Genomic DNA, 288,358 nt, shown 5'->3' with positions numbered 1-288,358 from the left:
AAGGTCACTAATGAATATATCATGTGTTTTAAATCCTACAAGTCTGGTTATAAAATAAAGATGAATTCTTTGCACTATTGCACTTTTTTTTACTCACCCTGTATATTGCTTGTAGAAAATAAACACCCTGTTTATGGACTCAACATCTTAGTGTGTTAAGTTGAGCACTAGACATTTAGTTGAGGAAGAGTGTGTTTAATCTTTTATAATGAAATTTGTATGCAACTTTGTTATGCAATTTGCTGACAACATATGCATCTTGAGAACTTTGCGCTACTGTGTGACTAGACTACTCCGTAGTCCACTTGCCCATTGGCATGATTGTGCATACTCTGGATATTGTATTATATTGTGTTATAGCTTGTTATGGAGCCCCGTTCCCGATTTCATTATAATCGGATGGCGACACCATGACCTCGTTAACCTAACATTTTAACTATTTATGAGTCGGCGCTTTGACGACTAAGCCAGCTTGGCAAAGACTGCCCCGCCCTTGTTGGGTCAGTTGATTGCGAGCTGGCTGGTTGACAACACGTCTTTAATTAGTGAGTACATTTCATACATAATCAATTTGATTTGTAGTAACTTGAAATAAGAATTAAATATATTGCAAAGAAATTAATTTATTGGTTTCAGCTAGTTATTTTGTGTTTGATCTCGGTTTCCTCTTTTGGCGTTTAACGTCATAATATAAGCATAAAACTCTGATTTAATTAATTTGTGCATAATTGATAGATTTTCACAACTGATCATCTTTTCAGTCACCGTACTCCCTCTGTATGTTAGCTTCCCAAGTGGACTACTGACTTTGGATTGCGGTTAACATTTTTAACATGGGACTCTATGGAGAGTTGGAAAATTGGTCATGATGTAATGCATCTTTAAATGAATCTGGCTTGTGATTGGTCGCCCAGATCTCGTTATTGTTTAAATCCTCCCGACACGTACCATTACCATTAACTATACATGGTGCACATCTATCTTTGGAATGCGGCGCTTTTGTGCTGGCGCGAAAGTTGGTGGATGAACGTACGCATCTAGCGCGTATTGTACCACCATGCTTAGTCTTGTGGTTAGATTTGATTGATAAACAAGTATGATAGACAATGTGTTTTAGAGAACGAAGTCCCTGGGTAAAGTTCTGCTTAAAAGTGAAAGTCCATAGTCGATTTTTTAACTCGTAATAAACTGACAGATTCTAAAATTAGAATTGTTCAGTATTGAAGTGCCATTATAGTTATGCCATTATGATATGTCGCATTTAATAATATAAGCCTACGTATACTTTACTTTTACTGTCACAAATATAATTATATAAACTTTTTCATAACCATTTTATACTAGTATTTTGATGTAATAAATATCAGTATAATTTCGAGTTCAACTGAATGCGTTCATCATGATTAATAACGTATTTTTATTTATCAAAAATCGACTATGGCAGATGGTAGGGACACGTGTGCATTTCATTCAACATTTAATAAAGATGTTATGTGTACTTTTATGGAGTTATCAAAAATGATAATTCAATTAAATGGAATGACATTTTAAATGAAACCTACCCTTCTAAGTAAATCAAAAGGATTTTTATTATCATTATTACATTTTACAGATATTAATTTCGCGCAATATTGTAGGCACCTGTGTGCATTTTATGCATTTTTGCAGAGTTTGTATTCGTGTTTGCATATCAATACCATCAATACCATAATGCCATTAATGATCCCAGTGTGTACTTTCATGGAGCTGTAGGTAATTAAAAATAATGAAAAGTCAATTAAATGAATTAACTAAATTCATTAGTGAACCCGACATGTATCAATTGTCAACTTTAAGTGCATATCATTAAATTGATCAACTTAATTTCGAGGACTGTTAAATGTCAAAAATATAATTTTTTTAAATAATTTGTCATAAAATTTGTATTATATCGCAAATTTCAAAAAATTTTGATATCAATTAAGGCTATTCCTCGTATTCAGAATGCAATTTTGTATGTGTGAGTGATGTGCTCTCATACTATGAATGGCCAAGTGGTTAAAAAAAACCCAAACGTGTAAGGTTACACGTGTAAGATTGCATCTTATACGCGTAAGATTGTATATTACGTAAGATTGTATCTTATACGTGTAAGATTGCATCTTATACGTGTAAGGTTGCATCTTATACGTGTAAGAATGAAGCGGGATTCTTAAATTGACGAATCACAGAGTAAGAAATCACAAACAACCAATCATCTCACGCGTTCGATCAATTCGATCAATAATATGTATTATGTAAAGATGTTTTGAGATTTGTAACACCCACGACTTCTTATACGCGTAATAAAAGATTTTGATTTTAATGATGGACGATACGCGATATTATTGGCGGAGAGCTCGCCACATCGTAAACGAGGCATTTTCTTAATTTCTATGTGTGCTACTCGTAGTTTAAGCTTAAATAAATTTTAGTACAAAATACTATGTCCGCATGAAAATGCATTCAGCCTCTATGCAAGTGTAAGGCATGACTGATAAAAGTGACGTACAGATGTATGTATAAAAAGTGTTGACAATACAAATTACAATGGCATGCAATATAATTTGAGACTTAATTTCATATATTCTGGCGCGCATTCACATGTCAACATTTATGACATTACGTGTCAGTCTGAAACGTCGTATGTACCAGTCAAATTGGAATACCGTCCATCCCTAACAGTCAAGATTAATAGGTAAATTTTCACGGGAAAATTTTCTGGACACGTGACACCCATGGGCGCAGACATATTAGCATTATGGAATGTGACCCCGAGCACAACGGGTGGTCTACCAATGTATTTGAATAGGAAGAAGTCTTCCTTGGATGCAAAATAAGTTACTTGTCGCAAGTTAATAATGTTATGACAAGAGTTTCCGTAGATAAATATTTTTTCTGTAGGTAAATATTTTTGAAATTACGTTTTGATGATATTGTGAAGAAATTAAGATTGCATAATATTTAATAATTTTGCTATGCACGAATTTCTATCAAAACTGCGGCCAAAATTACTATTCCAATTCAAAATAACTAAGACTTGAATAACGAGGTCACTGCCGGGGGCCAGGGATCAGGCTCGAGGTTACACTCACATTGATACGCATTGGTCACGTGTCCAGAAGATTTTCCCGTGAAAATTTACCTATTAATCTTGACTGCCTAATAGGCAATTCTTACGCGTATAAGAAATGCTATGGCGATATTTCATTGGTCGAATATGAATACGAGTAAGATGATAGGTTGTTTGGGGTTTAAATATGGAACTTTATATGATTCGTCAATTTAAGCATTCCGCTAGATTCTAAGACGTATAAGATGCGATCTTACATGTATAAGATGTAATCTTACACGTGTAAGATGCCATCTTACACGTGTAAGGTTACACGTATAATCTTACACGTTTTTGGTCCACTTGGCAATTCATAGCTCTCAGCCCTTAATGTCAAAAATGAGTCAGTAAAATGCGTGATTTTAACGCGTGATTTGTAAAAGTTTACCGAACTCGAGGGGAGACAACCCTTCTGCCAGCAACCCCTTCCCTTCAAGCTTGTCTCCGTTAGCTAATCTTCTAGATTATACGTTTGCTAACGTGCAGTGACTTTTTTCTTCTAAAATAGCCCCTGAGGAGTAGATAGCTACTTCATCAATACCTATATCAGCGGTATATAGATACTCCATCAATACCTATATCAGCAGTAGATAGCTACTTCATCAATACCTATATCAGCAGTAGATAGATACTTCATCAATGTTAAAAATGTTACTGGGTTTCTAGGACATTTTACATGTGTGACTTTAACATTACACCTGGCCACGGTGAAGTGCATACTCAATCACAAACATGTGTACTTTGTTTTTCACTATACATAATACTTAAATTTAGTATAATAATGTCCATTTTAATGACAAAAGGCAAATGCCATTTTATTGTTCATTTACTTTCTGAAAACAAATCGCTTCCATTTTACACATTTTTGCTGTTCCCGTGTCCGTACATTTTTAACCTTAATGATAGTGTAGGTTTTCCACTGGCCTTTTTTCCTGACGAAGAAACTGTCGTTAATTAATAATTGTGTCAATTCGTGTTTCGTGTTACTTTGGCCTATTTAATGAATATAATCCTGGTAAATAGACCAATAAGCTCAGCTTGACAGATTGATGACACGCGACGCAACTATAGCAAAAATTGCTATCATTTGTTGGCACTTTAAAATGGCTGCGATGGATGTCAGTGGTAATTTTACGATACCATTTTCAGATACGGGAAATAAATCTCGGATGCCGCAAGATTACCAACCGTTTGAAGACCATTGGATTCGGACGCTCTTATGCACAGTGTGGCTGATCATATTCATTCTGTCAGTCATCTTAAACATTCTAGCATTAATTGTATTTTATAGAACGCGTCACTCGCATGCGTCGACTAAGTTGTTTCTGGGGTCACTCATCGTCTCTGATCTGGGATTGGGTTTCGCTTACGCCGCACCAACTGCTTTGCAATTAGCTTATGTGAACTTTACATTTGAAGACATATTCTGCATAATTCAAGCTTACGCAGGCATTTGTCTGACTTATGGCACCCTTTTCTCTTTGCTTGGGGTAAACTGCGACAGATTTATAGCTATTGTCTACCCTCTGCATTATCCTACATTGATGCCGTTCAAGAGGGCACGGTTTATGGTCGTTATAATTTGGTTTTGCACAATGTCGTATACGATTGTGCTTGCTTGCTTATCCCAATGGCAAGCGTTCTACGTAACTCACTTTTTTCAATGTTTCCCGGATGCCGGCTTATCGCAAGAAAACCTTGTTTCTTCTGTCTTCTTTTGGTCTACGACAATTGTGATTGTAATAGCTGTATTTGCTATCATGCTCGTGATGTACTACACGATATTTTTCATTGCCAAGGGACATAGGCAACAAGTAAATCGATACGGTGGCCAAGCACATAGTGACACTAAGACAGCAAAAACAGTGGTTATTATTCTGAGTATCTACGTTATTGCTTGGTTGCCTAGTATAATATTACAATTATACACCTTTGTGTATACAAAGAAATTGCTTACTATTGCGCGAGGTCTTCCCATTCCTGACATAGTCAGTCACGTTATACGCATGTTAACGATATCAACTACCTGGTTAGACACCATTGTTTACGCAACTCGAAATGAACAGTTTAGAAATGAAGTCAAAGTTATGATGAAATCATTGAAATGTAAACGACAACAAAGGTACTGAAGATATTCTGTGCAAAAAAGTAGCAACATACAAATAGGAGATGTGAACTTAAGAAAGTGCATAGGTGCGTGACTTCAATCACGACATGACACAGGAACTTAAGATACTTTGATCATGTAACTAAACCGCCAGTATCAGCTTACGAATCACTGAGGCCATGGAGTAGTAAAACTACATGCATGTGTCATTAATTTTGTTTAAACAGAGTGACAGTTAAAAACGGGGACATTTGGATTTCAAAATTAAGCATCAACTGTTTCTTTCAGGTACCAAGGCATGAATTGCTTCAAGCAAAATGCAATGACCATGTTCAAGATTGAGATAGAAAGAATTTGGTTAGTACTCTTCCAAGTACCTTGTTCTACGAACTTTTTGACCGCCCCTCGTACTTTATCAATATCAGTATCAGCAGTAGATAACTATTTCATCAATTCCAATATCAGCAGTATACAGCTACTTAACTAATACCAAATTCAGCAGTAGGTACCTACTTCATCGATACCAATATCAACAGTAGACACTTCATCAATACTTATCAGCAGTAGATAACTAATGTATCAATACCAATGTCAGCAGTAGCTAGCTGTTTCAATACCAGTATCAGCAGTAGACAACTACTTCATCACTACTTATACCAGCCGTATGCAGCTGCTAAGTGCTAAATAATACCAAGTTCTGCAGTAGATAGCTACTTCATCAATACCAATATCAGCAGTAGACAGCAACTTCATTGATACTAATATCAGCAGTAGATAGCTACTTCATCAATACCATTATCAGCAGTAGACAGCTACTTCATTGATACTAATATCAGCAGTAGATAGCTACTTCATCAATAGCAATATCAGCAGTAGGGCCTAAACAGCTACTTCATCAATACCAATATCAGTAGTAGATAGATACTTCATCAATACCAATATCAGTAGTAGATATATACTTTATCAATACCAATATCAGAAGTAGATAGCTACATTATCTATACAATATCAGCAGTAGGTAGCTACTTCATCAATACCAACATCAGCAGTAGATACTTCATCAATACCAATATCATCAGTAGATGGCTACTTCAACAATACTAATATCAGCAGTAAATAGCTACTTCATCAATACAATATCAGCAGTAGGTAGCTACTTCATCAATACCAATATCAGCAGTAGATACTTCATCAATACCAATATCAGCAGTAGATAGCTACTTCATCAATTCCAATATCAGCAGTAGGTACTACTTCATAAATACCAATATCAGCAGTAGATACTTCATCAATACCAATATCAGCAGTAGATAGCTACTTCATCAATTCCAATATCAGCAGTAGGTAGCTACTTCATCAATACCAATATCAGCAGTAGATACTTCATCAATGCCAATATCAGCAGTATATAGCTACTTCATCAATACCAATATCAGCAGTAGATAGCTACTTCATCAATACAATATCAGCAGTAGGTGGCTACTTCATCAATACCAAAATCAGCAGTAGATACTTCATCAACATATCAGCAGTAGGTAGCTATTTCATCAATACTAATATCAGCAGTAGATATTTCATCAATATCAGCAGTACATAGCTAATAGCTACTTCATCAATACCAATATCAGCAGTAGGTAGCTACTTCATCAATACCAATATCAGTAGCAGATAAATACCTCATCAATACCAATATCAGCAGTAGATAGCTACGTCAATACAATATCAGCAATAGGTAGCTATTTCATCAATTCCAATATCAGCAGTAGGTAGCTACTTCATCAATACCAATATCAGCAGTAGATACTTCATCATACCAATACCAGCACTATATAGCTACTTCATCAATACCAAAATCAGCAGTAGCAGTAGATAGCTACTTCATCAATCAGCAATAGAAAACTCCTTCATCAATACCAATATCAGAAGTAAATAGACACTTCTTTAATATCAATATTAGCAGTAGATAGGTGCTTCTTCAACACCAATATCAAGAGTATAGACGTAGACAGCCAGTCAATACCAATATCGTTGGAGGATGGCTACTTCATCAATATCAATATTAGCTGTAACCAGCTTCAGGCTCACAAGATATTAGTGCCCCTAAAACGTTTTGGTATAATCCAAGAACTACTTGATCAATTCTCCGATTTTTAAACACTGATAAGTTTTTTGTTTTTGTTTGTTTGTTTGTTGTTTAATTGCTATAGTTGATCATTTTCACTATGAAATACGGGCGGGTGGGTGGCAGGCAACATTTAATAAGACAAGGAAATCAATCAAAACCTATTTCCTAAATATCCGGTTTGTTATTTACCAGGCTAATAAAATAATGCTATGTCTCAAAGCCCATGGCAGTTTTAAAAACGAATGCGGAATGCGTTGTTTTTTTAAGATTTTTATTTTTTTTTTTTTTTAAAGATTTATTCAAAATTTAATTTTGAGTTAAAATGTAATTTTCGAGGCTTCAAAAGTACACAGCATAAAATTGTGGTTGATTTACACAATGGAAGTACAAATATCAATACCTAAACGATGCAAATATCTAATCAAGTAAATATTCAAAATATCATGATTTTACAGAAAAAAACTATAAAAAAATGGGGAAATAAAAATGTTTTTGCTGTTCCACCTGACATGGACGCGCTAAGAAAAACGAACGCGTGCGGTGGCTTTGAGAAACAGCTTTTTTTAGGCGGCTTTGAGACATAGCTTTTTTTAGCCTCATCATAACAACCAATCATGTTCTAGTTGTTCTTAAAGAATTTGCAACAAATCATGCATCAGTAATCATGATTTATATATGTAAATTGTGACTGTGAGAGCACATAAGCTTTCACTCATAAAATCGTTTCGGCTCATTTTGGATTTGTGTACTTTTGACCTCGCGCATGAACAGAAGTTTGAATGAATTGAGCAATCGTTTAAAACATTCCAAACTACAAACATAATTTTAATTAGAGGTCATATCCATATTACGTGAAGGGGACATATTCCTCCACTTTACCCTTCCTTAATCTGTAGTCTTTTTTCTTTTCTTTTTTTGGAAATAACACATATTATAGGTATTTTCTTAAATTCGGCTTTTTGAACGCCTTTTTCATGATGCGAAGAAAAAGATATCATGCAGATTGATAGAAACAAGTGAACAGGGAGAAGAGGAGGTGATTTTATGCGAAAAACTGGAAGAATGAAATTGTATGTTAAATCAGCCCTTTTTTACCCTGTTTACCCTCCAACTAGGACCGATGTCTCAATTACAACTGCCCGCTTTGAATGACCAATACGTGTTGGATACCATCCCACATCAAACATTATTTGTTGAGCATACTTTTAGAGTTTTGAGGTAACCTGCTGCCTAGGGACTTGGAACTTATTTTATAACTAAAACAAAAGCAATTCATTGCTATAATAGACGAATTTGTACAGTACTCCTATTAGGTGAAGAGAGAATGACCAAAAAGTGCTCTAAAAAAGGGGAACTGGCAACTACCGTCCTACCAGCTAATTTTGGTATTTTTGTAAAGTATGGGTCCTTACCATCTCCCAGATATAAAATTGCCCAAAATATCTGTGGGGAACATGCTGGAATGACGTCATCAAAATGGCCGCCCAAAATTACAAACTCTAGCACACTATACTGGAAATGGCTTTATTTCATCAGTTTTTGAAACATTTTGAGTTACTTAAAGTTCCAATATGTTATATATTCAATTTGTAAACATACCTTACTTATCTAGAGTTAATCTAGACACATTGGAACATCAGATATGATAGAGGGCGCTTTCAACATGGCCGCCAATTAGCCAATTATGAAGTTTACATGATTTAAACAGATAAAACATGGCAAAACTTACCCCCTTTTACTTAATATAATATTTATATACTCTGCAGATGTTTGGTATATGGTATAATGCTCTATTTATCCCATATAAACTATTTCAATTTGCACATTATATTATTTATTAACCAATATCTGATTGCGGGATTATTAAAATGTTTAGCTTAACTATTATTAGGATGATAACAGCAAAGTACATACTTTTAAAAAAAACAGTAATACGCACTATTTACAATTAAAGTTGCAAACTAATAAAATACAATAAGGTTGCCAGACAGACACACCCCACTCCACACCCCCACCCCACACACCCACTCACTCCCATCCCCTATACACATTCACGTATAATCGCCTCCAAACGGAACGGATACATTTCTTTAAAAGGGCATATCTTCAAAAGTTATGAGCCGATTGAAATAATTGTTTCGCTTTATTAAAGCTAACAGGTAAAGGCTGCATTATATACCAACATATACTTGATCAACTTTTCTGAAATAGGAGAAAAAGAGGGCGCAATGAGGCCTCTTTGTTTTTGGGATACCCTGTACATGCATTTTGGGACACCCTGTACAAGGACGGTCTCACATTGCAGAGTGGTCCGCGGTTTGAATGTGAAGTGCGAGTGTGTGTCCCCGTTAACACAACCACTACACACAACCGCGTGCAGCTTTTTACAGATGCGTTGTAAAATCTTTCTAGCTGAGAAAACTGGATGAAATTGCTGAGACTGACCAGATGGAAAATAATGAACATGAGGAGGACATGAAAAAATAAAGATCAAATACTTTATAAAGCAGTTTGCATACTTTGTCTAGGCAGGCAGTTCTGCAGTGGCTTTTTTGATAAGAAAGCATTTGAATCAACAGATCAAGAATGTAAGTCGTCAGATGATGTGAGACGTGGTGTGTTACCTGCAGTCCACGCTCTCACTAGCTACGACACAGTGTCGTCATTTTTAGGCGTAGGCAAGACGAAACTGATGCAGACAGAAACAACAAGAGATTCAGACCCTGCGCATCAACAGGCATTGAACGGGGAAGCTCATAATTTGCTAATTGGCGGCCATATTGAAGGCACCCTCTATCATTTCTAATGTTCCAATGTGTCTAGATCAACTGTAGATAAGTATAAAATTTTACGAATTGGATATATAACATATTTGTCATTTAAGTAACTCAAAATGTTTGACAAACTAATGAAATAAAGTCATTTCCAGTATGGTGTGCTAAAATTTGAAATTTTGGGCGGCCATTTTGATGAGGTCATTTATTTTAAAACAACATCCGTGGCCAGTAAAATATTTTGTTTGAGGTAAATAGAGCATTATACTACCTGACAAACATCTGCAGTATATATTTATTAATGTTATTATAATTTAAAAGATCGTTTTGTCATGTTTTGTTCTAAATAAATCATGTAAAATTAGTAATTGGCTAATTGGCAGCCATATTGAAAGCGCCCTCTATCATTTCTAATGTTCCAATGTGTCTAGATCAATTCTAGGTAAGTAAATAATGTTTACGAAGTGGATATATAACATATCTGACCTTAAACAACTTGAAATGTTTGATAAACTAATGGAATAAGGTAATTTCCAGTATGGTGCGCTAAAATTTGGGCGGCCATTTTGATGACGTCATTTCATCATGTTCCCCCACAGATATTTTGGGCAATTTTATATCTGGGAGATGGTAAGGACCCATACTTTCCAAAAATACCCAAATTAGCTGGTAGGACAGTAGTTGCCACTTCACCCCTAAAATGAGTCTCAATCTGCTGGCCTATATGCTATAGAAATTTCACAATGTCTGAAAAGGTTGCTCTGAGTGATAGACTCTTGACTTTGCAATGTGCATCATTCTCAACCTAGGATAGATATAAACTTATCATTGGCAAACCATGAAATGATACCAACTAATGGGGACAGGTAAATGGCGAGTTAAGAATGGGCGAGTTAGATGAAAGCGAGTTAGAATGGCGAGTTACCCCCTGCAGAGATTAAAGAATGACCCCTGCTGAGAATACAACAAGTCCCGCCAGCGAGTTAAGGTTTTTACGGCAAGTCCCTCCGGCGAGTTAAGATTTTTACGACAAGTCCTGCCGACGAGTTACGACAAGTCCTATCGGTGAGTTAAGATTTACAGCAAGTCCCGCCGGCGAGTTACGACAAGTCCCATAAGCGAGTTAAGATTTTTACAGCAAGTCCCATTGGCGACTTACGATTTATAATATTCCAATAAGCCGTAACTCGCTTGCGAGACTTTATGGTTAGACTTGACGGCATTGCTGTAACTCGCTTACAGGACTTGATGGTGTTGTCATAACTCGCCAGGGACTTGTTGGTGTTGTCGTAACTTCGCCGATGGGACTTGATGGCTTTGTCGTAACTCGCCTTTAGCTTACTTCGGGGGGGGGGGAATTGACCAAATCCCTAATCTCTGTGGGGGGTAACTGGCCTTTTAACTCGCTTTTATTTAACTCGCCTTTTTTTAACTCGCCTAGTTACAGCTCCCCCAACTAATCAACAATTTACATAATACACAAAAGTGACAGTTTTCGATCAAAGCAAATAATTTATTCCAGCACAATCAAAAGATTATATAGAAGTTCAAAATCAGAGTACAGGAGGAATGCACCTTCAATCATTTTTGCTCCATAATTTTAAGACAATACTATAAGAGCAGCTTTTAATGATTGTGAATATAATATATACATTTTAAAAAAGCAATTTCTGTATTTCAGAAAACAATGTAATATCATTTTACCTCTATCCATATCTCTGCACTGAAAATTGCTTGTCGCTCATGTATGGAAAAGAGTAACACTTGGCTTGCTTGATTGCACTCAGCGTATAACATGCACCGTGCATGATGCACATAGTGTATAAAGTACGCATATTATTATTTGATTTCAGACTTTTGCGATAAATGCCAGGGGTACACTCTTTGCCCTCCATGCGAGACAAACCAAGATGGTGGATTTACCACAGCATTAAATGCAATTTTGAGTTGGGACTCTTTGGGTACATTCTCTTTGAATTTGACAAATCAAAAATATGTCATAATAAATGTGAGGTTTGTCATCATCAAGAAATATTTTCCAATGCTGAAAACTTATTTGTAATGCCGAAAGAACAATTTATAGTGATTAGCATTTCAAATTAATTTCCAGCCTAACAAAATATTTTTTGTGACTGATACCTGCAATGACAAATGAATGAATGACAAATGACAATCCGTATCAATCAAATTGTCATAACATGATCAGATTCAGGTAAATAACAGAGAAGTGCAGGATTTTGTGTGTGCAGTGTTTGTTAAAACATCAACGCTTCCTGATTTTAGGACATGTTCTCAGATGAGCAATTAGTCATGATTGGTTGGTCATGACAGGTCGAACTAAATCCAATACACAGGTTTTGGGTTCTCTACCGGAAGTCAATTTGTACCGAAATTTCTTCCCACAATACAATAGGGATATTGCATAACAATAGATACCTTTGGAAGGTTAATCTATTACATTTGATATGCAAGATGTATGTCGCATTGTGGGAAGGAATGTCGGCACAAATTGACTTCCCGTAGAGAAACCCTAAATTTGTGTGTTAATAATGCATTCCAAAGTGGGCTCAGTCATGTCCCATCAGGCCCACTTCTGTCATGACCAGGATTTTTTTCCAAGTGGGCTGGGGTGAAATCTGGGGTGAAGATCTGAAAATTTGTCATTTTTTGCTCACAATACTTATATTAAAGCCCAAGTTAGGGAGGGGAATTGTCTCCCCTACCCTTGCCGCCCTTGGTGCCATTACAGGTCACGATCTAATCAAGAGTGAACACATTTTGTACACAAAGAGTGGCTCAGCTCCACTTCACCTGGAAGTATTATGTATTTGAGTTATCACAATAAAAAGGGACTATTCCATTCCATACACCTCCAATAGGAGACATGAATTTCAAGTGGGGTTACCTGAATGGTTGACTCCATTTGAAATTCATTTCTTCTAAAGGTGTATGGATGATCTCAACCGGAATAGCCTAATGCTTTTGTACACATTTCCATTTCAAAATCAATATGTGTCTGCCTTCAGAACATATATAAAATTGGATAGCTTTTAATTTAAGAAATTTGAGAGGAAAGTTACCATTTGATTTTTGTAATGGGTCATTCAGTCCGTGATCAAATTTATCGCATTTCATTTAGAATGGTCGCTTTACAGTTGGCCTACTTATCCTACTTAATGCAAGTGAAAACACACTGAGTTATTCAATGTATTAGACAACTCAACTGAACATTCATACACTCAGCCAGTCAGAAAAGCTGTTAGTGTTGAGTGCCTAAATATAGTACAACTGCACTTGCATGCAGTTTTGCATACTATCTGCTGTGCATTTGCATCTTGCAGAATTGGTTCATATTTCTTGAAGGTGGGTGCATTCATATTGGTCAAATTTTCCAACACTTTTAGTATATTGTTTGTTACAAAATTAGCAGAAATAGGTTAATAAATGTAGATCCCATGTTGCTCAAGAGATTGGACACAATAATGCACTTGTGCTGAATGACGATGTGCCCATGCACTCCCTCATGTGGGACTCATGCATTGAAAGCATCAATATCTCAGCACATGTGCATTTCTCTCTCAACTACTGATCAATGTGATTTAACCTATAATTACTTCTTTGACTTATTGGCTCAAAACATTCCATTTGCATATATTACAAGCCACTGCAACCTAATAGTAAAAAGTTAACCAACCAATGTCCATTCCCTCCTTTTTGGCAAGATAATGAATTATTTCAGTCAGCATAATGTCGGTCATGCTAGCTCGCTTTACCACATTAGCTGTTTTGGCTCACACCCTCTGACATGTACCCTCTGGCATGAAGGGGATGCATACTGTTGCAATCAATGGTTGAATTTACTGGACCTGTTAAAACAAGGACCTATATAAACCAATGGGGATTTTGAGAGGGTGTCCCCTTTGACACAGGTGTGAATTTGAATTTGAACACACATTGTTGCTTACATTATTAGTAATACCCAGTAAACAAGGTGTCTACTGCCATTGACTCCTCAAAATATACCAACCAATTCCCATTGCCATAACAACGGGCTATTGCTTTCTTGATCTTAATAGTTAGAAAATCATCTTTGCCTTTTGCATCTGCATTTAATTCATCTTGAACAAGCTGCACCAAGTCAATTCCAGTTTGTACTGCTTTAAAACCAACGCCTACTCCCACACTCAGATGTGCTCGACTACCAGGACCACAAGTTGGTGAAAATTTGGTTGGATGCCATCCTGGACACTGAACTTGACCTTTTGGGTCAAAGGTCATCTGTTCCATTTGCTTTTGAAGCTCATCATTTGACTTACTAGATGGTGGAGTAGGGATATTGCCATCATCATCATTGTTCCATAGTAACAATTCTTTCTCATTGAGTTTTAATCGAAACCAAAAGATCTTGGAGTTATAAGAAGTCCAATGATTTCTAGCTTGTATGCCCTACCTAGACTATGTTGTACAGCAGGTTTAGTTGCATATTGCTTGGATCCATCTATCTCACCATGGTCACTGTAGAAAGCAGTACAGTGCAGAGAATCTGGGCCAGTATCAAAGGTCTTGGCAGAGAAGTACTGCTTCAGATCAACTGAACCTGTAAACGACAAATAGCATAGTAATGAATTATATTTAGAGTTCAAGCTACAATATATTGATTGCCCCTCTGTACGACAAACCAATGTCAGTTTCCAATATATTGGGTCATATCAGTCTAATCATTTCCTTTGACGTGATATTTTCATCGAGAGCAAAATTTACAAAGCTTTCCCCCTCCTATTTATTTTTCAGAATTATAATCATGAGACACTATAGTTCCTGGTCACACTCATACATGTAAAAGGGTAGTCTTTGGTTAGGGTTATATTGTCAGTCATGATTCCTTCGGATAATGATATTTTTCATCAATACCACACCAACTTGAGCTCAAAGTTTATATACTGTGGTTCCCCTCAATTTCGGTAGTGACATAGGTGTGTATTTTGAAGTGTCCAGTATCGAGCCGCGCATGTAAAGTTAATCACACAGAACATACATGCAGGCAAACAAGTGTAGTTTGTTCACATGCTTGCGGTGCAACCACTAAAAAGCATTGACGTCACTACCAAATTTGATGTGAACCACAGTATAGTGAAAATATGAGAACCTGCACTCCTTCAACACATATCCAATCTTAATACCTTTTTTTGTATACAAATAACTTACCATCTTTCTTTTGTGGAGCTCCAGGAACAGCATACTGTACAAATTCATCAACAAATTGTGGCTCTTGCAAGCACTCCTCATACATCCCCTGTGCCATTTGTCGAAGAGATAGTGAATCGGTGTTGTTAACGAACCAGCCATAGAAAAACGGGTAGACATAGTCTTTCTTTTTCAGCTTCTCTTGAATGACATCTTTTGGCACACCCTATTGAAAAAAATAATTAACAAGTATAATAGTAAATTACGCAGTATGTAGCATACATGGGTAAATTCAAAAATAATCGCACCGTTTGGTTACTGATGCCTGCTGTGCAAATGAAAAAGACCAGCAAAGAAATTCATCTTTCAAAAAGTGTGTTATGATTGACTCTTTAACCGCAGCAATTTGTAGTGTTATTATAGCTATCATGTAAAAATAATATGTCCAATTTTCTTCCCCATATGGTCAGGAGTGTTACATGTTAGTGTGACAAGAAAAGAGGTACTTGTATTTTAATCATGCACTGTAAAAAAAATATACAAGTTAAAAAGTTTTGCATGGGCTTTCATGGCATTTTGTGAAGTGTCTACTATTATTTTAAAGAACCAAATTCTTTCATATATGTCGCTTAATAGTCTACTTATGAAGACTACATGGTGCGAAAAATATAATGTGTTCCAAAAACCACTTGTCACCAGATTGTGTAGCATTGTAAGGTTATGATGGTTCAGTCTGTTTTTAGTAAAAACAACATTTGGGCCAAACTTGGAAAAAATAAAACTTGTATGATATCAAAACCGTTTTCTTTTTAGAGCGGGTTGAAAAGAGAAATCCTGTCTCGTCAGGAGTGTTACATCAGAATTCAACTTGATTTTTTTCATAAATGTACACCAAGGTAGCAATATTCACACATTACTTTTTATTTTTAGGAACTCAAAAATCAGGCATTGGTCACTACAAATGTACATAAAGCAATTCAGAGAGGGTAGTACTGTTGGTTGAATTGGCATAGAATGACCTACATGTAGGGTATATTTTTAAACGGTCAGAGATGTCGATCAGTTACTGATTTGCAGTCACTATTGTAAATAGTCAGGAAAGGCTGAAAATTAGGTGTAGGGCTATGCCGTACTATTATGTCCATTATTTTGTACAGGATGATCAGGGTAACAATTTCTGAATATAGGGATGACCAATGAACCATCAACTTCATTAGAACACTCCCATAGACATGCAGGGAGCTCAACTGTGCACTGCTTGCAGAGACATTTCTAAATTGAGCTCATTCTTTTATTTTTCATAATTTTTCTGTAAAAATTGGAGATGTTAATGCCAATTATAATTTGTAACTATCTTGCTAATTACAGCAACATAACTTATTTCATTTCCCTGTAAGTGCGAGTCAAAATTGGTCCATCGCCACAGTGCGCTTTTATTGCCAGTGGCTGAGTTCAGCACTGCTCAAGAATGGCACAAAATATTCATGTCAATAATTTCAGGTGAAAAACGTGGCCTACTGAGCTGTAATTTGGCAGAGTTGCCAGCAATACCTCTATCATACCCTCTGTAAAAAGGTTAAAAAATTGAACAAGTAGATCTCGAGTAACAAATTAAATCACCAGCTTCCCTTTGGAATTTCCATACTCCTTTCGAATCATGCTAAGAAGACACCTTTCTGAACATAAATGTGAAGTTTCGTGCCCATTCGATGTATCTTTCACCTGATTTCAACCCTAAACATTTTCTTATATTTATACCATCTGCACTGACTTGCTGCTATACACGCACAGGAGCTGTACTTTTAAAATACGCGCCTAATCAATAATAAGTCTTTCACTCCATTGTTAAAGTACTGTGCTCGCTGTAGCATATGGAGTGACCAGTTCCTAGAGTGTGATGGTTTTGTAGCAGATGACAGTATTCATTCAAGCCTATCAAGGTCAGTTATTAGCCACTTGCTGAATGGCTGGGCATTATCAGCTATCAAAGAGATACCTTATGCTGCTGCCAATCACAATAGAGGTTAAACATTTTGTTAAAACCCCAGAAGTGATATCAGGACAAAGCTGTGCATGTTGGTACTTGATTGTTTGGATCCCTATGTTGAAAATCCCTTGTAGTACAGAAGTATTTTTCTTATGTGTAGTGTATATTGTTGTGGAAAAAAAGTTCACCTGGACTTTTGATTTTGTGCCACTTCGGCCATTATGGATGATTTTTGGTAAATGTTTTCTAAAAGCATGATTTCAGTACCTCGGTTTGAAGAAATACTTAATGCTATTGACTAGTAAAGTGCCATTTCATTAGAATCCCCTTTGATACTTTCACAATATGCTTGTTTCATGTTTGCATATATATTAAAATAAAGAAATATAAAAAGGTAAATATATGCTTATACCAATTTTGCTCACATTGGTATTTTTAGACTTTGTCAATTTATTTCGTTCCAATGACCGGTCAGATTGGGAAACTTTGAAAAGTCATAATTCAAAAAGTTTTTGACCAATTTTGACCATTTAACCACCAAAATACTTCTGTTGATGAGTTCTTTCCAGAAAACAATCTTTTGTAGCAATAGCGGCAACATGAAATTATGATGGTCATCCCTACTGAATATATAGACGGGCATATCACCATATCTGTATGATAAACTGAAGCAATTCTCTCACCTGTGTACTTCTAGCTGCCAGCTCTACCGGGTTCCACTTCCAACGAGTTTGTGGTTCCACCACTATCTCTGTATAGTTGTACTCATTGGCCAAATTCAAATAAGGCTGCATCTCCCATAGTCGTATATTGGAGTTGTCCACCACAATAACATTGACGCCATCTTTGGCAGCATGTTCTGCTGTATCTTGACAGCATTTGTGCGACTTGGTCAGAATATCTTTCGGGAATGGATATTTGATGTCTGATGGGCGGAAGTTGTCAGCGCAGCATATTGCATGATCACTGTATACTTTGCTGATTTCACGGGCAAGATGACTCTTTCCACTACCAGGGAGACCTTGTATGATTATCATGACCTTTGACTTGTGAATAAATGTTACTGTTTCAGGATCTTGAAGGAAAGGGAATTCAGAAGCACAGGTTTGTTCCGTAGAACTCTGTGAAATATCTGCCATGATTTGTTTGTTTATGCACTACATAGGCTGCAAGATAGTTGAGAAGAGTACTGGTCAAGTTTGTCACAGCTGATGGCATGTATGTGTTTAGTCTAAAACACAACACTCACTTTCACCTACAACAAAATATGAAAAAAATGATGAATAGTTTGATTAGACCTTTCTTTGTTGCGAAGAAAATTAAAATAAAACTTAAAAACAAAATCTAAATGAATACACTAAAGCTTCAATTACTAGCTGCATAGGGACATGGCCAGGGCTTGCTCACACGCAAGTACTTTTTGGTACTGAATGACTGTACATTTATCCTAAAGGCAATGCCATGTAGAGTATTTGCCCCCAAATATCACATTACTACATGTATAAGGCCTTTATGTATGTACCACATGCCTAGTAAGATATGTAAACCTGTATCATACTAAGCAATAACGAGGGTGTTCTTTTATGACGTAAGATATAATCATCGAAAAAGCAACAGCAGATATCGATCAGAAGTCTGACTCTCTTATGCCCTATTGTTACATTGCAACCAGTTGGCTTCAATTAGGTTCAGAATCCAAGAATCCATTATAGCCATGAAGTTTAATAAAAAGCAGAGATACTCCTATTTTCATTTGCATGAATCTAAAAAGATTCTTGCACTTTGTTTGAGCCTACATGTACACTTGGCAGTTTCTAACAGTGAGGCAAAATGTTCTTGGCCACATTGCTAGCCAGAACTGAACAATGGTGGCATTTTTACAATTGCCAAGTAGTGAGTACTGGCATTTGATCATTAGCGATTTTTTCAATTCTTGCACATGTGCTTCCATTGCTTAGTAAGATAGTCAATTTTATGGATATGTTTGTGAGGAGAATGAGACTAAGAGAATAATAATGCTTGCTTTAAAAATCAACAGGATTTTCAGCAAGTTCCACATTGACCCTCTTGGAATTGGCTGATAAGCTAATGATGTGGTCCCAATATGCCAAAATGAAATGAATGAATATTTGGGGGTCATTTTATCACATAAATTAATGAAAGGAAGACCACAATTATATCAATTATGTTTGACCCATATGTCCTCTTCACATTTACGGGATAAAAGGGAAAAAAATATGTATCGTTTTCCGCAGAGGGTATTAAAAAAGCGTTTTATCACATTTAGTAATAGTAATTTCAGTTGGTACTTTCAAGGTGCTTTAACCCTATTAAAGAAGTGCTTGTTAAAGTTGTTGTTTGTGGCAGGCTAGAGCCCAGAGGGAGTACTTGAGAGTTACGAAGAAAGAAAAAAAACTTAGCGCTTCATTTAGATGAAAAATGCCCTCAAAGTTTAGATTTTCCATTTTTTACCCTATATTAAGGGGAATTTGGGCCTGTGGTTTCATGGTTTTACATACGAGTAAAGTAGGCAGTCTATTTTGAAAATCTATAGTGCTCTGTTTGTATATTGTTGACTTAAATTGATTTTTAGGCCGCTGAAATCGATGAAAAACATGCAATTTCCCCATATCACAGAGAATAGAGGTTTATTAAGGGTTTTCCATTGCCTGTAACTTTATCAAAGTGAGGGACTTCATTTTGGCATATTGAGAATGCATCATGAGCATATATATATCAACTAATTCCAAGAGGGTCAGTGTGGAGGCCTCTGTTGAAATGACATGGATTCATGATATTAAATCAGTGGCATAACTTGGGTTGGTAGCGCCCGGGGCAAGAAACAAAATTGGCACCCCCACCCCTCCCCCTGTGGCGTAGCTATGTGTTGAAACAACTGCGTGTGGAGTGCGCGAAATTGCCATTGCAGAACATTTGAGGGAAAAATGGGAGAATGGATGTAGGTCAGTGCTTGGCCGAACCCATTATTTAAACGTTTTTACTGCCCAGGACACATTATTTGCGTGTAAAGGATAATGCTGCATCCTTTATTTCTATTCTATTACCACAAAATAGCACTTGCGATTTTAAGAGAAAAATCACATCTTTTGGCCAAATATTTCAAGTTGTTTACCACAAGGTGGAGCGCCTACGAGTAACCAAAGCGTAAGTTATAGCGAGTATTGCGAACGTGTAACCAAACATAATGCATTGCATAGAATGCATAACGACGCTAATAATATACTGCATCACGCTTTGCTGTGCGCTGTGATTCATTCATTCATTCATATTTTATTTTCATCAATCATCAACATCAATATACAAGTGATACTAATAGCTCAACAAAGTAATAAAATTAAATGTAAACAAGAGTCATTGGTATATAAATAAATCTCAATACATTTAGGCAGTAACAATTAAATCAATATAATTAAATTAGAATAACATTACTATGTATGATTGACCAAAATACACTTTAAATGCATAATGATATTTCACAGAAATACCACACTGCAATAGTTCGAGAAGAACATAAAGTTTGTTGCCCTGGCCACTTTATTGCTAACTCATAACCTCATTAATATACGCGAAGCCTGTGATCCAATCAAAAGAAATTGATTGCCTGACCGCGCACTAATTGCGCGGTCATTAATAACTCACAATGACTCTGGCGCTACAATGACTTACGCGTGTTCGTAAGCGTTATGGCAACGCACACGCCTACAGCCCTACACGATGCCGTCACCGTCGTCACGCTTCTGTGATTGGTAGCTCTTGTTGTCGGTGCAATGGTAAATTCGCCTGTTCGATTTTTTAGAGTAGGTAATAACAATAATTACAACTGGTTTTATTTAACAGCATTTTATGACATAAAATAACATAAAGTGACATTTTGATTTGTTCAAAATATCATACAACTGTAATGAATGACAAATTGACAATAATAACTTTGCACATCTATTTTGAGTTCATTGTGTGAAATTGTCGGGTTTTGTTTTGGGCCTACCGCTCCCTCGGAAAAATACCTCGGTCCAAAACAAAATCCTCCGATTTCACACAATGACCTCAAAATAGATGGTGCACAGTTATGTGACGCGTTTCAACAAATCACAGTCATGTCATGGGGGGCAATATAGAATTGAGAATAAAGGACCATGCGACAGGATATAACCTATGGATATAATTTTGTTCTCTCTCCTTTTCTAACATCGATATCTTAACATGACATGTCATCATCACATTCACATCAGCACCTCATTAGCTGATCAATCTGCGTAGCATGGCTGTGACGCAGTCATGATTTTACACGATTGGTCGGCCACTGTCCAGTACGATAGATCTTTGCAAAATACTAATAATATCAAATATGAGTACGTCGTAGTATATACTACTATATAAACCAGGCCCGTGCACGGGGGGTGCGGGGGTGCGACCGACCTCCCCAAATTTGCAAAAAATATGCAAAGTCCCAAAATTTAAGAATTTGCAAGCGTGCGAGCCAAAAAATCAGGTTTTTGGTCAAAAAGGTCCAAATTTGGGGGAAAAGTCCACTTTTCACAAAATCGCCCCCCCCTTGGCAAAAGTCCACTTTTTTCAAAATCAGCACCCCCAAAATAAATCCTGCGTGCACGGGCCTGATATAAACTAGTAGTAGTACTTAGCCTCTACTTTGTCTTTGTCTGCGTTATATGAAAAAGGACAGTCTTAAGTACCGTAAGTAAATGTGCAAAACTTTTGATGTTTTGATGTTTTGGGAGACTGGGAGGGATCAGAACAAAAAAATGATTTATGCCTGTCCCTAACAAAGTAGGGCCAAGCTACCTAGAAATGGTCAAATTTTGGCAAGAAATATCTCTGTGTAATCAGGCTGTGTAAGTCCCATATCACATCGTTATCGGCGATCGTGATTTTTTTTTCTGAAGTTTGGCTGGTACCCACTAGCGTCATGCACGTGACATGACACAGCTAAAATAATCGACCGGAAATCGGGGATCATTAAAACATCAACAAATTTCAAAACACAGAAAGAAGTAAACTCAATTGCGAGCGGTCCGAATTTTGAGCCATACAAGTTTACGAGGTGAACTAGCCCAGGCAATACACAATACATACTGGCCACGACCAGTTCGCCCCAATTGACTCACTGTGTAACGTTGCCGTAGTGTGCATGAGGCAATGCCAATCAACTACGATCAATCATAACAGTTCCTTCAAAATTAAAAGAATTACGGGCCCTGGAAGAAACCTGCCTCCAGTCCAAAATCAAAACCAAAGGGGTAAATACTACAACTTAAGGGAGTGTTCATAAATACTTTGGTGGGGGGCTGGAAAATATTTTTTTTCATGTCGAAAATTTTTGTAACCCCCCCTTTTCGTGAACCCAAAACTTTTTGACCCCCCTCTTAATGGACCTAAAACTTTTTGACCCCCCTCATATAGGTTCAAAACTATTTTGACCCCCCCCCCCCCATCATAATGTACCATTCTCCTAATTCAATTCTACTACCATTCAAATGGCATTAATGATAGGCCTACTAAATTTGTATTCAAGTGCAATGAAATTGTATGCATGTCATTGAGGTGGAATTGTGGAAATGCTTTTAGTAGCATGTGCTAAAATTTTTGCCATTTGGAAGCTAAACGAATGAAATTTGATGTAAAAGTGGATTACATACGCGCAAAGCGCGCAAAAATTTGTACTTTGGGGGCTAAAATGGCCAAATATGAGCTTAATTTGGTCAGAAACGCACATACAAGCATCAACATTGGGGGTGTGTTTGAATGTGGCATCCCCCGGGATCTACGCCTATGTTTGCTGGGACTTTTTGTTGCGGCGAAGCGCTCAAAAACAAGACTATTTTAGCCCAAAATACAGGGCGTAGCCAGTTTTCTTGGTCGGGGGGTGAATAAAATTTCGGGGACACAGACGATAAAATAAATTGCAGTTGCAAATACATATACCGGTTTTGTTTTTTAGAGAGACTGTAGGCCTACATGTATTTGAGCTTTAAAAAAGGCTTTATTGGGACAAAAGCAGCGTGCAAAAATTGTGTATTTCGCCGGGGTATTTCGCCCATGATGGGATGAAAATGCCTTTATTGTGACAATGTGGGCACACAGCGTGCAAACATTTTGTATTTTATACTATTTTGGCCCATGATCGGGTTGAATTTATATGGAAAAGGGTCGATCTTCTTGCTCCTTTTCTTTGCCCTCCAGATTGTCTCTTTCATTTTGCGCAAAATTGTGCAATTTTACCCTATTTGGGCCCAAAACATGATACTTTTCGATGTGCTAAAAAAAGTTGCACATGGCAATAATTGCTTTATTTTTTCTTCTTTCAGGATTTTTAGAGGATGTCCCCCATGGAAAAACATTAGAGGGGAGGACGTGTACCCCGGTTCTCAAGCCTCCTCCGCCTATAATTGTAATGCAACATGATTTAGTTGTATATATTAGTGATAATAAATGAATAATCTGTACTACATGAAACATTAATATTGTACAAATTGTCAACACTAAAGAAAGAGCAAAGATATTATAGCTTTTAGTGATTTAAAGAGCTGACCAGAAAGAACTGACACAAACCTCAAAATTTTAAAAGTCATAGACGACAATTTTTAACACTGGATCAAATGTACTTTTGTTCTGTTTCAATATGGGAACATTTCATGAAAAGTCAAAATTTTTACACCCCCCCACGTGTGCGAAAAACTTTTTAACCCCCTGTTCATACACCCAAAACTTTTTAACCCCCTATTCAGAACTCCTAAAATTTTTGACCCCCCTACATATTTTCCAGCCCCCCCCACCAGAGTATTTAAAGTTAAACAAATCCAAAATCTGTCTCATTTTGTGAAACATATCAAAAACGAATCATGACACATAAGACATATATGTATCAGAAACACTACTTCCTTCAACATGTTTAAGGAAAGTTATATGCGTTTCTTAGTAAATATACCACTTCTTTCCTAGACCTAGCTAGACATGTCCACATTGCTTATTATAGAGGGCGACATTCAATCCAAAAAGTTGCGACCACAGTAGCTCACAGTCAATGGCTTAACTGTGTAATCCCCATAGGGAAATACAAAAATTTGAAATTTGGACACCAGAAACTTGGAGACGTAGTCTAAAAAGTTCTGGTACTTTATCCTTGATACAGAAGTCAGCATGCAGTGAAAGTTAGATTTCATAAAATAAAATCGCCTTTGTGTAAAATGGATCATCGTGGTAAAAAATGATGCATTACATGCTTTTTTTGTACAGTAAGTCATTGTAAGGCATTGTCAATGATGCTCGCAGAAAAGTGCAGTTTTTTAAAAACAGACATTTGCCCATAACTTCGCTAATTTTTGACCTACAGACATGGTTGACCCCTCATTTTTAAGTTAAATAATCACCTTTTTAAACAAAATAATTTCCATGTGAAATATCCTACTTGAAAATTTTGTGAACATGCCTAACCTAGCATTTGTAAGTCATGTGTAAGCCATGAAGCTTACGTTACGATTTATTTTATCTCGAGCTATAATTTATATAAACCTCGCTCGGACTACTGCACTATTGTAATTTCGGGCAGAATATCTAGACTAGGGCTATGGAGGGAGAATAGATTTTTAAGCTTACTTACCATCCAACACAATGACATGCACAACAAAGCTAAAAATGTGAAAGGAATTTCCCTTCTAAAATGAAGTTAGCCAAGCCATAATACTAGAATATTTTGGTCACCTGATGAGATAATCGATGTATCGAAACTTGCAGTTTGGGCGCATTTGGGCGCATTACAGTGGCGTACCTACAGGCTACCGCTGTTTGTTTTATACCCCGGGTTTGTTATTTGATTGCTTGTTAGTTCAAGTTTTCCACTATCTGTTTTTTGGATGGGTCTCAAGATTCTTTTGATAACCTTTTTGCTACCTTGAATAAATTTGCAAATTGTTCTGGTTGTAAAATTAACCTTTCTAAATCTGAGGCTATTTGGGTTGGATCCAAAAAAGGGTCTTCAAATTTTCCTTTTAGCGAGCAGGGTCTTACTTGGAAGAGAAATCGGTTTAAAACCTTGGGTATAGAGTTTTCTCTTAATTCCCGATCAACAAGTACTTGTATGTTTGATCTTAAAGGAGTATTTCGTGATCCTAGCATCCTCTTTTTATGACATTTTTCAGTACATATCCACGAAAAAGCATATTCCCAAAATTTCAGTTGATTCCGATTTTGCGTTAGCGAGTTATGCATGATTATGTGTATTACACTGCTCCAGGCCCGTACGCAGGGGGGTGCGGGGTGCGACCGCACCTCCCCAAATTTGCAAAAAGTATACAAAAAGTCCCAAAATTTAAGAATTTGCGAGCGTAGCGAGAAAAAAAAATCAGGTTTTTTACGTTTTTTTTGTCAAAAAAGGTCCAAATTTGGGGGAAAAGTCCACTTTTCACAAAATCCCCCCCCCCCCCCCTTGGAAAAAAGTCCACTTTTTCAAAATCAGCACCCCCCTAAAAAAATCCTGCGTACGGGCCTGCACTGCTCCATAGACAATGCGTTGTAATTTCGTTCTGGTGCACCAGAACGAAATTCAAATTTCACGATATCTTTGCTAAACGAATTAATCTGCAAGAAATATTTTGTACATAAACATTATGTAGCCAGAGGTTTCCAGTGATATAAAAATCTCAACTTTTTTTTTTTTTTTTTGTGGATGAGGCTGTGGATCACGCAATGCCCTTTTAATTATAAAGTTAAGTTAAAGCAAATTCAAGGGATCTTGAACTGTTGGCGTGCAAGAAACCTTTCTATGATCGGGAAAATATGTGTCATAAAAACTCTTCTCTTACCTCAGCTTCTCTATTTATTTACGGTCTTATGTATTAGGATCCCTAAACACTATTTCAAAGAACTTGATAAGATGTTTTATAAATTTATTTGGAATGGTGGTAATGATAGGGTGAAAAGAGTTTATCTTTGTAATAATTTTGATTATTGTGGTCTTCGTATGATTGACCCATACAATTTCTGTTTGGCACAAAAAATGGCTTGGGTTAAATTACTACTTGATAATGATTTTAATAATTTTTGGAAAAAAATTGAGCTCACAAAAATGGATCAGCAGTATGGTGATTTATTATGGAAATCATATGCTCCTGAGAGTCTCCTTAATAAACTTGATTGTACTCAATTAGCTGACTCTCTCAGGACTTGGTATATTTATCGTGACAGGGCCTGTCAACAAACTTATAATAAGAATTTTTCTGACATTCTAGGAATATTAGGTCTAAAACCAAGAAGTATTTTTGTTATGATGAGTGGTGTGACATGGGTATTGTGTATATTAACGACTTTTTAGATCCTCACTTACCAGGTAGTAAATTGTTCGAAGAATTGGTTTTGGACTTTGGTATTTCAAATCAAGACAGGAGGAAATATAATTTTCTCATGAAATGTATTCCCAGTTCGTGGCTTCAGGGTTCAAATGCTGATAATGTTAACATCTTTGATGATATCATTTCTGGTCTTCTTCATGCTCAAAAGGTTCCAAGGTTTTCTTATTCTATTTTGACAGGCACTGTCTATAATGCCACAGAGTCGTATTGATTTTTGGGAAACTGTTGTTGGAAAAGATTCTGATGATAATGGCCCCCGTAATGGCCCTGAAGAAACGGACTGGGAAGAAATTCATTTACGTAACTTTAAATGTTCTTTCGATACAAGGCTCCGGTCATTTGATTTCAAAGTCTTCCATAAGGCAATTGCTTTTAATGACTTTTTATTCAAAATTAAGCGGAAAGATTCCCCACTTTGTGATTTTTGTGATAAATTTCCTGAATCAATCATTCACATCTTTTGTGAATGTGAGCATGTTAAACCTATTTGGGATATTACTTTGTTCAAATTATTCAAGATAAACACGATATTGATTTTTCCATTTCAAATTTTGATATGATCTTTGGGATTAGTAAAGATAATTTCATTACATACTTAATTTTATGTATAAAATACTATATTTATGTTTGCAAATTTCAAAAAAGAAGCTTCATTTTTTGAGTTGTAAGGCTTTTATTAAAAACAACAGAGAGACCGAGTATTTTATTGCCAAAAAAAGGGGAAAACTCTCTGCCCATTTAAAAAAAATGGAGGTTTTATTTTTAATTTTTCTTTTGGTACCGTATGTACATGTACTGTATGTTATTTGATTTTTAAAGACTGGTTTTCAGATAACATGATTCTTTAAGTAATACTCGTGTAGTTTGTTTAAATTTAAAATGTAGTAACACTTTGTTATTAATGCTGCGTTTGTAATTCTTTGTGATTTTTAATGATTTTTTGTGATACTTCTTAATTGTTCTTTTGTTCATAATTTATACAAAACAAAATAAAAGCATTGGCACCGATATGTATGTGCTCAATGGAAAAGAGAAAAAGTTTTCCACTATCTACCCACGATAGTATTTATTTATACAATTTACGATCTGCATCATTTTCACGGAACGCGCAAACGGCTTTGCAGGCTTAATAAAACAACACAAAAAATATTTCACAAATTTAGAAAACGGCTGTTAGGAAAGTTTGTGTTGATGTTTTTTGTTTGTTTGTTTATTTGTTTGCTTGTTAGTTAGTTTGTCCAGTATCTACTCAAGATAATATTTATTTATAAAATACAAAGAAATTGAAAAAGGTTCAAAATATTTTGTTAGGCCTATCTACTGATGATAGCATTTTAGCCCACTTATTATTAATCAACACTTATATGGCGCTGTAACAAAGAGCACAGCGCCCTACAAAATATACAGGCAAAAATGAAGCAAGAAATAAATACAACCAACATTAATACAAATGTGTTTTAAGCAAACGCTTGAAAGCAGGCACAGACACCGCCTCCCTCAACTGGATAGGCAACTCATTCCAGAGCCATGGAGAGGCAACAGCAAACGAATGATCACCAGCTCTCTTATTTAGCTTTATTTGATCGTGGAACCAAGAGCCCCGGGCCAAGAGCCTTGTTGTATCTGAAGAGGAGCGGAGTCTGGGCCTATTTTCGTGCGTTACCGTGTCGCTGAGCAAGGTAAGCAGGTCACATAAATATGGGCCTTACGGCCTGCATCATTTTCTCGGAACGCGCAAACAGCTATGGGAGAGTGGGGTAAGTTGAGCCACTTTTTCTTTCTGGGTGAAACATGAAAAAAAATTGGTTTTTGCCAAAAGTTCAACAAAAGTGTGAAAAATTAACTTTCTAATGCAGCTTTCTTACCCTATGTGCAAGTGATTCCATATTACACTTGAGAAGCCTCTGTTATGTCATATACAAATAAGTGGAACTGCAAAGTAAGATAAGTTTTAATTTTCTTTCTAGAGGGGTGGCTCAACTTACCCCTGGCTCAACTTACCCCACTCTCCCTCCGTATCTTAGCTTTAGGGACGCACCATTAGATACTATCGGGGGGGCTAGGGAGTTTGGGTCAGGCAGAATTTTTTTTTTTTTTCGCTGCCTTTGGAAGCAAATTTTTTTTTTCGCCTCCTTTGGCGGCGAAGTTGTCTTTTTTCAATTTTAATGTATACCTTTACACAGAGCTGGGTAGGGGAAATTGTTTTTTTTCTCAGTGAGGCAAAACTTTTTTTTTCAAAAAACTCCCTAGCCCCCCCCCGATAATATCTAATGGTGCGTCCCTTAATACCGGTATCTTGCGAGCCTAATAAAACAACTGAAAATAATTCACAGAATTTAGAAAACATCTGTTAGGAAAGTTCGTTTTTGATGTGTTTTTTTTGTTTTGTTTGTTTGTTTGTTTTTTCCGCTATCTACTCAAGATAGTATTTATTTATAAAATACAAAGAAAGTATCGTTAAGTACCGGTAAGACAGGTTGAAAATATTTTGTTATCTACTGATGATGATTCCATTTGGAACACAGTATGAACTAATAAAAAATAATAGATTTAGCATGAGACGAGTCAGAAATTTCATTTGGTATTTTTTTATACTAAGTGTTTTTTGTTTGTTTGCTTCTTTGACTAAGTGTTTTTTGTTTGTTTGCTTCTTTGTTTGTTATCTACTCAAGGTAGAAATTACGGTATGATTTGCAAATCATTATAGGCCCTTTGCGACATCACGCATCATCTGCTGTCAAAAACACGCGCTCAAAGCCTATTTTACGATCTGCATCATTTTCACGGAACGCGCAAACGGCTTTGCAGGCTTAATAAAACAACACAGAAAATATTTCACAAATTTAGAAAACGGCTGTTAGGAAAGTTTGTTTTTTGATGTTTTTTTTATTTTTTATTATTTGTTTGCTTGTTAGTTAGTTTGTCCAGTATCTACTCAAGATAATATTTATTTATAAAATACAAAGAAATTGAGAAAGGTTGAATATATTTTGTTAGGCCTATCTACTGATGATAGCAGTTGAATAGCCCAGTTACGGCCTGCATCATTTTTTCGGAACGCGCAAATAGCTATCTTCTGAAGATAGCATTTGCGGGCCTAATAAAACAACTGAAAATAATTCACAAATTTAGAAAACATCTGTTAGGAAAGTTTGTTTTTCATGTTTTTTATTTGTTTGTTTGTTTGCTTTTTGCGCTATCTACTCAAGAGAGTATTTATTTATAAAATACAAAGAAAGTAAGTAAGAAAAGTTGAAAACATTTTCTTATCTACTGATGATTCCATTTGGATCCGTATGAACTAATTAAAAAAATAATCGATTTAGTTTGTTTTGATGTTTTTTGTTTGTTTGTTTATTTGTTTGCTTGTTAGTTAGTTTGTCCAGTATCTACTCAAGATAATATTTATTTATAAAATACAAAGAAATTGAGAAAGGTTGAATTAGGCCTATCTACTGATGATAGCAATTGAATAGCCCCCTCGGGGCCTGCATCATTTTTTCGGAACGCGCAAATAGCTATCTTCTGAAGATAGCATTTGCGGGCCTAATAAAACAACTGAAAATAATTCACAAATTTAGAAAACATCTGTTAGGAAAGTTTGTTTTTCATGTTTTTTGTTTGTTTGTTTATTTGTTTGTTTGTTTGCTTTTTTCCGCTATATACTCAAGATAGTATTTATTTATAAAACACAAAGAAAGTAAGTAAGAAAGGTTGAAAATATTTTGTTATCTACTGATGATTCCATTTGGATCCGTATGAACTAATAAAAAAAATAATCGATTTAGCATGAGACGAGTCAGAAATTTTATTTGGTATATCTTTTTTATACTACGTGTTTTATGTTTGTTTGCTTCTTTGTTTGTTATCTACTCAAGGTAGAAATTACGGTGTGATTTGCAAATCATTATAGGCTAGGCCCTTTGCGACATCACGCATCATCTGCTGTCAAAAACACGCGCTCAAAGCCTATTTACGATCTGCATCATTTTCATGGATCGGAACGCGCAAACGGCTTTGCAGGCTTAATAAAACAACACAGAAAATATTTCACAAATTTAGAAAACGGCTGTTAGGAAAGTTTATTTTGATGTTTTTGTTTATTTGTTTATTTGTTTGCTTGTTCGTTAGTTTGTCCGGTATCTACTCAAGATAATATTTATTTATAAAATACAAAGAAATTGAGAAAGGTTGAATATATTTTGTTAGGCCTATCTACTGATGATAGCTTTTGAATAGCCCACTTACGGCCTGCATCATTTTTTCGGAACGCGCAAACAGCTATCTTCTGACGATAGCATTGCGGGCCTAATAAAACAACTGAAAATAATTCACAAATTTAAAAACATCTGTTAGGAAAGTTTGTTTTTGATTTTTTTTTTTTGTTTGTTTGTTTGTTTGCTTTTTCTGCTATCTACTCAAGATAGTATTTATTTATAAAATACAAAGAAAGTAAGTAAGAAAGGTTGAAAATATTTTCTTATCTATTGATGATTCCATTTGGATCCGTATGAACTAATAAAAAAATAATCGATTTAGCATGAGACGAGTCAGAAATTGTATTTGGTATATCTTTTTTATACTACGTGTTTTTTGTTGTTTGCTTCTTTGTTTGTTATCTACTCAAGGTAGAAATTACGGTGTGATTTGCAAATCATTATAGGCCCTTTGCGACATCGCGCATCATCTGCTGTCAAAAACACGCGCTCAAATCCTATTTACGATCTGCATCATTTTCACGAACGTGCAAACGGCTTTGCATGCAGGCTTAATAAAACAACACAGAAAATATTTCACAAATTTAGAAAACGGCTGTTAGGAAAGTTTATTTTGATGTTTTTTGTTTGTTTATTTACTTGCTAATTTTTCTGGTATCTACTTAAGATAATATTTATTTATACAAAACAAGAAATTGAGAAAGGTTGAATATATTTTGTTAGGCCTATCTACTGATGATAGCATTTGAATAGCCCACTTACGGCCTGCATAATTTTTTTTCGGAACGCGCAAACAGCTATCTTCTGACGATAGCATTGCGGGCCTAATAAAACAACTGAAAATAATTCACAAATTTAAAAACATCTGTTAGGAAAGTTTGTTTTGATGTTTTTGTTTGTTTGTTTGCTTGTTTGCGCTATCTACTCAAGATAGTATTTATTTATAAAATACAAAGAAAGTAAGTAAGAAAGGTTGAAAATATTTTCTTATCTACTGATGATTCCATTTGGATCCGTATGAACTAATAAAAAAAATAATCGATTTAGCATGAGACGAGTCAGAAATTTTATTTGGTATATCTTTTTTTATACTACGTGTTTTTTTGTTGTTTGCTTCTTTGTTTGTTATCTACTCAAGGTAGAAATTACGGTGTGATTTCCAAATCATTATAGGCCCTTTGCGACATCGCGCATCATCTGCTGTCAAAAACACGCGCTCAAATCCTATTTACGATCTGCATCATTTTCACGAACGCGCAAACGGCTTTGCAGGCTTAAGGGTGGTCTTAACCCTGGAATTATGGAAACTTTCGGGCTTCATAACTGCTAAATTATTAGTCTAAAGAATATAAAAGTATACATTTTTTTTCTTGAAATGACTTGCTGAATTCATCTGTGAGGTCCAATTTGGGCCAAAATGTTCATTTTTGGAGAAAATCCCAAAAAACGGTTTTTTTTGCCCAAATTTTTTCGTGCAACGTAACAAAAAAATTGTTTGGCCCAAAAAAAATTTTTATTAATTTTAAAAACTAGATAAAAATATCTAGGGACCGTTTTTTAATTTTTTAATTTTGACCAACTTTGAGAAATTTGCACCAAAAATGGTCAAAAATGCAAAATTTTCAAAAAATCATAAAAAAGCCTGATTTTCGCCCAAATTTCAAATATTTTTGGTGAAGATGGTCAAAATTCAAAAAAATGAAAAAACGGTCCCTAGATATTTTTATATATAACAACAAGGCAAAGTTGTTGCTGAGTGACAATAAGACCTATGTCAAGCTCAAATCCAATCCAACTAAGAAATACAAGACCAAGTTGGTTAAGATTCTGCAATCCATCAAGCAAAGTGGTGCGATCACTGAGGTTCAATACAGAAAACTCTATCCCACCAGTGAGGAGGTGCCTAAGTTCTATGGTCTTCCGAAAATTCATAAGCCCAACCACCCTCTTCGTCCGATTGTTGCTTGTAGTGGCTCCATTACGTACGCATCTGCTAAATTTATCGCGGACATAATATCTCCTCTAGTGGGTCAATCACAACATCATATCAAGAACAGTAAGGACCTAGTGACCAAACTTGAAGACTTTACTATTAGTGAGGATGAAGAATTTGTCAGTTATGATGTCACGGCTCTGTTCACATGTACACCCGTAAGTGAAACTATTGATATCATTGAGTCACGCCTTAAGAACGATCCTACTCTGGGTAACCGTACATGTTTGTCGGTTGATCAAATCATTGAACTGCTCCGGTTTCAGCTGACCACCACATACTTTCAGTACGGTGGTGAATTCTACAACCAGCTTGAAGGTGCGGCGATGGGTTCCCCGTATCCCTCTAACTGCCAATATCTTCATGGAGGACTTTGAAATCAAGGCCTTGTCTTCTTATCCCAACCCCCACGGTTCTGGGGTCGTTATGTTGACGACACTATGGTCATCATCAAGAAGAGTGCTATTGAGAGCTTCACTGATCACTTAAACACCTGCCATCCATCCATAAAGTTCACCATGGAACGCGAATCCAATGGACAACTTCCCATGCTTGACGTCATGGTCAAACGCGAAGAGAACGGCTCATTGTCTTTTCAGATTTATCGCAAGCCTACCCACACCAATCAATACCTGAACTTTGCCTCCCACCACCCTTTGCAGCACAAACTGGGTGTGGTACGTACCCTCGTTGATAGAGCTTCCTCTATTGTCACCAAGGAGGAGGACCTTGACCATGAACTCAATAGCATTCACAAATCTTTAGCGGTATGTGGGTACGATAAATGGACATTGGACACAGCTACCAACAAAACCAATGCCAAACGGCACGTTCGCAATAGTGACTCTGAACAACAAGTCAAAGGTTGGGTTACCATCCCATATCTGGCCGGTGTTTCGGAAAGTCTGAGGCGTGTATTAAGATCCCATGGCATTGTAACCCATATTAAGCCCCAGAACACTATACGTTCCCTTCTTGTAGCTCCCAAAGACAAGACCGACAAGCTGGACAAATCGGGGGCCGTCTATGGCCTCAAATGTTTAGACTGTTCTTCATCATATGTAGGGGAAAGTGCCAGACCATTAAGAACACGTATTAGCGAACATGAACGCCCCACTTCCCCAGTTGGTGAGCACATCACTAAGGATCACCATAGCATCGACTGGGATGGCGTACGCATTCTCGACCGTGAAGAAGACTGGTTCAGGAGAGGGGTCAGAGAGAGCGATCCAAATAAGGAGAACTGGCAGCGACCTCAACAGAGACCGGGGCGCCATGATCTTCCAGTTGTTTACAACAAGATTTTGTCACTTGACCAAAACCAATCAATATCTGGTAGTCAAGAGGCAAGTCAAGTGGAATAATCTCTTCAGTGGCTAAAGAAGACCTGTAGATGCAGGTCGCAAGCTACCACAGCTCTGCAAATAGTAAGTCTTGTGACTGTTGTTTTAAATCAACTACTGTACTATTTTTATCTAGTTTTTAAAAATTAATAAAAAAAAATTTTTGGCCAAACAATTTTTTTGTTACGTTGCACGAAAAATTTGGGCCAAAAAACCCGTTTTTTGGGATTTTCTCCAAAAATGAGCATTTTGGCCCAAATTGGACCTCACAGATGAATTCATCAAGTCATTTCCATTCTAAAAATGTATACTTTTATATTCTTTAGACTAAAAATTTAGCAGTTATGAGGCCCGAAAGTTTTCATAATTCCAGGGTTCAGACCAACCTTAATAAAACAACACAGAAAATATTTCACAAATTTAGAAAACGGCTGTTAGGAAAGTTTATTTTGATGTTTTTTGTTTGTTTATTTACTTGTTTGCTTGCTAATTTTTCTGGTATATACTTAAGATAATATTTATTTTTAAAAAACAAGAAATTGAGAAAGGTTGAATATATTTTGTTAGGCCTATCTACTGATGATAGCATTTTAATAGCCCACTTACGGCCTGCATCATTTTTTCTTTACTTTCAAACAGTTATCTTCTAAAGGTAGCATTGGGGCCTAAAGAACAACTGAAAATAATTCACAAATTTAGAAAACATCTTTCAGGAAAGTTTGTTTTTGATATTTTTTGTTTGTTTGTTTATTTGCTTTTTTCCGCTATCTACTCAAGATAGTATTTATTTATAACATACAAAGAAAGTAAGTAAGAAAGGTTGAAAATATTTTGTTATCTACTGATGATTCCATTTGGATCCGTATGAACTAATTAAAAAAATAATCGATTTAGCATGAGACGAGTCAGAAATGTTATCTGGTATATCTTTTTTATACTACGTGTTTTTGTTTGTTTGCTTCTTTGTTTGTTATCTGCTCAAGGTAGAAATTACGGTGTGATTTGCAAATCATTATAGGCCCTTTGCGACATCGCGCATCATCTGCTGTCAAAAACACGCGCTCAAATCCTATTTACGATCTGCATCATTTTCACGAACGTGCAAACGGCTTTGCATGCAGGCTTAATAAAACAACACAGAAAATATTTCACAAATTTAGAAAACGGCTGTTAGGAAAGTTTATTTTGATGTTTTTTGTTTGTTTATTTACTTGCTAATTTTTCTGGTATCTACTTAAGATAATATTTATTTATACAAAACAAGAAATTGAGAAAGGTTGAATATATTTTGTTAGGCCTATCTACTGATGATAGCATTTGAATAGCCCACTTACGGCCTGCATAATTTTTTCGGAACGCGCAAACAGCTATCTTCTGACGATAGCATTGCGGGCCTAATAAAACAACTGAAAAATGCTGAAAAATAATTCACAAATTTAAAAAACATCTGTTAGGAAAGTTTGTTTTTGATGTTTTTTGTTTGTTTGTTTGTTTGTTTGCTTTTTCCGCTATCTACTCAAGATAGTATTTATTTATAAAATACAAAGAAAGTAAGTAAGAAAGGTTGAAAATATTTTCTTATCTACTGATGATTCCATTTGGATCCGTATGAACTAATAAAAAAAAATCGATTTAGCATGAGACGAGTCAGAAATTGTATTTGGTATATCTTTTTTATACTACGTGTTTTTTGTTGTTTGCTTCTTTGTTTGTTATCTACTCAAGGTAGAAATTACGGTGTGATTTCCAAATCATTATAGGCCCTTTGCGACATCGCGCATCATCTGCTGTCAAAAACACGCGCTCAAATCCTATTTACGATCTGCATCATTTTCACGAACGTGCAAACGGCTTTGCAGGCTTAATAAAACAACACAGAAAATATTTCACAAATTTAGAAAACGGCTGTTAGGAAAGTTTATTTTGATGTTTTTTTCTTATCTACTGATGATTCCATTTGGATCCGTATGAACTATTAAATTTAAAAAATCGATTTAGCATGAGACGAGTCAGAAATTGTATTTGGTATATCTTTTTTATACTACGTGTTTTTTGTTGTTTGCTTCTTTGTTTGTTATCTACTCAAGGTAGAAATTACGGTGTGATTTGCAAATCATTATAGGCCCTTTGCGACATCGCGCATCATCTGCTGTCAAAAACACGCGCTCAAATCCTATTTACGATCTGCATCATTTTCACGAACGTGCAAACGGCTTTGCATGCAGGCTTAATAAAACAACACACAAAATATTTCACAAATTTAGAAAACGGCTGTTAGGAAAGTTTATTTTGATGTTTTTTGTTTGTTTATTTACTTGTTTGCTTGCTAATTTTTCTGGTATATACTTAAGATAATATTTATTTATAAAAAACAAGAAATTGAGAAAGGTTGAATATATTTTGTTAGGCCTATCTACTGATGATAGCATTTGAATAGCCCACTTACGGCCTACATCATTTTTTCGGAACGCGCAAACAGCTATCTTCTGACGATAGCATTGTGGGCCTAATAAAACAACTGAAAATAATTCACAAATTTAAAAAACATCTGTTAGGAAAGTTTGTTTTTGATGTTTTTTGTTTGTTTGTTTGCTTGTTTGCGCTATCTACTCAAGATAGTATTTATTTATAAAATACAAAGAAAGTAAGTAAGAAAGGTTGAAAATATTTTCTTATCTACTGATGATTCCATTTGGATCCGTATGAACTAATAAAAAAAATAATCGATTTAGCATGAGACGAGTCAGAAATTTTATTTGGTATATCTTTTTTATACTACGTGTTTTTTGTTGTTTGCTTCTTTGTTTGTTATCTACTCAAGGTAGAAATTACGGTGTGATTTCCAAATCATTATAGGCCCTTTGCGACATCGCGCATCATCTGCTGTCAAAAACACGCGCTCAAATCCTATTTACGATCTGCATCATTTTCACGAACGCGCAAACGGCTTTGCAGGCTTAAGGGTGGTCTTAAGGTTTTACCGTCGTTACTAAACCTATCGACGAAATTTTTTTAAATTGACATAATTTGTACATTAATATGTGTAGATAATAAATCAGGAAAAAAAACAAGGGGTGCCGGACCTCACTTTTGAGCTACAGCCGTTTTAAAAGAGGTGTACATTTCCAAAAATCTCTGTACACTTCAATGGCAAAATCAGCAATTTGCCCAAAATATGCCACTTTTTGCGTTGTATAAAAAAATTGTCGAGACAAATTTTTTTTAATTTTATATATGTTATGGAAAAGAAAATGCTCTGTAAAATCGCGCAAAAAAAATCGGGGGTACCGGACCTAGTTTTCGCGTAAATTGACCAAAATAAGTCAAAAATGCATTTTTTCTGCGACACCATGCGTAGTTAATTGCGTACGTGGATATTTTGGTGCGTGCCAACGCGCTGGTATGAAGCGCGATCTGATGCCAGATCAGCGTTCATTTACGCATATGGCCACAAAAAAGGAATTGTCTGTTTACGCAGGAAAGTTGTCACTGTAAAAAAAAAAGTTACCTAAGATACTTAGGCTAAGAAGTGTCCATAATTAGGAACAGTTATAATGATGTTGACTATTAAGGCTAAGAATATTTAAAAAAATTCTTAGCCTAATTCTAATTTGGTGTATTTTGGTCACAAACGGGTGTAAGAAAAACTGCCATTCTGCAAAGATATTGGACCAAAGAGTTATCAAGTTACACAAAGTGAGTTATTTTCAGCTTTATGTTCACCTGACTCGAATGACCAAAAAGATGATTTATTAGACATGTTAAAGCGAAGCGTTTGACACCATGGGCGGAAGTGTTTGACTATAATAGGCCTACAATTATTATAGGCATAGGCCTACTTAGCATGCTTAGTGCCGTTTACCGAGAGGAAAACTTTTTGGTCACAAAAACTATAGGCCTACGGAATTATCTCGAGGTAATTGTTGCAGTTCAATTAAAGCAAAGTTAAACGCTGGGTTGCCTATAGCTGTAGAAAAACGTTTGGCCAATTATGATATCATTTTTGTAAATGTAGGCCCTATGACACATTTCTTTTAAAAACTGAATGTTTTGATGGTGTTGTCTATATCGCATGCATTTTTGAATTCAGTGCACGTAGTTGGTCTTTACCCAATAACACAAAATGGTTTAAACATTTAAATGGTGGATTATAAACTTTTAAAACATTTTAAAAATAACAATCAAAAACATTGAACACTTGCTACAAAACATATTCTAAGTTGGAACAATGTTGCCAAAATAATATATGTCTACAATAACATTTTCACAACATGTTTTTAATTTTGTTGTAGTGTGTTTCATTATGAAACGTTCTACAAACGTATAACCTTTAGGCCTAATAGGCCTATAATACTATATATCGTAGTGCTTACACAACATTTAGGCCAAAATATTATTAAAACGAATTAAGCAATTTAACCAACACTCGTTTAGGCCTAATGTTAAAAATAAAAAAACACCCTGATTCTTTGTTTGTTTGGTAGGCCTATCACTTCATACCATCTATTGGACCCTACTGTCGAAGGCCTACTTTGGGGAGGGGGTCCAGGTCCGTTATTAATGGAAGCACGCTGACAAGATTTGGTTTGTACATGTTGTATTTAATATATTAGAAGCGACCACTTTTTTTTTGCATTCAGCAAACATTGTTTTCTTTATTTTTTGGCCCTAGTTATCGCCGGTGCGCAAAAATAGCATTGACACGCACAACACGTATCGTTCTCTGCGATGTCTGCAACGCAACGCCGAACACGACGCGGCGTACGCACGCCTTGAAAACAGGCGCAATAGTGAAGTCGAATCGGGTGACGACGGTAAAACCTTAACCCTGGAATTATGGAAACTTTCGGGCTTCATAACTGCTAAATTATTAGTCTAAAGAATATAAAAGTATACATTTTAGACTGGAAATGACTTGCTGAATTCATCTGTGAGGTCAATTTGGGCCAAAATGTTCATTTTGGAGAAAATCCCAAAAACAGGTTTTTGGCCCAAATTTTTCGTGCAACGTAACAAAAAAATTGTTTGGCCAAAAAATTTTTTTTATTAATTTTTAAAAACTAGATAAAAATATCTAGGGACCGTTTTTTTAATTTTTTTAATTTTGACCAACTTTGAGAAATTTGCACCAAAAATGGTCAAAAAATGCAAAATTTTCAAAAAAATCATAAAAAAGCCTGATTTTCGCCCAAATTTCAAATATTTTTGGTGAAGATGGTCAAAATTCCAAAAAATGAAAAAACGGTCCCTAGATATTTTTATCTAGTTTTAAAATTAATAAAAAAAAAAAATTTTGGCCAAAGAATTTTTTGTTACGTTGCACGAAAAATTTGGGCCAAAAACCCGTTTTTGGGATTTTCTCAAAATGAGCATTTTGGCCCAAATTGACCTCACAGATGAATTCATCAAGTCATTTCCATTCTAAAACTGCATACTTTTATATTCTTTAGACTAAAAATTTAGCAGTTATGAGGCCCGAAAGTTTTCATAATTCCAGGGTTCAGACCAACCTTAATAAAACAACACAGAAAATATTTCACAAATTTAGAAAACGGCTGTTAGGAAAGTTTATTTTGATGTTTTTTGTTTGTTTATTTACTTGTTTGCTTGCTAATTTTTCTGGTATATACTTAAGATAATATTTATTTATAAAAAACAAGAAATTGAGAAAGGTTGAATATATTTTGTTAGGCCTATCTACTGATGATAGCATTTTAATAGCCCACTTACGGCCTGCATCATTTTTTCGGAACGCACAAACAGTTATCTTCTAAAGGTAGCATTGGGGCCTTAAAGAACAACTGAAAATAATTCACAAATTTAGAAAACATCTTTCAGGAAAGTTTGTTTTTGATATTTTTTGTTTGTTTGTTTATTTGCTTTTTTTCCGCTATCTACTAAAGATAGTATTTATTTATAACATACAAAGAAAGTAAGTAAGAAAGGTTGAAAATATTTTGTTATCTACTGATGATTCCATTTGGATCCGTATGAACTAATTAAAAAAATAATCGATTTAGCATGAGACGAGTCAGAAATGTTATCTGGTATATCTTTTTTATACTACGTGTTTTTGTTTGTTTGCTTCTTTGTTTGTTATCTGCTCAAGGTAGAAATTACGGTGTGATTTGCAAATCATTATAGGCCCTTTGCGACATCACGCATCATCTGCTGTCAAAAACACGCGCTCAAAGCCTATTTACGATCTGCATCATTTTCACGGAACGCGCAAACGGCTTTGTGGGCTTAAAACAACGCAGAAAATATTTCAAAAATTTAGTAAACGGCTGTTAGGAAAGTTTGTGTTGATGTTTTTTGTTTGTTTGTTTATTTGTTTGCTTGTTGGTTAGTTTTTCCGGTATCTACTCAAGATAATATTTATTTATAAAATACAAAGAAATTGAGAAAGGTTGAATATATTTTGTTAGGCCTATCTACTGATGATAGCATTTTAATAGCCCACTTACGGCCTGCATTATTTTCTCGGAACGCGCAAACAGTTATCTTCTGAAAATAGCATTGCAGTCCTAATAAAACAACTGAAAATAATGCACAAATTTAGAAAACATCTGTTAGGAAAGTTTGTTTTTGATGTTTGTTTGTTTGTTTGTTTTTTCCGCTATATACTCAAGATAGTATTTATTTACAAAATACAAAGAAAGTAAGTAAGAAAGGTTGAAAATCTTTTGTTATCTACTGAAGATTCCATTTGGAACCTTATGAACTAATTTAAAAAAAAATAGATTTAGCATGGGACGAGTCAGAAATTTCATTTGGTATATTTTTTATACTACGTGTTTTTTGTTTGTTTGCTTCTTTGTTTGTTATCTACTCAAGGTAGAAATTACGGTGTGATTTGCAAATCATTATAGGGCCTTTCCGACATCACGCATCATCTGCTGTCAAAAACACGCGCTCAAAGCCTATTTACGATCTGCATCATTTTCACGGAACGCGCAAACGGCTTTGCAGGCTTAATAAAACAACACAGAAAATATTTCACAAATTTAGAAAACGGCTGTTAGGAAAGTTTGTTTTGATGTTTTTTGTTTGTTTGTTTATTTGTTTGCTTGTTAGTTAGTTTTTCCGGTATCTACTCAAGATAATATTTATTTATTTATAAAATACAAAGAAATTGAGAAAGGTTGAATATACTTTGTTAGGCCTAGCTACTGATGATAGCATTTTAATAGCCCACTTACGGCCTGCATCATTTTTTCGGAACGCGCAAACAGCTATCTTCTGAAGATAGCATTGCGGGCCTAATAAAACAACTGAAAATAATTCACAAATTTAGAAAACATCGTTTAGGAAAGTTTGTTTTTGATGTTTTTTGTTTGTTTGTTTGTTTGTTTTTTCCGCTATATACTCAAGATAGTATTTATTTATAAAATACAAAGAAAGTAAGTGAGAAAGGTTGAAAATCTTTTGTTATCTACTGATGATTCCATTTGGATCCGTATGAACTAATTAAAAAAATAATCGATTTAGCATGAGACGAGTCAGAAATTTTATTTGGTATATCTTTTTTATACTACGTGTTTTTTGTTGTTTGCTTCTTTGTTATCTACTCAAGGTAGAAATTACGGTGTGATTTGCAAATCATTATAGGCCCTTTGCGACATCACGCATCATCTGCTGTCAAAAGCACGCGCTCAAAGCCTATTCACGATCTGCATCATTTTCACGGAACTCGCAAACGGATTTGCGGGCTTAATAAAACAACACAGAAAATATTTCACAAATTTAGAAAACGGCTGTTAGGAAAGTTTGTTTTGATGTTTTTTGTTTGTTTGTTTATTTGTTTGCTTGTTAGTTAGTTTGTCCGGTATCTACTCAAGATAATATTTATTTATAAAATACAAAGAAATTGAGAAAAGTTGAATATATTTTGTTAGGCCTATCTACTGATGATAGCATTTTAATAGCCCACTTACGGCCTAGCCTGCATCATTTTTTCGGAACGCGCAAACAGCTATCTTCTGAAGATAGCATTGTGGGCCTAATAAAACAACTGAATATATTTCACAAATTTACAAAACATATGTTAGGGAAGTTTGTTTTTGATGTTGTTGTTGTTTTGGTTTTTTTTGTGGTTTTTTTCCCGCTATATACTCAAGATAGTATTTATTTATAGCATACAAAGAAAGTAAGTAAGAAAGGTTGAAAATATTTTGTTATCTACTGATTATTCCATTTGGAACCTTATGAACTAATTAAAAAATAATCGATTTAGCATGAGACGAGTCAGAAATTTCATTGAGTATAATTTGTTTTTTATACTGTGTTTTTTGTTTGTTTGCTTCTTTGTTTGTTATCTACTCAAGGTAGAAATTACGGTGTGATTTGCAAATCATTATAGGCCCTTTGCGACATCACGCATCATCTGCTGTCAAAAACACGCGCTCAAAGCCTATTTACGATCTGCATCATTTTCACGGAACTCGCAAACGGCTTTGCAGTCTTAATAAAACAACACAGTTAAAATATTTCACAAATTTAGAAAACGGCTGTTAGGAAAGTTTGTTTTGATGTTTTTGTTTATTTGTTTATTTGTTTGCTTGTTCGTTAGTTTGTCCGGTATCTACTCAAGATAATATTTATTTATAAAATACAAAGAAATTGAGAAAGGTTGAATATATTTTGTTAGGCCTATCTACTGATGATAGCATTTTAATAGCCCACTTACGGCCTGCGTCATTTTTTCGGAACGTACAAACAGCTATCTTCTGAAGATAGCATTGCGGGCCTAATAAAACAACTGAAATTAATGCACAAATTTAGAAAACATCTGTTAGGAAAGTTTGTTTTTGATGTTTTTTGTTTGTTTGTTTGTTTGTTTGCTTTTTCCGCTATCTACTCAAGATAGTATTTATTTATAAAATACAAAGAAAGTAAGTAAGAAAGGTTGAAAATATTTTCTTATCTACTGATGATTCCATTTGGATCCGTATGAACTAATAAAAAAAAAATCGATTTAGCATGAGACGAGTCAGAAATTGTATTTGGTATATCTTTTTTATACTACGTGTTTTTTGTTGTTTGCTTCTTTGTTTGATTACGGTGTGATTTGCAAATCATTATAGGCCCTTTGCGACATCGCGCATCATCTGCTGTCAAAAACACGCGCTCAAATCCTATTTACGATCTGCATCATTTTCACGAACGTGCAAACGGCTTTGCATGCAGGCTTAATAAAACAACACAAAAAATATTTCACAAATTTAGAAAACGGCTGTTAGGAAAGTTTATTTTGATGTTTTTTGTTTGTTTATTTACTTGTTTGCTTGCTAATTTTTCTGGTATCTACTTAAGATAATATTTATTTATAAAAAACAAGAAATTGAGAAAGGTTGAATATATTTTGTTAGGCCTATCTACTGATGATAGCATTTGAATAGCCCACTTACGGCCTGCATCATTTTTTCGGAACGCGCAAACAGCTATCTTCTGACGATAGCATTGCGGGCCTAATAAAACAACTGAAAATAATTCACAAATTTAAAAAACATCTGTTAGGAAAGTTTGTTTTTGATGTTTTTTGTTTGTTTGTTTGCTTGTTTGCTTTTTGCGCTATCTACTCAAGATAGTATTTATTTATAAAATACAAAGAAAGTAAGAAAGGTTGAAAATATTTTCTTATCTACTGATGATTCCATTTGGATCCGTATGAACTGATAAAAAAATAATCGATTTAGCATGAGACGAGTCAGAAATTGTATTTGGTATATCTTTTTTATACTACGTGTTTTACGTAGTTTGCTTCTTTGTTTGTTATCTACTCAAGGTAGAAATTACGGTGTGATTTCCAAATCATTATAGGCCCTTTGCGACATCGCGCATCATCTGCTGTCAAAAACACGCGCTCAAATCCTATTTACGATCTGCATCATTTTCACGAACGCGCAAACGGCTTTGCAGGCTTAATAAAACAACACAGAAAATATTTCACAAATTTAGAAAACGGCTGTTAGGAAAGTTTATTTTGATGTTTTTTGTTTGTTTATTTACTTGTTTGCTTGCTAATTTTTCTGGTATCTACTTAAGATAATATTTATTTATAAAAAACAAGAAATTGAGAAAGGTTGAATATATTTTGTTAGGCCTATCTACTGATGATAGCATTTTAATAGCCCACTTACGGCCTGCATCATTTTTTCGGAACGCACAAACAGTTATCTTCTAAAGGTAGCATTGGGGCCTTAAAGAACAACTGAAAATAATTCACAAATTTAGAAAACATCTTTCAGGAAAGTTTGTTTTTGATATTTTTTGTTTGTTTGTTTATTTGCTTTTTTCCGCTATCTACTCAAGATAGTATTTATTTATAAAATACAAAGAAAGTACTAAGTAAGAAAGGTTGAAAATATTTTGTTATCTACTGATGATTTCATTTGGATCCGTATGAACTAATTAAAAATATCATAGATTTAGCATGAGACGAGTCAGAAATTTCATTTGGTATATTTTTTCAGCAATAACAAGGACTACTCTCAAACTTCTCACAGCAAATAGGTGGTTTTTTTCATGGCTGGGAAAAATATCAATTTCTGAACTGCTAACTTATTTGGCGCGCGATCTGAGCTATTCCTTTTCTGATGGCTGTTTCTCTTGCAGGCACACTCCCTCTGGAATCCAAACCAGGTTCCTGCCCATTACACATCCCTTAAGCAAAACTGGTCGATTCTAAAATAAGAATTGTTCAGTATGAAGTGAGCCATTATAATTATGTTGCATTCAATAATACATGTATAAGCCAACTTATACTTGATTTTTACTGCCACTAATTATATAAACTTTTTATAGCCATTTACTAGTATTTTGATGTAATAAACATCAGCACAATTTCGAGTTCAACTGAATGCGCGTGGATATGCGTTCATCATGATTAATAACACATTTTTATTTATCAAAAATCGACTATGGCATAGTCTACCTTCAACGCTGCTCACAAGACGAGATATTGGCTAAAGTATATTAAACATGTCAGCCATTTTGAAATAAATTCAAGGTGGTCGCCATATCAGATGACTTGGAATATCACAACATGGGCATTCCCACCATTTTTACCCTTGCATGCTGCTCTCAAAAGTTGAGATCATATACGAGGGTCATTCAAAAAGTTCTACCTTCACCCTTCTACATATACTTAGTCCTTTCATTTTTTTCATGAATGTAACCTAGGGTTTGATCTAGTATTGTGAGAAAATGTTGTTTTAATATCATTCATTTTCCATTTGATCATAAATACAGCTCAGGACGGATCTTATTGGAGGAAGCTTGTGACGGACTGGTTCGCAGCCGACCGATGATGGTGCTAGTTCAATCCAGCAAAAATCGTATCCAATTAAGCAAAGAAAAGATAAGAGCATATAAGAAAGGTATTAGAAATAATTTAATGTTTTTCTTTAAAATGGCCAAAAGACATTTAAAAAGGGCTATTTTGGAAGCATTTTACACCTCCTATGGAAATGTCATTTGGTAATTGAACACCAAGGAAACTAATTCGAAAATGTAAAGTGACCAAAAGTGGCTGGGCGTCTTTATTTCAGCTTTAGACAGAACTTAATAGTTATTTCATACAGATGGCCACCAAGCAGATTCTCATGTTCTGAAAGACCACCAGACATAACAGTAAAAATTGGATACTGGTGTGATTTTTTAGGTTAAAATGCATTTTTATTACTGGTCATCGTGCTAATCTCGTAGGAGGGATACACACATATTATTTTGCTTATGAGGACACACATAAAAGTATGAAAAAGGTATCAATATACATTTGCCCTCACTTGTAGGTGAGATTTTAATGTATCATGCCGTGTTTGAAGAAGATATCATTTACAGGTATAAGAGCGGAGGTAGAACTTATTGAATGACCCTAGTACTGTCGTATAACAAAATATCGTGAAAATGGCTGCCATTTTGTAATCCATAATGGTCGCCAACGATGCGGCTCTCTGCAGACTAATTTCCAAAATTGGCAAAATGCATTTTTTATTCACTCTGGTACCTAGCGAATTAATTAAAATAGGTGACATTGTCTAATTCTACGGGTTTTCACTTTCTCCTCCTCTGCTTTCTCCCCAACTGGACGAAAAATATACTCTGGTGTTCCATCTTCTTTTCCACTGTCAATAGGATGGATGAATCGTTGGTCCCAATTCGGATCTCCCTCCTTCACTAAGATAGCCGGAGTAAAGTTAGATGACGGTTGAATAGAACTGGCATCGTATGCCAAACAGTATCCTGATAAAAGTAAACAATAAGCAAAAGTGAGGGCTTTCATAAATATAATATGAAATTCAACATTTTGTCTGCGTTTTGCTGCTGGCATAATGTAAATGAAACCCACGGGAAATAATCCCACCAAAATCACTTTATTAAAGTAATATCATAAGTTAGGAAAATAATGATGCCTCTGGAAGCTTAGATTCATGAGTATCTTGATACTCAAATTTAGTTGCAATTACCCCCAATTACCCCTGATAATTCCTGATTCGTTTGTACAGAGTCATTAATTCGTTAAGTTTTCTTATCAAAAATCATGAGCCCGGTGTTTTTTTTTAAAAGCTAAGCCATAGTTCTTTTCCAATAAACCTTAAATCATAATGTATTTCATCATCGTGTATAAAACATAAGTCACAATGATTTGACGTAGTTTACAAAAGCTTACAAAGCTTAATTTTAATTTGATTTTTGTGACAAAATTTGTACCCAGAATACGAACACATCAACGTACGAATTTTAGACCCTTGTGAACTCTCCCAAATATAGAAAATGAAACCTCATTGTAGGGACTTTAAAAAATCTTTACAAGATTCAGTCGGTAAAAAAAATAAAAATAAAGACGATCCTATCCGGATCCCTACCAAAGTGACTGACTACCGTGTTTGCCTTCGTCGTCTGCCCAGGCGGGGCAAGTACAATTTGAGCAGCCTTCTGATCAATGCTCCCGGTAAATGGCACAGTGCGCCAGTGCACCACTTACTTACCTGGCAAGTCGAGACTCTCCAGCACCCACTCATCTGTAAATGGTCTGTCCTCGGGAGAAATGCTTTAAAAATCGGGATTTACTGGTATCCATGTATTAATTCCAATCATGCTTTCCGCAAATCCTGTGGTACATAAATATAGAAGTGCAAAGCAGATTAGATTTCCTACATGTAGTTAACAAACATATGCTAACATTTGTTTACTATCCTTTGGATTTTTACAGGAGTGTTAGTGTACACCTCCATGGCTCAAATAGCCGCTCAAATAAGTCCAATCCTTTGCGCTCATTTTAGCGAAAGAACATTTGACCATACTACCTTGCAAGGGTTAGGGTGGTTGGTTAATTGGAGCGGTTTTCTGATTTTGCATTTCTTTATAAACATCCTCGTTCGTATAATTTTCTTGGTTGCATATCGATTTTGCCACCCAACCAGTGGGCTCCAATGTTCACAAAAAGGAGGGGGCACTGTAAAATTATGGCCTTTACTTTTCAGTGCACTACAAAGAAAAAGGCTCAGATCATCATGTTGAAATTTTGGTCATTTAGGGATTCACCCTTCTACTCTTATGAATTGATAATAATATCTTTTCACTGTGAGGGTTCCATGTATGAGACAGTCGTGGTTGAATTTATCTTTTTTCCATTGAAACCTGTGTTACAGAGAATTAGTGGTATTGAATACTCGCACCAGTCTCTCATGATACCAAGTCAACACTTACCAAGCCAGTCTCATCAAGAACTTACTCAACTAGTAAAACTTGTATCCACGTTTTTTTCCTGGACTGTAGATTCAAATTTGATCACATTAGACTATAGATATTTTCAGAAATTATTCTGACAGTTTTGAGTTATATTACGGCTTTTTTCAGCGATATGTTTGTAAAAAAAATCCTCAACCACCATGACCATTGCACCCTGCTCGATGACTCACCATTGAAAACATTACATCCTGAATAACATCTTTATTTTTTTGTAAAAATGACACTTTTGCATTGGGAATTTCCTCAGTAGCAAAATAGGAGAACATTAGTGTGCGTTTTTGTGAATGACGTAGTGCTTACCGTGTTATTCAGCTGAGCTAGGGAGGTGGTTTCAATACAGGTCTTCGCCGTTGGACTATATACCAAGTCGCCAGATTGCTGCTGAATAAATGGTATACCTGGAGGTTCAAGTGGCTCCTTGCTGTCATACGTATACAACAGGTATTTGTCTGAAATATAATATAATATAATATTATATTATATTATACCGTATTATATTATATTATATTATATTATATTATATTATATTATATTATATTATATTATATTATATTATATTTTATTATATTATATTATATTATACAGCAGGTATATTTTAATTAAATATGTTGTTTTAATATACCATAGAATTCCGTCTAGAAGCATATATGCTTCTAAACGAGGTTTTTTTTAACGAAAGATATGAAAGGCCAATACCCTTCTCAAAAACATTGCAATAGATTGGTCTTACAAATATACATGTTTGTACAGCCGCCTTTATCAGTAATAGTGTTGTTCAAACTCCAAATAACGTTTTTGTTGAGAGTGTCTGCCTCTTGTCTCTTGTGACAAAAAAAAACTCGTTTAGAGGCATATATATGCTTGTAGACGGAATTTTACGGTATGCTTCTAAACGAGGGGTTTTTTTAACGAAAGATATGAAAGGCCAATACCCTTCTCAAAAACATTGCAATAGATTGGTCTTACAAATATACATGTTTGTACAGCCGCCTTTATCAGTAATATAGTTCAAACTCCAAATAACGTTTTTGTTGAGAGTGTCTGCCATGCCTCTTGTCTCTTGTGTCAAAAAAAACCTCGTTTAGAGGCATATATATGCTTGTAGACGGAATTTTACGGTATGGATTTATGTATTCATATTTTGATGTACAGTACAGTTTTACGTACAGTCGGATGGAGATTGAGATGGTTGAAACACCCATTCTTCTCCTTTCAAAGACAAGAACCACTGGCCATACCTTTGGCCCAAGTCAACATACCATTGTAGCACCTGTGGATTGTTCCCATTCTCGCATTTGTACTGTTGATCACCTTCCTCAAGTTCCTGCATCATAACATACAATAAAAATGATAAGGCTGGCAATTGGCAAATAAAATAGTGTTTCAGTTTCCGCCTCGATTAGTTCAGCTAGTATTATTTATTTTTCCATCAAGTCATACAAAATGCAATAATAAGCATGGCGGGTGGTCAAAAGAGAGCACAGCTCAAGAATATTTGGCCACCCTTAATTTTTGGTTCAAGTAATTAGCATAATTCGAGTCGGTGTTGTTATTGACGTTTCTCGATGCGGAAAAAGCTACGGCATATTTTTGCCGCAGCAGAAAACGGCAGTGCGCCAAATTGCCGCTTCGTCTGTCACAGAGACAATGTCCGCAAGACGTAGGACTATGTTATAGTCGTAAGGCCGGAAATTGACCTTTTTCCCTCTATCCCACAATGCACTATTCCAGGGGGTATGACGTAGTTCATCAACCTCGTGGATCGTGTGCATCCGATGGTCTTTGCCTAGCCTGAATCCTTCCAGGCCCAGAATTGCGGCGTCTTTATATTACCCACAATCCTTCACGCTGCCTTATTCAGGGCCTGAATTACGTAATATGAAAAATTTTGGTGCACTTTTTTCGCCTGGAGCCAGAATTCTGGCTCCACGAGCATCGCAGTAGGAAACTTTTTCTCATAGTCTCCAACACCGCCAGTTTTGTTCCGCGCAAACCATTGCAGCTGAGGCCCGGGTTGAGGAGACTATGTCATGAATAAGTAATGAGTTTGCGTCATAGCTTGCATATTGTCGAAATCTGGACAATCATAACTGCAGCCAGCGGTGTATAGACAGCATTAATTGATTTTTTGCGGGATTTTTGGAAAAGCAACAGTTTAAGTTTTTAAGTTTAATATTTTTGTTTTCAATTTACTTTCATTGCCACAAATCATTATCATTCTTATTCTTTAATATTCTTCTTATTACCATTATTAGTAGACCTTTTTCCAAGGGGGGTTGTGAAAAGTGGACTTTCTTCCTAAAATTTGGACCCCGGATTTGGACCTTCTTATTTAGACCAAAAGTTAAAAACTTGAATTTTGGCTTGTTACGCTCACAAATTGTGATATTTGGGGACTTTCTTTTTTATACTTTTGCAAAATTAATTTTTACTTTTTGGTTAAAAAGAAAACCAATCACAAAATGCCGTTCTCTCGACTTTCACTTTAACTGATTCCCCAAAACCCAGAAAAAAATCACGCTGTAGTCCTACTACTTTCAACCAGGGTCCAGGGATGTTGTTTCATATCAGTCTCTAAATATTTCAACAAAACTGATTGCAGAATTTTGCCCTATGCCTTCATTAAGATTTCTCAAAAGCTACCGCAAAAATTTCGGGTTTCTATAAAGGGCCTTCAACGTTTTAATAAATAATTGCTACTTTGAACTTAAAAAAAAAAAAAAATATTTTGACATTTAAAAATGTTTTTCTTTTTGGCAGAGTTTTTCATGTAAACACGTCTTCATGACCTTATGTTCTTAGGGAGTGTTCATGACTTCTTTGGTGGGGGTGTAAAATGTGGGGATCAAAAATATTGGGTTCTAAAAGGGAATAAAACCAGTCCTTAATAGCGGAGGCGGGTAACAAAATTGAGGGTAAAAGTCCGGGGTAAGATGTACCAGAAGGCATGCACATTTTAATTCTTTTAATGAAAATTGTGTTTCATTTTATAAATTCTAACATTTACAAGTTTGTGTTTATTTACTGGAAAACGTATCACCGAATACATCAAATATTGATTAGTCCTGAAAACACACAGATACCGGCACATGTTATATTTCTTTTCATTTTATTTTTCTAACACATGACTGATACAAAAAGGATAACAACTTGATATGGTCAATAATGTTTAAACAAACATCAATTTATTTTAATTGAAAAATACACTAAGAAAAGTTGCATTAATAAAAAATCAATAAAAAATTGGAGGAAATAAAACTGCTTTTAACATGAAGTACCTGATATCCAGATTACTCAGTTTACTTATTTTTGAAAGTTGCCACGTCCCCAACTTTTGTCCAATCTGCAACCCTAATAAACTATGACCAAAGAGGCCTAGCCAATTCTGAACACCTTTTCATGAAATTGTACATCACTCATCACTGTCAGGGCCTAGATTTCAACGAGCATCACAGAATCGATTCTCGTAATGATTCTTGTAAGATTCTGGTGCAAGAATCAAAATCTCTCTTTGTATCATACAGTAAGTGCAGTGACTAGGATGGATTTTGATTCTTGCAAACCAAGGCGAAATCTAGGTTTCGACTGTGCTGATTTATACAGAGCCCTCAAGTGACATGGAAGAAAAAACGGGTCTGAGATAGCCTTGAGTAACTCGGGGTCCAAGATAGTAATTGAGGTCTGACTTAGTAACTCGGGGTCTAAGATAGTAACTTGGGGCCCAACTTAGTAACTTCGTGCTCAAGATAGTAACTCGTGCCCGAAATAGTAACTCGGGGTCCCCAAACTACTAGTCAGGGCCCCAATTTACTATCTCGGACCCGAGTTACTCTTGGACCCGAGTTACTATCTTGGACCCAAGTTACTAAGCCGGACCTCGATTTTTTTCTTTCTTTGTCACTTTGGGGGCTCCGTAGTCAGTGCAGTTGAAATTGCTGCTTTTGGAAGTAAGGCATTTTGTGATTGTGATCCACAGCATCATACCCCCCCCCCCCCCCCACTTTTCTCAAAAAAAAAGATTTTTATACCACTGGAAACCTCTGGCAACATTATGTTTATGTACAAAGAATTTCTTGCAGATTAATTTGTTCAGCAGAAATATCATGAAATTTGAATTATGTTCTGGTACACCAGAACAAAATTACAACAAATAATCATGCATACCTCGCAAATGCAAAATCGGAATCAACTGCAATTTTGGGAATAACCTTTTTGGGGGATATCTACCTAAAATGATATAAAAAGAGGATGCTAGGATCACTAATATTGAAAATTAACATTATCTAATTATTGTCCACTGTTTAATACATACAGGTACATGTATAACCTACACCACATCCCTCTCTTCTAGGTTATTTATTATTTATTTATTACTATAATTCATAGTCTGTAAAATGGGTACATACATGTACAAAAGTCCTACGTAGCTTAACCGGGTCAGGGACAGTTATTGGCAAGTTAAAAATGGGCGAGTAAGAGCGAGAGAAAATGGCAAGTCAGATAAGTTTAATATCCCCTGGTCCCTGCAGAGGTTAAAGATTGATCCCTGCTGAGAATACGGGAAGTCTCGCCATTGAGTTAAGATTTTTTGGCAGACGAGCTACGACAAGTCCCATCGATGAGTTAAAATTTACGGCAAGTCCCATCAGCAAGTTATGGCAAGTCTTATCAGCAAGTTAAGATTACAATTTGATTTAGGGTAAAATGGATTTTTTCTCATCATCATGAACCTCAACTATAGAAAAAATATTAAATTTGTGTACATCGTGGAACATTCAACTACGCTTGTTACTCCGCAACTAATCATGCTAACTACACGCGCATACAATGCTACTCTACGCGTCCATATTAGCGAGGCTATTAGCTTGATGGCTTTGCCGTAACTCGCTGGTGGGACTTTGATGGCTTTGTCGTAACTCATCTTTAGCTTACTTTGTGGGGGTAATTGAAAAAAACCACACCCTAATCTCTGGGGGTAACTTGCCTTTTCTTTAACTCGCCTTTTTTTTTAACTCGCCTTTTTTTAACTCGCCTTTTTTTAACTCGCCTAGTTACCACTGTGTCCAGTATTTGTTGACTTAATTGTAGTCCACATTATCATAATTATATATTAAGATGAGTTCCACTGTGTGGTAAAACATGTTCCAAATTAACAGTGATGGCTAGTGGCTACCAGCCAGCTAGTCCACTAAACCTAATTGATAGGTAGGCGAGGCCGTAACAGCCATATGTTGACAATGTCTTTTTCTGTCGATAGTTTTCCCCTCGAAGTTCAATTCGCTTGATTTTTAGTTGAAGGGCCGTTGAAGCTATGGAGCATTTACCTGTCTCTTGCTTAAGCTTGCTGCTGAAGGTGGTTCCTTCCAATAAGTTCATATTTCATCTGTAAAGAAAAATAACCAAAATATCAATTAAAATATTTAGATTTTAATATTGAACAACCTACAGATCCCCAAAAGTGACATAGAAAGAAAAAATATCTTTGGGCCTGAATTAGTAGCACGGGCCTGACCAGGGTTGTCACCAGGACCCAAATAGTACTGGTTAGCATAGCGAGCGAAGCTCTCGCGCCTCGCACTATCTTTTTAGTTGAACGCTAGGGATCGGGAATAGGCTTTGAGGTACCACCCCTAAAAAAATTTCTTCCTCTTTTATGATGAAATATCATCATCCACTTCCGGAAATATAAAAAAAAAAAAAAATTGAAAAAAAAAACTTTAAAAAAACCCCAATTTAGTGAGTGCCAGACGGCCCAGTCCAGCGTGGTGACAACCCTGGGCCTGACTATTAATAAGGGCCCATGCTACTAAGTCAGATACTATCTTGGGGCTTGAAGTTACTATCTTGGGGCCTGAGTTACTAAGCCAGGCCTTATGGCCTAATCCTTTCATCAACCAATATAGCAGTTACTCATGGACTGTCTTTTGGAACTTGAAGGAGAGCAATAAATAGCTCTTCATGAGCCTTCAAGGAGAGCCGTTTCACATGTCAAACATCACTCTCCTATATCAGATTTATAGTACTACACCCTGGTTAATTTAGTGCCTAATTTTGCATTTTTCTCAAAATTATAGCACATTTGATACAAGTAAGATATGTATATTATAGGGGCAAGGAGTACAACTACGGTACTGCACTGAAAATTCAGCAACTCGAGGCAAGTAGTTATTGATTTATTGATCAAATACTGGTTCTCCACAACTGTTGTTTGTGCTGAAATAAAATTTCCAGTGCAGTAGTTGTAGTCCTTGCCCCTATAATATACATATCTTACTTGTCACAAATGCACTATAATTTTTGAGAAAAATGCAAAAATATGCACAGAATTGGGCAGGGGTGTAGTACCCCCTTAAGGAGAGCAGTAGAGAGCAATGCTCTCACTCTCCTCAAAAGGCAGTCCCTGGTTAATCATAGTACATGTACATACCAGCTTTTTGTTGTACCAGTACTGTTGAGTTCATCACTATACATTCTGATTAAAAGCCACCACCTCCTGAAAACAGTTGCTGCAACGTAACTGTACAGTTCACATCAAGTTGACATCACTGGTATCACCTAGTTGGGAAAATTCAAGAAACAAAATATTAAAATGGAGAAACGTTTTACAAGAACAAGCATGTTTCACTGTGCCTCCAGGTTTCTGAAATTGGGCTGCTCCATGCTGCAAGCCCCAGAGTTGCATATATGGGAGGCCTAAGTACGGTAACAAGTCAAAATATATTTATGGAAATTGTTTTATAATTTATTTGCACACAAAAGTAAACTGCGGATTTACTGCGCACCTTTTAGATAAAAAATTTGATCATTGCATCTGTGTGTGACTTGTATGGCATGCGAGTTGTGTTGGAGATCAATGGTGGTGCATCCGTAGTGTACGTAGCACACGTATTGCAATTTGGCATTTTGCCCATTCATGCCTAAAGGCTAAACTATGATCAGCTCATCATGATGTGTGAGATGGGAGTCAGGACTAACTATAAAAAAAAGCCCAAAATTTTCCGCTTTACAAATGTCAAATTCCGCTTTTTTCCGCTTTGTAAATTTTGCGATAAAAAATTTTCACAAAAAAAGCCTTACGCCTTAACATTGGAGATTGTCAATTTCGCACAAATAGCATTTGATTTAAGCATTGCTTATGCATACCACCTGCATGGCAGTGCGTGCATGCCATTCTACATACACATATATCAATACCATGTTGTTTCTTGTTACAAGTCTTATTTGTTCCACCTTATAAAAACCGAACAAACTTAAGGTGCCCTCAAAGATCATGTTGTCCGCCTGGGTTGTCTGCATCCCAATTTAAATGCATGAATGTCACTCTCCTCAAAAGGCAGTCCCTGGTTACTCATTGTACATACCAGCTTTTTGTTGCACCAGTAGTACTGTTGAGTTCATCACTATACATTCTCATTAAAAGCCACCATCTCCTGAAAGCAGTTGCTGCAACTGTACAGTTCACATCAAGTTGACATCAGTATCACCTAGTTGGGGAAATTAAAGAAATAATATCTTAAAATGGAGAAAAGTTTTACAAGAGGGGCCTCTAGACTTCTCGCGTAAATTCACATAATCATGCGCCAGTCCTGCATTACACAACGCACAACTAGCGTAAAGCATTCATACACTCCCATCAAAGCAGCCAATCAGAAAAGTATGAAACATGCATTGATTATGTATATTGTGCATTCTGCGTAGTCTACGGCAGTGTTTCATGCGTGTTCGTGTCACATAGGATTGATTCATTTTTCGGGCGGGTTTATATTTGGTTCTAATTTCCAACATTTTGAGTGATAATTTGTTACATAAAAAAGTTAAAATTATGTGTTTTTTTCTTGTCGTGTATGACATGCGCTTATTTTGGGGGCTTTGAGGCGCCAGCCCCCAGGGTAAAATCAGGGGCAGCGAAATTGAAGGGGCTGCAAAAACAGGGATGGCAAAAACAAAAACAAAGGGGGTGGCAAAAAGAATTAATAAATAAAAAAGGCAGAAAAATTTGATAAAGCATACAAATTTTTGAAAAATGTTGCTATACATCAAAATGTGTTGCTTTTAGGGTGCTAGCACCTGAAATCTTTTTTTTTTTTTTTTTTTGCTCTTCACTTTTTCAAACAACCGGAAAAAAAAATGGGTCAACCTTTTCGGGCTGTTGAGGAAGGGCAGCAAAATTTAATTTTCTTCAGCCCCGGGGTTGGGGTGGCCACGGTAGGCCCTACGCCACTGTATGAAATAGATTAATAAACACATATTACTTAGGCCCTATTGCTCGAGAAATTAGGCAAAATAATGCACTTGCGCTGATGTCGATTCGTCTAATTTTGTCTTCCCCTTTGGGGCTCATGCATTAGACGCACCAGCATCAGCGCATATGCATTATTTTTCGAGCAGTAAGTAATACGCATTCATAATTACCTATAATTATTGAACCCCAGGCCTTGCCGTTGACTTTTTTTTGAGCGATCGCCGCCACCGCCGCCCAAAAATTTCTAGTGAGCGATTTTCCACTCGCCATGGACACTGAATATTACTAAGCTGCTAGAATCTCACAAAATCAGCCAGCTTAATTAAGTGTTAAAACGATTTAGAAAGGTACAAATATTTTTAGTGCCTTTAGCGTGCATTTGAACGTGAATTTTAAAACCGAAACTCTTATTTGAATATACCCCAATAAGTGTATTGTGAAAATTCAACCATTCGCGTACCATCATTCGCGTACCATCAACCACTCGGCTTTAAAATCTAGACAGCAATGCCTGGCGCTCAACTGCGTGCATGCCATATCAAATCAATTGTCATTGATACAGGTTGTTTATGACTGATGTTTTTTCGTGGCCTGATCCCGGGCCTGGCCTAGGCCTAGCCTACAATATAATTATAAGAGTGAATCAGTCATGAGTCACGACACTGCTCTTGTTTACGGTGTAAAAGATGGCCTTATAAACCATGCACACTACACGTGAAAATAATTGAAATAACTTCAGCTTTTATACTTACATTGTTTACCACTATGACCACCAGTCAAGTGCCACTGCACCGTCATAGTGCATAGTCAGTGCATCCATGTCACTGTGGTCTGAGTGGGGTCTGTGGCGACGATCTTTCCTTCTCAAAATCAAGTTAAATATTGCGATCTGACGGTGTGCAATGGACTCAATATGTTACAAAACCACAAAAGTTTCACCATGATGACTAAAAATCGTGCAAAGTTGATTATTTTGGTTTAAAAATGGGAAAATTTGGTAGCTGGTTTAAAAATGGGAAAATTGTAAAAACTACTAATGGCGGACGCAACAGAAATTTTTTTTTAAACATCAGCTACCAAATTTGCTGGCAAAGAGGTTTATTGCCTGCATCGGTACTCAGCTGTTTGTTTTCAAGCTCGCTTATGTGTAGCGAACAAAAGCTACCCAAATCAGCCAAATGTCGGGCTTTAATCAGGGCTCCGCTTTGTCTTTATATTCCCATGGTAGCATCATGAACGAAGAATGGGGCACAATAGTAGCTGAAAGCAATGACGTAATCAAAATCTACTAAATATTCATATTTTAGCATTTTTCACTGCACCAATATTGGATTGCTGAACGATTCAGTCCTCACCATCAGCACAACCCGATGACCGTGCGTAGATGTTGATAGGACTGGAGGATTCAGTCTAGTCTTTGCCAGGCCTTTGCAATTATTTTGTCTTAATATGGGCATACTGATTCCATATATGCGGATTATCGTAAAGGCCATCGATGTTACTAATTATGCAATTATTGAATACACGAGTGATGCAGTTACGGAGCGATGCAGAACATCTGTGTAAGAGATATTTGTTTACGTCTTATTTTCATCTCCGAAAAAAAAAAGTGAAACGGACGCCGACAAAATATCACTGCGTGTCCCGTCATTAGTTTTTCACCATTATGTCTATAAAATGCATACAAAGTTAGATTTCAATAGCAGGAACCCTTTTTTGGTGACGACACCATGTCCATAAGGCATAGAAATGTTGTTTTTGCCCCGAAAGGTATTAGTGATCGCGCGCCATTATCGTGATGATCGGGATTCCTTTTTGTGATGAAGGCACCAGCCGAAATGTCCGTATTCAGAATGTAATGAACATAACTCTGTACTCCCCGGGAGATGATGTATTTTACGACACTCATACCCCCTGGAATAGTGCATGATGGGAAAGAGGAAAAAGGTCTATACAGTCCGACAGTGTAGCGGGCGTTTTGCCGCTGCCTGACGTCCTGCTCTCCATTGTCCGTTGCGAGTTTGTCCACTCCGAGCTTTCGTTCACTTCACTCAAGTTATCAGCAGTTTTCAACGGAAAGCCGATACGTCGGACTAGCTATATTTTATCTTGTACAGTTGTAAGGCTGAAATATCACAGCGAACTGGCTGCGGACAACCAAAAATCGCTGCGGAGAACAGGAAACACGACGTTTAACAGAATGGGGAAACGTCCGCAAAAAGTCGGACTAATTTTGGCCTTTAAAGGCTACAATATAGTCGGACGTCTTGTGAGTGTTTTACGTTGCGACAGATGCAGCGGCTTATTTTCCGTAGCGTCTTCCGCATTTTTTATAACGTCTCCCGCACGGGCTCCCGCAGCGGAAGACGTCCACTAATCAAAACAAGCACCAAACAAAGCTAGTCATTCCAGTGAAAAGAACCGAAGGGCGCACCGGACAACCGGAAAACGATGCTGACAACCATAAACGTGATGTCTGACGCAACGTATAAACGCCAGCAAAAACGTCCAACTATATAGTGGTCTTAAAGGCTGAGATATAGTCATTATATTTATTCACATTATATAAATAAAACATGCCACATGCAAATTGCTAACCTTTTTGGCCTCAGACGAAACGGTGAGAACAGGGTGTTGCTGGTCACCACAAGTCGTTGTCGCAGCCATAGTATTTCAAAATGTTGATAATAAATGGCACCGTGAACAAAAGAAACTTATACATCAGTCAATTAATGTTTCCTTGAAAAGATTCTAATTTCAGTATCATTATGAACAGGAAACAGATTGGGGCTGCGTTGTTTCGGTCATCAATCGTATTATCACTGTGTGCATTTGACCTATTTTGGTTAGTTTGCGATATAACTAGCTGAACTTGCATTTGTAACCTTGGATAAGCATATAGTCCGTTATAGAAACAGACTGAACTACAGTGCAAAAAAGGTGGTTGGAATCATTGTTGGGCGACGGGCTTTATTTGTTCAAATAATGTTCAACAAATGTGGATCGAAGTCCAAGGTTTACATGATTGGTGAAAACACCAACGTGAAGTAAGCCCAGCCCACTGATCAAAATACACGGTGATCAATATTTTCATATAATTAGGTGTAAAATTGGGCGCACAACTAATTGAGGGCGTAATCACCTTGAAGATCGCCCAGGGAAGTGCATAGGGCCTGGTATCGCTCCACGTTTTATGTACCAGCGCAATTCGGTTCAATTAAAGGTCCTATACGGCCCGATGTGTTGAAATTCAAATAGGCCTATTGTGACCAGAATAAGATTAAGAAAAAATTTGGGGGGTCCCCCAATAACTGGAGTTAATCTTCATAGACTAAATCAAGGGATTGTCTTCAATAAAAAAGCCGAATATATAATGTTGAACAGCTCATAGCATGTAAACCTATATATAGGGTACGTAGGGGGCCTTTAAAATCCCTTTCCCCCGCTATTATACGGCCCGATGTGTTGAAATTCAAATATTGTGACCAGAATAAGATTAAGAAAAAATTTGGGGGTCCCCAATAACTGGAGATAATCTTCATAGTCTAAATCAAGAGATCGTCTTCAATATAAAAGCCGAATATATCGAATGTTGTACGGCTCATAGCACGTAAACCTATATGGGGTAGGGGGTCTTAAAAAGCCCTTTCCCCCGCTATTAGATAGCCCAATGAGCTGAAATTCAAATATTGTGGACAGAATAAGATTAAGAAAAAATTTTGGGGGTCCCCCCAATAACTGGAGATAATCTTCATAGTCTAAATCAAGGGATCGTCTTCAATATAAAAGCCGAATATATCGAATGTTGTACGGCTATAGCACGTAAACCTATATGGGGTAGGGTGTCTTTAAAAGCTCTTTCCCCCGCTATTAGATAGCCCACTGAGCTGAAATTCAAATATTGTGGACAGAATAAGATTAGGAAAAAATTTGGAGGGTCCCCCCAATAACTGGAGTTAATCTTCATAGACTAAATCAAGGGATTGTCTTCAATAAAAAAGCCGAATATATAATGTTGAACAGCTCATAGCATGTAAACCTATATTTAGGGTACGTAGGGGGCCTTTAAAATCCCTTTCCCCCGCTATTATACGGCCCGATGTGTTGAAATTCAAATATTGTGATCAGAATAAGATTAAGAAAAATTTGGGTGGTCCCCCCAATAACAGGAGTTAATCTTCATAGACTAAATCAAGGAATTGTCTTCAATAAAAAAGCCGAATATATAATGTTGTACGGCTCATAGCATGTAAAACTATATGAGGTAGGGGGTCTAAAAAAGCCCTTTTCCCCGCTATTAGATAGCCCAAATGAGCTGAAATTCAAATATTGTGGACAGAATAAGATTTTTAAAAAATTGGGGGGGGGGTCCCCCCAATAACTGGAGATAATCTTCATAGTCTAAATCAAGGGATCGTCCTCAATATAGGCTAAAAGCCGAATATATCGAATGTTGTACGGCTCATAGCACGTAAACCTATATGGGGTAGGGGGTCTTAAAAAGCCCTTTCCCCCGCTATTAGATAGCCCGATGTGTTGAAATTCAAATATTGTGACCAGAATAAGATTAAGAAAAATTTGGGGTCCCCCAATAACTGGAGATAATCTTCATAGTCTAAATCAAGGGATCGTCTTCAATATAAAAGCCGAATATATCGCATGTTGTACGGCTCATAGCACGTAAACCTATATGGGGTAGGGGGTCTTAAAAAGCCCTTTCCCCCGCTATTAGATAGCCCAATGAGCTGAAATTCAAATATTGTGGACAGAATAAGATTAAGAAAAAATTTGGGGGGACCCCCAATAACTGGAGATAATCTTCATAGTCTAAATCAAGGGATCGTCTTCAATATAAAAGCCGAATATATCGAATGTTGTACGGCTCATAGCACGTAAACCTATATGGGGTAGGGGGTCTTAAAAAGCCCTTTCTCCCGCTATTAGATAGCCCAATGAGCTGAAATTCAAATATTGTGGACAGAATAAGATTAAGAAAAATTTGGGGGCCCCCAATAACTGGAGATAATCTTCATAGTCTAAATCAAGGGATCGTCTTCAATATAAAAGCCGAATATATCGAATGTTGTACGGCTCATAGCACGTAAAACTATATGTGGTAGGGGGTCTTAAAAAGCTCTTTCCCCCGCTATTAGATAGCCCAATGAGCTGAAATTCAAATATTGTGGACAGAATAAGATTAAGAAAAAAATTAGGGGGTCCCCCCAATAACTGGAGTTAATCTTCATAGACTAAATCAAGGGATTGTCTTCAATAAAAAAAAGCCGAATATATAATGTTGTACGGCTCATAGCATGTAAACCTATATAGGGTAGGGGACCTTTAAAATCCCTTTCCCCGCTATTATACGGCCCGATGTGTTGAAAGTCAAATATTGTGACCAGAATAAGATTAAGAAAAAATTTGGGGGGTCCCCCCAATAACTGGAGTTAATCTTCATAGACTAAATCAAGGGATTGTCTTCAATAAAAAAAGCCGAATATATAATGTTGAACAGCTCATAGCATGTAAACCTATATAGGGTACGTAGGGGGCCTTTAAACTCCCTTTCCCCCGCTATTATACGGCCCGATGTGTTGAAATTCAAATATTGGGACCAGAATAAGATTAAGAAAAAATTTGGGGGGTCCCCCCAATAACTGGAGATAATCTTCATAGTCTAAATCAAGGGATCGTCTTCAATATAAAAGCCGAATATATCGAATGTTGTACGGCTCAGAGCACGTAAACCTATATGGGGTAGGGGGTCTTAAAAAGCCCTTTCCCCGCTATTAGATAGCCCAATGAGCTGAAATTCAAATATTGTGGACAAAATAAGATTAAGAAAAAATGTGGGGTCCCCCAATAACTGGAGATAATCTTCATAGTCTAAATCAAGGATCGTCTTCAATATAAAAGCCGAATATATCGAATGTTGTACGGCTATAGCACGTAAACCTATATGGGGTAGGGGGTCTTAAAAGCTCTTTCCCCGCTATTAGATAGCCCAATGAGCTGAAATTCAAATATTGTGGACAGAATAAGATTAAGAAAAAATTTGGGGGTCCCCCCACTAACTGGAGATAGACTTCATAGTCTAAATCAAGGGATCGTCTTCAATATAAAAGCCGAATATATCGAATGTTGTACGGCTATAGCACGTAAACCTATATGGGGTAGGGGGTCTTAAAAAGCCCTTTTCCCGCTATTAGATAGCCCAATGAGCTGAAATTGAAATATTGTGGACAGAATAAGATTAGAAAAAAATTTGGGGGGTCCCCCCCAATAACTGGAGTTAATCTTCATAGACTAAATCAAGGGATTGTCTTCAATAAAAAAAGCCGAATATATAATGTTGAACAGCTCATAGCATGTAAACATATATTTAGGGTACGTGTCTTCAATATAAAAGCCGAATATATCGAATGTTGTACGGCTCAGAGCACGTAAACCTATATGGGGTAGGGGGTCTTAAAAGCCCTTTCCCCGCTATTAGATAGCCCAATGAGCTGAAATTGAAATATTGTGGACAGAATAGGATTATGAAAAAATTGGGGGTCGCCCCAATAACTGGAGTTAATCTTCATAGACTAAATCAAGGGATTGTCTTCAATAAAAAAAACCGAATATATAATGTTGTACGGCTCATAGCATGTAAACCTATATAGGGTAGGGGCCTTTAAAATCTCTTTCCCCCGCTATTATGTGTTGAAATTCAAATATTGTGACCAGAATAAGATTTAAAAAAAATTTGGGGGGTCTCCCCAATAACTGGAGATAATCTTCATAGTCTAAATCAAGGGATCGTCTTCAATATAAAAGCCGAATATATCGAATGTTGTACGGCTCATAGCACGTAAACCTATATGGGGTAGGGGGTCTTAAAAAGCCCTTTCCCCCGCTTATTGAAGATGATCCTTTTATTTAACCACGAAGATCGTCTTCAGTTATTGGGTGACCCCCCAATATTTTCCTTTATCGTATTCTGTTCACAATATTTGAATTTAAGCTCATTTTGGGCTATCTAATAGTGGGGAAAAGGGCTTTCAACCCCCCATAGGTTTATATATATAAGGGCTTTTATTGCAGATGATCCCTTGATTTAGACCATGAAGATCATCTTCAGTTATAGCCCCCCCAATTTTTTTTCTTTACATTATTCTGTTCACAATAATTGAATTTGAGCTCATTGTGCTATATAATAGCGAGGAAAGGGCTTTTAAAAAGAGCCCCCCCCCCCTAAGTTTATGTGCTATGAACATACTGACATATAACAACACATCGGGCCGTATAATAGCAGGGAAAGGGCTTTTAAAGGCCCCTACCCTATATAGGTTTACGTGCTATGAGCCGTACAACATTCGATATATTCGGCTTTTATTGAAGATGATCCTTTATTTAACCACGAAGATCGTCTTCAGTTATTGGGTGACCCCCAATATTTTCCATTCTCTTATTCTGTTCACAATATTTGAATTTTAGCTCATTGGGCTATCTAATAGTGGGGGAAAAGGGCTTTCAACCCCCCATAGGTTTATATAAGGGCTTTTATTGCAGATGATCCCTTGATTTAGACCATGAAGATCATCTTCAGTTATAGCCCCCCCCCCCCACCCATTTTTTACATTACATTATTCTGTTCACAATAATTGAATTTGAGCTCATTGTGCTATCTAATAACGAGGAAAGGGATTTTAAAAAGAGCCCCCCCCCCCCAAGTTTATGTGCTATGAACATACTGACATATAACAACACATCGGGCCGTATAATAGCGGGGAAAGGGCTTTTAAAGGCCCCCTACCCTATATAGGTTTACATGCTATGAGCCGTACAACATTATATATTCGGCTTTTTTATTGAAGACAATCCCTTGATTTAGTCTATGAAGATTAACTCCAGTTATTGGGTGGACCCCCAATTTTTTTTCTTTATCTTATTCTGATCACAATATTTGAATTTCAGCTCATTGGGCTATATAATAGCGGGGAAATGGCTTTTAAAGACCCCCTACCCCATATAGGTTTACGTGCTATGAGCATAGGCCTACATAATTTGATAAAGGTTTTTTTTGATGATCCTTGATTTAGACCATGAAGATCATCTTCAATAAATAGTTCAAGCAGTGAACCTATTCATCTTAACATGCTTAAGGTGTGTAAGTAAAACCATGATTACGTCGATCTTCGTTTAAATGACAATATCTCCCAGATGCATCAACCTAGTATTATCTTCATTATCAGTAAGTTAACATATGCCCTTTCTATTTATAGTACAAAAATATATTAATTAGCCATTTTATAGTTTTGATATATTGTTTTAAAATGTCACATATCCCGGTACCAATCATTTTGATACACTATGTATGAGCCATACAACCTTCTATATATTCGGCTTTTATATTGAAGATGGTCCTTGATTTAGACCATGAAGATCATCTCCAGGTATTGGGGGGGGCAATTTTTTCGTTATCTTATTCTGATCAAAATATTTGAATTTCAGCTCATTGGGCTATATAATAACGGAGGAAGGGCTTTTAAAGACCACCTACCCCATATGGACCAACTGAAGAGTTTCTCTCTACTGCTGGAATCCTGCAGGGCGACACATTGGCCCCTTACCTTTTTGTGATAGTGGTAGACTATCTCCTCAGACAGTCGATAGACACTGACAAGTCCAAAGGGATTGACATCATGCCCAATAAGACGAGCAGAGAGAAGAACAAGTATCTAACCGATCTTGACTACGCAGATGACATAGCTTTAACAGCTACGTTATCACAAGATGCCCAAGATCTTCTGTCATCTTTAGAAGATGCTTCCGCCAAAGTTGGCCTCTTTCTCAATTCCAAGAAGACAGAATATATGTGTATTAATGGAGATAAGAACCCAACTCCAATCCTTTCTCGGGATGGCACACAACTCAAGGAGGTGTCGGACTTTAAATATCTTGGTTCATTTGTTGCCGACAGCAAGAAAGACTTTCTGACTCGCAAAGCTCAAGCATGGAAAGCTTGCAACAAGCTGCACACCATCTGGCAGTCCAACATATCAGGAAATACCAAGCTTGCCTTCTTTAGAGCCTGCATAGAGAGTATCCTCTTATATGGAAGTGAGACCTGGACAATGAAGAAAGATCTTCAGGACCGTCTTGATGGTACCTACACCCGGCTGTTGATGAGGGTTCGAAATATATCCTGGCGTGAACATAAAACCAAAGCAGAGATCTATGATGGTGTTCCACAGGTGTCCTCCATCGTTGCTCAACGGCGAGCCAGATTTGCAGGCCACTGCTACCGTGCAAAAGACCAAATAATTTCAGATGTCATCTGTATGAGGCTTCCACGAACATGTAGAGGAAGAAGACCATTCAACTACATTGACTGTGTGGCAAGGGACGTCAATCAAGAAATTAATGACCTCCCAAATCTGATGGCTGATAGAGATTCCTGGAAAAGAATTGTAAACTCTTTCTCGGATGCGTCCGCAAGATAGATAGATAGATAGATAGACCCCATAATAGGTTTACGTGCTATGAGCCGTACAACATTCGATATATTCGGCTTTTATTGAACATGTTGAAGATGATCCTTTTATTTAACCACAAAGATCGTCTTCAGTTATTAGGGGACCCCCCCCCCCAATATTTTGGCCTTTATTTTATTCTGTTCACAATATTTGAATTTCAGTTAATTCATTGGGCTATATCTAATAGTGTGGGAAAAGGGCTTTTAATCCCCCCACCATAGGTTTATATAGCGGGCCTAAGGGCATGCAGATGAAGTTGATTTAGACCATGAAGATCATCTTCAGTTATAGGGGACCCCCCAATTTTTCTTTATCTTATTCTCTCCACAATAATTGAATTTGAGCTCATTGGGCGAGGAAGGGGCTTTTAAAAAGAGCCCCCCCCCCCCCATAAGTTTATGTGCTATGAACATACTGATATATATGGGTTTTTTTGCAGATGATCCCTTGATTTAGACAATGAAGATCATCTGCAGTTATTGGGTGGACCCACTCAATTTTTTTTAATCTTATTCTGATCACAATATTTGAATTTCAGCTCATTGTGCTATCTAATAGCGGGGGAAAGGGCTTTAAAGATCCCTACCCTAAAGCCATGATTTTTCCGTGTTACAAAATTTAAATTCCGTGTTACAAATTGGACGATTCCGTGATTTTCCGTTTTACATTATAAAGCACTGAAAAGTGCATACATTCCCATACAAGCATGTTTGTAGTCTCCCCTCAACATCCCCATTAAAATTAAGCATCATCAATTGTCTTGTGTGTACTTCCGATAGCTGTATCGGACAGAATCTTGCATCGTAGGCCTAGAATAAATGCTAGAATGGATTGTTTAATGGTTGATTACTGCTAAATTATCACTTTTCTTTGTTGTTTTTTTGCAAATCAACACAAAAGTTAGACAGTTTACACAGATTTTCACTACTTTGTGGCATTTTCAAATTTCCGTGAGCAAACCCCGAATTCCGTGATTTTTTCCGTTTTTCCGTATCACGGAGAAATCATGGCTTTACCTACCCCATATAGGTTTACGTGCTATGAGCCATACAACATTCGATATAGTCGGCTTTTATATTGAAGATGGTCCCTTGATTTAGACCATTAAGATCATCTCCAGTTATTGGGTGGACCCCCAATCTTATTGAATATTCTGATCACAAAATTTGAATTTCAGCTCATTGGACTATATAATAGCGGGGAAAAGGCTTTTAAAGACCCCCTACCCATATAGCTTTACGTGATATGAGCCGTACAACATTCGATATATTCGGCTTTTATTGAAGATGATCCTTTTATTTAACCACGAAGATCGTCTTCAGTTATTGGGTGACCCCCCCCCCCCCCCAATATTTTCCTTTATCTTATTCTGTTCACAATATTTGAATTTTAGCTCATTGGGCTATCTAATAGTGGGAGAAAAAGGGCTTTAACCCCCCCCTCCTAGGTTTATATAAGGGCTTTTATTGCAGATGATCCCTTGATTTAGACCATGAATATCATCTTCAGTTATAGGCCCCCCCAATTTTTTTCTTTACAATATTCTGTTCACAATAATTGAATTTGAGCTCATTGTGCTATCTAATAGCGAGGAAAGGGCTTTTAAAAGAGCCCCCCTAAGTTTATGTGCTATGAACATACTGACATATAACAACACATCGGGCCGTATAATAGCGGGGAAAGGGCTTTTAAAGGCCCCTACCCTATATAGGTTTACATGCTATGAGCCGTTGTGATGTGCCCTGAGTAATTTAATTTGATGATTTATCTCTGTGTACAATTAAAATCTATTTTATGAGACATTTTAGGGATTCCCTTTCTTGCATCAACTTGATCAAAAACAAATTGAATCATTTCTAATTTTGGATCATATGGTAATACCCCTAGAGATTGTAAATTGAAGATGATGTCACGGGATTCCCCTCAGGAAATGATGTCATGTGAAAGGTTAATGTTATAATTAAGACTTGGGAATTTCCCAGACTGCAGGATAGTGTGAAGGTAGTAATAGCCTATTGATAGAATGGGGTTTTTCCCATTGCTTGATATAATTATAAGAAAATGTAAACACAATTATTGTCACAGTTGATAGTGTTGATCTGGGCTAGCTAGCTAATATGCTTACAGTCCAATTCCTTCAAAGAAAGGAAATTGCAAACCAGAAATATTTTATGTAGTGAAAGTACTACTATTTGCCAGTGTTGTCGGAGAAGATCTAGAATACGTCAAAGAACGTACTTCTTCCAAGAAAGGAATATATATTCTTCTGTCGACTTGCTGAAGTCTGGTGTTTTGATTCAACACAACTGTCAAAATAAGTGGGGACAACTGCATCGCAAGGAGATAACGGCAAGGAGAAAGCAACACCATTTTTGTGTGAGGATTTCATACACAAGGATATTTATAAACTCAAGTGTACACTGGACTTCGCTGATTTTCGCAGGACAAGTGAACAAGGATATATTACATCATCGTCCAGAACATTGCAAGAACTTTATGATCACCAGGAAGAAGAATGCTGGCTAAGTACTAAATAGTTAAAGAGTGATTATATTTGATTATTGTGTATGTACATTTGTTGTCATATATTGTACCAATCATAACGTGCTTTCAATTAAAGACTTCGATTTTGTTGGCTTAACCAACCAGTGTATTTGTGTTGTGCATTCGTGTGAGTTCGGGTAAAAGGTGATTTTGGCCTTGAGTCAAGTACGACTCGTAACACCGTACAACATTATATATTCGGTTTTTTTTATTGAAGATGTAATAATCCTTCATATAAGAAGTACCTGGATAAGATAGGTCGTACATAGTTCAGATTCGGAAGAAAATGATGTGTCGACATTTTAATACTCTTAGATAAGTCCACGTGTTTTCAGTGCTACTGCCCTCTCCTTTGGAGAATATGCCATTCTAAAAGTAGACAGTAGAGTGGGAGTTGTGTGTAGCTATTCAACAGAGAAGGAGCTAAGACCATCACTGTGAAGTGAATTGGTAATTAAAGCTGATAGTTAACTATGTAGAAGTTAACAGGTTTCAATATGGCATGATTCTTTAGGCAGGAGAAGTACACTGAGAACTCGTCTTATTAAACATTAAGGCTCGGGCCAGGATGATTTGCACATCGATCCTGAATGCCCATCGTTAATAAAAGAGAGGTATCTCGACAGTAGTAACAAAAAGAATGTCTAATGCTTAGTCTCAAATTGACACTAGCGTCGCTGACGTGCAAACAAAACGAAAGCGAAAAAATCGGCCTAAACATGGCCCTTAAATTCAAGATTTAGAAAACAAAAGAAATAAGGAAAAGGCAAAGTAATCATAGTCATACAAAGGCTGTGTGTCACCTCCCTCATGAGTTAAGAGAAAAGGTGTGTCCCTCTTGTGTGTAAGTCACCTCATGTGGTTTCATAACTAAGCATTACTTTGTTCCATAGTAAATATTCCTTGTAACATCTTGTTTTGTGGTCAATATGTTCGCGTGGTACATCAAGTTGACTTCTAGCATGTAGTGAAATTGCACCATAAATTTGTGTCATAGTATTATACGTTCGATCAATACTTTTTAAAATATTTTAAATAAATTATTATTTGGCACATTCGGGTCTTGTACTATCATATGTCTTAAAATTGGTGCTAGTGTTGCTAAATGTCTCGGTGTTTCTAGTAAGTGAGAACCATGGCCTGGGTTTCTCACTACATTGGTGCTAGAAGCCCCAGTCACAATTACTGATGACAGCGCCTGTTTTCTGCGATGGCCCGTTTTGCATGTGTTTAGAATTTGGTACAAATGATTTCTTCTCTCATTATATATCAGGAGTGTTATAAACTATTGTACAATCTTGTTTAAATGTTACATTATAATATTGTTTTCATGTGTTTGACAATAAAGCTTGTCCCCACTGTCATTATGTGGGCCATGCATGGATGTTTTAAAAGTTCCATGTTTTTAGGTTGTTGCAGTAAACAACAGCTGCTCATGGCATTTTTGGGTCAATGGGTCAACTTCTATAATTTTGATGTTTAATACTACACCTGATAGGAACCTATCATGGGCCTCATCTGCTTTTGCATATTTTGCAACCTTGCCATATAGGTAAGGCATTTGAACTTTGTGAACTTTATAATTTTTGCCAGCTCTTTGCTTCAAGTTGCAGCTATAAATTTGTTTTTGGTATTTATGTTTGATTGTTTGTTGTTACTACTGCGTTTGTTCATGGTCTATGTTTTGAAATATATTGTTCGGGTATGTCGTTCACTTGATATGAGCGCTCATCAAGTTTTTGACATCCCATCAAATTGTGGGAATAACAAAATCTTAACACGCCCAAAATTTCATGAAGCCAGTTTGCAGTAAAGTATACGTTTGTACATAACCATCCAACGTGAAAAAGTGTACAAAGCATTTATAATTATGTTACTCTTAGTATATTATCATATGTAGTATTTTACAGATTACTTTAAGATAGTGTAACTGTTTGAAGCAAAATTTGTTTTTCAAATTCTGTATAACAAATTCATTCTTACTTTGGCATATACCAAAGCAAAAAGGTTTTTAGGTCATGTACTTTGATCTGAAAAATCCATATTATTTTATAATGTGTTTTAATAGACAACCACTCGAAAATTTTTAGGTCAGTCAACAAGTTTCGGTATGGTGCCACGTTTCCCACCAGAAACTTGCAACAACTTCATCAAAAAGGTTGATGTGAGTCCCGTGGGTCGTGTTCAGCAACCCAACTGGCGCCTTTGTTAAGTTCAACCATTCAGGTTTTAACTTTTCCATTACAAAAAGTTTCATGGTGTAATCCATCAAAATGACAGCCTGAGATCCGGTCTGATGTGTTCTATATAAACCTAAATCACCGTAACCTGATTATAACTTTGTCATTTCTTATCTTTAACCTTTACTTCAATTCCCAGCTGTTGTTTCATTGATGTAGTTCTTGAATTGTATACATAGAGCTACCTTAAACATCAATATATGTTTTAACATGAATTGGTTCAGTACTATAACATACTTATTCTTTGTAACCTTATATAGTTATGTAGTGTACATTAAGATGTAGTAAGTTAAGTTTTTTGTTTCAATCTTGCCACAATAGAATATTGTCAGGTGCCACATTTCAATATTCAAATACATGATCTACTCATGACTATGTTTTATGTCATATTCGCTTACTAAATTTGTGCATGTGTGTTCATCTATATCTCCAATATATGTATCTTTATTATTTTCATTACGCTGTTGGTACCAAGACAAGAGCCGAGCCTTCTGTGGACAAATCATCTTCAACGCCCAGAACATTATAATCATTTTATGTTCAGAGGTAATAATTTGTCCATTACCTATCTCAAATGTAACACAGCGGAAACTGTGTCTTCTTCTCTTCCATCATGCCTACCTTCTACGTCAGTTTACAAAGGGAAAACTGCGTACAACACCCAGAACATTAAACAAACTATTTTTAATTGTTGGGTGTATATGTATCCTTGGCTGTTGGTGCCCTTGCTAACAACTTGTTTTGGTGGCATCTTGAACTCTTCGGTCACAAACATTTATTGCCTTATAAGGACAGAAATTGCCTTAATAGTCAACTGTGATCCGCGATGCATTTCTACAATATAAATACAAGCAAAGCTGTGTACGTAAAATGTTTTTTCTTGTCGCGACTTACAGGACTCATGAAAGAGGTCACTGCAGTCAGTCAAACATTATAGGAATTGAAATTTCTTCAGTTTGGTTTCACGCAAGGACACCGTGTTTATTTATAGTGCTGCAACAGTTCAGCGAACTTTCATAATGTAAACATTGGTTGATAACATTCCTTCGCGTACCCTACACTGGAATTGACCTTTGCAGTCGCGTGCCAGCCACACATCAGAGATTCTTCAGTAGCAGTCAACCATCATGCACAAATTGAACTATTTGTTTTTCACATGGTCATATTGTGTTTTCTTTCAGGTGACACACTCAGTGATAAGTCGAATCTAATTATGTAAAGACAACTGCCAGGTACACCAAATTAATTGATTTTCTTTCCTCTTTTAAATTGGAGGACCAATTTCCTCAGGCCGTGAAGTGATGTAATAATCCTTCATATAAGAAGTACCTGGATAAGATAGGTCGTACATAGTTCAGATTCGGAAGAAAATGATGTGTCGACATTTTAATACTCTTAGATAAGTCCACGTGTTTTCAGTGCTACTGCCCTCTCCTTTGGAGAATATGCCATTCTAAAAGTAGACAGTAGAGTGGGAGTTGTGTGTAGCTATTCAACAGAGAAGGAGCTAAGACCATCACTGTGAAGTGAGTTGGTGATTAAAGCTGATAGTTAACTATGTAGAAGTTAACAGGTTTCAATATGGCATGATTCTTTAGGCAGGAGAAGTACACTGAGAACTCGTCTTATTAAACATTAAGGCACGGGCCAGGATGATTTGCACATCGATCCTGAATGCCCATCGTTAATAAAAGAGAGGTATCTCGACGGTAGTAACAAAAAGAATGTCTTAACGTCTTTCGATCAAGTCACACGTTTGTCTCTTCAGAATCAAGATAACCGAACCCAGATGGATTGTAGGCCCATTCGCGTATCTCTTAAAATAATGAACGTACTTCCATTTCCTACAGGATAAGTGGACAACTACGAATTCCTACAAAGACAATCCCTTGATTTAGTCTATGATGATTAACTCCAGTTATTGGGGGACCCCCCAATTTTTTTTAAATCTTATTCTGATCACAATATTTGAATTTCAGCTCATTGGGCTATATAATAGCGGGGGAAATGGCTTTTAAAGACCCCCTATACCCCATATAGGTTTACGTGCTATGAGTATAGGCCTACACAATTTGATAAAGGGTTTTTTTGAATTTTGATTATCCTTGATTTAGACCATGAAGATCATCTTCAGTTATTTGCGGGACTCCCCCCCCCCCCTCTTTTTAATCTTATTCTTTTCACAAAAATATTTGAAATTTAGGAATAGGCCTAATCACCATACGTCAGGGGTACGGAGCATTTTAGGGGTGATGCGACATTTTTTTGATTGACTTGAGGGGAGGGACATGAATTATTGCCCTTAATAGGGGGACATAAAATTATAGGAATGGTAAATTCAAGGTGGGGGCATGACATTTTCTCTTTGATATGGGGGGGGGGTGCGTAATTCGTGTGCGAAAATATAGTGAAAATCCGAAAATTATAAATCCGAAAATTATAATATTAAAATATAATCATATTATTATTATGTTTATGTTTATTTTTTAAGAGATTTTTTGTTTCGTATTTTGTTGGTTGTTGGTAACTAAACAAAACCAATGATTTTCGATTTTTAGTCTTAAAATCAACAATCAAGTCATTCAATAGGCATGTTCAGTATTAATTTTTGAGCTTGTTGGCGCAACATTAGGTCCTATAGGGCTAATTATGCAATTTAACGTATTAATTTAATTTTGTTTTAGTTTGTTTTGTTTTTGTTTCTATCAACAACACATTTAAAGAACCACCGTCCCACTTAACCCAAGTGGATTTGTTTGGGGTAAGTGAGATTACATTAATTTGCATAAGCCTATTTTCATCATGGTTTTCTGCTATCAGGCTTGTATAAGCATTCTTTTTTAAATAACAATAAATAATTTAAATATACTTTATATTATCTCTCAATTTGTTCATAATTCTCAACAAAGATCTTCAAATATTTGTAGCACTTCCACAAACGTGTACATCAACTCCAAAACTGTTTTAGTGTTTAGCCTATTGAACCTGGAAATAATATGTGTTATGAACTCCCCTCGAACTCCCATCGCGTACGCGTTGTGTGGAAGTTTGTGCCGGAGCTTGCCGATCAGAATCAAATGTGGCATTGTTCGAATGGAATAAGTGCACCCAATAGTTTTCCTATAAATTGATTATCGCAAGTGATCACTGGGCTGGGCTTACTTCACACGGGTGTGAAAACATGGGTGAAACGAAGGTAAATTGGGCGGATTGGATGTGCCCAACAGTTGGTGGAGATGCATATTTCCACAACGCTGAATACAACTTTTCACCCGACCCTTTTGCAGTGTATTCCTCAAACGGTAAAACGGTAGTAACCCAGATAGCAACACTACGTTGGTCCAACGTGGGCGAACTGACCTTACTACGTTGGGCCAACGTTGGCTTTTCGACGTTGGCCCAACGTGATTTTGGCCGGGCAGCCAACCACCACAACGTTGGGCCAACATTGGGCCAACATTGGGCCAACGTCGATCCAACTGACTCAACCGCAATACAAATTAATTTGCGACGTTGGGCCAACGTTATTTGACCAACGTTGATCCAACCATTAGCAAACAAGCCCAATGAGAAAAAAAACGAAAAAATCAGTTACTTGTGTATACTGTGCTTACTTTAAGTCTTAAATTACCTACTCTCTATTTTACAACGAAGACAAATAAACTACCTTAATTTTACACAAGTCACTTACCTTAGTACCTACCGGGATTCGAACCAGGGACCTTCTGTTTATAAGTCTGATGCTCTACCAATTGAGCTAACTGGGATTACATAGTTGGATAAGTGTTTGAAGTTAATATAAGCTATATTTTCATAACTAAACCTGCCAAAGTGTATCTTTTAGGGATATTGATCAAATTTACTGTCAATATTGATAACATTTGCTATAAATGTTGATTTAAAAAAAAATAATAAAAAAGAAATAATATAAAAATATAATTCTTATTGTTGATTTAATTCCAAAGCAATATTGTTACTACATGTATTATAATTACATACCTAGTAGGGTATAAGCATTATCATTATTATTATCATCATTATTAATATCATTATCATTATTATTCATTAGGCCTACTATTATTATTATTATTATTATTATTATTATTATTATTATTATTATTATTATTATTATTATTACTATTATTGTTATTGTTATTATTATTATTATTTGATATTATTATAAGTTTATCTAATGGGGCTTTGTCACTCTTTAATACGCCTTAGTAGTAAAAAGAAAATAATTATAAACATGATCATTTCCATGACTTGAACAACAGTTTATACCATCGTTGGTCCAATGTTGGGATTCCAACCGTTTGTGCGACGACATTGGAACAACCTCCACGTAACAACCGTCATTTTACGACTGACTGGCTACGTTGGTGCAACGTTGGCATACCGACTATCATTTTAAGGTTCGCACAACAACGTTGGCCCATCCTCGGCGTACCAACCGTCATTTTAAGATTGGCTTGCTCTGTTTGGCTCGACGTTGGCATACCAACCATCATTTAAGGTTGGCACAACAACGTTGGCCCAACGTTGGCATACCGGGCGTCATTTTAAGGTTGGCTAGCTACGTTGGCTCGACGTTGGCATACCGACCATCATTTTAGGTTGGCAAAACAACGTTGGCCCAACGTTGTCATGCCGACCGTCATTTTAAGGTTGGCTGGCTACGTTGGCTTGACGTTGGCATACCGACCATAATATAAGGTTGGCATAACAACGTTGACCCAACGTTGGCCTGACGTTCCCATACCAACCATGACTAAAGGTTGGCATGTCAATGTTGGTCCAACGTTGGCTTGGCGTCGGCTTACCGACCGCGACCATGCCGACCATTGCCAACGTTGGGCCAACGTTGTCTTGCTATCTGGGAAATTTAAACGGAAATCGATATATACTTGGCACTGACATTGCATGATCCCGGATAATATTCCTTACCGCGAGGTTGCTTGCTAGACTTCCGTCAGAATTGCGAAAGTATCTATTAATGTTTTTAATAGCAAAATCTTGCCACAATCTTTTTACTGCAAGTTTTTGTCGATATTGAAATAGAGAGGTTACACATTTAATATTGCATTTTCCAGCTTTCACCTGACTGTCACTGAAGAAGGGGATTTATATATTAAAGTGACGCGTCTGACGAGATGGGCAGAAATTGTTGACTATACTATACATGCATACAATGTGTTATAAAAAATATAATAGGCAACTAGGCAACTTTTGGTTGAAATCTCACAGAATTATGCTTTAATAAACATTCAAAAACATTTAAAACTTGCAGCAACACCTTCTAACATAATATGTTGACAAAATATGTTGCAAAAATGTTACCAAAAATAATATACAATAACATTTTAACAGCATCTTTAAAATGTTGTTGTAGTGTGCTTCATATGTGCCACGATCTGATCCATAGAGGCCAAAGGAGACATTTTTGAAAAATGAATTATTATAATTATTACCTTACACAAACATTAGGCTATCATACTGACAACACCTAGCGTACTTGGTTCTTATAAAGTTATGAAGTTTTGTGATCTCTATTTTCTTATGTATTTTATTGGGTTTTTTAATCCATGTTTGCCTTGCTCGAGGACCCACTGTCATGAATAGAGACGAGGGGGCCCACTACCTTAGTCACGTGTATGATCCTCTCCTGGCTGTAAATCTACCCTCTACAGTCGGGATACGTCCTACCGGAAGTAAGGATCATCCAACATCATTCTGATGATGCCTATCGACCATGATAGGCGAAACATGGTAAAATATGGTAAAATATTTTGGTTTTGTGCAAAAGAAAATTATTTTACCATGTTTGCCTTTATTTCAATTTCAAATTTGCCGCCTTTGGCCTCCATGGACCCGATCGTGTGACATATGAAGCGCGTTTTTCATGACCTTTTGTATAATAATCATACTGATAACCCGACATTTAGGAATACGGTATTACATATCAATCTCTAAGCGCTCTTTAAAGCAAAGTCATATATTGAATTTACAACCGTAAGACAAAACAGGCGAAAATAGTAACTTTTTGCACAAGATTTGCAATTTAAAGAGAATTGGCCATTGCTCGTTGAAATGAATCTAGCATATGACCAATATAAGTGTGCTCTTTCATTTAATGGGGTACTACACCCCTCGATAAATTTGTGTCTATTTTTGCATTTTTCTCAAAAACTAATAACACAGTGGTAACAAAGGTTATGTATATGGCAAGGAATCCAATTACTACACTGGAATTTCAGTGACTCAAGACAAGCGGTTTGTTATTTATGATCAGAAATAAGGTACCGCTATGATGTACCTCGTTTCCTATCATATATACTGACCCGCTTGACTTGAGTCACTGAAATTTCAGTGTAGTAATTGGATTCCTTGCCCCAATAATATACATAACTTTTATTACCAGTGTGTTATTATTTTTGAGAAAATGCAAAATAGTCACAAATTTACCACAGGGGTGTAGTACCCCTTAATGATTTAAAATTCGAAAAATATTTTAAGGATCACCCGGGGGTTGACTTTTAAAACCTACATTTTGGTCAAACATTGCGTGAATAGGTCGTTTTCAACAGAATTGCCATATTCGCCTTACTATAAACATTGATTTTTTTTTGCGTCATCTGTTGACGTAATGAAAAAAGTGGTTTTAGCTGGAAGTGTTAGCTTTTGTTTGATGACGGGAACATTCGGGTTTTGACAAAAAACAATCACAGATGCCGTATTTTCCACTAGTGACCAGCTAAAAGTTTCACACAGCTCTTATGATGTTATGCACTCAACCGTGTAGTGTAAACACAGACTGAGAATCGTTTGGTCGCAAAACCTTTCCACATGATATTTTATTAAATCGAATTGAACAAAATCAGTACACTATTTAAAGCTGTAGCGTAGGTAGAGTGCCTCCTGACAAAAAATGAAAGAGAAAAGTGCCCCTCCGACAAAAAATGAAAAACATTCCGCGCTACGCGCGCACATGTCCCAATTAGTTCCTTTTCACGCAGATCATGAACCAAAATAGTGCAAAATACTAATTTTTGGTGCGCTATGCTCGCACATTGTCCCAATAAAGCCCTTTTAGGAAGCTCAAATTCTTTTACATGTATATTATCTATAAAAAAAAAACCCTGGTAGGCCCCTATATGTATAATAATTATAATCCGATAATATCGGAAACCTTTATTACTATACCACTTTTAGTGCTTTTAACCTTTTTACGATTTTTCTCCCTGTGAACTAACTCCTATTGGACGAAATATATAATGTGGTGTTCCGTCCAATCGTCCACTGTCAATAGGATAGATGAATCGTTGATCCCAATTCGGGTCTCCCTCCTTCACTAAGATAGCTGGAGTAAAGTTAGATGACGCCGTTATAGAACTGGCATCGTATGCCAAACAGTAGCCTGATAAAAGTAAACAAAATAAGCAAATGTGAGGAGTAGTATAAATGTAGCTCGATATTTTGCCTGCATTTTGACGCCGCCGGTATATTGGAAATGACTACTACGCTCTACATTGTGAAATGTAGGCCTATAGCATGAATGTAGGATTATACATACTCCGACCATTTGGGAAACTTTGTACAGGGTGTCCCTGAAAGAACTGTTCCATCGGAAAATTTCATTTTAATGCCTAGACCAGGCAGAACTAAATTGGTGACGTCAACCATGAAGAATAGAACAGCTATCACATATTTTTGAATTTCACAATTGACTGTTCCGTTCTTGAATTACATAAATTTGAAAATTACACCTCATATTTAATCCATCCCACGAAGTCAAACATAACCTCCACATTTAACATGACAATGGCATTGCACAGTGCTTGGTACTCCAGACACAGATCATTGATTAACGTTATTTTGAATCCGTGGAACGGGCTGAATATGAGGTATTATCGTAAAATTATTATATTTCAAGAACGAAACAGTCAATTTTCGAAATTCAAAGCGTATATGAAAAAGTATATGTTATATTATTCAAATGCATTTTTTGTCCGTTTATTTCGGGCATTAAGATATTTTCGTTCCGTGTAATGCTGCTTTCCAAAGCCTTGATATATTCCGCCGTTACACAAGACGTTCTCATATATTGCAATAGCTTCCAATCAACCTAGTCACCTCACTAAAAATATCATATGAATCATTCTACAACTGGTCTTAAAAATCTTTTTAGTGCAGTGATAGCGCCATCTGTTGCTATTAAGTTTAAATTAAATAAATTTTGACATACACGGGGCCTTTCACGTGTATCAAAGCGCTTTACATTTTATTAGTCACGTGTATCAAAGCGTTTTACATTTTATTCCGCTGTCGTTAGAATATATCAGCTGCCATATGGACAATATTCCTAACAGCTCTCCATTTCATCCCTGGGTGGAGAGAGGCAAGTGAGGTAAAGCGTCTTGCCTAAGTGCACAATACGATGGAACCGCAGAGGCTCGAAGGGACCACACCACTAAATAATAGCCCAATTTGTTATTATGTATAAAAAATGCCGGGTTTTTTGCTCGTTTGGACGCCTTTTGGACGCCTAATGAGATATTTTATGATAAAAAGTCGATGACAAATCGATGAAAGTTAGACGGCAGGTCCTGAAGAATGAGGGAAATTGGGGAATAACAACAAAAAAATTAAAAAGAAGTAATAAAAATAGAAAACTTAAGGTTATGCCTGGCTGTCTTGCCCTGCGGGGCCATTAATTGTATATCGGAACTCCAATAGTTTCAAGTACTCACTATGGGAGTTTCCGGTCTCAACCCTGCCGGGCATGCAGCCTTGATCCTTTTGTTGAAACTGGGCCCCAGCCTGTCAAATAATCATAATTTAGCTATGCGTAACCTTAACCTGAACTATGTGTTACCTTAACCGTATAAAACGTTTTGAATTTATATTCAACACTATATATTTATACAGAAAATATGTAATTTGACACGTAAGGTTGTCGCAAGGTTATTTTTTAATTATAACCCAATTTTTGTAAAGGCTACGTAAACTGTTTGACATTTTTTCTCTAGACATAATCAACCTTCATAAATGCTAAAGTGAATAATTACCTGGCAAGTCGAGACTTTCCAACACCCACTGATCTGTAAATGGTCTTGCCTGGGGAAGGAACGCTTTAAAAAATCGAGGGTTTACTGGTATCCATGTATTTCCAATCATACTCTGAGGCAAATCCTGTAGTATACAAATTTAGACAGTAGTCGTAAGCTAGGCATAAGCATATACAAGTTCCCACAAATTGGATGTATTTCTTTTACTTTGTTTTTGTATTATTATTTTTTTTTTTTTTTTTTTTGCTGAACCATGAAATGATATCAGCCTATAATAGTGAATTGGTACTTGCTTACTAATTTACTAACTTACTTACTGACTAACCTTTTGGTCTGAAATGGGCATATCTTGAAATGCCACGAAGGTATGATCCCCAGGTAGTGTCAAATGAAAGAGATAAAAGTAAAGAACATAATAAAAATAATTTCCCTGCTGGGGGTGACACTCCTCATAAGCCTTGGGTCAATATTCATATTTGTGCTCTTCTTAAAATCTCAAAATGTCAAGAAGGTATGATCCCCCGAATGGTGCCAAATGACAGAGATCAAAGTAAAGAATATTGTGCAACGGTGACCGAGCCCTTAAAGGAATAGAAAACTTCAATTTGTGTGTGAGGGCGTGAATAACCGTAGTTCTTACCGTGTTATTGAGCTGAGTTGTGGAGGTGGTTTCAATACAGGTCTTAACCGTTGAACTATATAGCAAGTCGTCAGATTGCTGCATAGTAAATGGAATACCTGGATGAGGTTCAAGTGGCTCCTTGCTGTCATACATATACAGCAAATATTTGTCTGAAATTTATGAATAAACGAGTATTAAAAATAATATAATATGATCTATAACATACAAAATATAATATCCGCATCGTGCCTGACGGGGAGGATCCCCCCACAATGCAAAGAAAAAATCACTGTTCTTTAATTACTGTTTGAATACGCACACATTCGGTAAACACTTTGATTTGGGTCAAATAATCAAATGTATTGCAACTTTCACTTCAAGTTTTTTTCTTTGCCACCCGACAAATGCTAAATAAAGGAGGATATAGAAATTAGAAAGAGGAGGTACACCACCATGAACAGAGATGATGGAAAGTATCAATTATATCTCACATGTTTGATAAGTTTCTACAATTGGGATCAAGAAGAAAATTCCCAGATGGAAAATCAACTGGCAACACCAAGACTTGCGCTAGAGATACATCTAGAGCTAGCTATCTAGCGTCAGTTGCCAAAGCAATCACTCATCATCAAGAGTTGACAAAGGCATAGGCGGTGGAGGGGCTCATCTCCCCTAAATTTTTGCAACGGCGGATGCTCCCCCCCCCCTAAAATTGTAATAGAAGACAAAATAAAGCAATAATTGCCCTCTGCATCTTCCTTTTGAGCATGAAAAACACTGTTTGTTTGCTCAAATAAGGTACAATTGCAAAATGTTGCGCGCTTCCCGCGTATTGGCCCATCAAATAGCGCATCACACCTTTCATCTGGGGCCCAAATAGTCAAAAATCAAAGTTCCAAATATACTCGTCCCCAACGTCCCCCGACCCCCTCCCTAAATTGTAATACTTCTGCCGCCATTGTCACAAAGGCAACAGTGTTTGCTGAACCATACACAGATTAATAAGTGCATTTAATGAATCAGATAAAACGAACCTTGTTTATTGAGTTTATTCCACCGATCCTGATTAATTTGTTCAACGAGAAATATATATTTATGTTTTGATATAATATAAGTTGTTCAAAATTTGCTTACAGCTGGATTGAGATTGAGATGGTTGAAACACCCATTCGTCTCCTTTCAAAGACAAGAACCACTGGCCATACCTTTGGCCCAAGTCAACATACCATTGTACCACCTGTGGATTGTCTTCATTCTCGCATTTGTACTGTTGAGCACATTCCTCAGGTTCCTTTAACACAAAATGCGAAAAAACACGATTTAAATAAATAATAAGGCTGGCAGGTACAATAGACCGATGTTGTTCTTTGTTGTGTGACAAACATCGCGGTTTCGGGGTAGTGTCGAATTTCAGTTCTCGGTTGTGAGTTTCCACTCAAGTGATTGAGCGCGCTACTCGGGGCTTTGTTTATTATATCGACGTTTCTCGTTGCGAAAAACGCTGTGGAAAAGGCTACGTCCGGCATATTTTTGTCGGCGCAGAGAAGGGTCCAGCAAGTTTGCCGCTAAGTTTGTCACAACGAAAAAGGCCCGTAAAGGCCACTACTCCGACGTTTTGGCGGGCGTTTCGCCGTTGCGTTAAGAGTCGCGTTTTACGATTTCCGCGACCTGCAGGTCTCTCCGCTCAAGTGATTAGCTGTGTTCGGGGCTTTGTTCGCCTTATTGCCATCTTTCGTGCGGAAATTCTTTGTTGGGGTGGAAGACGCTACGGAAAATTAGCTGGTGTTTCTGTCGCGGACTATATGGTAGCCTTAAAGTCAAAATGTAGTGCGGCCATAGTTGTCCACTGTGATCTTCCGTTCTCTTTGTTCGGGGCTATGTTTGCTTTATGGACATCTTCTGCAACTGAAGACGCTGTGGAAATCTAGTCGCTGCAGAAGACGCTGATGGAAAATAAGCCGATACCTATGCCGTAACGGGAAAACGTCGCGTTTTCATTTGTCCGCTGCAATTTTGCTTTGCCATGTTGGAGGCTATGATTGTCTAATGGACATCTTCCGCAGCAAAAGACGCTGCTGGAAGTTGTATCTGCGATGTGGAAGGCGATACGGGACATTAGCCACTACCTAATTCCAGTGTGTACGCAATTCAATATTTAATAATAAGCAAACAATGGCGCTGTGTGGTAAAAGACTGCTTGTCACCGGTCTTATAGCCCATATTTGAAGTTTTACAATCGTAAGTTTAGCGAATCGTGCCTGTTAATTAAATAAAGAGAGTAAAACGCACTCAATCGTGGTCACGACGGGCGGAAATGGAGTTAACTACTTTGATCCCATCAGGCAGCAGTGATAGTTTTTTTTCCAAGAAAATCTTCTAATTTGATAAGATAATGTCTTTCTGCTATAGTAATGTCGAAATTAGGACTTACTGTCAATAATACGAAGGATATGCATGACAGGTATAAGATATGAAATACAAGTGAGTATTTGAAGTCTGAACAGTGTGATATACATCACGTGACCTTGCATTATGGCCCCGTATTTGTCTGTTTGTTCGTATTCACGTCCTCCCTGATAAAATATCAATCTTCACTAATCAGATATAATTGTATTTGGCTACCGGGATGAGTTATTGATTTTATAAGTAGGCAAAGAAAATCACACAATAGTGGCTACGGTGTTTAGAGCCCGGGTTTAGAGTAAAGCACAAATGAACCAAAAATGTTTGACTGAGGTCACACTAATGTTACATTATTTCCTAATTAGCAGGCTCAACCGGAAATAAATTATTTCCCATTGCGCCTTTTGTCCTCTTGCAACAAACACTATATACACCTTTTGGGGAGCATGGATCTTCGGCGACGGGCTCATAGCAAGGGGGTGACACTAAATTCATGGTTGTTCTATTAGCAACGCAAAACCTCTGGTTTACTAGCTAGAAAGTGAGGCCAGTTATCGATCCGTTATGAATAATTCATGTTCGACCCCTTGGATCATGTTAATTGAGATTGGCAAATAACCACGTTGTTAGTTTTGCGAACTTTGCCTGTTCAATGAGAGTATAGCGCGCCTCAATACATCTGGGCACAAACCAGGCGAAAACGATCCAGTTTAATGAAATGGCGGACGGGTATTCCCATCAGGCACCAGTGATATGTTTTTTCAAAGAAAGTCTACTAATTTGATATGAAATGACAATTTGCAATAGCAAAGTCAAAATTAGGACTTACTGTCAATAATATGAAGGAAATATGTGACAGAGGCAAGTGAAATACAAACAGTATTTGAAGTTACAATAACCTTTGATACCCGACCTGACCTTCTATCATGGCGCCTTATTCGTCTGATGTATTTCTATTATGCTCTCAAGTAAAATAAAAAATACCAATCTGCACTAAGCAGACAGAATGTTACTTGGCTCCCAGCATGAATTATTGATTTTATACGGAGGTAAAGAAATGCACAGTTGACTATACGACTATGCAAGCCGTACAACAATACTCCAAATATTTGGGTAAATCTGAATTAGTGGTCACATGTTTTGGGGGCCCCAAAATTTCCCCGTGCAGTGTGCATCTTCCATTTTAGCCAAAAAAACACCATGTTTTGGGCCAAAATAGCCTACAAAAATGGCAAAATTGTACTCGCTTCGCGCGCACTGGCCGGTTATATAGCACACTTCAGCTTCAATTCGGGCTAAAATTGAAATTTTTCGCGCGCTTCGCGTGCAAATGTCCTAGTAGAATCTAAAAACTTGGCCACTTGAGTGCACATGCTTTCCTCACGGTGCGTTTGGGGCCTCCCAATTTGGGGCCCCCAAAAAGGTAAATCCGGCCCTGGACTTCTTGGGATATAAACAAATATTACGTGGGTAACCTGATTGACAGCCTCATCCCCCACCTTACACCATCAAAATGCAGATTTTGACATCAGGTGAAAGCTCATATTGTTCTCATTAAGGGCTGGGGTATGAACGTTTGGACAGTATTTATTGTGGGACATCAGAGCACATCAGACATATCGAATTGCATTCTGAATACGAAGAATGTCATTCTGATATCAAATAATTTTGATTTTTGAAATTCGCAATTTAATACACATTTTATGGCAAACCATTAAAAATTGATATTTTTGATATTTAACAGTACTTGAAGTAAACTTTATAAATCTGATGATTTATACTTAAAGTGTATGTAGGTGGGATGAAAAGCCGACGATCAATTGAAAATTTTGACCTTTCGCATTGAAGATATGGATTTTTTTTCCCAAAACACCAAAAAAAATTAGGTCTTTTGGGGAAAAAAATCCATATCTTCAATATGAAAGGTCAAAATTTTCAATTGATCGTCGGCTTTTCCTCCTGCTACATACACTTTAAGAATATAATTTAGATTTACATAATTTACTTCGAGGACTGTTATATATCAAAAATTTGAAAAATATCAAATTTTTATAATTTGTCATAAAATTTGTATTATATTGCGATTTTCAAAAATGAAAATTATTTGATATCAGAAAGACATGCTTCGTATTCAGAATGCAATTCGATAGGTCCGAGGTGCTCTCATGTCCCACAAAAATACTGTCGAAACCCAATAAACGCTCATTTTAGATCCCTTAACATAGTGAAATTAGACGTTCCAAATCGGTACATTTCCGGAGTAATCATCAAATAACTGTCGAATTAGTTTCGAGGCTGTCCGAGGTATACAGCGTTTGTGACTTCTTTTTTTCTCGGGATCACTTTTTCTCCTGGTCTCCTTTATTATTTGCGACGGCGAACCTGGTGAAAATTAATGTTTATTTATATAATTCCCGTCGATCATGCCACTGTTTTTCCGTGTTACATTTCCTCACAGGGAGGATGGCAATTTATTTCTCGCATTTACGGCTCTAGCTACTATGGGCTATTTGCGGGGAGGAGATAAGTTTAAGTGACCGCTTATGGGTTCGAATTTCAACCAGCCTAATCATGAAGCTCCCGTGGCCAAGTGGTTAAAAGCATAGGTCTCGTAAACCTGAGGTCCTGGGTTCGATTCCCGGGCGGGATCACTTTTTCTCCTTGTCTCCTTTATTATTTGCGACGGCGAACCTGGTGAAAATTTATGTTTATTTATATAATTCCCGTCGATCATGCCACTGTTTTTCCGTGTTATATATTTCCTCACAGGGAGGATGGCAATTTATTTCTCGCATTTACGGCTCTAGCTACTATGGGCTATTTGCGGGGAGGAGATAAGTTTAAGTGACCGCTTATGGGTTCGAATTTCAACCAGCCTAATTATGAAGCTCCCGTGGAGTGGTTAAGGCATAGGTCTCGTAAACCTGAGGTCCTGGGTTCGATTCCCGGGCGGGCTCACTTTTTCTCCTTATCTCCTTTATTATTTGCGACGGCGAACCTGATGATAAAGGGTTAAACCCCCCCCCCCCCCCCTAAAATTACAAAACGTTTCTTTGCATGTATGTGGGTTTCTGACCAAATTAACCTAATATCTGGCCATTTTAGCCCCCGGATAGCCAATTTATTCCATTGCACCATATTTATAAGCTTCAATATGGCAACATTTTTCGCGCGCTTCGTGCGCATTTGTACAACTTTATTCTGTCGAAGAAAAGGGCCTGATTCACTATATACTTCCGAATTTTCTTCCAACCTCATCTACCCCAATGTCAAATCAAAATCGAAGTCACTGTTTACAAAATGATATAGGCCTATAAATAAAATATGTTGCAAACCTTTTTGGCCTCCGACAAAACGGTGGGAGCAGCTTGCTGTTGATCACCAGAAGTCGTTATTGCAGCCATAGTCTCTGATGTAACAAAATGTTGTTGAACTGAAGAAACTCATATACAACTTTTTACAACGAAATTTATGCCTTATAGTTAGGTGAAAAAGTTCAATTTGGTGACCACTCTCTGGCTAGTAAGGTTTGACGGTTGATTCGACTTCTATGGACCATTTAGAAAAAAATAGCCACCATGTCCCTCGCGAAAATCCCGGCATTTTTCGCTAGAGGCCAAAATCCAAAATGGCCTCCGCCACCATTTTGAAAATTTAAGTTTTGAACCAGAGCCCCTATATAGGCCTAATCATGCACAAAGACACTTTTTCGGATATGTCGAGTACAAGGATTCCGATTCTGACATTAGTTTGACATTACGGCATCATTTTCACCCAGAAATCCAAGATGGTGGCCGGCACCATCTTGAAAAATTTAGTTTTGAACAAGAGGACCTAAAATCGTGTACAAAGACACTTTTTTGGATAAGTCGATCACAAGGAGTTCAAATTTGACATTACTTTGACATTACGAACTCATATTTACCCAGAAATCCAAGATGGTGGCCGCCGGCGCCATCTTGAAAAAAAATAAGTTTTGAACCAGATTACCTAAAATCGTGTACAAAGACACTTTTTCCGGTAAGTCGACCCCAAGAAATCCGAATCTCACATTAATTTGTCGTTATAACATAATTTTGGCCCAGAAATCCAAGATGGCCCCTATTTGGTAGAGCGTAAATGTGATTTTTGAATGAGAGCAGAATCATAAGTGTGTCATTTTCGCCTTATCTGTGGTTCATGTCCCTTATATGGGGTTTAAACTGCCTTATCTTGGGTTTACATCCCTTATCTAGGGATAAGGCGCCTTACCTGTGGTTTAGACGGCCTTATCCTGGGTTTACGTTCCTTACCTGTGGCTAAGATGCCTTAACATTAGCATATCGCAGTCTAAACCCAGATAAGGCATCTAAACCCCACATAATGCGCCGTTGCCCCAGATAAGGGACGTAGACCGCCGATAAAGCAGTCCAAACCCCAAATAAGGCGCTTTAACCCTAAATGAGGAACATAAACCTAAGATAAGGCATCTAAACCCCACATAAGGTGCCTTAACTCTAGATAAGGGTCGTTAACCCCAGATAAGGGTCGTAAACCTCAGATAAGACATCTAAACCCAAGATAAGGCGCCTTAACCCCAGATAAGGGACGTACACCTCAGATAAACTAGTCCCAACCCCAAATAAGGCGCCTTAACCCTAAATAAGGAACATAAACCTAAGATAAGAGAAGTAAACCCCAGACGGCGCCTTATCTGGGGTTTAGACTGCCATATCTGAGTTTACGTCTCTTATCTGGGGTTAAGGCGCCTTATTTTGGGTTTAGATGCCTTATCTGAGGTTTACGACCCTTATCTGGGGTTAACAACCCTTATCTAGAGTTAGGCACCTTATGTGGGGTTTAGATGCCTTTTCTGGGGTTTATGTTCCTTATTTAGGGTTAAGGCGCCTTATTTGGGGTTTAGACTGCTTTATCTGGGGTCTACGTCGCTTATCTGGGGTTACGGCGCATTATCTGGGGTTTATATGCCTTATCTGGGTTTAGACTGCGATATGCTAATGTTAAGGCATCTTAGCCACAGGTAAGGAACATAAACCCCAGATAAGGTCGTCTAAACCACAGATAAGGCGCCTTATCCCTAGATAAGGGATGTAAACCCAAGATAAGGCAGTTTAAACCCCATATAAGAGACATGAACCCCAGATAAGGCGGAAATGACACACTTATGCTTCTGCTCTCATTAAAAAATCACATTTACGCTCTTCCAAATCATCTTGGATTTCTAGGCAACAATTATTTTGTAACGTCAAATTAATGTCAGATTCGGATTTCTTGGGGTCGACTTACCGGAAAAGGTGTCTTTGTACACGATTTTAGGTAATCTGGTTCAAAACTTAGGGTGGTGCAATAATTATGTGTACCCCGGGGTGAATTCTCAAAATGGTCTGCCAAAAATCGCTTGCCCCCCCTTTGGCCGTGCCAAAAACCTTTGCCCCCCTTTCGACGTGCCAAAAACCTTTGCCCCCCTTTTGACGTGCCAAAAATCTTTGCCCCCCCTTACACATGCAAGATTTTGGGAACCCAAATTTAAAACCTTGAATTGTCTTATACATATAATGCGAGCGCAGCGAGCAGGAAATTTTGCATATTTGAACGTGTTCGTAACGTTTTCCTACGCCTTTTTAGGGCGTAATATAGAAACAGTGCCCAAAATATCTGTGCCAAAAATTGCTTGCCCCCCCTTCGACCTGTCAAAATCGCTTGACCCCCTTTCGACCTGCCAAAAATGCTTGCCCCCGCCCCTTTTGGCCTGCCAAAAATCTTTGCCCCCCTGGTACACATAATTATTGCACCACCCTTATTTTTTTCAAGATGGCGCCGGCGGCCACCATCTTGGATTTCTGGGTAAATATGAGTTCGTAATGTCAAAGTAATGTCAAATTTGAAATCCTTGTGGTCGACTTATCCAAAAAGTGTCTTTGTACACGATTTTAGGTCCTCTTGTTCAAAACAAAAATTTTCAAGATGGTGCCGGCCACCATCTTGGATTGCTGGGTGAAAATGATGCCGTAATGTCAAACTAATGTCAGAATCGGAATCCTTGTACTCGACATATCCGAAAAAGTGTCTTTGTGCATGATTAGGGGCTGTGCAATAATTATCAGCCCCGGAAATAAAATTTCGAACGGCTCGCCAAAAATCGCTTGCCCCCCCCTCTCGGCCCGCCAAAAATTCTTTGCCCCCCCCTCTCGGCCCGCCAAAAATTCTTTGCCCCCCCCCTGAACATGCCAAATTTTGGGATCCCAAATGCCAAACTTTAAATGGTCTAGATGTATGTTGCGAGCGCAGCGAGCAGGAAAATATGCATATTTAAGCGTTTCCGTACCGTTTTCCTAAGCCTTTTTAAAGCATTTTATTAAAAAGGTGCCCCGTGAATGCGTGCCAAAAATCGCTTGCCCCCCCTCTCGGCTTGCCAAAATTGCTTGCCCCCCCTTTCGTCTCGCCAAAAATTTCTTGCCCCCCCAATTTTACCCTCCCCCAGGGCTCATAATTATTGCACAGCCCTTATAGGTGCTCTGGCTCAAAACTTAAATTTTCAAAATGGTGGCGGCGGCCATTTTGGATATTGGCATCTAGCGAAAAATGCCGGGATTTTCGCGAGGGACATGGTGGCTATTTATTTTCTAAATGGTCCATAGAAGTCGAATCAATCGTCAAACCTTACTAGCCAGAGAGTGGTCACCAAAATGAACTTTTTCGCCTAACTATTATTTCGATTAAAATACTTGTGTCCTACAACAACAGAAAACACTATTTTGGTTCCACATTCCTTTTGGAGTAACCTTTAATTGTACAGGTATTATTATCAATGGGCTCACTGACCATGCTGACCCCACGCTATGCGCTATTCCAGATGAAATCCGTACACCCCTATGTAAGACATGACCTTAATTTCAAACACAGGGAGTGTGAATTTCAAATGGGATCCTGTATGGGTGATATTTGAAATCTACACCTCCTATGTGAAAGATTAAAGTCAGGTCATGGGGCGTATGGATTTCAACTGGAATAGCTCAATACAGTTACAAGAGGTCATACTTTAATTCCGTTCTTTAAGGGGTCGGTCACCCACCTTTGCACAATATTTTTGTGGGACCTGAGAGCACATCAGACACACCAAATTGTTGCATTCGAAATACGAGGAATGTCCATCTGATACCAAATCATTTAGATTTTTATATTATATTCGCGATATAATACAAATTTGATGGCAAATTATTAAAAATGTATATTTTTTATATTTCAGACATTTATTACAGTCCTTGATGTAAACTTTATAAATCTAAATAAATGACCTTTCGTATTGAAGATATACATTTTCCCCAAAAATACCTAAAAATATTTAGGTGAATGATAATTTATCTTCAATCCAAAGGTGAAATTGTTCATGGATGGATTTTCATCCCAGCTACATACACTACTTGTCTTTAAGTACATATTTGTACATATTTTATACTTCGACTGTTGAATGTTAAAAATATTAATTTTTACTAATTTGTCATAAAATTTGCATTATATCGCGAATTTCAAAAAAAAAATTTGATATCAGAAGGATATTCCTCGTATTCAGAATGCAATTTGGTGTGTCTGATGTGCTCAGGTCCCACAAACATACTGTGCAAACGTCGGTATCCGAGCCCTTAATCTTACCTATTCCCAACACTCCAAATAGCTTGTGATTCAAACGGAAATGATCACCAAGCTCAGGCTGTGAATCAACTTGGCACTGACATGAACATAACATACTTCCTCACTTCATCACTAAATTGGGGTTGGGGAACTTTTGTATGCTTTTGCACATTTGGGGTATGGCTGCACCCCACCCCTCATTCCGCGTACTGGTCTGCAATAAAGTATGACCCCAGTGATGTCAAATGAAAGAGAAAAAATAAACAATATAATCAAAAATATTTCCAAACCCGGTGGTGACACTCACCATAAGACCCGGGTCAATATTCATAATTAGGCCTATGGGTCCTTTTGGTATCTTAAAATGCCAAGAAGGTATACCCGCCAAACAGCTTTGAACAACGACCCATAGCTGATGCATGATGTGGCTCGCAGGAGCCACGAAATAATATCATTTGGGTTATTTGTGGCATATTATTATTAAATAGCCATACTGTTTGATTCCGTTGTTGACCTTTGGTTCCGGATGGGTCTTCGTTTGATAATTGTTGACCTAGGTTGGTATTAAAGGTCCGTAACCCGATCGACAGCATCATCCCCCCGATTTTTTTCAATGTTGATGAGGTTTTGGTATCACATAATAGATACTATTTTTCTCATTACTATCCTGAAATTTGACGCTCCAATTCGATGTATTTCCGGAGAAATCATGAAACACAGCGGTTTTTACAGGTACTAGAGGTATACCCGTATGGCCGTATGCGTAACAGCACACATATAATTAGAGTATTATAACTTCGTTGGAAAAATAGTTTTGTAACATTTTAAAGATGTTTTGTATTTGCTTGTTGGGAAGTCATTAAACAATGCAGTTTAAAAAAATTAATTTATTATCTTTTGCTATAAATGTAGTCATTTGGAGCGTGGCTTATGATGTACGACAGTTATGAAATATTTTCACAAATTTTAAATGAAAGTCGCTTGTCGTTGGTCTTGTTTGCTTCTTTGAACTTCTCCCTCTTCCTCCTTTTCTTGTTCTTCCTGTTTTTATATGATCTTCGACGCCTTTTCATGTTGATTGTCGTCATCATCACATCTGTGGGTGACAGAAAGAATGGGGAAAGGTGTTGAGCAAGGAATATTAAAATGAATAGAATAAATAGAGTTTGGAAAGAAATAATTTATAATTGAAATTGAAGTGGGCACATTGTATATGTAGTAATGTACATAGATTTCATTTTAGCCATGTTAACGGTCAAGTTGTACATGCATGAAAATGATGGAGAAAGGGAATTCTATACTCCTATCAAGCTATATAATATGCAATTCTTACTATTGTCATCATCATCATTTGGACATCGGTCGACCATCTTCATCAGAGAATGGTACATCATGCTGATTCATGCAGGACTGGTTTGGTGGAAGAGTAGGCTTATACTATGCATGTTCTTCGTAAACGCTGCTAACTTCCAGGAATTTGTCCCCTTTATCTGTACATTTGAAGAAGGTAATGTAAATTCTGTAGTTAATACCTGATTTCCATTTAGTATGAATTCCATTTAGTGGTTAAGACATTCTTGCACGGAACTGACATGTGCTAGGCCTGTATTAGCAAGCTATAAATGTGAATATAGAAAAGTATTATCTTACCATGCTTACTATTATCATCATCATTTCAACCTTGGTCGACCGTCTTCATCACATATTGGTATAGGGCTGAGGGGGAAGCTCATGTTGACAGCAACTTCTTCAGGCATGTCCTCCATAATAAGGGCTAGCTGATTTCCTGGAATGTGTCAATTTACCTGTACATTTGGAAGAAGGTGATGGAAGTGTTAGAACACATGTAGATTATGACAAATTTAACTTGGAAGTTGGCATTTTTTAGCGTTTAAGACATTAGTGCATGGAAATGATGATATACTCAAAAGTGACATGATGTACAATGTAGGTCTATGTGGAGCTATATTTACTGTATTACTCTGTTATCTACATCACAGATCGGTAGAGCTGATGGAAGCACATCAAGGTATTTTTTTTTATTTTGTAAAGCTCTTTCTAAGTATTATTCGTAGGCAAATGTAATAAAATTTCACGAAAAGAGTATTGAAGTGCAGAAATGGAAAACAAAATAAGATTCATGTTAGTATATTATTGAAACTAACCTGCATCTGTATCCTGAAAATGTTGCTGCTGCCAGTGGTGCTGGTGGGGTGGTGGTGCTGATGGTGGTGCTGATGCTGCTTCTGGTTGTGGTGGTGGTATTGGTGGTGCTGGTACTGCAGCTCGTGGTGGTGAATGATTAAAGGATCTCATGGAAAACAACATTGTCTGTGTAGGTGCCGTCCCTGTTCGGAAATGTTCCATTCTTGGTCAGGATTTTGAGATGGTTTGGGTTTCCCACTCTGCTCATCGACACGTACAGTTGACCATGGGAAAAAAAGTCCTTTTCCAAATAGATGCCAACTCGTGATAGTGTTTGGCCTTGAGCCTTGTTGGAGGTCATGGCAAATGCTGTTCGCACTGGGAACTGACGTCGCTTAAGTTGGAAAGGGTAGAGGTTCTCAGATGGTGAAAGAGAAATACGTGGAATGAAAAGGGTTTTTCCAACATGGACTCCGCTGGCGATGGTGGCATCGATGACATGGTCATTCAGATGGGTTACTACATACTTGGTGCCATTGCAATGTCCTTGGATGGGGTCGATATTTCTCAACAGGATAATGGGGGCGCCCGGTTTGAGTGTTATTACATGAGATGGTAATCCTGATGGGTTTAAGCTGTTCAGAAATTCTTCTGGATATTGATGCCGTTCCTTATGATCCTCAATAGTGTCACTGCTCTTATATACTCGGCCAGGACCAGGGAATTTCTTCAGAAGGTAGTCGTTGACCTTATCTACTCCATCGTTTGTTGGGCACAGTATTGCTCTGGATGTCAACCATTCAGGATTCTTGTAGTTGTGTTGCAATTCATCAAAGACAAAGTTTGCAAAGTGTTCGAAGCTGTCTGAGTGGTAAACAAATTCGTCCTTAATTCGAATTTTATGTTTGCCGAGTTTGTAGTCTACTGGTACTTTCCCCTCACCTATATCCAAAAGATGTTTTGCGTAATCACATTCATCGCCCCCTGCCATTGCTACTCTCATATTTCTGGTAAGCTTCATAACTTTGACATCAGACCACAGTGGTGATGATTTGATGCATGCGTTGATAATCGCAGATCTACTTCCCTTCCTTACGATAGGTAATATCTGGCGCCAATCACCAGCCAGCACAACTGTAACACCACCGAATGTGCGTTTATTCTTCCGGATGTCTTGCATTGAACGATTTACAGCTTCGAGAATTCGGCGGTCTGCCATGCTCACCTCATCAATTACCAGGAGCTTGCATCGACGAATCAGTTCAGCTGTTGCACAACGTGGTGTGATGTTACATGTACTCTCCTCTGTTATGTTGATGGGTACTTTTAGTCGTGAATGAAGAGTTCGACCTTTAGGCAGAAGGGTAGCGGCAATTCCACTTGTAGCTGTAGCGAGGGCAACTCCCTTCTTGGATCGTACGTGTGCAAGAATGGTAGACAGGACAAAGGTTTTGCCTGTCCCGCCACTGGCGTCTAATGAAATAAGTAACCCTTGCTCGCTGTCTACTGATGTAATGACAGTGTCGTATACCTCCCGTTGTTCAGCATTCAGTTTTTTCCGATTGGTGACATCAATGTGTTGTAATGCATCAACGTCATGGTTGATTTCTTCTCTGATCTCTCTGGGCATATGACTGTCAGTAACGTTGGCATCGGGCATGGGCAGGCCAAAATCGCGCTGCAATTCTAACTTCTCTCTTTCCAACCTATCCTGCAGATAAATGAGCAGCTCGTTCACAATGATATCAGTTGGGTCTTTCACCTGATCCCGGCGTAGGTAATCTTCTACCAATTGATGCTTGTGTCGCTCATAAAAGGCCAGAGGATCTGCCGGTCGAATCCACATGAGGATAGTAGCGAACACATCTCGTAGCTGGTTGCCAAATTTATGAGCTGCAGCTTCTTCCATGACCTTGTCGATCTCTGTGTCGTCTTCCAGTAGTCCTAATTTTAAACATGCAGCTTGAAAGGTAGCATGTTCCTTGTCTTCAACTGTCTTCAAATCTGCGAAGCTAGTAGCACCAGGTTGATGATGAAGTAGCATTCTCAGGAAATAGAGCTCCGATTGGTGGGCATTCAAGCTAATGACAGGTATACGGCCAATCATATCGGACCTTGTATCGTCATTGTTGAAGCCGCTTCTACGTTTTCTCTTTTGCCATCGATTTCGGTTCCATGTGTAATGTTTTGGGATGTCTGTGTATAGAATAGTTGTTGCATCGGGATCTGCTTGATTTAGTTTAAACCATTCTGTCAGCTTTGTTTTTGGTGGACCTTCACATACAGCCTGTTCAGCCTGTCCCTCGTTGAATACAACCAGCTGTTCATTTTCCAGATGGCAAGGCAACTTCATAACAGCAGGGTACCTTTGGTGGAGTTTAAACTCGTATATCCTCCATAATGCTTGTGACGCGCTGACATATCGGGCATTCACAAAGCGTTCTATCTCGTCATTGGTAATATCTATCTCTTCTCCATTGCTTAAGCGTACCATTACACGGTCACATCCCTTGGTGATATATTTGTATAAGTATTTCACAGCTTTTACACTGTGAACCACTTCAACATTGATGTGAGCATTGAACTTCAGACTCAGAAAAGGATTGTATGGAACGATAAATCGGTTGTCAACTTCGAAGTTATTTCCATGAACTTTCATCCTATGTGTTCGGCCACCATTTTCTGGAGATCTTCGTCTGTATTCTGGATACGATGATTGTGTGACTACTGTGTGATTCCTGAAGTCTTTTGGAAAGTGTTTTCCACATGTTCGTGATGCACCTTCTCCAACCATGCATGGGGAGTTTCTGTTGATAGTACCACATGGTCCATGGATGTTGTTGTGCGTTATAATGTCATATAGCTTTGGATTTGTTTCCTTGTCTGGTATTTCAGCACACACGATGCAGTCAATATCTTGAGGCATTTTTGGCTGATCTTCATCCTTTAATATGAGTAAGATGTGGGCATGCGGAAGGCCTCTCTTTTGATCCTCTTTCACAGATGTGAAGGCCACTACTTTCCCAAGGACGTCACCTCGACGCAAGTCTTTCAGCAGCTCTTCGAGTTTGATATTAAAGACTCTAACACATATATCTGGCCTGTCGCTTGGTCTCTCACCCTGGAATAATGATGCCTTAATCTCTGGCCAACTTGGATTGCAGGTGAATGTCACAAATAAGGATGGCTTACCATAATGGCGAACAATTGCCATTGCATCTTGGAAGGCTTCTGCATAAAAGCGAGGACTACCATACACAGTTGGCGGCAGGATAATTTTTCTTCCTGCATTGTTTGTATCATCATTGTCAATCGCATCCATCAGGCCACTGTACTTTTCCGCTCGTATTTCTTTTTGGTGATACTTAATGTACTTTAAACGTTCACCTTCAATTTTGGCATATTGGTCGCATGCATATTGTTGCAGAAGTCGTCTAGATTTCATAATGTAGTTTTCACTATCTGCTCGAACTTGAAGGATATACCTATAGAATTCCACTGGTGTAACATTCCGTGGACCTTTGGAATGAGGGATGTGCAAGTGATATCCATCAGTTCCATAAGGAAATAGTATGACATAGTGCAAGGGGTCATAGCTTCTGTGCAGTTGGTTTATATGCTGCATGGGGCCTTCCCGTGGATGAATAACAACATCAAGGTTGTTGACTAAATCACCTGGTAGGATCACTGCAACTTCACTTCCTGTGGGAAGGTTGTAACGCCTTGCATGATCTTCTGATGGCTTCTTCTCAGCATTCAGCACAATGTGGAGACTGTCTTGATTCTGTTCTTGAACCTCTATGGCTGCTTTGAAGGACTTGATGTACGGATTAACTTTGCGAAGCGTTTCTTGCAGTGTACCAATTGTCGTAGCTTCAAGATCGGGATTGTGCAATAGGCGGTTGGAGACTGCGTTATCAGTGTCATGGAAGTATAACTGAGCAAATTTTGGTACATTACCATCAGAAGGAAGCAGGGTGTCAATAAGATGGTACATCTTGCCCTGGATTGTTACGGTTGGACTGTATCCATGCTGTATAATTTCACGTCCTACACCGAGTGATGCTAATGACAGGGAGTTGTTATATTTTCTAAGTTTGTTCAGAAATTCAGATTGCAGGTATAGGTTCTGAATAACAGTGGGTGGTGGTGGGAATGGGTTAAGTTTGACCTTTGCGTTTGAGCAACAAAGGCCTGACCTTTCTTCTTTCCATCGAAAGCTTTTGCAGTGTGGACATGCAGTGGTATCAAAGAGACCAGATAATTCATGGTGTGCATCTTCTGGTGTAAAATCACTTTCAAGAAAATCTGTTGTGTCTTTGATGATACCCAATTTTTTGTGTCGGGCGAGTGCTTCTGCTGTTTGATAGAGACGCTGTTCTTGAAGTTGTTGTAGCCGTGATTGTCTTTCTTCAGGGGTTTCAGAGGCTCGCACATTGGTAGTGTGTTCTCTCTTTTGTGTAGCCGTGATTGTCTTTCTTCAGGGGTTTCAGAGGCTCGCACATTGGTAGTGTGTTCTCTCTTTTGTTGTAGCCGTGACTGTCGCTCTTCAGGGGTTTCATTGAGAGGCTCGCATTTTGGTAGTGTGTTCTCTCTTTTGTTGTAGCCTTGACTGTCGCTCTTCAGGGGTTTCAGAGGCTCGCATTTTGGTAGTGTGTTCTCTCTTTTGTTGTAGCTTTGACTGTCGCTCCTCAGGGGTTTCGGAAACTCGCGCACTGGCAGCATGTTCACTCATTTGTTGTAGCCGTGACTGTCTCTCTTCAGGGGTTTCACGATGTCTAGATAGAGCCATCTGATATGCACCTGTGGTTTTCCGCGACATTGTACTTTTTCTCTTCTTAACTTTAGGCATTATGTCACGGTAGAAGTGTGTTACGACAACGTATTAACTGCAATATAGAATACAGAAAGAATACATACCAAAACGTGCATGCTAGTATAGTACTACTTGAGTGATAAGTAATTTCAACTTAGTGTGGACATGTACCTTTTCTCTTCATATCTTCAGCAAGAGAAATACTCATTACAGAGTAGAAAAATGTGAAAAAGAAATATACAAATCAAAGAAGTTTAAATTTTCTACTTTTCCAGTTGTAGAACTTTCATAACAGAAGCTTTCTTTTTACTCTTTAAGGCAATTAATGACCTCCGTTGAAAATTATTGTGGTTATTTTGTAGGAAGCTTGACAAAGAATTCAAATATCACAGTTACACTTATTTGCAGCACTTGTGGTTTTGAGTTATGATATAAAGAGTGTCAAAACGAAACATTTTCCTAAACGATCTCAAGTACCAGCATTATACTATTAAGCAATTTTTGCAAATTCTTCCAAGGCAAAATCCCTAATCATGCTAATATAGACAATGATTTTTTTAAATATATGAGCAACCATGACTACCAGAATTCGCCTAAAAGGCCTGCATATCATTACAGAACTTTTTTTATAATTGCAAGAAAAATACACATTATAGAACTTTCCTAATAAAAACAATGATGAAAATGAGATATACATCAAAGACCTGTTAATTTTGTACCTTTTTATTTTTTGAACATAATAATAAAGTTACAATAAAGGTTGAAAAAAATCAGTTGAGAAAATGCGAAAAAAGAAGTACATGTTAAAGAACTTTAATCTTATTACTTTTCTCAGATTTTTTTGGGTACCGGTAGGCCTAAGCCTAAACTTCCCTAGATTTAAAAAAGCTACTAAAAACAAAATTCTGTTAAGCATCTTATAGAAGTTTCAGCTTTCACTGACGCATGATTTTATCTTGTATGAATTAAAACAAAATGGGGGGGGGGGGGACCAATTGACAATAGATTTTAATATGTTCGCAAGCAGTAAAATATCTTTTTAAAAGCAAAAAAAAGAAAAAAAGAAACAAAAAGGAAAAAAACTTACGCATGTAGGCCTAATCGCAAATCACACAACAGTAATTTTTGTGTTGAAAGTTTTAAGTATCTCAAGTTTAGTTGGACGTACTATTTTTTTCATGTGCTCAAATATGTATGTCCCGGATGTATGTACATGTACCATAAATCAAAATAGCTTATTTTGCCAATATACCAGGACCTGTAAACATACTACCTGAAACTTAAAAAATTACATAGTTTTGGTGCATTTCTGTAAACTTATTCCAGATCACCAATACTCAAAATTCTGCACACGTTTAACGTCGTCTCTCAAAATAATTTATTTTCCAGCTCACTATTATATTGCACCACAGTCTGTAACTTTTTACTCTAGGCCTATATGATGAGTCCACAATTTTTACTAAGCATTTAAAAGTTATTGGACCTGACCTCTCTTTACAACTAATTATGCTTTGACATACAGAGACTTGAACAGCAGCACTTATTAGAAAAGCATCCCTAATAAGCGCCCTCCACTAAATGCCCCCTAATTAGCGCAACCATTACGAAATCTAGTTCAAGCCACACGGTCCAGATTTGTGGTGCAAGAACTGCTCTAGTCAGTGGAATAGCCAGGGAGCAAAGGGAGGCAGCTGCCACCTGTGGCCCTGAGGGATCCTGGCCGCCCTCTGTGCCCCCCACCCCCGGATACTGGCCGTCCTGATATTGCAGACTCTTTACTGTTTTTAGCCCATTTTTGACAATACATGTACTTGTTAAATTTTCCCATCTTGGAAGTTGGCTCTCTCCCAAGTTTGCCTCCGTCCTCCCCTCTATCTTCAAAAAAATCCTGGCTATGCCATTGGCTCTAGTATATATTTTAGCATATGTACACCGTATCCTTTTTATGCATATTTATTTTGTTTTAACTTGTTGGACTTTAATTTGGAGTGTTTATTTGAGCCGCAAATATCATTTTAAATTGCACTGCATAAATATTGTTTAGAGTTGAAACACTTTTTTTAATTTCTTAAAACTATAAATTGAAATGGTAAAGATGCTTAAGAATTTTACGGCTTCATGAATTTGATGTATGTCTGACCAAAATGTCAAAAGTGACATAATCCAATGACACAATATGAAATGTAAACATATAACGAATTTATGAAATTGATTTCGAATTTCTGTGAGCGTGAGTTTATGTGACAAATTTGAAATGTCTTTCTACTACATCATTAAGCAAGGTCAGTGGCGGTGTCAGAATTTTTTTCCGGGGGGGCACGGAGGGGGCAAAGTGAATTTCAGGGGGCAGAATCAACAAATTTTGCACAAAATTACTGCCCCCCGTGGCACCGCCACTGAGCAAGGTACAAAATTAACTGTATGACAACGTACAGAGTAATAATATTAAAATTAAAGTACAATACAATAGGCCTAGAATAAATATCAAATGGTGCTGCATGCATCAAAAATAGTTACTGTTATAAACCATAAAATATATAAGATGCACACAGTAAGGGATCTGGAATGAGCGTTTTGACAGTATTTTTTGTGGGATATGAGAGCACATCAGACATATCGAATTGCATTCTGAATACGAAGAATGTCTTTCTGATATCAAATAATTTTCATTTTTTGAAATTCATGATATAATACAAATTTTATGACAAATTATTAACATTTGATATTTGTTACATTTTTGATATATAACAGCTAGGCTTCAAAGTAAATTTTATAAATCTAATGATATATTCTTAAAGTGTATGTAGCTGGGAGGAAAAGCCGACGATCAATTAAAAATTTTGACCTTTCATATTGAAGATATGGATTTTTTCCCCATAAGACCTAATTTTTTTTGGTGTTTTGGGAAAAAAATCCATAGATCTTCAATACGAAAGGTCAAAATTTTCAATTGATCGTCGGCTTTTCATCCCACCTACATACACTTTATAAATCATCAGATTGATAAAGTTTACTTCGAGTACTGTTAAATATCAAAATACCAATTTTAATCAGTTGCCATAAAATGTGTATTACATTGGGAAATTACTTGATATCAGAAGGACATTCTTCGTATTCAGAATGCAATTCGATATGTCTGATGTGCTCTAATGTCGCACAATAAATACTGTCTAAACGTTCATACCCCATCCCTTAATAACACATTAAGTTGAGCTAACGGTCCTTATTTTAGATTGCTTAATTGACATATTTATGATCATTGACACATATTAATGATCATTGACACATCAGTAGCTCTAAAATTTGAAAGGGCATTTCGTGATCCACAACCTCATCCCCTCAGTTTTCTAAAAAAAGGAGTTGAGATTTTTATACCAATGGAAACCTCTGGCTACATAACGTTAGTGTGCCAAATATTTCTTGCAGATTCATTCCTTCGCAAAAGTGTGGTCAAATATCTTATGTATATATTCTGTGAACAGAACGAAATTACAACACAGGGTTGGCATATGGAGTACTATGTAATATAATCATGCATAACTGTCAATCAAAAAATCAGAATCAACTGAAATTATGGGAGTATAAGCTTTTTGTGTGGATAACTACTGAAACATAACATAAAAAGAGGTTGTTAGAATCACGTAATACTCCTTTAAGTCCTTTGACCAATATTTTTAGAATAAATTCAATGACAGCTTACCTTGGTTGTTTCTCATTCAAGATGACAGAGTAAAACAAATACACAAATTTGATGTAAATCGGTTCTGCAGTTGGTTGGTAGGGCTCTGCAACTTTTGGTGTTGTCCAAGTAAATATGATCCTAATGAATTATCCGAGTTATCTTTATATGAATCAATAGTCAACGATGTCACAAATGTGATGTAAATCGGTTCTGTAGTTGGTTGGTAGGGCTCTGCAACTTTTGATGTAGTCCAAGTAAATATGATCCTAATGAATTATCCGAGTTCTCTTATATGGATCAATAGCCAACGATGTCACAATCAGCTGTAATCTTTCTCTAATTTTACAGATGATCTCATGTTGAAGCTCCAGAAATATTAAATGCTGATTAAAGCAAACATTTCTCTCCATCTTATGATGTCACGTTACTGTTATGTCTTTATTATGTCCAGTGAAAATACTTTGTGCCAAATCAGCTCTTAATGGGAGTGTAACTTTCAGGGTGTGGTGCAATATGACCACTCTGTAATTAATTGAGCTTTTATAAAAGCAGCATTTATACTGTATGGACTGTATGGACTTCAGGTTTCTTACTGTATGTATTTATGTATTTTACTGACTACTCTATTTCTTCCTTCATTTAAAGGGTTACCGGTAATTAATTAAATTAATTAATTTATATATTTACTTATTTTACTGACTACTCTTTCTTTCTTCCTTCATAAATGGGTTACGTATCACAATCTGTGCAAATATGGTAGAGCGCAATCCAAATACGGCGGCCAGCGCGGCGCGCACGGAGGTTACTAATATTTACGCTGACGGTGCGGAGGTCCACTGTTGTTTATTAGTGACCGCATTCAGCGTTTGCGTTTTGCCAAATAAATATAAATGATTGGGTCGCATGTATCGTGTATATTAATGAGGTTATGAATTAATTTAATTAAAGCCATAATGTACGATCTTATAATATGAAATTGGTTAATTTTTTCATAATTTTCTGCATCCCCATGCGAATTTGGCGAGGCTCGGATCAAAACTGACGGAGCCTTTGACACACATACACGCACGCACACAATCTTATATTTTCCTTGATCTCCTGTATAAATTACAGCCCAATCAGACCAAGTTTAAAATTTGGCCTTTGACCTTCGACCTTCGATTTCGACCGAAGGTAGCGTAGGACACTCCCCATATTTTCCTTGATCTCCCATATGAATTACAGCCCTATCGGACCAAGTTTAAAATTTGACCTTTGACCTTCGACCTCCGATTTCGACCGAAGGTAGCTTAGGACGCTCCCCGTCTTTTCCTTGTTCTCCTGTATGAATTACAGCCCAATCGGACCAAGTTTAAAATTTGACCTTTGACCTTCGACCTCCGATTGCGACCGAAGGTAGCTTACGACACTCCCCGTATTTTTCTGCATCCCCTGTGCGAATTTGGCGAGGCTGGGATCAAAACTGACGGAGCCTTTTACACACATACACGCACGCACGCACGCAACATAAGGCAAATAAATATAAATGATTGGGTCGCATGTATCGTGTATATTAATGAGGTTATGAATTAATTTAATTAAAGCCATAATGTACGATCTTATAATATGAAATTGGTTAATTTTTTCATAATTTTCTGCATCCCCCGTGCGAATTTGGCGAGGCTCGGATCAAAACTGACGGAGCCTTTGACACACATACACGCACGCACACAATCTTATATTTTCCTTGATCTCCTGTATAAATTACAGCCCAATCAGACCAAGTTTAAAATTTGGCCTTTGACCTTCGACCTTCGATTTCGACCGAAGGTAGCGTAGGACACTCCCCATATTTTCCTTGATCTCCCATATGAATTACAGCCCTATCGGACCAAGTTTAAAATTTGACCTTTGACCTTCGACCTCCGATTTCGACCGAAGGTAGCTTAGGACGCTCCCCGTATTTTCCTTGTTCTCCTGTATGAATTACAGCCCAATCGGACCAAGTTTAAAATTTGACCTTTGACCTTCGACCTCCGATTGCGACCGAAGGTAGCTTACGACACTCCCCGTATTTTTCTGCATCCCCTGTGCGAATTTGGCGAGGCTGGGATCAAAACTGACGGAGCCTTTTACACACATACACGCACGCACGCACGCAACATAAGGCAAATTATAGTAAGATACCAGTTGTTCGCATTTTACACGACACGGGAGTTTTGGGTAGTCATAGAATGAAATCGGAATAGATTCGGAAGATTTCACCCCAGTACCAATTCGTCCGCAAAAATACATCAAATAGGCCCCTAATGTCAAACTATAGATGGCGCTATAATGATATAAAACAAAAAACAAAAATAAAGAAATACATAAGAGGCGAAATAAATAAGGAAACATGACCTATATTGTCAAGCATGATACGAGGAATATGAAAAAAATTATGAGAGCACCTCCCCCCATTAAAAAATTATTTAAAAAATAAAACAAAGAAAACTCATAAATATGTGAAAATGTGCATCATATAGCTAAAAATAAAGAAATAATTAAGCGAAGTAAATACAGCATGGGCTATCTTGTCAAGAATGATAATGAGCGCAGTAATATGTAATGTTTTTTAAGATTAATCAGTATGAATAGAGGGTATAAAAGTGTACAGGGGCGAGCCGGTTTTCAGTGCCAAGGCGAACACTTCCTGTTTCCACCGGGACATACGCTCGGCCGTTGTTTCGGTATGCCTGACCAGAATGCAATTCGCGCGTACCAGTGTATTGGCTTGCTAATTATGCTAATTATTCACATTTATGCTGAAATTGTTCCTGTTTTCTCACATAGATGGATAAAGGGGCAATATTTGACATTGTATGTAAGTTTGAAGAGAATCCATATCCTAAACCGATAGGGTTACCCCCCTTTAATTAGTTGATTATTTTAATGGATAAATATGAATGAACTGATTTTTTGTATGCACTAAACTGACTTTTTTTAAAGTTGTTGTTGGTTTGTTATTTAAATCCATTAAACGTGTGATCTTGTAATATGAAAGTGGTTAGCCTAAATTGTTTTGAAACCTGATTTTGTGTTATATTTGTGGAAATGAAGGTACCAAAATTGGGATGAACTCTGCAAAAAGGTAAAACTGAAAGCCATTAACAGCTATTAACGGTGAAGTCTCGCACCTCAAATCAGCAAGACCACTAAGCCATCGCATCTTGTTCTGGCTCAAAGGTATTCTTTAGCTATCTTATTTCTCGTACAACATGTTCAAGTATCTCACTCAACAACAATCTTTTCAAAACTGCTTGTACTTCAGTTAAATGAGATGATACTACCTTCTTTGACGACTACGTACAATATTTTGTTACACAATAGAGTACTTAAGGCGATTTAATACCCTGATTTTCATCAGTACCCATCTTCTTTTTTTTGTTGCAAATTTATGAAGTATATAAATATGTTCATCATCTCATGTCCTGAACTTATAAAATATCTCTACATAAAAAGTGGTTTTAAACCATTTTAGAAAATCATTTTAGCCCTATATATTTTTTTTGTTTACTGTATCCTGGTAACTGAGATGTGTGTTTCATAACAAACCATTTAATTTATTCTATTGAACATGTCCAAGTAGAATACATGAATAGAATACATTAAATCCTTTGTTATACTATCTATAGAAATGTACTCACTGATTATAACACTGAATAAATTAAATAGGCCTAATCTCTTCCACATAGACAATTCAATACTACACCATGTATGTATCTTCTATAATATCACTGAATATGTTGTTAGGAAAAGAGATTTAAAAAGGCTATAAGGTCACCAAAGGTCAGGTTATAGGTCAATTGGTTCAGGTCAAATTCAGGCATCCATTTTGAATACATGTGATAGTCTGTGGATATCATACATGTCATAATGAGGCATCAATTTTGATATTTTGTCTGTTACTGGATATATAATGGAAATGTGTGAGGTGGATATACTAAAATACCTTGGGATGTAAATGGTGAGTACAATTTAGATTGCCTAGTTGAGTTGGATTGGGCAAATAAATATAAAATAGTTACCAAAATCACAAAAATGAAGCTTACGGGAAACTACCTAATATGGTGGTATAGGTGACAAAAAATACAATCTTTTTCAACATTGCTGTAGTGTGGTTTTGGTAACCTGTTACCTATGGCTTAATTAAGTTTCAGTGACATAGTGTCGCAAGTTCAAAATACAAAATATAGCTCGACATTGAAAATAGAAGCATTTTAACCGGTTCGTTTTTTGATAGTTATGGAGCACCGAGTTCAGGAATTCATAAAAGAAATCAGGGACCACTTATTCCCATTTTACATATCAACATTATTTCCCTAATGTGTTAGCAACACATATCCAAAATGTTAACGAAATCCGTTGATAGTAAGCTTTCCAAAATGAAGTGAATTTAAATCATCAGTGATGTACCTCCTTTTGGCTTCTATCTTCAAAAGCATGTAAGCTACATTGATACCGATGCCACCAATAAAACGAGAAGATTTGCCCTTCATTTTGCATACCACTTTGTCCAATTTTGTTTTGTAATTTCTTCACAAAATGCAAAAAAATGCAAAAAAAAATCAATGGGTGTAGTACCCCCTTAACACACACGTGTCATACTTTCAAGGAATTTTCTATAGAAACATTGGACATATTTTCAATTCTGGAGTGAACGTCGGCAACACACATCACATCAACATGATCAAAGGCTACTTTCAAGTAGATGTGTAACTACTTGAGAATAAAGGACTATGAATAGGTGCAACAGGATTACCTACGGGATTATCTCGAGGATATAATTCTGTTCTCCCCGCTTTTCTTACATCTTCTCTGATATGTGCTAGTGACAGTGTCAATGGTTATTGTTAAGGTTAAATACAATTGATTTTCAAGGTTTGATTCCAGAGGGGCGTAAGTTAATAATGGAAACAGCCATGCAGAAAAGAATGAACTCACGCGTACAATAGTGTATCAATCTGAACTAGGGCCACAGACAAACCGCGGCTCGTGAGTCATCCTAGGCCTATATGTTGCAGGGATAGGGAAGGGGACAATGATAGGACCATATGGGGGGGGGGGGGTGATTGTGGGCAGCCGTTTTCGGCAATTTTCCTTTGGATTTTCTAAATTTTCAATTTTTAAAATTATCCTGGATGATATCTGTCGTGAAATAAATCAATGCTTCTATAGGCTATAATAGGCCTAGTATGCCTATTTATACCATGATTATGCAATATATAGGCCTACAACAATAACTACAACAACAGTAACAAAACCAACAACCAATATTTTGTCTTTGTAAAAATATATTCATAGGCCGCGCCTATTAGACTAGTATAGCCTAAAAATTCCTGAATTATATAATGAAAAAAAAACGGGCAAAAACAATCAATCGCTGCAGTCAGAAAGAAAGAAACGAACAAGAAAAAAGAAAAAAGTGAGAGAAAAATAAAATAAAATAGATGGAATGGACCACACAGGGACTCGAACACGTACCAAAGTTTTCCAGCTCAAAACTATAGTATTATAGTCGAACGTTAGTCCGACGCGCTAACCGATTGAGCTACTGAGTGACCTGTGAAATCGATTGATCTCAAACTGACTATTATGGAATAGTGCATACCATGTACCAGGCTCTTATGATAAACAATCTCATCACCGCTGTAAATGTCGGAGGTATCGATGGCGAAAAACCTCGATTTTTGCAAAAGTAGCTTAAATTTGGAGTGAAATTCAAATGGTAAAGGAATCGACATACTTTTGAGAAATAATGTAGGCAGTTAGAAATCAAAATTAACGTTCCACAATCCAGATATCGATAATGTAACATAACAGTGTTTTGTGGTACAAGATTCTCGAAAAATGTTCCCAAAAACGGGCTAATAAAATTTAATCGGTACTGTATTTGGTTCTTCCCCATGGCAACATTATTTCTTTGGTCGATTTGTAGTACAATACAAAAAAGGAGAAAACAATCACTCGGCGTGGTTTTATACGGAGCGAATATTTGAAAAAAACTGCATGGAACGTGTTTTTGATCTTGTGAACATGGTGCGTAAAATGATTTAAACGAAGGATTTTCAAACGGATTCTAAAAATTTGTATAAGCACACAAAAATAATGTTAAGATACATCCATGCACCAACATTTGACTCACTGCAATATTTGATTGCTGAGAAAACGCGGTTTTAGAGAACAACTTTATACGTCTTTTATACGTTTTTTATACGTTTCTTCGTGTAACCTTAAAAGGCAATAAGGTGTGTAATTGCAATATTTCCTCTGAATGGGAAAGACTCTCTACAGGGCAGCGACACTACCTAATTTGCATATCCAAATGACCCGTCTCCTCCGCAGCCAATTTGGTTCCGCTCCATCGAAATCAAGCTGGTCACGGAGGAGACTACCCGCTCCTTTGTGTTTGTTCATTTGTGTATGGAGAGCCCTTTTTGGAGTCCGGAATGACTTAGGCTACGCTCTCAGCTAGAGTCCGACGCTGCATTTCACTAGAAATACCTTTTCTGTGAAATCGCTATAGAGCCAACCGGGAGCACGTATTCGTTTTGAAAATATAGCATTAAAATTATTATCACTCTTGTGGCCCCGTGCAGTGGAAAACCTTAAAATTAAAAAAAAACACGGATCTACCTGTGCACCAATAAAATTGGCACAGCAATTTGTCTCAAATATGAATGAATTTTAAGAAACATACGGGGTATGATGAACATTGACCTGACGCCATGATAGTAGGATCTATTAGTCGTTTTATATACAATGTATATACCGTATTGTCATAATACCAATATTTGTCATTATATATAATGAGTAATAGGCCTATTTAGGAACGTAAATGTGCAGTTCATATGCACAAACGAATACTGATCTTTATGATATTCAGGTTTTTGTATATCACATATAACATGTCACATAGGCCTAGGAGGTCATACGTGTTGACCTTCATCTATTGTATTTGTTCATCTGTGTATGGAGAGGATTAGCGCCATTAAACGCAATTAAAACTCCATCAGTATTAGGGCGTAGTTCAGTGAACTCACCGGATTGCTATTCCAAGTACTTTGATAATACAGATAATATGTATTAATGGGTCGAGGCGATTGCATTGAAAAACCTAATAAATTATTCACAACAGTTACGTAATCAATCGATAGTGCGGACACTTTTCATTTGCAAACCACCAAAATTCGTGATCTTTTAGCGTTGGAAAAGAAACGACGTGAATAGAGTGCCCTCTCAAGAATATCAACTCTCTGCTCTCTACATCGAACCATGGATGCTGGTGGTTCGAATTAGGAGAAGGTATCTTCCAAAATAATTTCCAAATGTTCATGAAAGTGGATTTTACGTAATGCATAGGCCTACTTGATAATAGTCCGAGGTGCTCTGACGATAACACTCCGATCGCCATGCAATCTACGTACCAGTGGGACAACGGAACCGCTACGTGAACGAGCTAATACTTTTTTTCTTCTTTTTTTTCTATTTTTATTCACCTGTACTTGGGCCTGGTGGAAAGGAAAAAAGAACATACAGACATGGTCCACCAGACCCCATCTTAATTACTGTAACCAAGATAGATACAAGGATCAGAATATGTATGAGATTTAAATAATACTGCCCCACCACGACAACAGGACCCAACCAATACCTCTGATAAAAAGAAAGAGCAAATGCCGCACACTACCAATTCAAGAGTGATGAAAAAGGCAAGCAAAATAAGAAGTGGTAGCCCAGCAAAAGCATAAAAACACAAAGGCAACTGTTGGGTCCCCCTGCCATGGGTGGGCAGAATCAGCACTATATAACATGTAGGCCTACTTGTATAATATATATGAACAAACAAATTATGTTGGTTATGGTTACAAGTACATCAATAAACTAGACCAGGGGTTTTCAACACAAAACAAAAATCCCACCCAAACACCCCCTCAACAGTCAACACACCCACCCACCCTGAACGAGCTAATACTTGATATGCGCGAAAATGTCAAAAGTGGCCCAACTCGTTTTCTGGACGATTTGGTTAATTAAGCATAGCGATTGAGCCCGATCTAGTAAAGAAACCGAACAAAGTTTTGCTGTTCACCAAGATGTTATACTGATTCCACTGCTAACATTGTTGCCATGATCTCTTTTATTTCTTTCTGAGAAGCGAAATTGCAATTGTATAATTTTTATTGTTACATTCTGTAGGCCTATTGAATAAAAAATCAAATTGAAAAAATTAGGTCTTAACAATTCTGGTCATTGAAAATAGTTCTCTGGGTTGATAGGATGAACAAATAAATTTTAATCTTTATCCAGAGCAGCCAGCACAAATAAACGTTGAAAAAAAAACCCGGCCAGATGCACTGTTTTTATGTGCGCTGGCTGCTCTGAGTAAAGTTTAAAATTTGTTTAATTCTGGCCACTTTAGAGAAAAAACGGGGGGGCGTGAAAACTTAAAATCAATTCAGTGACAGCAAAATAAAGACGGGGCCATTGGGGAGAGAGAAGTTGAAAAATTAGTATCCTTGTATTTCAGTGTGTGCCCCCCTCCAACCTCCGAATGATATAAACACGACTCACTAACAATGTCAATTATTCATTTCAGGTTTTGAAGCAAACCAACGAGAGGAAGAGGTTATACTACGTTTAAACCATTGCTATGACGTTAGTCTATTCATTAAACTGTAGATCCATTTGGCTGCCCAAGTGGATTCGTATCCAAGAAAATCCAAGAACACTTTCTTGTGTATTCTTCTTAAGGCATCGGATAGCAACGCTTGCACAGTATTTTGTGTGGGGCATGAGACACATCAAATTGCATTCTGCATTTTGCATTTTTTTTTACATTTGTGATATAATACAGATTTTTATTGCAAATTATTAAAAATTGATATTTTTGACATTTAATAGTTCTCGAAATACTATATTAATCTAATGATATCTACTTAAACTTATGTAGCTGGGAGGAAACGCCGTCCATCATTTTACAATTTTGACCTTTGCTATTGGGTGATATACATTTTTTTCCCAAAAAGACCTAAAAATATTTGGTGAGGGTCTCTGGGGGATATATCTTCAATACAAAAGGTTAGAATTTTCAAATGATGGATGGCTTTTCCTCCCAGCTACATAGTGACACTTTAAGAACATATCATTAAATTAATAAAGTTTACTTCGAGAACTGTTAAATGTAAAATATATATAAAAATTTTAAAACTTTGCCATAAAATTTGCATTATACCACGAATTAAAAAAATAGCAAAAGATTAAAATCATTTGATATCATTAGAATCAATTTGGTGTGTCTAATGTGCTATCAGGTCCCACAAAAAAATACTGTTCAAACGTTGCTATTCGATTCATAAACAGAACTTATTTGGGTAAACGCTAATCTAAATTAAAAAAAATAGGTTTGTGGAACACACATAATAAAATGTGTGAATAAAGCATAACAAAATTGAATCTGTTTGTTATTTTAATGCATTTTTACACAACATTAGACCTATGTGGAACAAAAATGATCTCCTTGGTTTTAAAGGGGCACACGGGGCTTCTCTATTGAAAATTTAAACAGTTGGGCGATTTTTGAAATATGGCTTATTATACCGCTTATAACAAGAGAGAAAATGTCAAGACAATCCTGGTCATAAGTAGTTGGAACACTTGTGTTAAAGTAGGACTGTTTGAAACCGTTATACTTGACACAAAAAGTATGCTTACTTTGGTGTGAAGTCTGAATGCTTCCTTACTACTAAAACCTTCCCCCTGATCCACCAGTCAATGTTGGGTGTCTCTAGGGGTGCATGACAAAATTAACAACTGGAAATATTGATCAGGGGGAATGGGCCCCTGGGGAATGGGTGCATATTTGAAGTACCCGTATCAAAGTTATCCAGATATTGTACGATTGTATGCAGCTCAGTCTTCTCCAATATGCATTATCGGCCGATTTATATAAAGGTGTATGAAATGGCATTTGGCAAATGCTCTATGCATCTTATGAACACAATTATAAGGTATCATTCATTTGCATGTGTTTTGTTTTACCAATAATCAATGAGTAATTATATATGAATGTCAATTTTTCTAATATTTTGCTGAAAAACAAGCAATGCATAAATGTTCATAGCATTTTTATTTCTTAGAATAAGATTTGTTTTTAATGACTGGACTTTTACATACTTAGTTGCACATTATACAGATTAGAGGGAAACTTTTTTAAGTACCATGAACATTTATGCATTTTCTGTCAGCACAACATTGAAAAAAGCACACACATATTCATGAGATTTTTTTAAAAGAGCATCATTTAAGTTCATTAGCTATATATTCATTAATGGTAAAAAAATTAAATACAGAATATACATCAAACTAAAGCATTTGGTCTTTGTAGGATAACTCAATAACAATAGGTCGTAGATGGCACAAACTTGTTATCAATTTGGTATCGATTTCATCAAGATTTTTTTTTTAACCCTGCATGACCTCTTGTGGTCACCAGGGGTCCCCGGCAGGGGTCAAATCTAAAATGGCTCTACTCTTAAATTCAACATTGGACCTTGTAGTTGTACTTCATTTGTGGTACCGGGTAACTCAACATGCTTCTAACAAAAAGTGCATAATGGCTCTCAGTTCGGGAGCTTGGCAGCAGTACTACATTTTTTATTTAGGAAATCTTTTATTCCAACATTTCTTTATTATGCCAAATTATCAATATTACTTTTTTTAAACACAAGGATGTGATGTTGTATATCGTCAGCCTCATAACAAAATTGCCTAAGTCATTTTTCCATGTTACTTGTTTGCAATTTTGACCATATTGAGTAATAAATCAATAAATTGTTCACCTTGGATGTGTTACTTAATACAATGAAGTATAACATCAAAAGAGATGTATTCCACAATTTAATGAAGAATGCAGCTGAAAATTTGAATCATGGGTCTATTACTCAGAAATTCAAAATTGCACATGAGAAACATGTAAGAAAGACCTCGGCAATTGAAGTGGGTAAGTGGAATAGCTGCCATGTGAAGATGAGTACAATATACTGTGTGGAAATTGCAAAATGTTCACAGGGCAGCTATTGCACTTACCCACTTCTGACTTCTGGCACTGAGCAGTCAATATTCCCTGCTCCAAAGAAGTAAATTATCAATTAAATGAAAACTTAATTATTATGACATTTTCACACATATATCGTAATAAAATAAATATACAAAATAAAGGCTTTTACCTTGTTATAAAGTTTTATTTATATCAAAACATCAAAATGAAAGATAAAATGACAACATTGCAACACTTTCTGTACTCCAATTGGACAGTACACAATTTTAAGTTATTGTTCGGAACTCAGGCTATGACAGAATTGCCATGCATGGCTTATGTGTAAGGCTCATTAACACAAACCAGAATTGAGCGTACTCCCGGCAAACATGTTTTACAGAAAATGTTTAAATGTTGTGTTGTGATTCTTTTGTCACTCTCTGTGGATTGGGCTATTCTAGTTGAAATCCATACACCCCCTATGGAAGACTTGACTTTAACCTTCCACACAAGGAGTGTGAATTTCAGGGGGTTACCTGAATGGCTGACTGCATTTGAAATCTATACCCCCTGTGCGGGAGATTAAGGTCATATCTTCCATAGCGGTGTATGATGTTTAACTGGAATATCCCTATGCTCAGGGACCAGGTCTCAGATTGGTGGTTAACTTTGCACCAATATTTTGGCCAGAACTAATATGAAAGTCATAAGTCATCATATTTATAATGGATGCAGCAGTAAATTAATTGCTATAATACCTCCTTCCTGGCAGAATACATCAGACATACATGATAAATAAGAAATCCATTGTTTTTATACAAATTGAAAAATTGACAAATTAACCTTGCTTTGTGAGTACTTTTATTAGTTTTCAAAAATTTTGGAATTTTGGGTCGTTATTCAATTTTACAGGAAAAGGTTTTTGTTAATTTTAACAAATTTGGGTTGGTCGGTCAGGCAACGAGAACAGTGGAACAGGATTTTTTGTTTTGGTGTTTTGTTTTGTTTTTGTCGTCTTAGCATACATTTACAGTCATACAGTTTGAACACTATATCGAATTGCGCTCATTTTGCCCTTTACAGAGGGGTCTGCACTATTTGAGTTTCCTCATCCTTTCTGTAAGGAGGATGGTCTGATCAACAACTTCATCCCCACTTTGTCTCCATCAAAATGGAAATTCTGGTATCAGTGCAAAGCCCATATTGTACTCATTGATATATTGAAATATTAGGGATGAAAGGTGTTTTTCATTAGATTTTACACCCCAAAATGTGGGTTAACTCACTTTTTTACACACTATGGGGCTTTCAAATGACTATTTTTGGCTTCCATATCAAGAGAAGTTGGAATACTGATTATACTGACTTCACAGTTGGGGTGTGGTTCAAAGGTCATTCAACCAAGGTGGAAATAAATAGAATGTGATAATATCAGATCATCTTCCTTTAATAAGCTTGATACACAAAACATCCCCACAGCTAATGTGTCATCACAATATGACTAAGTTTGTGTACATGTATAAGTGGTAATTTTCGCTATATAGTTTTATTTTGCTGAAATTAACACCTCGCTGTAATAATGTATTTCAAGTATAGGTTAAAACTGGGCAATCACGAAACTAATAATCGCAAAAATGTCTCTCTCACTCCCAATCACAAAAATAACTGTACGCGAAAATTACTACTTATTACTTACACAGTACTGTAAATGAAGGAATCTCCATTTGTGGAACTAAAAATGTTCCATTAATTCTGCACCACATAAGTGGTAAGTCATGTTTTTATGACTATGTACAGGATATGAGTCTCTGTCTCTGGCTGGATGCATAAGGTGATATCTGCAAGGTATTTGGCTACTCAGGACCTTCACTGCCAGGAATGAGCTGAAAAGAAAACAACATCAGTATAATTCACACACTGGGCTATTCCATTTCAAATCTACACTACGTATCTTCCACAGGGGGAGTATGCATTTCAAATGGAATGAACACATTAGGCAGCTTCATTACAATCCCATACACCCTCTGAGAATGATTCAACCTGAATCTTCCACAAAGGGAGGGTGGGTTTCAAATTGAGTTGATTAATGTGTTAATTCCACTTGAAATTCATACTCCCCAGATATTTCCAAAATCTTCCTCAGGGGAATGTGAATGTAAATAGATTACCTCATTTCACTGTTTAAAATGTTCACATAAAAGTTAATGATCAACATGATATAGTTTGCCATGTGAGTTCATATAATACACATTACACATGCAATAGATTTGTTATTTGAAATTTGTTGCACTATTAGTTAAGGTTAGCCGTTAGCGGGACTTGCTTCTTGGAGCAACTTTATTAAGCACCTGATGAACAATCTTAAAACACAAGAACTCAAAAATCTAATCCACTGTACCTATAGTAGGAATTCCAATTGAATGAATGCAGCTTTCAACAGTGTGACAATTTTTTTGCGTACACTGCACGATGTATGCCAGCGTGTGCGACTGTGCGTGAGTAATGCGGAAGTGAATCCAACCATGTCAACGCACTCGTGATTGGTTAGCATTTTATCCAAGGGTGTGTGTTCGCGTTGTAGTTTGAAATATGTGATATACGTTCGTGATTGGATCGAGTACAGCTGTTGAAAGCTACGTCAATTCAATTAGAATTCCTACAATAAGACATCACAACATGTTATCACATGTAAATTTAGGTTTTCAATAACTTTTTTATGAGGGAATTTTACTCAAGATGAGAAAATGTTTGAAAAAAAATGACCCATCTAAATACCATTTTTCGAAGCATGAAATAAAGCACATAATCCCTCACTGTAACCTATTCATCAAATTGTGTGCTCTTACATGAAGGTTAAACCCCAAAAGTTAGGTCATTTATATACCAGAAGGCCTAAAATAAGACCTATTTCAGCGGTGCATCCCTCACATGTATAGCTGAGCCGTCCCCCAGCCCCCACATAGGGTGAATTTCTTCCAATCTATTTGCTATACTCACCATTGTGATGTTGTTTCCATTTAATAGAATCTGGTCTAGCTTGGTAACTCTTCTTCCTTCAGCTGTAGTCTCACTGGGTACAAAAAGAAATTTAACGGCGATTTGGGGATACGTATATGTGACACCTTAAAAAAATATATACCCTAAGTCTGCCATGACATACTCAGCATTTCTGAAACACCAGTGTCCACAAATAACAGGCAGTTACAACAGTATATTATTTTGTTGTCATTGTTATTTGCAATGACTATCAAGATTACATACTATAGAATTCCGTCTACAAACATATGTGATGCAATCAAGCAAAATGAGTCTGATGTTGATCCAAGTCAAAATTCAGTTTTATATGTCATTTATACATGAGCCATTCTCAGAGCTTTATGTTACTGAAAATCCCATCATAATTAGATGTAAGGTTTTCACTTTGGAGATGTAGTCATTTTAGTGTTGCTCAGAATAATAAAATAAGAAAGTTGAGTACTATTATTAACTCTATCTCAAAATCAATATTCCCAGCATCCAACTCATTTTGCATGGTCACATCACATATGTACCTCTAAATGATTTTTTTATGAGACGGATGAAAGGCAGACACCCTCCACAAAAAATATTAATTACAATAGAGTGGTCTTACAATAATACATACAGCCACCTATGTCAGTAATATAGTTGCTCAAATGCCAAATAATGTTTTTGTGGAGGGTGTCTGCCTTTCCTCAAAACAAAACAAAACAACATAAAATTCATCACTCATTTAGAAGCATGTATGCTTGTAGATGGAACTCTACGGTATACCAAGACCAAATACTGCTCTTTTCAAAGTTATGTGAACTGACAGCAAACGTTGTTGGCAGGGCTAAAACCAATCTAGAATGCACAACATTTCTTAAGAATTGGTGCAAGCCAATCACCTAGGCCAATCCCATTCAACTGAAGCATTTTACAGAGGCTCAATTGCAATTGGTATTAAGTTGAGCTGGTGCCCCAATGAAAAAGAAAGGTCAACTTGTATTTTGCTGACTTATACTCATGTACATGTACTGTCTCTGTGAAACTTAAGTATTTTCACCTCTTTGGTTTATACCAACCCCACAATTTAGGGCTAATATATTTAAAGTCCGCACTCCCCCTGTGAAACATTTTTAAAATATCTTCCACAGGGGAGTGTGAATTTGAAATGGAATTAACCAACTCTATTTGAAACTCACCCTCCCTCTGTGGAAGATTCAGGTCAAATCTTTCTCAGAGGGTGTATGAAATTCAAATGGAGCTGCCTAATGTGGTCATTCGATTTGAAATTCATACTCCCCTGTGGAAGATGTTTCCAAAATCTTCCACAGGGGTCTCAGACTAGTATACCGGATAATACTAGTCTCAGACAGGGGTAGTGTGGATTTTAAATGGAATAGCTCTTTTTTTTTAAAATATGTTCTCATCCTTCTCAGGCATAGCAGAATATTTATCCAGTTCTTTAATATTATACTTACAATTCTACAACATCTTCTAATACCATATCTGATACAGTTAGTTAAGGAGTAATTATTACATGTACATGTAGTTTAATATTCACACTTTAAACAAAATACACAAAATAATCTCTAACAAACAAACAAACAAGTAAAATGCAGCAGAAACAATATGTTATATCATCTCACAGGGTTCTACAATTTCAGGAAAATACAATGCTACATTTTCTATGATATTTGATTTCAATTATCAAATTATGAAATTACACAACCTTTTATTTCTCAATAAGGGTGCATTCTGCATGATTTGAACAAGATCCGTTTTCCATGAGTCGGGCTTTATTAAAGTTCTAGGCCTGGATCTTTGTTTAATGCTTTTCAGTCCTGCATACAGATTCATAAAATGTCCATGTTTCAAAACTAGTGTGAAAACTACTGTAAAAGTAGAAATTTTCGCGAGGTTTTTATTTTCGCGAATTTCGCGAGTGGAAATAAAATCGCGAAAATAAAAACTAACTAAAATAACCTTTTGCATTAGGTTTCTATTGTACCAATATCAAAAATGTGAAATTTAATTCTCGCGCAATTAACAAAATCACGAAAATCGCGAAAATATTGACTTTTACAGTAAACTGGTTGAAATTCCTGTTGTGATAATAATAACCAGCAGGTTTTTTTTTTTTTTTGACAGCACCTGGTGGGCTACCAGTCACAGTTACCAGTACTCATTAATGCATGAACATGTTACAGTACCTGTATCAGTGACATCTGAACAGTCTCTGCAATTCACATCTATTGGTGCTAACAATGTGTATCATGGCAGTAAGGGACTGTTTTGAGTCTGGATGAAAGAATATTTATTCCTGTTATAAAAGGACACTGACCAAGGTCAGATGGACTTGTGGTTTGTAAAGTGAAAATCAATCAGAATTGAGTGTGATAATAGCTCGTTTTGGGGGGTCTATTACACCAAAAGAAATCAAATAATTACAATTTCAGGCAAAAAAAATTGAAAATAAAACTGAAAATGCGCATGAAATTGGGCAAAAAGTAGTAAACAGTCTGAAATTAAATAAAATTTTGACTGAAAAAAAGAAAAGAATTAGTTTTAAAACTGAAAATTCTTATGCCTGTAATTTTATCTGGATAATCTGTTGGTACTTGGGATCATGTTTACATTGTTAATTTCTTCAGTTGAAAACAGGAAGTTATAGCCAATATTTTCCAAATTATGTTACTTGGTAGGGAAACACTCTTGGCTATGTTGGCCATGTTTTTTGAATGGTTTTAGATGTCACTGCATGTAGTAACATTGTAAAATGTGATCTCAAAATGACCTCATTTGAAGGGGCCACCAAAATATGGTCTGGTGTGTGTTACTTGTAGCAGTAACAAACTACCTGTTACTGCTACAAGTACTGGGAGTCTAGGACAGACTGATTACCTAGTATGGATAAAAATTAAACAACTCTCTAATTCTGTATCATGACTTGTTGTCTGGAACCTGTGTCTGTTATTGTTAAAATACATTTACTATTTCTCTCAAAAGGATACTGACAAAGTCATCAAACCCAAGCAGTGTTCCCACAACTTCCTTGTCACTCTTCATCACTATGTGTATTCTAGACCCGATGCATTTATCCACCAGTTCTGAAAGCAAAATATTCACATTAATATTATGCAATGTATGGGTTAAAGGGGCATTTCGTGATCCACAGCCTCATCCCCCACTTTTCCCAAAAAAGTTGAGATTTTTACACCACTGGATACCTCTGGCTACATAATGTTTATGTACCAAATATTTCTTGCAGATTAATTGCTTAGCAAAAATATCGCTAAATTTTTAATTTCGTTCTGGTGCACCAGAACGAAATTACAACACATTGTCAATGGAGCAGTGTAATACACATAATCATGCATAACTCGCAAACGCAAAATCGGAATCAACTGAAATTTTGGAAATAAGCTTTTTTTCGTGGATATCTACTGAAAATGTCATAAAAAGAGGATGCTAGGATCACAAACTACTCCTTTAAGTCCCAGGGAGACCAGGAAAGCATTTTAAAAATGTGCTCCAAGTCACAGCTTATTAACATCCCATGGTCATACTCAACAAGCAAAATATTTCATAGTCATCATCATCATCATCATCATCCTCCTCCTCCTCCTTATCATCATCATCATCATCCTAATCCTTCATGACCTTTGGCTGGGGAGTATTAAAGTGCATCTATTTGTCTTATAATGCCTGTAATTTTATCTGGAATAAAGTGGAAATTTTCAAATTTGAGTACCCTGCATAGTCAAAGCAATGTTTACAATAATGTTCACACAAAGTTTGTTTACGATTTTGACCTCCTCATCTGTTTACAAACAGAGAGGTTGAAAAGGTCTGTCAAAACTGTTATGCTCATCCAAACACTCAAATCAAATATCAGAAGAGAAGGATGGTCCACAAAAATTAAAGGGGGTTAAAAACTGTGAAGTAGGACCATGTGCTTCTTTTGTCCAATTTGCCATCAACTAAAATGATCAAGACTTCGAATGGAAACAGTTCAGACCCAGAACACGATTACATGTATGACAGAAATTAATATAATACAATGAATTATAATATATTATTTTGTTCTGAACTCAAGGAACTGGTACACCCATCGTATGTGTGAGTTACGGCTTTTCACAATCCTTACTCACACACGCATGTACATTAAAAATACATGAATACGAGTTTTGAATTGGTTGTTTTGATATGCTTACCTCACTAATATCTAACCTCAGACAATACTTACACTCATTCGTTTTGCTTTGATGTTGTCACAACATATTAGGGAGCAGTCTTAATCATTTGGTAGTAAGTATGCGTTAAGTAAACGGGAGAAAAAATGAAAAGAATTCCCGACAAACACAGATTAACTAGCTCAAGAGGCCATATTTACATTATTCGCACATGATTTTTACGCCGGAACTACAATGACCTGTGAACTTTTATTCCTGAGTCGCAGTCGTTATTAACAGTTCAGAAATCCCGCTAGCCAAGTCCGGGTAGCCAATATAAACGAATTAAACGATGCTAAAGAGGCTAACCCACAAATGAGCGTAAGAACCCATAATATCAATACGACTAAGAGAACTAGATCTACATTATCATATAAGTGCAGTCACTAAAAGGAATAAAAATAAACATGTATTGTAGACAAAATTATATTATTTCATATAGAAACAACCTGTCGTGTTTAAAATATTGCAACTGAATATAAATGAGACATAGCGCTACTGCGTGTAATGATATTGTAGTTCGTGACAAATAGCCACGAAGCGCCACGGTTATGAATAGACCAAGGTCAATATGATGCATGATGGGAAGTCAACATGCTGACATAAATAAACAATTTACGAAGGTGTTTGTTGAGAGATGGTGAGATTTTCATCGTTTTTTAACTCATTTAGACTCCGTAAAATTTTACATCCATAGTGCAGGTGGCTTTCCAACACTCGTGTGACCCTCTTAAATCAACATTTGTGTGGGAAGGAATGCGGTAAGATGTAGAAAAAAGTGATGACAATCTGACTGTATTTACGTTTACACATTTTGTACTGACTCTCTGGAGAACTTTTATATTACCTTGTTTGTATGGAGATGGTTTATATACCGGCTCCATACATTCGATGTATGTAAGGAACTGGGACTCATGCCAGTCCTAAACCTTAAACATCATTTTCCGAGGTGCGGAAGTACACCAAATTGATGTGTATGACCTTTGACATTCTTTTATGGCGAATGACATAGTCTTTCAATTCACGCCGAGTGTCCTTGACAGGCTTGACTATGCTTCAGTGGTCATGAAAGAATTCAAAAGATAACCTCTGCCCCAATCAAGGGTAGCGCTAGGCTGCTTTTTGGGGTCCCGGACTCACCAAAATACAGTTCGGACCCCCTATTTTAAAATTTTCTGCGAGTTCAGGGGTCCCTGCAGACCCCCAGCTTTTCAATCTAGTGCTACCGCAGACATACTATTTATGCTGCATTTGTGCAACTCGGACTCGCCAAACTAGACTACGGACCCCCTACTTTCAGAATTTCGGCAAGTTCGGGGGTCCCTACGGACTCTGGAGCGCTTTGTTCTAGCGCTACCCCTGGCCCCAATAATCCCAAGCCTGTCTGAAACTGCACCTCGGAAGATGTGGGTAAGAACTCAGTCCTCAAATGATAGTCGTATAACGACCAAAACTCAGATAAGTGACTGACTATCATTGAGGACTGAGTTCCGCAGTCCAGACTCATGCCTGGACTGATTCGGACTTAGCCCGAGGTACTCACACCTCCGTCACCAGACATAGACCGTAAAGTACAAATTTCGAGGAGCATAACAAACACCAAATTGGTGTCATAACAAACACCAAATTGGTGTCGTGTGTCGTGTGGTCTTTCAATTTGTGCCGAGTGTCCTTGGCAGACTTGACTATGCTTCAGTGGTCATGAAAGGATTCAATAGATAACCTCTGCCCAGTCTAAATCCCCAGCTATTGTCTGAAATTGCTCCTCGGAAAATATATTATAACAACTCAGTCCTCAAATGATAGTCATATAACGACCAAAAGATAAATGACTGACTATCATTGAGGACTGAGTTCCGCAGCTACTCCGTCACTACGATTTCCACTGCACTGGCACTGGCACTGTCCTACCTAGTCCGAATAATCAGACCCAGAACAAAATATTAATTTCTGACATGATCGTGTACTGGGTCTGAACTGTTTCCATATGAAATCTTGATGGCAAATTGGACAATAGAAGCACATGGTTCTACGTGACAGCTTTTTAATCCCTATTCAGGTTACGTGAATCACGCTATTGTGGACCATCCTTCTGATACTTGAGTGTTTGGACAAGCGGAACGGTTTTTGTCTACCTCTCTGTTTGTAAACAAACCAGGAGGTCGAAATCGCCCTCCTCGCCGAATCACGAAAGTCAGCGTAATAGTACGGCACTATGTCCTACCAGGCCCAGCCAGGCCGGCCATAGGGTATATTGCTGATCCATTAATTATCCTTTTCTGGTGCATTGTGGGATTGAAAAGGGGGCAAATCGATCGCTAATTTGCTCCCTTTTCTATCCCACAATGCACCAGAAAAGGATAATTAAGAGGGCGCACCACCAAATCACTCCACGATTTATGTACCAGTGAAATTCGGTTAAAATAGTCCACCGCTTATTTCAGCTTGTTGCGGCTTTATTTTCTAAAGATAATGTCAAAATTTGCACTTTTTCAGCTCATTTGCTTCCGACAAGTGTCTACATGAAGGAATCTGAGAAAAATCCCAATATTTTATTTCAGAGGTGAAGTTTTGGCGAATTTGAACAACGTCCGGTTTCAAAAATTGAGTGATTTTTTTGGAATAAATTTGCACCTTTTTTCTTTGCAAAAAAAAAAAAAAAAAAGTAGATGGTCACCAATATATTCTGTTAAAAGAATAATATTCTACACATGATAAGCTTTAATTTGATACCAAACTTTTTATCTATATTACGTTTTTTTTTTTTCAATACGCCATCCAAACGTGCGTATTTTCTTGTGTTATCCAATGGCGCAATCATTGGTGGTGCGCTCTCTTATAAGCGGCTTTTAAAGTGTGTTGCTATGTACGCGCATTTTACAAAAAAAACATAGAATAAGGGCGGAAGTCTTAATAAATCATTTTATTTCATTCGCAAATGCTTGAAATAACATTTGTGATTAGTTTTAGCAATAATGTTTATTTAGTTATCCAAAAATACAGGTCTCTGACGCTAATAAAAGCATCAAAAATCTACTTATATGAGCGCTTTTGCTATAAAATTTATACCAAATCAGAATAACGTATAAAACTTGTATTTTTGCTTAAAATGCCAAAATCAGTAGGCCTAGTTTGAAGACAGAGAACGAGAGGGGGGGGGTAATTTGACTCAATTATGTAAATAGGCCTATATTTAAGGTATTAAAATATTTGTACACACATAAAGTACTTTTCACAATTAAAAAATTAAAATTAAAGAGTATCTTTTTGCATAAAACATTCAATTTTATATCCAACCTCTTCAAACCTCTGCATGCTGATAAACACATTGAAATTTGGGTCTTTTGGTGATTCAGCGCTGAATTTTAGAGCATTACTTCTTCCGAACGGAATGTCTAGAGGGATGAAATCTTGGGAAATGACTAGAAACTGTCTCTAGTATAATTAAAAATGTAAAAAATTGGATTTTGATAACTATTGACGTTTATAAGAGGGCGCACCACCAAATCACTCCACGATTTATGTACCAGTGAAATTCGGTTAAAATAGTCCACCGCTTATTTCAGCTTGTTGCGCTTTATTTTCTAAAGATAATGTCAAAATTTGCACTTTTTCAGCTCATTTGCTTCCGACAAGTGTCTACATGAAGGAATCTGAGAAAAAATCCCAATATTTTATTTCAGAGGTGAAGTTTTGGCGCGAATTTGAACAACGTCCGGTTTCAAAAATTGAGTGATTTTATAGGGAAAAATTTGCACGTTTTTTCTTTGCGGCCAAATAGCAAAAAAAAGTAGATGGTCACCAATATATTCTGTTAAAAGAATAATATTCTACACGTGATAAGCTTTAATTTGATACCAAACTTTTATCTATATTACGCTTTTGCAGTGACAAAACGCCATCCAAACGTGCGTATTTCCTGTGTTATCCAATGGCGCAATCATTGGTGGTGCGCTCTCTTATAAGCGGCTTTTAAAGTGTGTTGCTATGTACGCAGCATTTTTACAAAAAAACATAGAATAAGGGCGGAAGTCTTAATAAATCATTTTATTTCATTCGCAAATGCTTGAAATAACATTTGTGATTAGTTTTAGCAATAATAATTAAAAAAAAAAAAAAAATACAGGTCTCTGACGTTAAGAAAAGCATCAAAAATCTACTTATATGAGCGCTTTTGCTATAAAATTTATACCAAATCAGAATAACGTATAAAACTTGTATTTTTGCTTAAAATGCCAAAATCAGTAGGCCTAGTTTGAAGACAGAGAACGAGAGGGGGGGGTAATTTGACTCAATTATGTAAATAGGCCTATATTTAAGGTATTAAAAATATCTGTACACACATAAAGTACTTTTCACAATTAAAAAAATTAAAATTAAAGAGTATCTTTTTGCATAAAACATTCAATTTTATATCCAACCTCTTCAAACTTCTGCATGCTGATAAACACGTTGAAATTTGGGTCTTTTGGTGATTCGAACTGATATTTAGAGCACCATTTCTTCCGAACGGAAAGTCGTAGAGGGATGAAATCTTGGGAAATGACTAGAAACTGTCTCTAGTTTACTTAAAAATGTAAAAATTGGATTTTGATAACTATTGACGTTTATAAGAGGGCGCACCACCAAATCACTCCACGATTTATGTACCAGTGAAATTCGGTTAAAATAGTCCACCGCTTATTTCAGCTTGTTGCGGCTTTATTTTCTAAAGATAATGTCAAAATTTGCACTTTTTCAGCTCATTTGCTTCCGACAAGTGTCTACATGAAGGAATCTGAGAAAAATCCCAATATTTTATTTCAGACGTGAAGTTTTGGCGCTAATTTGAACATCGTCCGGTTTCAAAAATTGAGTGATTTTTAGGGTTAAATTTGCACGTTTTTTTCTTTATGCCAAATAGCAAAAAAGTAGATGGTCACCAATATATTCTGTTAAAAGAATAATATTCTACACGTGATAAGCTTTAATTTGATACCAAACTTTTTATCCATATTACGTTTTTGCAGTGACAAAACGCCATCCAAACGTTCGTATTTCCCTGTGTTATCCAATGGCGCAATCATTGGTGGTGCGCTCTCTTATAAGCGGCTTTTAAAGTGTGTTGCTATGTACGCGCATTTTTACAAAAAAAACAGAGAGTAAGTGCGTGAACCTTAATAAATCATTTTATTTCATTCGCAAATGCTTGAAATAACATTTGTGATTAGTTTTAGCAATAATGTTTTTTAGTTATCCAAAAATACAGGTCTCTGACGTTAAGAAAAGCATCAAAAATCTACTTATATGAGCGCTTTTGCTATAAAATTTATACCAAATCAGAATAACGTATAAAACTTGTATTTTTGCTTAAAATGCCAAAATCAGTAGGCCTAGTTTGAAGACAGAGAACGAGAGGGGGGGGGGTAATTTGACTCAATTATGTAAATAGGCCTATATTTAAGGTATTAAAAATATTTGTACACACATAAAGTACTTTTCACAATTAAAAAAATTAAAATTAAAGAGTATCTTTTTGCATAAAACATTCAATTTTATATCCAACCTCTTCAAACTTCTGCATGCTGATAAACACGTTGAAATTTGGGTCTTTTGGTGATTCGAACTGATATTTAGAGCACCATTTCTTCCGAACGGAAAGTCGAGAGGGATGAAATCTTGGGAAATGACTAGAAACTGTCTCTAGTTTACTTAAAATGTAAAAATTGGATTTTGATAACTATTGACGTTTATAAGAGGGCGCACCACCAAATCACTCCACGATTTATGTACCAGTGAAATTCGGTTAAAATAGTCCACCGCTTATTTCAGCTTGTTGCGGCTTTATTTTCTAAAGATAATGTCAAAATTTGCACTTTTTCAGCTCATTTGCTTCCGACAAGTGTCTACATGAAGGAATCTGAGAAAAATCCCAATATTTTATTTCAGAGGTGAAGTTTTGGCGCCGAATTTGAACAACGTCCGGTTTCAAAAATTGAGTGATTTTATTAGGGTTAAATTTGCACGTTTTTTCTTTGCGGTCAAATAGCAAAAAAAGTAGATGGTCACCAATATATTCTGTTAAAAGAATAATATTCTACACGTGATAAGCTTTAATTTGATACCAAACTTTTTATCTATATTACGTTTTGCAGTGACAAAACGCCATCCAAACGTCGTATTTCCTGTGTTATCCAATGGCGCAATCATTGGTGGTGCGCTCTCTTATAAGCGGCTTTTAAAGTGTGTTGCTATGTACGCGCATTTTTACCAAAAAACATAGAATAAGGGCGGAAGTCTTAATAAATCATTTTATTTCATTCGCAAATGCTTGAAATAACATTTGTGATTAGTTTTAGCAATAATGTTTTTTAGTTATCCAAAATACAGGTCTCTGACGTTAAGAAAAGCATCAAAAATCTACTTATCTGAGCGCTTTTGCTATAGTTTTATACCAAATCAGAATAACGTTATAAAACTTGTATTTGTGTTGAAATTGCCAAAGCCATTAGGCCTAGTTTGAAAAAATGGACCGATGGGGGGGGGGTGTAATTTGACTCAATTATGTAAATAGGCCTATATTTAAGGTATTAAAAATATTTGTACACATAAAGTACTTTTCACAATTAAAAAATTAAAATTAAAGAGTATCTTTTTGCATAAAACATTCAATTTTATATCCAACCTCTTCAAACTTCTGCATGCTGATAAACACGTTGAAATTTGGGTCTTTTGGTGATTCGAACTGATATTTAGAGCACCATTTCTTCCGAACGGAAAGTCGAGAGGATGAAATCTTGGGAAATGACTAGAAACTGTCTCTAGTTTACTTAAAATGTAAAAATTGGATTTTGATAACTATTGACGTTTATAAGAGGGCGCACCACCAAATCACTCCACGATTTATGTACCAGTGAAATTCGGTTAAAATAGTCCACCGCTTATTTCAGCTTGTTGCGGCTTTATTTTCTAAAGATAATGTCAAAATTTGCACTTTTTCAGCTCATTTGCTTCCGACAAGTGTCTACATGAAGGAATCTGAGAAAAATCCCAATATTTTATTTCAGAGGTGAAGTTTTGGCGCGAATTTGAACAACGTCCGGTTTCAAAAATTGAGTGATTTTTAGGGTTAAATTTGCACGCTTTTTTCTTTGCGGCCAAATAGCAAAAAAAGTAGATGGTCACCAATATATTCTGTTAAAAGAATAATATTCTACACGTGATAAGCTTTAATTTGATACCAAACTTTTTATCTATATTACGTTTTTGCAGTGACAAAACGCCATCCAAACGTCGTATGATTTCCTGTGTTATCCAATGGCGCAATCATTGGTGGTGCGCTCTCTTATAAGCGGCTTTTAAAGTGTGTTGCTATGTACGCGCATTTTTACAAAAAAACATAGAATAAGGGCGGAAGTCTTAATAAATCATTTTATTTCATTCGCAAATGCTTGAAATAACATTTGTGATTAGTTTTAGCAATAATGTTTTTTAGTTATCCAAAAATACAGGTCTCTGACGTTAAGAAAAGCATCAAAAATCTACTTATATGAGCGCTTTTGCTATAAAATTTATACCAAATCAGAATAACGTATAAAACTTGTATTTTTGCTTAAAATGCCAAAATCAGTAGGCCTAGTTTGAAGACAGAGAACGAGAGGGGGGGGGGGTAATTTGACTCAATTATGTAAATAGGCCTATATTTAAGGTATTAAAAATATTTGTACACACATAAAGTACTTTTCACAATTAAAAAAATTAAAATTAAAGAGTATCTTTTTGCATAAAACATTCAATTTTATATCCAACCTCTTCAAACTTCTGCATGCTGATAAACACGTTGAAATTTGGGTCTTTTGGTGATTCGAACTGATATTTAGAGCACCATTTCTTCCGAACGGAAAGTCGTAGAGGATGAAATCTTGGGAAATGACTAGAAACTGTCTCTAGTTTACTTAAAAATGTAAAAAATTGGATTTTGATAACTATTGACGCTTATAAGAGGGCGCACCACCAAATCACTCCACGATTTATGTACCAGTGAAATTCGGTTAAAATAGTCCACCGCTTATTTCAGCTTGTTGCGGCTTTATTTTCTAAAGATAATGTCAAAATTTGCACTTTTTCAGCTCATTTGCTTCCGACAAGTGTCTACATGAAGGAATCTGAGAAAAATCCCAATATTTTATTTCAGAGGTGAAGTTTTGCCGAATTTGAACAACGTCCGGTTTCAAAAATTGAGTGATTTTTAGGGTTAAATTTGCACGTTTTTTCTTTATGGCCAAATAGCAAAAAAGTAGATGGTCACCAATATATTCTGTTAAAAGAATAATATTCTACACGTGATAAGCTTTAATTTGATACCAAACTTTTTATCTATATTACGTTTTTGCAGTGACAAAACGCCATCCAAACGTCGTGATTTCCTGTGTTATCCAATGGCGCAATCATTGGTGGTGCGCTCTCTTATAAGCGGCTTTTAAAGTGTGTTGCTATGTACGCATTTTACAAAAAAAACATAGAATAAGGGCGGAAGTCTTAATAAATCATTTTATTTCATTCGCAAATGCTTGAAATAACATTTGTGATTAGTTTTAGCAATAATGTTTTTTTAGTTATCCAAAAATACAGGTCTCTGACGTTAAGAAAAGCATCAAAATCTACTTATATGAGCGCTTTTGCTATAAAATTTATACCAAATCAGAATAACGATAAAACTTGTATTTTTGCTTAAAATGCCAAAATCAGTAGGCCTAGTTTGAAGACAGAGAACGAGAGGGGGGGGGTAATTTGACTCAATTATGTAAATAGGCCTATATTTAAGGTATTAAAAATATTTGTACACACATAAAGTACTTTTCACAATTAAAAAATTAAAATTAAAGAGTATCTTTTGCATAAAACATTCAATTTTATATCCAACCTCTTCAAACTTCTGCATGCTGATAAACACGTTGAAATTTGGGTCTTTTGGTGATTCGGAACTGAAATTTAGAGCACCATTTCTTCCGAACGGAAAGTCGTAGAGGGATGAAATCTTGGGAAATGACTAGAAACTGTCTCTAGTTTACTTAAAATGTAAAAATTGGATTTTGATAACTATTGACGTTTATAAGAGGGCGCACCACCAAATCACTCCACGATTTATGTACCAGTGAAATTCGGTTAAAATAGTCCACCGCTTATTTCAGCTTGTTGCGGCTTTATTTTCTAAAGATAATGTCAAAATTTGCACTTTTTCAGCTCATTTGCTTCCGACAAGTGTCTACATGAAGGAATCTGAGAAAAATCCCAATATTTTATTTCAGAGGTGAAGTTTTGCGCGAATTTGAACAACGTCCGGTTTCAAAAATTGAGTGATTTTCTAGGGTTAAATTTGCACGTTTTTTCTTTGCGGCCAAATAGCAAAAAAAGTAGATGGTCACCAATATATTCTGTTAAAAGAATAATATTCTACACGTGATAAGCTTTAATTTGATACCAAACTTTTTATCTATATTACGTTTTTGCAGTGACAAAACGCCATCCAAACGTGCGTATTTCCCTGTGTTATCCAATGGCGCAATCATTGGTGGTGCGCTCTCTTAATGGATCAGCAATATACCCTATCATGCATGCATGATGATGTTTCGGGCTAATTCGGACTAGTCAACAGAAAATCTCTGGTAAATCCCTTTAAATTCCAATATGAATTGAGCTATCTGGTACTCATCCTACGACTATTGCTATAAATATTTTTAAAGCGGAGCTGTATATATGCTAGGAAAAACCTATAAACTACTTACCAAGGGGCAAAAGCTGCGAGGGATTCGATCCTGCTGTGGAGGCCGCCATTTTAAGACTGTTGCCACTGAATGCCACAATGAGCTCGTTTTACAAATTTAGGGATTTTTCATGACAGACACGTACGTACGACATCATGACACTAAAAACATCGAAAATAAAAAATTTTAAGAAGGAAAGAAAGAAAGAAAGAAAGAAAGAAAGAAAGAAAGAAAGAAAGAAAGAAAGAAAGAAAGAAAGAAAGAAAGAAAGAAAGAAAGAAAGAAAGAAAGAAAGAAAGAAAGAAAGAAAGAAAGAAAGAAAGAAAGAAAAGAAAGAAAGAAAGAAAGAAAGAAAGAAAGAAAGAAAGAAAGAAAGAAAGAAAGAAAGAAAGAAAGAAAGAAAGACACGTACGACATGACACGATAACATCGAAAATAAAGAACGATACAAATTCAAAAACACAAGAATTTTTAGAAAGGAAAAAAAAGAAAAAAGAAAGAAAGAAAGAAAAAAAGAAGGAGAATTTGAAAGAAAGAAAAAAGTCCGAAAGAAAGCCAAAAGGAAAGAAGAAAGAAAGAAATGAATGAATGAATAAATAAACAAACGACGAACAAAGGAAAGAGAGAAGAAATGAAAGAAGGACGGATCATCAGGGACTGAAGAAACCCTGCCAGCCTGAGCGGGAGGGCGGGCCGTGATTGGGACTGCAGGAAAAAACACTAAACTAGCAAAGAACGACTAAGCTTAGACTTCTTCGTAGTCCACTTGCCCATTGTGTATATACGGTAGGCTACTCTGGCTATTACATTTAAGCTTAAAACTCTGATTTAATTAATTTAACTTAATTTATGCACAATTGATAGATTTTCACATCTCTTTTCAGTCGCCGTCGGTGTTTGTTGGCTTCCCAGGTAGTCTCGGTACCAGCCGGTTTGTGCTCCTTAGTGACGGAGGAGCACAAACCGGCTGGTACCGAGACTACTTCCCAAGTGGATTTTTAACTCATCGCGGGGCTTTTAATAAACTGGTAGATTCTAAAATCAGAATTGTTCAGTATATTGAAGTGCCATTATAATTATGCCATTGGGGGGGGGGGGGCTATGATATGTTGCATTTACTTTTACTGTCACTAATATAATTAAATCCCGGGGGGTACTCAAGTTTGGTTTTGGTAAGGACGTGCCGCTGAGATTTTGGAAGTAGACCCATAAATATACCAACTTTAAAGAAATTTGGACCCATTGATATACCAAAAGTCAAAATTTTCGGCTGAATTTACCCAAAATTGTCTTAGTTTTTACAAATTTTCCCAAAATTTTGGGAAAATTTTGGCTAGATTAAGGAAAAATTGGGCTGTTTTCCGAAAAAAATGAGAAAATTTTGAAAAAGGACCCATTCATATACCAGAAGGCTGAAAATGCTACCCATGTTTGCGGCACGGCCCCGTATACATGCATGTATATGGTCATTTTGTACCACGGATATGAGACATATCCCTGTTTGTACTGAGTACCCCCCCCCCCCCCTCACCTCACTCACTCACCAGGCTGTGTTCGACCATTGGGGTTGGACGTAGCCCTCTTCATGATTCTTCCACTGTTCTCTTGCATTTCTTGTCCATGTAGGTCCCATGTATGCAGTAATGTCATCGCGCCACCTCCTCTTCTGTCTTCCTCTTGATCTTTTCCCTGTTCTTGGTTGCCATTCTGTAAGCCGTTTTATAGTCCATCTGTTATCTTCCCTTCGTGCAAGGTGACCTGCCCATCTCCATTTCGCTTCTTTGAGTTTCACCATAATGTCTTTGACTTGAGTTTGACGTCTTATTTCAGTGTTCTTAATTTTATCCCGGGTAATGTGAAGCATCTTCCTTTCCATTGCTCTTTGGGCTGTTTGTAATTTCTGTTCCAGGTACTTGGTTGTTGAAAGCAACTCCAACCTGCCTTTATTCTGATCAAAGCTTCTTCCCTGGTGTTGTCCTCCATCTTCACTGTTTGGCCGAGATATTTGTAACCATCCACCTTTTCGATAACATCGCCTTCAACTTCAATGACATCCTCTGACTGGTAGTTTGCCATATATTTTGTTTTGCCCTTCTGTATGTTCAATCTTTTTACTTCCTTTCATTTAACTGGACCTCCATATCCTTTACTGATCTTGTCACCAAAGCTACATCATCTGCGAATCTCAGATCTGTTAGCTTCTCGCCATCTATGTTGATCCTCTCTCGTGTCAGTTTTCTGAATATATCTTCCATTGCTGTAGTGAATATTTTGGGGGAGTGTGTCTCCCTGTCTCACACCACGCTGAATTTGGATTGTTTTTGAAACATCGTTTTCAATGTGGATTTTGGCTGTGGCATTTGTGTATATGTCCTCGAGAATTTGGACATAACCTTCATTGACTCCAACTTTACGTAGTGCTGTAAAGAGGTCTTTATGTTCCACTGAGTCAAAGGCCTTCTCATAGTCTATATATCCAATGCATAGCTTCAAATTATATTCATTTGCCTTCTCAATAAGTTGGTTGATGGCATGCAGATGGTCTACTGTTGAATATCCACTTCTGAAGCCTGCCTGTTCTCTTGGTCGGTTTTCATCAAGCACTCCTTTAATTCTGTTCTGTATTATCCTTGTGAAAATTTTGTAAACATGTGATAACAGGCTGATAGGCTGAGTACCCCCCCGGAATTAAATAAACTTTTTCATAACTATTTTTATACTAGTATTTTGATATAATAAAATATCAGTATAATTTCGAGTTCAACTGATGATGCGCTGTCAAGACGAATATAAGTTCGTCTCAGATGATGCGTTCATCATGATTATTGATAAATCATGTTTTTAATTTTATTTATCAAAAATCGACTATGGCATAGTCTAAAGCTTATGTAGCGACCAAAATCAAAACAATTTGGGATTTTAGGATACGCAGACCCCAGTAGGCCTACACAGGAATTTTATCAAATTTCCTACCCACTGGGCGATCTGCACCGGCATGGGTGTCCAGCCAGGTTCCCAGCCTGATTTATCCCTGATTTATCCAGTCATCGGTGCTGTGTATGGATTTTGCCGAGCTACAATAATGCAACTTCCAACATTAAAATTAAAACGGCAACCTAAGCAGCGTTTATTGTAAGAAAAATTTACTGTTTGCCCAAATTTCCTAATGTGAATCACTAGAATGAGGAAATTATAATCAATATTTTTCAAAATTCATAAATCTGAAAAAAAAAAATCCTATTGTTTTTTCTTAAAAGCAACAAATTTAACAAAAGGTTTACCTTTATTTACAGACTTCATGCATGATAGGATAGAAATGCAGAATAATATAATTTTTGCTGGTTTCTGGAAACAGGATGATATCGCTGCGAAGAAAAAGAAAAAAGCAAGGACATAATCTGACCCTGCTCTCTGTGACCCTCATTCGTAGGAGGGACTGCATTGACGATCCGTTTCCGTCTTTATCCTGTGTTTTCACTAAATTATACGGTTTAACAACAAGGTGAACACTCTATCTGGAATTACCCTTTGTTTTGGATCTGCTGTGCTCCTGAAAGTGAATTACAAAGCAGTATTGTTAGTGGAATTTGGTAATCTCATGATTGATGATGATCTTCTGATCTGATTCTTGTTTCATACAGATCATGCATTGCATGAGATAAGCTTTCATTCCAAAAGTCAATCTTCATGCATCCGGCCGGTCTGCACTGACCAGGTAAGCTTACATGTAAAGGGACCATTGAAAGAAAATGTTATTTGGTATCAAAAAAGACAAAATAAAGCCCATAAAGTATAGAATCAATATCTAAAACAATTGAAGAACTAACAGTCTAACTATTTTAGAAATAAAAATACAATCAATGCATGATGAAAACAACGACAACGTACTCCATTTACCCCCTTCCGACGCTACTACTGTCTACGTCGCACGCCATTCATCAAAAATGGAAAATTGGGCGCTTTCCGGATGACGTCATTGAAAACGCGTTTTGTGTTGTATTAGTTAACATTTTTGCCCATGTGCCGGGACAATTTGACAACAGCGATCGCGATCTAAATATCAAATGCAATACAACCATTTATATTTAGGGGTAGGTTAACTTTTAAAAAGGGTGATGTTTCAAATTTCTTAGGGAACCAGTTTATTTGTTGCGGCATGATCTCCTGAACAATTTGACACCTTTTTCATCCAAACCGGCCAAAAAATGAGAAGGTGCCGGACAAAACAAGTACATGTATTTGGACGGGGGGGTCTGAAAATCAATATTTTCATCAATAATCATTATTTTATGCCTGATTCTGTTAAAGTTGGTATTGATTTGTATGTAATTGATGATTAGAATTCCATTTTTGAAAGTTGCATAAGGATGTGAGCCTGTGAGGGGGCTTTGCATAAAACATGCACACATTCTTCTCACAAGAAATTTTAATGATGTCAGTATGAAGATAATCACATGTGGCACATCCTCAAGAAATTTGGACATTTATATTTCTTTTCGTTTGACCGTGGCACCTTTTTTCATATTCTCAGGAAGCCTTCCATTGAAACGTACACATTTTAAAGTTCATTGACCCCTGTACAGTTGAATGGCAGCGTTCTATGAAATATTCAAATGGCTGCCAAAATCAAACAGTAGGGGAGATTGGGGTTAGTTGAAACATTTTTCACAAAATCGTCTTTTTAACGCAAACCGATTACTTTCAAGAAACACTAACCATATCAGTATAAACATATAGGCCTACATACATGCTACAAATACAGCCTTAAGCATGTTCAATGTTAAGATTTGTTCAAAATATTCTCCAACACAAAACAAGTTTTGTGTTAGAACGCGTTTAGTAGGACTTTTCAGTAGACTTCCATTGCACTTTTTTGGATAATTCAAATTTGGATAATAGTTATTTTGATGAGTCAATTGTATCTTTTTCAAAGGTTGCTTAATTTAAACATTGTAAAATTAAGTTGAAATGTAATTTTAACAAGCACATCCTTATCCTCAATTGAATGATTGGCAATATTTGAGGTGCATGTACATTTGTAAATCGCAGTGTCAAAATAAATGAATATTATATTTTACAGATCTATGTACACCAAGACTTTATATTTCCAGATACATGTAGAATCAATTCCAACAGTATTTTGTATCGTTTATCCTTTTAATTTTGTGCAGGTTTGCTTGAATCACCTAACACCAGTACTATAGGCCTACATCCATACAGCACTAAATGTTACTCTTAGTAGTACAAGTTAGTTGGCACTGAGTGAGGTTGACTGACCCATAACCATGGATACAGCAGGGAAGAGGCTAGAAAGTCAGGGTGCGGGACCTCCCCAAGCATCTCGAAGCAAGTCAGCAATAGAGGATAGTGAATTGAAGGACAAAAGACTCAGAGTGCAGCGCCGACTGTCTAACCCAGAAGACAAGGTTTGTGAACTAACTTTGATGCCCTGTTTCAAGGGGAATTGTTTCTTGATTATCAGCGTGTTTCTACTAGACCTGTTATCGATTGTCATATGTGTCGTATTATCGACGATTTGGCCCTAAATCCGACACTTCAAAAGAAATTGTCCTTTTTCGACACTTTACGACACTCGTCAAAAAAAGAAAAAACTGAAATTTCTATGCCATTTTGTCCAAATAAGCTTACCGTACGATCATGTTTTCATCAGAAATTCTAAAATTACCCCCCGAAGTTGACCCGAACCCGGAAGTTGAACGAACCAGGAAGTGTGTTTACACCGGAAGTCGGTGATCGTAATTCATATCGGTGTGATTTTAAGCTTATCTATTGACTTTTTCAGCATTTTTTTTATCTCATTACAAGTTTCGACACGTGTCGATTGTCGTATATTTTCACCCGACACAGTGTTGAATTAGAAATCATGTGTCGATAACAGGTCTAGTTTCTACTGACCAAATGATTGTGGGTGAATTCAAATGAATTCCGGGTGATGCAAGAAATTATCAGCCCCAGCAGAAACAGGTCGGGTGAAGGAGAATGCATATGCAAGTGAATTCGTTCTATATGAATATGCGGTATTAAACGTTCGCAATAGAAACAGTTCGGGGGATGAGTTTGCAGGTGACACTGCAGTGGCGCATCGTGGCCGCCCCAATCCCGGGGCTGAAGAAGAAACAATTTTGCCGCCCTTCTTTAACAGCCCGAAAAGGTTGACCCAATTTTTTTGATAATTTGAAGAGCAAAAAAAAAAAAAAAAAAAAAAGGATTTTAGACGCTTATGTCCTAAAAGCAACCTTTTTCAAAATTTTGTATGCTTTTTCAATTTTTTGCGCCTTTTTATTTGCTAATCCGCTTTTGCCACCCCCTTCGCTTTTTGCACGCCCTTCTTCCGCCGCCCTTCGCTTTTTGCCACCCCCTACTTTGACCCCGGGGACTGCCCCCCCCAAATATGCGCACGCACTGGAAGTTAGTCTATACTACAACATACAATCATTATTTCCTAATTCGCAAGCTCAATCGGAAATAAATCATTTCCAATTGCGCCTACTTCTCTAGGATCTATCAACCTCCAAAACAAACACACAATGATACAGTTTATCTTACCAGGGGAATATTGTTCGTCAGCCGCGAACTACGGACGGACATCGAGACGGTCAGACCCGCCTATAACGGGTGTAACTTAGTAAGAAGCTAGAAGACCTACTGATAGGTCTGCGATTCATAAAGAATAGTATAACAAGACCTATATGCTAGGTCCAATTATCCTTCACTATGCTCTGCTCAAGAAATCGCTTTCTTCATTGAAGGCCTAATTTAGGCATAGCCTTAAACCATATAACGCCTGTCAACATAGATAATATTTCTATGCAGAAAGCAGAAAACATTTACGCCACATGTATTTATTATAACATAAACTTAAACAAATCAATCTATGCCATGCGAATAAGAATAACAATTCTTTAGCCCTAAGGAACCAAAGTCCTAACAATCAGAGGATTCGAATTATCTGAATTCTGAGCATCAAACATCTCCCATCTACCCAAATTACTGGACGGACTATGACACGGATCAGACACAACCCAGGCTATCACAATTATCATCAAGCAGGTCCCATAGGGCCTTGGCCATACGCCATTGGACACAATCCAAAAAGAGATAACTGAACACAAGTTTTAATAAACCTACGGAAAATTAGACGTCCGTAGTCCTCGGTGCTGGCAACAATCAATGCCTTGATCACACCACGCTGTACACAATTCATGCATACCGCTGAATTGACCATTACGTAATCCTCGATCCGCAGGCCTCCAAAGGAAATGTATAATGTCAGCATTCAAAATGTGATCGTGAAGGTCACAAAAACTATTTTATGTTATCCTGCATTCGCAGGTGGAAAAACCTGTGGTTTAAGCCTCTTTGCAAAAATAGATTTTGATAGTTTTTGCAGGCAAAAAACGAAAAAAGTGATTTATACATTTATAAGTATGTAGTTAAGTTTTTTCATCTGAAAATAAATTATATAGACCCCGTTTAGACTAGAGAAAAGTCGAATTCAAATTCGACATCGAATTCGATTAAGACAGAGGATTAGCATAAATTAATTCGTGTTTGTGGTTTTAGTGGTGTTTACACTATATGCCAACAGAGTCGAATTCGATTACGACTATTTACGCCCTCTGTCATCCACTATTTTTTTTTATCAAACATAAGATTATAATTCATTATATTCTATTTTAAGTGCCTGTATACTTTTTAAACAAAAAATCTACATGCAAAACTTGTAGTAAAATTGAGATAAAAGTCAGCGTTAACTTTCCGGTAGAAACGTTTTGAGTACGTCGCCATATTGAATTTTTAACACTTATTTTCCTCATTCTGAGCCTTTGCAGAACGCGTCACTGCTCACTTGTGACGTCATAGTACATATAAAATTCATCCGCGGGGCGGCTCACAGAATTCAGGCCGCGAAAACTTTTATGACCTTGCTTTATGAACTCCATTTGCTCCCTTTGCTCCATTTGCATCCGAGTTACGAGATGATATTTTGACCCATTTACCCTAAATTAAAGTTGAGGATTATTTCAGATGAACTAACACCGCGATAAAATCGGCCATTTTTGTGGATTTACTTCGAGTTTGGAGGGGAAATTGGATGTACACTCAGTACAGTATGCTGCACATGTACGAAAATACACAAGAACAGCTGGTATTTAGCGATATCACAGTGCCGTTGCTTAGCGACAAATCGACGGACCGAAATTCACCTCGCCAGGTCAGCGATACGCGATGAAAAGTCGAATTCAATTCGACTGACTGTTTAGACCAGCAAAAGTCGCACTTCAACCACGACAAAGTCGAATTGAATTCGACTTAATGAACCTCGGGAGCATTGTTGAACAACGACTTTTGAACTCGACTTCCGTCGTACTTGAACAACGACTGTACCTGTTTAGACCTGAATTCGACTGAAGTACGACTTTTCCCTAGTCTAAACGGGGTCATAGTTACAAAAATAATTTCCTGATTGTAATAAGGCCAGATTTTCTACCAGTAAGTAACATTTTAAGAAATAAGACATGTGCTTTCATTTGCTTAAAGCCATATTATAACATTTGCTGAGGAAGACGCCCTCACTGAATTTTTAAAATTCCTTTTTTACACGATTAAATTGTACTTTATTAAACCAATATACCCTGCAAAAATCAAGACTCTAGGTGCTGTAGTTTTGTCAAAATCCGAGATTTTGAATAAAACGCCGAACCGGCGCTTTATTATTACGATGGAATTATTAGTCGAACGCATACACGATGTTCATAACTACACAGCGTGCGGGACGGTGATACACAACAAAGGGTCGTACCACAACATGACCGAAGGAGTGGTACGTATTGGCGACATGTGCACTGGTAGTAAATTCCATTCTTTTTGCTTTGCCGTGAGTTGTTCGCTCAAAAATAAAAGGGATATATCTGACAGTAAAAGCTAACATTTTATGGCAAAGAAATGCTAATCTATTTTGTTTGAAAATGTTATAATATTGCTTTAAGTGCATTTAATGTGGCATACATGTATATCAAATTCAAAACTTTTTCATTTTTAAGGACTCAATGAGACAAAAAATATGTTGAATGATTTATTAAAGGTTTTGTGTTATTGTTTATGAGCTTTCTGTTTGACTTTTTAAAATTTGAGTGACTAATTTTGAGTGGCAAAAAAAGGTTTTTACCAGTTTTTGCCAATTTTACCATGTATTTGCAAATACGTCCTCTACAAGATATTTACGTCCACAGACCACAGTTGCTAGGTTAAATTCCAAATATTCACAAACAAAATGGTGGAAACGTCCTCGGTATGTCGATTGAATACGGATTTGGTTGTCCACGTTTGCATAGTCCTAAAGAGCGTCTCCGTTTGGAGGCGATTACACATGGGGGTGGATGTAGGGGTGTGTATGCTGTATGTACAGTCACCGGGGGGGGGGCACTCACTAAAACTGGGTGACGGGGATGTGCGGCCACATTGACCCCCATTTTTCAACTACCTCTCGTGCAATGACGCTCTTTTTTCTTTGACTGAACTCCCTCTCACCCAATGACCCCCTTTTTTTGTTTTCCTGTCACCAAAAGATCCCCTTTTTCAAAAAATTTTGGAAAAAGTCTGACTGAATGACCCCGCACAGCGTCATCATCCCTATATCTTCGTGTCAAAAATTGCTGTGATAGTACGATGAATCCTCTTGTTTTTCAACAGCTACGCATGGCGATTGTGTTCGAGATAGGCCGAGCGACTCAGGCTAAGCACCGGGGGGGGGGGTACTCAAGTTTGGTTTTAGTAGGGACGTGCCGCTGAGATTTTGGAAGTAGACCCATAAATATACCAATTTTTCAAGAAATTTGGACCCATTGATATACCAAAAGTCAAAATTTTCGGCCGAATTTACCCAAAATTGTCTTAGTTTTTACAAATTTACATACCATTTTACACACGATATGAGATTCCACAGAGCCTGCCATACAGTTTCTATTCTATGTTTTTACGATTTGCGCATGATCAGTATCCCATATGACATTTCTATTACAAGAAAATTTGATTTGTTGTCAGGTAAATCCCAGGTTTTATTTTTAATACACTAACTGGGAATTAAATACACTAATTAGCGGGGACCGGTATTTTGCTGTGGATATATTTTACTGCATTTTATGAGTAACGATTTTGATCTTCAAAATAAAAATTGTGATATATATATTCAACCGTTTGAGAATTCCAATTCTATAAAGGAACACATGTATTAGAAAATTAAATCACAAGTCATACAATACACAGCACTATGCCACTTTCTTTGAAATCTGCGTCAATAATAGAATATCGATTTCAATCAAATTGAATACATCGCTCCATATTGAGTTAGTAGTTCACCACTTAGCGATCCAGTGATTGATCGCTAGCCAATCAGATAGAACTCCTTTTCTTTCGTTCAGTGAAATACTACTCACCCATCGCTCACCAATGGAGTATTAAGTTTATATTTATAATATAGGGTGTCGACACTGCCCCGTTTTTCCATTATTTTTCTTTAAATTTTTGGAAAAATTTTTCAAATTTTTTTTGAAAATTTTGTATCAACTTTTATATCTTGACCCAAATTTTTTCTCAATCTCACTGAATGACCCCCTTTTTTGGTACATGGTAAGATTTTCCCCAGTCTCACAAAATACCCCTTTTTGGGGGGGCTTTTCACTAAAAGACCCCCCTTTTCGGTGTCTAGGCTCTCACCGAAAGACCCCTAGTTTCGAACTGCTGTCCGCACATCCCCGTCACCTGCCCCCACCTCCCCACCCCCCGGGTGTGTACACAGGTGTATGTGTAATGTGTATGTTATTGTAATGTACTTGTGTCTTCTATTTTGGTTAGGTTTTCTTAAAAATTCAAAATGCCATACATGGGGAGATCCGAGTGACATATCTTGGAAGAGATTCTCAACCTGATTAGAGTTTTTAGCAAAAAATGTGCTAATTAAATAGCTAATTTCTTTTTGTTTGATCTGGTCCATGGGGGCCAAAGGCTGCAAATATGAAACTGAGATAAAGGTAAAAATATGGTGTAAAAAACAATAAAATACATACATTTTGTAAGGAAATAGACATCAAAAAACTTCATAACTTTAGAACCAAGTATGCTAGACCTTTGGTGTTTTCATACTTAAAGGATAGCCTGTTGCATGTATAATGTAATAATTACAGTAACTCAATTTTCAAAAATGCCTCCTTTGGCCCCATGGACCAGATCGTGTCACATATACCGTATACTAGTATTTTTTCCCAATTTTGTTTGTTTTTATTTTATTATTTTCAATATCCCCACCCCAGCTGGATTACAACTTACCGTACTGACTCGAGTATAGTCCCACTCCGTTTTTGGGTGAACATTTATCAAAATTGGGGGGTGGGGCTATACTCGAATTTCAAAAAACATTTTTTATTTTATTTTTCGGTTTTGGAGTGTCCCTGGACCTAGAGCTAAATGCTAGGATCATTCATGGCTGACTTATAAATTTGTAAATGTTATACACTATTAATGATTTCAAAATGGATACAAATTCAATGCAATTTGAAATCATAGAGTATGACATGAATACAAATTGATTCAAAACATGTCATAGACCTAATTTTTTTTTTTTTTTTTTTGAAGTCAACCTTGATTGACCCTAATGATTTCTGTAAATATTTCATTGGTAAAGTAGAAACAATTCGTGCTGATGTTGATGCTGTCCATGCTACCTCTTCAAACACCACTTCTCAATGTTCTACATCTAGCACATTGCAATGCTCGCTTGACAAATTTGAAGTTGTGTCTGAAGAAGAGTTATCTAAAATAATAACGCCATGGACCTCCAAGTCATGTGACCTAGACCCCCTCCCGACCTGGTTGTTAAAGAAACATATCCATATCTTTCTCCCTATTCTTACTAAGATCGTCAATAACTCCCTCCTTTCTGGCTGCTTTCCTGCTGAACTACGAGGGCTACCATCACGCCTGTGCTAAAAAAGGTGTCCCTTGACAAACAGCAGCTCTCGAACTACCGGCCTGTCTCCAATCTGGCCTTTGTTGGTAAACTGATTGAGAAGGTTGTCAGTGTTCAGCTCACCGAGTATGTTGAGTGCAATAAACTGGCTGAGCCTTTGCAGTCAGCGTGTCGGGCTGCTCACAGCACCGAGACAGCACTCTTGGCTGTTCATAATACCATCCTCAGAGCTATTGATGACAACAGGGCTGTCTTTGTGGTGTTACTGGACTTGACTGTCAGATTTGATACGGTGGATCACCGTATTCTGTTGCAGCGTTGAGCTGAAGAATTTGGCATCATTGGTGATGCCCATAGAGTGTTCCAGTCCTACCTTGAAAATCGCAGTAGTCAGGTCTTTGTGAAGGGATGCTATTCTGATAGGGTTCATCTGCCTTATGGTGTCCCCCAGGGATCGGTCATTGGCCCGATATTGTTCACCTATTACACTCATGCCATCGGGAACATTATTCGTAATCATGGCCTCCAATATCACCTCTATGCTGATGATGTTCAGCTGATTATCACCTTTAATCCTGCCATCCCGGTTGATGCAGCTTGTGCCTTGTTCAAACTTTCCAACTGCATCCATGAGCTACAAACTTGGCTCACCAGTAACAAGCTCAAGCTCAATATGGCGAAGACTGAGTTTTTTACTGCCTCTTCTGATTATCACTACATTAATCTCAAGCATCTCACCCTTTATTTGGATGGGTTGGAGATCTCTGTATCTTCATCCATAAAGAATTTAGGGTCATTTTTGACCATGACATGAAGATGTCCAGTTATGTTGCACATTTGTCCAAAACTTTGAACTGGCAGATTGGTAATATTTGGAGGATTAGGCGATTCCTAAGTTTTGATGCGTGTACCAATGCGGTTAGGACTCTTGTCCTGTCCAAGATTGATTACTGCTCCTCCTTGCTTAATGGCATCTCCCAGAAAAACCTCACCCGCCTACAGCTTCTCCAGAACAAGTGCGCCAGACTCATTTTCAGAGAACCAAAATATACGCATACTTCTCCTTTGCTTCATAGTCTGCACTGGCTTCCAGTTGCTAAACGTGTCCAGTTCCGCACTCTCGTCCATGTTTATAAGGTTCTTGCTTCATCTACACCTGAATACCTGTCGCCCATCCTTCACACCCGTCATTCTGGGTACTCTTTGCGCTCTACTGCTGCCACTTGTCTTTCCATTCCAAGATCCCACAAGTTGGCTGGTGACAGAGCATTTTCCATCATTGCCCCTGTTCTATGGAATGGCTTGCCTTCCCACATTCGTGACTCTCCCAATGTCCAAACTTTCAAAAAGAACCTAAAACTCACCTTTTCACCTAATGTTTCCTCCCTCTTGCATTTTTCCTTTTCCATAGCGCTTTGTTTCTTCATTTAAAAAGCGCTCTCTAAATCTGTGTATTATTATTATTATTATTATCTTAGCATTTAGCTCTCCAGTCCAGGGACACACATTTTTTTTTTTTTTTTTTTTTTTTTTTTTTTTTTTTTTTTTTTACAATTTCTGAAATTTTTCTAAAATTTGGAAGTGGAACTTTACTCGAAAGTGAAACTATACTCACGTCAGTACGGTACTAGGGGAATTTGCACATTTTTACTTCTGTATTGTTGATCTTTTTGTCTTTTTTTATTTATTTGCAGTTGCAATAGATAGCATTTAATTGTTGATTGAATTCTGCTAGTAGACTACATGTACATACATGTACCAACAGGATAATTTGAAAATGGTTAGCAATGAATGCTAATGAAATTATCTTGCTTGCATAAGAGCAGATGCATAAATTGCATAGCCCTGACAAAAATAGGTTTCATTAATATCGATTGATTCTTACATGGGAAACATAATTAATAAGGTTCTAAAGTAACTGGTTAAAAAATCATGATGTACATTATAATTACCTACAATTGATGTACATGTATTACCTACAGTGGGTTTAAACCAGGACAATTAGGATTTTAATGCTCTGCATACTGGCCATACATTGTACATGTAGGCTTCAAAATAAAAATTTGCTTAAAGATTCAGTGCAGTTTCTTCAAAGGGTCTGCACTAATTAGGCATTTAGAAATGTAAGTTAGGGTTGTTGCTACAAGTTTAATGTATCCTGTATTGCATGTAGTATTTGATATCAGGTCAATTCATATCTATTGAACCACAGAAGTGAAAGTTCTTTTTGTTGGATATACTGAAATTATTGACCATATTCTGCAGCTGAACAGGGTTGTGAAGTTTTTTATGTTTTACATGACTGATAGTGACATGCATGATAAGGTTCTAATTTTTTGCACAGATATACATGCATGTATTTCTTCAGACTATAGGCTGAACCCGATAAAAAAATTGAGTTAGCTTGAAATTCCCCATGACAAGGAACTTACTGCTAATTTGTCTTGTTGTAACCCGTACGAAACTTGGGTAGCTGATCCTGGTTGGGAAGGTTATTTGTGGAATGTCTAGGGTGTGCGCTCTTGAAGCAGCAAAGTCCCTGATTTATTGTTTAATGGTTTATGGAATGATGTGGGGCTGTAGTGGACAGCGACAACCTGTAAAGTGTGCTGAGGCTTGTGGATCAACATGTAGGCGTTGTGCCTGTGTTTATAAATCACTGCACTTTTTTCTTCTTTTTTTTAAAATCGGATCAGCCTGATGGGTCATTTGGTACATGTAGAACATCAAAGCAGTAGAAATTAGAATACATGTGTAAAAAAAATCACAGATTTGGAGTCCCTTTTTTTTTAATTATGATTTTAAGACACAATAAAATATTGGATCTGATATCAATGTAATGATATATGAAATGGATATTGGATTGGATGACAAAAGTCAATACAGTTCAGTCCTAAAACAATACATAATTTCAGAAAATAAGTGGCTGCAAAAAAATATTTTATGATTTTGGTTGAAAAATTGGAAATTTCAATTAAATAAAATTCCTGTTGATGGAATATTTTGTTAATGAGATATGATGAAATTTTGATATGCATGTAAGAAAAACAATATCAAGAAACTATTTTAAAAATTCCAAATTGCAAATGCATGCTCTTAAAAACATTAAGTACAGTACATGTAGTTACTTTTGGTTGTAAGTTACACTTACATGTATTGCAGCACTTGACTCTAGGTCAAGGGACTGTCCAAATCTCAAAAAAAATTAAATCACAAAATATTTTAAAACAAACAAAAATTTTATTATTTTTTTCCAAATGTCAAAAAACGCATTTGGAGTCAAAATATGTGAATTGCGCTGCAAAACTTATGCCTTATTCTTATTGTTATATTAATTTTTGTGAAGCAGACACTCACTGATGGTAACCAGACTGACACAGTAGACTCCAGATTAACCACTGGAATGGAATCCATTCAAAGTACTTTGACATCAGCATCAGGAACTACAGACAAAAAGTCACCCAAGCTGCTACCACTTATCTTCCAAAAAGGAGCAACAGTGGATAGGGAACCAGGCAAAATTGAAGGCTATCTGCTGAAGAAGCGTAAACGTCCAATGAAAGGTTGGCATAAGGTAGGTCTCATCGAGAATTATAATAATCTTGCTTTGTGTGAAAATCTGGAGTGTCTGATTTGAAACTGAAAGGTGAAATAAATAACCTGAACTTGCAAAAATGTAGGGTAATGTGCTCAGGATCATCATGGGGCCCACTCCTGGGCCACATTGGAAATCTAAGGGCTACATCTGACTATGATTTTGTAGTGAGCCTTGTGGCTTGTGTCCTTAAGTGTTGAATGCTAAAAGTAGTTGAAGATGGTTGATCAATAGTGCCCACCCCAACATTGCATGGAAGGAAGAGGTGTGAGCAAGCAAAAAAGTATAAAGACATCAATTATGAAACATGGTATTTCCCACCTGCACCATGCATTAAACCTGAAGAAACATGGTGTTTGAGCAATTTAGCACAACTTTCCAGTTGAATAAGAACCACCAGCACTAGCTGGCTGTACCTGCTAGACCACAGTATACCCAAGGTGTTTTACTTGCCGTTTTTTTCCCTATCAACATGTCGGAAAAAGTTGTCAACATGTCGGGAAAAGTTGTCAACGTAAAACTCAGTCAAGAATATCAATGAAGTTGAATAAACAATTTTATGCAACAGTAAAGACATTGTGCCACAGTAAATGCATATATTCTATGCATAATCTTTAATGCATGACATAATGGCGATCAGTACAATGAACAACGGTCACATCTTTCGAAAAATCACGCTTAAAATTGTTTTTCGAGTATGTCTTTTTCATAATTTTACCACTATTTTGTAAGTAACATGTGTCATAATGTTGATAAATGTTGTAATCCAAATTTTATATCGACATCAACTTTTTCTGATGTTGACAACATGTCAACATAATTGCATGTCGATGACAGCACTAGTTAGTAGTATGCCATATACCTGCTTGAATAAAACAAGCAAATATGTTCTTTGTTTTAATTTTCAGAGATATTTTGTTCTGGAGAAGGGTATGCTTACTTATGGCAAGAGCCCTGGAGAGGTAAGATTATAATACAGTGTCAGTAAGCATGCTTGCCTGACTATATCAGTTAAGTTAATATATTATTACACTTCATAAATATATTATTAAGCTAATCATGCCAATGTACCAATGGTTTCTATCATAGAAATTGGGCAAATTAATTGTCCAGAGTTACTGACTACGGGCCTATCAGCCCTCACCCTCCGTGTTCGGGGTGAAAGGCCCATTGGCCAATAACTCGGGGTGGGGGGATATAGTTCCTGCTGGTTCCTGGGTGTCATCTATGAGGCGATAGACAGCAGTGGCTACATTGTCGCGGAACACGCTTGTCGAGGCGCATTATGTATGTAACATGTTGTAGGCGTATGCCTACTGTAATACGTGCAGCTGAAGTTGTTTTAATTTTAGAATAAGGGGAGTTTTCATGACATTAACTTTGCTAAATGAAATAATTATTAATTACTGAAATAATATCTAACTGTAAAAAACAAGAATAAATAATTGGAATTTTTGTTTTTAGTGTCCTCTAACATGTCACAGAGGATAGGCAGTTTCACTATATTATCATAATGTATGCTGGTTGCACCAGCATACATTGCTCAAAACATTGCACCTGCCTATGCTCTGGAGGATAGTAAAAACAAAAATTCCTGTCATTTATTCTCTGAATGAGTAAGGCTAAGCACTATGTTTGAAATTGGTGTAATTTTAATTGCAGCTCATGAGAGGCAAAATCAGCGGTACCATTGATGTTGGATTTGCTGTGGTGTCAACTGAGGTAGAAAGTGACCAGAAATCCAAGAGGATAGACCTTGACACAGAAGAGTTTCTATATCACGTCAAGGTTTGTAAAGTGAACAGTTTTTTAATTTTTTTTTTATTTATTATTTATTTATGACATCTTTAGAGAGGGTAGCAGTTCCGAAGCATTGCTTACCATGGGCCCTGTTGGATGTATGTAATCGGAACATATTGGGACTGTCAGGCGTTTGCACCCTACTCTTTTCGAAACTGGCTGTGATGTTAATATACATGTTATAGAGGTACAAGTACGACTCTCCATACATGGGACCGACGAGTTAATGTCCCCTCCAAAGAATGGAGCACTCATGGTTCCTTTACCACATTCGTAATGGAGAGAGTGGAAATCTGAATTTAAGATTATAAAAGGATTAATCAAGCTTTAATCATTCTTTAAGACCAAAACCAAAAAATGTAATCTAAATTGTCAACATTTTTATGAAAATTTACTTCATACAAAACTTTGAATTCATCCCACATCTTCACAGCATGATTACAATCCCCAAAAAGATGCCTATAAATGTATGTCTCAGGAAAATTCTCACAATGTGTGCAGGTTTCAGTGAAGTCATCTTAACATAGTAGATCTACATCCATATCTTAAACTAAACATTGTAATTAAGTCAAACAGGCAAGAGCACTGTTAATTATGAACCATACAAATATGATTCTTTTTGTTTTGTAGGCAACATCGTACGAAGCATTCAAAGCATGGCGTGGTTGTATCCAGCAGCACCAGCAATTCCGTCAACAAATAATAAATGCGCCATTGCTTCCAGATGACCCTCTGAGTAGCGGGGTGGGAAGTCCAACCAGCGAGGTCACATTGAAAGCTATGACACTAGAGAGACGTCGGCAAAGTCTGCGTAAACAACACTCCAAGTTCCGTGCCAGTACTATGTCATCACCCTGGATGACTGCAGAGAGAAGAACAGAATCATCAGACTTGGATAAGATAGATACAGGTCAGGTCACAGACACAAAATAGTGGGCTAATACATTTGAAATTCACCCTCCCCCCTCCCCCTGAAGACTTCACTGTCATCTCAAATCCAGGTGCACCTTACGTTTAATCCAGCTGAAAATGTTTGCTAGTTTTATATTAAATTCACTTTGAAAATTACTGAAATTTGTAAAACAATTATTTCCTGTAGAATAGTGATTAGCTATCATTCAGAAGTTGCTGGTAGCCTTGTACAAACACAAATGATGTGGGCATTATTTGTTTATTAATGATGAGGCTAATCTTTCACTGAACGTTTATTGTGCAGAGGCATGCTACACTATATGTTTGTTCTGAGGTTGTGAGAAACACATTTGGAAAGAAAGCACAAATTAAAAACTTTTTCAGAAATTTAGAGAGGAGAGCATATTAATCATGGAAAAATGTCCACTTGCACCCTTGCAGAAGAATAGAAATGTACAATTAATTGGAATCTTTTTTAAAATTATGTGGGGTTAATATTCTCACAACCATAACGCCATGAAAACTAACATCTTCATCTTATCATTTTGTCTATCGCTATAGAGCTTGCTGATGCTGAGAACAACATCGTTAGTCTATCCAATGTACTACAAGATCTACTGAATCAGGAGCTACCACCATATGCTGATGGATTTTTTGAGGTAATTCATTCTTTCATTTTCATCCTTGGTTAGTTTTTCATGTTCTTAATTAGGAATACACACAAAAAACAGTTAAAGCCTGTTATTAGACTTAGCATAGTGGTCATCCTTTTCATGATTTACGACTACAAACCTTAAAGTTGGTCTTAACCCTGGAATTATAGAGACCTTGGGGCTTAGAACTGCAAATTATTTATAAACATTTTGTTTTGTTTTGTTTCATTTTGACCAACAGTGGTTGAAATTTGGATGAAAATCATCCTTTTTTTTATGAATTTTTTTACAAAACTTAGCATTTTCAACAATATTTGGTGAATATTTCTCAAAGTTGGTCAAACTTGTAAAAAGTGTTAACTTGACTTTGAGTAATTACTGAATTTTTTTTGTTTTGTTTTTAAAAATTTGAGCAAAAAAAAATTGTTTAGGGGATTTTCTCCAAAACAGCATTTTTACCCGAATTTGACGTCATAATTTGATTTGTCAAATGTTTGCCATTATAAGTAATCTACACTTTTATTTAAAGTCTGCACAAAAAGTAACTCAGCTGTTTTAAATACGCCTATAGCTTCAGAACTAATAATTATTTTTACAATATTTCAACATAGAGAGAAGGATAATTTATTTATGCGCATTTTGATACCCCATTTGTCAAATTTTGTTCAATATTAACAAATCAGTAGTGATTTTAAAGAAGAATACCCAAATTTAAAAGTTGCAGTTTACAGCGATCAATGGTTATTATGCTAGCACTGTAGCGCGTAAAGCCCTCCATTATCTTCGCTTACTTCAAATCAATACAAATAGCTGCAACTTTTAAAAACGGGTATCTTTCTTTCAAAAGACTGCTGTATTGTTAATATTGAACAAAATTGGACAAATTGGGTATCAAAATGCGCGTAAATAAATTATCCTTCTTTTTATGTTGAAATATTGTGAACATAATTATTCGTTCTGAAGCTATAGGCGTATTTATAACAGCTGAGTTACTTTTTGTGCAGACTTTACTTTAGACCAACAATTTAGCAGTTAAGATGCCCAAAAGTTTCCATATTTACAAGGTTAAGACCAACCTTAAGGTCGTTAGGCTATTATAGTCCAACATCTTTACAAACGATTTACCATTGCCAGTTTTGCCACAGATGTTACGTTTTCAGTTCCTCGCAGCCAACAGCCAGCCTTTTAGTGTTGAGAGGTAAAGCCAAATTTTTGTCCCCATTTTTAGTCATTTTAATGACACTTTACTCTTTGTTGTCCTGATAATTTCTGTGGGGTAGTTTATCCCCCCCCGGCTCCTCCCCCCCCACTGCTCACAGTAACTTTTGTTCTCCAGCTCAAGTGATTAGTGATTAGCTTTAATTTTGTGCTGAAGTGTTTAGCTTTGTTCTCTATCTTGACATTTTACACAGCAAGACATCAAACTATTATAGCAGTGCCTTCTGGTGACATAAGTCAATTTAATTTTATTTCATTTTATTCTTAAAGGTAAAAGTTTTTTTATTAGTATTTCATATGGAATATTAGGGCTGTAAACTAATAGAAAGTTTCAATAATTGTAAGGAAATGTTGGTATTAATGTCACAAGGGGCTCACTCAGTTATCCATGAAAGACTATGTACCTTGTTATTATTGTCATTACATGGTGTTTGTACAACACACATTGCCTTACGTAAGTAGCTGATTCTGTGTGTAGACCCAAGAGTCTAGGTGGTTCATATGATGCAACAAGATCACATTTGTCCTGCGCATTGAGTATGAGACATAATCATCGTTCATCTGATCAAGAGTGTAATGAATAATGATCAAAATAAGTTTCTTTGTGTGGCCTCTGTGCATTTCAGTTTTGGAAGAAATTGGTGTTTTATAATTTTTATATTCAGAAAAAGATTTTTAAAATGAAAAAACCTCAAACTAGTGTAAACCTATGAAACCATTGTAACAGAGATTTTTTTTACATTTCCAGGATTAGCTGATGAAATTTGCTATAATAGAAAACAAGGAAAAAATGACAAAAAAATTATAATATGGTGATACTACTTTAACCCTTGCTGTAGCCTTTCCACAGTTGTACACTTAATTTTTTCACAATTTCTACTGTTCACAAAACGTGCAAGTAATTTGGACAGAACACAATAGCATCCGTACATTATATACTGTTATCATGCATGCCTTAAATGTATGTTAAACAATATGCCTATATTTGCAATAAATGTTAATGGCCACATTCATTGCAACATGTGTTCAATAGGCATGATAGGGGAAAAGAGAGTTCAGGGAAAATATATTGATTGTTATTGATTTCATACCAGCATAACAGCAGAGAACATGGAGCAAAAAGACAGCTGATTTACAAAATACAAAATGTATCTACAATAATAATTGACATATACAGCGACTGCTGCTATGTATAAAAAATGTCTTTTTAAAAGGCCATCCTCATATCAGGGAATAAGTCAAGATTGGAATTTATCCATGTAAATTCTGTCAGCCCTCAAATTAACGGTGTCTGGTGAACTAGCTGATTGGGAGGGCCCCTTTAGCTAATGCTGCTAAGCTACTTTTAATTATTCTGGATCATAATGAGTGATGTGAACATGTTAAATTGCAGGCAGCCAGACTATACCCCAGAACAAATTGTCAGGCGAGTGCAAGATAGTTGTGTCTGTAATGGTTGCCTCAAGTTAGATTATGAAATATTGGCAAAGACATCCAAAAATTTAATAAATGTGATGCGATCAAGTAAAATAAGTCGGAACTCAGATATATGAAATTTTCAGTTTCTTATAGGATAATAAAAAGCATTTACAAATCTGGATTTTGCAGAAAACCCCTTTGAAATTGAACAACCAGTTCCCAACATATGAGCAATTAAAGAGTTTCCAAAACAGCAGGAAACAAAATGAAATATTTCCTTTGTATGGCTATATCTCAAAATCAATATATCCTAGTTCTGACCGATTTTGCTTGATCGCATCACAAATGTGTATCTGATGAGGCAGCATAGGATTGTTCATAAGATGATTACAGTGCTCTAGGAAAATTCTCAAGCTCCACTATCCTCCCAGTTGACACCTGAACATTGCTATAAATTTTATATGACCAAAGGCAGCTATTGCACCTGCTACTTGTTTACACTTACATGACGAAATCCTCATCAGCACATTAAAACAACATGTAGACTCATTAAGATATATCAAGTGTGCCTTCTGGGGCCAACACACAACTCTGGTGTATTCATAATGGTGTGACTGAACTGTAGGAAAGGGTTATTTTAATTGAAAGTTTGCATATCCATGATGTGATCATGGAAAAATTGTGAAAGAACTCTACAGGGTTTTAAAATTGGGTTAAATGATGCATTTTCGGGCTCTGATTTGTAGCTCTTTGTGGGGAAATTTGTTTAAAAAAATGAATATTAATTCTGTCAAAATATAGCAACTCCCCATTTTGGTGCCGATTTGAAGCCAATTAATTGTAGTGCTGCTCATAATTATAATATGCATGCATTTTCTCTAAAGATTTTTTGTTTTTCAAAAGTAAAAACAGAAAAATGAGCTCTATATTTCAAACAGATTGAAATATTTATAATATTTTAATTAATGTTTGTTTTTTCACACAGTATATGAAACAGTTCAGTCCAGATAGTCCAACTAGCTCCAAGTCTGTGCAAAAAATGTTTGCTAAGGCCCAGGCAAGATGAGTTCCAATATTATATGAAACACGGTGATGGGCAATTTATTTGACTTAATAACCATTTAAATGGACATAGGACATAAGCTATTAGTACATTATGTATGACAGCATAGGACAATCCAATACGCATGACCCATAATTGAATTGGGCTCTACTGAATCTGGAAATGGGTTATTCCAGTTGAAATACATACACCTCATATTTAAGGCATGGCCTTATCTCCCACAATGGAATTGTGAATTTCAAATGGAATCACCCATTCTGGCAGTCCCATTTGAAATTCTTACTCCCTGGGTGTGAGATTAAGGTCATGTCTTCCATAGGGGGTATATATATGAATTTCAAATGGAAAAGTACTTTGTCAGCCCACAGTTGTTGAGTGTGTCCAATGGGGTTGTGTAGCAAGATACGCGTCTGCTGATTTCACCTTATCATCAGCTGTTTAACATAACGAATATCAACATGTAGTAATGTCTTTGTTAATATGTTGTTATGTTAAACAGCACATGTTATGTCCATTTAAATGTTTCATTTTGGAGTAGGGGTTAGTTAGTTATTTTCCTGGAAGTATATATCTTGCTAGTTCTTAATGGTATTACACATCTTTGATATCACGCATGCATGCACACAACTTACCATATATACAACTAACATAGCCATACATGTATTTTTAGCAACATATGATATCCGACGCTCCCCCTTATTACTGCTAATGCTTCCCCATCATCCTTGAAACTAATCATGACCATGTACAGTTGTGTAGCATAGTCAAGTGTTGAGTGTCATGGTTGTCACTGACCCAAACATCATGTTAAATTAAAGTACACTTGAATGATGGATCAGACCACATCCAGATACAACATTCAACACCTGATCCACAGCATAATGTAACGAAATATATTTAAAACTCAAGACCACACGCTCAGATGGATCCAATGTTGCATCTTAATTCAAGAGGCATAGTTTTATCAATAAACATTGTATTGGAAACTCATGGGTGTCAGTCATTTTGATAAACATTGTAACAAATAATAATTGTTACTACCCCCAAACAATTGCCTCAAAGCTTAGGGGCTCTCTGGTAAAACAATATATAATATTATGAAGGCACAGGTGGGTTGTTGCAATCTTGGTGAATGGTGTTTTTTTTTCTTCTTTTTTTTTTTGGTGTTTTTTTTGGTTTTGCTGTATCTATAAAAGAGTATTAAAAAGTCAAGACACTTATGTGGGAAATTTGGCTTAATCTTTGCGGGAATCAAATATTATTTTTCTAGGCCTGGTGGCTGAGAAGTTATCTGTTATATCATGCTGCTTATAATTGATTTACAGTATGCTAAATTACACACAGATGTGGCCACGTTTGGTGTGGACTGTATATGTGTGCAACATATAATGCCATTAAAAAACATGTTGGTGATATAAATAGCTTTATCCATACCATAACATTTATATGTTTTTAAATTCTTGCAAAATGTCTTCATTTTATAATCCTCATCTTTTTCGCAGCCTGAAAAACCTGTTGTAAGTATATGGTATGATTAGAAATGTGTTATAGTTATGAACTGCATGATAAGGATATGTGTTAGTAGATGAAGATGAATGCTAGTGATATTTAACACCAAAAATATAGACTGATTTAACTTTTGATCCAAATGCAAGGAATTATTCCTACAAGTTCTTTGAATTTTAAGATGGCTGGTTTAGTAGTAAGAGTGAGACTGTGATGTGTATCATCAGGTCATGACCTTTTCACCTTAGACATGATCACAGTGTCAAAGACTTCTGGAAGTTTGTACCTGCCCCCATCTTTGTTAAGAGATGGCTGGTTAACTTTGGTTTGCACTGCCTCAAATCACCCGTGGTCTCTATTCTCTTGGTCGGGCTGACGTCACAAAGGGGAAATAGCCTTGTAAAACCCCCTTTCTCTAGCTGGTTGCTATGCGCGCGATTGTGCAAAGGGGACGAAGGGGACAATATTCCCGGATGTCCGACCGAGTGAATCCAAGATCTTGACCTGGCCCAAGTTCACAAAATGTCCGGTGACTCAATTGGAATGTGGTTTGAGACTTCTGATTTAGAAGAACTTGGTCTTCTATGTTCCAGAAAAGATGGAGTCTATGATACTGATCATGAAGGTCAAAAAGGTCACAACCCAATGATACACATCACAGTCGCACATTCGCTGATGAAAGATGGAGAGCCACCTGAAAATTCTGAGATGTGAATAATTTCTTGTGTTTGGATCAAACGTTTTCAACTTTCATCATTCAATAATACCAACACCCCGGACAAACACAGATAGATAATGGATATTATTGGCATTGCTGTGTTCTTTCCAATATGTTTGCTGTATTTGAGCATGCAATAGCGGTCCTGCATGCTTTTATTGATGACTTCAAAAAAGTGATTTGACCCAGTGACCCATACCGTAATGTAGTCTATTCAAGAAACTGTAAGGTTCAATCTATGATGCACATTTTATTATTTTCTGTGGAATAAATTGGTGTGTATGATCAGAGATATTGGTATGCTTCTGTTGAACAGAGTTTGGGGATTGGGCTGTGATCGTTGGTAACTACCTCACATCCAGAGCCTGTATTATGCGATGTGTAAATTGTTGACAACAGAAATTGCTCTCTGCAGACCAAATGACCAAGATTGAATCCCATGATCTGTAAATGTTGTTTTCCGTAGTTGATACAAAAGTGTTCCAAGACTTTCTCCATGATTGCAGTTTAAGATCTTTTATATAGCATGATTATTTGATGTCGGTTACATTCATATATCATTATCAGTATTGTGTATAACCCATTCTGTTGATGTGTCAATGATGATTTAATATGAATTATGTAATATTATGTAATTAAAATGTAATTCATTATAGGTTGGTTCATACTTAATGCTGTGTCTTCCCATTTTGTGATTTGCTCTCCCAGATTAACAAGCATGATATTAGATTCCTTGTGCATTGAAAGTGATTCATCATTGAAGAGAAGCTTGGTTGATCACTCAGTTGACATTGGTCAGAGTCATATTGGCTGATCAGCAAAGCGACTCACATGCATGCATAATTGCCTCAGAGCTTGAGAATTTATTTCAGGGTACCTATCATAACCATACATTCATTCATACAATACATATGAGGTGAGCGATTGCAAGTCGCCTCTCCATTGTACTCCTATCTCTTGTGGAGGTTTGCATGGTTAATGTCATCTTTGTGTCTTGAAAATTATACTACATGGAAGTAATGACTTGAAAATGGTGATTTACTGAGTTACACTAACTTTGGTGTCATGATATTTTTGAAGCAAAAATAACCAAGTTACCTAAATTAATCTTGACATCTGCCGTCAAATGTGCTAACTTCCTGAGATGATTTTTCAATATCATGTTGGGAATATGATTAAAGACAACACTGCACCTAAACAATGTTATAATGTCTAGGTTTTAGATATCTACCAGTTGTCTACAACTTGCTCACTTTACTGCATGACATCAAAAGCTTGGTAGCTTATCATTTTGTCTGCTGTAACTCAGGAAGTTAGATCTCACTTGATATGCCTGTCCCATGATCAGTTTGTGTAAGATTTTGTGTATCAGTAGTCAACATCTATTACCTGTGTTAATTGTATTTGCATGAATTACTAATCTGGCCAAATTATACATACAGAGGTAGAATGAATTCATTACTGGAGCATTGAAAAAAGAGGAACTCTAGAATGTTGTCATCACATATCAAGTTGCAGAGTCAAAGGGAAAAATTTGCATTGCACCTAAGCAACTTAAATTTGTGTGTATAAATACTGTTGCTTTGAATATCTCGGGTGTTTCAGCTGTCTTCTTGTTTTGGCTGATCCAGTTGAAATCCATACACCCCTTATGAAAGACATGACCTTTATCTCCCACACAGTGAGTGGATTTCAAATAGAGCCACCCATTCAGGTAACCCCATTTGAAATTCACAGTCTCTGTGTGGAAGATTGAGGTCATACATTCCATAGGGGGTGTATGGATTTCAACTGGAATACATTGTAGCCCATTTGAGCTGAGTGGAAACCATTATATAATTGATTAGGTAGTTCTGAATCCTCAGTGTCAAATGATTGCTGATTTGATTCCTTTTTCTGTGGTGCACCAGCTCAAATAGCCGGGAAATTTTGACTGAATCTTAATTACATTTACATTAACTGTTGTTATCAGTGGTGTAGCATCATTGGAGCACAGTGGCATCAATTTGAACATTTAGTAAATCCCATTAGGAAAATTGCCGAAAAATAGCTTGTGCCCCCCCCTCCCATCAGGCCTGGTGCCCCCAAATCATTGTTCTGTGGGTGCCCCCCCCATAGGATGACTCGCGCTATGTACACCACTGGTTGTTATAGTGTTTTTCTTCATAAATACCACTCTAAAAAATCTTACCCATCACATCATGAAACTACATTAGCTGTAGAAATGGAATTTGGTTTCTAACATTTATATCAAAGACATGACATTTTTTCCATCAGTAATATAAAACCATTTGTTACGTTATAGATCCAGTCAGCATAAAACCATAGTTCCAGTTATTAATTCATTGATATATGCTCTTACTCATTTGTAGGGGAGTGGTAGTTCCAATCCAGGTTCTCACCAAGGGTCAAATGAAGACCTTAGTTTTGGTGGTGCTGCAAAGAAAAAAGGGGTAACATTTCATGGCTCCAAATCTTTAAACAAGTCAACATTTGTTGTAGACTAAAACTAAGTAAAATAAAGATAGAGAATGTTGCCAAGAAGTCACCAAGCACTGTATAGCAGGAAATTGTTGCAAGGTTTGATTTTCGTGGTTAATTTTAAAACGCTAATGTTATAGCCCATGCACACAAATATTTTTGAGCCATACTATGTGTACATTGTACCTGTTTGAAACAAAGAATAAAAAGTAAACTGTTCAGAATGGTTAGAATTGCACAAAAAATAATGCCATTAAAACATCCTGTCATACAGTATTTGTTGTGAGGAATGTGTTATATTCTGATATCTGTATGCTTGTTTTGTAAAAATGCATATGTGACACAATCTAGTCCATGGGAGCCAAATGAGGCATTTCTGAAAATTGAATTATTATAATTATTACCTAATTAATACATACCTATTACAAACTTTAGGCTATCGTATACTGAAAACATGTTTCTTATTTTGTTTTTACTCCATATTTTTGCCTTTATTTCAATTTGAAATTTGCCACCTTTGGCCTCCATGGACCAATAGATCATGTCACATATTATTTCTTGTATGTGTTTTTAGTCCTCATAGACACTTGTTTTAAAGATTTGGGCCTTGAATTTATTACGCTTCATGTGTTGCTTTTTGTTCAAACACTGCAGCCAGTTGTGAAATCATCAACCACCATTATCTCATATTTTCACCGACTCCTTTGCAGCTTAATTGTCATTCAGTTTCATTGGCAGTTTCATTTAATGTGTCAAGAGTTTAGGGCAAGGAGGCCATACTTGTCTTCCTCGAGAGAGTAGCATCCCTGTGTGATACATATACGATGAAAGGCGGTGTATAGACTGTAGGGCGCAGACACTTCGCACCGCATCACACGCTATACAGTAAGCTAAAAAATTAAGGTACCAGTAAACAAAGACAGATATGTCATAATTGAACCTGCAGCCAATAGCTGCATCTTTTAGCTTCAATTTAAGACCTCATTCGTTGAAATTGTTCAAGAAATAAAGACACAGCGATCCCAAAACCCAAGGAAGATACCAATGTAAAAGTTGCAGTTTCCTTCATTGCATGCCCTATTGATTTGTACACAAAGCGTTCGTGAACAAGAGAACTAGCGCCGTGCTTTCACTGATTATAACACAAAAGTGCAAATTTTGATTTTGTTTCTTCATTAGGTTTTAGATCACCTTTTCTTTAATTCTCAACCAATTTCAACAAATAAGATCTTAAATCCGAGCTAAAAAGTACAGGTATTGACTGCCTGTTTTAATTTGGACATATTTGTCTTTATTTGGGATATACAGGGGTGAACACAACTGGTACCTTAATTCTTTGGCTTACTGTAGTTGCACCACCTACTGTCTCAAGGAAGCCATATATCTGCAATAGCTGCCATGTTTCCTATTGGGCTATTCCAGATGAATTCCGCACCCCCCCTATGGAAGACATTTGAAAAAAGTGCAGTTCCGGTTGGAATATGGGAGAAGCTCAAATTCCAGCTGGCATTTTAAGCATAGATTCCGCAGGAGGTACGGACATTTGGTACAATTCCGCAGGTTTAAATTATGCATAAAGCAGATAACAAATCAATAAATACATGAGAAGTCATAAAGACCCTATGGAAGACATTGACGTTTTTATAAATTCGCTGGAAGACGGACAAAATAGCTCTAATTCCAGCAGCTCCTAATTTCTAGTACCAATGACCCTATGGAAGACATTGGCATTTATGTGAATTCGCTGAATGGGAAAAAATGCTCCCATTCCAGATGGACCCTATGGAAGACATTTGCCTTACTTTCAAATCCGCTGGAAAATGGGAAAATGCTCAAATTCCAGTTGGACCCTATGGAAGACATTCGTCTTCCAATCAAATCCGCTGGAAAATTGGGAAAATGCTCAAATTCCAGCTGATTCGCTTTGAAATTGTTTATATTTAGAACACAAGCATGATCAAACCTATGTAAGGCTTAAAGGGGTGTGTCATAACAGCACTTTTGGGAATTGTAATAGTGCAGTATGACATCAACACAATGGAAGGCAAAACACCTTTCTTGTTTTATTTGTTTTAACAATTACATCATATTTTGCTTGAGTAATTCATTTTTTATTTTTTATAAGTACATATTTAAAAGCAAGAACTGACAGAAAATTAGGTATCAGATTTTTATATATTCACAGCCTGTGAAAACAATTACTTGTAGGCCTTACTCATGAACCACCAACAGTTGCAGGAGCATAGCATTTACGGTAAAAACTGAGCACAGTAAAAATCAAGCTCGGCTCTGTCCTCGATGTCAGTAGGCCTACCATCGCTAGACTATTTTCTCAGGGTGTGTACAGAGAAATTGCTGGTAGACTATTCATAATGTTGAGAGCACAAGCTCAATTATAGCCCCACCTTAGAGGGACCCTGGTGGGGCTCCAGGGTCGCAAAAAAGCCCTGGCGGGACAGATTGACAAGTTAGAATAGAATAGCAGCTGATTTGACACTGTATGATTTACAAAAATTAGGATAGAATAACAGCTCTGATCTTTGACGAAGTTAGATGCTAGGTGTACCAGCCACAATTTGCACGGGGGAAATATTTAAAGTTGTCCGGGTTGACCCTTTCCCAGAATTACTTTTATATACATATGTATGTATACTGGGATGAAATAGAAAATTGTCAAGCTTCGCAACCAATTTCAATACTTATATAAAATGGGCAAAAATGAGGTTTTGGATTGAGCTGAAACAGGGTCTAGATAATTTATATGAACAACTATAATTGTTCATTGTTCATATCTGGAGATGGCACTGCTAGATATACTGTAGAGTTCTGAAACCTTGGCCCTCTGAAAAGGACTTCTCTATGGAAAGATCAAACTTTCTCATGTTTACCAACCAAGAGTACCAAGTAATTGCAAATCGTAACAACTATTGTTTATCTGGTTCAACTTCCTCCCTCGATCTCTCTCTCTCGCCTCTCATACACCTCATCTCTCATCCTCTCTTCCTTATCACCTTTTCTTACCCTTCCCATTTTTCTTTCCTTCCATCTTCACTGAGCTCCCCCCCTCTCTCTCTCTCTTTAGGGATCACCAGGGGGTATCCTACAAGGTGAATTATTTGCGTCAGATTCCAATATTTCATGTTTTGTACATGATAAAATAACTGCTACATAATATTATCAATTTGGTACGATTACAACCTAAACATGCTAAAAGTGTTCATACTCTATTTCAAAAAATTAATCTACCAGATAGAGGGTGGGATGTTGATGCCACTATACTATAGTATACTTAGGCCCAAAAATTGTTTGGTGTAATTTTTACCTACAATCCCAGACAAAATTGTTGTAACACTTTGACATGGAATTTCAAATGTGCCCCCTTCAATGTTGCAACAGGTCTGTTGATTTGGTCATGAACCCCTAGAATAACCAAATATTGATTGGTGGGCAAGAGGTAGGCAATGGCATAGCTAGGGGTGGGCAGGGTGGGCGACTCGCCCCGGGGGTACATTATCAATATTTGGTGCGTGTGTTCCCCCGGAATTTTGAGGTGGTCTTTGGAAGCTAATGGCGTACCAGAAAAGGGGCTCTTTCTTTCGAGCTACGAGTGGTAAAAATGAAGGGTCTTTCTTGGTTTCTGGTTGAAAATTGCATTGAAAAAAAACAGAAATGGGAGGAATGAGCAATTTAAGGGTCTTTTAGAGCTAAAATTATCAAAATCAAGGGTACAGTGCTCTATTTTGAAAAATGTGAGGGTCTTTGGAAGCTGCACTGTCCAAAACCAGAGGTCTTTACGGGAGCACACCTGTATGGTAATTTGTGTTAAAGCTCATGGGTTTTAGGCATATTTATACCATGAGGACATTTGTGAACATTTTGCCATGTATAAAACGAAAAGGCCTATTAAACTAATTGATTTTAGAATTATCTGAAAGTGAATCAAAAATGCATATAAGACGAAACAATATTCCTGATTTCTAACTTTCCTAAGTTCTCAATATGCATGTATACAGTTCATAGCATATGGCTACTTGGCCATTGTCGATATATACACTGTTTAACTTTTTACGCTTCACCTTCTGTTATACATTCTGCCATTTGCAACATTGAAATATTTTGTTCAATCAGCCAATGTGTAATGTTGTTAACTTGACAGAATTTCATCATACTATTTCCCTTTCTCTCATTCCTTCCTGAGTTCAAGTACATTCATTGAAATTACTCCCCATATTACTCCCCTTCCTTCCATAAGTTTCCCTTCTCTGCTTCTCATGCCTTCTTCATATTCTTTAATTCCTTCCACTTTCTCAATTCCTCCTTTAATACTTCCCCCCTCAAATTACTTCCCCTTCCCAAAGTTTCCTTTCCTTCTTCATTTTCTTCCCTTTCAATCCTCCCCTTTCCTTGCTTACAAAATTGCTTCTCTGATTGCTTCCCCACAATAAATATGAAAGGTATTTTCTTCCCTTTTGTTTTTTATTCAACTCCCCTCTTTTCATTTTTATTTGTTGTTTCCTTTCGCTTGCCTTTCCTTCCCTCTTGACCCTTTCTTTCCTCGGTCTCTCTTCCTTTTCTATCATTTCCTTTCCTTCTTTTCCCCTTCTTTTCAGTACCGGGGGCACTTAACACAAATTATCATCATGATACAGTTAACAGAAAAACCTCAACCTACCTACCCTAATTTGTTTGAATGTTACACCAATGAAACAATTTCACATGCTTTATGACCTCATTAATAATTTGGCATCAAGAGGAAGCTTGTAGGCCTACTTCAGTAACATTTTAGGCTTGAGAGATATTTTTATATAAATACAGCGCGGGGTATGCAATGGAGTGTGGGGTAAGATAACCATGTAGGTGCATACAACATGTACAATGGAATGTCTTGTTACAGGTAACACGCATACATGTATGCCATTATTATCCTGATGTGCCATAATGTGCATAAAACAAGTTGCAAGAGGAAGGAAGGAAGATGAACCCAATTTGATCAATTTTGCATATAGTTTAAAAGATTTTTTGTCAAAAAGTAGTCCGATAACCTTTAAATATGTTACCATTTTAAAATAAGTAATAACCAGAATATAAATGTGAAAATCACAAAATTCTATGAACTATTTTTTTTAGTAATGAAGAGTTTTAAGGTTACCAATTTTTTGTGTACAGTAAAGAGGGTCAATGAATTCACTTTATCATAATAAAACACAATTTCAACAAATCAAAGACGCCTTGGAGTAAAAATTGTAGCGTAATGATTTAATGAATGACTGACATAAATTTAATCAATGAAAAAAAATTGTCAAAACCAAAAATGGTTCAAAAGTCCTTCCATGCTTTTTTTTAATAGTCAAGACTGCTTTTACCAGTGCTTACTATGAACCAGCTAACTATTGTTATATTAATGCTATTTCAGGTATACATGTTACAAACACTCACATTAAACATTTCCATAAAACTAAGAATAAGATTTTCTTTTCATAAATTGTAAGTTTTTACTGTAAGATATGACCGCTTTTAATTTTGAGCCAATTACTGAGCTAGGTAAACCAAAGTAATTTGCAATTTACTTCCTTCCTTCGATGTGTTATGACCATCCCGTATGCCATTATACTTACGGTGTTATCAACATAACATTCACATGTGAATAAAATGATGAGACACATGCATGTTTTATTAAAGATATCGGATTTTGTCACAAATACAGTATTATTTTTGAAGGATATTAGTCCATTTTAATGTACATTACAATTTGAATTTTGACAAAACTTATATCCTCCTCAGCAACTTAGGCTTTAAAAGTTTATAAGTATAGAAATTTTAGAATGCATCTATGTTTAGAAAGTATAAATCTACCGAAGAATTACACTGTGAGATCAGATTTGTATCAAGGATTTCACAAATTTGAGAAAATTACCAAAACACATGTTTTTACCTCAATTTTTGATGACAATAATGTTAAAGAAACAGTTTCATTTTCATAAAGAAGGGATATAAAATTAGGGACCATTCACAAAAACTTGTAAGGGGGGGCCTGATGCAAAAAAATGTCAGGGCCCCTGGTCCCCCTTTTTGGCATGAAAATTATGGGTCAACCCCATAGAAAAGCATATAAACTTAATTTTTCCAGGAAAATTTGTGGTCATTTTTTTCAGGCCCCCCCCTTAGGAGGGTCAAAAATTTCCAGGGCCCCCCTTTTTGCATCAGGTCCTCCCCTAACAAGTGTTTGTGAACGGTTCCTTAGTGAAATCTTATTCAATTTTTGTAAATTTGCCACATTTTTCACAATTGAAAAAAAACCCGTTGACAGCACTAAGTGAAAATTAATTTTGTCATCACTTCAGCAAAAAAAGATGCATCAGGTGTACTGCATAGTTTTAGTTAGAAAGATATTTTGAAAAATGAGGAAATATTCCCTAGATGTTATGCGCATCAGGAGCATAGCTACATTGAGGCTATATAATAGGGAGGCTTGATATGGTGAATATCTCAAAAGATTTAAAAAAACCTTTCTGGAATTGAGTCTCCTCAAGATTAAGAAAAAAAACATAACACATAACTTGGGATTTTTTTTTGTTATGATATGTACCAAAACAAAATTGCCAAACATTTCACATAAATTCACCAAATCTGTATTTAAAAGTTAGGTTCCTTGATGTCTTGTTTTTAAAGAATACTTTTTTATGTTTTTCGTGAATAATTACAAAGCTATGGCACTTTTACCTTATGCATGTCTGAGAGTCACAGCTGCCTTTTGGGGCTTCATTTTCAAAGATTTTCAACCTTTTTTCCAACTATAATTTTGTACAAACATGTGAAATAACTTCTCAAGGAGGAAAACCCCTGTATGTATGGATAAAAAGCAGTCCAGTCATCTTTCCTTTTTGGACACTTGTACATTTTTGGTTTAATGACAAAAATAGTGATAATGGTCCAACAAATGGGCTTTTGGGCTTCACTAATATTTTGAACTTACAAATTTGCTAACTTCTGAGGGAGGGAACACAAACACTACCCCATTAGAAAGTTTCAGTTGGACAACAGCAACACATAATTCAGGTCTCAGGATCCAGCCATGATCCAGCCCAGCAGGTTCACATATCACTTGTCAATTAACTCCTCACTTTAACATCTAAGTATTCTGAGCCATAGTAGACATGGATTTTTTAATAGGTCAATCATGGACAGTATAATGTCCTGATGAGGTCATGGTAGTAGCACACAGATTGTGCCCTTGAGTATTAATGTGTGAACATGGCCTGGGATCTTGATGTGAAGTTTCGTAGTTTTCGTACTATAATAATATGAACCAAATATACACTATGTAACATTCATTTGTTATCATTGGTTATAATAAAGGCTGCAAATAATATGATAAGGATAATATTTTTATATTTATGTGGAGGACAATATAAAAATGTGATGAATACACCTGGACAGTATTAAAAGGAGGCTCCAAGAAATGAAGTTGGACAGTGTAGAAGTTAAAATCTCGTAACCAAATGTTACGAGAATCATTTATAATATTGAGAATTTATATATCTCTGATTCTCGTCGAATTTGAGGTTCTGTAAACAATTCATTCTTGTCGGTTTAAATTTCAATGAAAGTCTAAAAATGGACATTATTTTTGTTTTTAAAGTTATGATGAGAGTAGACTTCTCCGTAGTCCACTTGCCCATTTTGCATACTCTGGCTATTAAAATGCCGATTTGTATTAATTTGTGTGCAATTGATAAGATTTTCAGATCTGATATTTTCAGTCACCGTGCTCGATACTCCCTCTGTTTGTTCACTTCCCAAGTGGACTCGGCTTTCATGATCAATAAACTGGTAGATTCCAAAATCAGAATTGTTCAATATTAAGTGAGCAATTATAATTATGCAAGATATGTTACATTCAATATAACTTTTTTGTCACTAATTATCTAATTATATAAACTCTTTATCATGTTTATGACCATTTTTCTATTGAACACTTTAATTCTAGTAAACATCAGTATAATTTTGAGTTCAACGAATGCGTTCATCATGATTAATAATAACGTATTTTTTAAAACAAAATTCGAATGTGGCATAGTCTATGACGAAAGGAGAATAAATAGAATTACAGTATGTCTTTGTTTACCTTTTACCTAAAAAGTTGTGGCAAAGTATATCAAACACTGAAGTCTTAAACGCTGAGAAATTTCTTCTTATTAAATAAATGAACAGCAGTTTCATCTATATAGAGTGATAACATGCAAATACATACATGTACAAGCAAATCTAAATTTAAGTATTTGCAATATGCATATTATTAATTATTAATTAATCTAAATCTAAAAACACAGTAGATCAACATCAATCCAGTCATGTTTGAGTTTTTGGACAGGGACAACTCAAACCTATTTTGTGATGGTGTAAAATATTTGATGTAAAGACAAGTGAAGTAATTTCATTTCCCACATTTTATTTTTGTTTAGTTAATATATAATCATAGGTAGTTGTGTGAAAATAGTTAATCGTGTAAAACATTTGATCAAAATATCAGAACATAGACATACTTGAGTTGAGCATTACACAAACTGTGCACAAACACTATGTACTTGAACATACTACCATGTCATCATAATTAAATTTGACATGTGCAATTATGTCCTTGGTAAATTGGTCTAGAATAAATAGTATCACTATGGACCACAGTGGCCTCATCCCAATGGCATAATTCAATAACCTCAATTAAACAATCATTTTTGTCTAATAGTGGAAAATTTGACCTCAAGTTGTAGAGTATGAGTTTTATACTCAAATTTCAAAGGTCATTCAATGAGACAAATGTATTGGGGTTTAAAGAACTGTGCCCCTGATAGATATAAGCATGTTGTGGATCCTAGTGTATAAGGCAAAAAAAGTTGTTTGATTGTCCTCATCCTACCAACCCTAATTTGGAAAATCTGGAAAAAAATGTCTTTTTTTTTATAGTTTTACTACATAAAAGAATACGGACCCTTATTTAGAAATTCCAGAAATATTTGTTTTTCTCCAAATTTTGTGGCATCCTAAAAAGTTTCTTCACACTTCTAAAGTGTTTTAAAACATGAGACGAGATGAGTGAAGTGGTATACATGGTATACAGTTGAGAAATATCCCAACTTGAACTTACAGTTACAGTTCAGGGTAGATATGTTTAAGGAACGATATGGACAATCAAACTTTTTTTTTCTGGCCTAAGCGACGAACAATTAGATATGGGGTGGGTGGGGCTAGGGGAGTTTTAGAAACAAACAATCTTGCTGCACCAGTTAAGGAAAAAATCGCTGCACCAAGCAGAGGAAAAAAATCTTGCTTTAAAAGTTCCATGAGACTGGGGAAATCTTAACAAAAAGGTCAAAATATAAAAGTTGATACAACATTTTCAAAAGTCATCAAAGTTTTTAAATTCTTTGAAAAATTTGAAGAAATCATGAAGAAACTGGGTCATTCAGTGAGAGATTATCATAAAGTTGTCAAAAATTCTTTTTAAAAAGGGGGGGTCTTTTGGTGACAGGAAAACAAAAAGGGGGTCATGATTGGGTGAGAGGAAGTTCAGTAAAACAAAAATGATGGTCATTGGGTGAGAGGGAGTTGCAAAATGGGGGTAAAGGTAGCTGTACATCTCCGTCACACATTTTTGGTGAGACTTTATTTTTTGAAATAAATAGGAAACAATCAAAAACATTGATGACATCCTATTAAATTAACTTTTTTTTTTGGGGGGGGGCAGTAAAAACACTCAATTTTAATGTTTGTAAAAATGTAAGCATTTCATGGCTACATGTATGTCTCTTGACATAGGCCCTACACTTTGTTTTGAGGGAACAACCCAAAAGATCGATGAAGTCTTATATAATTAGTTTTGATTCTCGACTGTGGGGGAGGGCATACCATATGGCAAAAAATGGGGTGGCAAAAACAGGAAGAGCAAAGGAAAGAAACAAAGAAGGCAGTCTAAGTACGCCACTGAGAATGTTGTATTTGCTATTTTTGTTTGCACTCAAGCATGACTATGTTTTCCCATGGTTTTCCTCATTTCTTTGGTTGAGCTTGGGAAAAAATATAAGAAAAAAAAATCAGTGAATAGGCCTACATGAAAGATCAAATTCTCGAGATCTGTGAATATACAGAAGAACAATATGTTAGAAAGAACAAAAATAATCACAATAAACTTGTGAAATATTTGAATGTGAATTTGACGTATATAACATTACGTTGTAAAATAGTACATTGAAGTATTTCACAACACTCTACTACAATGATATGCACTGATAACAAAATATTAAATTAAACAGCACTGAAAACTAAAAGTATAAAAAACTAGTGGTAAATCTAAATAGATGAACTCAGTAGCAAATAACTCAAACAACAAGCTGGAGAGGTATATTCATCTCAGCTCAGAGCAACTAAAAAAAACTTCAATAAAAAGGCAAGTTCACTACCATAAAACTTTACAGCTAAGAATCGTCTGGTTTCAAATTGACCGATCTCCAATAAATGATGAATGGTGGATTTTGTTCTCAACTTTCTGATATAAAAATATTTGATCATGGTGTTGAATTTCAAGTTTCTTTTTTTGTCATATTTCAGCAAGTTCCATGCTTTTTGCTTATTTACATGTAAATCTATTAGCAACAAAGAATGGGAATTAAGAAAAAATAATAAGGTCTAAAATCAGTAAACCAGTGAAAATAAAAATGTTGCAAGCTCATATAGCTCATAAGCCTACACAAGGCTAAAATGATAGCCAGTTGAAAATCATAAGAGTGAATGAGAATATGTGCTGTGGTATAAAAGCATAGATTCTGTACAATGTAGAAGACACAAAACTCCAACAGTACTTGCTATTCATTTATAGTGGACCAACTGGTCAAGGTTATCATAGGCTACTGGTATATCAGACATGGTCTATGGGGTTATGTAATAGTGTGTCTCGGTTTACACCTCACCATGTTCACTGGTGTGGGTCTTTTCTATTTATAAATAATATTATAAAGTGTAAATTTATGTGGCATTATATTTTTGCAAATTTCTGTTCTTGAAACCAAAAGGCTTCTTCATTTTCAGAGTGCAAGCACATTTATCCGGGACATTTATAACTAGTTGTTGAAAATTACACTGAACAAATGGAACAAAAACATGTTTTGGGGGTTTGTTTTGTTTTGACTAGTTTTAAAATTTCTTTTAAAAATAATATTAAAAGTTAATTAATTATTAATTAAGTCATTAAACTTATTATGCCTTCATTTATTATTTTATGATTTTCATTTAATTTTATAAGCCTATGTATTTTTATTTTAAACATACTCAGCCCTATACCATCCCGGTATCCCGGGTATACTATGCGCATATATACTACTGCGCTGATCAATGGTCTGCGACAGGATGTGTTTTTGTTATTATGTGTTTATACAATGCCAGTGAAATTTCAGTATAAAAATCCCAAGCAGCTAGCTAAATCAGCTTTTAGCTTTTTGGAACACATTCATGGGCCCCCTTTTAAATAAAATACTCTAAAAAGGCTTAGGAAAACAGTACGGAAATGCTTTAAGGGTGGTCTTAACCCTGGAATTATGGAAACTTTCGGGCTTCATAACTGCTAAATTATTAGTCTAAAGAATATAAAAGTATACATTTTAGACTGAAATGACTTGCTGAATTCATCTGTGAGGTCAATTTGGGCAAAATTCTCATTTTGGAGAAAATCCCAAAAAGCAGGTTTTTGGCCCAAATTTTAGGTACAGCGTAACAAAAAAAATTTTTGGCCAAAAAAATTTTTATTAATTTTTAAAAAACTAGATAAAAATATCTAGGGACTGTTTTTTAATTTTTTTTGAATTTTGACCAACTTTGAGAAATTTGCACCAAAAATGGTCAAAAAATGCAAAATTTTCAAAAAATCATAAAAAGCCTGATTTTCGCCAAATTTCAAATATTTTAGGTGAAGTTGGTCAAAATTAAAAAATGAAAAACGCTCCCTAGATATTTTTATCTAGTTTTTAAAATCAATAAAAATTTTTTTTTGGCCAAACAATTTGTTGGTTACGTTGGACGAAAAAATTTGGGCCAAAAAACCGCTTTTTAGGATTTTCTCCAAAATGAGCATTTTGGCCCAAATTGGGCCTCACAGATGAATTCATCAAGTCATTTCCATTCTAAAATGTATACTTTTATATTCTTTAGACTAATAATTTAGCAGTTATGAGGCCCGAAAGTTTTCATAATTCCAGGGTTCAGACCAACCTTAATATGCTAATTTTCCTGCTCTCTGCACTCGCAACATATATCTAGACCATAAATAAGGTTTGCCAATTGGGATCCAAAAAATGTGGCATATGCAAAGGCGGGGGGGCAAAGATTTTTTGGCGGGCCGAGCGGAGGGGTCAAGCAATTTTTGGCAGGCCGAGTCCGAGAGGGGGGGGGTCAAGCATTTCTTGGCAGGCCATTCAGAAATTTTATCGGGGGCTCATAATTATTGCACAGTCCCTTAATACTGCAACACCTAGTCATCTCATTTTCACGGTCCATTCAGCTCAGATGGTCTATTAAATCAAACTATAGTAATTTCAGTAGGTAAATTGTATCAATTTCGACTGGGTGCTGAGGTTTGAAAATATTTATTTTGATATCCAAATTCAACATCAAAATTCCAGCAGATAAATCAATAAATTGTACAAATTCGGTTTTGTCTTCCATAGGGGTTTTGCTAGGGTTGAATTCGCTGTCCATTTTGGACGTGTCTTAATTGTAGTATCAAAATTCCAGCAGGTAAATAAAAAAATTGTACCAATTCCAGCTGTGTCTTCCATACGGGTTTTTCTGAGGGGTAAATTCTGGCTGTCTATTTCACCCCCTACTTTTGGATGTGTCTAAATTGATATAGCAAAATTCCAGCAGAATATTTGTAAATTGTACAAATTCGGTTATGTCTTCCATGGGTTTTGCTGAGGGGTGAATTCGGCTGTTGATTTGACCCCAATTCCAGAAGTGTCTTCCATAGGGGGTGCGGAATTCATCTGAATAGCCCATTGCTTGATGTGTACACTCATAGAATTTGTAAAATTGTCAGATTTCTATAGGGCAGCTAAATAACAAGTAGGGCCTTCCTGCACGAAACCCTTGATATGACTAGTTCATTGAGTTGTTTGCTGTTTATCATGATTAACCTTGTCACACAGAGCAAATCCATGCTTCTCTATCTTTTCTGCATATTGATTTTTTGGGAATAAAGCAGTATCAGGAATCAATATAGGCAAGCAAGGCAAATCCTGGCATATTCATAGGGTCATATAATTGTGTTTACGTAATCACTATGCCAAAAAGCTGAAAATAGACTGGCTTACATAACCCGAAACGGGATATTCTAGTCGAAATTCTTAAACCCCCTTTTAAGACATGACCTTTATCTCCCAAATACAGGGTGTCCCAGAATGATCTATACCGGGAAAGATGGAATTTTTTAGGTATGAAGGGCATGTTGAATGGTAATATTGTTTTGCATTTTAAGTTCTACATATATTTAGCTTTCTCAGATTTTTTAGATTTTAAAAATTGGACGTTTCTAGTAGAAGTTATAGAAGATTGCGTAAAAATGGTGAATTCTAAGTTTTGACAACGCAACCTATTTTGAAAATCTGTAAAATTACTAACCGTTCAGCACAAAGTTATTTGGAAAAAGTTATCTATCTATTATTTATGACGTTACGAAGCAATCATTATATGGAATTAAGGATTTGTGGCCTAATCCCATTCTCTCTTTGGCGGTAGTTTTAAATATAGTTATTGTGAGGTCCATGTCATTTGAAATGCTTGCAGAGATCGAACTGTTTGTGGTACAGAAAAGATGGCTCCTTAATTTACTGTACAGCAGCGTGGATTTCTTTCAAAAACTTACTGGCAAACCGGCAGCTATGTTGAGACGCAAAGAATAATTCATCAGACGATAGTGTATAACGTAAAGAAGTTTGACGAGCACGGAACTGTCAGGAATCGGCAGAGTGAAGCAGGTACTCGTAAGACTGTAAGAACTAGAGCGAACATTGCAGCTGTCCGGCAAGCTTTAAGACGCAACCCCAACAGTAGTTGTCGTCGAAATGCTGTGCCAACATCCCACGTTCTTCATTTAATTGTATCGTGCCATTTTTCAAAGGTATGCGAGTCGTTTTTCATCGATTTTACATTATTGCATGCCACGCCAAAACAAATAAAGGTAGCATGCTGTAATTAACAGAATAAGTAGGAGACATGTCCAACATTATAATGCTGGTATCAAAAATAGATACACTACCCGTCTTCTATTTTTAGTTATTTTTGCAAACACGGTACAAATCATTCTGGGACACCCTGTAGAGTCACTCACTCAGGTAACCCCATTTGAAATTCACAAACCTTGTGTGGAAGATTAAGGACACGTCTTTGATAGGGGTTGTTTGGATTTCAACTGGAATAGACCATTAAATACAGCCCGTCTGTCAGCATTTGTATTTTCCTGCATACTGATTTTGTTTAAGTGTTTATCTGACGCAGAATAGTGCCACAGGAAAATGCCAGTTTACGCCAATTGAAATGCACATAGTTCTTCATTTGTCTTTCACTAAGAAAGCATAATTCACTTCAGCACCCAGGCATTTATTGCTAAAGCACTTGACCTTTAGCCAGCAAAGTCACACGTGTGATGGAAGATGTGATGTAATCAAGCTAAATAAGTTTATTGCTGATATTAATTTTGAGATATAGCCAATGATAGTATTCAACTTTATAATTTATTCTGAGCACCACTAAAATTACGATATCATATCTCTTGTTGACTCATTTTGTTTTTGTTTGATGAAACCAGGAACACACTGATATTGCTATTCCAATTGATATCCGTACACCCCTTATGGCAGACATGAATTAAATCTCCCACACATTAGATTTCAAGTGGAGTCACCCATCCAGGTAACCCCATCTGAAATTTACACTATATGTGGGCTGTTATGGTCATGTTGCCAGTAATAGTGCCAGTTGATTTCACTTTCTGCTGTAATCAGTGATGAAAGCAAAACATGCATAGTGGAAAGAGAAATGAATTTGCTTTGTGTGAATATGCTTGTATTTCTTTGGAACCCATACATCAGCCTTTGTATCAACAGAAATGTACATTTTTTAAACAAGTTTAATAGTTAATTAAAAGCTGATGTATGAGTAACAACATTCTGGCTTCAGTTGAATTTGAATAATATGCTTGATTTTCCCTTGCAGGATATCAAAAATTTGTTAGTAAAACTCCAAAATCAATTCAGTAGAATGACTTTCATATGGAAAGTAATTTTACACCCTCTGAATTGATCAATCCTTTGAGTTTCCACTCAGGAAATTCTGTTGATGCTGTTTTGACTTTGTCATGTGATTAAGATATGTTTGACACCTGTTGTGCAGTAACGTAACTTCTATATGCATAGAGCCAATGATCTATGCACTACCAAATTAGGGGACAACCCAACAGATGACTAAAATGACATCCTATAAACTGATTTTGTTGGGATGAGAGGGAGTTCAAGATGTTGATTATATTTCTCCTGTGTTCTTAAAAAACATCAATGTTATTTTAGGGGGTCTGCTATGTAAAGAAACTACAGTTACGTTTAAAGGATGGCAGCATTCTTTTGGATTGTTCCCTTTACAGTCTCATTCTATGGTAAAATGGAGAGAAAGCAAAAACATTTTCTCATGTTGCAGGGTACAAGTACATTCAAATCATTGCTTGTTTTGCAATATTCAACAATAAAATCAAAGCAGATATAAACACAACACAGAAAATCAATCTGTAGCCTAACAAACAGAATTATAATTATTTTATGACTCCTTAAAGTAGCGTGGATTTTTTGTGTGTTGTGTTTATTTAGGTGTGCTACTTGATTTATCAAAGTGGAGAAAACAAAGGCTATATATAATTGAAGACCGAATCAAAAAGACTAGTTTGCGTATACATGATGTCCTGTCAACCAGACCAAAAATGCCGTACTGCACAGGTCAGCAACCAATCACACCGCGCCTTTGTCCTGATGTCAGACGCAAACTAGTCTGTTTAATTCGGTCTTCAATTATAGTGTGTCTTGTATCAAGTTGAGAGCAACACCATGTTGGATTTTGCAGTGGCAGATTTGATTCAGTGCATTAATACGGTTGCATCACAAGTGTATGAACAAGTCGCCCTTCTACATGTGTGTATACACCCCCAGGATTAGGATAGCGTGCTCGATCCGAATCTGCCACTGCGAAATCCAACATGGCATTATTCTCAACTTGGGATGAAACAGACTATAAAGGTGCAGAAGTGCAGCTCTTTATCAGTCATGTCTTACATGTGGGTTGAATTATTGTGTCTCACATATTAGATTTTGTGGAATATTTTTACTCTTTTTCTTACGGTTAGATGTTGAGTAAGCCATCATCAGAGCACACCTAAAACATTTTAAACATTTTATTGCACTTGGATATCAACCAGGCATGTTGCTTAACATTTAAAAAGTTCTCATTTCTTTTCAGCCAGATAGTGGTGATCACACTTTATTTGGTGGTATGATAGTACATGTATAATTATAAAGTGGTCAATTGCAGTGGTCAAATCCGAATTTTTATTTAAATCGCTGACATATAATAAGAATAAGGGCTTGTTGCTGATAATATGCTTGCCCAAATGACTTCACATGCAGTAAACAATTCAGATAAATCTGTTAGAGGTGCAAACCACATGGAGGGTGCTTTCAATGTTTTTGTCACTGCTTATGGTGTTATAGGAATAACAATTAGCAAGTGTAGCAAAGGGTCAAGAAAGCATGTGTGATCAAAATGTCATTCCTATCATCAACAGCAAAAACCTACATCAATTTGGCCAATGTACAGCTGTAATTTTACCAACTATAACCTCTATGTGCATCATCACTTTTGATGTGTTATGTTTGGTTGAACAAATGTGACACTTTTTGTGCAGCAAACTCAATTTATAATTATAATTGTTAAACTAGTATTATATATTTCAGTCAAAATGAAAAGTTCATATTTTTGCATTTCAAAATCAATTTTAGTTGTAACAAACATCTCATTTTGCTTAAATACATCCAAGCTTTTACCCATGGCCTTGCCCATGAACATGAAGAAACTATATATTCAGAATTAATCACCATTATACATGTTACAACAGCCAACAAGGACTGATATTTGTGGTCTTTAACGTTTTCATGTGAAGCGGTAGATAAATTGTGACACGATCTGCTCCATGGGGGCCAAAGGAGGCACTTTTGAAAATTGAGTTGCTGTAATTATTACCTTGTAGAAACATTAGGCTATCATATACTGAAAACACCAAAGGTCTAGCATACTTGGTTCTGAAGTTATGAGGTTTTATGATGTGTATTTTCTTATGTATTTTATTGTTTTTTACTCCATATTTTTGCCATTATCTCAATTTCAAATTTGCCGCCTTTGGCCCCCATGGACCAGATCATGTCACAATTAGAATATTTTTATCAATTATCCACAATGAACTTAATATACTAAAAGAAGTGAAGCACATCAGAGTGTTATTGAATACAAATTTTGGACATTATTTCATGTATTTTACCATGTAGTAACATGCTTGTACATTCTTATCAAACTTAACCATGATCTCAGAATTATATTAATGTCACTTGACACATACTGATCACTTTCGTATTCATTATGATGGCTAATGAAGTCCATGTTAACATGGAAAGTAGTAATGTGGACTCCAGCCATTTTGTGATATAGTTTTGACAAGAATAACCAACAGTAAAATGTAAGATTTCTTGAGCACCTCTTAAAGTGATATATTTTCTAACATTGGAATTTTAACATTTTCATTCATTCTGACAACATGGTGACAGTCATATAGCACATTTATTTGAAATATATCTGATGTCATCTGATCCATTAGGAAGTGTTGGCAATTTTGAAACTATTTATTGCAATATCATGGCCAAGTTCAGTACACTTCTCCAAGAAATTAAAAGGATCATACTTTTATTATGATTAACATTGTATATCAGATGAGTGTCATTTCATTTATCAATGCTCAGACAACAGAGCACTTGCGCTACCAAATACTGAAGTCCCATGGCACAGAAAAAAACACTTTCATCTGCACCAAAAGAATGCAAATCAGAATTGTCAGTATCTGATCCTTTAAACGTTTTGAGTAGTTTATATTTGCAATGTTTAAAACCCCATATTGCTAGCACATGTGAAGTTATGATATTTCTGGGCATTTTATTTTGGTATCTTACTTGGTATTTTATTGATGGCTCCTTATTTTACAAATATTTCCAATTCAAAATGTCCAACCTCAGGCTGAATGGATCAGGTTACATCATAAAGTTGTTTGTTTTGCACAATAGTGTTTGTTTATGTCAGTACAAATGTGCACCTTTTGTAATATGTGTAACTAATTCCTGAGAATTAGATGGTTATAAAGGCCTATAATCCAGTCACCCTAACTCCTGGTTTAACCACATATCCTGACATAATCATAATCATAGTTCTGAACCTAATTTTGGAGACCAAGTCTTGCAGAGATGAGAATATTGATTGCAGATTGAGGATGGTTCATAGACAGTGGGAAACCTTTTCAATACGGAATAAAGCGTGAGCTTGATGCAACATTATCCAAGCTGCAAAATTAATGTTCCATTGAAAGGCATTTGGGTCTTTCCATGAAGTTGGAACGCAAAGTGTGACATAGCATCCAAAAATTCAAATTGCTCTTAGATCAGTAATTTTGCAAGTAAAAGGCTCTGATACTCTTATTCAACATTCTCAAGAGTTTTTGTCAAAGAATATTTAGTATATTCCCCTTTATGCAGACAATCCCATCAACTCCCATAGAGTTACTGTGTATAAAACCAGGGACACGGTGTCCCTGTTACATCGTTACTTCGTTACATCGTTACTTCAGCTGCAGTAATATAAAGCAACATACAAAATCCCACTTAGTTGTGATTTTACTATTATATACCACTAACTTATGTTTTTTATTCACATAAAATCTGCCGATATTGTTCAAAGGTAGAGGTAGCTTATTTTTTCAGGTAACAGTGTGTCAACGATGTAACAGGGGACACCATATTTTTAATGCAATGTAATTCAGTTGTAGTTTAAATAGAGCCCACATTTTTTATTGCCCCTAAAAGGTTGTCCAAGAGTAAGTACTACAGTGGCAACTGTAACTTTCAAGTGTGATTTTCTTATGATATTTGGGCAATAACCAGTAAAAATGTCAACGATGTAACAGGGGACACCGTGTCCTGGAAGGGAACATTTCTGCTTACAGTTGGTTCTAAAATAAACTTCTACTTTTTCTATCCTATTTTCCATCTAGAGCAAGTCAATAACTAACAATTCAGGTTAAAATGATGGCTGTAACTAAAAGCATTTTCAAAATTGGGGCCCTGTAAAAATTGACCCAAGGGGACACCAAATGTGACATCGTTGCACCTCATTTTCAGGGTGCAACATAAGTTATAAAATATATGCCAATCTGACTATTGTGGATTTTAAATTATATTTTGTACATTTTAAAACAATTATATGTGGAAGAAATCATTTCATATGTACAAATTAAACTGTTTAAATATGAATTTAATGTTACTGTTTTCAATGTCACACTTTTACTCCATTTTTTCGGATGAATGTGATTACATTTGCAACATTTCATAAGAAAAAACTTATTGTATTTCAACAAGTTTGGTATCATTTGAAAGCTTAGCATAGGTACTATAAATTTAAATAACAATTAGCACTGAGTAGTGCCCAACTTAACTAGGAAAATCTATTCCATGACCAGAAACAGCTAATTTGGGCCCGAGTTGCCAACTTCATGGAATGACCCATTTGCTAAAGTGGATTTTGTTATTGATGGTAACACCACTTTCAAAGGGGGCATATTATTTGTACTAACACTCAAATATCAGGATTTGAAATCTGCCATACCCCTGTGGAAGATTTAAGAAAGGTCTTGAACAGAGGGAGCATGTTTTTCAAATAAAATTGGCTAGAGTTAATTAGTTTGAAACCCATACTCCCCCTGTATATGGCTTTTCCTATATCTTTTACAACTGGAGTGAGTATTTTAAGTTACCCAATTGTGTATTCTATTTGAAACCTGTATTCCCTCTGTGAATGACTTTAGCTAAAATCTTCTACAGGGTGGGAAGTGTAGATTTCAAATTTTATAACTCATTTACATATTCCATTCTCACATTATGTTCTTTGTGATTTCTATTGATTTGTTTACAGGCAGAGGAAGCTAGTGGTACCCAGAAGCGCTCTTCTACAAGAAAGATCCTACGCAGGACCAGACACAAGAAGAATAACAGTGACACAACAATAGATATCACAAAGCCACAGGTACAGCTTAATCCAAGTCATAGGAAAGGTCAATGGGCTATTCTATTTACAATCCATACTACCCCTGTGGAAGATGTTAGAAATATCTCCAGTTTTAATTTGAAATGGAATGAACACATTAGGCAGCTTCATTTGAATTTCATACACCTGAGAATGATTCAACATGAATCTTCCACAAAATGAGGGTGAGTTTCAAAAAGGAGTTAATGTGATAATTCCATTTGAAATTCATTCTCCCCTGCAAGATATTTCTAAAATCTTCCACAAGGGGAGTATGGACTTTAAATAGATTAGCCCAATTTAACCTTGTGTAACATCAATGTTCTGTCAAAACATTGTATGAGATACAAAATTGTTATGCAAAACCGATTGTTTATGGTTTGGCTGTGTGGGACAATGTTCTTTGTATTCCTAAACCACATGAGTTTGGGATGATTTGAAGCGACCTCCACTTGAGATGAGTCTGGTATTCCTAGATATTATGTAAAAAGTAACACATGTATCAGCCGACAAGAGCATCCTTTTCATATGAATGTACACATATGCTCTTTCACCTTGTGGATGAGGCTGTCAATAGGGTCACCAACCTGTAAACGACAGCAGTGGGTTTTGTAGTTTAATAAGACATGTATTGCAAAGCCAACTTGTTTCATTGACCTCCTACATTGTATATTTGGTAATTGATATATCTACAATAGTACATGTACTTTCTAAATTCCTAAGATTTAAAAATAAGTCTAAGAGACTTATTAAAATGACAAAACTTTTGAAAGACTTAAAATTCAAATCTTTATTAGAGTATAATTTAAATCCATTAGATTTGAATTTTAAGTCTTTTCAAAGTTTTGTCATTTTAATAAGTCCTTGGAATTTAGAGAGTACCTATTAATGGGCCCACCTGTTTGATAGCGTTGGATTAGGAAACATGTAAAGATTTTATTGGAAGTCTTTTTGTATCATAGCGAGTTCAGTTGACTGTATGATGTTATGTATGATGTTTAGTGGATGTTTAAAACAAATTCAATGTTAGTATGATTATCTTGTATAAACTGAAGATGGTAAACTGTTATTTACTCTCACTGTCACTAGCTTGCATCCAGATGTCAAAAACAGGTAAGGTTTGACACCGTATGAAATGGTTCCCTCCATCCAGCAGATTGAAGTGATGTGTTAATACATAGGAGTATTTCATAATTCTAACATCCTCTATTTATGTTATGTTTCAGTAGATATCCTTCAAAATGATAGCCAAAATTTCAGTTGATTCCGATTTTGTGTTTGCAAGTTATGCATGATTTTGTGTATTACATAGACTCCATTGATCACTCTGTTGTAATTTTGTTCTGTTCATAAATTGGACAATATTTTTTCCCAAGCAAATTAATCTGCAAGAAATTTTTGCTCACATACATTATGTAGCCAGAGGTTTCTCATTTTTTTTTAGAAAAGTGGGGGGATAAAGCTGTGGATCAGGAAATGACCAAAATAAAACAAATCTTCAATACTATATGGTTTTTATGCTCCGTATATTTTGCAGAAACCCTTCTGCATCAGCAAAGAATATCAGTAGTTAATACTCATACCAATTCTGAATGTTGGTGTGTCGTTGGTATATTTTGTTTTGGTGACAGGTAAGCGTTACTGCTTTGGAATAGACAGAACATATGCTTGTCAATGGATTTGTTTTAAACCCTTATTTTATGTTCTAAGCCTATTCTTCGATCGTTCTCTCCCTGTAAGTTTTTTGTTGGGGGGGAATTGGGTTGGATTGTGTGTGGTGAGGTGAGGTGTGTGGCTTGCTTACCATCATTTTAGGTTTTGGGCTATTTCATTCAAAATCCACACCACCCCTGTGGAAGATGTTAAAAATATCAGTTATAGGGGGGGTATATGAATTTCAAATAAAGTGAACACATTAGGCAGCTCCATTTGAATTTCATACACCCTCTGAGAATGATTCAAATTTGAATTTCAAATAGAGTTGATTAATTTACTAATTCTATTTGAAATTCATACTCCCCCTCTGGAAGATATTTCCAAAATGTTTGAAGTGTAGAATTTAAATGGACCAGCCCAATTAGAGAGCATGCTCATCCGATAGATGTAAATCTTGCTTATAATGCGCTATATACAGGCTGTATCAAAATGATTGGTACCCATCAGTATTGATGGTTATTGAAAAGCCTGTTTCTTCCCAATTCAACCTGGGATCGTTTTGAAATGACCATAATGTATAGTTATATGCCTGCTTATCACATAAATCAACCAATTTTGTTAATCCTATATTACATTTTGATGTGGCAGTCATGTTCATATCACTGAAAACTGACGGGTACCAATCATTTTGATACAGCCTGTAAGTGCACATTATTATTGGTATCATTATACAGAGGTATTGATGTTTTTGATGTTGTTATTGTCTGTTATAGAGACCGGCAAGTATCGCTTCCATGACAAATGTTGCAAATCCTGCAGAAGATGCAGCTACTTCAGCAACACCTGTTGACCCAGATAAATACAGAGATGAGTTTCTGAATCTATCAAGTAAAGGTAAATTACCATCAATATTTGGGTATTCCTCAAAGGCCTGTTATGGACCCATCAAATTTTTATTTATTTTATTATCAACTGGAGTTTAACTTAAAAGGAGATTCCAATGTGTACTTACAAATGTATAATATCAATTGGAATAAAAAAGAAATAACAGTTTGCTTTGATATTGTTGTCGCATCTGACAATTGGAGATCACTTCTGCGCACCTTTTCTTATCTCCTCTTCAACTCCTCTTTATCGTTTTCTGTACTAACCAACTCTGGTTTGCAGAGGCTCGCATCGATTCTCCTCATATCAAGCATCCACAAATACATACCTGGCCCCTGTATAGCAGACAGCACAGGCCACAAATGATTAACTCTGGTGATATACAGCAGATCACAGAATTCGGTACCCTCCTGCTGGGACAGCCTGTGTGGTTTACCGCCATCACTCTCTAATGCTGGTTTCATACTTTCTGCCGTTTGCCACTGAGCGGTGTGACGGTTCATCATGCCGCTTGCACTTTTCTGCAAGCGGAGTGGCAGCAGCATGACTTTGAAAGCCACTCTTGCCGCTCAGCACCGCTCCAAAATCGTATTTTGTTCGGATACATCAGAGCGGCACCGCTCAGAGTTAATTTGAATTCAACTCCCAACGGTGCTGCCGCCACGACAAAGCGGTGAAGTTATCAATATATCAGCTTGCCGCTGGTCACCGCTAGCGTTTCTGGTGCGACTGCGCAGTGAAGAAAATCATCTTCAAAGCGGCAGGAAAGTATGAAACCAGCATAAGTCTATGCTGCTATTTAATCTAGTTCAAAAATGTAATACTGTATGATAAATATTAAGAGAAGAAAGTCCAAACTGTTATGGTGCATGTCCATCTTAATAATAATTTGGTTTGTATTTTTTATTCATTGCTTTTTGAATGACAAAAACTTCAGTGACCAAGGATATCTTGCAACTACGTGAAGCTCATCTAGAAATGAATAAATTTGAGTCACATACTTGATTGGTCAGTTTTACCTTCATGTAATGAAAAACTCTAACATATGACTGGTCAATTTGGCTCTGCAGAGCAAGAAGTAAGCTATGCGTAGCAGCTCCACGTTGTGGTGGTAACGGCCGACAATAGGAGGGAATCCCTCATTTGAAAAGAGAAATGATATGGCTTTTATGGGATAATTTTGATTGACCTCGGTCTTGTAAGCCTCCTAACTTAAGTAATTATCTTGAACCGTTAGATGCCCAGACTTCAAAACAACGTTTTTAAATGATGTTCATCATTTCCTTTTTTATATTCCAGTACAAAATAGTTTGAAAAGTGTGCTGCACACTCTAACACAACAAAGTGAACAGCTCCGACTAGTCATGAACACACAAGCAGCTGTAGGTGGTCTGACTCCATCAAGACAAGTTATTGCACTCCAAGAAGCACTTAATAAGGTAAAGATATGAAAGGGTAGGGTGGAAAGGAGAGGGTATGGGTGTATTAGTGGTTGGGGATCATTATTATACAAGCCAGGTATGGCAGGCATGACTCCATCAAGACAAGTTAATACACTTCAAGAAGCACTTTTAGGTGAAGATATGAAAGGCGTGAGAGTAGGGGTGGTGAGGAGAGGGTATGGGTGGAGAGTAGGAGTGGATAGGAGAGAGTAGGGATGGAGAGGAGATGGAGGGTGGTGTGAAGCATATGATTGGTTTATAATCATTATCACACAGTTGTACTCCAAGAAGCACTTCATATAGTATGAAAACTAGGGAAAAGTGATGGTAATAACTGTTTCATTTTGCTGAATGAAATTGATGTTTCAACATGAATACAAAGGAGGAAGACATGCAGTATTCATAAAAGAATGACTTCAGTTTGTCCAGAAATAATTCTAGCAGTAGTTTTTGCAATCAAGATACAAATATGATAATGAACAGTGATTTATTACACTGTATTATGTTCCCATTCAGTATGGATGATGACGACAACGATGATGTAATCCCATCAAGATGGATAGCTATTACTTATGTGTTTTGACAAGGTTGTAGACATTTGTAGAATAAGAACAGGACCAAAAAAAAAATCTTATCCGCTCTCCCTGTGGCTCATCTGGTAAAGGCGGGGCAGATGACCCATGATAAAAGGCCTCGTTTACACTCGGTTCCGATCAGGGTAACAAGCCCGATTGTTGGCTACACTTGACTGTCCTGTAAAAATTACCCCGATAAGCTATCAACATCGACACTCTTCATTCACCAGGTCACTTGACAAAGATTCACTAGCGTTATCTCCTAGATTTCAGCTGTTAATGCCTAGATATGCTCGACATAAAAAAGAAAAAAAAGAAGAAAAAAGAATAGATTCTATAAAAGAGCAATATACAAATACAACAATGGTTATTTTCGGGATAGTAGCGAAAACTACTAGTCCCTCAGTGTTGGCTGATTTTGACTACTTTAGGACGCTCCATGGAGTACTGCATAGTTTTGAGAATACATTTATCTTGTCAGATTTTTTCTGATCAGTTGCTAATATAACTGTATATGAATGATCCACAGGCAAAGGCCCAAAATGATGATATGCGAAGCAGGATGGGCCAGATTTTTGATTTGGCGAACATAGGCTCACTGTCACCTGTTCCATCGGATGTGGAAATCAACATGCAAGTAAGTTCTTTATTTACAGATAAAACAGTAAATTTATTGATAAGATTGTAACACCAGTACACCACTGGTGGATGTAAGATGACTAACCATTACAAGTAGGGTGAAGTAAGAGTTTTACGTAAACTTAATTCTAAGATTTAGCCACACTCTTGTTTTCTGATTACCTGGGATATGCTGTTATTGCCAAATTAGTGCTCAGAATATTACCTGATGAAAGCACTTATTATATTGATACACATCAGTAGAAGGGACCCAACTTTCAAGTTAGCTCAATCCCCTGGCACAATCCCTGTTTGATCTTGTGAAATATTAAATGGAGCTAACTTGAAATTCCCCAGTACAAGAAACTAACTGCTTATTGTCTTGGTTACCTGTACGAGAACTAGGGGAGCTGATACTGGCTGTGATGGTTTGTCATATGCATTATAACTACAATACACAAAGAAAGTCCTCACTTTAGTAACCCAACATAAATCTAAACCTGCTCAAGTTATGGCAATTTAATTGACACGGTTGACCACATTTGCTACCAAAAGCTCTTATTTGACAAAGATTTTAAAATGCATCATATTTTGTATACTGGTATCAATCTTTGTCAATTTAGAGCTTTTAGTAGCAAATGTGGTATCAAGTGTAAAGCTTTTTGAAAATGGAGAGTTTTTTTAAAAAAGATAGTAAAGCTGCTCATGTATTTACAAGTGACGTAAGCTTGCTATCACTTACTTGTATGTGATGAATTAGAATGATGTCACATTTACATCAATTGTACAGGCAGGTTTCAAAAAATAGGTACATGTATATGAAACAAAACACTAATAAATAACCATAATTTTCCCTTTGCAGTCATTCCCAGCTACACCAGATTTCAATGAGGACCGTGGAGCAATGTCTCGTTCAGAATCATATATGGAATTTTATGATGCTCAAGAGTATCTTCCATCAAGTCCATCATCATCGGAAGATGAGGTAAGAGGGAGTAAAACAATATCACTCATGAAGAGTTCAGATGCAAAAGCTATGCCATTTTCAAACTTTTTGAGTTTGAATTCCGACTGGAGCAAACAACTTCTTTGTTTCCCTCTTTATTCCTTCCTTCTTTCCCTTCTAGTCGTCAAAATGCCCCTATAGCGTTAATGTGTTAGATTGTGAATTTAACAACATGCAAATATGACATGTTGTCATATAATAACATTGTTAATGCATGGTTTTCATGAAAAATGGCAACGAGGATGAAGGTCACCTTTGTCTGAAATTCAGTGGAGACATTAGAGCGTCATGGATGTCCCACAGTGGTCCATCTGTTTTGTTGGGCTTTTGACTTCCTTTATAACAAGCTACCTTTTTCATTTTTCTTTTGACTTGAATTGTTTCCACCATATTTTTGAGAGGCTTTAAAGCTTGCAATTTTCCATCACCACCAATGCCTCTGAGCAAAATCTTTGAAAGTTAATCCTGCAAGATATTTTCAGAAGATTTTTGCACATTTGCATTCTGTGCAAAATAGAACTGAATGAATTTGCATATTTCCATATACCCTTGTAATTGCTCCATGTTGTAAAGGTAAGGAGTCATTCACAGATGGTTTACTTCTGACCTTTTATTAACAAGATGTCGTAATAGCAAGTATTTATACTTAAAATTCTTATTTTTTTGTACTATAATAGTAATCAACATTATATTTATTATCTACTTATATGATTTAACATGTTTACGTATCAACTACAGCATGGAAATAAGATGTATTGATATGGTGATTTTTGTCTTTACTTTAGTTTGATGAGGAAGAGATAGAGAGCAAATCAACCACCAGTGATGAGACAGAGATGATCGAACAAGATTTCAGAGAATGTAAGTACCTCACTAAATAGTTTATATAATTTAACTTTATACATTTGAAATCATGGGTAACCAGTATTCTTAAATAGGGTGCAGCTATGAATTGATGTGCATGTGATTCAATTTTATTCAATAGATATTCAGTCTAAGCCGACCCTCGGATCCTTCTACGATTTCATGATAGGCCTGTAGTACATGTATGGTCCGAGAAGGCATTGAGACAAACAGCATGCGTATGAAATGGTTCAAAGTTTATCAAGCGAGATGGAAGTGGGTATAATTGAAGTGAATAGACGATGATGCTTTCGTTTTTTCGTGTAAACTTTATCGAATGAGTTCAATATGGCGCATACATTATTGGCCCTATGATATTTTATGTTTTGCAATTAAATATGAATTAAATAATTGATATCATCATGAAATCATTTCAAATTACAAATAAATCTTCTTCATTCAATCAACATGTTTTAAAATCATATTATGAAGTACATGTAGTGTAGTCCTACATGCCTATAGTATTAAAACAATATACATAAATAAAAAATATAAATAAAATAAATGAAAATAAAAATAGTTAGCATCCAACAAAAAGGCAGTGTGTAGAACCTGTACGATAAACATGATTTTCTTTCTGAATTTGCCAAATTTGTCTGCATCAGAAAATCAATCGTATTATCATGTTCAATCTTGTGTGAGTTAGGCCCATTGGGAATTTCAAAACTCGACCCTGGTCTGCCAAGGTCAAATGAATGGATAATAACTGTCTATGAGTGTCATGGTTGTAATCAGTGCTTGAAATAAACCAGAATCTTCAAGGGCCTTGGTTTTTGAAAATCATCAGTTTTCACAGGCCCTACCTCAAATTGTACTATTTTAATGTTACACTAGTTCATATTTCTGATACTTGAAGACTTCACACTCACAAATCAACAACAGGTTAAATGCCATGAATGGTATGGAGTATAAATGTTTAATGTTGAAGAGTCTATCTTACATGTATTTACTTTGGAATGTTTAGAGACAAATTTCACTATCCCAGCGGACTCACTTAAAGCAGCTTATCGATGAGCCTGCAATATCGACAAGAGCCCACATTATATCAAATATGGGTTGAAATATTTAACAGTGAAAGATTGATTGTCAATACATCTTTCTCTGAGTAATTATTTCCATCATTATACAAATGTCTTATATTGGGTTTTACCAACCTGTTATTTGATATATAATTTATCAATGCAACATGAAGTTTTGCCACAGAATGATTATAATTTCCATAACTTCCATAAGAGTAGCAGTCTCTTCTTTGCCAGTGCATGATACACATACATTGGCTCTAGGTTGCAGCTTTTTTCAGTAGATGATTAGTCAGTACAAAATAGGCACAACTAGTCGACTATTGATGACTATTTGGAGGTCAAAATTTGATAAATAACTTCAAGTAATTTTCATGCCCACAATACACAAATATAAAGTATGTTTAACATTTTTAAGAATGAATGGTGCAGGCAATGTATTATGCAAAGACACAAAGTATTGACAGAGACATTACAAAACTTGCTTTTACTTATTCTTCAATTGTAATCAAGCTTCCATTTTAAAATTACAGTAACATTTATATGGATGTCAAATGATAAGTTTGTGTAAAATAAGCCAAACTTTATGCATTAGCTTGCAGTATATTTGTCTTATGATGAAAAAGCAGTAGATTAGTCGTCGTTAGTCAACAATTACCAAGTCATGGTCGCAAGTTGCGACTATCGCTAATAGCCGTGCACTAACATAGTCACAACTACCATTATTGGCGACTTATTCGTGCAACCCTAATTGGCTATGGCATAAAGGATCAAATGTTGCACAGCATGAGTGTCGTTTGGATTATGAAAGCATCAAATGTTGAGCTTCTGGTTTGCAGACAAACATGCAGTCATTTATCATGATGTTGTTAATGTTGTAAATGCAAATATGTGTGACAGAAATATCAAAATATTAGGAAAATCTTGGGTTTTCCCGAACACAAGAACACATTGCATAGAGACTCACGTACCCAGTGATATTATTAGTATTGTGATTGTCACTTGTCATATTTTCCCAAATAATGCCGCAGACCAAATTTTACAAAAAAAAGGTAGGCAGCAAAGGTGATTGTGGTAGTTTTCTAGCATGCTTGTACATGTAGGTTACATTTCCTCCCTCCTTTCAAATATCTTGTATTTTGCCCTTCATATGTGTATATCAGAACACACTATCAGGCTTTTTTTAAAAGATTTTGTGGTGTTTTTTTGTTTTTTTGGAAAATGGAGGCACATATTTTGGCCTCCAGAATTACATATTCTTATCAGGCCTACAGCAATTCAGGTAACTCCATTTGAAATTCACACTCCCTGTGTGGAAGATTAAGATCATGTTTTCCAAGGGGGTACATGGATTTCAAATTGAGTAGCCCATTGCAGGAAGGGGGGATATGATTTTTCTGGTTTCTTCAGGTGGTATATATTGACAGAGTTTAGAAGAGTGTGAGGGTTGCAGTAGAACAAATGTATGGTACAATATACAAATACAACATGTTTTTAGGGGAAGTAGTGACAATTCTTCATGCACCGACAAAGGAAAGTAGTCAATATCAGATGTCCAAAAATTGATTGTGTCCAATTGAGTCAATTATAGTCCATTTGTCGCAGTTAATTTGCATGTATACAGATGCACTGTCTTTGATAGAACATATAAGCCTTCATTCATTCATTCATTCATCACAGGTTATTACAAATCATAATTACAGCCATTGGCTGAATTACAGTGCTCCACTTCTTTAAAAATGCACCCGTTGGAGCATACACTGACATCACTACCTCAAGGAAGCCAAATAGAATATAACCTGATATCCCACACAGACACTAAACTGAGAAAAATCCATTAGAAGTTTTTACCCAGTGTATGAACCTATGTGAGAAAAAGAATACTGCCCTCTATAGCTAAAAAGTTTGGGTACCCAGGTTGTTGGTTTTTTAGCAAAGACAGATATATTGTTACTCTACACATCCATGACAATAATTCAAAAATTGTGCAATTGTGGGATATCAAGTTCATTCATTGGGCCACATAATTCATAAGGCACTAGACTCTAATGGTACGGAGCCCCTGTGGTGTCTTAATTCTGTTCCCGTCGAAACTTGAGCTACCTTAAAATTTCCTGGACAAGGAACGTACTGCTAATTGTCCCACCTACCTGTACAAAACCTGGGGAGCCGATGCTGGCTGCGATGGTTCTTCTTATTACTGCCCCTGTAGTGCTACGTCTATGAATGATTGTAAATGGTTTATAAGATGTGTCTGGTCCAATGTGGTCAGCTGCTTTTTGTAGAGTGCATTATCTATGTTTTGCACCATATAAATCATGTGTTGATTCTTTGGTACAGGGTATCAAGTCTGTTGCTCGTGATCAGAAGTAGGTGATGAGAGGCATTACTGATTAGATTACTGTACATCTTTATATTTCTTGAAATTCATATTTTACAGAATAGCATTGATACTGCAAAAGTGTCACAATATTTTCATATCTACCCCTGATAGCACAGTATGTATTGTGCAGTATATTGCTATCTACTCCTGATAGCACAATATGCCTGGTACAGTGTGTGTTGATATCTGTCCCTGATAGCACAATATGCATGGTATACAATGTGTTGCTATCTACCCCTGACAGCACATTATACATGGAACTGTATGTGTTGCTATCTACCCCTGATAGCACAGTATGTATGGTACATTGTGTGTTACTATCAACCCTGGTAGCACAGTATGTATGGTGCAGTATGTGTTGCTATCTACCCCTAATAGCACAGTATGCATGATACTGTGTGTGTTGCTATCTACCCCTGATAGTACAGTATGCACGGTACAGTATGTGTTGTGTTGCTATCTACCCCTGATAGCACAGTATGTATGTTCAGTATGTGTTGCTATCTATCCCTGATAGCACAGTATGTTTGGTACAGTGTGTTGCTATCAACCCCCTGGTAACACATTATGTATGGTACAGTATGTGTTGCTATCAACCCCTGATAGCATGGTACAGTGTGTATAGCTATCTACCTCTGATAGCACATTATGCATAATACAGTGTATGTTGCTATCTACCCCTGATAGCACAGTATGTATGGTACAGTATGTGTTGCTATCTACCTCTGATAGCACAGTATGTATGGTAGAGTGTTTGTTGTTATTTGGTGTTAATTGATCATGTCAATTATGGTGTGTATGGTACAGTATGTGTTGCTATCTACCCCTGATCACAGTATGCCTGGTACAGTGTGTGTTGCTATCTATCCCTGATAGTACAGTATGTGTTATACAGTGTGTGTTACTATCTACCCCTGATAGCATAGTAAATAATTATGGTAGTGTTTGTTGCTATTTGGTGTTGATTGATCATATCAACTTGCAGTAGGTACATGATCGAGGATTAAATACTTTGATATATAGTGTTACTGTTTGCTGTATTAAACATTTACATTACCCCCTTTACATTCATTCAAAAAATGTAATTACCTGTAATGCATGTAAGAATTTCCTTCCAAGTTTGTGACAACAGCTAATGATTGGTCAAGCCCATCAAATTTGTTGATCCCAATGTGGACCAGGGAATTGATAGATATTGAGTTAACTCGCTGGACACTACTAGAATTGAGAAATAACATGGATGTACGTATACAAAGGTATCGATTTTTGAAGCAATTCAAACATAAAAGATGGTCAAGGCCTCTTTTAAACACTAGTGTTTTCATTGCAATTTCTTTCTCGTTTGCTTGTGTAAACATTCTGTATAGACAAATTCAAATGCAATAACATGTTGTTGGGAAAATAATAAGGACTTCGATCACTTGAAAATATTGCATTATTCAGTATTGTTGCTACAGATGTGATAATCAAAGCGAGGGTGGAGGGGAAATTGATTTGTTCAAAACAAGTATCTGTGTTGTTGATTTTTATGAATATCAGTGATGACAGACAATTGTCCATAGGACAAAAAACAAAGGGTGGATGGAAGAAACTGATATAGTCCTAAATGGATAAGAGCACATTTTTTAAAGCAGGATCCCCCCTGAATTTCTGATTTTACCCTGAACAAGGAAGCCTATTTGCTTACATTACATGTATATGTGACCCAATGTCAGTAAAAGAGGCAAAAAGCCTTTTTGATTCAAGATTACAAATGTGGAACAAGGTCAAAATAGATCAACTTCATAATAATGTACCATGGGTGAACTTTGAAGTGGGTCATATGCTTATTTTCATGCAAATGTAAGGGAACCATGTTGAGAGGTATTTTCATTTTATTTTCCCATTGATGTTTACAAAGTTCAAACTTCAAATTGCGATAACTTGCTGATGTTAATATAATGCAAGAAGACAACATGCATGATGTTCAAATGTTCATACTTTGGAAAGGAATGTTGTATAACATTGAATTTGGCATCAAAATGTTCACTGATTAATATAACATACTGTAGTAATAGAAATATGTGACGTGTCATGTCAAAAGGAGACACTTTTGGGCAGGATCGTAAATGGAGAAATAGCCAAAAATCTGCCCGGAGGTGATTTTTTCACAAATTGGTTTTATTGCGAAATTGTGATGTTATTAATGTTAATAATATTGTCTGATAGTTTCAGACCAGAATATAATTGGCATCTTGTACTTTTTGAGACATTTTTCAAGCTAATTCCTACCCTCTACATTGTCAATAATATTTTTAAAGGCCGATATCTCAACTTACAATTTTATAATACCATAACTTACAAACGCAATATCTTCGCTTAGGAATATCCGATTTCATTGGGGAAAACGGCGTTCTGGAGCAAAATATCTCTATATTTAAGATATGTAAAAACTTCAAAATTGATAGCCTGCCCAAAAGTGTCTCCTTTTGACATGACACGTCACATATACCCTTTCAATACATTTACTTGTGTTGGGTCACATTATGTTAAGACTCCACAGAGATTTCACATTTGGAATCATTTTTATGCTTAACTGAGTCTTGAGTAGGTCTGTTCAGCTTGAATTCATGTGACCTCAATCCAATCCGTAACAAAGTAGGCCAGTATTGGAAATATTTATTTCAAGATGTAATGAATATAACAAAAATCATAATTTTCCATATTTAATCGGATGAATTCATGTGTACATTATAATGTGAATCCAATTGAAATATTGATTTTCAGTGTTAACTTTGAAATTTAGTTTTTGGTTTGAGCCTTATGTGTTTTATCATATAGTTCTGAAATGAATTATGGTTTATGTGAAAGAGACCCTAGGAATGATATTCAGGTTTGAGTCACTTCAGATAGCTGCTAAAAATAGCTTTTTCCAAGTCAATCTAGTGCTGATTTCACAAACATGCTGAGTAATGATGATGAGGATACTGCATCGGATGCTGCAGTGCTGATGTTGATGAGGAGATGGAGCATCTTTTCACAAAATGTTTCAATAAGTTCTAATTTAGCCAAGCAAAAGTTTATATTTTGCATTGCCAAATCACTAAAGATTAAAATAATTAAACTAAAGATTCTGAACACTGATTATTTTTTTAACCTCTTTAAACCAAGAAAAATAATACAATATAGAATATAAAATATTGCTAGAAAAAAAAATAGTCGTGAAAAGTTCAATTAACTGTATATATGTACAGTGAGTTGTCAAGAATATTTCCCATCTTAATTAAGTTCTAATCAGTTTCAAGTGCTAGCCTGCAAGGTACCTGCATTTCTGAAAAAAGATGACCTTTGAAATTTGATGAATTTGATGAGTGCATGCATGCGGATTTGGATCAATATATAATAGGAGCTGTGGCTTTGATGTAGTCAGAAATTTGCTCACTTTGCCGCAGGCATTTAGCCACATGTCTCATTTCATTTATGAATTTAAAAGTGTCAAAATCATGGCTTGGAGCATTAGCTGTGTATGGGATTGAACTGAACACAAGGCCCTTGATGCACTTGTCAGCAGTTTATCCCTTTCTCTATCAAGCTATTTTGTAATCAGGGGAGTACTTGAGGTTGGGTTGGGTAGGGAGGTACACATGTGCAGGGCTCGGGGAATCAAAAAGTGGACCCTTTACTAGAATATACCAATTTCCAAGACAATATAACCCATTATATGTACTCAAAATTTAAAGCAAAATTTGCATTTTTTTTTACCATTTGTGGTAAAATTTGGCTACAAAGAGGCAAATTCGACTATTTCTTAGAAAATTTTGAACAAACACACATCGTTATACCAAAATATACCTCGAAAAATACCTCAAAAAGGAGGTCAATTGATGTACCAAATGGCGGAATATGCAACCCATATGCAGCATATCCCTGCAAACAAGGGATAATTTGCATTCTCTATGGTCAATTTGCCATAGGTGACCATAGTACGAACTTAGTACAGTTAAAGGCACTAATGGGCAATTCCATTTGAAATTCATACACCTCATATGGAAGACATGACCGTAATCTCCCACACAGGGGGTGTAGATTTCAAATGGAGGCACCAATTCAGGTAACCCAATTTGAAATTCACACTCCCTATGTAGAAGATTAATGTCATATCTTCCACAGGGGGGGCTTTAAAATGAATTACCCCAATATCAGGTGTGTGCACATCCATGTGGCTTTGGGTGCTCAAGCGTCCCAGGTTTATGCCAAAAGCATGACAAATTAGCCTATTTTGGACACCTTTTAGCTACTCATACCAGTCCTTAGACCCCTTCCTACAGTTGAAGATTTTTGGCCACGCTCCTTGATATTACTGGATTTATTTTCGCACATGCGATGTGATACCCGGTATGTTTGGAATTCACTTCAAAATGATGACAGATTTTTTTCCTATGATTTGTTTATAAATCATTGACAATGATTTCAAACCTAAAATTACACAGTGAATTTCATCCAAATGTCACCAGCATGTCGTTTTCTGCCAACATATTTTCTACTCAATAAAAATTGTGCAAATTGATGGAAATGTCACACACAAAATTTGGGATTTTCTTCTAAATAAACCTTTATTTTTAACACCTTAATTTAGATGCATACCATGATTTTTGCATGGTATGTTAGTTGCATGGTGCTAAAAACATTTTTATATTTAATCCCCTTTAATTAAATGTCAAAATACACAGCTTCATTACTTATTAATACATTGATACATCACTACTTGCATTCAGAATAGCTGCAGTGGTCTACATCATCCAATAACATCTAGAAACACTCAATTTCAATTTTCCCTCAAGTGGTGTGTTGTTAAATTACTGTATGTGTTTGTAGTCCTCCCAGGATGTGTGTGGGCTGAATACTGTAAAACATTCATTTTCGTTGCATCCTTGTTTTGTCTCATTTTTGATTAAAGGACCGCATGTCAGGGGCAAAACATTTCCACACATCTAAGCTTTGTGCAGCAAAGCCAAATTTACGAACAGCCATATTTCCCAGCAATTTAATGTACAAATCAAGCGATCATGAAAATAAATTGCTGGTGAAATTAAATTGTTTGGCAGTATCTTGTCCGTCGATCATGTAGTGCATCTCATAACGGTAGCTGATAGAGACAAGTGTCAGTGTATGTTGCCTAGTCAGAGTTAGTTATCAGTTAGCCAACCACACATAGGCAGCAGCAGCCAGCTCCCCTTGTTTCTTAACGGCTTTGAGTTGGTGGTCGTAAGGGATGCATGGTTGCCAGACGCACGAGGTGGATGTTGCGCACGCTTCGAAAGAAGATGCATTTAAAGAAAGAAGAGAAAGAACTAAATGGAGAATCCGATGCGGTCAATCCAGAGGGGGCGTCGCGTGGTATGTGATGAATTATGATTTGATTCGATTGATTAGGAATTGCTATTAACACGTACACTGCTATAGGAAAAGCAATTATTATAGATTTTATTGCACTTGTGTGTTTGTTTAAATCCTGTTTGTTTGTGTTTGCTTGATTGTAAATACATGTATGGTAGTTTGACAGCACTTGAATGAGCTCTTGTTTTTCAGCAAATGACAATCAATTAGATTTTTGTGTTTACTCTTTAATAATGACCTAAATTATGACAATATGTTGGGAACTACATCAGGTGCTGTTTTTACATTGTAAATGCAATGCAAATAATTTATAGTTGGTTTATCTACATGTAGGCTACATAATAATGAACTTAGGGCTGTCAGTTTTATTTTGAGAGACCCAAGCTAGTGGGATATGCCTTCTTTTTTAATGTAATAAAAGTATGCAGTTATTACATTGTACACATAAAATGTTATTCATGAAACTGAAAGGAAATTAGCAAATTCAGTAATACAAATATGATGTAAACAAAATAAGTGTACACACTATTACTATACTTGTGTACTGTTGGTTTTGTGTAAATTAGAGTCATAAAACTTAATGGCATTCCAAATTTTGGACAACTTGTCAAAGAAAATGACAGCCCCTGAAGTAAAGTGTACTTTTAAATGCAAGTATAGAATGTTTTGCACCATTTACCCTATAACATTGCCTTTCGAGAAAAGTAGGCGAGACGAGGTAACAAAATCCGGAGTGTTTTGTGAATCCTTATTTCTTCATTGCAATGTTATAATGTTGCTGGCTACTTGTGCTACACACCTGTAGCGATGCAGTTTCCAAAATGAGAGTATTGTTTTTGACCTAATTAGTGCCCCTCTCCTAATAAGCACCCTGTACAAAAAATTTTGAGTGACGACTGTCTAAGTGCCCCCTTTTCACTCTATCTTTTATTTTGTAATTTTAATAAGAGTCCCCAAAATGACTGACTTAGGCGCCCAGTCTGCTAATTAGGTTGAATATAGTATCGATATTGAGCACATTTTGGCATATTTACTTTCTCTGTCAAGTGTCATATACAGGCATTTTGGGAGATCTTTCTCATGCCAGATTTCAGACTTTAAATTTAGATTCCCCCTTTTTTCTACACTACATCATGCTCTATTATAAAAGTGTACAATGTAGGAGGTTTTGAAATGTCAGCTTTGTAAGCTGTTTAAAAAAATGTTTTCCTAATTTTTTTACGTTTGGTCACTCACATGCCAGCATAAATTATAACATCCAATTACAAAACCAATGCAGAAACTGACTGACAAGCAGAAACATGCATAGTCTTGACATAAATAAATAATATTAGGATGATAACTACACTTGTATTTGTATGCATTTTAATATCATAGCATCATCAAAGGTTAATTTTAAATAACATTTTCAGTCATAAAAATCATAAGGGTTTCTAAAATGAAGGATTGTTATTTTGCAGTAGAGTTTTCCCCATTTAGATGGATAATGTTAATGAATCTTCATTAGCATCTAACTAGGCCCCACACATAGCATAAATATGCATGGATTGAATTCTGTTTGTTTTTGTCTAATTGACAATATACAGGCTAATCACCCGTACAGCAACCAATTCATTCTAATTATCCGTATTCATTTCATTATTCAACGTAGACCAATTAAGAGCTTTGTGTGGACTCAAGAGTTGCATAATAATTCTGCCGTCATAATGCTGTATGCATATAGCGATCAATTCATTTTGCTTCTCCATATTAATAGGAATAGCTTCCACTAAACCTGGTTGCTGGTGTCCAGTAATAGTCAAGCTGTAAATATACACTGATAAATCCCTAACCCTGTGGTTTGGGTAGCAGGTGCCCTATGTTTTAACCAGACTGCCTGTTCCAGGGGAGGCTCCCAGAAAGTGGGAATTTGCTCGAGATTTGGGGTTGTGGAAAGCAGAAAGGAATGATGTGCTCTAATTTGTATGTGCTCTAGTTTGTATGCATTGTTTTTGTTTTTAAATGTGATATTTTTTGTAATGTGGACAAGTGTTAAACAAAGGCAATAAGGCCAGAAAAGAAGAAGAAAAATGGATGCAGATGTTGGCATAAAATTCTTGCACTAGGGTGCATTCGCTGACAAAATGATAGGATCTGTGGGTCACACAATTTTGTAAGACAAAAAATGTTACCATAATTAGGATCTTTTGGTTTAAATTTCTCATTTTGGGAGTATTGGGTAAAGGGTGTTTGGGTGAAAGTGTATTGAATGAATTGGACAGTCTGTGAACGATGACAGGTCATAATTGCCTTATGAAAATACGCACTTTGATCAAAATCTTGTTGTGACATAATGAAATATTATGACTTTGTCTAATCCATCCACCTGTTGCAGCTGCAGGCGGCAGTTGGACAAGGCAGTAGTCTGTAATTTAAAAAAAAATATCACATGCAAACAAATAATTAGAAAAGTAAACAAGTATTGTAAATCATACTTATTTCTTTAAAGGGTTTATTGATCAATGATTTCTCAAACTAGAACACCCCAAAATTCATCAAAATTTAAGATGTTCACCTTTCTTGAACAAGCGTAGATGTGGTGTTGTAATGAAGCGAATAAATGGCAAACACATGAAAGTAATATTGATAATAGAGAAAAATCTGACATCAAAATGAAGGTAGAATAAAAGTATGTCCATACTTTTAATATTGCATAATGTGAAGCTGTTGAATTCGTAATCCATAGTTTGCCGGCTTCATTCCATAGTGGCGTAATGTGCGGTACCGGTACCGCATTTAGACAACTTTTTGAGAAACTTACGTTTGATGAAATGCCGATATCAGACATTATTTTGTATGTGATGTGAAATTTATGTAGTAAAATAAATAGATTTTACCTTTATATAACTTTCAAAGGAAATAAAGACACAGTATTACTGGCAAATTAAAAACAATAAGTACAAAAACAAAATGACACATCAGTATGGAAAACACACACAAAACAATACCTTATGCCACCTTGTTATGATAAAGGTCTTGGAACTTTTTTTTCTATTTTTTTAATTTGTAACTTTATTATTATTATTATTACTTTTTGCAAAAAAAATAAGAAAAAAAGTCTAGGGTCGGGCCAATTTGTATGTTAGCAAAATAAAAGAGAACATCATTAAAAACATATGTGCCATTTTTAAATAAATGACCATAAATCACCATACGCCACAATGGAATGAAGCAGACAAGCTATCATTCATACACACCCTAGCAATCCATGCAGGTGATAGCAATTTACACTAACAGAACAAGTTGTTTTAATTTAATGTTTTATGAAATACACATAATCACATTGACCTGGGCATGATTATTGATCATTTGGTGGAACAGTTGGACAAAGTACAGAAATCTCTGATAATCCGTCTCAAGTATATTATTAATAGGAAGAGGCAGCTCTCAGGTTTTAAAGGTGATTGATATATCTCGCGACATGTTAGTGAAGAAAAAAAAGAAAGTGTCAGTTAAAATGTCAAATGTTCATTGCATACAGGTGACTGAATGTGAGCTGTATTCTGCAAATCCTTAGTGTGTACATTTGACCATACTCTATTAATCAAGGACTATTATGTTACCCTTCATTGGGGAGTCTTTAAAGCAGCCGTCATTAAACTAATTTTGCACTTGCTATGAATACATTCTGATTACGGCATCAAAAAGAGTTGGGATGCAATTTAATAAGGCAATAAGCATGATTAATAAATATTTTGTAACTTAAATAGGTCCACAATGCTTTTACTGCAAGTGGAATGGCATTAGCAATATTGTTTCCAGTTTTAGCCATTTAATTAAAAAACTAAAAAACACTGCAGTGTACTTCCTAATATTAACACATTGCCTTACAGGAAATGAGTTAAGGAAGCCAATAATGACATTTATATTTCCATTGGTCTTGCAGAAAGTTTTAGGTGCCCCCCCCCCCTGAGAAAATGCACATGGGGTGAAATGATACCCCCTCATACCAAGCTTTGTGATCTTCCTTATAGAACCCAAACCATTCCACTTGTGTATAAATCAGTTTTATATGTCTCAATATTTGAATGCAAACACTGTTAAATCGTGATCCCTCTGCCTTAAGGAATGTTGCTGTCATACATGTAGTAGGAATTTCTGGAAACTTTAAAGTGAGATAGAACATAAAGATGGTTGACTTTAGATTTTTTAATTTGTACACTAATGGGACCAAAAGCAAATGAATTTCTCAGGTTCACAGAACCCAAGCTTGGTGGCACATAATTCACTCTAACATGCACTTGTATGTAATTGCTTGGTAAGTGATTGATACAGACCATGCAGAAAAAGGACCTCGAAACACCTAATACAATACTCTTCTTTGGTATCAATCAAAAGGTTTCATGAAGCACTGTGTGACTCAACATGTGTACTATCTTCAGTAGATAGCATGAGTAATTTACCTAAATGCAACACTTTTTTATCTCACATCTGGAGATATTATTGCTAAAATAAGAGCATGCTAGAAGAAAGAAAATCAACAGTAGAAGTGCATTCACATAAGAAATTAATTGGGCAATAGGAACCAGGATATATAGCAGTATTAATTTCCTTTTGAATAATTAGCGCTCATTGTACCGTGGCACGTTTCATTTGCATGTGATGTAGTAAACGTGCAAGATTCAAATGCACTCATCCTGTCACACTCACACTGTTCTGATCATTCTTTTAATTATCTTGTGAGAGCAATCAAATATTACTGTGTGCAAATTTTGAGAACATTTTATTTGCAGACTAGCCTTAATGCACTGCAAGCTCAAGTTGAATTATATCATACAGAGGCCAGTGATGAGGGATGTAAGATTACAGTACATGAACTGACTTGTTAAGTTCTTGCTTTGAGAAGAACAACCCATTTGATTGGTTCAAAATAACTTGTGAATCGGTACAACATCTACATGTAGAGGATAAATTGAGCATCTCTGGTTCATTTATCATGCTAAGGGGAAAATAACTCCTCCACATCTGCTTTACATAAAATAGTTGACATTTGATTAAAACCCCATAATGAGTGTAACAACAGCATTTCAAGGACAATTCCATTTCATGCTTTTTTTTTGTCTTGCTTATTTTTTAGAAAAATGGTGATGTTTTTTGTTTTTATTTTATTTGTATAATTTACATGATATTATTGGATATGGTGTTGCTGTCAAATTTTGTCATATTTTGAAAGTCAAAGAATTTGTATAAGACATTGTTTATGCTGTGAAAATTGGTTGAATTTTCAATCAAAAGGACATGTTTTGAAGTGTTAAATATTGTTTGGGCCAAAATGTCAGGGATTGTTAACAATGGAAGAAGAAATTATGAATTTGTTGACAACAGTTATGTTTATAAATATATGTAGGTTAATAATATTATACCTTAGCTAAAGAAGCATGTTCTGTTTTCTATCTTAGATTGATTTCTACCATTAAAACAATTTGTTTCCAAATTTTGAGTTGCATTTCTGCAGCAGTTTTGATATGAGAAGCAGAAATGTGTATAACAATATCGATTGGATCACGGACCTTTAAATTTGTTGATTCCTGATTAATTTGCATGACCATAAAGACCATATTTTGTAGGGTGGGTCTATGCCTATGGTGATCACATGCAGTCCTTTATAAAATAGGTAATTTTTTTTGATACATTGTCCAAAAGAATTTGGGCAAAAAAAACACGGTTATGGGTATTTGTTCCAAAATTGTGCATTTTTGGCAAAATTTGACTTCACAGATGGATTTATTCAAATCTTTGCCATTCTAAATATGTATACTTTTATATACTATAGACCAACAATTTAGCAATTATGAGGCCCGTCGTTGATATGATATGATACTATTGATAGTGACAGATTAACCTGCTTGTTGATTTTGATCAAGATTACTTACCAAAGGATCATAACCAATATAGCTGTCAAATCACAATATGAATCTGACAAGGTGGTCGTGCAGTATAAGATGAGGTCAAAAACCAAAATATATATGTGTTTATTGAGCAAATTGAGACATAATGTTTTCAGACACAAACTAGTTTTCCAAAGCTTGCTATGTGCCTCCTTCAGACCGTGCTGAATTTGAAGTAGGCATGTATTGCCACCTGATTCAGATGTCGCATTTAAGCCATTGGTCTTGTGCAATACCACCACATTAAAGGTCACAGACTCCCTTAAAAGAGTAAGGAATCATCCCTGGGTCTGTTATCAGCACAAAGCGCCTGCTGGATCCCAGAGGACTTCCAGTGTAGCATCAAAATAGGCCAGGGAACACTCAAGTTTTATAGTGTACACATGCACGACCAGAGATTTTCAAAACATACCCTAAACAGGATTTTAGCATGGTGTCATAACAAATTTTACCCCTTCAATATCTGATAATAATATGATACTATTGATATTGGTTAACCTGTTTGTTGATTTTGATTCATTACTTTGTAAAGCAGGGTTTTATCTAAAAGGTGCTGCATTTACAGGTTTTTGATAAAATGCACTCCTTATTACATGTTTTTTTATTGTTTTCTAATATTTATGCATGAGTGATGGATGGTGCTGATGCAAATTAGAAGTTCACAAAAACAACCTTTTTCAAGAAAACATGTGTCTTTTACTCTTTAAAGGAGATTTGCTCGCTTCTAATTCATTCTAGGCTTCTTTAATTCTCTGAAAGGGGCCCTTGTTTGGTATTTTTCTGGTCATGCATGTGTGCAGTATAAAACTAAATGTCCCACTGGGAAAATAGGCTATGTAAATAGGAAGTATAAGCACAGAGGATGTTTTAGGTCACTGTTTTTCAAATACCATGAATAGTCATCATACTATTTTTATCACACAAGGTTTGCAAAATAATTATTGTAAATCAAATAATAAACATGAAAGACAAAATAGCCAATACTTCAAAACATCAAACCTTTTTTAGGGTAGTAGCAAAAATGTATCTTTAAAAAATCAAGGCATTTAAAAAATCTGTCAAACCAAAACCTTCAGGACCTAGTACCTTGTCTTTTTTCCAGGGTTGCGTATAGCATACACGTACGTATTCCTTAAATAGTGCTTGAAATCAGTTTTGAGTATACCCAGGTTTATTGTAGTGCTCCGTCTAACCACACTCTAGCTAACGGTACGATAGAAAGCATACATTTGCACAATTTGTTCACGTCTTAGTAAATAACACATCTATTTGCTTACTACATGATAGTGGTAATAAACTAATTTAACCTTTAACTGGGTCTCATGTTTTTCTCCTGTGCATGAGATCTGACCATTACCATGTGAATACAGAAAGGTGACAATATGTGACATGATCAAGGGAAATTAGTCGGATGTCACTAATATTGATTTTGAGATATTGGCAAAGAAAGTGTTAAAATTCTTTTGTTTTATATTGTTTTATATTTGTTTTTATATTGTCTAAGTTAGAAACAAATGTAAAACTCATTTTCAACCAGGGTCGACGTGTGACTCATTCCCCTTGATCACATCACATATAGGCCTTTAACATTGCTGAGTAGTCTGCAAGATTTAAAGTAGAAAATATAAAGCAATCATCAGATAGAGTATTCGCAATCAGTTTTTCCTTTAATTTCATTGGTTCTTGCCCATGTTGTATGAGACAATATAGTGTAGCGTTTGCGTTGGGCGTAACATGGTATGAGCGCAGTGATCTCGCGCATCGGCATGTGCGATATTTTGGGACCGTGTGTGAAGGACTCAATGGATTTGCCAATTTCATTCATGGGAGTGACTGGTTGAACTTGATAAAAATTGCCATAAAGAGTGGATGTAAATTACATGCAAACATAATTTTACAGGTCATCTGTTTAAGAATGAGAATAAAAGTATTGTTTTGAGACCCAGTCATGTCTCTATCGATAGAGAACATGGTGATAGTATTATTTGTGCATGGAGCAACTTGGCCTGCCGCATCATTAGTCCACTTAAAATAATACTATCTCCTGTATTATATCAGGCGATAGAAACACAGTCAGGTCTCAAAACAATACTTTTATTCTCTAAAGACAAGTCAAAAGTTGTAAAGCCACTACATTTTCATTGTTTTATTTAAAATGTCTTTTTTATCATAAAACATTGTGACATCAAATACTGTGAAATACATAATAAGAAAGAAAGATGTAATGAATTATATTTTGATGAATGATACTAATGTGTCAGATATTTACCATATCATGCAATCTCCCACACCCAGCAAACACAAATACCTGCCGCAATTCACTTATCTTCATCCTTATACTGCACATTGTAATTACAACAGCTTGCTGAACAAACTGATGTCAAAATTGAATCATTGATTCTGAGCAATGAATTGGCATAGCATTGCATAAACAATAGAAAACAAAAGCAACTGCAGAGTTATTTTAGGTGTGTCCCAAATTGTATTTCCTGAGATCCTACACATTGTGCCTGATTGCACCAAAGAAATCATTAAAGAGACTTGATATGTCCCTCAAGCTATGCAAAACCTACATCAGGTTGCTTCATACATGTAGATGATGAAAGGCTACTTAAGTGTTCATACATTCATGTCTAGTAGTGATGCAGGCTCATGGCCTCTGACAAGTTCTCTCTATCATATACCTCCGGGTATTTATTTTTACCATAACAACTTTTCCATTGATTTTATGCTCAGTGCTTAAAACATCAGCTGCTTTTTTTGCTTTAAAAGGCTATTGTCATGTTTTGATTGTTTAGTAGAGATAACTATCTTCAGGGAATGTCATGATTTCAGGACATTTTGCACAGTCTATGAAAAGTATAGCAAAAGATACTACAATTTCAGGACATTTGCATTCTTAGCGGGAAATATGGACAAAACACTGACTGGTCATTTTGGTTGAAAATTGTGAATATTCATGACTATATATCAGAAAGACTGTTATGCTTTTTTAACATTGGAATGCTTTTTGTTCAAATTTCTATTCAAAAAGAGCCTTGTAGTAGATGCAGTTGAAGTAATTTAATTCGCAAATCTTTGCTGTGTGAAAATTTACTTAGCAAATCTTCACATAGCAAGTTAAAATGACTGTATGTTAATCATATGGGACAGTACTCTGAAGAATTGAAGTGGGGTTATGACTTATGAGTTGCTACTTGAAGCTACTATGTGTAAATCCTTATACATAATTGCCTCAGAGCCTCAAGATGTTACTACAATTCCCTCACGAGGATACGATGTGGAATTTGTTGGATTTTGAAACACATTTTAGGGTTGTCTCACTGATGATGTAATCTGTTGTGTAAAGTTGCGGAATAGTAACATGGCTGTATGTGAATATTAGAATGGACATTGCAATATATTTGATTCACTAAGGACAATTAAAAGATATATAAATAATTGTACATTCCTTTTTGTTAGTGGCTGTGCTGTTGTACAGTTTAGTATACAAGGACTCATAATACACAGGGTCTATTAAAGGTGATTAACTCACACATTTCACAAAATAGCCCAATAAAAAAAATTTTAACTTGTCAATGGCAAAAAGTGCATGAGGGCTACTTTTGGGTCAGCCGTCAATGCTGATTCGAAGCTTGTTACTAATGAACTATCAACTAATTAATGCTAAATTTAAATTAGTTGATATCAATGCAAGCAAAGATTCATATTTGTTATCACAATAAACAATAGTCAATTAATTGATTTTATAAATAATAAGGATCGACCAAGCATTGATGGTTGACTGAAAGATCAAACTAATTTGTTTCTATTGTCTTAGTCAACCTGAGGAAATAGCAAATGTTACGGCACTGAAGGAAGACTTAAGATTTATTTCCAAAATTCTGTTTAAAACCTCTGGATGACTAAGAACATTCACTCACTTATTATTGATCCACATGAATAATCAGTTTCTGTTTCTGTTTCTTTCACACAGTGGAGGAATTTGTTGGAGAAGACAGCACAGCTCGATCTCAGACAGGTCGTCGCACCTGTTTGCCGGCACCCCAGCCTGACACAAGTCATCTAAGTCTATGGAATATATTAAAGAAGAATATAGGCAAAGATTTGTCTAAAATTGCTATGCCTGTTGCTCTTAATGAACCACTTAGTATGTTGCAGGTAAGTGCGATACCTAAAAAAGCAGTTCTTGCAATATTGATAATATGTTAGAATGAGCACACCCCCTACTTGTATGTGTATCCGAATTGGGACTTTTTTACGAGTTGTGTGTCTTTTATGTGTCAAACTCCTACCAATCAGGGACCTGTGTTTAGTACAACTGGGAACCTCACCCTACCCCTAAAAAGTTCCCAGTTGTAGAGTACAACTGGGAACCTCACCCTACCCCTAAAAAGTTCCCAGTTGTAGTAATGCTTTTTTTTGACATAAAATAGAAAGTGGACTCTTAGTGCTATCTATAGAAGATACAAATTGGTCTCTTAGTCAGGGTTCCCACGGTCCTTGAATGTCCTTGAATTTGAAAACACCTTTTCAAAGCCTTGAAAGTCCTGGAAATTTGCACATGGTCCTTGAAGTATAATTTTGACAAAATTTGGGAAGTGGAGAGGAGCTGTCACTTTCGTTAGTATGTACCGCATGGAGAGCCGCATCATGATTTTTGTGTTGTGGTAAGTCTTTGAAAATCATGCTTTTGGACCTTGAAATCCTTGAATTTTAAAGGCTTCAAGGTGCGGGAACCCTGCTTAGTGCTATCTAGAGAAGATAGAAACTTGGTATCTTAATGCTATTTACAGAAGATAGAAATCTGTCTCTTAGTGCTATCTACAGAAGATAGAAATTGGACTCTTAGTGCTATCTACGGAAGATAGAAAGTGGACTCTTAGTGCTATCTACAGAAGATAGAAATTGGACTCTTAGTGCTATCTACAGAAGATAGAAATCTGTCTCTTAGTGATATCTACAGAAGATAGAAATTGGACTCTTAGTGCTATCTACAGAAGATAGAAATTGGACTCTTAGTGCTATCTACAGAAGATAGACACTTGGTGTATCTTAATGCTATTTACAGAAGATAGAAATCTGTCTCTTAGTGCTATCTACAGAAGATAGAAATTGGTCTCTTAGTGCTATCTACAGAAGATAGAAAGTGGTCTCTTAGTGCTATCTACAGAAGATAGAAATTGGTCTCTTAGTGCTATCTACAGAAGATAGAAATCGGTCTCTTAGTGCTATCTACAGAGGATAGAAATCGGTCTCTTAGTGCTATCTACAGAAGATAGAAAGTGGACTCTTAGTGCTATCTATAGAAGATAGAAAGTGGACTCTTAGTGCTATCTACAGAAGATAGAAATCGGTCTCTTAGTGCTATCTACAGAAGATAGAAAGTGGTCTCTTAGTGCTATCTATAGAAGATAGAAAGTGGACTCTTAGTGCTATCTACAGAAGATAGAAATTGGACTCTTAGTGATATCTACAGAAGATAGAAATTGGACTCTTAGTGCTATCTACAGAAGATAGAAAGTGGACTCTTAGTGCTATCTATAGAAGATAGAAAGTGGTCTCTTAGTGCTATCTACAGAAGATAGAAAGTGGTCTCTTAGTGCTATCTACGGAAGATAGAAATTGGTCTCTTAGTGCTATCTACAGAAGATAGAAACCAGTCTCTTAGTGCTATTTACAGAAGATAGAAATTGGTCTCTTAGCGCTATCTACAGAAGATAGAAATCTGTCTCTTAGTGATATCTACAGAAGATAGAAATTGGACTCTTAGTGCTATCTACAGAAGATAGAAATTGGACTCTTAGTGCTATCTACAGAAGATAGAAATTGGTCTCTTAGTGCTATCTATAGAAGATAGAAAGTGGACTCTTAGTGCTATCTACAGAAGATAGAAATTGGTCTCTTAGTGCTATCTACAGAAGATAGAAATCGGTCTCTTAGTGCTATCTATAGAGGATAGAAATCGGTCTCTTAGTGCTATCTACAGAAGATAGAAAGTGGACTCTTAGTGCTATCTATAGAAGATAGAAAGTGGACTCTTAGTGCTATCTACAGAAGATAGAAATCGGTCTCTTAGTGCTATCTACAGAAGATAGAAATTGGTATCTTAGTGCTATCTACAGAAGATAGAAAGTGGTCTCTTAGTGCTATCTATAGAAGATAGAAAGTGGACTCTTAGTGCTATCTACAGAAGATAGAAATCGGTCTCTTAGTGCTATCTACAGAAGATAGAAAGTGGACTCTTAGTGCTATCTATAGAAGATAGAAATCGGTCTCTTAGTGCTATCAACAGAAGATAGAAAGTGGTCTCTTAGTGCTATCTACGGAAGATAGAAATTGGGTCTCTTAGTGCTATCTACAGAAGATAGAAACCAGTCTCTTAGTGCTATTTACAGAAGATAGAAATTGGTCTCTTAGCGCTATCTACAGAAGATAGAAATCTGGCTCTTAGTGATATCTACAAAAGATAGAAATTGGACTCTTAGTGCTATCTACAGAAGATAGAAATTGGACTCTTAGTGCTATCTACAGAAGATAGAAATTGGTCTCTTAGTGCTATCTACAGAAGATAGAAATTGATTAGTGCTAGCCACAGATGATGGAAAATGGTCCTTTTTAGTGCTATCTACACAAGATAGAAATCTTTTTTTTAATGCTATTTAAAGAAGATAGAACTGGATAAAAGGCATTCTTTGATTTCTTTTCTGCAAAAACTATATGTGATGCCATTTTAGAATCGGCTGCTAAAATATTCACAGCATTATCATTGAAAACCGTACAACATGAGAACCATATTAGTGTTTTGATGTAAGGGTGCTCACAAGGTGAAATTTCTTTATTAACTAATGAACTGTCTAGAATTAATGTATGAGTGATGTAATGTCGTGATGGCAATGCCTAAATCACACCAAGAACTAATGCATCCATGTGATAAAGGTGTTATAACCTTTTAGTAGTAATTTAAAGCACTAGCAATAAGTAAAATAGTAAAGGTGTGAAAAATGTGAGTGCTCTGCCTGGCTCTTTTATATAAAACAAATGATCTTTTGTATGGATGTGTGTTTGTATGTATGTTTGCATGAATGTTTGTATATTATATATGATTATCAATAATATAATATAGGTAATAATAAAATACAGTCAAATAATGAAAAAAGTCACCTCAAAAAAAGTCACCACCAAAAATTATGTGATAGGAAACTTAACATCAACTTTCATTAGCCTTAAATGTATACCATACAAAATGTGTGACATAAGTAACAAGATAAACAAATTAAACAAAAAAACAACAACCAGCTAGCCAGCTTGACCAGTGATTGAAGTGAATTTGGTGTATGCATAAATATGAGAGGCCCGAGGACAATGCAATCAGAGATGTAATTCACGAAGCTGTGAAATTAATGCAGTGCAATCATATGTATAGGCATTTCCCCCTAGCCCTCCAGCAAACATTCATACTCCTGTGTCTATTTGACAATAGCCCTGTTCAGGCGGTCACAGAATTCTTGAGGATCCAAATGCTTGGGAATTGCAGTTCCTAAATCAATTCCCGACTGCATGTCCACATGGTTCCATCAGGCTGTAATCCTCAGTTATTTTTTTAATCAGGGATGCAAACTTCAAGGATTAATATGAAATTCCAGATTTTTTTGGTCCAAATTTCCGTACTTTTTTCCCCAAATTTTCAGGGTTTTTTTCTTCGGGTCTACTTATATCCCTGTTGAAATGTTAGCTTTGGGATTACAACTGGAAGCTGATTGTGACCGCTCTAGTGATGCACTGCATTAAACCATATTAAATATAATTAAACCATGGTCATAGGTTAAGCTCAGCACTCAAGAACTGCAAAAAGGGTTGTTAACATGGCATTAGCACTTGTGAATTCACAAGATCTTCCAGATGTTTGGGGGATAAAGTTGGTTACAAAATTAGGGATCAGAATCCTCAAGACAGATTACCCAGAGGATTTCCTAAAGTTTTTGCTTGAGAACTGCATTGCCCATTGTGTGGACATGCCTAATGAGTGATCACAAATCACTGGCTAGAGCAGTCAGCATAATTGTTTCATCAAAGATGAATGTCTATGGTTTCATGCAGGAGGAAGGGCTTCAAAACCACAGAGTTTGTTTCTTCTTCATATGTTCCTTCAGGGAAGCCCTAGTTCCATGGGTTAAGTAGGCTAATGAAGAATGACCTGATGAGAATGAATATTGACCTGGGGCAATATTTAGAGCTAAGTGACTGCATGTGCATCAATCAGTTGATTCACAGGGTTTTGCACTTGCATGAACATTTTGCTCTATGACTTTCCTGAAGAGTGTAGCCCCATACTATTATTCAGAGTTCCAGGAGCAACATGTTTGGATTTTCTACAATCTCATTAGTAACTGCACATTTTATATTTCAGCAATTTGGTAAAGAATAACAAAATTATAATTTTACGTAATCATACATTATGGCTTTAAGCTGTCAAACAATTACAATAGCACTTACTCGTGTGATGTGTTAATGTGATTGTTGCATAAATTGTCTGTAGGCAGAGGTTATAAATTATGCACATACCTACAGAAGTCATTGCATTGTATTATAGTCCAACACAGGCCGCGACAAATTTTATTTTTTAGCTTGCCCGATCGGGCAGGCAATATCCAAAAATTGGTTGCCCGAAATTAACCCATATTCCCGCAACAATTGTCGACAAAGTCACATACCGTACTCATCATGCAGTGCAGTGCATAGTACCGTGAGTGTGCCGAATTTGGCAGTTTCATTCTTACTGAAATCCAATACTTTTCTCAGTTAAGTTGATAAATAAATGAGTATTCATGAAATGCATAAAAAATGAACATTTCATTCAATTATTTCACTGTTTGTTTCTTACATGTGGAAAATAATGTGTATTTTATGTGAAATTTTGTCAGTAAAGTCACGGCGATTTACGATTTCGCCAACCACTAGTACATCTCAATCTCAATCATATGCAAATACATGGCCAGCTGACGCCATTGACGCCATGATATTTGCACCGAAACAGGTTCTATAATTGGCCAAACTTCCAATACGTCACGTAATGGCATGACGCATGAGGTTCATTAGCATATATACATGTATATGTCTGCAAGTCAGGTGTGGGATACGAGAGCCTAGCGAAATTTGAGTTCCGTCTCAAGAAGTTGACTACTTTGTTTTGACTGTTTTTTTACTTCTGTGAACACGCCAAGTTGGACAGAAATACTCCATTTTAAATCATCAAGCTGGTTTAAATTTAGACTTGCCCGATCGGGCACAGCTCTTCAGAGTTTTAATTGCCCGACAAAAAATGTGATTGCCCCGGGCTATCGGACAGGCGATTTGTCGCAGCCTGGTCCAACACCAAGAAACACATACACAAAGATCATTAAAGTTTGTTCTGCGGAAATTATTTGGCTTTTGTTACTGCGCGCATCAATAAAGTCCCAACTCACGCTTGCGTAAAAGCGTACATTAGTCATGCATTACGCAAGGCACACCTAGCGTAATCATTGCACCCACAGCTTGCACACCATACTATATATATCAATACACAGTGTTATGAGTCTTATTTTTTTCGCCTTATATAAGCTGAACAAACTTTAGAAGATGTTGACATGTTAACATTTAGAGTAAATAATCCCACAAGCCATATGTTTGGTAACATTAACAAAAACATCCACTTGAAGTCTTGCAATCCAGACGAGACCTAACCCTACACAGGCAAACAAGACATGGTCTTACATGAATTTTACATTGTTTGCAATATGATGGTAGCTGAAAGGAACAGATGATGTCCTCGGATTGCTGCCTGCTGAGTGTCCACTATTATGTGAAATGCATTCTGGTCAACGTCCTTGGTTGAAGGTGTTGATTTTTTATCAGCACGCTCTCTCACACACACGCACATACCCCCTACGTGAAACCACCCCCAAACGGGAACACTGTTCAGGACTTTGCAAATGGGTCATGTTACATGTCTTGACTTTCACTGGTTAACCTAGGATGTTACAAAAATTATGCATGATTTTTATGATATATAACTTATCAACAGGGGATGCATTTTTTGTTCACCGACACACTTTCACATTTTTATTTACGTTATTTGCAGCCCATAAAAACTGAGGACGGTTCCCAAGAGGTCCCCAGTTGGAATGTAGGGTGTCACAATTACGTCCCCACTTGCAGGCGATTACAAATGCACCCACACTACACACCTTCTACATATATACATGCATGTTTTCTTTGGTGCACAAGAAAATCAACTCAAAGCTTTTTACTATAATAATAGTCAATCACTCACGTTGAGGTATTGCCAAAGCTTTATTTAAAGTCTGATAAAATGTGATCAGATTTGTGGGTACTGTGGTTACCATTGAGTTTGCTCAGCTTGACTAGTGTGCAATATCCTTGCTAAATGCAGGGATTCAGTCAGTGTGGCATGGCTGTCTTGTCTTACAGTTACAAGCAGGAAAAAGAGACATTGCATTTTATTAGTTCTTATATACTACATTATATGCAGGGGTTTACCTATATTTTGTCTCAGTGTACATTGGATCAATGTGTTTTTATGTTATATCTGAAATTTCAACACATATCTTGAGTGACGAAAAAACCAGCCTACTATACTTTGATATATCGTATATACACTACTCATCAAAAAACTTAAAGGATCAGACTTGTTTTTTAACATTTTTCAAAAATAGCATTAACACTGTAAATTGGATGAGTGTCATTGCATTCAGTGCTGTTCAGACAACATAAGAGTTACATTACCAAGTACTGAAGTCCCATGATGGTGAAAAACACTGATTAGCACCATGAAAACAGGCAAAGAAACAATGCAAATCAGGATTGTCAGATTCCGAACCTTTAATTTTGTTGAGTAGCGTGAGGAGGCTCACAACACTGCAATTCCAGATATCAGTATCTATATATTAAATATTAATATTGATTTGAGTCTAGCATAGTGAGAACGATGAACTTGAAATTGAGCAAAAATTCCAGATTTCACACAAAAGAGTCTTAGCTTAGCAACAAAACCCTGGTAGTTCTCACCTGCTTTGCACAGAGAAATGTATCTAACTGTATCTATTGCATAGATCCCTCCTTTGGAATGGAATTATTTTGCATGCTGCTTTGACAGTATTTGAAGTCAATTTCCATGTTGAATGAAGGTTTATCATTGCAAAATTTTTGATCATTTCCTCCATAATCATATGTTTTTTAATTATGGAAATAAAGGTGAATGAATAATAAATTCATCCTAGTAGAAACAGTTATTTTGACAATCAAAGATAGCAGTGAAAACCTTCAGCAGAGTTGTAACATAGTTGACTATTATTTGGTTTGTCTCAAGTTCTATAGTCACATCAATGCTTTATCGCGGTTGCGCTGCAAGCGTGCTGACAAACCGCATTTGTACACGTGCATGTGTGTACACTCTGTGCAATTAACTTTAAGGGTGCGATTTGATACTGCTAAAATACGCACCTACGTCACTACCGAACTTGAGGCGAATCAATAAACTGTGGTTGAATTAAGGAAGTTTATAAGGCTTTCTGTTTGTTCAACCACCATGTCCCAGGTACTATTTACTCAAAATAGTAAACTGATTATGAAAATGCTTTTTTAGTCATGAACAGGGGGACACAGGCCCAGTGTGCCCATGCCTAAATCTGCACCAGCCATATGATAATTGCTTTCAAACATGCATGAAATAATTCTTTCTCCACTCAAACTAAACACCTGTATTAGGCAAAAAAAAAAAAGGTTTGTCTCAAAGCTTGCTGCGTTGTAAAATCGCACGATTTGACAAAAAAGAAATGCGGAATTTTTTTTTTTTTAGTTTTTTCCAGAAAAAGCGGCGAAAATCAGACTTTTTTCTCAAAATACCATGGAAAAAAGTCGGGAATAAAAATTTTTTTTTTTTTTAAATCGCATTTCGCATTTGTTTTTAAATTTCTCGTGAGCTTTGAGACAACCCTTTTTAAAGCCAAATGCAAATTAAGTCATTTGATCCAGTAAATGATTTTTAAGAAGTTTGGGAACAAAGTTGGCCAAAGTCAATACCCACAGTACACATTCAGCAGATTAACTAGTTGGTATTCAGTATTTGTTGAAGTCTTGCCATAATCTCAGCTAGCCTGGTGACATTCTATATGTTGTTGTGCTCAAAGGACAGTGTCCATTTACCTTGTACATAGTAGAGAGGAGGCAACTACTATTGATTCATGAAAATTGCCCACTAATTGTACAGGTTCGTCAAGTAATATTTCACAAATATTCTAATTCTTTAAAAAAAAGTCCAGAAATTTTCCATTTGACCATTGGGCACAAACATTGCCGACACTAAAAATATAGTTCAAGGGCAGTCAAGATTTTTCAGAGACGAGTGATGTCATCTATAGTGGGAATTCCAATTGAATGAACGCAGCTTTCAATAGCGTGACGAATTTTGGCGTACACTGCGCGATGTACGCCAGCGTGCAGCGACTGTGCGTGAGTAACGCGAAGTGAATCAACCATGCCAACGCACTCGTGATTCGATAGCATTGTATCCAAGGTCGTGCGTTCGCGTTGTAGTTTGAAATACGCAATATACGATCGCGGTTGGATCGAGTGCAGCTGTTAAAAGCTGCGTTCATTCAATTGGAATTCTTACTATAATTTGTTTGTACTCTTATTTCGGAAAGAAATATGCTTTAGTTAGCAATCTTTAATGACCCTAGATATGAGAATCAATGAAAGTCCAGCATTCATTGTAGAAACTGAACTTGGCCGCTAGCCTGGTGACATTCTATATGTTGTTGTGCTCAAAGGACAGTGTCCGTTTACCTTGTACATAGTAGAGAGGAGGCAACTACTATTGATTCATGAAAATTGCCCATTAATTATACAGGTTCGTCAAGTAATATTTCACAAATATTCTAATTCTTTATAAAATGTCCAGAAATTTTCCATTTGACCATTGGGCACAAACATTGCCTACACTAAAAATATAGTTCAAGAGTAGTCAAGATTTTTCAGAGACGAGAGACGAGGGATGTCATCTAATTTGTATGTACTCTTATTTCGGAAAATAAAATATGCTTTAGTTTGTGCAATCTTTAATGACCCTAGATGAGAATCAATGAAAGTTCAGCATTCATTGTAATAACTGAACTTGGCCGCTAGCCTGGTGACATTCTATATGTTGTTGTGCTCAAAGGACAGTGTCCGTTTACCTTGTGCATAGTAGAGAGGAGGCAACTACTATTGATTCATGAACATTGTCTGCTAATTGCACAGGTTTCCCTTACTAGCAATATTTCACAAATATTCAAATTCTTGAGACACTATTTTCACCTTTGGGTACAAACATTGCCACATGTATAAACTGAAAAGATAGTTAAACAGTACGACAGCAACTTAGCTCACTTCCGGTAATTTTTACCGGCGTGACCTCTGCTGTTACGTAACGCAATGTTGAAAATCAGGTGGCAAATACGGTTTTTCAGAAAACATCAAAAAATGGAATACACGAAGTCGCTTTCTCCCTTCATTTCCATATTGAGCCCATAGATAAGATATGAAACATGCGATAAGGCAAAGAATAACGTGTAAAAGTTGAATTATTGTGGAAAAATGAATGCTTTTGGTGCGCCAAGTAGCCTAAAAAAGAGAAAAATGCATGTCACGATCACTAAAATGCTTATATCTACAGCTTTGAGGAAACGCCGGTCTAATGCTTTTCTGTTATGATAAACATTAATTAACCACAGCTTGTATTAAATTTTCAGCGAAAATGAGCGGTGGAACAACCTAGTCGTAGGTTGAAAAGTTGTGTTCTTTGAGTCCTCGTGGTCGTAGGCGCATCGCTGCAAGTGTCACAATGCTTCACGAAATGGATCCCAGCCGGCGCTGTATATTATACATGCTATATTGATTAATATAGCAATTAAAAACGTCTATTGTTATATATTTTATAAATGAAAAATACTCTATTGTGTAACAAAATATTGTAGTCGTCAAAGAAGGTAGTATCATCTCATTTAACTGAAGTACAAGCAGTTTTAAAAAGATTGTTGTTGAGTGAGATCCTGAACATGTTGAACGAGAAATAAGATAGCAAAAGAATACCCTTTGCCCGAACAAGTTGCGATGGTCTAGTGGACAGAGCGAAGGTTTGCAGTGCGGAAGGTTGAGAGTTCGATTCCCATGTTATCTTGTCGATGATGTGGAATTTTTCAGTTCGCTTTACTTTCATTTTTTCCTCGCGCTGTTGTCTTTAATAATATAGGCCTAAATGAATGTCAGCTTGAAGGCTCACTTTTTTCATGATTTACTTCTTGTTCATGTTTAAGCCTAATCCTACATTCGAGTTAATATCATATAAAAAAATGCATTTCAGTTCAGTAGCTTTCAATATGTAATAATAAAATAAAGCATGTCAAACTTAAGTATTTTTTAAAAGTTCAAGACTATATACCGGTATTATAGGCCTATCAAATAAAGGAACGTCAACACAGATTTTAACGAATTTTTAATTGGACTAGACCCCTCCCCCATCGGCAACATATTTTATGAGCTTTTATGCATACATATAAAATCATGAGATGTACGCATTTCAAACCTAATATTTTGGCATATTTGTAATTTTTACACAATGTCCAACTTACACCTCGGATTACACCTAATTGGAATCAGCCAAGTTCGTTGTCTAGATAGAGCAACTAACTTTGATGTCTTATTAAGACTAATCCCCATAGAACACCACAGTTAAGCGGTCAAGATATTAAGTGTTTTCTTTCATTTTTATCTCGCTACTTCTGCTTCAAATGTAACATGAAAACCTTCCTGACAGTTATTTACTAATATTATAATATTATTATAATTTTTGGAATAACAAAACTTCAAATTTGCCCGAAATCGTATATTATGGCTTTAATAAAAATATGAAAACTAGGATTTAAAAATATGAGTTAAAATCAAATAAAAAATCAAAGAGAGGTGTTTGCGGGGTTCGAACCAAGATCGAACTTCCAAATACATGTATTTACCACTAAGCCATACCAGAGATATGATTAATTCGGTTACAATAATAGCAATGTTATACCCACTCATTGGCTCACTCGTGATTCTATTTCTGGAATGAATTAACGCCGTCCAAATAATGTAACACAAACCTTTATGCTGACTTTTAAAATTGTTTGAACGTTGGGAGTATTATTTTCAAGTTAAATAACCAACAATGGACAATTGACAATGAAAGTTTCTTTGCAAGAAAAACATCGGCCAGACAATATATGGCGTGACAGTAGTCACGCACAAAGATAAACATTTCAACATGTTCAATATACGACTAGAAATATACCCCAACCAAAAATCACGAAATTTTCAGGCAAGCTAACCTTAGTTATTATATAACATGACACCCATTTTTGATTCCGGCGCTTTTTCTTGCTTGATGATATGAACATTTTTGTGTTCGTGACATGCAATTTTTCTCATTTTCCGAGCTACTTTGGACATGTTCAAGCTTCTTTTTTCCCATTTAATTCAACTTTTACACGTTATTTGTTGCTTTACACAAATGTTTGATATCTTATCTGTGGTCAGGGTACATAAATGGAGCAATATACGACCCGTGTCTTCCATTTCTTGAGCTATTTTGATAAAAAGCGTTTGCCGGCTAAAATTTTAACATTGTGTGACGTAACCTGTGTTCACCAACCCGTATAAATTTTCTGTCGAACAAAAGAGGTCACGAAGTTGCTGTCGTACTGTAAAGACCAGGTTTTCAGATTTTTTGCATGAGGCAAATGATGTCTTTAAGGTCTATACTCTATTTTGGAAAAAATAATGCTTTAGTTAGTGCAATCTTTTATGACCCTAGATTCAGTCATTTAGTCATTCAGTCAGTTAGTCATTTATTTAATCATTCAGTCATTTAGTCAGTCAATCATTTAGTCAGTCAGTTAGTCAATCATTTAGTCAGGGTCAGTCATTTAGTCAATCATATAATATTATTTATTTATTGAAATAATTCTTTCATTTATTCTGTTGAAAAAAATGCAATGTAAAGCTGTGTAATCTCAATGAGTAGAATGGAGAAAGTATATCAAGGGAAGTAGAATGCTACCTCGGCAATTAAATGTGATACGATCTGTGTTTTTTCTCTCCCACAATACAGGTTCTGTGCGAGGAGCTTGAATACAGTGAATTACTAGACAAGGCAGCTGAGACAGAGGATCCATACAAACGCATGGTGTTTGTCGCAGCCTTTGCCGTGTCAAGTTACAGTTCAACGTATACACGAGCAGGAACCAAGCCATTTAACCCGCTTTTGGGCGAGACGTATGAGTGTGTCCGAGAAGATAAGGGCTTCCGATTCATAGCTGAACAAGTAAGGCCAACTTTTAAAGTTTTAAGCTCATTATCTAGTGCTTACATTTTTGTCCAAATCATGAAATGTCATAAATGCGGCTTGTTCCTGGTTTTGTCAGATCGGTCCCATATTGCTATGGTTTTCTCAAACCTTTATTAAAGCAATTGTCTTACTTTTTTCCTCTCCAATTTTTGTGTTATACATTGATAAATACTGGAATAAGACCTGATGGTGTAGCAAGATCCTCTGCTGTGGGCCAACTTATATATAATATAATATTTGTAATACAATTTGTTGTTGCTTATAGCAAGAACTTTTCCATTAAAATGCAATGCCGCTTTTATATAGCTCTAAATCTGCTGTTAACATCTTGTTTGCTCAGTTTTTTTTTGTTTTGTTTTTTTATTTGTTGCCCTTTCATCGGTTTGTCCAGAGAATATGAGAAGAAATTAACATAATGGACTTATCAGAAATATTATTTGAAGTATCTGTTATTTTACATAGAACACGAAAAGTCAGCAAGAGAAGAAAGTGAAAGCAAAGAGTAAACAAAATGTGAAATCGAAAGAGGAAAGAAGGAAAGAAAGCAATCGTTGGGCAAGAAAAGCTCCTATGTGTCATTGGCCCTGAACATGTTTAAAGCAATACCTCCTTTGTAACCTCTTGGCAGTTTTTTTTAACATGTTCAAGGGCCACAAGTATGTAACAGGTTTTTCCTGCTCAAAGAATATAGGGAAAAAAGGAGATATTCAAGAAAATTAGAATCCTGTGTAGCAAAAAAGAAAAATAAAGATGGAAAGAAAGAATTAACATGATGAGTTTATCAAATATTTTAATAAAATAATTATTTTTCTTCTTTATTTTTCTTCTTTAATTTAGGTATCTCATCACCCTCCAGTGTCTGTGTGTCATTGTACAAGTAAAAACTTCATATATAGGCAAGAAATTCGCATCAAAACCAAATTCTGGGGCAAATCAATGGAACTCATTCCAACTGGAAACATACATATAGAAATACCAAGGTAGGATTTCTAAGCTGTCAACTTGGCTCATTTGTTTTATTATGAAATATTTCACCCGTTTGTGGCACTGACGTAAACACATTGATGCAGTTTGTTTTTTGCATGCATCTATGCAGCGTCTTAAAACATGTGCATGTTTACGCCAGCACTTTGAGCAAACTTGGCGATTTGTACCTGCACCCAATGAAATATGCACTGAGGTCATTCCCACATCAGTGTGAAAAACGGTGTAGTAGTTATTTTTTTCTGTTTTCTTTTTCACATGGAAATAAAATAAGAATAAGACCCAAGTTTTGTTATTTCAAAAGAAATGGCATTGTTGTGTAGGAAAACATCAATCAAGGTGTCAAAATTATCTTTTTGTTTTCAGAAATAAGGATGCAATCCGTCACTCTGAGCTATTTTAATAATATTTCTTTGAATCAAAAGTATTCAGTCAACTTCAAACATGTATGCACAACAAATTACAGGAAAATGATGGCAGAAATAGAACAATATTGTTAGTTTGATTCTTGAGCTGGGATATTTTGTAGTTATTTTTCTGGTATGGATGTGCTTTAAAAGCAAATTCTGAGAACAACTGGAGATGTTATGTTTTGGACTTTCCTTCCATTGTTGTATTTCTTAGAAATCTTCCCATTGTTATAATTTATCAGAAATAGTGAAGTGAAAGTTCTTTTTACATTTCTTTCTTGCCAGCCGTAATGATGGAGTTACAAACAAGTTAATATACATTCCAATGGCATTTGTGATATAGCCTTTCAAGAACAATTTTTTTTCTTGAGGTTGAATAAATACTTTGCATCCTATCTGTGATTGATGAAATTCAAATAGTGCACTTAGTGTTCAAAATATGCCAAAATCTTCAAGGATTTGAAATCTAGTCAGACCCCAAAGAATACCAACTTAAATTGCCCTGTGTCTAACACTATGGTAAGGTTTGTTGCTCATGGAGAGAAAAGAGTGTACCTTCAGCATTTTTTGGCAAGAGCCTGAAATTGAACGATAATTTGTATCTTTAAGTTTGAGCGCGCGAAAGAAATTCATTTTTATACTATTTTAGCCCCAATTGAAGCTGAATTTTGCTATATAACAGGCCAGTGCGCGCGAAGCGCGAAAATTTTGCAATTTTTGTACCCTATTTTGGCCCAAAACATGGTGTTTTTCGGCTAAAATAGAAGATGCATACTGCACAGGGCAATTTTTGGGCCCCCCAAAATTTGGGGGCCCTGGGTCCGGCCCATCTGGCCGTATGGTAAATCCGGCCCTGGGCGTGTGGTTTGTAGGGGTGTCCTGGTGTTGGGGTAGTGGGAGTGTGAACTTGGTGAACGGTGTATAAACTGGAAGTAATGTAGGCCTATACACTGCTGCATTAAGGCGCAGAACTCTTATTACGTTTACTCTGTTGTTTTATTCATCTTGCCGGTTTTATTTGATTTTGATGTTATCAACAACTATATTGAATTTATTTAAATGAGGCGCCTAAATAAAGGTGGGTGGTAAATAATTGTAAAAAAAAAAAAAAGTTTGAGCATTACAAAGGTTTGCGCACTCATTGCTTAACACACATATTTGGCACAACATGTTACACATAGAACGCAAACAACAATACGCTTTGAATTGATGTTTACTGAATATATGGCAAAATTATCTGAAGGTACACTATTTGCCCTCCATGATCTTTTATTTCGGCAATAGCCCAAAATCAAACGATAATGAGCATCTTTAAGTTTGAGCGTTAGAAAGGTTTGCATACTCTGCGCTAATAGTTCACATTTTTGGCACAAAGCTTTACACAGAGAATGCAAACTACTTGGAATTTTTGTAGGTACATAATAAAGTTATCCGCAGGTATGCTGTTTGCCCTCCATGAGCAACATGGGAGAGTCGGTACTCTTTGTTTCTACCTCATTGACAGACCCTCATCAATGTTCAGGATTGTAGACTTTTAATGTTACACTGGTCCATATTTGGTGACACTTTGAAAGACTTGAGATGTGCAAATCAATAACAGGTACTGCCTGACTTTGGTGACAAAATTTGTGTGTCCACATGGTGACGAATTTGAAAGCATGCAGTGATTTGCACTGGCTGTTGGTCGAATGGCTTTCCTTGAACACCTAGTGCACTCTCAGTTTTTGTTGGTCTTGTGGTTCTTGCGCTATCGCCATACAAGTGATGAAACAAGATTTCAATATCTTTAAACATTGACTGAATGCAGTATATTGGGGTATTGTGAAACAAGTTTTTGCAGATTATTTATTTCTTGATATTTTCATGCTCATTCTAGTTTTCGGTCACTTTCTTTCTGTTTTTACATTCCCTTAATGTCAAAATAATTAATAAATGACAGAAGTTATTATATAAAAATCCAATAATACATTGATATTTTATGACCTTGGCTGTGTTTTAGACACTTTTCCATTACTGATCACTGTAATTTCTGTCATGGGGTAATCAAAAATGACAAGCAACCTGTAGGAAGAACATTTTTAATAAGTAATTTCCAAGAAGCATACTTTTTAAATATCGCACAATAAGATATTTTATTTATTTATTTAGTTTATGTATATATTTATTACTATTTATTTATGTATTTATTTCAATTTTGTTTTAATTTTTTATTTATATTTAGTTATTTCTTTTAATTTATTATTATTATTTTTCTACTTTTACTTTTTTTATTATTATTATTTTGCAAACAATCAGATTGGAAAGGAGAAACACAATTGCTGGTGGATAATAAAATTTTAAAAAAGGCGAAATAGTAGTTTTTTTTTCATAAATTACACAACTAAAATCTTGATGCCCACATGGTATAATTTTCTGACCACTGTCTCTCTTTGTTTTGATATAGATATGGTGACCATTACCAATATAGCAAGGTAACAAGCTGTGTACACAACATACTCAGTGGTGAGCGTTGGCTAGATCACTATGGCGAAACACTCATCAATAATGGCAGAATCATGTGCAAACTTACATTTACCAAGGTAATTAACTGTAAAAGCACTCATTTTTCGCACATCTAAATATTCGCGCATGTAAAAATTTGCATTATACATATTTTCAGCTGCTTTGCATATTTTTCAATATGTGATTTTTGAGTTTTTTTACATAGACCTATAAATAAAAGAATGTATGCGGGCGTTATTATTTTCACGGTAGCTGTGTTTAGAGTGAAAATTAATGTTACGCAAAATTTAGCACTTTGTGAGTTAACACATTTGTATGTGGTCACATAAAGACTAGACAAATATGATCTCTATGGCAACCATCTTATGTATGGTTACTATGGTTACACACCTGCGGGTTTTCCCAGTTTGTGTAGGTGATTTTGAATGTACACCCATGACATTTTATTGAATTACATTGGAACAGATGGTAAGCTGTTCCGTGTGTGTGTGTTACATGTATTTTAGGTATTGAATACATTTTTGACAATGATACTCCCCATTCCAGAAAAATACAATGCTAACATTTTGGGATTTAAAAAATATTATTAAGTTCTGCTAAATGAAACATAGCTCAATCCTAATCATTCATTTAACACTAACTGATGATAAAAGAAAAGTTCACTATTTGACTAATTTCTTGATAAAAGAGCCAAAAACATTCATTTTCAGAACGATTCTGACAATCGCGTCACAAAAATTAGCTTTCATTTTCACTTTTTTGTGTTATTTTAATTACGCGATTGGTTATAAGAATGAAACATGTCTTTTCCAAAAATTGGATGCATAAATTGAAATTAGACTTGGTACAAGTCCTTAGACTTAATTGTCACACCATGTGAAAAACACCCTAAAAATGCATGTTTTTGGCCCTTAATTCATAAATGTGGCCAAATAGTAACAATTTTAACTTTTATTGCCAGTTAGTACTAAATGAATAATTAGGATTGAACTGTGTTTCATTTGATAGAAGTTGATATTTTTTTGATCTAAAAAAATTAGTGCTGTATTTTTCTGGAAAGTATATAGATTGGATGAACTGGGATATACAGTCATTTTTACTAGCAAAATAGATTTCAGTTTTGACATTCTTAGATGAAAACAAGATCTTAAAACTTTATACACCAAAGGGGTCACAAGTTCAATTCAAGGATAAAGGTGAATAATATCAATAAAAATGAATTGTCTGTATAATATTGCAACCCTATATTAAACGCACAACAGATAAACAGCACCCCTGCCAATTTCAGGGTGCTATATTTTACTTAGAGAGGAAGCCCCGCCAGGGCTGTTCTTTAGGGTGATCGAAACCTACCTGGTTATCAAATTAATCAGTGACAAGGTTTTCTGTGAATTTGACATGTGCTAATTGGTGCAATGACTTTATGATATCAATTAGCACCTGTCAAATGCAGAGATAACCTTGTCACTGATAAATTTGAAAACCAGGCAGGTTTGGTTCATCCCAGAAGAACTGCTCTGGTGGGGCTTCCTCTTTAAAGAATATAATGATGAAAATAGTTTTAGTCAAATTCAGTAGCAGAGTCATGTTTTGTAATCACAACATACATATTAAATAAAAATATCAATAAATTGGTGTACAGTTACGTTTTGGCCGTTTGGGTGTCAATTTATCCCTTAAAATATGTTTAGAAGAAAAATAGGAAGAAACTCAAAGCGAGTTTATTCCATGATTGCAAGTCTTTTCCAGTGTGTCTGCACGCCATTGCCTCCAGCAACTGTTAGTATTTTGCTTTATAATCTGTATTTATCATGAAAGAGCAAACTCAAGGTGGATGTACTTTACAGTGCAGTAGAAAACAGCTCTGAGCACATTTGAATTCAAATCCTCTTGGTGTACACAATGTCATGATGTGTGGAATGACATTTTGTAATTCTTATAGATTATATAAGATGCCACTTTTCAGGGGCTTTGTTTGAATTCAGATTTTTAAGTCCAAGTTTATCTATTTTCAGTCCATTTTGGAAGCTTTTCAGCCTGAATTCATACCTTTTCAGTTTTTTCTCACCAGTTTCAGTTGTTTTTTGAGTGAAACTGATGGTGTCTCTGTTAAAGTGTTTAATACCTCACCAATTAACATACACACATATTAACACTAGTCTTATGATCAGTAGTAATTGAAATTGTAAAATGATAGTGTCATCTCAAAACAAATGATAGCTACTAGCTCAGTGAATTTTACATGATGAATCAACTTTCTTGAGAGAATTATTATTTTCCTTTACCACTAGAAAAAACAACACATCTATATTGCAAAATCAATGAGTAAATCAGTGTGTTGGCTTGAGGCTCATCAGGAACAAACAAACCGATCAATGGAATCCAATAATTACAACTAGTTTCATTGGGCTATTCCATTGGAAATCTCCCATCCCCAATGTAAGAAGTCATAAACAAGGGGAGTATGTTTTTTAGATTAAATTGACTAGAGTTCATTAGGAACAAACAAACCGATCAATGGAACCCAATAATTACAACTAGTTTCATTGGGCTATTCCATTGGAAATCTCCCATCCCCAATGTAAGAAGTCATAAACAAGGGGAGTATGTTTTTGACTAGAGTTCATTTTTTTTAATATATAGCTTTACCTATATCTTCAAATTAAAGTTACCCAATTGTCTATTCTATTTGAGACCCATATTCCTTCTAGACTTGTGCTAAATCTTCCCTGGGGAGTATGAATTTCAAATCGAATAGCCCGCTGTCTACAATGAATAAGCTAGACTGTGTTTCATGTCAAGAGAGACACATCTTTGAACTTGGGTAATTCATTGTTCCTGAGGGAAATTCATTTTGTACGAGTCCAAGACAAAATTTTGTAGATACATTGCCATTGTTCATTTGTTGCCATTGCTTTCTTTGTGATAGAAACACCAGTTATGCAGGAACTTGCAAAATTAAATTTTAATCATGTGGTGGCATACTGTATGGAAATTAAATATTTTGGACTGCGACTCAAAAATTTTCAATAAGTTTGTTAATATTTCTGATAAAGAGAATGTTTTAAGGGTATTTTCCCAATTTATCAACTATGTTTAAAGGAGTATTTCGTGATCCTAGCATCCTCTATTTATGTCATTTTTCATTAGATATCCATGAAAAAAACCTATTCCCAAAATTTCAGTTGATTCCGATTTTGCGTTCGCGAGTTATGCATGATTATGTGTATTTCACTGCTCTATAGACAATGTGTTGTAATTTCGTTCTGGTATACCAGAACGAAATTCAAATTTCACGATATCTTTGCTAAACGAATTAATCTGCAAGAAATATTTTGTACATAAACATTATGTTGCCAGAGGTTTCCAGTGATATAAAAATCTCAACTTTTTTTGAGAAAAGTGGGGGGATGAGGCTGTGGATCACGAAATGCCCTTTTAAGTGATGTCACAGATTGTTTTGGTCTTCATCAGATTTCTGTGGCTTTACTATGTTATTTTCCAAAGTAATCAATTCTTAAAAAATAAGAAACACAAGATGACCAAAAACACTGATTTTCTTTTTATCCCACCACAGGCTAGTTACTGGAGTAATCATCGGCATGAAATCACAGGTCAGGTACTGGACGAGGAAGGCCATTTGGTCCATGAATTGTTTGGTAAATGGAATGAAGGTGTGTTCTGTGGACGATCTTCCTCAGCTAAAAGTATATGGAGAACAGGTGAGACTAGCTATTACAAGAAGGACATATTTGAAATCTGCTATACCCTTGGAAGATTTAAGAAAAATCTTCTACAGAGGGAGTATGCTTTGAAATGCAATCTGCTAGGGTTATTTTAAAACCGACACTCCCTCTGTATATGGCTTTACCTATATCTTCCGCAACTTGAGTGAGTACTTGAAATGGAAATTACCCAGTTGTCTATTCTACTTGAAATCCACACTCCCTCTGTGGAAGCTTAAGCTGAATCTTGTACAGGGAGTGAGGATTTCAAATGGAATAGCCCAAATGCTTGCAATATCTTTGAAAGTGAGTACTTCTAATTTGTGACAAAATCTGGTCCATGGAGGCCAAAATTGGCAAATTTGAAATTGAGATAAGGTAAAAATATGGAATAAAAACAATCGGAAAATAGACATCACAAAACTTCATTACTTTAGAACCAAGTATGCCAGACCTTGATTTGTTTGTATAAGGTAATAATTATAGTAACTCAATTTTCAAAAAAATGCCTCCTTTGGCCCCCGTGGAACAGAATGTGTCACATTTTGTTTCGAAAATGAATTGAATTGAAAGTTGTGTAACAGCTAAAAGAGATTGAACCCAAATAGAACTGGCTCCACCATTTTTGTGTGTCGCTCATGGAGGGTAAAATAGTGTACTTCCGGATTATTTCACCATGTACCTGGCAAACTTTAATTCAAAGTGTGTTCTTTTGTTTTGCATGTGTGTGTTGTGCCAATAGGGTAAACTAACTCCATCAGTCGTCTGCACTACGCATGTACTTGTGTTATGCTTCGTAGTGATAACTGAATAACTTACCATGTCATAACGTGTTGGAATCATGAAAATATTCTCTCGCGACTCTGGTTGTGCGCCATAGTGTGACTGACAAGCAACACCGTTGTACCGCGCCGTTGTAACAAGATCACACTCTGACGTTCTAAAAACAAACAAATCGGTCAAAAGGTCAATTTGGACACACCTGCGTAATCAGACATTTTTTTCACACATAGTTTTTCAGTCGTCAACCCAGACAGTTGGTAAATGAGGGCAGTAGTCTACCAATAGGGCACTCTAAGCTCTTCGTGTACAAACCTTTGTAACACTCAAACTCAAAGATGCAATTATCGTTCAATTTTGGGCTCTTGCCGATAAATCCCCTTGCTACACTTTTTGCCCTCCATGTGTGACAAACCAAGATGGCAAATTTACCCTAGTGTTACACATGGGCCAATTCTGAGCAGTTCTCTTTGGGTATAATCTTGTTATATCTGACATATCTCCTTGCTTTTATGAAATACATACTTTTTGTAGACTTGAAAACCATGTGAAAAGTAATTTGAGGAATAAATGAAACAAGTGAAAAGAAATGCTTTCATGCAAGCTTGTTGATAACATCTTTGGATATACTTCAATATTCTACTCTATGGTATATTCAGAGTTTATGTACAAATGAGCTGAAGTTTTGAAGGGCAACATTAACCACTGGTCTTATCAACAGAGAGTCATGGGTGTTTGTGCAGCTCACAGGTTGTTTCAAAAAGAGTAGTATGTAACCCATGACTGCCTCAGTGCTGCCTGGATGTTCTCAATCTAACAGTCATGGTCTTCAAAACAGGTGTCAGTCAATCCAGGAGGAAGTAAAGTGATTCTGATAAACGATTGTAACACCTGTCAAATGCACTAATGCGAAAAAGTCACAAGGAAACAAACAAAACCTGTTCTACGGGCCAGCTGACTGACTGACCCAAATTTTTAAAAATTAACAAAACAATATTTCCTGTTTGCATTTATTGACAATTAAGCAACTTACAACATGAATCAGCATAGTATAACACTAATATCTGGCATATATTGACATAATGAATAATGTATTTACTTTAATGACATAATGGTAATGTACAGGCATGTATTAAAAAACCAAATTTTAAACCTGACCGACCAACCAACCCTCTGCCTGACAGTTATTTTAGTTGCCTAACTGAAATGGGGTTTTTTTTCAATAAAGTAAAAAAGTAAAAATAATATTACTATTAAGAGTAGAGCATGCAGTGTGAATTATTGTGTTATCAATTTGTTATTGTTCCTAATCATTTTGTTTTCACATTATCATGCAGCATTGATACCAGAAAACCACAGGATGTACTATGGTTTCACTAGGTTTGCTATTGAACTCAATGAGTTAGATCCTACAATGCAACACTTACTAGCCAGTACTGACTCCAGATTTAGACCAGACCAAAGGTATGTAAAAACATATATGATCTGCTCCCACAAAAAGATGCCGCAGCACTTTAGAAGATGCAGGCAAAATTCAATAGAAAACAAAGGAAATATTGGTTTTGAAAACCAAAGCAAGGAAAATTCCTAGCATGTTAGGTATAAATTTGAAGCTATAATGATCCAAAATGTCTGAAAAAAATATTTTGTCAACTTACTGTTACTTTTGAAATGGTAGGTCTCATATTACAGCAAAATTAATATTGATTTTTCTCAATACCCCCATATTTACAACAAAATTGGATAATAACTTTTCTCAATACTCCACCAAATGTAGTGTTTAACTTGCCTTGTATTGAGAGCAACACTGACAGGATTGGTGGGTGATTTGAGTTAGAGCTTCGTAGTGGCTGCTTTGAAGGGGTTTCGTGGTGGTAATTTACAATGTTAATAAGTTCTAATCTCTGGTGGTGCAGGGGTGTGATTCTTCAGGATTTTTTGTGGCCAAAATTTAGCTCATTTCACGCTGTTTTTCAGGATTTTCTACTACTTTCAGGATATTTCACAAGTTTTGAATCACACCGCTGGTGGTGATAGTATTTTATACCCCCACCCCCTCAGCAATCTAGCAGATTGATGCAAGCATAATGGCATTGTGCAATGTATGCATCTTCATATCTTTTACGTCAGTTGTGAAATGCACATTAATTTTGACCCTCATTTAAACTATAAAATGGTACTGCTAAATATAAAAAAGGTTAGATTAGCGATGAAATTGATATACTGCAAAGGATGTTAGTGGTAATAGAAATTATGAGATGCAAATGATGTACTCATCCCGTAAGAGGAAATCCATCACCAGTTATTATCCACTGAAGGACAAATTTTCACCTGTTTCACTGATACTAGGGCTGGCAATAGAAAATATAACCATGTAAATATATCACGTTATCAGGAGTGTCATAATAATAAGCAGACATTTCATTTAAATAATTTTGTTATTTCATAAAGGCAATTTTTTTTTAGTATAGCTTGTAAATTAAACTCATCTTTTATGCTGCAGATTTTTGGAAGAAGGTGATCTACTAGGAGCTGAGAAGGAAAAGCAACGAGTAGAAAGCCTTCAACGAGAGAGGAGGAAAGCAAGAGAAGAGCAGGGTATAACCTATGAACCCAGGTTTTTCAAGTAAGATTTTTATTTTCTTCAGTCAAATTCCCTGCCATAGACGAGAATAGCAGCTAAACAGCACACCACCGGTGATATTTCGCCAAAATGTTAACTAAAATCATTCAGAACATACACAGTGCAATACACATGTGTGGATTGCATGGCTAGGGCGCCAGCTTCATAATTGAAAGGTTGTGGGTTCGAGCAAGGTTGTAGGTGACATCCAGCAAATGCCAGTTTTAAACTTTGATGATAAATGGTATGAAAATGTCTGCATTTTCGTCACTTTTTCATTGAAAAAAATTTTGAGGGTCATTTATTGGGGGGCATTGATTGCAGACAAAATCTGATATATTTTATATAAATATAAAAACATACATTACCAACATAAATCAACTTTTGTTGATGTGGAATTGAATTAATTTTTTCTTTCATTTTTTTCCCTAACCAGGTGTGTGACAGATAATAGCAAGGAATCCTGGGAGTTTCTAGATGACTACTGGCTTCTACGCAAGGATCCGGGATTTAAAAATCTGACAATTCAACAACTCTGGTAGCTCTTATTGATATATCTAGATGACAATGGTGGGAGCAAATGTCTACAAGCTGATCTACTGGGTCAAGGGTCACTTGTGAAAATGATTCATTTGAAAGATGTACTTATAGTATGCAACAAGTGCTTTTCTCTGTTCTGTGTGTATGGATGAGGTGACATCATATCGAACAGTTGGTGGGCAGTGGTGTACATTCTTTGCCCAACAGTACATATCCTGTTTTGTTTGGCACATGTCTTTTTAAAACTTGTGCCAAACGGTCAATGAGGAATTGTGAAATGGTCATATGCTGCTCCCGGAAGCATATTTATAGACAAGTCCCCTAAAAACATTGCTGTATGGGATATAATCTGAGAAAATGTTTGAGAAAAATTGTGGTAAATCTACTCGGCATTAATGCCCCCGTCACTATATTTATCACACTGTTTTTTACGGGTTTTGTTTTTGTATCTTATTTATCCTGGGTAAATCATTCATTGTTGAATCACTGCTCTCCCATGATGCCCAGGGGCCACAGTAGGGTGTACAAACTGCCAGACGTTACCCAGATGGAAACTGACTATGAGGTCTTTGTCATCACCTGCATCTGCCCCACAATTCAAATGCAGTAATGATGAGAGAGGATTGTATACAAATTTTGCCTCCACCGGGGATCGTTCCGGGGATGTCTCGCACCAGAGTCAAAGACCCTAAACACTGAACCACACGGCTCTTTAAAAAGATGTAGCGCAATATATGTGAGCAAATACAGACTTGTGGTCTTTGTTTATCTACAAATTGAATCAGGGATCAATTTCACAAATAGTTCTCAAGTTCCAAACCTCTTCCATGGGATTACAGGATGTTACAGCTACGATGGGCTTGGACTAACAATGCATTATAAGGACTTCCTATGTGTTGTAAATGTAAGTGCATTCATGAGATGAGGCATTCATGACATTGGCTAATTAAGCACAGTTGATATATGCCATGATAAGGCTGCATGCATTGGCAAGTGTGAATGATTCATGATGGATGATTGACAAGAGGAAAAAGTGTATTTAAAGGTATGGGTTGTCTACATGCAACTACTGAACATGGTGGCTAAGAAATTGCTGCAATGCAATTTGACAAGAGGTGGAAGTGTATAATATATCAATATACTATCCTGAGATGGTTACCCGGGGGGGGGGGCCACTCAAATATAATGATGTAAGCATGCGTGACCAAAAAAACGTGTGAAAAGGGGTGTTTTTTCTTGGTTGGAGTGCGTAACGCGTGACGCGTTAAGGGGTAAAAACAGTGATTTTCATGAAAAGGGTAGTTTTAAAATCGCTTTGTAACGCATTTAGGGTACCATTTTAATCCGCTTTTCAAATCTGCTGAAACTCTGATTCCGAAAAAAGTTTATTCCAGTGCCGGAATTCCCTGTTCGTATGTTAAATGTTTACAGCATACTCCAAACCTTAAGTGTCACTATGTTATGCAAATATATTTCATGACGTATTAGATGTGATTTAACCATGGCCTCGTACTTCTATGTAAAATACGGTTTAGATAAAAAAAACGTGCATATTTATTATAATTAATGACGTCATATAAAATTATGATGGGTATATAGTTCAGTGGATAAACGGGGAGACGAAAATCCGGGACGAAAATATCATGTATTTCAAAAAGATTTTCAGGACCTATTATAGATTCCTCACATTATTTACTACTCCTGCTGGTAGATTTGTGAGTTCCCCTAATTCTCTGGATTACATTAGGAAATTATATTTGCAGTAGAAAGCATGAAAAGGGCACACGATACAGGGACACGATATTCAACTTTAGGTGCCGAATTCGGAACCAACTCAGTACGATGTGAATACTGCTTAACGTTGCCTCTGGATAAATTACGCTGTATATTGGTATTTTATATTCTCACATATACCTGAGGGGGTATATCCAGGAGGGGTAGACTTTTAGTGTTCAATGACAAGTTGGTAGGCTTACAACAAATTGTTCAATTTGTCAAAATCCATCAAAACTTGTACAGTGGGTCAAATTTAGACAAAAACTTGTTTAGCGGGTCAAATTTAGAAAAAACTTGGGGATCAAAATTAGACACAAACTTGTTTAGGGGGTCAAAATTAGACAAAAACTTGTTTAGGGGGTCAAATTTTTTGGGAAAGCGCGCTAAAAACTTGCTTAGGGGGTCATTTTGCTCACAGAGGCAAACTTGTTTAGGGGGTGTTCGAAAAAATTTGGTCACGCATGCGTACACTCTCATATTTGAGTGGCCCCCCCGGGATGGTTACAGCCCAATACGTCAATTGGTCACTCTTAGAGAGATGACACTCAGATCGTAAAACTTTGACATAGCAAACCTTGTACATAGCGGGTGGACATCCCAAAGGTATGGGGTTTCTAGTTGCAAATCAAATACTTGAAAAAAACATTGGGATAATCTAGTTGAAATCCACACACCCTGTATGGAAGACGGGACTCTAATCTCCCCCACAAGGAGTGTGAATTTCAAATGGGGTTACCTGAATTGGTAACTCCATTTGAAATATACACCCTCTGTGTGAAAGATTAATGCTATGTCTTCCATAGCCGATTGCTGTGATAGGTAACCAATGAATTGCTGCAATGTAATTTCTACAAATGATATGATTGTTTCCTATATGAAGTGTGAACTGTATGAATATCACTTGAAAACTTTTTCTCACAATGTCTTTCTATGTGTGGCAGTGGATGATATAATGTATATGCTCCAAAAGTGTTTGTGTGTTTGATTTTGTTGCTTTGACAGCAAATCTGGTACACTGAGTTCCATAGCATACACATATCAGAATCGAATCACTTCCTGCTGGACGACAACTGGATCAGCGCTTCACAGGGCGGGGTTTGCCTTTTTGGCCCCCTGGCTCTTCATATCAAAGTGTTACACTTCCACTCCAAAACTGTAACCTACGTGTTTTTCAAGAATTCTTGGTTCAGTAGTTGCTCAAGTATCCTCAAATGCCTTTACCAGGACAAATGGGCCCAAAAATTGCAATTTTAATGCTAAAATGGAGCAAAATGAGGACAATTGGGGCCTAAAACCAGAGGAAGATGCACATTACATCATTGTCAACTTCCTCTTTTTAATCTGAGAGGAATTTTTTTTTTTTTTTTTTTTCCCCTCCCCATCGTAGCCCCTGAGCCCGGGCCCACTAAATGCAGCCCCAATGCTTGCACCATGTTGATTGACAGTAAATGTGAAGTGAGGTGATGTTGTCCTGTATTGCCATAACACCTTTTAGTGTTACCATGGTGATTTATGTGAATTTAACTGTTCCTTCATATTTTCCTGTAATCAGGATCGGAACAAGATAGTATTTATCTCTTTGCTACTATTTTTTCTAAAACATTTACATTGCTGGTAAATGTAAATATAAAGATTCAATTAAATTGTGCATGTATGTATGCAGTTCTTGTATGCATGATGTAAATTTTATGTAATTACTAAAAAACAAGCCAAAGCATGTGTGATTTACACAGTAACAGGAGAGTCACTATTGCCAAAGAGATTAGACTTAAAGAGCCTATTTCTTGGAGCTTGGCTATAGGTAAGGCTTCATAGGCCACTAGGCTAGCTAATGAGGACATTTTCCTGGATTTACTTTGTAATTTCACATCATTAGGCCTGAGCTGGTGTCAAGCAAAATATGCAATATGCAATTTTAAGTATTTTTTTATCATGTTGGATGAAGTAGGTAGTGAAAGGTAAAAAGGAGTTTATATGTGTCATATTGTTGTACTAAATTGGTTCAAAGCCCTGTGGCCTATGTAGCCTTGCCTCTAGCCAAGCTTCAAGAAACCAGCCCAAAGAGTCAAATCCAGACGCTGCCATGTTTCATGTTACTCATGGAGAGCAAAATAGTTATCTTTGGATTATTTGGACATGCACCTGGCAAACATTGATCTATATAGTGTGTGCTTATTTGCATTCTGCATGTGTTGTGCTCTAGCTCTAAGAGCTTCATGCAGAGAAAAATTTGCAATGATCATGAAGTATAAAGATGTTTATCAGTCAACTTCTGAGTTTTGTTATAACTATCAGATGAACACTATTTCGATATCCAGTCATGATAATCTAATATGGCGGATGTAGCATAGTGTTGCACACTGGGCTATTCCAGTTGAAATGCATACATCCCTATGGAAGACATGACCTTAATCTCCCACACAGGGAGTGTTAATTTCAAATGGGTATACCTGAATGGGAGAGATTAAGGTCATGTCTTCCATGGGGGTGTATGGATTTTAATGGCATAGCCCATTCTGAGTCAGGACTCTTTTTTAAAGTTCAGTCTCTTTGGTTATATCCGTTTAATCGTGCATGATGCAACCTGCTATAGTGTGTCTCATCTCTAGCTGAGAGTAATACTATGTTGGATTTCACAGTGGCAGTTCGAATCAGTGCATTTACATAGTTGAGTTGCCAGTGAACAGATAAATCGCCCTTCTATGCATGTGAATACACCTTGCGGGATTGGGTTAGCACACAATTCGAATCTGTCACTGCAAAATCCTACATGCATTACTCTCAACTTGAGTTAAGACAGACTATAATGTGACACATCTGGTCCATTGAAGCCAAAGGAGGCTTTTTTTTTAAATTGAGTTACTATAATTATTACTTTATACAAACATTAGGCTATCATATCACAGTGTGTTTGCTTCAACATAGGTAAAGGTCCTGATATAGCATGATCCAGTAAATCAACCAACTTGACTAAAAAAATAGTATTTCAAATTTGAAAACATGGGGAACTTGTCAATGTAGGATGAGAATCTGATAAGGAAAACCAATTATGTCCTTCTTTTGTGTGTTCTGTTTGATTTCTCATAATTTGGCTGGTAAGAAATTTCTTAACAAAATAGTATCTACCATATGTATTTAAATGTAAACAGTAATTCAATATGTAATATTGCCAACTGATTTTTGTCTGCCCTAAACATGCAGACACCACAGTGGGTGTATGACGTACCATGGTTCAGAGAGTCATGTTAAATGGTAGTCCTGTGTACCAGATGAGCAATATCTGGTTACAGGCCTTTTTATAAAGATCAGCCTGGGCCTATTATCGGTCACACTCAGCATTGAGGTCATTGTGCAGTTGTGCACTGCCCTTAGGGGCTTGGCAGCATATCAATTTGTGGCGTGATTGTGAGTGATGCAATCATCCAATAAGTGTGGATAAATGTAGTTTTATTATCATTATTATTATTATTTTGCAATTGTATAGGCATTTACCAAATGATGGTACCCATCAGTTCCCAATGATTATGACTACTACATCAAAATAGAACATATAGAGCCACATAATAAATTCTGGTCATTTCAAGTGGATGCAATGCTGCAGTGGGAAAAGAACCAGAGATTTCAAAAAGCATCAGAACTGATGGGTACCAACTATGTTAATTCATTCTGTCTATACCAGGTTTCTTATTTTTGCAGCTTATATACAATAGTGTATTCATTTGTAATCATTCAAGTATATAAAAGTTATTTCAACTTGCAGTAAGTAATGTGTTTGAGGGGGTTTTCCATCAAATTCCAGTAATACTACTTTTTTACATCACAAGAGTAAGTGATTCTGACAAATTGCATAACACAACGTGTTTGTGTTGATTCCCTTTTTTAGAAAAACTGCATGCTTGCTGCTATTATAATCTTGTTATAATATTTTTCATATGTACATTAGCATTATGTTGCAGTTAGGACTTTCACTTGGTTAGAAATTAATTGATTTCTGTGGATGAGGTGACATGTGATGTCGTACCAAGCAATAGAGGTTATCCACTTTACTCATGTGTGACTTCTAACAAAAGGCGCTGGTTCCCGTAGTATTCCTCATTCAAACAAATTCAATGCACAACCTCGGAGTTACCTGCATGACTTTGGCGGGCTATTTTGAAACAGTGATGGTTGCACATGCAGGTACTTCTTTTGAAAGTCCTAAACAAGGTATAGCAGTCGCTGATAGGATATGCAGCTTATAGAACACGGATAACCTCTATGGGTCAGAAGTTTTCATTGTTTGCCAGGGCTACAAAATCCGCAGTATCCTGGTATTGGGGTTTCCAGAATTAGATCTTCAAATTTTTCTGCAGCTCTGAAAATTTTCTGGGAACACCATCACTCTTAAAATATAAGTCTGTCAAAAATACACAAATACTGGAGCTATAACTGCAAATAACAGTGCCTCTGCAAAGTCAGCATGCTGATTTTGTTTTAAAACTTGTGCTGAACTGGGTAAAGGGTGATATGGATTTTGAAAAGTAAAGTAATCATATGCATATCAATAGACCAGTCACTTACCTTTGTTACAAACATTGCTGTCATCTCATCTATTAATGATTCTTCTCATTAGCATTCTTCAGCCATAGATGCGGTAAATAGCCTTGTCATCGATAATCACCTAACATAACTAATGTCAAATTAAATGAAACTGAGGTCAAAAAGGATATTGTGTGATTTTATAAACACATAATACCCTCCTATATTTTATCCAACCTACGGCTGAATTGGGCCAATTAGAAGAATGGTCTATGCATTTACATGGTGCTTGTCTGTGTAACATGTCACTCCCCAATATGTAATCAAATGAGCTCAGTTGGACAGCATCAACTTAATCCGTGCAATGGAAAGATAAAAAAAAAACTTAATCCGTGCAAGCTCATATACATGTACAAGTATGAAAATCTCATCCTTCCTAATATTTGAATTGTAAAACCTTATTTGTTTGTATAAGGTATGTGTACATGTACACTATTGGTGAACAAAATGCATATTAATTCAGTTCTGTTATTATTATTATGACATTAGCCATCTCATCAGGGATATTTTTAATGATTACAACCAATTATTTGTATATATACTTTGATTTGTGCCCATAGCCCATTTATATTAATTATATTACTCGTACAACTCTTACCTAATGGCATATTTCAACAATTATAACTTGTGTGTCAGATTTAATAGCAATAACAATGTTACCAATATGTGAGATTGAAGACCTAATCAATTTCATTAGTCAATAATCAATGGCCTATTGCCAATGATACAATGACATGCAGGCTTTTTGTAGGCTTTTCACATATATTTAGTTAAAACCATGTACTTTAAAACCATGTACTTTAAAAAGTAAAGATTAACCCCTCTGTTGCATTGGTAATAGCCGACTTCTCTGTGCTGACTTGCAAACTTGTAAACTGTGCTGTCTTGCAAACTTTTTGTTAGTTGACAAACTCCTAACCCATGTACCAGTGATATACTAAAGTTTCTTTTTCATTTAAGGCCCGTGCGAAATATTCTCATTTCCCTTGGAAATGGGAGTGACCTTGCCAAAGGCTGGTATCATTAAAAGCAGTTGTCTATTATATTATAGTTCATATATGCCTTCCTTGAGGCAGTCATTTAGATATTGTTTTTCATTGTATCTAATGATAAGTATATAAAAGTATACATTTTCAGAAAGGAAATGATGCAGGGAATACAACTGGAATAACCGATTCCTTCAAAATTTGATTTTACTTTACTGCCTTGAGGAAGGCATTACATAAGGACCATAGGTACATGTAGTGCTGATGGGGTATCGCCAAGAGTGGGTTTGTATTTTACCATTATCAAATACAGCATTTTGAGTAACAAGTTTTGTGTGCAACATTTGTAGCAAGTAGCAACTGGTTTGGAAGTATCATAGCTAACGTGTGCCAAAAAATGTTAGATCAACAAATATTGACTTTTGAATTGCTCAGTGGTGAAGGCTACCAATGTGCCAAAATAACAATAAAAATGCTAAAGAATTCATCAAGTTGTTTTTTTTGTAACCCTGGAGCTGGGGATGCACTCATCTTTTATTTGGTATGAATATTTATGATCTCTGATATCAAGCTGGTTTTCAAAAGTAGGGTCTTCGGAACATTATCGTTATGAGTTTGACAGACGGCCAAATCTGGATTGTGTCTTTGTCAAATTCATGTTACGCATGAATTCTCTTGAGTTAGCTAAACTTATTATTATTCATTGTATAGAAGAAATGTATCAAAATGTGTTATAATTTTTTTTTCTGTTGAGCTGCAGCTGTTTGAGCAGTAGAGGTTGCCTGTAAACGGAGGTTGTCACAGCAGCACATGCTCATATAGTTCAGGTGTATGAGTGCTCCCCCACCCCAGAAATTTTATTATTTGGAACAGGAAAATAAAGAAAGGGGTCGATATATTGTATCTTTACATGATGCAGAAATCATGGGGGAAAGAAGTACAAGGTTGAAGTTATAGGGGATATAGTGCAAGATTCTTATTACAGAAATTGAGTGGACAAAGAAAGCCGAAGTGAGTCACCCAAACATTTTATTATCTCATTCTGAAAATTTCATCCATTTGATTTTTGAATTGAGAGTAGTACTGTGTGCTGCATAGGTAGTTTGACATTATTGCTTGGAGATTGAGACAACGCAATGAATGGCACTTGAATCCAAGATTAAGAAGGATATATACTGTGCATATTAAAGGTATCCCAACGCTTACAACAAAAGCCATTTCTTAAAGACACTAAAACTGAATGGCAAAATAAAGTAGTTGATGGATGGAGATTTTGTCTTCATACTTTGATACCTCATTCAGCACGATGCAACTTTATTCCACTAAGATTTTGAATGACAAAAGGTAGCGTTTCAAAAGTGACAAATTTACAGCCTGACACAATATGAACGCTCATTTGATTGTGTTCAATGTTTGCGTGCTTTGAGGGAAAAGTCAATGTACATTTTTGTCACTTTTGAAAAACTCTCTTTTTTTTAATTAAAATTGCTGTAAGTTGGGGAAATAGTTGTATCTTCCCAAATGAGGTATCAAAATACACAGAACAATATTCTCTATCAACTAATTTATTTCGTAATTTAGTTTCGTAATTGAGTGTCTGTAAGAAATGGCTTTTGTTTTACTTGTTCAGATACTTTTTGTGCACAGTATAGTTGCGGTGCCTTCTTTTCATTTGTGTATAAAAAAGATGAATATATAAATTTTGAGTAATATAAGTATTAAAAAATCACTCTATTTTAATTTGCATGGGTCAACAGTATAGTGTATGGTTGTTGTTTTATTTATAAGTGTAATATGTTATAGTTATTATATTTTATATTATGATTTGGTTGGCAGAGGATGTTTTGTTAATTTGTTTGTATTTTGTGTGTCAGTTGGGACACAAATTTCTGTGTTAGTAGATGGATTTATGTAGAGCAAACATCTCGGTTTATGTTTTGGTACGTGGTTTCATAGCCATGCACATGGAAGAATTCCGCAATTGAAGGATCACCATGCACTGCGTACAATTCTCCAACGGTGGAAGATCACCACGCAGTTTGTGGGAATCCTCTAGGATTCAGAGGATTGCCACGCTGTGTGTGGCAAACCTCCGACAGTGGCAGTGAAGGATCACCATGACGCAGTGTGTGGGAATACACCTAAGCATATGTGACACGATCTGGTCCATGGGGGCCAAAGGAGGCATTTTTGAAAATTGAGTTACTATAATTATTACATTATACATACAATAGGCTATCATTTACTGAAATCACCAAAGGTCTAGCATACTTGGTTCTAAAGTTATGAAGTTTTTTGATGTCTATTTTCTTATGTATTTTATTGTTTTTTACGGCATATTTTTACCTTTATCTCAGTTTCAAATTTGCCGCCTTTGGCCCCCATGGACCAGATCGTGTCACATATGGAGGATCGCCACCCAATGCATGGCAAAACCACTGATGGCGGAGAGTCACTATGCAGTGTGTGGAAATCATCTGAGGGATGGGAGGATCTCCACGCAGTGAGTGGCAAACCTCCAACAACACTCAAGTATTATTACAGGAGAGTAATACAGTAGGAAGGTCACACCTATTGTATAATAAGATATTGCATGATATTTAATGACTTATTCTTTGTAAAGATACAAAAGTTACAAAGGAACAGCTCTGCATACTGAATGGATGGAGGGGGCAGGGTGCCCAAATGGCAAATTTGCATTAGGGGGCAGTCACTTTCAATACCCATTTCCTGACTTGCCCATAACCTGATAGGATAAACAGTGACCTCTGTCACTACCACAACAATAGTAGGGGGTATTTTGATGGTTTAGGGATTATGAAGCCAGAAAAAACATTACAAGGTTCATTCAAGTAATTATTGTGTAGTTGAATGAAATTAGTATGATGATAATGTAAATAAGATGTACTCAATTAAATATGTCAAATGTCCAAGAATTTACATTTTATTGCAATAAAAATAAAACAAACTCAAATATTGTGTCTTGTGCTTTTTTGTGGCGTTTTTTACAGCAGATGTCCTTTCTTTTGAATACAAAATTTGAGAAAGCAGTATTTATTATTTAAATATTCAACCTTCTGAAAACAAGTTAAATTAACCTTAATTAAAATGAATAAGCCCACTTCATGTATCAGTCAAATTTGATGGAGAGGTATCTTTTTGCAGTATAATGATGATATGGATTCCCCCTGTCCAGTGGCAGTGAGGCATTGATTATATAATCACTCACCAATAATTGCAACAGAATCCATTTCACATGCATCCATCTCTGAAACGGTCATGCAAAAATCAAGTCCTAGAAATTTCAAGTACTGGAAATAAAAATGGTCACTTTTGCAGGGGTGACATTTCAAAGTTGGTCAAATAATGATAAAAACTACCAATTTATACCAAGGATTCGGAAAAAGTATCGTTAACTGATCTCCGATATACATTTCTTTTATAGGAGAAAAGGTCCGCTGTCAAAATTTGGATTCTGATACAAATAATATTGTATTAGATTGCTCTGCTTGCAAAAACATTTCGAGGGTTGAAAGCCGTTAACACACATAGATTTCCTTTAAGTTAAGGCTTTCTAGTTTAAAAAAAAGTTTGTTTACCATATCTTCCGGGTGGTTTTTTACCTTGGTAAAATCACTAAAAAGATCAAAATCCATTGAGCCTACCTTGACCAATTTCATAATAAAACATGCAAAACAATATATCAAATTGGAAGTTTTGGGTGATTCCCTCCCGAGAAAATCAGAGCTGCGAGCTCTTTTATAGAACTCATACCATTTCTCTTGTGTGAATCAACTCCGCTAGGTCATGCTACACTCCGACTCGCCTTCGCAATTTAAATTATAACCAAAGACTTGCTTTAAATTGCAATTACGGTATCAGATGGATAAATATTAGCGATCAAATATCCTGATTAACCTTTCAATTAAAAAAAATATATAAATAATATCAGTGACGTGAATAATATTTCATCCAAGGTATAACCGCATTACCGCATTTAATATGTTTTTACAATATTGATTTCAGAGACTCAAGATTTCTTAACGTTTATTCTGTGACTTACTCTATGTACACTACTTGCTAACGGTAGGAGCGGAAAGTGTATTTGTTTTATGATATTAATAAACGGCGACGCAATTAGCCTAATTTCTTCGCGTTGGATGATATCTTTAAATGAAAAGAAACTTCAGATAGCTTAATGTCATAATGTACGTTCTTTCAAAATGTATTTGGTAAATATTTTTCAATTCTGATTTTTTTTTTTTTTTTTTGCATATTTGTTATGTCCCAACTTATATTGGATTCAGCCAACTCCATTGTGTTTCTAGGACAACAGAGCATGTTTGAATTAAAGTTATAATGATTTTAAATCCCCAGAACACCACAGCGTCTAAGATAGTAAGGCCAAAAAAATTGTTTGATTGACGTAACCCGACCGTCCCTAAAAATAGGCCCGACCTAGACTTTATTTTTTTTTTTTTTTAAATACTTAGGCAGAGTAGAGATTCAGGCTCAGCAACGGTAAAAGGGTGCCTTGAAGTGAGTCCTGAGACCTGAGCTACATACTGGACACATTAGTGAGAACAATTGTTGATAGGAGCTGCGACCATCAACAGTATTCAGCAATTGAAAAACTTTAAATGATGGCTGCAAGTAAACGCACTAGGGTTAAAGCCCCTACCTTAAATCCAAGTTCTGAATCTGTATTAGCTACTAATATTAATGATGGGAGCACCCTAAGCAGGGATGCAAATTGTGCAGGGAGCAGGGGAGCACCGCTCCTAGGAAATGAGAGTCAAATTTGAGGAAATAATGCCATGAGAAGAAAAAAGAAAGAGAGGAAAAAGGAGGGAGAGAGAATAAAAGAAAAGATAAGATAAGATGAAGAGGGAAAAGAGGAAAGAAAAGAAGAAGAGTGAGGTACAAGATAATAGGGGATGGCTGTGAGGAAGTGAAGCTACTGAATGGAAGAGAGGAAACACTGGTTGTGCAAAATTTGGAAGAATTCACATTATTGTTCAAAGAAAAAAGAGCAAAAAGAGGAAGGTGTTGGTGTTAGAATATGAAAATTTACAATTCATCACCATAGGAGGTATTCCATGTTATTTAACAGGAAAAAAAGAAGTTGGATGAAGACAGGTGGAAACAGGGCTCATATCTGAGGAAATTTAGAGAGGCGACAATCATACCTGAGGAAATTTATAGAGAGGCAGCAATGAGGATTTTCTGGGAACAAAAGTCATGAAAGAATTCAGTGTACTTGGTATCAATACTAATGCCACTGAGAAGAGGACAAACTGGAAAATATTGAGGAAATTTAAAAAGAAGAACCATATAAAGCACTAAACAAGTTGTGCTCCTCTGACAAAAAATGAAAGAGGAAAGGGGGTAAAGGAAAATAAAAGGGGAAAGGAGCCTCTGTCCGACCAAAATTGACCCCAAACTAGTGTAAAATACCAAATTTTTGCGCGCTACGCGCACACATTGTCATCGTAAAGCCTTTTTTTGGAAGCTCAAAGACCTAACATACAGTCGATCTAAAAATTCACGGTATGTTAACATTCTCATCTTTTGAAGTGCAGAATAAAGCTATTTTATGCATGGTATGATTGAGGAAATCTTGAGCCTAAAAACCTTGCTCCTGAGGAAGAAATCACAATTTGCACCCCTGACCCTAAGTCTCACGGACGGGTCTCACCGACATCGCCTGGCTAATCATTACTTGGTACAGCAGAGATACTAAAATCAATACCCGGGATCGATACACGTGAATGTGCTATGCACGATTTGATATTTAGACGAAAATCTTTGGATACCGGGGTAGAAAATGATGAATATCTCCCCCGGATATCTCCCGTAATTGATTTAGTCTAAAGAAGCCAGATTTGGTTCCTTGCACTTGAATATATATGTTGAACGGATATGATAGTCGTTAGCTTGCATCTTGAGAAAGAAGCTTGCGTCTTAAACTCAAAAACTTGACAAAAATTCTGATTTTATATGTGCCGAACTATAGTGCAGTGTAGGCCAATCGTGGAGGTAGTCTAAAAGCAGATGAACTATGGCGTATACCATGTTCACTCACACACAGCGAGGTCAGTCACCGGGCTAAACAGGTCGGAACAAAATGGCCATGCGTGGCGGTGGATTCAACCTACCATGGCAATTTCTGCCATGAAGATATCTGGGCGATGACACTGTGCGGGTGTGCTCGGGTAGAGGAGGAACAAGGAAAGAAAATATACTAAAATATAAACAATCAATGTTTATACAAGAACATTTAGAAGTATTTACCTTCAAGAGGAACTTTGTGGCTTAACTAAGCATCACAACCAAGACATCATTGGATTACAGGAGTGGAAAATAGTCCACCCAGATGAACCAATTAAACATCATGACATCTTTGATGGATTAAGTAGTATCATCATCAGCATGGAGGAAAAGAGCAGGCATAGCCGTTGGATCGGATCACTGTGTTGTTACAGCAAAAGTACGTCTCGGCTATAGATGGAATGGCAAGATACCACCACGGAAGATCTGGTACAACTGGAAGGTTTTGGCACAGGACACGCAACTACAAGACCTGTATGCTATTAACGGCGATTCAGTGCCCTACAACATGAAAGTGATTGAAGATGCAACATCCACATATCAATGTTTCATACAAGCAAACAGGGAGGTTACGGAATGACTGATACCAAAGGGCCCCAAACGCCATAAGGGGACAATCTGGACTGATTCTAGAACAGAGAGTGCCCGGACTGAAGTGCATTAAGCATAATGTGAAGGATACCCACGAATATACTAGTGTATCAAGATCAGAACTACAACTGTACAAGCAGGGAAGAATCACCTATTGAGATATATTACAAAGTAAATCAAGAAATCCTGGAACAAATGATCAGCCAGGTAGAGAAAGCAGATCTAAACTGCCAGCACAAAGCTACTTGTGACCTGATAAACGATATCAGTGGAATGAGAACTGTAAAGAAAGGGCAGATCAAAGGGGACACACAGAGTGAGAGGCTGCATTCTTGGTTTCCCATTTCCAGCAGCTACTTAGGAATCCACCAGTCATCACCAATGAGGATGAGCATCGGAAATTTGACATGCGAACAGATGCCTTCGATCAGAAAGAGTGTGAGGCAGTAAAGAAAGCCAACGAGGAAGGAAAAAGCGCAGGCGATGATGTAATCCCACCAGAAGTTCTAAAGAGATGCAACCTTGATGATATCATACTCTATTTTTGAAATGAGGCATTACTGCATGGTGGGAACCTGAACAGTGGTCAATTCTCAATCTCATCCCAATTCCAGAAAGCTGTGATCCCTGAGAGGGCATCATCTGCTTATTATCCATATGTGGCAAAGACCTACAAGTACGACAAACTACTACTCAACAGAATTCGTCCTTGGATCCAGTACTAAGCATGCTAAGAATGAACCAAAATGGCTTCCGCCCGGGACGGTCAACAGCGTCACAAATACTGGCCTTGAGAAGAATTATTGAAGAGATAAACGAAAACAACCTGCAAGCAGCACTGGTTGTCATCGATTTTAAAAAGGCATTTGACATCATCCATCGCAGGAAAACGCTGGGCATTCTAAGAGCATATGGAGTACCAGAGAAACTCTAGGCGGCTTTTGGAAACACCTATGAGAACACGGTTGCCCGTGTTACCACACCAGATGGAATCACTGACGACTTCATAATTCAGGCTGGAGTACTGCATGGGGACATACATGCGCCATCTCTATTAGTACAGTCCTCAACTCATGCTCTCGGAAAGCACTAAATGGGAACGAAGATCGTCTATAGGACTCACACTAAAAACCAGAAAAAGTCGGAGGATAGGCCTGCAAACAATTACAGACCTCGACTTCGCCGATGACATCGCACTGTTGGCCGACAGTCTCAATGAAGCCGAAGAGCTTCTCCATCTTGTTGAGACTGCAGCACTTACTGTCCGTCTCAGGCAATGGTTTGCACTAAAGCCTCATCCACAATCCAAACGCTTGATGGCAGTGAACTTGAAATAGTTGACGACTTCAAATACCTTGGGGTTTGTATTGGTAGCAGCGAAAAGGACTAACATAAGGAAAGCCCAGGCATGGAGGGCCTGCAACAGAATGAGTAAGATATGGAAGAGCAACCTGCTTTAATCTAAACACCAAGCTTTTCACCACCACAGTTGAATCAGTTCTGATGTATGGTGCAGACACCTGGACAATTACATCAAAGTTAAGGAAGGCGCTTGATGGTAATTGTTAAACAAGACTACTGAGAAAAGCACTTAATGTTACCTGGCAGTCGCACACCACCAATAAGGAGCAGTACTATAATCTCTCCCCGATTTGCTGCATGGACACTGAGCCAGGAGTCAAACAGGGGCAGCTTCCAGAGTTTTGCTGTGGCAGCCTGCGCATGGTAAGAGATCGAGAGGACAACCACGGAACGGAAGGACTACATTAAAGATCCATTCAGTGATCCCAGCGCAAGTGTAAAACAAAATGGTTTATAAATTGCTTAATAATGAAGGATTAGTCATTCAAATTGTCATTAGGTATTTTTGAAATGAAAACATTGGCAAAAAACGAAGAAAACAGCAGTATTGATGAAGTTGAAGCCCCATGTTCAAATACATGTGGCTAATTTATATACTGTCAGTATATAAATTACAGATTCTTGTTTTAAATACACAGCTTTCGGCTGAACCACTCGCAGGCTATGTTAGCACAGCTATGACAATGACAAAGGTACCAACATCTGAATTTTGATGATTTTTAGTTACGATCGTGCGGATGAGCAAATCACTGAATGGGCCTTTCAGCCACTAATCGAGAATACTGGGCTAGAGAGACAAGACATTCGAATTTACATAAAGAACAGTGTCGTGTGGACAGCCATCAGGTTTGAAATATATTGACCAAACTCATTTTAAAAAGACCGTACATTATGGCTTTATAACCTTGCACTTAACAACCCGAGTTGTTTAAACTATTTTTGGCGTATGTTTCATCCTCACCCACTATATAATAAATGAATATTATTGACATATTAAATGATTGGAAACCACGCACGCATTAGCCTGCAATGTGTATTGACGACAGCAACCATCAAATCTGAAAGTCATTTCCTGGTCGTCAGCTTAATAATAATTCGTATCTTGCACTTACCAGTGTTAATTATACAATAATAACCCATAATACGACTGTGTAAACGGTTTGTAAAAACAAAGTCCCATTTTAATTGTTTAAATAAGCATCGAAAGGAGATTTTTACCAGTGGAGTTAATAAATCACGTGGGTGTACTTCTTAGCTCTTCTTACATCATACTGTGAGGAGTATCTTTGGTGATGGTCTTAACAACGCGTAATTGAATCATTTATTCTACCTTTGCAAGATACGAGACTGATCTGACAATATTACAGGTCGGCATTACCTGAAACTATACAAAGCATTGAGTTCGTTGCCTCGTGAGCTTATCATTACTTAAAAGTCGAACACCACACTATTGTTTCCTTTAATGTAGTAATTGGTGTTGTTGAACTTCTGGAAGACTTCTGGATATCGTCAGGACTGAAGCTGGGCATTGCAATTAATTGAACATTACAATTAATTAAATAAGTTTTTGTCATATAACGTGCACTTCGCCGTAAAGCTCCGTGAGGTATACCGGCACACTAACATCAATCAACAAGGGTACAACCATAGCGCATCTCCTCTCAGCACTTTCGTAATTATCCCGAACAGCTCCCTATCTATTATAGCAGGTTGTGGTGAGGCAAGTGAGGTAAAGCGTCTTGCTCAAATATAGAACAAATTGGCATCGCAGGTATTCGAACCCAAGTCGTCGAGCTACCACGCGATCATGAGTTGAAGCCTTTACCGCTGCGCCGTGTATACTAAATAAAAGCGATTTCTCTTCATTGTTACATCCCCGGGTTACATCTGCTTGGACAACAAATTCTTGTGAAGTACAGGACTGAATTCCTTTTATCAATTATCTTCCTTGTAAAAGCTGTGTTGCCTATGGAACAGAAGGTTTCATACCTTAAAATATAAACGAAGACAACAAGCTATTGGTATCGAGATGGATTGGAAAGGGGACGTTTCAAATCAAACCCTTGCGCCATCCTCAGAATGGACATGGGCCGAAATGTTCACAACCGCCGATGCGGAGAAGGAAGTTGATAACAACGATCTTGTTGATATCCTATACGCTGTGTCTATGTTTATCATGGGTTTTACCGGAATTCTGGGCAACTTTATGGTTATTGGAGCCGTTTTCGTTCACAAGAAACTTCGCGTGGTAAGCAATGCCTTCATCGTCAACTTAGCCGTCGCAGATTTGATGATATGTTTCATCGCTGATACTTTTGGAATCGTTGGTATTTATACCAATGGTAAAATTTTCAAAGATAACCCGATTTTCTGTGATTTTCTCGGTTGCATCTGCGTTACATCATGCTGTTGCTCATTGTGGAGTATCACAGCAATAGCTCTTAATCGGTACATATGTATCTGTCATCGACTTATGTATCCAGTAGTATATAATAAACACACGGTACCATTCATGATAGCTGGTTTATGGATTCTAAGTTTTATGATTGATGTTCCCGCGTTAGCAGGCTGGGGAGAGCATAGCTACACCGAAGATATCTTGTACTGTACCTACGACTTCATGTCACACTATGGATATTCAGTATTTCTTATGATTTGGCAATTTGGTATTCCTGTAATACTTTTGACTTACTCTTACATCAGAATATTACTGTTTTCAAGATCTATCAAGAAGGCCCTTCGTAAGATGCAAGAATCTGATCTGCCGCCATCTGGTAGCAGCAACATTGCCATCACAGATCTTCGTCTGTTGCGATCTGTTCTCGTCATCTGGATTGTGTTCTGCTCTCTTTGGTCCCCATATGCAGCTCTCCTTCTACTTCGCGATGTCACAAACCTACCACGAAGCTTCTTTGTATTTGCTACAGGATTCGCGCATCTCAGCAGCAGTACAAATAGCGTTATCTATGGTCTTACTCATCAGAACTTTCGTGAAGGTTACTTGATACTCCTCAGGAAACTTAAGGTATGCGGTACTAAGAAGAAACCCAAGACTTTCCGTGCAACATCAACACCACAAAAGTTATCGATTTCTCAGAATATGAGTATGACTCGCCAAACATCTCTACGATCATCGCAACTGCAAAAAACAACTCCAGAAATAGAGATTGGTAACATTGATCCTGTGGTTGAAGATCAATCTGACATCAACTCAGAAAGCAATTATACTCAATCAGGAGCGTACATAATTTATTGCCGCCACAATTTGAATGATATTCATGATAATGGGCAATCGCTTTTCACCCAGCTTAACTTTTGAAGTGTAATAATTTATTGTTCATAACTTGGCATCTATAATACTCTACCAGCATTTATATTATCTTCCTTTTGACTCTAGACAGAAAATCACAAATCAAAATGCTTGGTAAACTGGCAAATCTAAAATATAATATCAGACTATTCAATGTGTATCAAACGAATTGGTAATCAGGTTCCAGTGTCGATGCACAACGTTGCCACAACAAAGTACAACATGAGATCTGTCTAATGTGTACATTAAGGTTATAAAAAGGAACATATATATTCTGGTAATTCAGGAGAATCTAGCATTGTATTTCGAAGAAGACTTATCTACAAACATTTAACTTTATGGATAGTAATCGTTTCGATGTACGAATATGTACAGTAAATATCTTAGGGTTTATTTTAACAATTGTAATTTAGATCAGTAGCGTAGCCAAGATTTTCTCAAAGATGGACGGGCGGGGGAGGACAAAGACTGCAGGATAGAGGGAACGAAACTTAACGCAAATTGTCACAAAAAAAAGGCCTAACAATCTTTTAAAAAGCGGAGACCAGCATCCCACAGAGACTGAAACATGGAGGGACAAGATGTTCCATAGGGGCCCCTTTACTCCTCCCCCTTTGCTCTGCTACTGACTCAAATTTAATTTAGACAGTGGTTTCTAAGGAAAAAACGTTGTCAAAAAATAAACATGTTTTTGTTTGCAAATGCTTGCAAAAATAAAAGCTGTTTCAGTTACGTATTTAAAATCTTAGAACTAGGTCATTGACGGAGACGAGGGAAAAGATTAGATTTGGCGGCCTGATCTATTGCGATCTTTACGGTACACGGTTACCAATAACTTCGGAATCATGTATAGTTGCATCAAGCCACGTTTCGGTAATACAAAATGATATCAACATCCTGAAGATCTAAGAGAACATTAAGTTCCAGAGATTTGTTAACTATGTTTTGAGCATTCAAAACAGAACATGTTATAAGAGGTGCGTAGTTACAGCTGTAGCACTAGTTTCAAGTTGAGGTGCGGATGATTCTGTAGCCAGAGAATTCTCAAGATCCACAATACATTAAACAAGTTTTGAAAGTGCATGATTTGCATTCCGTATCCATTCAAGTCTTCACGGTGAAACTTTTCATTAATCCCCTAATCTAGATAATGATTTTTAGGAGTTGAACGACCATGACTACTCCGACAAGTCTTAAAGCCATAATATACGATCTTAAAATAGGAAATTGGTTAATGTTTTTCCAAACTTGATTTTTGACACATTTGTAATTATTACGCATTTCCCAATTTATACATAAATGGAACCAGCCACATTCATTGTGTTTGTCAGGTCAACAGAGCGATTTTGATATGTTGTTCCCATGTACTCCACGTTAAACGGCCTAAAGTAGTTTATATTTGTTATTTCGGCTTGAAATGGACAGAAACCTTACCTGCCAATTTTTACTAATATTATTTCAGCATTTTGAGTAAAGAATCAAAAAAATAACATTTGATAGAACTCGTACATAGTGGTTAAAACTCTGCACCGCCGGCTTTTTTCGATTAAAAATGTGTATAGTCACATTGTGTTGTTTCATGAAGACTCTCTTTCGATATGATATAGTATTGATCTATTATGGCCTATTTGATCTTTCCTATCAGATGGACATATTGTTACGAGTCGTACTTGACTCAAGGCCAAAATCACCTTTTACCCGAACTCACACGAATGCACAACACAAATACACTGTTTGATTAAGCTAACAAAATCTAAGTCTTTAATTGAAAGCACGTTATGATTGGTACAATATATGACAACAAACCCAGCAAACACAAAAACGTTTTAAAAACGTTTTTAATAAGTTATATTTTGGCTTTTGGTTTACATAAAACGTTTTAATAACATTAAAATGTCGGGTTATATAAAGGTCATGAAAACGTTTTAAAACGTTTTGTATGAAAACACACTACAACAATATTTTTAAAATGTTTTCAAAATGTTATTGTAAACTATTTTTGCAAACATTTTTTGCCAAATATTTTGTCAACACTTAAATAACATTATGTTAAAATATTTGCACTCAGCAAACACAGAAATGTTCTTAAAATGTTTTTTTCAAAACGTTTTAATAACATTTAAATGTCGGGTTATATAAAGGTCATGAAAACGTTTTTAAAACGTTATTGCAAATATTTTAGGCAAACATTTTTCGCAAAATATTTTTTCAACCCCAAAATAACATTCTGTTTAGAATGTTTTGTATCAAGTTTTCAAGAATGTTTTTGGAATGTTATTAAAACGATTTTATACCCTTTATATAACCCGACATTTAAACGTTTTCTGTGAAACATTTTTGTTTGCTGAGCAGTAGATTATCAAAAAATGTTTTTTCAAGGTTATGAAAACGTGTTATACTCTTAATATACCCTTTATATAACCCGACATTTAAACGTTTTCTGACAACCTTTTATAACCTTTTGCGAATCATGTCGAAAACGTTTTGTGTTTGCTGGGAATGCACATACACAATAATCAAATATAATCACTCTTTAACTATTTAGTACTTAGCCAGCATTCTTCTTCTTGGTGATCATAAATTTTCTGGACGACTGATGTAATATATCCTTATTCACTTGTCCTGCGAAAATCAGCGAAGTCCAGTGAACACTTGCGTTTATAAATATCCTTGCGTATGAAATCCTCACACAAAAATGGTGTTGCTTTCTCCTTGCGCTGCTTTCTCCAAACTTAACTCCTTGCGCTGCTTTCTCCAAACTTAACTCCTTGCGCTGCTATGGTGCTATTTCCACCTTTCACACAATATCTTCAGGAAGCAGGACTGCGATGCAGTTGTCCCCACTTATATTGACAGTTGTGTTGCTCCATTAACCAGACTTCAGCAATTCGGCAGAAGAATATATATTCCTTTCTTGGAAGAAGTACGTTCTTTGACGTATTCTAGATTTTCTCCGACAACACTGGCAGGCAGTAGTGCATTGACTACGTAAAATATTTCTGGTTAGCAATTTCCTTTTTCTGAAGGAATTGGACTGTAAGCATATTAGCTAGCTAGCCCAGATCAACACTAAAAATGTGAAGAATTATGTTTACCTTTTCTCATATACCAAGCAGAGGGAAATCCCAAATATTAATAGCCAAATGTGATCTTGGAAAGCCTTAATAATTATAACATTAACCTTTCACATGACATCACTTCCTGAGGGGAATCCCCGTGACATTACTTCCTGAGGGGAATCCCATACGATGTCATCTTCACTTTACAAACTCAGGGGGGTTTCCAAATATTCCAAATTAGATATGATTCAATTTGTTTTGCTCAATTTGAGAGGGGAATATCCCCAAAATGTCATCACTCATGTAATTTTGTAAACAAAGATACATCATCAAATTGAATTACTCAGGGAACATCACAGACACACACATACCCACCCACCCCCAACAATCGCATGAAGAATGACTTACACTTATTGTCCTATCCCATTGTCCTCTACTGTCTGCAATGAAAACATTGAAGTAGACTTTCCTGACTTTGGATGCTCTCACAACATACCACTTATAACACCATTACATACACTACAAAGTTACGGTCCCATTAAAAAACAAGCATAAAGATGTCTCAATAAAAATAGGGCCTGTGGATAAGGGAACGTAACTTAAAATGTTGGCAGTAAAATTAAAACTTTTTTGTAGTTTCAAGAACCATGACGTTTTGTCTTTAAGATGGTGCACAAATCATCAAAATCTGTTCACGCGTCACTGAGATAATAAGGATTGTACAGCATGTACAAATATACCTGTTTTTTGGACCGTTTCAATGGGGCAATACAATAATGTGCTTCATTGTAGTTGAAAATATCAACCAACCAATCAATCAATGTCTCAAATAATGTTTTTCACACCATACTCTTTGGGTTAAAAATATGTGAAAATATACCTTCTAAAAATATAGTTCATACATTTCTCAAGCAACAAAAGGGCCATGTACACATTCGTGACCAGGAAAACGGGTCTTTTTCAGAGAATGAATCGTGCGAATTGCGATTCGCTAGTTGATGCGTTAAACATAGTTTACATGGTTTAGGAGTCATTTATGGATCCCGCTAATTCGCAAAGCGTGTTTCCTCAACTGATTTGCACCAGGACCATCACTCAAACATAAATATTGGAAAATGATAAAGAAATCATATAAAGGGTGTATTCTTTTTAAATCCTGCATTGGTGATACCATTCAAATAAAAAAAAATTCATGCTTATTTGTGTTAAAATGCTCTAAATTCCTGTACGGGGATGTTTGTGCTAAAGAGGGTAAATCTTGTTTAGGCTATGTTTTGAAAATCACTAGTCAGTTTTTGGGCCTCTAAACGCCATTCGTAAGACACATTCTTGGGAACGAACCCCTTTTCGTGTTTTTCTGGTCATGCATGTGTATACTATGAAAGTGACCGCTTGGCCCTATTGATGCTTAACCCAAATAAAAAGGTGTGAAAAACATTCTTTGGGAGATTAATTGATTGGTTGATTTTTAAAATTCGTTTGTCCATAATAAACTACAATGCAGCACATTAGTGTTCAATGTATTGCCCCATTGGAACGGTCCAAAATGGGTTTATTTGTAAAAGTCCAATTATCTCAGTGACGGGAGAACGGATTTTTGATGTTACGTGCACCATTTTAAAGAAGAAACGTCACGGCTTTTGAATCTTTAAAAATGTTTTGATTTTACTGCCGACATTTTAAGTTCCCTAATCCCGGGCCCAATCCACAGGACCTATTTTGATTGAGACACCCTGTATATTGATTGTGTTTGTTACATTGTCCTCTGCAGTCAGCAAGGGAAACATCAGGGTAAACTTTGCGCACTATTCCGCCTAAAAGATGCTCTTAGGGCTGACTAACAAATTGAACAATCTCATCAATAACACCAGCATACACCGCACAAACATACACACACCCACCCCCCTCCACCCCCTTCCCACGTATACCCGCTTCCACGCCACATTCACGCCCCAACACAAACGCATCACAGGCCAGGATTATATGAATCTACAAGCGTTTTGTTATTTGCCTCGTGAGCTTATTATTATGTAAAAGTCGAACACCACATTATTTTTCTTTAATGTAGTAATTGGTGTTGTTTCACTTCTGGATATCATCAGGACTGGTGCTGGACTAAACGTTGCAAATTAAAAATATATACCTATTTGTGATTGAAGGCGCACTTCACCGCCGTGAGTGAAGCTCCGTAACGTATATCAGCACACTAGCAACAATTTATTCTGCTGCCAGTAAGAAACATCAGAATCAACAAGGGCGCAACCGTAGCGCACCGCCTCTCAGCACTTGGCTTGTAATTGTCCCAAACAGCTCACCATTGCACATGGTTTGGTTGTGAGCTGAGTGAGGTACTTAAGTACCTAAGTACCTTGCCAAAGTAGGCCTACACCACGTTGGCGCCGCTGGGATTCGAAGCCACGAACTCGGGCTAACGCCGATCTTAGTTGAAGTCTTCACAGCTACGCCAATAATTTATACTAAATAAACGTGATTTCTCTTCATTGTTTCTTCTGGACAGAGATTTAGGCTAACAAAAGATTTTCTTGCGAATTACAGGACTGGATCAATTGTAATAGCTGTTTTTGACTTTGGAACAGAAGATTTCATACCTTCAATATAAACAAAACTATTGGTATCGAGATGAATTGGAACGCCAACGTTTCAAATCAAACCATTACGCCATCCTCAGAATGGGTATGGGCCGAAATGTTCACAACCGTCAATTCGGGGAACGAAGTTGAAAACAACGACCTTATTGATATCCTCTACGCTGTGGTTATGTTTATCATGGGTTTTACCGGCATTCTGGGCAACTTTATGGTTATTGGAGCCGTTTTCGTTCACAAGAAACTTCGCGTGATAAGCAACGCATTCATCGTCAACTTAGCCGTCGCAGATTTGATGATATGTCTTATCACTGATACTTTTGGAATCATTGGTATTTATACCAATGGTAAAATTTTCAAAGATAACCCAATTTTCTGTAATTTTCTTGGTTGCATCTGCGTTACATCATGCTGTTGCTCATTGTGGAGTATCACAGCAATATCACTTAATCGGTACATATGTATCTGTCATCGACGTGTGTATCCTGTAATATATAATACACACACGGTACCATTCATGATAGCTGGTTTATGGATTCTAACTTTTATGATTGATGTTCCCGCGTTAGCAGGCTGGGGAGAGCATAGTTACGTGGAAGACATCTTGTACTGCACCTACGACTTCATGCCACGCTATGGATATTCAATATTTCTTATGATTTGGCAATTTGGTATTCCTGCGACCCTTCTGACTTACTCTTACATCAGAATTTTACTGTTTTCAAGATCTATCAAGAAGGCCCTTCGTAAGATGCAAGAATCTGATCTGCCGCCATCTGCTAGCAGCAAAATTGCCGTTACAGATCTTCGTCTCTTGCGATCTGTTCTCATCATCTGGATTGTGTTCTGCGCTCTTTGGTCCCCATATGCAGTCCTTCTTCTGCTTCCCGATGTCACTAACCTACCCCGGACTTACATTATCTTCGCTACAGGATTCGCGCATCTAAGCAGCAGTACAAATAGCGTTATCTATGGTCTTACTCATCAGAACTTTCGAGAAGGTTACTTGATACTCCTCAGGAAACTTAAGGTATGCGGTTCTAAGAAGAAACCCGAGACCATTCGTACAACATCACCATCACAAAATGTATCGATTTCTCAGAATATAAGTATGACTCACCAAACATCTCTACAATCATCGCAGCAGCATAAAACAGCTCCAGAAAAAGAGATTGGTAACTTTGATCCTGTGGTTGAAGATCAATATGCTATTAACTCAGATACCAATTATAGTCAATAATTGAGCATACTTTATGATATTCACGATGATGGGCAATCGCCTTTGAAGTGTAAAATTGTTCATAACTTGGTATCTAAACATATCACATAATGTATGCAGCCTGTCTCCAAAAAATCGTGCAAGTGAAAGCGCCCTCTTTGGCAATTAGGAAATACCGTTGTGACATGATGCTTACATCATCGTCAAAGGCGCAGTTGTAGCTCTCAAAAGCCGTTTGTTCTGTTCAATTTGCTTGTTTTATTCTCGAGATATGTTCAGTTAACAACGAAAGGGTAAAATCACAATTGTGCCACTTTTACTAGGGAAGAGGGCTTGTAGATGTAAATCTATGATAACTGATGTTGGTGCATCTAATGCACTTCCCCTTCGGGGTTCGTGCATTAGACGCGTCAACATCAGCGCGCGTGCATTATTTTGTCTAATTTCTCTCCCAACAAGTAATACGCGATCATTAACCTATAAATGTGCAAATTTTGTTTGTCTTTTAACATGTATTGAGTGACAAAGAAAACAGTATTTACCATGATAAAATCATTAACATGCACATGTATTTAATTTTACAGCAGAATGTGAAATATTTATTTATCTTTTAATCTGTTTCAAGAGGAAAAAAAGAATCATTATACCAGTATCATGATAGCAATTTTGTATTGTAGTGTAATTGATGCATTCTTTTGATTTCACGAAGGAACTCTTGATAAACTTGATGCTATCATTGATTTACATGTACAGCCATCTTCCCTAGTAAAAGTGGCACAATTGTGATTTTACCCTTTCGTTATTAACTAAACATATCTCGAAATTAAAACAAGCAAATTGAACAGAACAAACGGCATTTGAGAGTAAAGACTACGTCCGTGACGTTGATCGTCATGTCACAACGTGTTTTATAATTGCCAAAGAGGGCGCTTTTCCCTTGCACAATTTGTTTGAGACAGGCTGTATACTTCATTCAGTACGAGATAATAACTCAAAATCGATGTGTAAAAATGTTTTTAAAAACTGAAATAGCAAAACAAATCCTCGTTTTGTTCCTCAATTAATGTTAATGCCTCATTTGCCTTAATAGCCCAATTTATTGCCATGATGGCCCTTTGAATAAAAAAGATACCGATTGAAAAGTACACATAAACCTATTGGAAATGTTGCCTTTGTTACCAGAGTACCTGTATGTCACTGGTCATCCTCGATTAGTCATGTAGGAAATGTAATGGTACACTGCCTTAAGGGATCCAAAATGAGCGTTTATTGCGTTTCGACAGTATTTTTTGTGGGACATGAGAGCACCTCAGACCTATCGAATTGCATTCTGAATACGAAGCATGTCTTTCTGATATCAAATAATTTTCATTTTTTAAATCACAATATAATACAAATTTTATGACAAATTATAAAAATTTGATATTTTTCAAATTTTGATATATAACAGTCCTCGAAGTAAATTATATAAATCTAATGACATATTCTTAAAGTGTATGTAGCAGGGAGGAAAAGCCGACGGTCAATTGAAAATTTTGACATTTCATATTGAAGATATGGATTTTTTCCCAAAAGACCTAATTTTTTTGGTGTTTTGGGAAAAAAATCCATATCTTCAATACGAAAGGTCAAAATTTTCAATTGATCGTCGGCTTTTCATCCCACCTACATACACTTTAAGTATAAATCATCAGATTTATAAAGTTTACTTCAAGTACTGTTAAATATCAAAAATATCAATTTTAATGATTTGCCATAAAATGTGTATTAAATTGCGAATTTCAAAAATCAAAATTATTTTATATCAGAATGACATTCTTCGTATTCAGAATACAATTCGATATGTCTGATGTGCTCTAATGTCCCAAAATAAATACTGTCCAAACGTTCATACCCCAGCCCTTAAGTAACTTTTAAAAGTGCAACGTTTGAATGGCTACCATGGCTACAAATTATAACCTACCCAGACTAATGAGCTATTACAATTAGTCTAATTACTTTTTGATGTGTTTATATACTCTACCAACATTGATGTATTCTTCTTTTTGTAAAATTGACTTTAGAGAGCAAATCACAAGACAAAATATTTGCTAAACTGCCAAATTCAATAAATATAATATCAGACTATTATATTGCATGGGGGACTTTATTGCATGGGGGACCAAGATGATACAGGAGGAAGCAAGCAAGACTAGCAATGATGTATAAGATAACAAACAATATGGTGGGCATAAACAAGAATGACCACATGGAGCTGATAAAAGAAACAAGAACCAGGAAGAAGAACAGCAGCAACTATAAACCAATCTATGCAAGACTCAACACATACAAGTACAGTTATTTTCCAAAAACAATTAGGGAGTGGAACGCAACAGGAAAAGAAACAATCGGGACAAGCACAATTGACAGCAGGGCTGGATTTACCATTGGGCCAGATGGGCCCGGGCCCAGGGCCCCAAATTTTGCCCCCCCAAAAAAAAAAAATTGCCTTGTGCGTGGCCTTTAGCCCGAAAAACAGGTTTTGGGAAAAATAGAGTAAAATAGCAAAATTTTGCACGCAAAATTTCCCGTTATGTAGCGAAATTCAACTTCATTGTGGGCTAAAATAGTCTGAAATTGAAATTTATTTCTGCCGCTAAATTTTAATGCTCCCACCGCAAATGTCGATCTTATACCTAAACCAAAACTTGGCCACTAGAGTGCACATGCCTTCCTCACGGTGAGTTTAGGGCCTCCAAATTTTGGCCTGGCCCAGGGCCCCCCAAAAAGTAAATCCGGCCCTGATTGACAGCTCCAAGAACCGGCTCAACGATGCAACCAAACAGAACAATTAGATAGAGACACGCACCACATATTCGCGACCATGACCCAAAAGTTGGTGAACTGCAGTTTAATGATCTGTATCTACCGACTCAACCAAGAAGAAGAAGAAGACGACTACCGTATTCAGTTAGTCTGTATCAAACGAATTGGTAATCAGGTTCTAGCGCATTTGTCACAACAAAGTACAACATAAGATTTGCCTAATGTGTACAATAATATTATAATAATGTAACTATATGGTCGAATCCAACCAAAAGTGTCCACGGGCCAAAAATAAAAGTCCGAAATAAAAATGTCTCCACAATTTTTTCCTTTTGCCCATTGATTAATGACATATTGGCCTAATAGGAACCAAAAGTACCATTACTAATCTTGAAAAATAAATCCAGGACGTGTGATAGTAAATGTGATATCAAAACCCAATGTTACCTACGAATACCAATGGGATGCTTTCACTATCGCAATACTAATCAACCTAAAACAAATGGAATATTCCCATTAACGCCTTTTTCGTGTAATGTAGACCACAGGGTGTCAGGAAAATGCTAGCTTAACCAGAAAATATTTGTTTTTATTTTTATAACACGATCAATATGATCTTAGTCAATTTATACTAGTTTATTTTTGAAAATGAAGTTTAGGTCAGTTTCTGTATTTTATTTATCAAATGAGTATGAATCAATTTACACATTGTATAAGAACGAGTAGGATATATGTTTTCAAGAATAATAGGAATTATACGCATACACCTAACGCTTTATACAATGAAAAGGTGAAGAAACCCGGGTATTCGTAGGTAACATGAGCGATTTAACAATATCTATATTGAGTTTAGAGGTTTAAATGTTGCTATTATGGTAATGCATTAATAAAATGGTAGTTTTAGATCTCTTTCAGATGGTACGTCCAAATGAATAAATGCTATTACCTTAGATCAAAAATTTTTTGATGCTTTTAGCAAGATTTTGACCACTTCATTTTGATATACAAGTAGTTAATCAGCAATTTTACATAATAAATAATTGTTAAATGAATCCGTATATGGGTAATAATAGTGTCCTGGGGTACCGCTTAAAGTTTTTGACAATTAATTTCCATTGGTAGCGACACTTCATTACACATGTCATGTATTATGCTGTATTCGTAAGTAACATTTCAGTATTTGTAGGTAAGAATTAGACTTTCGGTGGATATCGCAATCAAAACTTCATTTTATAAAGCACTTTGAATGTATTATTTTCTTTATGTGCGTTTATTGATACTTTAGACCCTATCATGTATTAATAATGTCGGTTCACAGCGGTTGAAAGAGGATTGAAGTAAGAAACAAAGGCACTAAAGTGACTTTAATTTGTAATTGCACACAAATCGCTTAAAACCGTTATTGCAGACTTGTGAAGTCCATCTTGGAGTCAGTTACGTCTTGTGGCCTTTCGTTTGAGGGCAACTACAATTAGCTTTATACCAGGGTCCATCACTGTGTTGTCTAGATCATGAGACAATGAGAACAGTCGTTTTTTCCATGGTATTCGTAGGTAACCTTAGCGAAACGTCAAAAGTTACCTTCGAATAAATCAATTTGGACACAAATTACTCAGAAACCAGAAGGTCGGTAAACATTTAAAATGAAACACACATGACAGTTGACAAATCCAAGTATTTATCCCTTCTAATCTTCTTTGAATCTGATTTTTCTTTCAAATGAGCAGACCGTCGTCTATTTCAGTACATATTTTTCAACAATTAAGCCGTATTCAGTTTTGCATGGTGGGCATGTATGTGAATTCGCAATTTTCATTGACATATGATTTGATAGCAAACATACAGGCCTTCGTTATGTACCAATATGGGCATTGGCATGAATGGCAGTGTTTCACAATACTGCCATGATGTCAAATTGTATTCGTAGGTAACATTCGGTTACCGAAATTTACCTACGAATACTTGCTTTTATTGTTCACATCTCAGAAATATTTAAACGCAGGCTATTGAAACTTGGTAGAAATAAAGAGTGTATTACCCTGCACCTATTGCTTAACTATTGTTTACTATTCTCTCACTTTGTGGAAATGACACAGCTTTTAACATGTATTCGGAGGTAATGCATATTTTTTACCAAACCTACCTTTGTGCCATTTAGAATTTCTGGCAGCTTAACACAATAATAAAGATGTCCGAATGCAATGCATTTCAGTATTGGACATATCAAAGCTTGTATCAATTGCGCATTTATTAGTGATTTCCATTTTTAAAGATATATCTAGTGCTATGAAAAATTGTATTCGTAGGTAATGTAAAAAATACCACTCAAAAAATTATCACAAAAATTCATAATTATGTACAAATATGTGAAAAATTGAACAAGCAATCTTTGAATACACACCTTTCAGGAAATCAATTTAGATTCAATCCAATGACTTCTTTTCATAACTGATTTAGATGTTTTTAAAAATACTGTAAGAAATATTTTGAAAAAATGGGTACAAATAGCATGTTTTGGGGTCTCTGTGTCTAAGTTTTTCACACAAGGGGTCTTATTATATATGGCGCGAAGCGTATGATCAAGGCGAATAAACACAATACAAAAACGAATGCCAATTGATTAATACTTTTAAGTTATGGCCCTGAACATGCCGTGTACACTTTTCGTTGGATTCGACCATATATTCTGGTTATTCAAGAGAATCCAGCGTTGCATTTGGAAGAAGACTTATCTATAAACAATGCGCTTAAGGGGACTCGATCTTTTGTGCGTAATTATAGAGGGCCAGGGGATTCACTCTATTATTAAAAAGATTATTTGAAGAAGTCAAAGAGCCCTAGGAATAAAAACTGTAGTGTAATTCACGCCAGATACAATTTCTTTATACGACAAAAATGTAGTAATTGGTGTTGTTTCACTTCTGGATATCATCAAGACTGGTGCTGGACTATACGTTGCAAATTAAAAATATATACGTATTTGTGATTGAACGAGCACTTCGCCGCCGTGAGTAACATATACCAGCACACTAGCAACAATTTATTCTGCTGCCAGTAAGAAACATCGCAATCAACAAGAGCGCAACCGTAGCGCACCGCCTCTAAGCACTTTGCTTGTTATCATCCCAAATTGCTCCCCATTGCACCAGTGAGGTAAGTACCAAAGTACACACCACGTTGGCGCCGCAGGATTCGAACCCACGAACTCGGGCTAACACCGATTTTAGTTGAAGTATTTACAGCTACGCCAGTAACCTATACTAAATTAACGTGATTTCTCTTCATTGTTTCATCTGGACAGAGGTTTTAAAGTGACAAAAGATCATCTTGCGAATTACAGGACTGAATTATCTTCCTTATAAAAGCTGTTTTTGACTGTCGAACAAAAGATTTCATACCTTGAAATATAAACAAAAATATTGGTATCGAGATGGATTGGAACGCCAACGTTTCAAATCAATCCTCAGAATGGACATGGGTCGAAATGTTCACAACCGTCAATTCGGGGAACGAAGTTGACAACAACGACCTTATTGGTATCCTCTACGCTGTGGTTATGTGTATCATGGGTTTTACCGGCATTCTGGGCAACTTTATGGTTATTGGAGCCGTTTTCATTCACAAGAAACTTCGCGTGGTAAGCAACGCATTCATCGTCAACTTAGCCGTCGCAGATTTGATGATATGTCTTATCGCTGCTACTTTTGGAATCGTTGGTATTTATACCAATGGTAAAATTTTCAAGGATAACCCGATTTTCTGTAATTTTCTTGGTTGCATCTGCGTTACATCATGTTGTTGCTCATTGTGGAGTATCACAGCAATATCACTTAATCGGTACATATGTATCTGTCATCGACGTATGTATCCTGTAATATATAATACACACACGGTACCATTCATGATAGCTGGTTTATGGATTCTAACTTTTATGATTGATGTTCCCGCGTTAGCAGGCTGGGGAGAGCATAGTTACGTGGAAGACATCTTGTACTGCACCTACGACTTCATGCCACGCTATGGATATTCAATATTTCTTATGATTTGGCAATTTGGTATTCCTGCGACCCTTCTGACTTACTCTTACATCAGAATATTACTGTTTTCGAGATCTATCAAGAAGGCCCTTCGTAAGATGCAAGAATCTGATCTGCCGCCATCTGCTAGCAGCAAAATTGCCGTTACAGATCTTCGTCTCTTGCGATCTGTTCTCATCATCTGGATTGTGTTCTGCGCTCTTTGGTCCCCATATGCAGTCCTTCTTCTGCTTCCCGATGTCACTAACCTACCTCGGACTTACATTATCTTCGCTACAGGATTCGCGCATCTAAGCAGCAGTACAAATAGCGTTATCTATGGTCTTACTCATCAGAACTTTCGAGAAGGCTACTTGATACTCGTCAGGAAACTTAAGGTATGCGGTTCTAAGAAGAAACCCAAGACCATTCGTACAACATCACCATCACAAAATGTATCGATTTCTCAGAATATAAGTATGACTCACCAAACATCTCTACAATTATCGCAGCATAAAACAGCTCCAGAAAAAGAGATTGATAACTTTGATCCTGTGGATGAAGATCAATATGATATTAACTCAGATACCAATGATAGTCAATAATTGAGCGTACTTTATGATATTCACGATGATGGGCAATCGCCTTTGAAGTGTAAAATTGTTCATAACTTGGTATCTAAACATATCACATAATGTATACAGCCTGTCTCCAAAAAATCGTGCAAGTGAAAGCGCCCTTTTTGGCAATTAGAAAATACCGTTGTGACATGATGCTTACATCATCGTCAAAGGCGCAGTTGTAGCTCTCAAATGCCGTTTGTTCTGTTCAATTTGCTTGTTTTATTCTTGAGATATGTTCAGTTAACAACGAAAGGGTAAAATCACAATTGTGCCACTTTTACTAGGGAAGAGGGCTTATACATGTAAATCTGTGATAACTGATGTTGGTGCATCCAGGTACTTGTTTGTCTGGGGGTGCATCTTCCCCTTCGGGGTTCGTGCATTAGACGCGTCAACATCAGCGCGCGTGCATTATTTTGTCTAATTTCTCTCCCAACAAGTAATACGCGATCATTAACCTATAAATGTGCAATATTTGTTTGTCTTTTAACATGTATTGAGTGACAAAGAAAACAGTATTTACCATGATAAAATCATTAACATGCACATGTATTTAATTTTACAGCAGAATGTGAAATATTTATTTATCTTTTAATCTGTTTCAAGAGGAAAAAAATAATCATTATACCAGTATCATGATAAAACAGTAAAAACAGTAAAAGCAATTTTGTATTGTAGTGTAATTGATGCATTCTTTTGATTTCACGAAGGAACTCTTGATAAACTTGATGCTATCATTGATTTACATGTACAGCCATCTTCCCTAGTAAAAGTGGCACAATTGTGATTTTACCCTTTCGTTATTAACTAAACATCTCGAAATTAAAACAAGCAAATTGAACAGAACAAACGGCATTTGAGAGTAAAGACTACGTCCGTGACGTTGATGTAAGCATCATGTCACAACGTGTTTTATAATTGCCAAAGAGGGCGCTTTTCCCTTGCACAATTTGTTTGAGACAGGCTGTATACTTCATTCAGTACGAGATAATAACTCAAAATCGATGTGTCAAATTGTTTTTAAAAACTGAAATAGCAAAACAAATCCTCGTTTTGTTCCTCAATTAATGTTAATGCCTCATTTGCCTTAATAGCCCAATTTATTGCCATGATGGCCCTTTGAATGAAAAAGATACCGATTGAAAAGTACACATACACCCATTGGAAATGTTGCCTATGCTACCAGAGTACCTGTATGTCACTGGTCATCCTCGATTAGTCATGTAGGAAATGTAATGGTACACTGCCTTAAGTAACTTTTAAAAGTGCAACGTTTGAATGGTTACCATGGCTACAAATTATAACCTACCCAGACTAATGAGCTATTACAATTAGTCTAATTACTTTTTGACGTGTTTATATACTCTACCAACATTGATGTATTCTTCTTTTTGTAAAATTGACTTTAGAGAGCAAATCACAAGACAAAATATTTGCTAAACTGCCAAATCCAATAAATACAATATCAGACTATTCAGTCAGTCTGCTTGGATGATGTCACGATGAGGTTAGCATTTATTCCGTATTCTTAAACACTTGAGAATGTTCCTGCAATCTTAATATTGGTTCTTACCCGTGTGATATGACACGATACGCGTACTCGCAATTTGAACCAATCGGAGGCGCATAGCAACAACCATGACAACGGGACTGATCGATTTTAAGCCCTAGGTATAATTCCTTGCAAAATGTAGGATTTACTTTGATTAAAATTTGTAATACTTATCATATTTTTACTTGAATTGAAGTGTTTAAGAATGAGAATAAAGGTATTGTTTTTAGCCGCTGTCGTGCATCTATCGTCTCATATAACACGGGCGACAGATTATTTTTGGCGTAAAACAACTCGGCTTCGCCTCGTTGTTTTACTTAAAATAATGATGTCGCCCGTGTTGTATGTAGTAGGGAGACGATAGATGCACTCCAGCGGCTAAAAACAATACCTTTATTCTCTAATTGAAAAGCGTGTTCCGACGGATCTGCACTCTACCGGCCTCCTAGAGTATACTGGTAATTCAATCAGAGATAATATAAAGCAGCCAAGTTCATTTCCATTGAAAAGGCGTTATCCGACGGGTCTGCAGTCGACTATTCTGCTAGTTGCTCTACGAAAAGGGTATAAAAATCAAAACCATTAATCCCTCCAATTATCCACTGCTGATTCCCAATTATAGAGCTATCAACATGGTGTGAACAGTAATTACCAGTAATTGGTCATGGATGTACGAGGGTCATTCAAAAAGTTCTACCTCCATCATCGCATCTCTGTTATCTTACGTGCTAGGCACTTGTAATTACCCATGACTATACTCTTAAATCTAGACTACAAAATAAAAGTTCTTTGATGAAAATATGATTTTTGCTTTGTTAAGATATGTTGGTTAAAGTGAATACAGATTTGGTACATCGGAAACGGTTAAAAACTGAAGCTAAAAGTTCAGTAAGCATCATATTGTAGCTTTGGATAATGTCCATAAAAATGTTTTCAAGATGTTGTTGTCCCACTGCTTACTCAGGATAAATATTTTGGTCCTATTTGAGCTCCCTGACATTCCTTGGGACTTCAAAACAAAATGAAACATGTATATGAGAAAAAACATCGAAGAGCCAACAAACGTAAAACACACAAATGTTGGTGAAATTTGCCAGATTTCGACTAGACCACATATAAGGGTAACTCGAAAGTACGTCCTAATCAGCTGTGCATCTTGACGTGGAAATAAGATGAACAGTTTGTTAATAACCTTGCTTACAAACTACAAAAACTGTGCATAACTTATGAACCAATTAGTATGACTTGAACCAACAAGTGCTCACCCGATCGAAGTCAACAACCTATGGAAAAGGGTCAATACGAAGGCTATTGTGAACATGTATCGGTTTTGTTGTGCAAAAGACATGATACCCAGTTAAACTGTAATATGCAAGCATTATATTGATTAAAATTATTTGAACAAAAATAAAGCAATTTAATTATTTTCAGAAATAAATCTGTAATGATTTCCACATAGATGTTGGCAGCCTTTTTAATCAAAATTAGCCTTTCTATTCAAACCGTTTCCGACGAACCAAATCTGTATCCACTTAAACCGACACATCTTAACAACCATAAATCACATTGTAACAAAATCACTTTCATGTTGTAGCCAAGATTTAGGAATATAATCATTGGCAATAACAGAGATGTGACGATAGAGGTAGAACTTTTTGAATGACCCTCGTATATCCGTTTTCGTAGAGCAATCCAACTATGATTATTTGGATTTCCGGTTAATTTGCATTTATTTGTATTATTTTTTATTCTAATTAAATACAATGCTGGAGAACTTTGATCACAAGTACTGTACATGATCTATGCAATATATAGGTACATGATTGTATATTAATATTTGTGGCGTGTCATGTCAAAAGGAGACACTTTTGGGCAGGATCGTAAATGGAGAAATAGCGAAAAACCTGTCCGGGGCTGATTTTTTCACATTAGCAGTTTGTTGCGAATTTGTGATGTTATTAATGTTAAAAAGATAGTGTCAGACCCGAATATAACTGGCATCTTGTATTTTTTGAGACATTTTTCAAGGTAATTCCTACTCTCAACATTGTCAATAATATTTTTAAAGGCCGATATCTCAATTTCCAAGGACTGTATGTGCACTTGGTTTATCCCGATTCCATACTCGCACTCACAAGTTTTCTCCGGGATCTCCGTGTGGATAGGTTTATGCTACATTCGGCTGCAGCTGGCCTAGTTGATGCGATCTTGTTGTAATGATTCACTATGGCAGCGAAATTACAGCGCTTTGAATCCTCGAAGATCTGGAAAAAGGCGCTAAATCCGAAATTTATTTATCTATTATTTAATCTTACAGCCTTTCAAAATGAATATTTAATATATAGGCTATAAATCATGATTTTATCTAGGTTTATTAGGAGTATCGTACTGTATTATGAAAAACTCTTAAAATACGCATCACACAATTTTTTTCAGAAAGATATAATTAAGAATTTACCTCCCATTTTAACTTGCAAAATGACTTCTAACTACACTCACAAAATAGGATTTTAATGCATGATATCTACCAAAAGGTAGGACATGTATATATTTTATTGTCATTCGCACATGACGATGTTGAGCACATTTTTCATTAAAGAAGAAACCAAGCTCTGACAGCTTTATCTGTAGGGTAACAATAGCAATATTATGTAATTTTATAGCTACATGATATGAGCCGTATAAGATGTGTTCTGAACTGCATTTTATTTCGGACAATATAAGGCAACATTTAGCCTAATTTTTGTTCTTGCTTTTCATTAAGAAAGGAATTAAACTCTAAACGTTTTTATATGTATTGTAACAGTATTTAAATTTATATTACATTTTGTAGCTACCTGCGTAGTAAGATGTTCTTTGAACTGGAGTTAAAAATGTGCGGGCGAAGCGCGCAAACTTATCCAATTTTACCCTATTTTGGCCCAAAACATGGTGCTTTTCTGGCTAGAAAGGGACTTGGAAGATGCATAAGACAATTTTGGGGCCCCCGAATTTAGGGGGCCTTGGGCCTGGGCCCATCTGGCCCAATTGTAAATCCGGCCCTGCATTAGAGTAATCACCATCCAACCGGGGACCGAGGACTGAGGACTCATGTTTAAATGCTCTAACGTGCAATTTGGACCAACCTGGAACGTTCTGACAACAGCGGACGTCCACAGTTCCTTTGTGTCAGCAATTTTTGTTGTTGAAGGGTAGTTTCCCATGCGTGTGTCAACGGTTGGGGTGGTTACAAAGGCTCCAACATACACAAATAAATTATGTACGAATGGCTTATCCTTATCCCGTTGTCCTCTGTTGTCAGCAAAAAATATCAACCTACTTTCCTGACTTTGGATGCACTCACAAAATATATTTTCCTCAACAATATCATTAATACCTACTCAGCCACATCCATCCACTCATAGACACACCCGCAATCCATGACCCCCCCCCCCTTGAGTTTGTCACTTTCTACTCTGCTGTCTTCAAAGGAAACAAGAAATGTCTTTAAAAAAGACGGCGCAGTGAATGAAGAAAAAATGTTGGATTTCACATTCACTGAGAGGACCTTTGGCTTAAAAATGAGCTTTTAGAAACGACACTGTAAAAAGGAGAATGATGTTTGTTTCCTTTATTTTATTTTGTCTTAAAACCCACAATGAGGGCACAAATTAATTTATATGCTGAGTACTTAGTTCATTTCTTGGTATACTTAATAACATATGATGACATTTACTTAAAATGAAGAACATATTCTCAAGTTTGTACTTAACATAAATGAGTTAAAAAGTTGTATGCATCTGAGCCTTTAATAAGGCCTAGGAATGATTATAAACATAATACTGTGGTATGGGGTAATAGCAATTCCTCATTGATAGCATGGATAGTGTCTAAGTCTGATGACGAGTCTTCAGGTTCATATTGTGGTTTGGATATACCATTGACTGACATCGGGTATGGCCATTGTTTTCAATTTTGCGATGAATAGTTATTAGTTATATCATTTTATGAACCAATTACAGGTAGGCCTATTTCTGGAAAGCATTAAGAACAGAGATTAAACTGACCAAAATTCGAAATCAATATTCAGGGTGTACTAGACGATATACAGTGTGTAAAAATGAACTTTTTAAGGAACATGTGGTATATTTTTCTTTTCAGGAATATTTTCTCAATCTGAGGACCACAAAATCAAACAGAGCTTGAATTGAAAAAGCCAACCAGAAATATACTTTATTTTGGGTGCGATGTTTGCTTCTATGTATACAGGGTGATCAAAATTTACTTCATTAACAGACCTAATTATTTATTCAAAAGGTTTAATTAGTGCTAATTAGCTGCTTAAACTGCTTTCAGTCATAAATACTCATTCCAAACCAGAGAATACAATATCTCTTTGTCACTTTTAGACTACACTTGCAATTCTGATAATTGACTGTTTTACATAGACCCCTATGAGGGGTGTAAGTATTCATTTTGGAAAAATCATTATCATTTCATTTGTTCAAGAAAAATGTCATGCCGTCAGTCTTTTGGGAGTCTCAACTTATAACCGCATGGTCCTTTACACTGCGCCATTAGGCCTATCAATTTAATACCCAGACCGAATAGGCTATTTAGTAATAAATAAAGCAACTTGAAACAAAATGATGGAGAAATTATCACTTTCGTAAAAACAAAATAGTATGGTCCACAACACAGAAGTCCTAAACAAACTGTAGGCCGAAACAACGGCCGAAAATTGCATAAAAATAGCTGACATGTACCGCAATATCAAAAACTGCATTTGGTACATTTTACAGGTTCACTTTACCATGCTTACAGCACGGTGTGTCAATTGCGGGAAAATCCGTCAAGGTGTCCCGAAGAATAATCATTTACAGTTGAGTCACGGTCACCGGCCATCTCGTTTGCATATCCATATTAAACTACAGCGCCTCTAATGACGTGCATGCACTGTTACTGTGCGACTGAACAACCTTTGTTTATTACTTTAGACAGATCAGCACGCTGTGATTGGATGTACTATGTAAATAAGTAAGTTGTTGTTGTAATGGTAACACACCATACTTTGGTAACACGAAACTTCACCCATCCCATCCACATGTAATGACACGTGATACAGTTTTTGAAAGCTAACTCCCCAGGCTAAATCCATATTCCTCCGCCGGCAAAAATATAGCCCATGATAAAATTAATCATAGTTATAATTATTTTCTTCAAATGTGGTTGTCGGGTTCAGTATACCACAATTAATACAACAATAAAACAATTCCCACCAGATAATTACTTGATATGTATGCCTATACTTTCTCAATCTAAACCTGAGGTATAATATGGTTTCAGATCTAAACCAAAATCAGTACCACTGACGTCATCTCTGTCTACCAACCAAGTTATCAAAATTTGTCTATGGCATATGCAAGGTATTCTACCGGGGCAATACACTAGGATAAATTATTACTTGTGCTGTGATAGTTGCCATCTGCGACGTGATTGGAAATTATGCACATTTACAAAAACATAGGCCTACGTTTAAACTGTTAAAATACATCACGCATTTTGACTATAAACTCATCTATACCATTTTACTAGAAATGTACTATCTCCAAGGACGCTACGACCAACTCAACGAACTCATGCATATGCAAACGAGCCCAATCCCTATGCTAAATCAGGGGTGTGAGAGTAGAAATTGACAGGACGCATGCTCAGCTAATGCTTGTAGCTAATATTCCTCATGCAAGGAGCCCAGGTTGAGTGTGTTGTTGAAAATCATTGCATTAAAAAACACTTCTTTCAATGAAATCGCATATAAAATCAATGGATACACAACCAAAATTCTACAAAAGTCAATCTTTATATTAATAAAGCTATCGATGTGTACGAAAAAACTTCAGTGGTACAAAATGCCTTTCACATTCGAAAATTTCAGTATAGTAACACCCAGCCAATTCAGAATTAATGCAGCACTGCTGCAAAAACACCAGCCGGCTGCTTCTGTTGGTTTTCTGCCTACTTTTACATTTTGGGACTCTCTTGACTAGCCTACCATAAATGTTAATTGTCACGTGGGAGTTAAGTGGGAACCTTCTCATTTTACCTTTAACACTGCAGCCAGAGGATGATTTAAGCACTTCCCACCACGCCACTGTGTTGACTTGCGGTTAGCACAGCTGTGTGAGTGAACATGACACGACTGCTCGCACACTGCATTGGCGGCCATGGTTAAATTTGAATTTGGACTGGTATATTTACAATAAAAACGCATTCACAATGCTGGTCGATTTCACATTTTATGTTACCTACAGATGGTGTGAATTATCCTTCATGCATACATCACTTTAGATCTGAAATCGACCAACTAATAATGACACACGCACAATTCTTAAACAACGTCTTTTGCACAGAATTCAATGGGATTTGAAAAGTAAAGTGGCAGTTGAAACTCTGGTGATAACACGTTTGCAGTGCATGATGGGGCTTCCTTAAATCATCCTCTGCACTGCAGCACTGCAGAATGACAACAATAATACTATCCTAGTAACAAATCAGTTTATCGGCCTCTTTGGTAAATGAACCTAAAATACTGCAGTATGAATCTTTGTTGTGATTACACGCGTAGAATATTAGTGATCAAAATATGATCACTAATATATAATCGTGTTCATGTTCATGTTTGACTGAACAAGAAGTCTGTGTAACTTTTAAGGGTCATGTAAAAAGTGACGTAGGCGTATAGCCAAACCATATTAATGAAATATAATGTTGACAATTAAAGAACCTTAAAGAATCAAATAAATAGACTGCGAAAATAATATCTATAGAGCTCAAACCGTACACTTTGTGGTTTATGTTCTGGGTTAAACGTGATAATTGGCAAAATTGATTTTTTTTTCTGTGTAGATTCGAAACATAATTATTCACGAATTGAAATGTTGAAAAACGTCAATGTTTTGGTATTTATGAAGACCTATTAGCTACAATAATATTTATTGAAAAATAACACCAATTATAATATAAATGTCTATCTGGAAACACCTTGTTTTTAATGCCCACGTTATGATTGATTTAGGAGACAAATAAACTCGGTCTGTTATTAAAATATTGGTGTAAGGGCAGTGGCGGCACCAGAAGTTTCTCAGGGAGCAAGAGCGGGGTGAAATCTAAAATGGGGGGAAATGCATATTTTATCTCACATAGTGGGATTTCTGTGACTTTTTGTTCTGACGGGGGCAAACTGGGGGAGCCCAAGTTTACGGATGCTCCCCCGCCACTGGTCAGGGGCCACGAAATGTTGACTTAGGCTAGTTCACAAGAGAAAAAATGAAATCCAAATATAACAGACTAGGAATTCCCCACAAAAATTTCTAGATTGTAAATACCAATTGTTAAAGTTTTGCATCAGTGATTAGCAGCCCGATTTAACAGATTTATAAATAAATTGTTTTGGTACAACAAGTTCAGTGTCAGTCTGACCCGGATAGTGCAGACGTGTTTTGTACCCAAATTAACCATTATAGTTCCTGGTGAGCAAGCTGTTTGCAAATGGGGTGCCCTGACAATTTGCCACCGATTGCTTTTTCCCTTCAATCAGCTATATTCTATTAAAGCTTCAACGTCTTAAAAGGTGTCTTTTCACATGTATTGTAGAATGAACACTTGCATTTTGTGCAAAATAGGTAAAGGGACGTATCAATGAATTTGTATAGGACGCTGATATTGTGCGTATCATACCTGAACTTGGTTCCAGCGCTGCACATGACAAGAAGAAGAATATAGTTCCGAAATGGAGGATCAGGAAGGAGATTGGAAAATATCTGAGTCTGACTTGCAGTATTATCAGCGTATTGGTGATGGTGCCAATGGAGAAGTATACCTGGTGACACTAAAAGGAAAGCATGGTGAAACTGTTGAAGCAGCTGCTAAGACACTGAATGAAAAAACGTCGGTTGTGGATGAAGAAAGGAAACGAGAACAGATACAAATGTTAGAGGAGGTTGATATTTTGAGGAAAGTGAAACATCCTAATATCATTCAATTCATCTGTGCCGTACTTCATCCTATGATAATCATAGTGACCGAATATGCTGCCCAAGGATCTCTGTATAACTACCTGAAAAATATATCGATATTACCAACAAGGCAGCGGAACGATTGGATGCATCAAGCTGCTTCAGCAGTCCAATATCTACACCAAAATGATATCGTTCACTTGGACGTAAAATCGAACAATTTTGTAGTTATGCAAAACGGCATTCTGAAATTATGCGACTTTGGTACGGCTAAAAACTTGGTACGGACTGAAGAAACTGACCGTGCCAAAGGGACCATACCGTGGATGGCACCAGAGATTATCGCGGACATGCTGATATCTAAATCATCCGATGTGTTTTCTTTGGGTGTACTTATCTGGGAACTTATTACCTGTGAGATTCCTTATTATGGGGACCATCCCTACTTTATCCAATATCAAGTTGCACAAAACAACTTGAGACCTACGATTCCCGAAACCTGTCCAGATGATCTGAAAAGGCTTTTGAAATCATGTTGGGAAGATGATCGAAAAAGGAGACCTAAGATTGACGAGGTTGTTGAAGCTATTGTTAGGATCGTGTGTCAAGGGAAAGTTCAAAGTAAGTGGCAATATTTAATGTTGGCTTGGAAAAAAGTTCTAATTTTAAAACTAAACCATATTTGAGTAATTTTTTTTAATAAATGCACAATCTAATCTTGCACATTATGACACCCCATTGAAGCCAATGTGACCCCCAGAAGTAAAGTTACAAGCATTGGATTCAACGGTGTGTCATAATGTGCAAGATTAGATAAAAAAATAAATTTACCCAAATGTGATTTAGTTTTAAAATTAGGATTACTTCTGTAAGAATACTTCTGGGCGTAGTATACATAAGCAATAAACAAATATTGCAATGTTAAGGTTACGGATCGCTGAATAACATGATTTTCATCAAACCCCCTCTTCCTCTTCTTCTACATAAATATATTCATTACCTAATGGATCCAAATTGTAAAATATCTCAATATGGAAAGTGCTTTTAAACCATCTTAATATATCTTTTTGCCATTACTTAATAATTATAGTAACTCAGATGTGCATCTCATAACAATTTATTCTATTCAAGTAGAGTACCTTTATAGAACGATTTTACAAACTGTGCTTAGTCGGGCAGGTTCTTCCACAATGGATGTTATCTTATAGTATGTAGTTTTTATCATGTGTTGTTTGAAAAAGAGCCTACAGATCACCTGGTACATGGTTGAGGCCAAATTTTGGCATCCATTTTGAACAACATGTGATGTGAAAATGAGACATCAATTTTGATATTTTCGCTCGTTTATCGTTTACTGTATACATACCATATTCAAATGGCATATGATGGATATACATATAATAACAGAGCCACTAAACCTTTAAATTTAGCAGATACGCGAGGTCTGCTTGTTGACAAGGGGTAGTCTTCAGTGAGCGACTCTTTTCAGAGCCATCAATAGGCAAGGGCTACGTGTCTCATTCTTAGGTACTTTGTCCTGAAGAAGTCAGAGCTACTCCTGACGAAATCTTGACAATTCTAAACTTGTCCGATGGCGAACCCGCTAAAAACCCCACTAATTGTTGAAAGATTTAGGTCGAATTGAACAATAAAAGAATTCGTTAATCGTAAAAGATGAATATGAGCGCATGAGAGTTGGAATTCTGTAGTGTGCGCGTGCGTGTTAAGGGATCTAAAATGAGCGTTTATTGCGTTTCGACAGTATTTTTTGTGGGACATGAGAGCACCTCAGACCTATCGAATTGCATTCTGAATACGAAGCATGTCTTTCTGATATTAAATAATTTTCATTTTTTGAAAATCACAATATAATACAAATTTGATGACAAATTATAAAAATTTGATATTTTTCAAATTTTTGATATATAACAGTCCTCGAAGTAAATTATATAAATCTAATGACATATTCTTAAAGTGTATGTAGCAGGGAGGAAAAGCCGACGGTCAATTGAAAATCAAGTTGACCTTTCATATTGAAGATATGGGTTTTTTACCAAAAAGACCTAATTTTTTTTGGTGTTTTGGGAAAAAAATCCATATTTTCAATACGAAAGGTCAAAATTTTCAATTTATCGTCAGCTTTTCATCCCACCTACATACACTTTAAGTATAAATCATCAGATTTATAAAGTTTACTTCAAGTACTGTTAAATATCAAACATATCAATTTTAATGATTTGCCATAAAATGTGTATTAAATTGCGAATTTCAAAAATCAAAATTATTTGATATCAGAATGACATTCTTCGTATTCAGAATGCAATTCGATATGTCTGATGTGCTCTAATGTCCCACAATAAATACTGTCCAAACGTTCATACCCCAGCCCTTAAAATCAATCGAGAACTACCAAATCAAAAATCACATTCCCATCAACTTTTTTTTTTAATAGATGATATCATCATGGACATCTACGGGTCGGTGGACCAAGCATTGGCTCAGAGTGATTCCAGTACGTCCAGAAAAGAATTGAGAGAGACACTTTCGCCAGTAGAATGCTTTCAGTCTCCTCCTGATATCCTTGCAGCAGGAATCGAAGCGGGTGTTGAAGCTTTCGAAGCAGATGTTGATGCGATCTCCAACATGGGACGACCAACTCAAAAGGATGAACTGGTCGACATAGGCGAGAATAATCACGGATATGAAAGTGACGCTACAGAAGACACAATACACACAGAACCGAATGGAAGCAACAATACAGAAGGTATACATTTCTTTCAGATGCGGAAGTAGGTTTTTGTGAGGGGGGCAACTCAAAACATTTTCAAACGGATACGCTTGCCGAAATTGGTTGACCCATATTCTTTTATGGTGGCCTCTCTGGGGATTTTTGAATTAATTGAAGATGAAAAATGAGATCTAAGGGGGAAAATTACAAAGTCGTCCCTTTGATCTGCTCCAAGCATGACTTTTTCCAAGACAAATGCGCGAACATTTTGTATTTTAATGCTAAATTGGTTTTATTGCTAACATTTAAGGGACGATTTCCACCAAAAACACTTATGGGTAGGCCCCCCTACACTGGACACCGGGCTGACGAAGATAGTCTCCTACACAGCCAGTTTTTGTCGGTCTGACACTCATCGATCCTGTTTAATCGAATCATCTGTGATCGAATGGCGACTTCAAAAATGGCGATATCGCATCCGCCATTACCTTGGATTTCAAAAGAGTCCAGGTACACAACGAAACATGCTAGAAAGCTAATTCTTTTTTCAAATGAAAGATACGCAAACTTAAACAATATTGGAGTTAGATTTAATAAAATATTCCATTTCCTATGGAAAGAAAAACAAACCTAAAATAAAGAAAAACATGGATTTTTGCACTCAATAGCGCCCTATATAATTTGATTTTACCTTTCCCTAAGAAAATGGAATATTTTATCAAAAAACTAACTCCCATGGTTTTTTTTTAAGTTTGCTTATTATTAGGTTTCTAGCATGATTAAACTCTTTTGAAATCCTACACCTAAATATCCAAGATGGCTGCCAATTAAATATGCAAATTAGGTAAGTTTTGTGTTTTTCAACCAAAGTGTCCATGTCACCGAATATGAAGTGTCTAGCATGTTTAATAATGAAAAGTGTTTTTGGTGGAAACCTTGTGCTAATTGTTCTTTCTTACGAGAGAAATGGTTCATTTCTTTATTTTAACACAAGTCTCCACATAGGGGTATATACTACTATTTAAGGTTGGTCTGAACTCTGGAATTATGAAAACTTTCGGGCCTCATAACTGCTAAATTATTAGTCTAAAGAATATAAAGGTATACATTTTTAGAATGGAAATGACTTGATGAATTCATCTGTGAGGTCCAATTTGGGCCCAAAACGGGTTTTTTTGGCCCAAATTTTTCGTGCAACGTAACAAAAAAAAAATTGTTTGGCCAAAAAATAATTTTTATTAATTTTTAAAAACTAGATAAAAATATCTAGGGACCGTTTTTTCATTTTTTTTAATTTTGACCAACTTCACCAAAATATTTGAAATTTGGGCGAAAATCAGGCTTTTTTATGATTTTTTTGTCAATTTTGAATTTTTTGACCATTTTTGGTGCAAATTATTCAAAGTTGGTCAAAATTCAAAAAAATAAAAAAAGAGTCACTAGATATTTTTATCTAGTTTTTAAAAATTAATAAAAAAAATTTTTTGGCCAAACAATTTTTTTGTTACGTTGCACGAAAAAATTTGGGCCAAAAAAACTGAGCATTTTGGCCCAAATTGGACCTCACAGATGAATTCAGCAAGCCATTTCCAGTCTAAAAATGTATACTTTTATATTCTTTAGACTAACAATTTAGCAGTTATGAAGCCTGAAAGTTTCCATAATTCCAGGGTTAAGACCACCCTCAACATGACAGCCAGTGTTACGAGCCGTAATGACTCAAGGCCAAAATCACCTTTTTCACAAGTTCACACAAAGGCACAACACAAATACACTGTTTGATTAAGTTAACAATATCTGGTCTTTAACAAAGACCAAATAATAGTTATTATAGTAAAATGTGATTGGTACATGAACAATAAATGCACATACAATGAAACAATCACAATTTTCGTATTAATTAATACTTAATCAGCAGTCTTGATGATTATAGTGTTCTGGTACAATGTTCTGGCTGGCTGATGCATGAATCCTTATTCGTTTATCATGTTATCATGCGAAAATCACTGCTAAGCAAAGTCTATTGTACACTTGTATTTATATATCCTCGCACAAAAATGATACCAAACATGCCACACTTTCTCCAGCTAAGATGCTTCTTTCGGCGATCACTCTTTCTCCAGGAAACAGGTTTTTTTCTGCACTGATCCTTTTTATTGACAGATGTGTTGTTTTATAAACTAGATTACAGCTAGTCGACAGAAGAATTTTAATCCTTTGGGGAGGGGGAGTACCTTCATAATACTCAAATTCTCATTCGTTGCTGTATTGAAATACCACTTTACTGGCTATGCAAACTGGTTCAAATGTATCTCTTTTTGAAGCATAACGACGACCAACACATTATAGAGAGTCTACAATGTCCATCTCTCTTTCACCTTTTATACTCACAGTTCCATTCTGTCACATTCAGCTTATTTTGGTAGAGCAACTGTGCAGTTAGTAGTAACAATTATAATCAACACATTCAGAAAATAAAGATTGAATTGAGCCAAGGAACCCCTAGGATTGAGTAATCAGTCTTTTTGATTATAATTGTTAAAGGTCATCTGAGCCTGAGGTGGAATAAGTACATATTGTTGGATTGTCAGAATGTTCAAAGTCGTGTCATAAAACGTAATCACAAAGTCGTCTGAATATAGATTGTTGGATTGATGCGAAACTCGGTGGATGTGATGTCCATTGATCCCTTTGTTTGTACAAGTATAAATTAAGTATAAATTAAATGTAGCCCTATTTAACACACATTTGTCAATTTAGCTTATAGTATGTCATTGGTGGTATTCGTGGTAACAATATTTCCAACCCGGTTAGTTGTGCATGTGCTACACACACAAAATTACTAGCATTCCAAGTACTTGTCAATGTAAAATTATGAAACATGAATTTCATCCATGGTGTTGTCTTTTTAAAGACATTTCTTGTTTCAATTAGCATTAGGCAATGCACTTAAATGAGCAATCTGGATATGATTCAATTTGTTTCGATTAACTTGATTAATGAGAAGAGATTCCCAAACACATGTCATCACTCATGAAATAACTCTGATGTTGGTAAACAGATATAGATAAATTTAAATTACTCAGGGCACATCACACCAGTGAAAAATATCACTGATCACCAAGTTGAACCTGCACCTTCACATCACTGGACCGATGCTGTTCTAACTTGGGTCAAGCCAGGCTAAAAAGCCTATAAGTGTGATAAGCATGCTGGCATATATGAAAAGAGAAGTGAGAAACAGATTTGAAGAATATAAGAAGAAAGGAGAAGGCCACTCTCAACAAATCAAGTGAATTAAGACCTCCTTTGGGTCAAGAGAAAGGGAATTCTTGGTGTATCCTTCGTGTAAGAGAATACTAAACAAATCTCAACTCTAATCCTAACTCTAACCCTAACCCTAATCCTTACCTAACCCTAATTCCTAACCCTAACTCTAATCCTATTAGTATTTCGTGCTCTCTTACACTAAGGATAAACCGAATTCTTAATTCAATTTCAACCTCCACTGATGAGGCTAAATTATTAATTTAGTTCACCGCTAACTTGACTTATTTTCTTTTATACAAAATAGATAACAACCGCAACTGTGGTCATTCCGGTCGAATATGCTTGGTTATTGTATTCATTAGTCTTGCGTTGGCAGCAATTTGCCTGTCAACGGCAGCGATATTTGGTGTCCTTAAAAACGCATCTGGAAGACATCTTGAACAAGAAGCCAAAACACCTGCTTGGACAAAGATAGGTAATACATTTGAGATCTTTTGAACTATATTACTACAATTGTGTATAAATTATTTTGATTATCTTTTAAAATGTTATAAAAGAATGAAATTCACAGCTGTAAGTTCAATATTACAAATTCAAATTTAAACCATACCAGGTTCGTCTTTCCTTCTGTCCTGATTTCCAGTGATCGTCCGCACTTGGTGCTGATGGCATTGTCGCAATAGGTGACTCATATACCACTACAGAAGGCCCCATGACACAAGGGAAAAAGCGGTAAAACGAGCAAAATCGCTCAAAAACGCTAAGTTCGCCAAAATTTCCCACAATTTCTGTTAAGTAAGTTTATAATCTGAAAAAGAGGAGAGATTCTGCAAATAATGTGCAAATAATGTGAAATAATGTGCGATTTACCGCTTTTTCCCTTGTGACATGGGGGCTTCTTACTTGCAGATGATTTTACATGCAGAACTCAAACAGGTGATTAAACCATTGGGCTATTCCAGTTAAAATCCATACACCCCTATGGAAGACATGCCTTAATCTTCCACACAGGGAGTGTGAATTTCAAATGAAGTTACCTGAATAGGCGATTCCATTTGATATCTACACCCCTGTGTGCGCGATTGAGTCATGACCTCCATCTAGGGGTGTATGCATGTCAAATGGAATAGCCCATTGGCTGCAAGAGTGTGGCAGTCAAATTTCACTGTATCAGCTACACATTGAGTATGTACAGTACACAGCAGCAAAATATCGATTTCAATTTTTTGCGTTTTTTTTTTTTTTTATCTCGAAAGCCCTAAGTAATATCGCGGCGTTCTCGTTCTAAACTTTGATCCGAACCAATTCTAATTTTTTTGGCGCCAGAGGAAAAAAAAAAAAAGCACTTGGAATTCTAGAAAAATGCATTTGAAGTTTTAATTTTACATGGAACCCTATGCAAAATATACAAGTTGGAGTCCAAACTGAGCTATATGCTACACATTGGCTGCCTTGAGATTCCAGTGGTTAAAAATATGAGTGATTTTGAACGTTTCAAATTTTCAGCCCCCCCACCTACCCCCCCTGCAGATTTTTTTTTTTTTTTTTTTAAAGGCGAGTGATTTCAAATGTAAAATCATGATCTGGAACAGACTTAAATATTGAAATCCTTCAAATCCTACAAAAGAAGAAATGTTGGGCTATTCCACTTGAATTCCATACTCCCCACCCGGCAAGACATCTTCCACACAGGGAGTGTGAATATCAAATGGAGTTGCCTGAATGGGTGACCGCATTTGATATCTACACTCCTGTGTGCAAGATTGACGTCATGACCTCCATCTAGAGGGTGTAAGGATTTTAACTGGAACAGCCCATTAAGCATTGGCTGCATTGATTTCACACATCGGACATACAAGGTAGGCTGGTAAATCACTGAGTGTAAGCACATTGTGTACTTTGGAACCTGTGGAGCAAATTTGATTTAAATTTCCGCTTCTTTCGAAAGCCCTAAGTAATATGCGGCGTTCTCGTTCTTGAAACTTTGATCCGGAATCAATTCTAATTTTTTGACGCCAGAGGAAAAAAGCACTTGAAATTCGGAAAAAGCCATTTAAAGTTTGAATTCTCCCATTGAACCCTGTGGTAAAGCCACATTTTGGAATTCAAATTGTGCAATATCCTATATATTGACTGCCTTAAAATTGCAGGGGTTGAAAGTATGGGCAATTTCAAACATTTTATTTTTTTTGACCCCCCCCCCAAACACCCCCCCCCACAATGCATTTTTTTTCCCTTCAAAAATTTGGTGTATGGCGGGTGATACAGGCCCCATGACACAAGGGAAAAAGCGGTAAAACGAGCAAAATCGCTCAAAAACGCTAAGTTCGCCAAAATTTCCCACAATTTCTGCTAAGTTTATAATCTGAAAAAGAGGAGAGATTCTGCAAATAATGTGCAAATAATGTGAAATAATGTGCGATTTACCGCTTTTTGCCTTGTGACATGGGGGCTTACAGACAAACAAAGATTCAATTTCATGGAACGATCGGCTCGATCGGGTGATGCTGAGACTTTGACCGTTTGTGATTCGCCTGAGGTAGTGTGTGCGTGACTTTACGGGAAGCGGGATCCGCATCAATGCCAACTCCTCAATCACCTGTGTGCTAGCAGAGACGGTATCTCGTCATGAGCCCCCTTTCAAGAAATCCATGTAAACTCCCAGCCCGAGAGTCGCAGTACTATGCACAAAGTTTCTTGAAGGGTTAATGGTTTAATTTGCCCCTTTTTGTTTTATTGTTCCCAGATTGTCACGGTAAAATTAAGTGTTCAGAAAATGCTACTCATTCACTAATATGTACGCAATTAATCTGCGACGAAGGGTACACGATTTCTGCAGCTGATGGGACAATTTCTTGTCAAATAGAAAAAGATGGGAATGTGCTCAAGTTAGATAGGACGTGCATTAAAGGTAATCTCTTCATCTCTTCATGTCTGCACTTTCATTTGTGTCTAACTTAAAAACAATTTCGATGTAGAAATGGTAAATGTACCGTATTTTTTCGCCATTTTCTGCGATTCCTTTTCTCCGCTGAAAGCGCCAGATGAATCAACCTTCCTTTTACACACTACCGGTACCAGCCAATCAGAGTCTTTGGGGTTTTGATTGACAGTGACGTCATGCGCAAACTAGTCTGTGTAATTATGTCTCAGATTGTACCAATAATCAATCGTAGCTGCCTCTTAAAGGTGTGCCAAACGTCGTTATTTCTTTGACTCTGACTCCATCCCACTGTTCCGGGCACTGGTCACAGCTGTTTGATGTGATCATTTATTAGTTTCTCAAACAAAATATCATGTACAACTCAATTTTTAGGCTTTAACAGCTTAAAGCTGTATCATGCTAATGTATATAGATGCTTTTGAGTCATTTTCAACTTTAATTTCCCCTTATTTACAACATTATTTACTTTCACAGCATTTTAAAGCTTTTTTCGGATATAAAATGTATCTATTTATGACAAGATAGGTGGCGCTATTTAGATACTGGAAATTACTCTTTCAGGCTTTTAATCAAAATAATTCCTTTTATTTTTTGATGAAATATGCTTATAAAATTTCTTTGTTGCTTGTTTCACCTATTCAACCTGTTTAAATGGCAGAATTGATTACCTAACCCTTGCAAATTAAGAAATACGATTTATGATAAATAGCGCCATCTATAGTTTGCATTTTCTTAATAATGAAGCCAATTCTATAAACATCAAACAACCGTGTGGTCCCTTCTTTGTCCCAGGGCATATTTTCGGTGATATTGTAGATGATTTTTATATAATAAGACAAGTATTTGACCGTTCAATATTTACGCCAGGGGAGAATTTGAGTATTAAAAGGATCCAACGGAAACTTTGCGTCCCCCTTGCATCCACAATTTTGTTTTGTCCAGCTTTCTCCATTTAAAGCTTACCATTCCCCCTCATGATTCAAATACAAATTCAGATTCCCCCCCCCCCCAAGACCGGTACCCAAAAAAAGTTCGGATTCCCCCTCAAAAACTCCCATCCCCGGCGTAAACAATTAACAGTCCCTAAGTGTCCCTCCCGATCAGAAAATCTTGCATTGATAATTTCCGTATTTTATGTATAACTAAGGGATGAAATCAAAACTCGACTGGCGGTTGACCGCCCGGTTCCGTCCGGGTTCCATTGTTTAGAACAATAGAAAAGAAGTTTTGATTTCATCCCCAAGCGAATATTTAAAGGCGCATAAAATTACAACGCCACGCAGTGATATATTTTCTACCAACATTGCTTTCAAAATAATTTCATCGTTATTGATTTGATTACCATAAACTTCTATTACAGTGGAAACTGTCGCGACCGAGAGAACTAGATCTCGACGTCTTAAAAGGAGCCCTTCTACAGAACCGGCAGAAAAAACTGACGTAGAGCATACGACTCTAGCAGACTACATTACCTCGCGTCAGCAGACAACCGACAACCCTCGTCAGACTACAACTTCTAGTGAAGATCAAATGCCTACACTCGTGCACCCTCACACAACCAGCAGTACAACAAAGCCAGAATCATCCAGTATAGCAACTAGGATTATTACAAACAGGAGTGACGTACCGACAACTTTGCAGCAGATATCAACGAAAATGCAAAGGCATACAGAACAGATACAGCGCAGTGCACTGATGCAGACATTAGCAAGACGACCAAAGACATCCATGCCGATAGATCTTATCATAGAAGGTAAATTAGATTATTTTAAAAGAAATATGTTAGGTCTGTTTAAGACGATGAATTTATTTAGGCAATAGGCATAAATCATATATTGTTAGTTGTGATTTCTTACGACTAGTCCAATAAAATATCCACTTACTTGCAGACGTTTCGGAAACTGTCAGTTTCCTTTATCGATGCTATTGATGTAATGACGATCTGTATACAGCTGATGTTGACTGCTGCTTAGCAACTGAGTTGCCAGTTGATTTCTTGTCAGTTATCAGATCGTCAAAACGTGACTCAAGTTGTATTGCCCCTCGTCTCTGTTCATGGTGTTGCCCCGCTTTCTGATGGTAATTGCCTCTTTGATCCACCTTTTATATCTGTTGCTCTCTTTGCCCACGATCTTAGCCTCATCCCAAGCGATTACACGATTGTTTTCAACCACATGGTCTGTGATAGCCGACTTGTGGATGACAGACTGTGATGCCTTTCTCGTTGCTCTTGTTTTGATGTTGTCTCCGATTTTCTCAGCCTCAGTCTTATGTTCGTCAAGTCTTTCCCCAAATTTCCTGCCTGTCTCCCCGATGTAAGCCGAATTACAGTTTTTGCAAGGAATGGAATAAATCACATCGGTAGAATTATGGGGTTCCCGCTTGTCTTTTGGATGTACTAAGAGATTGCGAAGTGTGCAATGAGGTTTCATTGCCGTGGCGATGTTATATGTTTTGAAAACCCTAGAAATGCGCTCGGACACACCTTCCACATAAGGAACAACTACCAACCCTTTAGACTTGTTCGAATCGTCTTTCTTCTTTCTCTCTTTCTTTGACTTTGGTTTTGCCATCTGATCTTTCACCTTCTTGATGCTCCAATCCGGGTAGCCACATTTCTGAAGCGCGCCTTTGATGTGATCGTCCTCTCTTTCTTTGTCCTCATCTTCGGTGACAATTCTGTCAGCTGTATACAGATCGTCATTACATCAATAGCATCGATAAAGGAAACTGACAGTTTCCGAAACGTCTGCAAGTAAGTGGATATTTTATTGGACTAGTCGTAAGAAATCACAACTAACAATTCTACTATGAACAGTCCTGATGAATTTGTTCAAGAATAAATCATATATATTTCAACAAATTAGGCCTAGTCCATTATAATTTATAGGCCTATGGAAATATAGATATGATTAGGGTCTATTGGCTTCCTAGACTCATTTCCTATACAATGTATAATTTATAATTATCATCCTGACATCCCAGATTAATATTAAAAGAAGTAAGGTATATTGCAATTTGTTTTAGTTCAATGGATGGCTAAAACTGGAAATATTTATCTCAAGGGTCTTGCCGCACGCACATGCTTCTGACTCACTTTAGTCTAAAATCCGTTAATGCAACCGTCGTCGTTTTTGTAATTGGAATTTTCTTTGTCTTTGTAAGTTGTACTTGTAACTTTAGTGCCTTGTACATTTAAATTTTGATCATAGGTTACACATGTTATTTCAACATCACGGCAAACACAGAGCCAACTTCATTAAGTGTAACGCCCGCGAATCACAACTGTTCAAGTTGGATCATCACTGTACCAGACGGCTACTTAATGGTATTGAATATCACCGCTAATATGACTAGTGGCATTGGATGCAACGGTAACCCGGATGTTGAGGTAAGTTTGGCATCAAGATGGAACGATTATTTTATTGAAGATGCAGACCTACAGCTGCAGCTTCACTCTGTTAATTCATCTTTCCCCCTGGTTTATCTTCTCCAATGTTGAGGGCATTAAAAAAGGGTCAGTACATGGTGCCTTCTGCGTGTTGTTGATTAATAATGCCGAAGTGTCAAGAGCATACTCATCATGATGTACTTTGCATACATGTTGAATAATGTAGGAGACCGCATGCGTCCTTGGCGGACTCCTAGTCCAATACTGAACCCGAGTCACTTTGTATGTATAGTATTAGTGATTGAATTAAGTATAATGAATGAGCTGGGAGACTCCCAAGTACAAAGGGAACTTCCAGACAGCGCCCTATCTCACACTATCAAATGCAATTTAGCTTGGCATAATCAGCTAAGGAAAGATAAGCCATGAATCTGTTAATTGCTCTTACAATCTCTCTCCTTCTCTTCCATCTCTGATCTCTCTATTTTTCTTCCCCTTCCCCTTTTCTCTCTTTAAATAATATAAACAATTAGTCTATTTTAAATCGAAATAAAGTTTAATTTAAAGATATAAAATACGTTTTAAAAAGTGCCCGGGAAAGTGCTCAAAACATTAGTGTAATCTTCTTCTTCAAACTATTTTTTTTTCATATGCAGTTCAATGTAAATCTGATCACTACAAGATTCTTACTTTGCGCTCATATAGGCTCATTGTGATTGTTCTAATTGAACAACCTTTTTCTTCGATAAAAATTCACATGTTGATCTTTCTGGGGCTCTTTTAATAAATAAATAGTCAGCCACTCAGCCTATTATAGCTAAGCTAAGTTTTTGGAACTTAAGCTTAAGCTAAGCTTTTGGAACTTAAATGCATACTGTATCATCCACCAATCTTGTTTCAGGTAAGGGATGGACCAGACATTTCTAATAAAAAATTGCCCGGTCGTCGTTCAGGCATTCCAGATCCTAATTGTGAATCCTATTCCTATTCATCAACGGGCTGCACTGTATGGATACAGACCAGACATGATCTAGAAGTCGTCGTGACGACGACGACGTCAGAATGATGCAACAAAATTCTCAACTTCTGTGTATGAATACTCTTTTGGGAGAATGAAATGATGTCCCATTCTGAACATTTTTAATGCCGCTTTGTTATTAAAATAACTCAAACCTGTGTATCAATAACCAAATACTGTTGCCACGACCCTTTGGTTGAAAAAGGTGTAGATTCCAAAAGTTGCCTTCAACATGTTCAACAGTCAGCTACTCCGCCCAATGCAACAATTCCACCAATGATTAAAAGGTGCAAATATGGATGGACGGGATTGGTTAGCTGCTTGGGATTTATCGGTTTATCGCTCATTCTACAAAATCGGGTGCCAATAGCCTTTTTTCCATTCTTTGGTCCACAAAAACTTTGTCAAGCATTTAGGGCATCAAATATGTTGTTTTCCTGGTAGAACGCAACGAGATCTACACGGACATATCTACTTTTCCATACTTTATATTCTTTCTTCAGCCTGATTAACCCTTGCAAAGGCTCAAAAACTGCTAAAAATGCGTTTCCACTGCTCAAGTGTCAAATCTGACCCTTAATATTTTCTTTGAATAAATGCGTTTCCTTTCCTTTTTTGTTCTTTTTTAATTAGATAACGCACCATCATATTGTTTATCAACATTATTTTTTAGTGATTAAAACGTCTTTGTGTAATTCTAAAATAAATTGCACTTTCCACCAAAATGCTGTGAGCTACGTTACCATTTTTTAACACACGTTATTGGAAAGAAGTAAAACAGAGGTAGTAGTGTGCTGTTTTTGAAAGGAAACACTCATAGGTTTTTAAAATCACAGTAAAAATTGTGATGCTGTAGCATTTTTGGCATAGAAATGTTGTAAACATTGAAATTTAGACCGACCATGTTAAGACTGGTGAGCTACGTTACCAGAATTATATAGTATGCACTTGCATAAGATGAACTTCCTAATAATATGTGATAGGTACCAGTGATCGAACCCCATTTATATTAGAATTAAACGACATAACGTTCTAACGTTCACAAATCACATCAAAAACATTAAAAACCCGTGAACTACGTTACTGTGAGCTACGTTACGCACTCATCCACGCATCTGTAAAACTTCTATGAAATGGTGAAATCGGTTTTACCATGGAAGAAAGAGATAAGAAGGAACCACAACGAACGCATTCACTTTGTCCACTCCCTTTACCGACATTTAGTTGATATTGTTATTCATGAGGATTTACTTTGATCAATACCCCGCGTTAAATAGGTGATTGGTATTGTATTCCATGTATTTGCATGTCTTCTGGAGCGTGTGTGAAGGATGATTTGAACTAATGACCTTCCGTGCAAGCACCCTATAGGATTTTCTTTGGTGACGTGATCATCGGTCATTGATGGCCTACATCTTTTTTCTTCCATTTTGCCCAATTTTTCCGAACTTTGATGACTTTTTTCTCAGAGTTGGCAGTCTTTGGCACTGAAACGAGTTAGCTAGTTACGATTATACACATATAAACTATTTAATTAAACAGGTTTTATGTACCGGACTCAACCGGAACATTGTGCATTATTTAAGAACATTTTACATCTATTTTTCATCGAAAAAGTCACCAAAATCTTACCTTATTTGCTAAAGATGAAACTCAGCAAAAAAACGGCCGATTTTGATTACCTTTTCGATGTTTTATAGGACATTTTCTACACAACACGATCAAGAAAACAGTTTGACTGTAGATCCCAAAACAAAGCTACTATACATGTTCAGAGCATCAGTGAAATTCCATAATCTTACTTTTGGGTAGCGTTTGTTTGTTCGTGGATGGGTTTGTTATAAATTTTTTCCAGTAATGATTTTGCCAAGCATCGATCGCGGTAAATGGATCATACATGAAAGTAAGTACCATTGATAGCTTTTCTTTTCATGCGTCAATAGATAAGCGGATTAAAACTTGGCCGATCGAAGTCGTTGTGGTTCCTTCTCATCTCTTTCTTCCATGGTTTTACATTTCACTCAAGTGATCTTTTGTTTGCTTTTTATGACCTTGGATTAAGTAAAACCAGCCCATTTTGGAGCCGGTAACGTAGCTCACATTACATTGAGTTTTAGTGTTGAAAAACATCATGACTTCCTGAAAGAAAAATATGCAAGTGGTGTTGGCAATCTTTTACATCTGAAAGTAGTGATACATTTACTCTTAAAAACACAAAAAGCAGGTCTTTTTGAACAACTTTTATTTTTTCTATTTTTACAGTGGATTGGCACCCGATTTTGTAGAATGAGCGTTATACTCACATCAGACCATAATTTTATGTGCCTGTTTCCATACAATATTTTAAGCCTGTATGCTTGTTGTATTCAAAATTTGTATCGGATTCTTATCATGTGTAGGCTAATATGTATAATATTATTTTATCATGTATGCTTTAGGGTCTTTATGAAAATCAACTCTGTAATAATTGTTGAGTAGGTTACCCTCTGTAAATATGGTTAATGAATATACTTTTTTTTTTAAATCACTGTATAGTCCCCGGTATTTTTGTTAATAGGCCTACTAAGAACTACAAAGCTATACTAAACTGCGAGTTGGTTCGATAACGAGCTTGATTTTGATCATGTTTTAAAACGTGTTCATGATAGTTTTAAAAAAATACAAATAAGTGTTTCAAAACATGCTTGGGAGCAAATTTGGTGTAAGGTTGTCTTGTTTAGGGGATAATTTTGCTGGTAGGTTAAAATACGTCTCGGGGTAGGGGGTGTTTTCAAAAGTAATATACTATATATATAGGAAGAAAAACTGCGCATAATTCAAACTGATACCCAAACGAAATGAAAAATACCACAGGCACAAGTATCAAGCACATTGTAGTTATTTTCAGAAGTAAAGGATGACGCAGATGAATTGTTGCATTTTTGATACATTTAGTCATCCATTAAGGATACGGCAAACATTTTATTTTCACTGTTATCCAGCAACATATGCGTAGAACCGGGGTGGGTGGGGATGAATCCCCCAATATTAAAGGGAGGTTGGTCCATACAATCACCCCCCCCCCCCATGTGGACGCCTGTTTCTGACCAAATTAACCTCACATATTTGGCATTTTAGCTTAAAAAGTGATAATTTTCGCGCGAATTTGTTCCACTTTTGCACCATATTTCATAATGTTAGTTTCATTATTGCAAAATGTTACGCATTTATACCAGAAACTTATTCTGTCACCAAAAGGTGTTGGATTCACTACCATGCAAACACAAAATGGTCTAAGTTTAAATGTAAGGTTTTAATATAGAGAAAGGTATATAAAGCTTATAAAACGTTTTAATAACATTAACAAAATTGTTCACAACTTGCTACAAAACAATCTAACATTGCGCTCGTGTTTGACAAAATATTTTGCACAAATGTTAGCCAAAATATATTTTATAATATCATTTTGACATTTCAAAATGTTGTCGTTGTGTTTTTCACAAAAAACGCTCTAAAATGTTTTCATGACCTTTATATAACCCGACATTCAAATGTTATTTAAACGTTCTGACCAAAACCAAAATATGTTTGTGATACGTTTATAACGTTTTAAAAACATTGTGTTTGCTGATACTCATTATACAGCATGATCATTGTTGATGTATTTTGTGTGTATTTTTGTATGATGTATTTGATGAATATTTTGCATATATTTTTCTATGATATACTTTTGTAAATGTAAATGATGTATTTGATTTACATTTTAGCATAATATATTTTTCTATGATATATTTTTATACACGATATATTTTTAAAATTATGTATTTTTATATAATAATTTATATTTGTATATTTGAAGACCTTGTTTCCAAACCATGGTAAGTTTACAACCCAATGTTTCTTATTTACAAGTTTGACATAAGGCAACAATGAGTTGTACCATTAACAAGCCATTATTTACCACAAAAATGCTTCTAACAATATCAATTCGGGGGCACTCATAATTAAAGGACGTCTCTGATTTCAAAGACGGGTCAGTGATTTCACATACGGGGGTCTGTGATATCACATACGTCGAGCTTTGTTGACAGCTGGGCACTCGATGCAACACATCGGAACGAAGCTGAGTGTATAAGAATATAAAGCTTTCCTATGTTTAGCAAATATCTACCTGTGCAAAAATTATATATATCTGTGTAAATTCTGACAAATGGTCCCAGAACACACTTAGATTGCAATGGCCAAAATCAAATGTTTTGAAGTAAAAAAATCCCAAGAGTAGGCCTACCCGAGCCTGCGCTCTAATTCATGAAATGGATAGTAAAATTAGCAGGCACTCAACTGGGCTACCTACAACCCTGATAAGGCCTACTCACAAAATTATTCCCACTGCGCTGGCACGTTCACAGTCGTTCACCAAAATTACTAATATCGTGTATGTGATTTATGAGACGTCTCTGAAATATGATACTGTTATGTGACACGACACTTCAAGAGTATTTGATACCAGAGACGTCCGTGAATTATGAGTGCCCTCGAACTGATATGCAGAATATTATTCTCATTTGGGAAACAAAGGCCACACACAGTATTGTTACTGTGCATCCATCCACTGTTTGATTTTGTAATGGTGCATCCAACAGAAATTATAATACATTGCAATATCGCAAATCAGACACATGTGTTTGTGGACTTAACATGGTTTGGAAACAAGCTCTTCATTTAATAAAAGGTTATCTTTAAGGCTACATGCTCTTTTTGGTTGAAATTTTTGGCGGGAAATAATCCCGCCAAAACATTAAAGTAATCTTTTCCCACAACTAAATATCATAGTCAGGAAATTAATGATGCATCTGGTAGCTTAGATCATAACTTTCATTGCACTTAGTTGCAATTATCCCAGAAAATTCTTGATTTGTTTTTACAGAGTCTTGAATTGTCGATGTTTTTGATCAAAAAACATCACTCGGTGTATTTTGAAACTCGAGGCATTAACTCTTCTCAAATTAGCCCCAAATCATAATTTATTATATGCACGTGTAGCAAACACCAATGGGAATAATTGGACGTTGTTTGCGGAGCCTAAATTTGGTTTGATTTTATTTCACAATAATTCTAAGGTGATAATTTTGACCTGACATTTACTTTTTGGATTTCAAATTTAAATTGATTGATATACATATTTTGAATAAATAAAGAGTAGGCCTACGCTTACCTTTCTGCAACACTTCCCGGTATCATTAAGCATCTGCTGATAACCAACATTTTAGCTGAAAACAGTCCCTTCCTATAATTTTTGAACAAAATACGGTTCAAAAGTCCGTACGCTGCGTGTATAAACTAGCACAGCGAGATAACGAACAGAGATATTTACGGTGGGGTATCTATTGTAAGCTATTAGGGTAGGCCTATAGTATATCTTCCCGCAAGTGACAAGATGTGTCAAGCAGGGCGGTATATTCAAACGCTATTGTCTGGATCATTGAGTATCGATTGAGCACGTATACATGCAGCACGGATGTGTGTGGTCCTCCCAGGTTTTGACATAAATTACAAATGACGTCGTGAATGACCCAGCGTTTTCATTTTATTATTACTAAATTAATCGTCGTTTATCACGAGTGCTAAGAGTTGTACCAGTTCAATTCATCAAAATTAATTTGTATTAAATGAAAAACAAACAGACAAGTAGAGTCATATGTCTTTCTATGACCGTATTCCTACCAAAATCGAAATCAAAATGATTTTCAATACACTAGAAACGTGTTGATATGTATATCTTTGAAAATCGCCGAATGTTAACCACAGTCACCGTGGCACAGCATAGGCATCTTTAGCATTCAGTGAAATTGGCAGTGGTTCGAGCCCGGTGAAAATTTTAGTATTTTTATTCTTTTTACTAATGCGCTGTGCCGTTTTACAAACACGCCCCTGAATGAAACTCATG

At 36.4% G+C, this 288,358-nt stretch overlaps 11 protein-coding genes and 2 long non-coding RNA genes across 15 annotated transcripts; 6 read left to right on the top strand and 7 right to left on the bottom strand.

Annotated features, from left to right (window-relative positions):
• Positions 1-11,622: 11,622 nt before the first annotated feature.
• LOC140155726 (2',3'-cyclic-nucleotide 3'-phosphodiesterase-like) lies at positions 11,623-25,166 on the bottom strand. The gene is given in 5 exon segments (XM_072178660.1): positions 11,623-14,530; positions 14,533-14,733; positions 15,342-15,546; positions 17,991-18,562; positions 24,944-25,166. Coding segments are annotated over 4 exon segments (1,287 nt in total). The 5' UTR covers positions 18,447-18,562; positions 24,944-25,166; the 3' UTR covers positions 11,623-14,105.
• An 8,174-nt stretch (positions 25,167-33,340) lies between these two features.
• Positions 33,341-34,264, top strand: LOC140154668 (uncharacterized). The gene has a single exon (XM_072177234.1). The coding sequence runs from the start codon at positions 33,341-33,343 to the stop codon at positions 34,262-34,264; it is 924 nt and encodes a 307-aa protein (XP_072033335.1).
• A 10,424-nt stretch (positions 34,265-44,688) lies between these two features.
• On the bottom strand, positions 44,689-47,352 carry LOC140155725 (uncharacterized). The gene is made up of 2 exons (XR_011859421.1): positions 47,236-47,352; positions 44,689-46,489 (listed from the first exon to the last, which is right to left on the bottom strand). It is a non-coding gene; the product is annotated as an uncharacterized lncRNA (long non-coding RNA).
• A 39-nt stretch (positions 47,353-47,391) lies between these two features.
• On the bottom strand, positions 47,392-59,180 carry LOC140154667 (uncharacterized). The gene is made up of 4 exons (XM_072177233.1): positions 58,839-59,180; positions 49,166-49,322; positions 48,299-48,447; positions 47,392-47,400 (listed from the first exon to the last, which is right to left on the bottom strand). Exons 1-4 carry the CDS (start codon positions 58,905-58,907, stop codon positions 47,392-47,394), a joined length of 384 nt encoding a protein of 127 aa, XP_072033334.1. The 5' UTR covers positions 58,908-59,180.
• Positions 53,017-57,004, bottom strand: LOC140154300 (uncharacterized). Of its 2 annotated transcripts, XR_011859302.1 has the most exons (4): positions 56,993-57,004; positions 55,360-55,482; positions 54,426-54,553; positions 53,242-53,381 (listed from the first exon to the last, which is right to left on the bottom strand). It is a non-coding gene; the product is annotated as an uncharacterized lncRNA (long non-coding RNA). The 2 variants fall into 2 exon arrangements; XR_011859301.1 differs by lacking the exon at positions 56,993-57,004 and having other exon boundaries at positions 53,017-53,381; positions 55,360-55,611.
• Positions 59,181-77,494: 18,314 nt separating the features above from the next.
• Positions 77,495-86,112, bottom strand: LOC140155724 (uncharacterized). The gene is made up of 5 exons (XM_072178659.1): positions 85,974-86,112; positions 81,370-81,526; positions 80,254-80,405; positions 79,614-79,737; positions 77,495-77,962 (listed from the first exon to the last, which is right to left on the bottom strand). The coding sequence occupies exons 1-5, from the start codon at positions 86,040-86,042 to the stop codon at positions 77,772-77,774; spliced, it is 693 nt and encodes a 230-aa protein (XP_072034760.1). The 5' UTR covers positions 86,043-86,112; the 3' UTR covers positions 77,495-77,771.
• Positions 86,113-92,569: 6,457 nt separating this feature from the next.
• Positions 92,570-96,409, bottom strand: LOC140154666 (uncharacterized). Its single transcript, XM_072177232.1, has one exon. The coding sequence runs from the start codon at positions 96,407-96,409 to the stop codon at positions 92,570-92,572; it is 3,840 nt and encodes a 1,279-aa protein (XP_072033333.1).
• A 15,128-nt stretch (positions 96,410-111,537) lies between these two features.
• On the bottom strand, positions 111,538-129,061 carry LOC140155723 (U6 snRNA-associated Sm-like protein LSm5). Its single transcript, XM_072178657.1, has 5 exons — positions 128,969-129,061; positions 117,984-118,079; positions 116,451-116,478; positions 114,964-115,036; positions 111,538-113,849 (listed from the first exon to the last, which is right to left on the bottom strand). Exons 1-5 carry the CDS (start codon positions 129,015-129,017, stop codon positions 113,820-113,822), a joined length of 276 nt encoding a protein of 91 aa, XP_072034758.1. The 5' UTR covers positions 129,018-129,061; the 3' UTR covers positions 111,538-113,819.
• Positions 129,062-132,337: 3,276 nt separating this feature from the next.
• Positions 132,338-227,646, top strand: LOC140155722 (oxysterol-binding protein-related protein 6-like). Of its 2 annotated transcripts, XM_072178655.1 has the most exons (24): positions 132,338-132,662; positions 134,119-134,373; positions 144,283-144,507; positions 145,437-145,490; positions 146,191-146,316; positions 146,959-147,238; positions 147,802-147,899; positions 153,096-153,110; positions 156,190-156,270; positions 176,606-176,716; positions 177,806-177,829; positions 179,146-179,266; positions 180,557-180,696; positions 181,804-181,911; positions 182,755-182,877; positions 183,684-183,759; positions 202,483-202,667; positions 214,693-214,905; positions 215,767-215,909; positions 218,767-218,902; positions 222,403-222,547; positions 224,668-224,794; positions 225,834-225,956; positions 226,390-227,646. In XM_072178655.1, the coding sequence occupies exons 2-24, from the start codon at positions 134,233-134,235 to the stop codon at positions 226,493-226,495; spliced, it is 2,901 nt and encodes a 966-aa protein (XP_072034756.1). In that variant the 5' UTR covers positions 132,338-132,662; positions 134,119-134,232; the 3' UTR covers positions 226,496-227,646. The 2 variants fall into 2 exon arrangements, with proteins under 2 accessions (XP_072034756.1, XP_072034757.1); XM_072178656.1 differs by lacking the exon at positions 177,806-177,829.
• A 16,280-nt stretch (positions 227,647-243,926) lies between these two features.
• LOC140154665 (melatonin receptor type 1B-like) lies at positions 243,927-245,216 on the top strand. Its single transcript, XM_072177230.1, has one exon. It carries the CDS (start codon positions 243,927-243,929, stop codon positions 245,214-245,216), a length of 1,290 nt encoding a protein of 429 aa, XP_072033331.1.
• Positions 245,217-250,972: 5,756 nt separating this feature from the next.
• Positions 250,973-252,112, top strand: LOC140154664 (melatonin receptor type 1B-like). Its single transcript, XM_072177229.1, has one exon. The coding sequence runs from the start codon at positions 250,973-250,975 to the stop codon at positions 252,110-252,112; it is 1,140 nt and encodes a 379-aa protein (XP_072033330.1).
• A 6,214-nt stretch (positions 252,113-258,326) lies between these two features.
• LOC140154663 (melatonin receptor type 1B-like) lies at positions 258,327-259,517 on the top strand. The gene has a single exon (XM_072177228.1). It carries the CDS (start codon positions 258,327-258,329, stop codon positions 259,515-259,517), a length of 1,191 nt encoding a protein of 396 aa, XP_072033329.1.
• A 9,050-nt stretch (positions 259,518-268,567) lies between these two features.
• On the top strand, positions 268,568-283,170 carry LOC140155721 (uncharacterized). The gene is made up of 7 exons (XM_072178654.1): positions 268,568-269,702; positions 271,534-271,845; positions 275,384-275,554; positions 277,826-277,990; positions 279,384-279,776; positions 281,236-281,414; positions 282,316-283,170. Exons 1-7 carry the CDS (start codon positions 268,856-268,858, stop codon positions 282,478-282,480), a joined length of 2,232 nt encoding a protein of 743 aa, XP_072034755.1. The 5' UTR covers positions 268,568-268,855; the 3' UTR covers positions 282,481-283,170.
• Positions 283,171-288,358: the final 5,188 nt, after the last annotated feature.

The sequence above is a fragment of the Amphiura filiformis genome, chromosome 6 (assembly GCF_039555335.1).
Source record: "Amphiura filiformis chromosome 6, Afil_fr2py, whole genome shotgun sequence".
Lineage (NCBI taxonomy): Eukaryota > Metazoa > Echinodermata > Ophiuroidea > Amphilepidida > Amphiuridae > Amphiura > Amphiura filiformis.
Note: the sequence above shows the minus strand (reverse complement) of the source record. Positions and strands in the feature narration are given on the sequence as shown.

Coding starts and splice junctions, on each gene's coding strand:
- LOC140154668 (XM_072177234.1), top strand. CDS start 33,341: ATGGTCATCATCAAGAAGAGTGCTATTGAGAGCTTCACTGATCACTTA.
- LOC140154667 (XM_072177233.1), bottom strand. CDS start 58,907: ATGGCTGCGACAACGACTTGTGGTGACCAGCAACACCCTGTTCTCACC. Junction 49,323..58,838: donor TTTCGTCTGAGGCCAAAAAG/GTTAGCAATTTG, acceptor GTTATGATGCAG/GAACTTGAGGAAGGTGATCA. Junction 48,448..49,165: donor ATCTCAATCTCCATCCGACT/GTACGTAAAACT, acceptor ATTATATTTCAG/ACAAATACCTGTTGTATACG.
- LOC140155724 (XM_072178659.1), bottom strand. CDS start 86,042: ATGGCTGCAATAACGACTTCTGGTGATCAACAGCAAGCTGCTCCCACC. Junction 81,527..85,973: donor TTTTGTCGGAGGCCAAAAAG/GTTTGCAACATA, acceptor TTTGTGTTAAAG/GAACCTGAGGAATGTGCTCA. Junction 80,406..81,369: donor ATCTCAATCTCAATCCAGCT/GTAAGCAAATTT, acceptor CATAAATTTCAG/ACAAATATTTGCTGTATATG.
- LOC140154666 (XM_072177232.1), bottom strand. CDS start 96,409: ATGTACCATCTTATTGACACCCTGCTTCCTTCTGATGGTAATGTACCA.
- LOC140155723 (XM_072178657.1), bottom strand. CDS start 129,017: ATGGCGGCCTCCACAGCAGGATCGAATCCCTCGCAGCTTTTGCCCCTT. Junction 115,037..116,450: donor TTAGAAGATGTTGTAGAATT/GTAAGTATAATA, acceptor TTTTGTACCCAG/TGAGACTACAGCTGAAGGAA. Junction 113,850..114,963: donor ATGGAAACAACATCACAATG/GTGAGTATAGCA, acceptor TTTTCTTTTCAG/CTCATTCCTGGCAGTGAAGG.
- LOC140155722 (XM_072178655.1), top strand. CDS start 134,233: ATGGATACAGCAGGGAAGAGGCTAGAAAGTCAGGGTGCGGGACCTCCC. Junction 146,317..146,958: donor AGTTTCTATATCACGTCAAG/GTTTGTAAAGTG, acceptor TTTGTTTTGTAG/GCAACATCGTACGAAGCATT. Junction 179,267..180,556: donor TCTGAATCTATCAAGTAAAG/GTAAATTACCAT, acceptor TTTATATTCCAG/TACAAAATAGTTTGAAAAGT.
- LOC140154665 (XM_072177230.1), top strand. CDS start 243,927: ATGGATTGGAAAGGGGACGTTTCAAATCAAACCCTTGCGCCATCCTCA.
- LOC140154664 (XM_072177229.1), top strand. CDS start 250,973: ATGTTCACAACCGTCAATTCGGGGAACGAAGTTGAAAACAACGACCTT.
- LOC140154663 (XM_072177228.1), top strand. CDS start 258,327: ATGGATTGGAACGCCAACGTTTCAAATCAATCCTCAGAATGGACATGG.
- LOC140155721 (XM_072178654.1), top strand. CDS start 268,856: ATGGAGGATCAGGAAGGAGATTGGAAAATATCTGAGTCTGACTTGCAG. Junction 269,703..271,533: donor GTGTCAAGGGAAAGTTCAAA/GTAAGTGGCAAT, acceptor TTTTTTTAATAG/ATGATATCATCATGGACATC. Junction 281,415..282,315: donor ACGGTAACCCGGATGTTGAG/GTAAGTTTGGCA, acceptor ATCTTGTTTCAG/GTAAGGGATGGACCAGACAT.